The sequence below is a fragment of the Heterodontus francisci genome, chromosome 8 (genome assembly GCF_036365525.1).
Source record: "Heterodontus francisci isolate sHetFra1 chromosome 8, sHetFra1.hap1, whole genome shotgun sequence".
In the NCBI taxonomy this organism is placed as follows: Eukaryota; Metazoa; Chordata; class Chondrichthyes; order Heterodontiformes; family Heterodontidae; genus Heterodontus; species Heterodontus francisci.
Window position 1 is genome coordinate 70,691,605 of NC_090378.1, and position 237,520 is coordinate 70,929,124.

General features: G+C 43.3%; 1 protein-coding gene and 2 long non-coding RNA genes across 14 annotated transcripts; 2 read left to right on the top strand and 1 right to left on the bottom strand.

The window, feature by feature from the left end:
• Window positions 1–2,730: 2,730 nt before the first annotated feature.
• Window positions 2,731–16,684, bottom strand: LOC137372896 (uncharacterized). Of its 4 annotated transcripts, XR_010975526.1 has the most exons (4): window positions 15,809–15,899; window positions 15,655–15,715; window positions 9,262–9,386; window positions 2,731–2,949 (listed from the first exon to the last, which is right to left on the bottom strand). It is a non-coding gene; the product is annotated as an uncharacterized lncRNA (long non-coding RNA). The 4 variants fall into 4 exon arrangements; XR_010975525.1 differs by lacking the exons at window positions 15,655–15,715; window positions 15,809–15,899 and adding an exon at window positions 16,459–16,684; XR_010975527.1 differs by lacking the exons at window positions 15,655–15,715; window positions 15,809–15,899 and adding an exon at window positions 15,913–15,990.
• Window positions 16,033–40,512, top strand: LOC137372895 (uncharacterized). 2 transcript variants are annotated; one of them, XR_010975522.1, is made up of 3 exons: window positions 16,033–16,510; window positions 16,619–16,773; window positions 40,025–40,512. It is a non-coding gene; the product is annotated as an uncharacterized lncRNA (long non-coding RNA). The 2 variants fall into 2 exon arrangements; XR_010975523.1 differs by lacking the exon at window positions 40,025–40,512 and adding an exon at window positions 20,667–20,693.
• Window positions 40,513–81,825: 41,313 nt separating this feature from the next.
• Window positions 81,826–230,934, top strand: jak1 (Janus kinase 1). Of its 8 annotated transcripts, XM_068037304.1 has the most exons (26): window positions 81,826–81,917; window positions 86,323–86,485; window positions 87,007–87,132; window positions 135,077–135,268; window positions 139,587–139,710; window positions 157,159–157,315; window positions 158,294–158,457; window positions 169,230–169,584; window positions 173,423–173,611; window positions 177,704–177,861; window positions 182,243–182,366; window positions 185,069–185,285; window positions 199,769–199,887; window positions 206,141–206,293; window positions 207,136–207,223; window positions 209,256–209,389; window positions 211,158–211,293; window positions 212,670–212,821; window positions 216,915–217,068; window positions 217,739–217,833; window positions 220,671–220,863; window positions 222,534–222,658; window positions 223,803–223,975; window positions 226,268–226,385; window positions 226,700–226,810; window positions 229,381–230,934. In XM_068037304.1, exons 3-26 carry the CDS (start codon window positions 87,078–87,080, stop codon window positions 229,480–229,482), a joined length of 3,588 nt encoding a protein of 1,195 aa, XP_067893405.1. In that variant the 5' UTR covers window positions 81,826–81,917; window positions 86,323–86,485; window positions 87,007–87,077; the 3' UTR covers window positions 229,483–230,934. The 8 variants fall into 8 exon arrangements, with proteins under 8 accessions (XP_067893405.1, XP_067893408.1, XP_067893406.1 ...); XM_068037305.1 differs by lacking the exon at window positions 86,323–86,485 and having other exon boundaries at window positions 81,856–81,917; XM_068037301.1 differs by lacking the exons at window positions 86,323–86,485; window positions 87,007–87,132 and adding an exon at window positions 122,642–122,763 and having other exon boundaries at window positions 81,889–81,917.
• The last annotated feature ends 6,586 nt before the right edge of the window (window positions 230,935–237,520 follow it).

Here is a 237,520-nt window from a genome sequence, read left to right on the forward strand (position 1 = left end):
GCCAAACAGTGATGTAAGAGCAAAATGGAGAAGATGAAGTAGAAACACTGTCACTCGATCTCACACTCACGTTCACATTCACCAGGTCAGATACTGACTCTGCACGTATCCTAGATGATAGGTTAGAGGTGGGATCTGCACATGGTGAGACACTGGCATGAGTGGCCCGCAACCATACCAGAGGTGCCAGCTTGCTGGAGGGCAAGGTTGCATATGAGTTCTGCTGCCAAGGCCTCAGATGAGTTTTTCTATGGGGCGGGCTACAGAAGAAGGCTGATAGTTATGCAAAATTAAATGACTGGTGCATTGGCAGAGCTGCCAGAAAGCCTGCATGCAATGCCAAGGAACATGGAGGAATCCATCACCAATGTGGCACAAGCCTTTGTGCAGAGCTTAGAGCCCAACCTTTCCAGCATGGAGGTTGTGGCCAACTCCATGACAGGACTTGCAGACCCAACGATGAAGAAGTGTCTGATGGCTGATGTCCCAAACATGATTGCACTACAAGCAGAAGCCACCCAATGTCTGGGTGCTGCAAGCTTAGACTGCTGCCATCATGGCTGCGGATACCAGTGTTCAAAGGGACTTGCAGGGTCTCACACCAGCCCTGCAATCTGTCCTCCAACAGATTACTAGAATTGCTGAAATGCCATCCCAGAGGAATGGCATTGGCTCCGTAGAGAACCTGCGGTCCTCTCCCAGCATGACAACATTTGTCCTCCCACTCCTGCCACTCTGCCAGTGCCATTGCTGTAGCCTGTCATCAGCCAGCCTAGACTGCCGCCGCCCATGCTGAGAGGGTGCAGTCTGAAGCCGGATCTCCTCGACCCAGAGCTGCTCGAGGGTGTCCTGCAAGGCCATCTGCAGTCTGCCCCACTGAAAGTCAGCAGCCTTGCTGCAGGCACTGGGGTAGCACGTCTTGAGAGAACTAGGACAGGCAAAAGCACAAGGAAGACAAGCACAAGGAAATGCACAAAGGCGATTAGTTGACATCTATATGCAATACGACATGGTTTCACTTATAAATTTGGTTTGGAATTTTTTTCTGTTGACATATATTTTTACATCTTGGTCAAGCAGACACTGTGATGGTCAGTAACAGAGGGAAGGTAAGGTGTGGAATTGTTGGTGAATTGGGAATTGGGGTTGAGGTTACTGGAATCTGAGTCAGATGAGTCGTTCACGGACAGTCCAGCCAGAAAGAGGTTGTGTTGGTTGCCTCCTCCCTTCCTCTTCCTCCTCAGCTGCTCACCATATAACTGGTGGCAAGAGCTGTGCCCTCATGATGATAAGTTTGTGTAGCATACAGCAGACCACCACGAATCTTGATGTGTGCTCTGTTGAGTACTGCAGATCTCCTCCAGAGTGACCCAAGCAGAAGAAGCGGTTTTTCAGCACACCAATGATCTGCTCAATCATATTTCTTGTGGCAGCTTGGCTTTTGGTATATGCATGCTGTCCACCTGTGCATGGGTTGCACACCAGAGTCATGAACCATGTCATCCCAGTAGCCACCCTCTGGTTTGTTGTGGCAGCTCAAATGCTGACAGCACAGTGGACTGCTGCAGAATGAAGGCATCATGACTGCTGTCAGGATATGCGGCATCGACCTGCATGATTCACTGTATATGGTCACACAGCAGCTGGACATTGAGGGAGTGGAATCCCTTTCAGTTGCACTACATCTCAATGTGAACATGTGGCTCCCGCAAAACTAATGGCCCCTTCCACATGGGGAAGCCTGCAATCATCACAAATCAGTGTGCTCACCCCACCTGCTGCACTCTGGCACGGAAGAATGAAATGTTCAACTCTCTTGGAATACGGAGTCTCTGCGACCTCCCTTGTGCAACAGTAGATGACAAATTGGAGATGTTGCAAATACTGCCTGCTCCAGCCTGGAAGGAGCCTAATGTGTAAAAGTTCATTGCCATGCTCACCATCATAACTACTGACTTTGCCTTGAGGTTGCAGTTCTGGCTGCAGCAGGTGGCAATTTCAATGAGGACGTCCATACTGAAGTGCAGACATCAGACACACTGTTCCTCGCTGAGGTTCAGGTATGAGAATTGCTCCCTGAACACCCTGAGTGCATTTGGCCTCCTGAGAGAGCCCTTTTCCTCCTCCTCCATCTTCTAGCAGATTGACCGACTCTGCGAGGTCTCTGCTCATTCTATCAGATATGCTGTATTCCAAGGGGAATGCCTACTGCACCCGTGTCAGAGAGCAAGTGGTTTTGTGAAGAATCCTTGAAGTCAGGATAAAGTCCTTCAGCACATCACTCCCTGTAGACTTTAGGAAATTTATAGGGCTCCAGAAACAACCACACACATCTACAATCTCAGCAACAGCCAGAAATCAATCAGCAACTAACCTGCAAGTAAATTGATGATCCTTTTAAATAGCACTGTTGGGAAGTCTTTCCTGCTGCTGAATGTATGTTCAGCTGTGCGTGTTTAAGAGATGATGTTAGCTGGAGTGTTGAGTTCCAAAATGGCAGTGCTGGCGTCAAATCAGTATTGCACACTGATTGATGTGACGATCTGTGTTCTCTGCATACTTCCAGAGAATCCTCCCTGTACACAGATTAAAGTCCTCATCAAAATAGCATCCAGCATGGCTCACACCAAAAATGTGTCTGCACGGTGTGGATGCCACTATGGAGTCAAAACGGCACTCATAGCAGCAAAAAAACAGGCGCTAAGGAGTCGAATTTTGCAGCCTGGAAGTTTTATTACTATAATATTGATATTATACAGGTACATTATACACTTAGAACATAATTGTAACTAAAAATTTAAAGAATTAAACACTTCACTTCTTCTGACCCAATCTCTTTCTCCCTGGAATCCTACCGCTGGGGAAGCGTTGCATGTGAGCTACATCTTTCCTGCAATAGGGATCGACATTTATCCAAATGAATCAAGCGTCAGAGCTCTGAAAAACTCTCTGTGGGAGAAGGAGAAGCAAGATTTTTGTTTCCCACAATAGTAATTTGAGCGTGATGGGAAAGTCGGGAGAAAAGCTCTCTACCTGCAGAGAGAGCAGAATCAACAGTTGATGCTGTTTGATATCTTACAACTTCCTGACTGCAAGATCCCTACAAGGGAAGTAATAAGTAAATAGTGACTGATGAAAATATTGGGGTTATAACAGCGAGGGAAACTTTTAAACAAGAGAATTTAGAAAAAATTTTTTGCTTTGATTTGGTACTTAATGCATCAGGGTTGGAACTCATTTATCTTTGCAGGATGTTCCACTGAGGAGTTTTGTTTGGTCTGCTGTACATATACTGCTAGAAATAAGGGACCACTGCAGATCCACCAGGCGACCACTTCCTTGAAGTGCAGAATGTTTCACAAAAGTTTGTTTACAGTAAAATCAGGCGTTTCTAGCTAATGTTATTGTGGCACTGCCACCTATAGGTATAGTTAGAACTGCAGGTAGATGACACTTTTACACCTTTTTGTCCCCATTGGCAGAATCTGACATAGGAACTTTTAATGTATTTTGAAGTAGTATATTGCCATGCATTGGTATCAATCAGATCTCTGAAGCCCTCAGAAAGAGTTGTCTGGATTCTAGCCCAATAGATGGGAGACGAATAGATTACCCTTTCGCATCTGGTGCCCAAAAGTTTAATAGCAGGAGTAGTGGTTGCCATGCCTGCACCAATGCTTGCCCATAGAGCCTCTGGTTATGGCTCCTCTGCTGTAGCTCATAATGATGCTGCCACATACTCCTGACTCAACTGCAGACCCATGCAGTGATACATCCTGGTACCACAGATGCAGGGATGAACTCCTCCTTTTGAGCAATTATCTGATGGATACATACTTGACATGAATTAGATGTGAGCATCCTTCTTTTACACACAGAACCTCTGAGATCCCTGTCTTGTGGCTCCTCAGCCAAGGAAAGGAATCTTCTGTCCCTCCTCATCAACAAATTTGGCATCCTCCTCCTCACCAGTAATGCTCTGTACCGCACCAAGTGACCTTCCCCATCTAACACTAACTAATCCCTTGTGGGTGGGTGTCACTGAGCTGATGCTTGGTAGAGGGGAAAGCAATCTAATGAGCCCTTTTGAAACGTGAATGGAGGTTTGGGGAGCTGGAGAATAGCGTCGGACATGTCCGCCCGGAAATCCGACATTGTGCTGTCAGTTTCAGATTTAGTCAGCAATGGGAAAGTACCAAGGTGGCGTTGCCGCCCCCACACAACGGATAGGAAGCAATGACGAGCACTGGATAGGGGAAGAGGAGGGAGCGGAGGCCATTGTCGGCCTGCAGTGCTGTGAACTCTGCACAGGTGGGCTTGGTCTCGGGTGTTCAGCACGGGTGGCATACTGCTGGATGAGAGCGTCAGGTGGCCATACTATTCGGTGAGAAGGTTGGCTAACAACAAGGATGGGCACTGAGGGCCATCAGCGCGTATTCCAAGAGGAGTAGCAAAGGCAAAGAAGCGAAAGCAACTTTGTCTCTGCCAGGATAATGCTCTGGCTGCCTACTGTTCACCTGGCATGGGTCTCATACACCTTGTCTTTGTGGAACCCCGTGGCACAATGCAGTGCCTCAGAAGGAGGGAGGGCCAGGAGGCAGCTGCACCTGCCCGTGAAGCTCCACGATGAGAGCAACAGCAACTGGCCATTCCAACAGGGGCCCATCAGTGCCAGAGTGTGTACCAGACTCACCTCAGCTGCCTCCAAATGTCTGAGCGGCACTGTCAGTGAGGTCTGCAGCTCTCCAGGGAGGCCATCACTGATTTCTGCGCCATGCTGCAGGACTAGTTGTGACCTATGGAATTCGATGATCACCTTATGCCAGTGGCCCTGAAGATCACCGTGGCAATTAACTTTTACACATCTGGATCTTTCCAGGGATCCACTGGGGACATGTGTGTGGTCTCCCAGGCAGCAGCACACTGTTGCATCAGAGGTGACGTATGCCCTGTTCAAGAGGGCCGGTGACTATGTGCGCTACCGGACTGACCCGGACTAAGGCTGAGGGGACCATCGGATTCGAGGCCATTGCTGGATTTCCCCAGGTGCAAGGTGTGATAGATTGCACGTATGTGGCCATCAAGGCTCCCATGGAGCAGCCAGCCATCTTCATCAACAGGAAGGGCTTCAATTTCATCAGCATTCAGTTGGTCTGCGACCACCGAAAGAATTTCCTGCAGGTGTGTGCCTGCTTCCCAGGAAGCAGCCACGACGTCTACATACTTCAACAGTCCCAGGTGCCACAGCTTTTCAGATCCCCCCCGCCCGCCGGTTCACCTTCAGGGATGGTTCTTGGGGACAAGGGTGACCCATTGAAGACATGGCTACTGGTGCCTGTGAGGAACTCTTGCATTGAAGCAGAGGAGAGGTACAACAGTTGCCATGGCTCCACTTGAGAAACCATCAAGCAGGCCATCGGGCTGCTGAGGATGAGATTCTGGTGCCTCAATCGATCTGGTGGAGCTCTGCTGTATGTCCCAGTGAGGGTCTCACGCATCATAGTGGTCTGCTGCGCTCGGCACAATCTAGCCCTGCAGAGGGGAGAGGCCTTGCATGAAGAAGACATGATTGATAGCCAGTCCTCAACCAACGGGGAGGATGTAGAGGAGGCTAATGAGGAGGCAGCACTTGAAACCCTTGCACCTGGAGGCCAGGCACATTAAGCGGCAGGCCAGGGAGGCAAGAGACAACCTCATAATTAGCTGCTTCCGGCCACCAATCATGGTCTCTCAGAGTGAAAGCAATAAAGACTTACTAAAAGCATTCCATCTCCTTATTTGGGTTCCGTGCCTAGCGCCCAGCTTTACCACATGCTCTGGCCCATGTGAGACACTAACCAAAGGAGGGCTGTGCCTACAATGGCAGCCCAATAAGGGAGAAGGGTGAAGTCACAATTAAGGCATTTTTCACAATGAATGTTAACTTCAAGAACGAAAAGACTTTAAAACACAGAATAAATGGCAAACGTCAAACACCTGTGAAACCCCAAGTGTCTCCATGTGCTTTTCTTTATACATTTTTGAGTGCTTCTATGAGATGCGACCCCAGCGCTAAAAGCTGGGATGGAGGCAGGCTGCTGATCAGGCCGCTTGGCCTGTGATGACTTCGGCAGCCATCCTCTGCCTGTCTGAGACCTGCAAGGCACCGGCTGCCTGAGGGTTTCCTGCACTGGTGCGGGACTTTGCTCAGGCTTCGCAGCTACTGGAGCTGGGCACACAGGTAGAGGGGCTGAGGTGCCACTGTCCACATTCAGAGCGCCCTGAGGAGAGACCCCGGCTATGGAGGTAAGCAGGAGGTAGAGGAGCAGATATGTAGACTGATTTTGGAAAAATGTAAAGGTAACAGGGTTGTTGTGGTGGGTGATTTCAACTTCCCCTATATTGACTGGGACTCACTTAGTGCTAGGGGCTTGGATGGGGCAGAATTTGTAAGGAGCATCCAGGAGGGCTTCTTGAAACAATATGGAGATAGTCCAACTAGGGAAGGGGCCGTACTGGACCTGGTATTGGGGAATGAGCCCGGCCAGGTGGTCGAAATTTCAGTAGGGGAGCATTTTGGGAACAGTGAACATAATTCCGTAAGTTTTAAGGTACTTGTGGATAAGGATAAGAGTAGTCCTCTGGTGAAGGCGCTAAATTGGGGAAGGCTAATTATAACAATATTAGGCAGGAACTGAAGAATTTAGATTGGGGGTGGCTGTTTGAGGGTAAATCAATATCTGACATGTGGGAGTCTTTCAAACGTCAGTTGATTAGAATCCAGGACCGGCATGTTCCTGTGAGGAAGAAGGATAAGTTTGGAAAGTTTCGGGAACCTTGCATAACGAGGGATATTGTGAGCCTAGTCAAAAAGAAAAAGGAAGCATTCATAAATGCTAGAAGGCTGGGAACAGATGAAGCCCTTGAGGAATATAAAGATAGTAGGAAGGAACTTAAGCAAGGAGTCAGGAGGGCTAAAAGGGGTCATGAAACGTCATTGGCAAACAGGATTAAGGAGAATCCCAAGGCTTTTTATACGTATACAAAGAGCAAGAGGGTAACCAGGGAAAGGGTTGGCCCACTCAAGGCTAGAGGAGGGAATCTATGTGTGGAGCCAGAGGAAATGGGCAAGGTACGAAATGAGTACTTTGCATCAGTATTCACCAAAGAGAAGGACTTGGTGGATGATGAGTCGAGGGAAGGGAGTGTAGATAGTCTGGGTCATGTCGATATCAAAAAGGGAGGTGTTGGGCATCTTGAAAAACATTAAGGTAGATAAGTCCCCAGGGCTGATGGGATCTACCCCAGAATACTGAGGGAGGCAAGTGAGGTGAGGTCCCAGAGGACTGGAGAATAGCCAATGTTGTTCCTTTGTTTAAGAAGGGTAGCAAGGATAATCCAGGAAATTACAGGCCAGTGAGCCTAACGTCAGTGGCAGGGAAATTATTGGAGAGGATCCTTCGGGACAGGATTTACTCCCATTTGGAAACAAATGGACTTATTAGCGAGAGGCAGCATTGTTTTGTGAAGGCTAGTTCGTGTCTCACTAACTTGATGAGTTTTTTGATGAAGTGACGAAGATGATTGATGAAGGAAGGGCAGTGGATGCTGTCTACATGGACTTCAGTAAAGCCTTTGACAAGGTCCCTCATGGCAGACTGGTACAAAAGATGAAGTCACATGGGATCAGAGGTGAGCTGGCAAGATGGATACAGAACTGGCTCGGTCTTCGAAGACAGAGGGTAGCAGGGGAAGGGTGCTTTTCTGAATGGAAGGCTGTGACGAGTGGTGTTCCGCAGGAATCAGTGCTGGGACCTTTGCTGTTTGTAGTATGTATAAATGATTTGGAGGAAAATGTTGCTGGTCTGATTAGTAAGTTTGCGGATGACACAAAGGTTGATGGAGTTGCGGATAGTGATGAGGATTGTCAGAGGATACAGCAGGATATAGATCGGATGGAGACATGGGCGGAGAAGTGGCAGATGGAGTTTAATCCGGACAAATGTGAAGTAATGCATTTTGGAAGGTCTAATGCAGGTGGGAAGTATACAGTAAATGGCAGAACTCTTAGGAGCATTGGCAGGCAGAGAGATCTGGGCGTACAGGTCCACAGATCACTGAAAGTGGCAACGCAGGTGGATAAGGCAGTCAAGATATAATACGGCATGCTTGCCTTCATCAGTCGGGGCATTGAGTATAAAAATTGGCAAGTCATGCTGCAGCTGTACAGAACCTTAGTTAGGCCACATTTGGAATATTGAGTGCAATTCTGGTCGCCACACTACTAGAAGGATGTGGAGGCTTTGCAGAGGGTATAGAAGAGGTTTACCAGGATGTTGCCTGGTCTGGAGGGTATTAGCTATGAGGAGAGGTTGGATAAACTTGGATTGTTTTCACTGGAACGACGGAGGTGGAGGGGCGACCTGATAGAGGTTTACAAAGTTATGAGTGGCATGGACAGAGTGGATAGTCAGAAGCTTTTTCCCAGGGTGGAAGAGTCAGTTACTAGGGGACATAGGTTTAAGGTGCGAGGGGCAAAGTTTAGAGGGGATGTGCGAGGCAAGTTCTTTACACAGAGGGTGGTGAGTGCCTGGAACTTGCTGCCGGGGAGGTGGTGGAAGCAGGTACAATAGCGACGTTTAGGAGGCATCTTGACAAATACATGAATAGGATGGGAATAGAGGGATACGGACCCTGGAAGTGCAGAAGGTTTTAATTTAGAGAGGCATCATGATCGACGCAGGCTTGGAGGGCCGAATGCCTGATCTTGTGCTGTACTGTTCTTTGTTCTTTATCAGCCTTTCCTCGTCCCTTTCAAGGCTCACTTGAACCTCCCAGCTCACCAGGGAATGACGAGGAGCTGGAGAAGACTCCAGGCATCTCATCCTTCTCTTGCCTTGCCACTCCTGTGTTGAGCTCATGGCCAAGGTGATGGTGAGAAGGTCTGCGCGCATCTGTGGGATTTGCTCTTGATCGGAGAAAGCCATGCACTCATATGCCTGAGACATGGCAACACTCATGGTATGGATAGACTCCTCCATCGTTCACTCATGGCTGCGCACGGCCTCCGGCATCTCCACCGGATGTTCCCTTGTCTCTCTCTGCAATTCCAGCATACCCTGTGCTGTTGAAACCAGAGGCTTGTCATCAGCCTGGGGCTCACTATGGGCCTGACCACCCACAATCCCCTGACTATCAGAGGCCTCGGCTGTCTCAGTCTCAGCTGCTCGGGCACATGTCACCAGCTTGTGACCCTGATTTTACAGTTGAGCAGAAACTTACCGAGATGAAAGTATCTGAGCTGGTGGAAAGTGCAGGAGAGTCATGTGATGGTGCATCCTCTGACTGCTCGTCCTCTGAGGTTGACTGCTGTTCCCCTTTAAATTGAGTCTCCTGCGGCCGCCAACCTGCATGAGGGAACACAAACATAAGTGGGTTAGGCTGTGCCAATCTCATCATGATAGTTATGCATTATGTGGATCTCCTGAAGTGTGCTGCATGTCGATGGAAGACAATCCTAACTCCCTTCCGCAGAGGCTCACCTCACCATCTGCGATTGAGCGTCCTCCCAGCCAAATCCATTGCTTCATTCTCAGCTGCTGAGAAAAGCCGTATGTCAGCAATTCCTCCGCCAGTCCATGAGGTTTCCCTGTTGTTATGGGCCCGCTTGTCCGGAAAGTGGAAAGAGGGAGATAGTCGTATCACAGGAACAGCTTCAGGACAGTTCTGCTAGTGGTAGCCCGTTGTCCCCTGCTGATGTTTCCTTTATGGCTCATCCCCACATCTGCTCTCAGGGTAGGTGATGGGGGTGAGATTCGAAAGTTAGTGGCCTATGGTCAAGATGCAGCCATGCATCTGGCAGGATGTGGTGATGCCTAACCCTTTTACTAGCGCCTTTATGGTGCCTCCCATCCCACGTCGTGCTGCTTCTCGGGTAATCACCAGGGTATTGCTCTGGGGACATGGGTTTGAATTCCCAGCATGGCAGAAGGTGGAATGTGAATTCAATTAATAAATCTGGAATTAAAAGTTAGTCTAATGCTGGCCGTGAAACCATTGTTGATTGCCGTAAAAACCCACCTGGTTCAGTAATGTCCTTTAGGGAAGGAAATCTGCTGACCTTACCTGGTCTGGCCTACATGTGACTCCTAAACCACAGCAATGTGGTTGACTCTTAAATGCCCTCTGAAATAGCCCAGCAAGCCACTCAGTTGTATCAAACCGCTACAAAGTCAATAAGGAATGAAACTGGATGAATCACCCGGCATCAACCTAGGCACCAGAAACGCCAACGGCAAACCCAGCCCTGTTGACCCAGCAAAGTCTTCCTGATGAACATTAGGAGGCTTGTGCCAAAGTTGGGAAAGCTGTCCCACAGTCTAGTCAAGCAACAGCCTGACATATTCATACCCACGGAATCATACCTTACAGACAATGTCCCAGAAACAGCAATCACCATCCCTGGGTATGTCCTGTCCCACCAGCAGGACAGACCCACCAGAGGTGGCAGCACAGTGACAGACAGCCGGAAGGGAGTTGCCCTGGGAGCCCTCAACATTGCCTCCGGACCCCATGAAGTCTCATTGCATCAGGTCAAACATGGGCAAGGAAACCTCCTGCTGATTACCACCTACCGCTTACCCTCTGCTGATGAATCAGTACTCCTCCATGTTGAACACCACTTAGAGGAAGCACTGAAGGTGGCAAGGGCACAGAATGTACTCTGGGTGGGGGACTTCAATGTCCATCACCAAGAGTGACTCAGTAGCACCATTACTGACCGAGCTGGCCGAGTCCTAAAGGACATAGCTGCTAGACTGGGTCTGCGGCAGGTGGTGAGGGAACCAACAAGAGGGGAAAACATACTTGACTTCGTCCTCACCAATCTGCCTGCCGCAGATGCATCTGTCCATGACAGTATTGGTAGGAGTGACCACCGCACAGTCGTTGTGGAACAAAGTCCTGCCTTCACATTGAAAATACCCTCCATCGTGTTGTGTGGCACTACCACCGTGCTAAATGGGATAGATTTTGAACAGATCTAGCAATGCAAAACTGGGCATCCATGAGGCGCTGTGGGCCATCAGCAGCAGCAGAATTGTATTCAACCATAATCTGTAACCTCATGGCCTGGCATATCCCCCACTCTACCATTACCTTCAAGCCAGGTGACCAACCCTGGTTCAATGAAGAGTGCAGGAGGGCATGCCAGGAGCAGTACCAGGCATACCTCAAAATGAGGTGACAACCTGGTGAAGTTTCAACACAGGACTATCTGCATGCCAAACGGCGTAAGCAGCATGTGATAGACAGAGCTAAGCAATCCCATAACCAACGAATCAGAGCTAAGCGATCCCATAACCAACGGATCAGATATAAGCTCTGCAGTCCTGCCACATCCAGCCGTGAATGGTGGTGGACAATTAAACAACCAAATGGAGGAGGTGGCTCCACAAATATCCCCATTCTCAATGATGGGGGAGCCGAGCACACCAGTGCGAAAGATAAGGCTGAAGCATTTGCAACAATCTTCAGCCAGACGTGCCGAGTTGATGATCCATTTCGGCCTCCTCCTGAAGTCCCCAGCATCACAGATGCCAGACTTCAGCCAATTCAATTCACTCCGCGTGATATCAAGAAACGACTGAAAGCACTGGATACTGCAAAGGCTATGGGCCCTGACAATATTCCGGCAACAGTACTGAAGACCTGTGCTCCAGAACTTGCCGCACCCCTAGCCAAGCTCTTCCAGTACAGTTACAACACTGGCATCTACCCTGCAATGTGGAAAATTGCCCAGGTATGTCCTGTACACAAAAAGCAGGACAAGTCCAACCCGGCCAATTATCACCCCATCAGCCTACCGTCAATCATCAGTAAAGTGATGGAAGGTATCGACAGTGCTATCAAGCGGCACTTGCTTAGCAATAACCTGCTCAGTGACGCTCAGTTTAGGTTCCGCCAGGGCCACTCAGCTCCTGACCTCATTACAACCTTGGTTCAAATATGGACGAAAGTGCTGAACTCAAGAGGTGAGGTGAGATTGACTGCCCTTGACATCAAGGCAGCATTTTACCGAGTATGGCATCAAGGAGCCCTAGCAAAACTGTCAATGGGAATCAGGAGGAAAACCCTCCGCTGGCTGGAGTCATAGCTAGCACAATGGAAGATGGTTGTGGTTGTTGGAGGTCAATCATCTGAGCTCCAGGACATCACTGCAGGAGTTCCTCAGGGTAGTGTCCTAGGCCCAACCATCTTCAGTTGCTTCATCAATGACCTTCCTTCAATCATAAGGTCAGAAATGGGGATGTTCGCTGATTGCACAATGTTCAGCACCATTCGTGACTCCTCAGATACTGAAGCAGTCCATGTCGAAATGCAGCAAGACCTGGACAATATCCAGGCTTGGGCTGATAAGTGGCAAGTAACATTCGCGCCACACAAGTGCCAGGCAATGACCATCTCCAACAAGAGAGAATCTAACCATCTCCCCATGACATTCAATGGCATTACCATCTCTAAATCCCCCACTATCAACATCCTGTGGCTACCATTGACCAGAAACTGAACTGGAGTAGCCATATAAATACCGTGGCAACAAGAGCAAGTCAGAGGTGAGGAATCCTGTGGCGAGTAACTCACCTCCTGACTCCCAAAAGCCTGTCCACCATCTACAAGGCACAAGTCAGGAGTGTGATGGAATACTCTCCACTTGCCTGGATGGGTGCAGCTCCAACAACACTCAAGAAACTCAACACCATCCAGGACAAAACAGCCCACTTGATTGGCAACCCATCTACAAACATTCAATCCCTCCACCACCGACGCACAGTGGCAGCAGTGTGTACCATCTACTAGATGCACTGCAGCAATGCACCAAGGCTCCTGAGACACCTTCCAAATCCGCAATCTCTAACAACTAGAAGGACATGGGCAGCAAATGCATGGGAACACCACCACCTGCAAGTTCCCCTCCAAGTCACACACCATCCTGACTTGGAACTATATCGCCGTTCCTTCACTGTCACTGGGTCAAAAACCTGGAACTCCCTTCCTAACAGCACTGTGGGTGTACCTACCCCACATGGGCTGCAGCGGTTCAAGAAGGCAGTTCACCACCACCTTCTCAAGGACAATTAGGGATGGGTAATAAATGCTGGCCTGGTCAGCGATGCCCACCGCCCATAAATGAATTTAAATAAATTGATTGAGTATAGCATCCAGGAGCCAGAGCAAAGCTGGAATCAATGGGGATCAGGGGGAAAAATTTCTGCTGGTTGGAGTCCTACCTAGTGCAAAGGAAGATGGTTGTGGTTGTTGGAGGTCAATCATCTCAGCTCCAGGACATCACTGCAGGCGTTCTTCAGGGTAGTGCCCTAGACCCAAACATCTTCAGCTGCTTCATCAATGACCTTCCTTCAGTCATAAGGGGGATGTTCGCTGATGATTTCACAATGTTCAGCACCATTCTTGACTCCTCAGATACTGAAGCAATCCGTGTTAAAATGCAGCAAGACCTTGGACAATATCCAGGCTTGGACTGATAAGTGGCAAGTAATATTCGTGCCACACAAGTGCCAGGCAATGACCATCTCAAACAAGAGAGAATCTAACCATCTCCCCTTGACATATAAATGACACTACAATCACTGAATCCTCGACCATCAACATCCTGGGGGGTTACCATTGACCAGAAACTGAACTGGAGTAGCAATATAAATACCATGGCTACAAGAGCAGGTCAGAGGCTAGGAATCCTGCGGCAAGTAACTCACCTCCTGATTCCCCAAAGCCTGTCCACCATCTACAAAGCACAAGTAAGGAGTGTGATGGAATACTCTCCACTTGCCTGGATGGGTGCAGCTCCAACACCATTCAAGAAGCTCGACACCATCCAGGACAAAGCAACCCACTTGATTGGCACTCCCTGCACCACCGACACGCAGTGGCAGCAGTGTGTACCATCTATAAGATGCACCAAGGTTCCTTAGACAGCACCTTCCAAACCCACGAACTCTACCACCTAGAAGGACAAGAGGAGCAGATGCATGGGAACACCACCACCTGCAAGTTCCCCTCCAAGCCAGACACGCCATCCTGACTTGGAACAGCACCGCCGGTTCCTTCACTATTGCTGGGGCAAAATCTTGGAACTCCCTTCCTTACAGCACAGTGGATGTATCTATGAACTGCAACGGTTCAAGCAGGGAGCTCACCACCACCTTCTCAAGGGCAATTGGGGCTGGGCAATAAATGCCGGCCTGGCCAGCGATGCCCACATCCCTTGAGCAAATATAAAGTTACATGCAATCCCCAAAAAGGAGAGTGGTATGGAACACTCACCTTGGCAGAACGAAGAAGGTTGTTAACTCTCTTTGTGCACTGCACCCATGTTCGGGGCGTGACCTCACAGCTGCTTACCTCCTTTGTGATCTCCATCCAGGCCTGCTTGGTCAGGCGAGAGGACCTTTTCTCGCCGTTGCTGGGAAAGACTCCTTTCACTTGCAGCCTGGAGGAGAATCTCAAAGTATGCATCACTAAACCTTGGGGCCACCCGATGTCTTGCCCCTGTCACACTGTGGTGTCCTTGTTAGGGTGGGTCCAGGAGTCACTCCGACACTAGTATCAGCACTAAACAGCGAATGACTCGAAGGCAGCAATGAAAGCAGGGCTGGCAGCGCTTTAAGACTGGCGCCAGCACCTGCTCCAGAGTCATCTGACACCACATTCGGTGCCTCGAATCCTACCCCCGTTGCCTAATTGGATGTGCCCCACATCTCCATGATTATAATTGGCTGCCTGCTGCATGATTGCAGTGGGCTGGCCGCACATGTGATGAGTGGTGAAGGTGCCCACTTCCGGGTCTGCCACTGGAAGCTGTGATGGGAACACTAAATCCAGCCCATAGTTTGGGAGCAAATTATTAGGGGTAAGAGGGACAAATGATGAGGACTTTGGTTCCAGTAACAGCTGCTCCTAGTGTTACTAAGGTTAAAGTTAATTTGGGAGGAATTTATATATATGAAAAAGGACAGGTTGGCATTGTGCTTGAAACTCGGATTAACAAAAGCACTTTCCAAACAGGTTGATGGTTTTAAACCTGGAAGTTATTTATGTTGAGAGATTTCCATTGAGTGCCAGGACTAATCAGACTTGATGCAAAGATTTTCCTTTAAAAAACTGCAGCTGCCTTGTCTCCTCTTCCTTCTTTGCCCTATCACACACCTTTTCTTTTGTTCTCTTCCCCACCAACCCCCATCTTCACTTGCTTAAAACCTAATTCGTTTTAACCTTTGCCAGTTCTGATGAAATGTCACAGACATGACGTTAACTGTGCTTCTCTCTCCACAAATGCTGCTGACCTGCTGAGTACTCCTAGCACTTTTCGTTTAGTATTTCACTCAGTATTATTATGGCACAAGCACATTCTCCCAGTATGACTGCTGTCATGCGATATAGTTAGATAGTTACAAAGGCATCAAGTCTCAGAATGCAAAAAATGCCAATTATAATGTAATATATTTAAAGCCAGTGAGTGTTGTATGTTTCTGTCCAGGACCTTTGGTTTCTAGTCTGGGTTTGTGTTGTTCAACAGACCAGGAGATGCCCATCCATGCAACCCATCCATTAGGGAAGCCATCAAGCATCTTTTAAGAGCAAAGCATAACTACTTACAATAGGATGTCAGAGATGGATTTTGCCTGCACTGTAGTACTAGCAGGGTCCAAACCTGGTCCTTTGAAAAGAAAAATTGCCATGAAACACTGTACATTATCGCTGCCCTCCGTGAGAGAAAAAATAGTTTATGTGCAAAAACAAAAAAACACACTTTTACAAACTTGACAGCAATGGTAACCAATTAGCAGCGAAATAAGTCACCAAGCAAGTTACTTATTCCAGGCAATAACAAAAATAAATGAAAAGCAGGCTGACTTTAACTCGCTGGTATTACGATTTCTTTCAGCACTCTCGGGAGTTGGAGTGGGACCCGGAAGTTTTTTATATATCACATGGCTGAGAGATTGAATATAAACACAAAAATGGCGGCAGTCACATTGGGAGAGGGTGTTTGCTGCGTCATAAAATAATATGCATGTAAACAAAGAGAGAGGAGAGAAGAGAAAGGGGGAAAGAGAGAGAGAGAAAGAGCGAGCAGCAGGCAGCAAGTAATCCGGGAGCAGCCGAGACCGCTGACTCGGACTGGGGGCGAGAGCAGCTCTGGCTCTACGTTCAGATTCAGGGTGGGGGCTCATTGTGTGGGGAAGTCTCTACCTGTCCTTTTCAATTGTGTATGTTTCGAGGAGAACTTTACCAGTTTTTATTTAATATATATACATGCATGTATAAATTCAAATGGAGTAAATGATAGTTAATGCAAATTTCTGGTGTTAGAAGTGTCAATGCTTAAAAATGACGAAGTAGAGTGAAATCAGCAATATTTCGATGTACAATGTCATTTCTAGAAGCTGGTGGAATTACCTTTTAAATTTCTTGGAGCCAGTTCCTTTGGGTTTCACGTGGTTTTTATTTTGTAAGCGCGATTTGAATATATTTTTCCTGAAATTCTGTTCTGTTTTTTTGTAGGTTTTTAATGGGTTGGAGTTTTTAATTTTTCTTCATTTGCCTGTTTTTTTTTAAGATTGCTGCTGGCTTGAAAGATTGGAAACAGCGCCCAGATCCAACTTGTTTACAGCGAGCGAGGGTCGTGCATGGAGCGGAAGGGTGGAGCAGCGACTCTGATAACTGAATAATTCCTAGATCCCTGGGAAAACCAGCTCCGCCTCCCTCAGAAAGGTAATGTGCTTCCAACTAAAAAAAATGCTGCCAGAACTAACCTTGTTGCTTAATCGAAGAAATTTTGAGATATCAGTATGTCTGCACTGAATTGAATCTGTTCACAAAATGATTGAATTCCTTTCAAATTCTTTGGATTTCATTTGTGGTTTTCAGTTTCTAATTATTATTATTGATAAATTGACAAGAGGGACCATGGCAAATGAAGAAAACGTCTGTCCCCAGACATGGATTTGTTAATACTGCCTCTACATTTTATGCTTTGAAAGTTGTTTGCAATCTTAGTGTAGGGTAGATTAGATTAGATTAGATTAGAGATACAGCACTGAAACAGGCCCTTCGGCCCACCGAGTCTGTGCCGAACATCAACCACCCATTTATACTAATCCTACACTAATCCCATATTCCTACCAAACATCCCCACCTATTCCTACCAAACATCCCCACCTATTCCTATATTTCCCTACCACCTACCTATACTAGTGACAATTTATAATGGCCAATTTACCTATCAACCTGCAAGTCTTTTGGCTTGTGGGAGGAAACCGGAGCACCCGGAGAAAACCCACGCAGACACAGGGAGAACTTGCAAACTCCACACAGGCTGTACCCGGAATCGAACCCGGGTCCCTGGAGCTGTGAGGCTGCGGTGCTAACCACTGCGCCACTGTGCCTTTTATATTATTTGTATCAAAAATACATTTCATTTTTAAAATTGTAATGCTAGCAATTTTTAAACACCAATTTTATTTATATAGAATTTTTACCATAATGAAACATCCCAAGGCACTTCACAGGAGTGTTGTCAAACAAAATTTGACACTGAGCCAGATAAGGAGATATTAGGACAGATGATCAAAAGCTTGATCAAAGAGGTTTTAAGAATTGTTTTGGGGAGATCGAGAGGTGCAGAGGTTTAGGGAGGAAATTCTAGATCTTAGGTGTTGGCAACTGAAAGCATGGCTGCCAGTGGTGGAGCAGTTAAAATCGGGAATGCGCAAGAGGCCAGAGTTGGAGGAGCACTGAGATCTTGGAGGGATATAGGGCTGGAGGAGGTTACAGAGATGGAGAGATCTGAAAGCAAGAATGATCATTTTAAATTAGAGTATGGCCAGCCTGGAAGCCAGTGTAGGTCAGCGAGCACGGGTGATGGGTGAAAGGAACTTGGTGCGAGTTGGGATACAGGCTGCTGAGTTTTGGATGAACTCAAGTTTCTGGAGACGGAAGGGTGGAAGGCCGGCCAGGGCAATTTTGGACGAGGCATAGATCAGCATTTCAGCAGCAGATGAGCTGCAGCAGGGACGGAGTTTGACATTGTTACAGAGGTGGAAGTAGGTGGATTTGGTCATTGAGGGGAAGCTCATATCATGGTAAATATGACACGAAGATGTGAACAGTCTGGTTCAGCCGCGGACAGTAATAATTAAAGTAATGTTTAAAAGAAGTGTATCTAACCTTGTCGCAATTCTTCATTCAACATATATATTCTTTTACTAAGTTATTGAGTTCAAATCAGTAGCAGTAACTTGTATTTATATAGCAAAGGTAGATAGAGATTCCAAGGTACTTCAGAGAAGCATAATCAGACAAAAATAGATGCCAAGACAAAAAGGAGATACTGGGCAGGGTGTTAGAGAGGGAGCTCAATAGTTTAAAAATGGCTGAAGGCATTGAGGACAGTGGTGGGATGAAGGAAATGGTGATCCACAGAAGGCCACTGTTAGAGGAACAGAGAGTTCAGGAAAGGGTTGTAGCTCTGGCAGAGCTTACGGAGATAGTGGGAGGCAAGGCTGTAACTGGATTTAAATGTGGATGAGAATTTAAAAATGTTGAGGTTTCAGAACCAGGTACCGGAAAGCCGGGAGTGCTCAATAAATGGAACTTGGTGGGGATGAGTTACAGGAAGCAGAATTTTGAATGAGCTGATGATTTCGGAGAGTGAGTAATAGAAGGCGAGACGTTGTTTTTTTTAAAAAATAAAATTGAGAAACCTTGGTGATGGGCTTAGGCCCATAAGTTGAAATGAGTACAAAAGAAGATTAGATAAATCAAGAAGCTGGTAGACCACTGGTGTCCTGATTTACAGCCCATGGGCCAGATGTGGCCCACAAATGTACTAATATCAGCTCCCCTCAATGACCTCAGTATAGCTCCTGGCTCCACACTTCTTAGGGCTGATGTTGGATCCATTCTCTTGCTGCTCTAACTGAACGTTTCATGCACGTTGTTGGCAATTGCTAAGCCCAATGTGCAACAACATTTAATTGCTTGGAGCTGTAGGAGGTTGGAAACCAGCAGTGGGGCTGAGGAGGAAGGATGCAAGTGCCACAATGAGGAGGGGAATACCAGTGTGAAATTGGAGGGAAGGTCAGTGGTGTCATGAAATTGGAGGGTTGCGAGGAGGAAGGGAATATCAGCATGAAGTGTAGGGAGAAAGTGAATAGTACGAGGAAGGATTTTGACGGGGAGAAGGGTTGCTGCCTTGAATTCATCGTCGGGGGAGATGAGTGTGATCTTAAACTGGGAGAAAACTGCAAACACGCAGGGAAAGAGTAAGAAATCTAGGGCCATTCTAGAAAAGGATTCCCCTGTGTTTTTTGTAGAATGTAGTAGAAGATAACTTTCTGTATAGGTAACCTATGGCCTCGTAGTAAGCAGTTGAGCGGCCTATAACAAGAAAAAGCTTGGATACATCTGTAGATTTTAGGGTGAATAGAAGGCTTGGGGGCTTAAGGAGCTTTTCACACTATTGAGGTTCTTGGAAAAAAGTGGGTTTGAATGGGAGACTTTGTAATGAGTTTTGATTTGAATTTCATGACTACTCGAGGGGAAGAAGCATGCATGGGTTTGCATGTTTGGAGCTTAGGAGGGGAAAGAAAAGTTCAGAGGAGCAATGACCATAGTGTATTGATTAAATGGGTAAGTAGGGGAGAGGGATTTGTGGGAGCATGTGAGAGAAAGGTTGGCATATGGACAATATGTAATCTTGTGTTCTGTCTAGGGGTGCAAGAGAGGTGTTGGAGAAACCTCCCAGATCTTGCATAGAAAAATAGTTCTAGTCTTTAGAGGGTTAAACTAATACTGTAAGTACTGTCTCTGGTTTATTAAACATTGTGGTTACATTCATCATTTTGCACAATTCAATAAGCATATGACTGAAATGCTATATTTAGTTTTAATGGTGAAGATTGGTTTAATTATTGTTTAAAATATATTTGACTTGACTCAATCACTTGTCTAGGTTGAGTTAACTGACCTCAGTTGAGGTGGCATCAGAGCCCCTGGGCCAGAGATGGGGAAAATTAGCCAGGATCCATGTTCCTCATCACAATCCAATGTCACAACTGGAAAAATGCTTAGATATTGGGCTCAGTCGTGATACCTTCTGTGGCTAAGTAGCTGACCTGCACTCACTTTTTAAGCTCACACATGAGGTGTAGTCACTTTGGCAAAATGCTGGAGAGCAGCTCTCACCCATGGAACGATGACCCTGTATGAGTCTGCACCTTCAACAGAGGAAGGGAGGAGGGAGAAGTAGATGGCTGATAATCTGCAGAAATATTCTAGTTTGCTTAGTAACTTAGTGCACGTGTGTGAGCAGTTGACATTGCGAATTATACAAACTGGGTGGTTTTATTTTAATAAAAAAAAGTCAACAGATGAAACTCTCCGCCGAACAAAGGCGGTGGAGGGGTGCCACCACCACTCGGTATACGGGACCTGGAACAAGCAGAGATCAGCAGCCGCAAGCCTCTCAATCCGGTGCCGGGGAGGAGGGTGGGTGGGGGCGGGGGTGGGGGGGTAAGGGAGGTGGGAGGTGGGGGGGAGGGGATGGCCAACAGTTGTAATCTATCTTGTTAATTCTTAATGTTTCCATTGTGCTTTTGTCACAGCCATCTGTTTGTACTGCGTCAAGCACTGTAAGTACTTGTTTTTATGATTAAACATGACTGCATCTATCCACCACATTTGCTTTTTCTCTGAAGCCCAAATGTGAAAACTGACCTTTTTCTGGCTGTGTGTATATAAATCTGACATTCTGCCAGCCTTTTACAAAAGCAAAATACTGTGGATGCTGGAAAGCTGAAATAAAAACAGAAAATGCTGCAAATACTTAGGTCTGGCAGTATCTGGGGAGAGAGAAACAGAGTTAACCTTTCAGTTCAGTTACTTTTCATGTTTCTCTCTCTACAGATGCTGCCTGACCTGCTGAGTGTTTTCAGCATTTTCTGTTTTTATCCTGCCAGCCTAAAACTGACTGCAATTATAGTTTGCAGTACTAAGTTTTCAGTGTTCTTTCCTTCTCTTTGCCTGATGCACATTCTTACATAGTTAAGGCACATGACTACTACTTTCTCGCTTTTGTAAGATTTGCTTACTCAGATAGTGATACCCAGTAGTGTTGTCAAAGTATGAAGGTTCTAATGTCAAACTGCAATTCCATAGGGTATTTGAATATAAGCTTAGCAAAATCTAAATCACAACTTTCAGATTTACCTTTCCTTCCATTCCGTTCTTTTGAACTTGGCAAGTTTCCTGCATTATGGGCCTTTATCCTTCACTTTGGTTTGTAATAAAATGATGAAAAAGCATTAATACATATATTAATGTGTGTTTTCAGTTTTAAAATGTTGATTTTCAGTGGTAAGTAGTTGAACCCTTAATGCCCTAAGTTTTAAAATTATGAATGGGTTGGACAGGGTAGATTTGGAAAGAATGTTTCCACTTGTGGGAAAATCCAAAACTGGGGCCCTTTTTGAAAAAAATAATAATATAGTTACTAATAAATTCAGTAGGGAAATAAGGAGAAATGTCTTTACTCACCAGAGAGTGATCAGAGAGGGCGGCGCAGTGGTTAGCACTGCAGCCTCACAGTTCCAGGGACCCGGGTTTGATTTTGGGTACTGCCTGTGCGGAGTTTGCAAGTTCTCCCTGTGTCTGCGTGGGTTTTTGCCGGGTGCTCCGGTTTCCTCCCACAGCCAAAGACTTGCAGGTGATAAGTAAATTGGCCATTGTAAATTGCCCCTAGTGTAGGTAGATGGTAGGGAATATGGGATTACTGTAGGGTTAGTATAAATGGGTGGTTGTTGGGCAGCACAGACTCAGTGGGCCGAAGGGCCTGTTTCAGTGCTGTATCTCTAAATAAAAAAAAAATAAAAATGTGGAACTCGCTATCACAGGAAATAGTTGAGGCAAATCACTTAAATGCTTTCAAAGGGAAATAAGGCAAGCACGTGAGAGAAAAGGGAATACAAAAATATGCTGAAAGGCTGCTATGAGGCAAATGGAATGGGAAGAGAAGCCTGTGGAGTATAAACACCAGCACAGAGTGGTAGAGTTGAATGGCCTGTTTCTGTGCTGTATATTCTATGTAATTCTGTGAAGTAGTTGGGCATTTATCTGCAGTTCCTTCAGAGGGTGACACCTTTGGTCATGCTGCCATGGGCAAGTGCTGAATGACGGAAAGGAATGGATAGACCCCACATTATTGTGATTCACGCTTAATGGATGCCTTTTAGAACGACATTGGCAGGGACCGACGAGCAGGTTTCTTGTCTGGGCATCCCTTAACTGTAGATGTTAAGCGGACAAAGAAAAAAGGGACACTGTTCATGTTATCAACCAAAGTGAATGGCCCTGGGAGTCCTGAACATTGACTGCGGGCCCCATGACAAGTCAAATATGGGCAAGGAAAGCTCCTGATAATTATCACCTTCTGTCCTCCCTCAGCTGATGATTCAGTACTTCTCCATGTTGAACACCACTTGCAAGTAGCACTGAAGACAGCATGAGCACAGGATGTACTTTGGATGGGGACTTCAATGCCCATCACCCAAAAGTCGCTCAGTGGTACCCTACTGACTGAGCTGGCTGAGTCCTGAAGGACAGAGCTGTCAGACTGGATCTGTGGCTGGTGGTGAGAGAAGCAATTCAAGGAAAAAAACTTACTTGCCCTCATCCTCACCAGTCTACCTGCAGCAGATGCATCTTTCCATGACCGTCTTGGTAGGAGTGACCACAGCACAGTTTTATGGGGGCTGTTTCTTATGATCTTTAAGGGGCTGATGCTGACTGAGAATCATATTTAATATTCTTCTGTTTTTTCATCATTTTGCAAATACAAACATTTTTCCTGCCCTGCAATTTCTCGCAAACAGGTCCCAGGAAAGACGTTATCCAATCATTAAAATTCAATTTAACACAGTCTGTTATTTTCTGAGGCTTATCAAGTTTGTATTCATCAGAGGCTTTTCGAGTTCAGTACTTTGTTAACTTTGATCCATTTGAAAACATAATTCAATATCAGGGTTTGGAGAAAGTGCCCGCGGTGATGCATTAGCCTGTATTTTATTCAGTCTTCTCACACTCGGCCTTTTTTTTGTTTCTGTCATCAAGTTTTCGCAATTCTGTGACACAATATGAATACGGAGTACTGGAAGGTCCACACCCACTTTTAAAATAGAAATGATTTGAAATCTACAGTTAGGTCAGTGGGAAAAAAACAGACTTCAGCTGTTTTGAAACAAGGCAATAGTCAACACAATTGGAGTCTATCCTGAAAGAAAGTAGAATTGTCTTCATGTTTATCCTTTACTCTGGATTCTGCTCCTTGACTGACCACTGATGACATCATCTGCCTTAAACCTCTTCTATTCAAATGTATGAGAGCAATGCTCTGGACAGGTGAGAGATGATGGGGATGGCTCTCCTATTTCACCTCTCAGTTGACCATAGACAGTGTTTTGATTAGAATTGTGTTTAACCTTTGAGCGGTTTAATGGTCAATAAACAGACAAGTGGCAGGTTTACTTGTTGGTTTAAAGAAAGATGAATGTTTATTAACCAAAACCTGAGAATTCGCAATGTCAACTGCTCACACACGTGCGCACACACAAGAAAAGATAGAGATTTTAAAAAACATGCATTTAGGCCTGGTATTTCTAAAAAGAGTTCGTTGTGAAACGTTGTTTGTTTTCCCGGCAGGAAAATTCAAATGGTGCAGGCCTGGTTTTTCTCTTCCTGGTTCCCTGAAAAAGTGGACAGATGTTTTGCTGCAGACTTCTTTGGTTAAATCTCAGTCCCAGTCCCGTGGCAAAAAATATCCTGTTACCATTTCTCGGGTAGGGGGTTTTCAAGGTCACCTTCCATCTCTGCCCAGAGTTAGTTTTAAAAATGGTATTTGGGGAGAGTCCTTTGCTTTGCTGGAATAAATCTCTCTCGGCCTCATATATGAACAAATGAATTAAGAGTAGGAGTAGGCCACTCGGCCCCCCAAGCCTGCTCCGCCATTCAACAAGATGATGGCTGGTCTGATTCTAACCTCAACTCTCATTCCTGCCTAATCTCGATAACCTTTCACCCCATTGCTTATCAAGAATCTACCTCTGCCTTAAAAATAATCAAAGACTTGGCTTCCACTGCCTTTTGAGGAAGAGAGTTCCAAAGACTCACGATCCTCTGAGAAAAAAATTCTCATCTCTGTCTTAAATGGGCGACCCCTTTTAAATAGCGACCCCTAGTTGTAGGTTCTCCTACAAGCTTCCTGGCTTCTGGGCTCAGCTATGTGTCTTATTAAAACCTCCTTATCAGAGACATGGGCTGGAATTTTACCCCGCCCCAGTGGGTCGGATGGTGGCTGAGGGGCGGGGCCTACCTGCCCCTCTTCCGCCTCCGGACAAGTTTACAGCGGTCAGGCGGGGGGTGGGAAACGGCCTGCCACTTGAGGCCAATCAAGACCCTTAAGTGGCCACTTAAGGGCCCTCACCTGCCTCCACGGGTATTTTACCCGTGGCAAACTGGTGTGCTGGGGAGGTGAAAGGCCGCCCAGTGATAGCTGCTGGCCTTTCCGCGCCCTAGGGGGTGTATGGCAGTCGGGCACAGGGTGTCTGATTGAGGGTCGCCCCCACCTCTCAACCCACCCCCGGGACCCAAGACACCCCCTTCCCCCAAACTACCACTCAGCCCCACCAGGGAAGGACCGATTTTCCCCTGGTGAGGCATGCAGCTACTTACCTTCCCTCCTCGATCCATGGCATCGGCTGGGCTGCGGTCCCACCAGTGGCCACCGCTCCTGGTGGCACTGTTGGGAGTAAGAGCTGCTGGCCCGCTGATTGGCCAGCAGCTCACTGAGGCCGGACCTCCTCCCTCAAGTGGGTGGAAGTCCCGCCTTGGGACAATTAAAGCCCGGGGACCCGTAAAATAGGAGACGGATCCCCACGCTCGGCAGAAGCGGGTTTGCTACTGACTTTCACGTTGGAATCCGACTCCCATCCGTCCACCGTAAAATTCTGGCTATGGTTTCTGTCAGCTAACCAAGGTCTCTTCGTTTTTTTAATTCATTCATGGGTTGCAGGGGCCACTAGCTAGGCCGACATTATTGCCCATCCCTAATTGCCTTTGAGGAGTTGGTGATAGCTGCCTTCTTGAACCACTGCAGTCCATGGGGTGTAGGTACACCCACAGTGCTGTTAAGAAGGGAGTTCCAGGATTTTGACCCCGCGACAGTGAAGGAATGGCAATATAGATCCAAGTCAGGGTGGTGTGTGGCTTGGAGGGAAACTTGCAGGTGGTGGTGTTCCCATACATCTGCTGCCTTATCCCTCTTGGTAATGATCGCGGGTTTGGAAGGTGCTGTCAAAGGGAACTTAGTGAGGTGCTGCAGGGCATCTTGTAGATGGTGCGCACTGCTGCCGCTGTGCATCAGTGGTGAAGAGAGTGAATGTTGAAGGAGGTGAATGGGGTGCAAGTCAAACGGACTGCTTGTCCTGGATGGTGTTGAGCTTCTTGAGTGTTGTTGGAGCTGCACCTATCCAGCCAAGCGGAGAGTATTCCATCACACTCTTGACTTGTGCGTTGTAGATGGTGGACAGGCTTTGGGGAGTCGGGAGGTGAGTTACCCGCCACAGAAGTCCCAGCCTCTGATCTGCTGTTGTAGCCATGGTATTTATGTGGCTAGTTCAGTTTCTGGTCAATGGTAACCCCCAGGATGTTGATACTGGGGGATTCAGCGATGGTAACTCCATTGAAAATTAAGGGGAAATGGTTAGATTCTTTCTTGTTTGAGATGGTCATTGCCTGGCACAAATGCTAATTGCCACTTATCAGATCTTGCTGCACCTTTTTTATTCTTTCATGGGATGTGGGCATTGCCAAGCCCTAATTGGCATGCTAGGCCACTTCAAAGAGCAGTTAAGAGTCAACCGCATTGCTGTCGGTTTGGAGTCACATGTCGGCCAGATTTCCTTCAGGACATCAGTGAACCAGATGGGTATCAACAACAATGATTTCATGGTCACCATTAGACTAGCTTTTAATTCCAGATTTATTAATTGAATTCACATTTCACCATCTGCTGTGATGGGATTTGAACTCAGTCCCCAGAGCATTAGGCTAGGCATCTGGATTACTGATCCAGTGACATTATTACTACGCCACCATAAATATTTTTTCATAAATATTTTGATGGTGTGGCCATTGTTAGACAATGGATTTGGATGTTGCTTATCTCTATAGTGGTGCTTTTTCACACCTATTATCCTGAGTCTGGAGGCTATGGAATGGGTCATAGCATGTCTATTGTTTTCTTCTTCACTTCACCAGACATGGTGTCTGGTTCAGAGTTCCAGCAGTTACCATATGTATTTGCAGTACAGGAGAGGCCACCTGACCTCTTATTCCATTTGGTCTTGCAGCAAAAGTGGTCATTTTGGACTTCAATTCCTCAGTTCATTTTTATAGTTCATAATTGCTCCTTGTGTGAGCGTGACAGTATTAGTAAGAGTAAAGGGATTTTGATAGAGTAGATAGAAAGAAACTGTTTCCACTAGCAGGAGGGTTGGCAACCAGAGGATGCAGATTTAAGAAAATTGGCAGGAGAACCTGGGAGGGCATGGGGAGAGATGATGTGCTTTTTACACTGTGAGTTTTGATAATCAAGAGTGCCAGGCCTGGTGAATCTGGTGAAGCTACAAAAGACTACAGCAGCAGCAGCATGCTATAGACAGGGCTAAGCAATTCTACAACCAGTGGATCAGATCAAAGCTTTTCAGTTCTTCTAAATCTATTCATGAACAACCCCATCTTCAATAATGGCAGAGCCTAGTACATGAGTGCAAAGCATAAGGCTGAAACATTTGTAATCATCTTCAGCCAGCAGTGCTGAGTGAATGATACATCTCGGCCCCCTCCTGAGGTCCCCAACATCAAAGAAGCCAGAGTTCAGCCAATTTGATTTGCTCCATGTGACATCAAGTAACGGCGGAGAGCACTGGCTACAGCAATGGCTATGAGCCCTGACAATATACCAGCTGTGGTGCTGAAGACTTGTGCTCTAGAATTAGCCACGCCGCTAGCCAAGCTGTTACAGTACGGCTACAACACTGGCATCTACCCGCAAAGTGGAAAATTGCTCAGCTATGTCCTGTCCACATGAAGCAAGACAAATACAATCTGGCAAATTACTGTCTTAACAGTCTACTGTCAATCAACAGCAAAATGATAGAAGGTGTTGTCAGCAGTGATGTCAAGCAGCATTTGTTTGTAAATAACCTGCTCCCCGATACATTTCATCACTCAGCTCCAGACCTCATTACAGCCTTTGTCCGAATGTGGGCAAAAGAGCTGAATTCTTGATGTGAGGTGAGAGTAACTGCCCTTGGCATCAAGGCAGCATTTGACCAAGTGTGGCCTCAGGGCTGCTAGCAAAATTGAAGTCAATGGGAATTGGTGGGGAAGGGGAAACTCTCCACTGGTTGTTGTCATACATAGCACAAAGGAAGATGGTCATGGTTATTGGAGGCCAATAATTTCAGCCCAGGACGTTGCTGCAGGAGTTCCTCGAGGTAGTGTCCTAGGCTCAACCACCTTCAGCTGCTTCATCTTTTCTCCATCATAAACTCAAAAGTGGGAATGTTCGCTGGTGATTGCACAATATTCAATTCCATTCACAGTTCCTCAGATGATCAAGCATTTTGTACCCGCATGCAGCAAGACCTAGACAACGTTTAGACTTGGGCTGATGTGTGGCACAAATGTTACTTACCATTTAACTGCCAGACAATGACCATCTCCAACAAAGGAAAGTCTAGCCACTGCCTCTTGATGATCAATGGCATTACCATTGTTGAATCCTCCACCAGCAACATCTTGGGGGTTACCATTGACCAGTAGCTTGGCTGGACTAGAATATAAATACTGTGGCTACATGGTCAGAGGCTAGGAATTTTGTGGCGAGTGACTCAACCCCTGCTTCCCTAAAGCCTGTCCACCATCTATAAGGCACAAGTCAGGATGAGTGCAGCTCCAACAACACTCAAGAAGCTCGACACCATCCAGGACAAAGCAGCACGCTTGATTGGCACCCCGTCCATCACCTTTTAAACATTCACTCCCTCCACCACAGGCACACCATGGTAGCAGCATGTACCATTTATAAGATGCACTGCAGCAACTCGGTAAGTTGTCTTCGGCAGTACCTCCCAAACCCACGACCTCCACCACACAAGATCAAGGGCAGCATGTGCATGGGAACACCACCACATGCGAGTTCCCCTTCGAGTCGTACGCTATCCTGACTTGGGACTATATTGCTGTTCCTTTGCTGTTCCTGGCTCAAATTCCTGAACCTCCCTCCCTAACAGCACTGTGGGTGTACCTATACCAGATGGACTGCAGAGGTTCACACCACCTTCTCGAGGGTAATTAGGCCTGGCCAGTGATGCTCACATTTCCATGAATGAATCAAAAGAATGAGTAAGTCTGCTCTTTTCCTTTTAGCTTCCTTGTACCATTTGTGGTCAAAAAGTTGCATGAACAATCTGTTGTTGTGCCTTTGCCTCTGCTGCTCCGACATCCACCTTTAGAAGCATGAGATGTTCTGGGGGTGAACTTCCCTTCCAATTTTCGCTGACTGGAAATGCCTCCACTTTTCTCTTGCTTTCCCTAAAATGAGCTGAGATCAGGAATTCAGGAAGATATAATGGGTGTGAATGTTGTGCTCCAACATGTTGGACTGCTGATTTTTTTCTTTTTCTTTTCAATTTTCATTCCCCACTTCTCCCCTCCCCTCCTCTGCTTCCCCACCCCAAAGAGTTGGTCTCCTTGTCTTGGACTATAGTCGTACGGGCATTTGGTGTCCACAAGCAACACACCCAAGTGCCATTACTCATTTGTGGCCCATATCTGAGTTTTGACATGCTATTTAACTGTGGGAGGTCTCACAACTAAACTCAGGACTTTGCTCCATCAGCGATCTCACACGGACTCACTTCCAAACGGGTTACTGGAACGATAACCTCAGGCACCTTCAGCTTTCTAGTATCTTGCCCCAATGGCCACCCTTCACTTGTTGCTGTGACTGTTTCAGACTATTTGACTGCTGGGGGAGGAATCCTACCCAAGTCCAATAAGAGGGCTAACTGATTCTAGTCAGGAGCAAGAACCCTGCTGATTTTAGTTATCCCTCTCCCTTGTCCTGGACCTGAGGCCGTCATTCATAAGTGTTAAGACATTAAAGATAAAATTACATAACGCAGACAGAATGTCACTCCACAGAAGAAAACAAGTCTCTCATGGATGTTTCCAGCTGTCTGGCTAACATGATGTTTATAGACTTGGGTCAATAAGTCTTTTGGCAACAGAGCCAAATGTACAGTTGTTTTTTACATCAATTGTATCAAGTCATAAGACTTGGATGGCAAATCCAGTAACTACTGTCACTGAATGCTGTTGAGAATATTTTTGCACAAATTCATGTTCCAGTGAATGTTATGTAATATTTTTCATTTTATTTCAAATAAGTTGATGCAGAAGCCCGAGTTTTAAAAGTAGCATTATTTTTTACACACACAAATTATCATACCATTGTCTCAAAATTGCATTGAAGGCTGTTGGTTTTCCACTCCTGGATCCCACTGAGGACATTTTGTGGTTCTTGATATTAGTTGAAGTAACTACATTATAGATTAAATACTTTAGTCAGTTGTTAGAAATGTGATCTACATAAACTATCCAAAGTTATTGGTTATCAAAGAATGCTGGAATACAATAGCACAAACATTTGGCTCATCTAATCTATGCTGATTTTCTCTGCAACAGCTAACTAGTCTTTCTCCTTCTAAAGTATATTAGTTTCCATTTTTCCACAATTTGCCTCCCTCTCCAATTTGGTGGCATCAGAAAATTCTGATATTGTTCCATCAATTCATAATTATTTTACTTATAAAATAATTAAGAGTACCCCAATGTGGTTTTCCTTCCCTGAATTGCCATTTTTAGCTGCCTCATTGGCATCCAGCCTATATATCAATCTGTCTCTGTAGAACATCACTCATCATATCTTTCCATCTGGAGAAACTTCCTTTTACTCCCTTCCTTTGATTTCTGTCCTCAAATCTCCCCCTCCATCTGTTTGATTACATTCCCCTGAAGTTCATGTACTGTTAGCTTTGCCATAAGCTTCTTATGTGGTACCTTATCGAAGATTGATAAAGAACAACCTGTCTTTGGAAATCTGTGCTGATTGGTCCTCATTAGGTCAAGTTTCTCCAACTACTTAGTAATTTCATCCTGTATTGTAGATTTTAATAGTTCACCAACAACTGAAGTAAAATTAACTGTCCTCTTTTTTTGAAGAGGGGAATGCCAGTGTTGTCGCCCAATTTTCATGTCAGTGGAGTTTTAAAAAAATTTAATGAGAGCCATAGTTTTTATCCAGGGAAGTTAAGGAAGAAAAATAATCAGGTTCTGGTGATGTGTCTCCTTAAGTTTCAGTAACTTCTTTAATACAGTCTCTCTTTTAATAATAACCTCTGCTAACTATTTTACATCAATATCCAGTGGTTCAGTAATCTCAATGTCTATCCCCTCTGTGAAAACTGAGATAAAGTACTTAATGTTTCTGCTGTTTTCTCACACTCCATGACATGCTTGCTTCCTTCATTTCTAATCAGCCCTAATCTTAACCATGTACTACTAAATGAGTGTCGTGAAATTAGTTTTTGGTAATTATTTTCACCACACTTTTACTCTTTTCTATGTATAGTCTTTTTATATTTGCACTGGTTTTCTCTTTTTTTTTATCTTTCCCCTAAGCATTAATACATTTTTTTGTCCGTTTCTAATTTGAGCTTATTTTTCGATTTGTCCTTGAAACCTCCGCCTTCAATACGCTCCTTTTTGTCTTTCTGGAATGTACTTGTACATTTTCCATTTCCTGTACTGAATATTTCCAATTTCTGATAGGTTCTGTTTTCCATTTTTGCTTCATTTAACCTGAACATTTTATCACTCGATAATTAATTTATTTTTCCAGTAAGTACCCTTGGCCTTGACCCCCCCCCCCCCCCCCCAATTCAATTTTTTCATTGAACCTAATTTAATTGTGGTAATTATTTCCCAAATGTTTGATTTCTGTCATCTACTTGCTCCTCATAACGTTTAGCAGTGCTAATGAGAGCTTTCTGTCCTGTACAAATTGTCTGCCGTGTTTCCAACATAACCGTGATTACGCTTGAAAAATACTTCACTTGCTGTGAATTACTTTTGAGACATAGTGAAATGCATTAGAGAAATGCAGATTCTATCTTCCTTTACAGCCCAGTGCTATGATATTGCTTCTAATACTCTGCTATCTTTTCTTCCTTTCCTACCCCTAGAAAGTTGTATGTTATATTTGGGTATATTTCATTGCTTATCCTGAAACAGCTGAAGCCATGTCATCATTTAGTGTTGTATTGGACCCTGGTTTCCCAATTTTGCTCTTAGACTTTATGCATTAATATACATCCATTTAGTTTGGATTTCTATGGTTTTGTAATATTTTTTACTCCTTTTGCTTTTTCCTTTATCCTCATTTATTTTTGAACCTGTCCTTCCAAGTAGTCCATTTTACTCTTTTGCTTTACCCTTGCTATATTAGTGTAAGCGCCCTCCAAAGCTCCAGTTAACATGCCACTGAGTATATTGGTCTCAATTCAGGTGTAGGCTGTCCGCTCAGTGCTCACTCCTACCCCAGGCATGGTAATGATGCCTCAGGAATATGAATCTTTCTCTTCTGCATGTTCACTCCTTCATTTGGCTATTCCTGTGCTTCACACTAATGGTAATTCTTAGATTACTACCTTTTGAGATCCTGTTCTTAATCTGTCTCTGAACTCCTTCATGTGTCTTTGCCAGACCTGAATCATCATCTTTCCGATGTCATTGGTTCTGACATAATCTACGAGTTCCAGTTGAAGCTTCTCTCTTGCCAAGAATTTCTGTAAGCACGCCATTATGTCCCTTACCTTGGCATCTGGAAGACAAGATATTTAGCATGACCTGTATTACAGAAGTGATTGCCTACTCTTCTCACTATCAAATATCCCACTAGTAGTCTTGCACTAACTCTCTTCCCCATAATTAACCATTCCTGCACAGTGCCTTGGCGTTTCTTGTGATTTCCCTTTCCTGAATTGCCATTTTTAGCTGCCTCATTGGCATCCAGCCTATATATTTCAATCAGACTGCTGCAGACCCCACAGGAATTTCCTATGCTATCTTTACTTGAACCCGCATCCCTCCCCATCCAACCTGGAAAGTGGTGCTCTACGTTTCTTGCTGTGCCTCACTACCCTTCTCACTGTGAGGTGAGCACCCATTGCAGTGCATGATTTTAGTGCACAATTTCTCAAGTTCAGCAACTTGGAACCTTGATGCACCGTTTATACCCATAGGTTTTCTGGACGGTCACAGTTTCTAAAAACTCCAATATCATGAAAGATCTGCACAACATGTGTTTTCACTGCCATAATAAATGGATTCAAGCTCAAGGAACTGTAACTAATTGCAAATCAACTATATTTAAATACCTCATTCGAGTTCAGGCCAAACTTCTTGTATATTTTTGTCTGCCTGTTACACCACTGGCCTCTTGCAGCTTAATTATATTTCGCTTGTACAGTCTAATCCATTCAACACAATCAGCATGTGCACAGCCACCTGCCTGGCCTTGCAGATTCAGGCTTACTCTGCATCTGTGTGGAATACCTGCTCAAGCCAAACTATTTCCCTTGCCTTCTTTCACAAAAACTCATTCTGTAAGTCTCTCGCAGCGCCAGCATTTTCAATCATTGGAATGTAATTATATTTCTAGTGCAATCTTGTGTACATCTGTCAATTGTGGGACCCAAAGTAGTAGTCTCTCCGATGAGATAGTTGAGGTAAATGTAGAGGTTAAAGCAAGCAAGTCCAGTCGGCAGGACGGGGAGCGTGGAAGGTCTGGTAGGCTAAACTGCATTTACTTTAATGCAGGAAGCCTTTCAGGTAAGGCAGATGAACTCCGAGCATAGATCGGTACATGGGATTGAGATATAGCTATTACAGAAACGTGGTTTAGGGATGGGCAGGACTGGCAGCTCAATGTTCTGGGGTACCGATGCTTCCGGCGTGACAGAAGTGGAGGTAAGAGAGGAGGAGGAGTTGCACTATTGATTCGGGAGGACATCAGGGCAGTACTTAGAGAGGATATCCCAGGGGAAATGTCCAGCGAGGCCATATGGGTAGAACTTAGAAGTAAGAAAGGGGTCATCACTTTGATGGGATTATACTATAGGCCCCCCAATAGTCAGTGGGAATTGGAGGAGCATATATGTAGGGAAATCACAGATGGTTTAGGAATTATAGGGTTGTAATAGGTGTTTTTAACCTTTAACTAATATTGACTGGGACTGCCTTAGTGCTAAGGGATCAGATGGGGAAAAATTTGTTAAGTGTGTCCAGGATAGTTTTCTGAAGCAGTATGTGGATGGCCCTACTAGAGAAGGGGCTACACTCGACGACCTCTTAGGAAATGAGGCTGGGCAGGTGGTTGATGTGTCAGTGGAGGAGCACTTTGGGACCAGTGACCATAACTCTATTAGCTTCAAGATAGTTATGGAAAAGGATAGGACTGGTCCTCACATTGAAGTCCTAAATTGGGGGAAGGCTAATTTCGATGGCATCAGACAGGAACTCTCAAAAGTTGAATGGGAGAGGCTGTTTACAGGTAACGGGACGTCTGGCAAGTGGGAGGCTTTCAAAAGTGAGATGGGAAGAGTTCAGGGCCGGCATGTTCCTGTTAGATGGAATGGCAAGGCTGGCAAGTTTAGGGAACCTTGGTTGACGAGGGATATTGAGTGTCTGGTCAGGACAAAGAAGGAGGCATATGTCAGGTATAGGCAGCTGGGATCAAGCAAGTCCCTCGAGGAGTATAGGGGATGTAGGAGTACACTTAAGGAAATTAGGAGGGCGAAAAGGGGCCATGAGATTTCCCTGGCAGATAAGATAAAGGAGAATCCTAAAAGATGCTATAAGTATATTAAGAGTAAAAGGGTAGCTAGGGAGAGAGTAGGTCCCCTTAAGGATCAGTGTGGTAATCTATGTGTGGAGCCACGGGAAATGGGCGAGGTCTTAAATGAATATTTCTCATCTGTATTCACCGTGGAGAAGGTCATGGAAGCTAGTGAGTTCAAGGGAGGGAACAGCGATATCATGGAGCATATCAACATTACAAAGGAGGAGTTGTTGCAGGTTTTGAAGCGCATTAAGGTGGATAAATCCCCAGGGTCTGACAAGGTGTATCCTAGGATGCTATGGGAAGCAAGGGAGGAGATTGCTGGGGCCTTGTCAGAGATTTTTGTATCATTGTTAGCCACGGGTGAGGTACCGGAAGACTGGAGGTAGCTAATGTTGCGCCTTTATTTAAGAAGGGCAGCAGGGATAAGCCAGGGAACTACAGGCCGGTGAGCCTTACATCAGTGGTGGGGAAGTTATTGCAAGAGATTCTGAGAGACAGGATTTATATGCATTTGGAAAAGCAAGGTCTGATTAGGGATAGTTAGCATAGCTTTGTGCATGGGAAATCATGTCTCACGAATTTGATCGAGTTTTTTGAGGAGGTGACCAAGAGGATTGACGAGGGCAGGGTGGTGGACATTGTCTACATGGACTTTAGCAAGGCCTTTGACAAGGTCCTGCATGGTAGGCTGGTCTGGAAGGTTCAAAAACATGGGATCCAGGGTGAGCTAGCCAATTGGATACAAAATTGGCTTGGTGATAGGAGGCAGAGGGTGGTAGTGGAGGTGTTTTTCAGATTGGAGGCCGGTGACCAGTGGTGTGCTGCAGGAATTGGTGCTGGGCCCTCTGTTGTTTGTCATATATATTAAGGACTTGGCTGTGAATGTAGGGGCATGATTAGCAAGTTTGCAGATGACACCAAAACTGGTGGTATAGTGGAAACTGAAGAAGGTTGTCTAACGTTACAACAGGATATAGATCAACTGGGAAAGTGGACAAGGGATTGGCAAATGGAATTTAATGCAGACTAGTGCAAAGTGATGCATTTTGGGAAGTTAAACCAGGGCAGGACATATACAGTGAATGGTAGGGCCCTGGGAGTGTTGTTGAGCAGAGAGACCTTGGGGTGTAAGTACTTAGTTCCCTGAAAGTGGCAACACAGGTAGACAGGGTGGTGAAGAAGGCATATGGCATGCTTGCCTTCATCGGCCGAGGCATTAAGTACAAGAATTTGGGACGTCATGTTACAGTTGTACATTATGTTGGTTAGGCTGCATTTGGAGTACTGTGTGCAGTTCTGGTCGCCGCGCTACAGGAAAGATGTGATTAAGCTAGAGAGGGTGCAGAAAAGATTCACAAGGATGTTGTCTGATTTGGAGGGCTTGAGTTATAAAGAGAGACTGGATAGGCTGGGTCTGTTTTCCCTGGAGCGAAGGAGGCTGAGAGGGGACATGATAGAGGTATATAAAATTATTAGAGGCATAGATAGGGTAGATAGCCAGAGTCTGTTTCCCATGGTAGGGGTGACTAAAACTAGAGGGCATAGATTTAAGGTGATGAGAGGGAGGAGGTTCAAAGGGGTAAATTTTTCACACAAAGAATAGTAGGTATCTGGAATGAGCTGCCTGAGGAGGTGGTGGAGGCAGGAACAGTAGCAACATTTAAGAGGCATCTGGACAGGTATTCGAATGAGCAAGGCATAGAGGGATATGTAATTAATGCAGGCAGGTGGGATTAGTATAGATAGGCATTATGGTCGGCATGGACGCGGTGGGCCGAAGGGCCTGTTTCTATGCTGTATGACTCTAATTTTAACACCCACTTTCTACCTTCTGTAACGTTGCAATTTATATATTTTTTTCTCTCCTCTCTAATTTATACTGGACTGTTCTACAAACAGTAGTTGACCTCCAGTACCTTGCTGACGTGGTCATGGTTAGCCTCATGAGGCAGACTATTCAATGGCAGAGGCATTGTAGCCAGTTCTAATTCTGTCGTCTGCTGACAACTACGTGCATATTTCAGCAGCAGTCACCTAAATGCTAATCCTCATTTGGTTTTCTCCTCCTCAATCACTGGGGGCAGTGAAGGCTAATTGTCGAACCCCTAAATCTGGTTCCAGTTGTATGACTGTCTGTACTATGCCAAAAGTTGTACTTACTGGCTGGGCCCTTGATGTAACTTTGTATTTTTTCTCTTAGGTTTTTTTTTGGTTTACGTCGACATTTTAAAAATCCCTTTTCTTTAGTTGGACGTCTATGCTGTAACCAATAACTTAGCAAAGATTGGTGGCTTTCTGGTTTGGACTAAGACTGAGTGCCACTATCAACAGATGGGTGATAATCAAATCTAAGTCTCAGTTGGTGTCTCTGGGCAGTACACACCGAGTCAGCACCCTACAAGGGGAAACTAGAAACTGCTTAGGTGGTGTGTAATGTAGCATGAACACGTGATTTAAGTCATATTTTGCCTGTGAAATTTCAAAACAATTAGGACTTTGACCGATAAAGCCACTGATGAAGTGCGATATGTAGGTCACAGTATAGTGTTTATAAACTGCCAGACTCCACACCAGCCAATTTGCATACCACAAACTATATTCAGATGTGGTACGTTTTGCCTTTATTGGTCGGTTGGGTAAAGTATGGTAACTTAGTTAAAACATACATATTGCTGAAAGTGAAACTGTTCAAAACCAACAGGAAATGTCTTTTGTGTTTGCTGTGAAACAACGTTTTAAAAATCTAAACTGCATTGATGTTTTCTTTTCAGCCTCCTCTGTAAATATCCCAGTCACTGGGCAAGAGTCAGTCAATAGTGCAGAATCCAGTTTATTTCAGACGTTGTTCTGTGGTAATTGGAGGGATTTTGTAACAGGCCAGCTGTAGCCCCTTCCTTGGCTACTCCTTATATTGTTTTGGGTAAATATAGGGACAGTGCCCATGTCTTGTAGTTTACAGATATAGAGACCACAGAGAGAGTTGTTTCCAGAAGTGGCTGTAGAGTATCACTCCATATTATATATCACATAGTATTTATAGCACAGAAAACAGGTCATTCGGCCTATCGGGTCCATATCTGTGTTAATGCTTCATATGAGCCTCCTCCCACCTTTCTTCCGTCTAACCCTATCAACATATCCTTCTATTCCTTTCTCCCTTCTGTTTATCTGGCTTCCTCTTAAATGTATCCATGCTAGTCACCTCAACTACTCCTTGTGGTAGCGAGTTCTACTTTCTAACCACTCTAAATAAAGATGTTTCTCCTGAATTCCCTATTGGATTTATGACTGACTGTCTGTCTTATATTTATGGCCCCTAGTTCTTGTCTCCACCATGAGTGGTACCATCTTCTCTATATATAAAATAAAAACAAGAAATGCTGGAACCACTCAGCAGGTCTGGCAGCATCTGTGGAAAGAGAAGCAGAGTTAACATTTCGGGTCAGTGACCCTTCATCGGAACTGACAAATATTAGAAAAGTCACAGGTTATAAGCAAGTGAGGTGGGGGTGGGGCAAGAGATAACAAAGGAGGTCTAGATTGGACCAGGCCACATAGCTGACCAAAAGGTCACGGAGCAAAGGCAAACAATATGTTAATGGTGTGTTGAAAGACAAAGCATTAGTACAGATTAGGTGTTAATACACTGAATATTGAACAGCAGCAAGTGCAAACCTGAAAAAAAACAGTGGGTAAGCAAACTGAACAAACTAAGATGAAATGAAATAAATGCAAAAAAAAGATTGTAAAGAATGTAAAAACAAAAAGGAAAAAAAAATAACTAAAAATGACTAAAAATGAAAGTAAAGTGGGGGGCTGTCATGCTCTGAGATTATTGAACTCAATGTTCAGTCCGGCAGGCTGTAGTGTGCCTAATCGGTGGATGAGATGCTGTTCCTCAAGCTTGCGTTGATGTTCACTGGAACACTGCAGCAATCCCAGGACAGAGATGAGAGCAGGGGGGAGTGTTGAAATGGCAAGCAACCGGAAGCTCAGGGTCCTGCTTGTGGACTGAGCGGAGATGTTCCGCAAAGCGGTCACCCAGTCTGCGCTTGGTCTCCCCAATGTAGAGGAGACCACACTGTGAGCAGCGAATACAGTATACTACATTGAAAGAAGTACAAGTAAATCGCTGCTTCACCTGAAAGGAGTGTTTGGGGCCTGGGATAGTGAGGAGAGAGGAGGTAAATGCGCAGGTATTACATCTCCTGCGATTGCAGGGAAAGGTGCCATGGGACGGGGACGAGGTGGTGGGGGTAATGGAGGAGTGGACCAGGGTGTCGCGGAGGGAACGATCCCTTCGGAATGCTGACAGGGGAAGGGAGGGGAAGATGCGACTGGTAGTGGCATCACGCTGGAGGTAGCAGAAATGGCGGAGGATAATCCTTTGGATATGGAGGCTGGTGAGGTGAAAAGTGAGGACAAGGGGAACCCTGTCACGGTTCTGGGAGGGAGGGGAATGGGCTGGACACGGTTGAGGGCCCTGTCAACCACAGTGGGGGGAAATCCTCGGTTGGGGAAAAAGGAGGTCATATCAGAAACACCGTCATGGAAGGTAGCATCATCAGAGCAGATGCGTCGGAGATAGAGAAACTGGGAGAATGGAATGGAGTCCTTACAGGAGGTAGGGTGTGAAAAAGTGTAGTCGAGGTAGCTGTGGGAGTCGGTGGGCTTATAATGGATATTAGTAGACAACCTATCCCCAGAGATGGAGACAGAGAAGTCGAGGAAGGGAAGGGAAGTGTCAGAGATGGACCATGTAAAGGTGAGAGAAGGGTGGAAATTGGAAGCAAAGTTGATAAAGTTTTCCAGTTCGAGGCGGGAGCAGGAAACGGCACCGATACAGTCATCAATGTACTGGAAAAAGAGTTGGGGGAGGGGGCCTGAGTAGACCATCTTCTCTATGTCTGCCCTATCGAACCCTTTGTTAATCTTGAAGACCCGCGTCGAGTCACCATTCAGTCTTCTCTTTTGTAGAGAAAAGAACCCCAGCCTGTTTACTTTTTTCCAACAGGTATAACCTCTCTGAACTGGTATCATTCCAGTAAATCTATTTTGCACTTTTTCCAGTGCCTGTATATCCTTTTATATAATATGGAGACCAGAACTGTTCACAGTACTCCCAAGTGTGGTCTAATCAATGTTGTGTACAAGTTTAATGTATCTTCTCTGCTTTTCAATTCTTTCCCTCTGGAGATGCTTTGTTTGCTTTCATTATGGTCTTACTAACTTGCATTGCAACTTGTAATGATTTGTGTTTCTGTACCCTGGCTAGAGTGTAATGCAGAAAGACGCTAACAGCTTGGGTTCAGTCCCCATACCCGCTGTGGTAGTTCATGGAAGCCTGCCTCCTTGCCTTGCCCAAAGCTTGCTGAGTGGTGACCCTCAAGCTATACATTACCAACTGTGTCTCTCTAATGGGGAGAGTTGCCGATGGCCTTTTGGGACTATGGCTAGAACAACAGCAACCCCCCCCCACCCCCCTCCCTGCCCCAAGAATCCCTTTGTTCCTCTACCTCACTTAGACACTTATATTCCAAAGAGTATGTGGTCACCTTTTTCCAACCAAAATATTGCCTAACATTATCTATATTGATGATCATTTGCCAATTTCATGCTCATTCTGTAGGCTTATTCCTGTATTCTGTTGTAGTTCCTCAATTTGCTGTCATGCACAAAATTTGAAATTGTACTTCTGATTCCCAAGTCTTAATAGTTCATTTAAATATTGCTTTTGACACGAGCTCTGTAGTTGTGTACCCATAACGTCCATCCACGTCTGGCAAACATCACGTATGCTTATTATAAACAGAATGTGGAAATGGATTTATCAGCCTCCTATGATAGCTTAATGAGTTAAATGCAGTATTTCGTGTTGAACTGGTCCAAAGAGACCAGGACCGTCTCAGTCTAAATTCAGTTCTATGTTCTCAGCAGGACGGTGTACTGATGGGGACTACGACCTGGCCTTGGCACCTCCGGGCTAGGAAGACGAAGAAATGGCTCTGACTCCTGATCATTATGCAGAGTCCCCATTTGCAAGTCCGTGAATATGAATGCTGTTTGAGAACAAGATTTGGCTTGCTGGTCACATTGTCTAATGTGCTCATGCCTGATACGTCACTTGGCAGGATACAGGAAGACTGCCAGTGCCTGAGGAGATCGAGGTTTGGGGTTTTTTGGGATATGTTGATTTTAGCTTTCCAGTTTTGTTTCCCTTAACATTCATGTGGTGTGACACTGAACATCCTGAATTAAACTGATGATTGTAATCTGATTCAGTCAGCAAGAGCACCAAGTGAAATGCTAGCACAGCAGTTTGAGAAAACAGCTTCTTGAAATTTAGAAACCTTCCCAACTCCACTTTGAACAATAGTTAGAGAAAGTTACTGTTTGAATCACTTGTGATGTGCATGTGGTTAATGTAACTTTGTTTTTTCAGCTAAAAATCTTGACAGCACCTGAGTGCTGACATGCATTGACTATCTGGCTGCCCTGGCTCAGTTATCACAGTGCTGATGCTGTCCATTCTCAAGGTACAGTACTGTGATAACTGAAGGATGGCAGCCATCTGGACATCGGGGCCCTCATGAAAATGTGAAGGATGCTCCATAAGAAGGAAAATGTTACGGATTCATGAAATAAATCACTAGTGCTCCTGCCCTCCTTGGAATCTCCTGGTAGGTCTTTTATTTTCCTGTTGCATCTTGGAATTGAATGTGAAAAGAAGTCAGAAATTATGCCAGTTTGGAAAAGGAGATTTCAAGCTGACTGAGTGGATAATTTCACAATTGTAAGTGGATGAGATGAGCTAGATACCGTAGCAAAATGGTTATGTAACTGAATGAGTAATCTAGAGGCCTGGATTCAGAGTCATGAGTTCAAATTCCACCATGGCAACTGGGGAATTTAAAATCAGTTAATTAAATAAATGTGGACTAAAAAGCTATTACATTAATAATGACCACATGATGACCGGATTGTCAGAAAAATCTATCTGGTTCACTAATTTCCTCTTAATGTCCTTCCCGATCGCCAGTCTATATGCAACTCCAGACTCTGAGCAATGTGGTTGACTCTTAACAGTCCTTTGAAATGGCCTAGTAAGCCACTCAGTTGTGAAAAACAGTAAGAATAAAACTAGATGGTAAAAGAAAACAACAGAGGCACATCCAGTCTAGTGCACCCTGTAAAGCTCTCCTCACTAACATCTGGGGACTTGTGCCAGAATTGGTAGAGCTGCCCACATGCTAGTCAAGCAACAGCCTGAAATAGTCATGCTCACTGAATCATATTATTCAGCCAATGCCCCAGACGCCTCCATCGCCATGTCCTGTCCCACCGGCAGGTCAGACCCACCAGAGTTGGTGGTACAGTGGTATACTGATGGGAAGGTGTGACCCTGGGAGTCTGCAATGTTGAGTCCAAGCTCCATGAAATCTCATGGCATCAGGTCAAACATGGACAAGGAAACCTACTGCTGATTACCACCTACTGCCCTTGCTCAGCTAATGAATCAGTACTCCTCCATGTTGACCATCACTTGGAAGAAGCAGAGGGTAGCAGGGCACAGAAAGTACACTGGGTGGCATCTTCACTGCTGACCAGGCTGGCTGAGCCCTGAAGGACATTGCTGCTGGACTGGCCTTGCAGCAGGTGGTGTGAAAACCACTGCCATTGCTTGGCCTCCTCCTTACCAATCTACCTGTCACAGTGACCACCTCAAACAAAAGAGAATCTAACCATCTCTCTCTGACATTCAGTGGCATTACCATTGCTGACTCCTCCACTATCAACATCCTGGGGTCCCCACCATCAAACAAGCCAGTCTTCAGCCAATGCAATTCACTCCTTGTGATATCAAAAAATTGTTGAGTACACTGGATACAGCAAAGGATATGGACCCTGACAAGATTCCAGCTTTAGTGCTGAAGGCTTGTGCTTTAGAACTAACCCCACCTCTAGCCAAGCTGTTCCAGTACAGCTACAATAGTAGCATCTACCCAACAATATTGAAAATGCCCAGGTATGTCCTGTCCACAAAAGCAAGACTAAATCCAATTCAACCAATTACCGCTCCATCAGTCTGTTCTCAATCAGCAAGTGATGGAAGGTGTCATTGATAGTGCTATAAAGCAGCATCTACTCACCAATAACCTGCTTACTGATGCTCAGTTTGGCTTCCACCAGGACCACATGGTACCAGACCCCATTACAGCCTTGATCCAAGCATGGACAAAAGAGCTGAATTGGGGGGGATTTCTTTCCATTGGCCGGAGTCATACCTAGCATAAAGGATGATGGTTGTAGTTTTTGGAGGCCAACGATCTCAGCCCCAGGACATTGCTGCAGGAGTTCCTCAGGGTAGTGTCCCAGGTTCAACTATCTTCAGCTGCTCTTTCAATGACCCTCCCATCATAAGGTCAGAAGTGGGGATGTTCATTTGCATTCACAGCACCTCCGATAATGAGGCAATCCATATCTGCATGCAGCAAGAACTGGACAACATTCAGACTTGGACTGATACGTGGCAAGTATCATTCATGCCACACAAGTGCCAGGCAATGACCATCTCCTACAAGTGAGAGTCTAACCATCTCCTGTTGGTATTCAACAGCATTACCATCACTGAATTCCCTTTCTTCAACATCCTGGGGGTCGCTAGTGACCAGAACCTTAACTGGACTAGCCATGTAAATACTACAGCTACAAGAGCAGGTCAGAGGCTGGGAATTCTGCGATGAATAACTCATCTCCTGACTCCCCAAAGCCTTTCCATTATCTGCAAAGCAGAAGTCAGATGTGTGATGGAATACGCCCCACTTGCCTGGATAAGTGCAGCTCCAACAACAGTCAAGTAGCTCGACACCATCCAGGACGAACCCCACTTGATTGGCACCATATCTACCATCTTAAATATTCACTCCCTCCACCACTGGCGCATTGTGGCTGCACTGCAGCAACTTGCCAAAGCTTCTTTGACAGCATATCTTAAATCCATGCCCTCCTGTCACCTAGAAGAACAAGAGCAGCAGGTGCATGGGAACGCCACGAGCTGCAAGTTTCCCTCCACGCCACACGCCATCCTGACTTGAAACTATATTGCCGTTTCTTCACTGCCACTGGAACTCCCTGTACGCAGGTCCCTACACCAGATGGACTGCAGCAGTTCGAGAAGGCAGTTCATCACCACCTTCTCGAGCAATTCGAGATGGGCAATAAATACTAGCCTTGCCAGTGATGCTCATATCCCATGAATGAATTTTCAAAAAACTGTTCATTGTGGCAAAGTTGAAAAACCAGAATGCACAAGTTTAAAAACAAATTAGTAAATCAGAAGTAAGAAGGACAATCAAGGAAATATTTTTCACCTAAAGGGTAATACAGTCATGGAATAGGTTACCACGCAAGGACATTGAAGCAAGCAATATAAGTAGATTAAGGAGGCAATTGGATGTGTTTCTCTAGAGAGAACTTGGCTAGGTGGGCGAATTATGGATAAAGTAACATGCATTCTGCTGGTAATCATTTTGTTCATTTGTAAAAGTGTGCTTTAAAAAGTTCACCAAATGCCAGTGGGGAAGTTTTTTTTGTGCCTGTTCAGCCTGTAAATCCCTCTGCTATTCATTGTCATCCCGTGAACTCTGTCCCTTGTATGCAAACCTTGAAAAGCAAAATAAACAATTTTTCATCATCTTTGACTAAAACTTGTTATGCTAATTTTTAAATATACAACGCATTAAAAATCTTGCATTGGCAGGAGCTTTCTGTCTGTAAAATCCTGCAACCTAATCATTTGTTTCTTTCATGTGTATCAACTTTTCTATTAAAAATTGTAAATGACATGTAATTGCACACACTAATCAGTGGTGGTGCTGTAACTCCTGAGTTTTCAATCTCCCAGCTTCTCATTATGTATTTTAATCATTTTTGACAACAATAGAATGTGTTTCAGTTCTCAGTAAGAAATGCTTAACTGAGACTGTATTCAGCTTGATGTACTTAGCTCACAGTGCTTACATTGCACCAGTCATTGAAAAGTGACAATATGGAGATTTAAAAACTATTCATTGCACCAGAAGTTATTTCAACATGAGGCTGGGCCTTAGGTATAATTTATGAAAATATATAAATTCCCCCAGACTGGGTACTTTTAGTGCTTGCACATTGTCATGACCAGGTGAGAGGGGTTGAGGGGGTTCCTCTCAGCCTTTGCCTGGTTTAACCGTAACAGGATTTAATTTTTAAAACACCATGTTTTAGCCTCCCCCCACTTAGTGACTTCTTGTTCACTGCTTTCCAATTGTAAGGCAAAGAAATCAATCAGACAGGTTTTCTTAGATTTAAACAAGAAAGGTGGAAGTTTATTAAGCTTAAACTCTAATTCGGTTAACGACTACAACTACATGACCTGACCACGCTAGCATGCATAGGCAATAAACACATACACAGAAAGAGACAGAGAAAGTAGAAAGAATAAATGGGAAAAGTTTGAGGCAATAGCTGGGTTGTAATTACAGTCCTATGATTTTGATGAGGGCCAAAAAGGGTTGGACTCCACCATGAACAAGCAGAGGTGATTCAGGGTCCAGCAGAGGTAAATAGCACTTTCAAGGTAGCTGAGTGTACCAGTGGATCTGTAGACCAGCAGAGTGATTAAGAACCAAAGCTAATGTGATTCATATATTTAAAAGGGAGATAGAAGTCCAGCAGGCTATAGACCAGTTAACTTAAGGTCAGTGGTCGGAAAGATAATGAAATCCTTATTCAAAGATGTAGTTGACAAACATCTAGAAACTGAAAATATAAGAGAGCACTCAGCATGAGTTTAAAAAGGAATGGTCATAGAGGTGGTACATTTTAGTAGCAACAGTAAAGAGGCCACGTACTCCTTGGGAAATAAGTTTATGATTAGATTAGATTAGATTAGAGATACAGCACTGAAACAGGCCCTTCGGCCCACCGAGTCTGTGCCGAACATCAACCACCCATTTATACTAATCCTACACTAATCCCATATTCCTACCAAACATCCCCACCTGTCCTTATATTTCCCTACCACCTACCTATACTAGTGACAATTTATAATGGCCAATTTACCTATCAACCTGCAAGTCTTTTGGCTTGTGGGAGGAAACCGGAGCACCCGGAGAAAACCCACGCAGACACAGGGAGAACTTGCAAACTCCACACAGGCAGTACCCGGAATCGAACCCGGGTCACTGGAGCTGTGAGGCTGCGGTGCTAACCACTGCGCCACTGTGCCGCCCGTGAGGTGGGGGATGAGAGGGATCTTGGGGGTACAATACACAAATCACTAAAAGTAGCCACACGTGTTAATAAAACTATTAAAGCAAACACAGCTCTGGGTTCATGGCCAGAGGGATAGAATTGAAACGCAGAGAAGTTGAGTTAAACTTGTGATGGACCCTTGGCTAGATCACGCTTGGAATACTGTGAATAGTTCTAGATATAGAGCCACTGCAGAAAGTACAAAAAACATTTATTGGAATGATACCAGAACCGGGAAGTTATACCTGTCAGAAAGATATTACAGGCTGCGGTCTCTTCTCTAGAAAAGAGAAGACTGAGAGGTGTCCTGCTGGATGTCTCCAAGATTATGAAAGGGTTTGATAGGTGAGCTGTAGAGAAGATGTTTTCACTTGTGGGGGAGGAGAGCTAGGGGCCATAAATTTAAGATAATAAATCCAATAGGAAATTCAGGAGAAAATGGTTAGAATGTGGAGACGATGGTATAGTGGTAATGTCACTAGACTAGTAACCCAGAGCCTAGGCTAATGTTCTGGGGATATGGGTTTGAATCCCACCATGGCAGATGGTGAAATTTGAATTCAAGTAATAAATCTGAAATTTAAATCTAGTTTAATGGTGACCATGAAAGAATTGTCGATGATTGTTTTAAAAAATAATCTGGTTCATTAATTCTTTTTAGGGAAGGAAATCTGCTCCCCTTACTTGGTCTGGCCTACATGTGACTCCAGGGCCAGAGCAATCTGGTTGACAGTTAAAATACCCCTCTGAAATGGCAGTTATATTAAACCGATACGAAGTCTAAGAAGAGAACTGAAACCGAACAGACCACCCCACATCAACCTAGGCACTGGAAACAACAATGGTAAACCAACCCTGTCGACACTGCAAAGTCCTCCTTACTAACATCTGGGTGCTTGTGCTAAAACTGAGAAGTTATTGAAGCAACAACCTGACATAACCATAGAATCATACCTTACAGACAATGTCCTAGATGCCACCATTACCAGAGGCACAGTGGTATATAGGCGGGAGGGAGTTGCCCTAGGAGTCTTCAACATTGACTGTGGACTCCATGAAGTTTCATGGCATTGTGTCAAACAAGGGCACGGAAACCTCCTGCTGATTATGACCTACTGCCCACCTTGGCTGACGAATCAGTGCTTCTCCATGTTGAACACCAATTGGAAGAAGCACTGAGGGTGGTAAGGGCACAAAATGTACTCTGTTGGGGGCTTCAATGTCCATCACTCAGAATGGCAAGGTAGCACCACTACTGACCAAATTGGCCGAGTCCTAAAGGACATAGTTGCTAGACTGGGTCTGCAGCAGCTGGTGAGGGCACCGGCAAGAGGGAAAAACCTACTTGACCTTGTCCTCACCAATCTACCTGTCGCAGATGCATCTGTCCATGAGAGTGTTGGTCCTTGTACAGTCCTTGCGGAGACGAAGTCTTGTCTTCATATTGAGGGTACCCACCATCGTTTGGCATTACCACTGCGCTAAATGGGATAGATTTCAAATAGATTTGGCTACTCAAAACTGGGCATCCATGAGGCACTGTGGGCCATCAGCAGCAGCAGCAGTAGAATTGTATTCAACCACAATCTGTAACCTCATGGCCCAGCAAATCCCCCACTCTACCATTGCCATCAACCCTGGTTCAATGAAGAGTGCAGGAGAGTATGCATGGAGCAGCACCAGGCATATCTAAAAATGAGGTGTCAGCCTGCTGAAGCTACATCACAGGACTGCTTGCATGCCCAACAGCGTAAGCAGCATGCCATACTCAGAACTAAGTGATCCCACAACCAACGGATAAAAACTAAACGCTGCAGTCCTGCTACATCCAGTCGTGCATGGTGGTGGACAATTAAACAACTAACAGGAGGAGGTGACTCCACAAATATCCCCATCATCAACGATGGGGGAGCCCAACACATCAGTGCGAAAGATAAGGCTGAAGCATTTGCATCCATCTTCAGCCAGAAGTGCCGAGTTGTTGATCCATCTCAGCCTCTTCCTGAGGTCCCCAGCATCACAGATGCCAGTCTTCAGCCAATCCAATTCACTCCACGTGATATCAAAAAACAGCTGAAAGCACTGGATACTGCAAAGGCTATGGGTCCTGACAACATTCCAGAAATAGTACTGAAGCCTTGTGCTCCAGAACTAGCCGCGTCCCTAGTCAAGCTATTCCAGTACAGCTGCAACACTGGAATCTACCCAACAATGTGGAAAATTGCCCAGGTATGTCCTGTGCAAAAAAAGCAGGACAAATCCAACCCGGCCAATTACTGCCCCATCAGTCTACTCTCGATGGTCAATAAAGGGATGGAAGGGGTCGTCAACAGGCTATCAAGTGGCACTTGCTCAGCAATAACCTGCTCACCGACGCTCAGCTTGGGTTCCACCAGGGCTACTCAGTTCCTGACCTCATTACATCCTTTGTCCAATCATGGACAAAAGCGATGAACTCCAGAGATGAGGTTAGAATGACTGCCCTTGACATCAAGGCAGCATTTCACCAAGTATGGCATCAAGGAACCTGAGCAAAATCAGAGTCAATGGGAATCAGGGGAAAACTCTCTGTTGGTTGACACAAAGGAAAAGCCTTGTGGTTGTTGGAGGTCAATCATCTCAGTCCTAGGACATCACTGCAGGAGTTCCTCAGGGTAGTATCATAGGCCCAAACACCTTCAGCTGCTTCATCAATGACCTTACCTCCATCATAAGGTCAGAAGTGGGGATGGTCGCTGAAGATTGCACAATGTTCACTATTCACGACTCCTCAGATACTAAAATAGCCCATGTCCATATGCAGCAAAACTGGCTTGAGCTGGTAAGTGGCAAGTAACATTTGCACCGCAGAAGTGCCAGGCAATGACCATCTCAAACAAGAGACAATCTAACCACCTCCCCTTGATGTTCAATGACATTATCATCGCTGAATCCCCCAGTATCAACATCCTGGGGGTTACCATTGACCAGAAACTGAACTGGACCAGCCACATAAATACTGTGGCTACAAGAGCAGATCAGAGGCTAGGAATTCTGCGGCAAATAACTCGCCTCCTGTCTCCCCAATGCCTGTCCACCATCTACAAGGCACAAGTCAGGAGTGTGATGGAGTACTCTCCACTTGCCTGGATGGGTGCAGCTCCAACAACACTAAAGAAGCTTGCCAACATCCAGGACACAGCAGCCTATTTGGGACCCCATTCGCCACCTTCAACATTCAATCCCTTCACCACCGATGCATAGTGGTAACAGTGTGTACTATCTACAAGATACATTGCAGCAACTTACCCGTGGCTCCTTCGACAGCACCTTCCAAACCCGTGAAGGACAAGGGCAGCAGATGCATGGGAACACCACCACCTGCAAGTTCCCCTCCAAGCTACTAACCATCCTGACTGGGTCAAAATCCTGGGGCTCCCTTCCTAACAGCACTGTGGATGTAACTACACCCCAACGACGGCAGCGGTTCAAGAAGGCAGCTCACCACCACTTTCTCAAGGGCAATTAGGGATGGGCAATAAATTACTTGCCAGCACAAGGAGCAGTTGAGGTGACTAGCATAGATGCATTTAATGAGAAGCTGGATAAACACGAGAGAAAGAGAAATAAAAGGATATGTTGATGGGGTTAGATGAAGAAAGGTGGGAGGAGACTTGTGTAGAGCAGTTCAGCCAAATGGCCTGTTTCTATTGATAGAAATGTGGATTCTGTCATTTTTACTGGCTTTTTATATCTCTTGTATTATGAATTTTATGTATTTTCATATGCATTATATAAGCTTTCAGTAAATGAAAAGTAAATTTTAGCTGTCTACTGAAAAAAAAAAATGCTGCCTATCCAGTTTGAATCAACCAGAATTACATTGTGACGGACGAATAACAAACAGATATAGGGAAGGAAAAGAACAGATATCAAAAACTATGTAACAAGTTGTGATCAAAATGTAACAGAACAGCAGGATCAGTCCCGCCGGAAATGTATGATCTAATGGACCTCAAGGTTCTAATGGATTGTTTGTACACATTGTTTTGTGCATGTGATCAAACGGAAGAACCGACCAACAGAATGGCAGGACCAATCAAAACAGTGATATGTTTGAACCAACCAATCCGTGCACGGGAGGAGCCCACCAGCTACAAAGAATAAAAGAACAGACCTGGAGAGGTTCAGCGTAAAGGCCTGCTACCTGACCCGAACTCGATGGGACCTGACGACATGTGTCGGGTTCGGGTCGGATCGGGTAACTCTTCCGGGTCCGGCTTTCAGGCCGGATCTGGGTTGGTCGGACGCACGCAGTAAGTATTACATTTTGCTCTGCCGGGAAGTTGAGTTTAGTAAGTGTCAAAAGTTGAGAAGCCTACTGGGAAAAGCTGGGAGTCCGGGACATCAAGGAGGGAAACTCTGAGTCTGCACAGTGAGTGAGTGAGCGTCTCTATGACGTCATCACACTCATGCTGCAGCTTCCTGCAGATTCGGAATGGGAAGGTAGGTAAAGTGAACATTACAGTGGTCGGGTCGGATTTTTTTTCCTGACCTGAGCAGGCCTTTACTTCAGTGCACAGAATTGAAAATGACAAAGGGCGAGACAAGAGAAGAGAAGAGGAGTCACAAGCCGTCTGTGCTACCAGGGCCAGTGGAGAGTAAAGGCCATGTGGACTACGATATCGACTGCCTTGGATTTGTTAAGTATTGCTTTTAGCCTTAATAAATCATCCTGATAACACTACATTAGGTGTCTCTTAGACCAAATACTTATTGTCTGGTCCAAGAACAAATTATAAGTAAGGTTCTAAATCTTACATTGTGCTGTAAATACTTAATAATGCTTATGTAATGAACAGTGAAGTTAAGGAGCCAGAGATGGATGAAAAGTAAACCCAGCAGATGTGTGCAGATAGGGTAGCTGGTTGAAGGTACAGCTGTGCGTAGGTGCAGAGTATACAAGATCAGAGCAACAGCAGGCGGTGTTTGAAGTGCTGGGCCATCGCAGTCCAGCGAAGGGTGGTGGTGAGGAGTTTTGAAGGCCAGATGGAGCAAAGCGGACTCAGCAGCCGTGGGGACCGAGCAGAGGTGGCTCAACAGGATGGGAACGGTCAGGAAGGGATCTGTGCTATGTAATTGCAGAAGCAGGCCAGTTACTGCAATAGAGGCAGTCCAGCAGAGAATATCGTCTTGGTGGAGAACGGAAGCGATTGCAGCTGTAAGTCTTAGCTGTCGCTTGGAGGAGGAGGAGGATCACAGAATGGAGGAAAGGAGACTGGGGTGGCATTTACTACAAGAAGTATCACAGCACATGTCATCACTGAAGACTTCTGTGGAACAAAGTCTACCTTTGACACCATAGATGTATCTTCTCCCCATTTTCCAAAAAGGGACACTGCCACAAACCATTGTTCACCTTACAATAGACATCAGCCCCTCTTTGTTCCTACATGGCCTTGTCCATCATTACCTAAGTGAAGACATAACCACCACATAAGTGTACCCTTTCCTGTTTATTTTAACCTCCATCAGTAACAAAGCACCATGTCAGTACATTTTTTTTAACTACAATGAATTCCAAAGTGCACACAATTAACTGAACCTTCATTAAAAGTGTGCTTACCGTGGTGGTTCATGTGTCTTTTCTCTTTGCTTCTTCTAAGTGCCACCTTAAGAATGGGATTGTGGGATGTGGTTGGCTGCACATGCTCAAAGAAATGAGTCTCATGGTTGCTTGCTTCTACTGGAATGTTCTTCTGGCTGTATCTCTGGAACTTTTCCTGGGCAGCATGTTCCTGCCTTTCACACTTTACCAGCCTGATGCCCTGAGGGAAAGGCTGAAGGGATGACATATGCTGCTGTCAGAAGAGACTTTTCTTTGGCCTCCTTGTCTCGAGAGACAATGGGTAAGCGCCTAGAGGTGGTCAGTGGTTTGTGGAGCACTGCCTGGAGTGGCTACAAAGGCCAATTCTAGAGTGACAGGGTCTTCCACAGGTGCTGCAGATAAAATTAGTTGTCGGGGCTGTTACACAGTTGGCTCTCTCCTTACACTTCTGTCTCTTTTCCTGCCAACTGCTAAGTCTCTTCGAATAGCCTCTCTTTAGCCCCACCTTTATAGCTGTCCGCCAGCTCTGGTGATCGCTGGCAACTGACTCCCACGACTTGTGGTCAATGTCGCAGGACTTCATGTCGTGTTTGCAGACATCTTTAAAGTGGAGACATGGGCAGCCGGTGGGTCTGATACCAGTGACGAGCTCGCTGTACAATGCGTCCTTGGGGATCCTGCCATCTTCCATGCGGCTCACATGGCCAAGCTATCTCAAGCGGCGCTGGCTCAGTAGGGTGTATATGCTGGGGATGTTGGCCACCTCGAGGACTTCTGTGTTGGAGATACGGTCCTGCCACCTGATGTCAAGGATTCTCCGGAGACAGCGAAGATGGAATGCGTTGATACGTTGCTCTTGGCTGACATACGTTGTCCAGGCCTCACTGCTGTAGAGCAAGGTACTGAGGACACAGGCTTGAAACACTCGGACTTTTGTGTTCCATCTTGGGAAAGAGACATTATATATATATATATATATAAACACAGTATAACTTAGCTATTCCAGCTGTTGCCATTTCACTGTTCCCTGGATCTGCAGCCCCACTGAATAGTGAGATACTAATAGTGGCTATCAGATCCTGAAAGCTCTGAGCCACAGAGGTCACTATCTGGACGCAGTTATTTATGTCACCTATTCCCTGGAGTTGTTCGTTTTTCCATGGAGCTATTGACTGGTCTCTGCTTGCTTCTTAGCTCAGAATCTGCTGCAGATCAAATTGCCACTTGCTCCATTGGCATCTACAAGGAAGTCAAAACTTCAATTATGTTGCTGCAGAGGGTGGTTGTGGACTTGAGAGTCATACCTACTAGTTGCCGCACATCTTCAGAGTTGACCTTTGAGCGTGCCTGTAGGCATGATGTTCCTCAAACATCCTTTTCAGGCCAGTAACGATGAGAGTCACATTACTCTGAAGCCATTGGTATCCTGCTGCCCAGACTCTACTGGAAAAAGGGAACATACTTACTTACTCCCCCCACTACTGTAGTTTCCTCATGCTCTGTGAATCACCTGATGCTACATGTTCACTACAACTATCTAATTCCTCCACCACCTCCACCTCCCCCGCCCCAAGGATAAGTCTCTGAACTGGTGCCTGAGAGAGGAAGCAACATTTACAGACGGTAAAGGCCTGCTACCCGACCCGAACCCGAACCAGACGGGAGCCGATGATGTGTGTCTGGTTCGGGTTGGCTCAGGTCGCTCTTCCGGGTCCGGCTTTCGGGCTTGGCTCGGGTTGGGCCGGGTCCGGGTCAGGCGCACACAATAAATATTACATTTTGCTCTGCTGGGAAGTTGAATTGAGTAAGTGTCAAAAGTTGAAAAGTCTACCTGAGCTGGGAGTCCAGGACGTCAAAAAGGGAAACTCTGAATCTGCGCAGTCTCTGTGTGAGCATCTCTATGACGTCATCGCGCTCATGCTGCAGCTTCCTGCAGTTTCGGAATCAGAAGGTAGGTAAAGTGAACATTCCGGTGGTCGGGTCGGGCGCAGGAAAAAATGGAGGGACTCGGGCCGGGGCTGGGTCCGGCTCGGGATCGATGTGGTTCTGTCAAGTCAGGTCGTTTTTTTTTCCCTGACCTGAGCAGGCCTTTAACAGACGGTAAGTTGGAAAGGGTTGGTGCTGAGGAAATCGAATCAGGATGAAGCAGTTGCAATTGATAGGAAGCAGAGTCCTAGGCCTCATCCCCTTCCTTATCACTTTAGGTAAGGGACAAAAGACTCCCCAGCTCCTCTCCTTCATCATCATTGCCCACCTCTTTTACCTATGTAATGAATTTACAGCAGAAATGGATAGCAGATAAGAGTGAGTGGAGTATTACCCCATTGTGCCTAGGAAACAAAAAAGGGAGGTGATTCTGTCTGTGGTATTTCAGTAATAGCAGAGTGATAATGTAGGTGCTCAGTTACTAGCCTAGCACCAGCAGGAAGTCACTGACCTTGGCATCGCCCAGAGCAAAATCCAAGTGATTACACTTGAGCTGAATGGCCTATGCTCAAGGAGGATGAGGGGTTTAAAGATGAGGATGGCCCTCTGATGGCCTGCTTTTGGTGAGCATTTTTTTCCAGTTTGTCCTGCAAGAAGAAGGTAAGGCTAGAAAGGGGTGTGTGAGAGGTGAAATGACGGATGTGGGTGTACGAGGCTGTTTAGGTGGAGGGAGTGGTTTTAGGGTTGTGCATGTAGTAATTGCTGTGAGTGAAGATGTTTAGCCATAGTGAAAGAGACACATTTGGAGTGCAGTGTGAAGGTTTCATTGTGGAAGTGTTGCTATAAGGTGCCAGCACCTAGGGTAGGCAAGAAAAGGAGTGAGTAGCTAGGTGTTAGTTTTGTTACGAGAGTGGGATGTAAGTGTTGCTGGCTAGGCCAGCATTTATTGCCTGTCCCAAGATGCTGAACTTTGTGTGTGTGTTTTTTTTAAGAAAGGTCACCAGAAGGTTTTTGAACAGAGCTTGAAATTCCTGCAAGGCACATGTCTGCAGATAATTACGCTGCAGGGATTGTTTTTCACTTGGGGAAAGATGTTTGCAGAGAAGTGACAGGTCAAGATTTATAAGGTCAGGAGGCTTGTCTCTTGTAACATTGTTTATGGTGTCGCTTTGGACAGTGAGTTAGTATTTGGTTTCAAAAAAACAGTTGGAGTGTAAACTGCTTGGAAGACAGTTGAGTTTCTTTTTGTTGTCTGCCAAGGAAACCAAGCTCATCTCTTTCTCTCCCTTTGAAAGAAACCCTGTGTGTCCTGTGTGTCAATCTCCTCTTTCCTTCTGTATTTAAAGAAACCCTGTGTATCAAATGTGTGGGAACTAAAACCCCTGTTGCCGCATTTCTGCTGCAAAGCCTGTCTGAAGCCTCTGATGCTGCATTTCTTGGAAAGCCTACCCAAACTGATCTTCAACATCGCCTAGAAAGAATTGTTCTAGGAAGATTCCAGTGACAGCTGTCTATATGCAATTGGGATGCCAAACCAAAGCAAAGGGCATCTTTCCATATCTTCTTTTTTCTCCAAGAATGAGCATGTATTCAGCCTCAGTGTTTTTTTTTCTGTCCTTTTTGTTGTAAGAGCTCTAAAGTAAAATTCCTGTTTATTTTTCCGGTTAGCCGGTGTGTGTGTGCATATGCGTGCGTGTGTGTGTGTGCGTGACTAAGAGGAAAAAGGAGCTATTATATTTCGATGTGTGTGTCTATGCTTTTACTCCATTACTGGTTAAGACTTGTTTTATAATAAACTGATAATTTTGTTCATTAAAGAAACCTGGACAGTGTGTTTTATTCTGGGGAAAATAGAGTATATGATTGACCGCATCAGTAAGTAGGAAAATTTAAATATATGTTGTGACCTGTAGAGAAGTGGGACCAGAATAAACAGTGCACTCCTCCCATCTCGATCGTAACACATAATTGGGAGTTCTTTGCGGAATAAACACAATGCCGATGACATACAATTGTAAGTGGGGTAATAATAATTGGAAAGGAAAAGTAAAACAAAAACATGTTTCTTGTGCAGTAGCTTAAAGTGTACTCTACCGGAATGTCTCATCAGTTGCTGCGACTTTTCTGGATACGGATAATGTATCCCTGAGTGATTTGAGGAACATAACCAAAGTTAAGCTAATAGCATTGGCAGCAAATTTGGGGTTAGAGTTAAAACGAGGAGCTAAGAAGTAATAGCATAACATTTGCAATTGGAAGAAGAAAGCAAACCAGAGTGTAGTGAAGTTGAGTTAGTGAAAATTCAAGTTACAGATGAAGCAGCTTGAGCAAGAAAAAGAATTGAAAAAACGTGCGCAGGAACAGGAAAAACTTCAGCTTGAACAGAAAAAGGAGGAAAAGAATTGAAAAAACTTGAGCTTGAAAGAAAATTGACGATGTAGAAGCTTGAATTTGAAAAAGAGGAAAGGGGGAAAAAAGAGAGCATTTCAAAGAGAAAGAGAAGGAAGGAAACTTGAAGTTAAAAAGATGGAACTAATACAAAGGAATGGTGTTGACATCCAGTGAAAGTTCTGGCTGCAGCCCAGGACCCAGTGGAGAGCTGTTTACATTTTTTTTTATTTAGAGATACAGCACTGAAACAGGCCCTTCAACCCACCAAATCTGTGCTGACCAACAGCCACCCATTTATACTAATCCTACATTAACCCCATATTCTCTGCCATGTCCCCACCATTCTCCTACCTACACTAGGGGCAATTTACAATGGTCAATTTACCTATCAACTTGCAAGTCTTTGGCTGTGGGAGGAAACCAGAGCACCCGGCGGGAACCCACACAGACACAGGGAGAACTTGCAAACTCCACACAGGCAGTACCCAGAACTGAACCTGGGTTGCTGGAGCTGTGAGGCTGCAGTGCTAACCACTGCGCCACTGTGCTGCCCTTATACAAGCTCTCCCTAAGTTTGAGGAAAGGGCCTTAGAGGCATTTTACATTTCTTCTGAAAAGGTAGCCAGACAGATGAAGTGGCCAAAGGAAAGCTGGACACCTCTTATGCAAAGCGGGTTGATGGGCAGAGCTCATGTAGTTTATGCCATGCTTCCTGGGGAGGCTTCTGCAGATTATGAGATGGAAAAAAGGCTATTCTTGCTGCAGATGAGTTAGCCCCTGAAGATTACCAACAGAATTTTCGGAACCTCCAGAGATTGTCTGGGCAGACTTATATAGAATTTGAGAGAATAAAGCAAATTAATTTTGATTGTTGGATAGGGGCATAAAGATGGAATGAGAACCTTAGGGAACTAATTTTCCTGGAAGAATGTAAAAATTCACTCCCTGCATTAGTAAGAACCCATGTGGAGAAACAGAAGGTTTCAACAGCCAGACTGGCAGAAATTGCTGATGATTATGAGCTTGTGTATAAGCCCAAACCCTTTGTCCGTCACACCCACAAACCTGAGAGGGATAGAAGGTGGGAGGGTGAAAGGAAGGCAAGTAACCAGGGGCAAGAAGGGACAGATGGGAATGTCCCAGTATCTCCTCCTCAGGCCAGAAAGGAAGATGCTGAGGGTGGAAGTGAGGTCCACAGGCCTAAATGTTACCATTGTCACAAGGTGGGACATCTTTGTGCAGAATGCTGGAAGTTGCAGGGTAAATCCTGGGGCTTATTGTAGAGAAAGGGGCCCTAACAGAGAGTACGACATCAGACTGTAGCTCTGACTGCAGCTGTAAGACCAAATACAAAAACCAATGTGAGTGCAGGAGTTGTGAATAAGATACCTGAGAGTTATAGGGAATTCTTGTCAAAAGGGAAAGTAATTCCTTATCCATCAAGTGAGGCGGGCAAACCTATAGTTATACTTAGGGATACAGGAGCAACCAAACTCTTTTGCTGGGGAAAGGAATACATTTCCACCAGAGAACGCATTGAATGCTAAAGTTTTAGTGAATGGTATGGGCTGGGAGTATATACCCGTATCTTTGTATTGGGTGCACTTAGAGTGTGACCTAAGGTCTGGAACGGTAACTGAAGGATTTGTCCATAGTTTGCCAGTAGACAGAGTTGACCTACTTGTGCGGAATGATTTAGCCAAAGTAAAAGTAGTAGCTTCTCCAGTAGTCATGGAAAAACCACACGAAGTTAAAGAGACAGAACAGTTGCAGGAAGAGGTTCCAGGAATTTGTCCTTCATGTGTAGTAACCCGAGCAATGGCTAAACAAGTTCCATTGTCGGAGGTCAAATTGACACCACCGTCAGACAGTCAAATGTCTGAAACTTTCTTTGGGCATTTGGATAATCAGAACGAATAGGTCGTCTCTGAACAAGGCTCAGCATGCCGATCCTGAGTTAAATAAAGTGGCACAATCAGCTCAAACAGAAGCTGAGGCAAAAGGAGTTCCAGAAGGCGATTATATTAAAAATAGGATTCTGATGAGAAAGTGGAGACCTCCTCACAGACTTGTGGACGAAGATGGATGATAGTCCATCAGATAGTGGTACTGCCAAAGTATCATCAGGAACTATTAAGGATAGCGCATGAAATTCCTATAGTGAGACATGTGGGTATCCAGAAGACCAAATCACCTATAAGTTGACATATTTACTGGTCAGGTCTTTCCCAGGACGTGGTGCAGTTTTGTAAAATGTGCCATACATGTCAGATTGTGGGAAAACTGCAACCTGCCATAAAACCGGCACCTCTAATTCCCATACCAGTTTTTGGGGAACCATTTGGTAGGGTGTTGGTAGACTGTGTAGGATCTTTACCAGAAACAAAAGCAGGACACCAGTATATACTCACAATCATGGATATGCTGACTCGGTTCACAGAGGCCATTCCCTTGAGAACAATTTCTGCTAAGGTAGTGGTAGACAAGTTAACCCAGTTCTTCACTCGATATGGATTACTGATTGAGATTCAGTCAGATCAAGGTTCCAATTTTAGGTTTAAAATTTTTCAGCAAGTCATGGGTAATTTAGGTATAACACAGTTAAAGTCTTCCGTATACCACTCACAGACACAAGGAGCTTTAGAAAGGTACCATCAGACCCTCAAAATGATGATCAGGGCATACTGTCATGAATATTCCCATGATTGGGATAAAGGGCTAGAATTTCTTTTGTTTGCCAGAAAGGATTCATCTAATGAGTCTACATGTTTTAATCCTTTTGAATTAGTTTACGGACATGAGATAAGAGGCCCTCTAAAACTAATTAAAGAAAGGTTTTGAGAAGAGGGATGCACCTTCTTAGTTTAGAGATACAGCACTGAAACAGGCCCTTTGGCCCACCGAGTCTGTGCCGACCATCAACCACCCATTTATCCTAATCCTACACTAATCCCATATTCCTACCACATCCCCACCTGTCCCTATATTTCCCTACCAGCTACCTATACTAGGGGCAATTTATAATGGCCAATTTACCTACCAACCTGCAAGTCTTTTGGCTGTGGGAGGAAACCGGAACACCCGGAGAAAATCCACGCAGACACAGGGAGAACTTGCAAACTCCACACAGGCAGTACCCAGAATTGAACCCAGGTCGCTGGAGCTGTGAGGCTGTGGTGCTAACCACTGCGCCACTGTGCCACCCCCTGTGCTAGATTATATATCTGTGTTCCGGGAACGGCTCATAAGAGCTTGCCAAGTGGCTCAAGAACACCTTAAAGCTTCCCAAACAGCCATGAAGAAATGGGCAGACAAGCATGCCAAGACCCTAACATTTCAACCAGGGGATGAGGTATTAGTATTACTGCGTTTACAGGGTGAACCGCTGAAAACACGGTTCAGTGATCCATATAAGGTGGTAAGGAAAATTATTTGATTGACACGCCATATCACCAGAAAAAGAATTGGCTGTGTCATATCAATATGTTAAAACAATATTATTGCCGGGAGGATTTTGAGTAAGTACAGGTATGTCAGGTAGTAGGGACAGTGAAGGATGAAAGAGATAGTGAGAATGAGGCAGAAGGGGGCCTAGACAATTCTCAAATCGAATTTCCTACTATCCGGTTAGCTAATACTTAATTGCTAGGGAGATTGGACACTGTGCTTTCATATTTAGATGCAGACCAATGAGAAGGCCTAGCAAGGCTACTCACAGCATTTAAAAGCACCTGTAGGGACATGCCAGGATGTATGACCTAAGTCACACATGATGTGGATGTAGGGGAATCCTTTCTAATATAACAGCATCCTTATTGCTTAAGTCCAGAGAAACAGGCCCAGGTAAAAGCAGAAATCCAATACATGTTGGAAAACGACCTAATTGAACTCAGTCAAAGCAGCTGGAGTTCACCAATAGTATTAGGGCCTAAACCTGATGGCTCAACTAGACTCTGTATGGACAACAGAAAAGTTAATGCCGTAACAAATACGGACTCCTATTCAATTCCTTGCTTGGAAGACTATTGACAGAGTGAGCAGTGCCACGTTTCTTACAAAGATAGACTTGTTAAAGGGCTACTGGCAAGTTCCTTTAACACCCTGAGCTAAAGAAATATTGGCCTTTGTCAGACCAGACGGTCTTTTCCAGTGCCAAGTGATGCCATTCAGGCTAGGGGATGCCCTAGCCACTTTACAGAGACTAGTGAACCAAGTGGTAGCCAATGCTCCTAACTGTGTGGTTTACCTTGATGATGTGCCGGTATACAATGACACTTGGAAGGACCACTTGGAACAACTATAAGCTCTCTTTAAAAAATTACAATCAGCTGATTTAGTGATAAACCTTGCCAACAGTGAATTTGCGAAACCGAGAGTTACCTACCTTGGGCATATATGAGGGCAAGGAGAAGTGTTGCCAAGAACAGCAAAAGTACAAGCATTGCTGGAGTTCCCTATCCCGAAGACTAAACGAGAAGTCATGAGATTTTTGGGGATGTGTTATTTCTACCACAACTTTGTATCAAATTTTAGTAGCACAGCTGCTCCACTAACAGATTTGCTACAGAAAAAGAAAACCAAGGTAGTGTGATCAGGGGAGTGCTAAGCATCTTTTGAGAGGCTGAAAGCCATTTTGATTAATGAACTAGCATTGGCTGCTCTAAATTTCAGTAAGCCCTTCAAGGTAGCGATTGATGCTAATGACCTGGGGGTCGTTGCAATCCTGTTGCAAATGATGAATCAGGTATAGAAAGGCCAGTGGGATACTTTACCAAAAAGCTAAATTGATATCAAAAAAAAGATATTCAACGGTGGAAAATGAAACCCTAGGTTTATTAGCAGCTTTTAAGCATTTTGAAGTCTATGTCCACCAGAGCTACAGAGAGACACTGGTATATACTGATCATACCGCCCATCAGTCTACTCTTGATCATCAGCATGTGATGGAAGGGTTGTCAATAGTGCTGTCAAGCGGCACATGTTCAGAAATAAACTGCACACTGACACTCAGTTTGGGTTCCACCAGGGCCACTCAGCTCTTGACCTCATTACAACCTTTGTCCAAACATGGACAAAAGTGCTGAACTCCAGAGGTGAGTGACTGCCCTTGACATCAAGGCAATATTTGACCAAGTATGGCATTAAGGAGCCCTAGCAAAACTGGAATCAATGGAAATCAGGGTGAAAGCTCTCTGCTGGTTGGAGTCATACCTAGTACAAAGGAAGATGGTTGTGATTGTTAGAGGTCAATCATCTCAATCCTAGGACATCACTTCAGAAGTTCTTCATGGTAGTATCATATGCTGAACCATCTTCAGCTGCTTCCTTCCCTCCATCATAAAGTTAGAAGTGGGGATGTTCGCTAACTGCACAATGTTCAGCACCATTTACGACTCCTCAGATACTGAAGCAGCCCATGTCCATATGCAGCAAGATCTGGACAACATCCAGGCTTGGACTGATAAGTGGCAAGTAACATTCATGCCACACAAGTGCCAGACAATCACCATCACAAACAAGGGAGAATCCAACCATCTACCCTTTATGTTCAATGGCATTACCATCGCTGAATCCCTTACCATCAACATTCTGGGTGTTACCATTGACCAGAAACTGAACTGGACCAGCCAAAGACTTGCAGGTTGATAGGTAAATTGGCCGTTGTAAATTGCTGCCAGTGTAGGCAGGTGGTAGGAGAATTGAGGGAAGGTGGGATGTGATAGGGAATATGGGATTAATGCAGGATTAGTATAAATGGGTGGTTGATGGTCAGCACAGACTCGGTGGGCCGAAGGGCCTGTTTCAGTGCTGTATCTCGCTATGCCTCTATATATAATCCCCTAGCCTTTGTGAAAAAAATCAAAATCCAGAATGCCAGACTATTCAGATAGAGTTTACTAATACAGCCCTATCACTTAAAGATTATCCACATAGCGGGGAAAAAATTATGTAATTGCAGATGCTTTATTGAGAATCTAACTTTGTTTTGAGTTATCTGAATGCAAAGATGGTAAAAAGCTTCTTTCCTTCTTTGGCCTCCTTATCTCGAGAGACAATGGGTAAATGCCTGGAGGTGGTCAGTGGTGTGTGGAGCACCGCCTGGAGTGGCAATAAAGGCCAATTCTAGAGTGACAGGCTCTTCCACAGGTGCTGCAGAAAAATTTGTTTGTCGGGGCTGTTACGCAGTTGGCTCTCCCCTTGCTCCTCTGTCTTTTTTCCTGCCAACTGCTAAGTCTCTTTGACTCGCCACACTTTAGCCCCGCCTTTATGGCTGCCCGCCAGCTCTGGCGAACGCTGGCAACTGACTCCCACGACTTGCGATCAATGTCATAGGACTTCTTGTCGCGTTTGCAGATGTCTTTAAAGCGGAGACATGGACGGCCGGTGGGTCTGATACCAGTGGCGAGCTCGCTGTACAATGTGTCTTTGGAGATCCTGCCATCTTCCATGCGGCTCACATGGCCAAGCCATCTCAAGCGCCGCTGACTCAGTAGTGTGTATAAGCTGGGGATGTTGGCCACCTCGAGGACATCTGTGTTGGAGATACGGTCCTGCCACCTGATGCCAAGTATTCTCCGGAGGCAGCGAAGATGGAATGAATTGAGACGTCGCTCTTGGCTGACATACGTTGTCCAGGCCTCGCTGCCATAGAGCAAGGTACTGAGGACACAGGCTTGATACACTCGGACTTTTGTGTTCCGAGTCAGTGCGCCATTTTCCCACACTCTCTTGGCCAGTCTGGACATAGCAGTGGAAGCATTTCCCATGCGCTTGTTGATTTCTGCATCTAGAGACAGGTTACTGGTGATAGTTGAGCCTAGGTAGGTGAACTCTTGAACCACTTCCAGAGCGTGGCCGCCAATATTGATGGATGGAGCATTTCTGACGTCCTGCCCCATGATGTTCGTTTTCTTGAGGCTGATGGTTAGGCCAAATTCGTCGCAGGCAGCTGCAAACCTGTCGATGAGACTCTGCAGGCACTCTTCAGTGTGAGATGTTAAAGCAGCATCGTCAGCAAAGAGGAGTTCCCTGATGAGGACTTTCCGTACTTTGGACTTCGCTCTTAGACGGGCAAGATTGAACAACCTGCCCCCTGATCTTGTGTGGAGGAAAATTCCTTCTTCAGAGGACTTGAACGCATGTGAAAGCAGCAGGGAGAAGAAAATCCCGAAAAGTGTGGGTACGAGAACACAGCCCTGTTTCACGCCACTCAGGATAGGAAAGGGGTCTGATGAGGAGCCACCATGTTGAATTGTGCCTTTCATATTGTCATGTAATGAGGTGATGATACTTAGTAGCTTTGGTGGGCATCCAATCTTTTCTAGTAGTCTGAAGAGACCACATCTGCTGACGAGGTCAAAGGCTTTGGTGAGATCAATGAAAGCAATGTAGAGGGGCATCTGTTGTTCGCGGCATTTCTCCTGTATCTGTCGAAGGCAAAACAGCATGTCAACGGTCGATCTCTCTGCACGAAAGCCACACTGTGCCTCAGGGTAGATGCACTCGGCCAGCTTCTGGAGCCTGTTTAGAGCGACTCGAGCAAAGACTTTCCTCACTATGCTGAGCAGGGAGATTCCACGGTAGTTGTTGCAGTCACCGCAGTCACCTTTGTTTTTATTGAGGGTGATGATATTGGCATCGCGCATGTCCTGGGGTACTGCTCCCTCGTCCCAGCACAGGCATAGCAGTTCATGTAGTGCTGAGAGTATAGCAGGCTTGGTACTCTTGATTATTTCAGGGGTAATGCTTTCTTTCCCAGGGGCTTTTCCGCTGGCTAGAGAATCAATGGCATCACTGTGTTCCGATTTTGTTGGCTGTATGTCCAGCTCATCCATGACTGGTAGAGGCTGGGCTGCATTGAGGGCAGTCTCAGTGACAACATTCTCCCTGGAGTACAGTTCTAGGTAGTGCTACCTTTGTTTTGAGTTATCTGAATGCAAAGATGGTAAAAAGCAGAACTGTATTAACTACAGGTAAAGAGTGAATGGGTATGAGTGTGAAAATGTGTTTTAAAAATGTTTCCATCTTCTGTTTTATTTCACTTTGTAATGAAAGGCATTATAAAAATGGTTTAACTAAAACAGTTAAGGATAGTATCAAACTTAAAGAAAAAGCCTATAATTGCGCAAAGATGGGAGGCAGGTCCGAAGATTGGACAGAATATAAAAAACAGCAAAGAATGATTAAAAGATTAATAAGCAAGGTAAAATTAGAAAACAAGAGAAAGCTGGCTAGAAATCTAAAGACAGATAAAAGAGTTTCTATAGATATAAAGAAAAAAAGTTAACAAAATGAGCGTTGGTCCTATAGAAAGTGAGTCTGGGCAATTAATAATGGATAATAAGGAAACGACAGATGAATTGAACAGATATTTTGCATGGGGTCTTCACTATTGAGGATACAAGTAACATCCTGGTATTAGCTGTAAGTCAAGAAATGGAAGGGAGAGAGGAACTCAAGAAAATAACAATCACCAGGGATTTGGGGAAGTTCTGTTAGATTGGAAAATAGCAAATGTAACTCCTTTATTCAAAAAGGGAGGGTGACAGAAAGCAGGAAACTACAGGCCAGTTAGCTTAACATCTGTCTTAAGGAAAATGTTAAAAGCTATTATTAAAAATGTTATAGCAGGGCATTTAGACAAAATCAAGGTAATCAGGCAGAGTCAACATGGTTTTGTGAAAGGGAAATCATGTTTAACCAATTTATTGGAGTTCTTTGAGGGAGTTACATGTGATGTGGATAAAGGGGGATGCATTGTACTTAGATTTCTAGAAGGCATTTGATAAGGTGCCACATCAAAGGTTATTGCGGAAAATAAAAGCTCATGGTGTAAGGGGTAACATATTGGCATGGATAGAAGATTGGCTAGCTAACAGGAAACAGAGAGTAGGCATAAATGGGTCATTTTCTGGTTGGCAAGATGTAATGCGTGCTGTGCTACAGGGATCTGTGCTGGGGCCTCAACTTTTTACAATTTATATAAATGACTTAGATGAAGGGACCAAAGGTATGGTTGCTAAATTTGCTGATGGCACAAAGATAGGTAGGAAGGTAACTTGTGAAGAGGACATAAGGGGGTTACAAAGGGATATAGATAGGTTAAGTGCGTGGGCAAAGACCTGGAAAATAGAATATAATGTGGGAAAATGTGAAATTGTCCACTTTGGCAGGACGAATAAAAAAGAAGCATATTATCTAAATGTTGAGAGATTGCAGAGCTCTGAGATGCAATGGGATCTGGGTGTCCTGCGCATGCATCGCAAAAGGTTAGTATACAGGTTCAACAAGTAAGTAGGAAAGCTAATAGCGTGTTATTGTTTATTGCGAGGGGAATTGAATACAAAAATAGAGAGGTTATGTTCAGTTATACAAGGCACTGGTGCGACCACATCTGGAGTACTGTGTACAGTATTGGTCTCCTTTTTTAAGGAAGAATGTAAATGTGTTGGAAGCTGTTCAGAGAAGGTTTACTAGACAATAAGCCTGCTACCCGACCCGAACCCGACGGGACCTGCGACATATGTCGGGTTCGGGTCAGGTCGGGTCACTCTTCCGGATCCAGCTTTCGGGCTCGTGTTGGGGCAGGCTGGGTCCGGGTCGGACACACACAGTAAGTATTACATTTTGCTGTGCTGGGAAGTTGAGTTTAATAAGTGTCAAAAATTGAAAAGCCTACCTGAGCTGGGAGTTTGGGACGTCAAGGAGGGAAACTCTGAGTCTGTGCAGTGAGCAAGTGAGCATCTCTATGACATCATCGCACTCATGCTGCCACTTCCTGCAGATTTGGAATCGGAAGGTAGGTAAAGTAAACATTCTGGTGGTCGGGTTGGTCGCGGGAAAAAATGGAGGGACTCGGGCTGGGTCGGGCTCGGGTCCAATGTGGTTCTGTCATTTTTTTTCTTGACCTGAGCAGGCCTTTACTTGACAAATACCTGGAATGGGCAGGTTGTCTTATGAGGAAAAGTTGGACAGGCTGGACTTGTATCCAATGGTGTTTAGGACAGAAAGAAGCAACTTGATAAAAGCATATAAGATCCTGAGGGGTCTTGACAGGGTAGATGTGGAAAACATGTTTCCCCTTGTGAGAGATTCGAGAATTAGGGGTCACTGTTTAAAAATAAGGGGTCGCCCATTTAAGACAGAGATAAGGAAAATGTTTTTCTCTCAGAGGGTCGTGAGTCTTTGGAACTCTTTATCAAAAGCAGTGGAAGCAGAGTCTTTAAATAGGTTTAAGGCAGAGGTAGATAAATTCTTGATAAGCAAGAGGGTGAAAGGTTATTGGGAGTAGGTGGGAATGGTTACAATCAGATTAGCCATGATCTTATTGAATGACGGAGCAGGCTCAAGGGGCTGAGTGGCCTACTCCTGCTCCTAATTTGTATCTTTATATGTTTGGAAGGTCCTCCACATCCCTGGCATGACTGGGTTCGTTGACCATATTCTTGGATATGAGGGAGCAGTTAAAATGGAGTGGCTCCATTTCCCACTCCATTCCCCCATTCTGCGATTTAAACACCATAGTATTAGTGGGATGGAGGAAGCCTTAAATGAATGGAGATCAGGATCCCATGACATATGTAGGACTCCAATGGCATTTTACTCCCTTGCTGAGTGGGGCAGGCACTGTGGCTTTGCCACCTGGTGAAGCTGTTTGGAACTGAACTTTTCTCATTGGAGCCTGGAGGAGAAGGAGAGCTTGTTCCTCCACCGCCGGCTAGCTAACCAGCATTCAACTGAGAAAACCTTGCTGCAAAAGTGTAAAAAATATGCCAACAGCAAAGTAAGGTTTTGTGGACACGAACTGTCTAGAGACATTGTTCAAAACCAGGAAATGCAGGTTAATAATTAGGAAATTAATGCCAGATGAGGAGTCAGATAAAATGTTATCACTCAAAGAGTTGAGGACTAAATAAGCAGGAAGGATCATTGCAGCGAACAGTATAAATGGATTCAAAAGACAACAAAATATCTTTCTGGAGAGTTTGAAGCATTTGGCGAAACAATGGATAGGAGAGGTTCAGGGCAATTCAAAAAGGGACTTGTTGAGCCCAATGCCACTTCCTATTTTTAACATTTTAAGGTCTTTATAATTTACAATAATTCGGTGGAGAACAAGAATTGTTTTTTAAAAAGTTGTCATGTAACAAATTATATTTCAATGTCACATTCCTACCCCCTTTTCAGCCAGTTCTTCCTAATCTCACCTCATTTCCTTGGAGATCTCTTGCAGTGGTATTTTACGGTTAAGAGCCTGATGCGTCATAGCCAGCACAGCCATCCCGAGACACTCATTCTCTATTTCGTGAAATTCATAATCGTTTTTAGGATGTGGGAAGTGTGAAATTGTCCACTTTGGCAGGAAGAATAAAAAAGAAGTACATTATCTAAATGGTGAGAGATTGCAGAGCTCTGAGATGCAGAGGGATCTGGGTGTCCTATTGCATGAATCGCAAAAGGTTAGCATGCGAAAAGCTGATAGAATGTTATTGTTTATCACGAGGGGAATTGAATACAAAAGTAGGGAGGTTGTGCTTCAGCTATACAGGGCATTGGTGAGACCACATCTGGAGTATTGTGTACAGTACTGGTCTCCTTATTTAAGGAAGGATGTAAATGCATGGAAGCAGTTCAGAGAAGGTTTACTAGACTAATACCTGGAAAGGGCGGGCTGTCTTCCGAGGTATGATTGGACAGCCCAGGCTTGTATCCACTGGAATGTGGAAGAGTAAGAGGCCACCTGATTGAAACATGTAAGATTCTGAGGGGTCTTCAGAGGGTGGATGTGGAAAGGATGTTTCCCCTTGTGGGAGAATCTAGAACTAGGGGTCACTGTTTAGAGATAAGGGGTCTCCCATTTAAGACGGAGATGAGGAGAAATTTTTTCTCTCAGATGGTCGTGAGTATTTGGAATTTTCAGTCTCAAAAGACGGTGGAAGCAGAGACTTTGAATATTTTTAAGGCAAACGTAGATAGATTCTTGTTAAGCAAGGGGGTGGAAGGTTATCGGGGGTAGGTGGAAATGTGGAGTAATCAGTTCAGCCATGAACTTATTGAATGGCGGAGCAGGCTCAAAGGGCCGAGTGGCCTACTCCTGCTCCTAATTCGTATGTTCATATATTCATATGTTCTCCAAGGGTGGAGGTGTTACCAGAGTGTTTCTATTTTTTGTAAAATATGTTTTTAAGGACTTCTAATTGAATTCTAGACATTGCTTCATCTGAAAGCTTGAAGAGATGCTGAACTTTGTGTTTTTTAAGGGAGATCACCAGAAGGTTTTTGGACTGAGCTTGAAAATAAACAATTACTGGAAGACACCTATCTCAGATAATTGCCCAGCAGGCATTGTTTTTGACTGGGGGCAAGATGTTTGCAGAGAAGTGACAGGTCAAGATTTATAGAGGTCAGGAGGCTTGTCTCTTGTGACATTGTTTCTGGTTTCGCTTTGAACAGCGAGTTAGTATACTGAAAATGGTTTTACAAAGACAGTTGGAGTGTAAACTGCTTGGAAGACAGTTGAGTTTTTTTGCTGGTCAAGGAAACCCAGCTCATCTATTTCTCTCCCTTTGAAAGAAAACCTGTGTGTCCACTGTGTCAGTCTCCTCTTTCCTCCTGTATTTGAAGAAACCCTGCATATAGAAAATGTGGGAACTGAATCCCCTGTTGCTGCATTTCTGCTGCAAGGCCTGTCTGAAGCCTCTGTAGCTGCATTTCTTGGAAAGCCTACCCAAACTGATCTTCAACATCGCCTGGGAAGAACTGTTCTAGGAAGATTCCAGTGGCAGCCATCTGTATGCAATTGGGACACCAAACCAAAACAAAGGACATCTTTCCATACCTTCTCTTTTCTCTTCAAGAATGAGCAAGTAGTCAACCTAAGTGTTCTTTTTTGTAACAGAGCTCTCAAGTAAAATTCCCTTATATTTGTCCAGTTAACCAGTGTATGTATGTGTATGGGGCTGAGGTAAAAGAGCTTTTATATTTCAATCTGTGTGTTAATGCCTAACTTCATTACTGGTTAAGACTTGTTTTTATAATAGACTGATAATTTTGTTGGTTATTAAAGAAACCTGGTTGGTGTGTTTTATTCAGGGAATAATAAAGTATATTATTGACCGTATCGGTAGGTGGGAACATTTAAATATATGTTGTGACCTGTGGAGAAGTGGGACTAGAATTATCAGTGCACTCCTCCCACCTCTGTCGTAACTCTTTGATCACCCCTGATGAAAGATCATCGACCTGAAACGTTAATTTTGTTTCTCCCTCTACAGATGCTGCCTGACCTGCTGAGTATTTGCAACATTTTCTGTTTTTACTGCAGTACTTAACCATTGTGTTGAGCCACAGTGATTAGGAAGATTCAGGTTCAATCAGTGCTGAGCTATCTGATGTCACATCCTTGGCTCAGGAATTAGCAGCAAGAAACCCACCACTAATTGCCATCCAGTGTCTCCTGATAGACAAAGTGCATGTTGAACTTTTTTTGAAAAATTTTAATTTGCTCACCATCAAATTGCTTTTGCTGGTCCTTTCTGCGGCTAGCTGCCTCTTTGTTACTTATTAATTTCCTGCGGCATTGCACATATGTGGAATCAAGACCAAGTGTAATCTTCAGATAAAGCAAGTTAGAGGGCATAATGTACCAGGGCATGCTGATATAATTCAGCCCCCAATTTGACTTCGTACATTCTGTCCTTGTGTTAAGAGCAAAGGAGTTTCTCTGCAATACGGGCAATCGAGCTGGACAGACAAAGCCTAGGAAATATGGCATAGCCACTGGCAGGAGAGTATAATTACAGCATGTCTCACTTTCATAGGCAATGTCCAAAATAAATGTGAACATGGGTATTTATAATGGAAAAGGTTGACAGAAAATGTTGTAGATTTTTTTCAATTAATCAATATAAAGATTTGAACTTCCCATTACTACAGGCATTGTTGTAAAATTGTTATTATTCCTTATATAAAAATCCTTTTTGGAGCAATTAGCTAAATAAATCTGTAATTCATATAAAACTGTCAGAAAAATTACAGTTTCATAAATCACCCATTGGGAAGTTTTTTGTGGTGAAATAAGCAGTAAACCACAGAAAACTTCCCGATGGGTGATTTATAAAATGGTAAAATATTTCCAATTCCAGGAATTTATTTAGGGTAAAGTTAGGGCTAAGCTTCACTCACACAACTGTCATTACCAGAACCATCCAACCATAAATTAGACCAGCAGCTTGAAGAGAAACAGTTTAAAAAGTAACAATAAAAATGTCCCACTGTTGTAGCATAAAATAAGGAAAGTAAAACTGGGTGAAAAATATACAAAACATGTTTGTCTTTTTATACTAAAGCTTGAAGCCTGGAATTTCTGTGTGGTTCTCTCAATTGTCCACATAACTACAATGGAAGGTTGGCAAAAGTGATGTAAAAAAAGGTGTAAGCTGCTCTTCATGATATGTATCTGGGGTTTTCACCAAAGTTATAGCAGGGAATTGAGAAACCCCTGCAGAAATTCTACTCCAAGATGTTTATCATGCGAAATAATACAGCAGGCAATTCAGCTTTTTGTGTTAAGAACTTATTATGTAGTAAGCTGTGATTGCAGTTCATTCATTTTGTGATTGCATTGTTTATCTTTGTGTACAGTACTCTTCAGTTTCTGATGAGACAAATCTATTTTAGTTATGGGTGAAAATCTCTTAATCCCTTATGGTTCACATCAATTCTAGTTAACTGGCAAGTGAATTGGTTTTAAATATTAGGAGGCATGAAAGCTCAACTCTAGGGACCATGGTCTAATCCATTTATATTTACCACTCTCTCCGCCCCCACCCCATGTAAGATAGCCTGTATTCTTGCCATTTCCCTGTGACGGTCAGGCTTAACTTGGGAGAGGATGGGAGAAAATTGAAAGGATTAAAAGTATAGGCGATTAAACAATGTGGCCGTTTAAATTTTTGCTTGTCTTGCCCAATTTAATGAGATGAACAGCTGATGTTGATTTGTGTAGATAGGCACTGTGAGGCAGGTGTATTATACCATTTAATGCACATTTCATTATGCTGCTGGTATGTCCAATTTTGCTTATCCCATTAAGATCACATGGTATATTTACTCTTATGCAAATCTTGAAGGTATTTGACTGTTGTAGGGGAAGTTTGTCTGCAGCTTTTGTAAATCCCAGGCTCATCCCCAAGTTCAGGTGAAGCTACCAGGAAATAATGGGCTTTCTTTTTCTTACACTTTTTTAAAAATATAAGTTGACACAGATTTCCACATTTGGCCCAGTGCAATGCCTGGACGATAATGGGCATGTCTCAACACTATGTATTGCACAGAGTTCCTTTGTCACTAAGCTCAATTGGAGGAACAGCCCCAAATGTAACTTGGGTCATCACTGCACATGATGCGGAAGGGCCAGGGCGTGCACCAAAACCTGGGAGGAGCGAGTAGCCAAGGTACGACAAAAGTTGGGCATGTGGGGGCAGCGATCTCTCTCCATTGTGGGTAAGAACCTGGTCATCAGGTGCGAGGCGCTCACGTTGTTGCTGTACATGGCGCAGGTCTGGCTCATACCCCACTCCTGCGCTGTGGCGGTCACCCGAGCCATTTTCCGTTTCATCTGGGGATCCAAAATGGACCAGGTCCGGAGGGACACGATGTTCAAATCTCTGGACAAGGGCAGGAAAAATGTACCCAACGTGGCCCTCATCCTGATGACCACCTTCGTGTGCGGCTGCATCAAGCTGTGTGTTGATCTCCAGTACGCAAACTCCAAGTGTCACTACGTGCTGAGGTTCTATCTGTCCCCGGTGTTGCGAAGGATGGGACTGGTCACATTGCCGCGGAACGCTCCATGCAGTTGGGCCGTGCCGTACCACCTATCCTTCGTGGAGCAGTTTCTGCGGGAAAACACCTTTGACCACCGGTCCATCAGGCAGTGGTCTGCACGGAATGTCCTCAAGGCCCTACGGGAAAAGGAGACGGTGGATCCTGTCGGATGGCTCCCCGAGCAGACCGTCAAAGTCATTTGGCGGAATGTCTCATCACCAGAACTTTCAAACAAGCACCAAGACGTAGCTTGGCTGGTGGTGAGAAGGGCCCTCCCCGTCAGATCCTTCATGCACGCCCGAAGTCTCGCCCCCTCTGCACAATGCCCCCGCAGTGGCTGTGGTGGGGAAGAGACGGTTGCCCACCACCTCCTGGAATGTGTCTTTGCAAAGCAGGTGTGGAAAGAGATGCAGTGGGTTTTGTCGAGGTTCATCCCAAGCAGCTCTGTAACACAGGAGTCTGTGCTCTACGGGCTGTTCCCAGGGACGCACACCGAGACAAACATCAACTGTTGCTGGAGGACTATCAATTCGGTGAAAGACGCCCTTTGGTGTGCCCGAAACTTGCAAAGAGTTGTCCACGACCGAATGTTGCAGACTGGCACATTCCAAGGTCCAGGACGACGTGCTGAGGGACACACTAAAGCTTGGGGCAGCCGCAGCAAAGGCTCAATGGGGAAAGACCACAGTGTAAGGTCCCCCCACCAAACTGAACTGAGGGGCTGGATCCATGGGAAACCCCTCGAACTGTACCGCAGAAATTTTGTGTGCTGTAAATGTAAAAATGTATATGGCATGACAATGAAATGGAAGGGTTGTGAGGCAACTCATGATTGTATAGAAGGTAACTGATCACCTTTGCACTGTCTGTATTCTTTGACTTGATGCTGTTTTAAACTGTTTGGGAATGTAATTTTTACAGATTTTTATGAATAAAGTATATTTTGGAAATAAAAAAAAAATCACCGCACATGATGCGGCCTTTTGGCTAAGATCAAGTGTAGTATCTGTTCTTATCAGTGCTTACTTGGTTGAGAAGAGACCATGATCATTGCCGTTTGATCCTGGGTAGGCTTTGAGTAAAATGGCTATAACCAATCTTCGAGCTTCAGGCTAGGGAGTGCGGAACACCGTTCGGGTGGTCGTGAAGGACAAGGAAGGAGCTGCACCGGTCGACCGCACCTTCTTCATCAAGAAAATCCTCCTCGATTGCTGTGGATTTCAAGCTACGGACATCTTCTGCCTGCAGGATTTCCCCAACAGTGGATACTTCGATGTGACGTTCGGGAATGTGGCGGGATGCATCAAGTTCCTGAAGGTGTTCAAGGAGAAAGGGGACCGGGCGCCACTGTCGATCCTCACAGCGGAGCCGCTCTTCACGCTTCCGTCACAACGGGACTGGGTGGTGACGATTCACCTCTACAACCCCCATGTTCCGGTGGTGGATGTACTCACCTTTCTCGCCAGGTACATTGAGGTGGCCGGCAGCAGCACTGATGTCAAGGACCCCTTTAGGATTTGGACCAGCAAGCAGCAGGTCAAGGTGACCTTGAAGGTCGATGCCAGTGGAGCCATTATCCACCCTCCCTCCAGCTTCGCTATCAGGGGAAGTCGAGGCTTCTTGGTCTACGCTGGGCAGCCCAGAGTTTGCCGCACCTGTGGCAAATCTGGTCACATGGCAGCAAACTGCAGCACGGTTGTTTGCAAGAACTGCAAGGAGGAAGGCCATCAGACCAAGGACTGTAAGCAGACTAAGTGTTGCAACTTGTGCGGTGCGGCAGGCCACCTCTACAAAAGCTGCCCCAAACGCTGCCTCAGTTATGCTCAGGCGGCAAGGTCCAAGGAAAGGCCGGGAGAAGGTTCGACGAAGGTGTCCGGTGCTGGAAAGGAGACCAGCAACCTTCCCCGCAGTGAGGAACTTCTCCCTGAGAAGGAGAAGAAAGGGGAGGCAGCTGAAACCAGCGACCCAGCACCTACCCTGCGCCCGGAAACCCCTCCTCCACAGACAGAATCAATGGAGGAGGAGGCAGCAGATGGACAAACAGGTCAGTGGCAAGTGGTCCAAAGGAAAACCACAAAGAAAATACCTCCAAAAGTGGAACAAGCCTCCACCCAAACCAGTGGCAAGAGGAGGCTACCTTCTGAAACAGACTACAACAGCTCCTCTTCACTGGACGGGGAAATGCTGGAACAACGGCCCCTTCAAAAGAGGCAGCAGAACTCCAAGGAGCTGGAAGATAAAGCCCCCCAGCCCCCGGGCACTGGCAGCTGTGATGGGCCCGGCGTGCCCCAACCCCAAAGCACCAGACTGAACGACACGGCCAGCGCATCCCAGCTCCGGGACACCGAGAGAAAAGACACGTCAGGCACACCTCAGCTCCGGGAAGCCGGGAGCAGTGAAGATTTCGAGGAGGAACAGAGGGAAGCAGCAGAGGACAACCCAATCCTTGCTGCCTACAAGAACCCCCCCGATGTCACTCCAGTGGAACAAACCCTGCATGAAAAACCAGGAGGGGTTTCTGAGCCCAACTAATGTGAAACAGCTTGCGCACTCTATGGGTATGCAGGAACATCCTGAAGGACTGGGACTAGCAAGGACAAATGGTATGGGAAGCAACAACCAACTTTAAAAAAATGGGTGTAAGGATTGCTTCCATTAATGTGCGTAGCATTAAATCCACTACGCGATGTGTTTCAACCTTGGATTACCTCGCCAAGGTCAAAGCCGACCTACTGTTTCTGCAGGAGTGTGGAATACCACACCTCAGCACCTACAGGCAATGGTTGCGATGGTGGTCCCACGGGCCATCGATCTGGTCAGGGGGTAATGATTGCCGTTCCTCTGGCCTGGGTATTCTGCTGCGGGGAGGTAACTTCGCCATCTCCGAAGTTAAGGAGGTGGTGGGCGGTCGCCTCCTCGTAGCAGATGTAATGTACAACAACGCTCCGCTCCGGTTGATCAACGTGTACGCCCCGGTACAATGCAGCGAGCGGCTGATCGTCTTCCAGCAGCTCCCACTGCTGCTGGCGACGTCCAGGCCGGTCATCCTAGGCAGTGACTTCAACTGCATCATCGATGCGGCTGGACGATCCGGCACAGACGACAGCAAACTGGACGCTACGTCCAGATTCCTAATAGAAACAGTTAAAGATGCCAAACTGCACGACGTCTTCAGCAAACCTGCAGACGGAGCACAGCGCAGATACACATGGTCAAGATCGGACGGGTCTGCCCATTCCAGGATTGACTTCCTGTTCGTGTCCCGTCCCGTCATGGCCGGAGCCACCGACGTCAAGCCGGTGTTCTTCTCCGACCACTGCCTCTTACTGGCCGACTGTCACTTACAGGACGACCAGCGGGTTGGCAGAGGGACGTAGAAGCTCAATGCTACACTGCTGACCCCAGAGAACGTTGAGGAACTCAAAAGGGATTACAAAGGTTGGAGGACCGTGAAACCCCTCTTTGAGTCTCCAGTTCACTGGTGGGAAGCGATCAAGGAGAACATCAAGAGGTTCTTCATCCGCAAAGGTGTTCAGAGGGTGAGGGAGAGATAGAGGGAAATGTCCAGACTCCAGAAAAGTATGCAAAATCTGCTCCGGCTGCAGACGATGGGGGTCGAGGTCAAGGAGGACCTCCAAGAGGTGAAGAGCCAGCAGGCCTCGCTCTTTGCCACGGAGGCCTCCAAGATCATCTTCTGGTCCAGAGTCCGCTCCATCGAGCAGGATGAGACGTGCTCGCGTTACTTCTTCCAAAAGGTACCAGAGAGAGCTCTGTGATCGGCACCCTGAAGGAAGAGGATGGCTCGGTAACGTCTTAGCAGTCCGACATACTAAGGATCAGCAAATCCTTTTATGCTGGGCTGTATGACACGAAGCCCACAGACAGCAGAGCCTCCCGGTCCTTCCTGTCATCTATCACAGAGGTCTTAGATGACAGCACGAGGGAGAGACTGGACAAGCCGCTAACTCTGGACGATCTGACAAAGGCCGTCGAGTCCTTCGAGGCGAGTAAAACTCCCGGAAGCGACGGCTTACCGGTTCAGTTGTATTCGGCCCTGTGGGACTGGGTCGGCCCAGACCTGCTGGAAGTATACGAGAGTATGCTGCTGGCCAGCAGCATGTCAGAATCCATGAGGAAAGGCATCATCACCCTCATCTACAAGCGGAAGGGGGAGAGGGCAGAAATCAGAAATTGGCAGCCCATCTCACTGCTTAATGTTGACTACAAGACTCTGTCCAAAGTCATAGCCAGTCGAGTCAAGTCTGTTCTGGAGTTGGTCATCCACCCTGATCAGACCTGTACTGTACCCGGCAGGAAGATCTCTGATAGTCTTGCGCTACTCAGGGATACAATCGCCTATGTACGGGACAGGAGGGTGGACACCTGCCTCATCAGCCTGGACCAGGAGAAGGCTTTTGACAGGATATCGCACACCTATATGATGGACGTGCTTTCCAAAATGGGGTTTGGGGAGGGAATCTGCAATTGGATCAAACTGCTCTACACAAACATCAGTAGCGCAATCTCAATCAATGGGTGGGAATCGGAAAGTTTCCTGATCCAATCTGGAGTCAGGCAGGGCTGTCCTCTCTCCCCGGTCTTGTTTGTTTGCAGTATTGAACCTTTTGCTGAGTCTATTAGGAAGGATGCGAGCATAGTGGGGGTGACAATCCCAGGCAGTGGAGACACTCAGGTCAAAACCTCCCTGTACATGGATGACGTCGCCGTCTTCTGCTCGGATCCACTGTCTGTGCGCAGACTGATGAGCAACTGCGACCAGTTCCAACTGACCTCGGGAGCCAAAGTTAACCATGGCAAGAGCGAGGCCATGTTCTTTGGGAAATGGGCTGACCGATCCTTTGTCCCCTTCACCGTCAGGTCAGACTACCTGAAGGTGCTGGGGATATGGTTCGGAAGGGCCGGGGTGTGCACCAAAACCTGGGAGGAGCAAGTAGCCAAGGTACAACACAAGCTGAGAATGTGGGGGCAGCGATCTCTCTCCATTGTGGGTAAGAACCTGGTCATCAGGTGCGAGGCGCTCACGTTGTTGCTGTACGTGGTGCAGGTCTGGCCCATACCCCACTCCTGTGCTGTGGCGGTCACCCAAGCCATTTTCCACTTCATCTGGGGATCCAAAATGGACCGGGTCCGGAGGGACACGATGTTCAAACCTCTGGATAAGGGCGGGAAAATTGTACCCAACGTGGCCCTCATCCTGATGACCACTTTCGTGTGCTGCTGCATCAAGCTGTGTGTAGACCTCCAGTACGCAAACTCCAAGTGTCACTACATGCTGAGTTCTATCAGTCCCCGGTGTTGCAAAGGATGGGCCTGGTCACATTGCTGCGGAATGCTCCATGCAATTGGACCGTGCCGTACCACCTATCCTTCGTGGAGCAGTTTCTGCGGGAAAACACCTTTGACCACCGATCCATCAGGCAGTGGACTGCACGGAATGTCCTCAAGGCCCTACGGGAAAAGGAGACGGTGGATCCTGTCGGATGGCTCCCCGAGCAGACTGCCAAAGTTATTTGGCGGAATGCCTCATCACCAGAACTTTCAAACAAGCACCAAGATGTAGCTTGGCTGGTGGTGAGAAGAGCCCTCCCCATCAGATCCTTCCTGCATGCCCGAAGTTTCGCCCCCTCCGCACAATGCCCCCACGGTGGCTGTGGTGGGGAAGAGACAGTTGCCCACCTCCTCCCGGAATGTGTTTTTGCAAAGCAGGTGTGGAAAGAGATGCAGTGGTTTTTGTCGAGGTTCATCCCAAGCAGCTCTGTAACACAGGAGTCTGTGCTCTACGGGCTGTTCCCAGGGACACACACCGAGACAAACATCAACTGCTGCTGGAGGACTATCAATTCGGTGAAAGACGCCCTTTGGTGTGCCCGAAACTTGCTTTTCTTCCAGAGCAAAGAGTTGTCCACGAATGTTGCAGACTGGCACATTCCAAGGTCCAGGACTACGTGCTGAGGGACGCACTAAAGCTTGGGGCAGCCGCAGGCTCAATGGGGAAAGACCACAGTGTAAGGTCCCCCCCACCAAGCTGAACTGAGGGGCTGGATCCATGGGAAACCCTTCGAACTGTATTGGGAAATTTTTCGTTTGCTGTAAAATGTAAAAATGATATGGCATGACAAATGAAATGGAAGGGTTGTGAGGCAACTCATGATTGTATTGAAGGAAACTGATCTCCCTTGCAATGTTTGTAATTTTTGACTTGGTGCTGTTTGAAACTGTTTGGTAATGTATTTTTTACAGATTTTTATGAATAAAGTATATTTTGGGAAAAAAAATCACTGCACATGATGCTATGTGAATGCTGCTGTGAGACAGATTAGGCTTGAGCCAGTTACAAAGCAATTACCTTAGGGACAACTAGTTGTTCATTGAGTAAAATTTCACTGATCAGTAAGTTTGCGTGGGTTGCATGTACTATAAAATAGAACCATTCTTAAAGCAAAGGATTGTTTAGTATGTTCCATCAATGAGAAATTACACAATTTACATTTTGAAAATTGATGTCTATAATAGAGCTACATGTCTGTGTTGTACAAAGCAATATCTAAACTAAAATAAAAACAAGAAATGCTGGAATCACTCAGCAGGTCTGGCAGCATCCGATGAAGGGTCACTGACCCGAAACGTTAACTCTGCTTCTCTTTCCACAGATGCTGCCAGACCGACTGAGTGATTCCAGCATTTCTTGTTTTTATTTCAGATTTCCAGCATCAGCAGTATTTTGCTTTTATGCCAATATCTAAACTAGTCTGGTGCCTAATGACGAGTTAATCATAGATATTTTTGTTGCCATTTAAAGTTTATATTCAATATTCAGATATTTTGTGTGATATATAGTATGAATGTACACCCAATGTGTAATTTACATCTGTCGAATGTGATTTCCCCACCTCCTCAGCAGAGGAAGTGAAACTCAGTGTAATAACCTTGCGCTACTGAGCTGAGTTTCGACTTTTGTGTTTTAGCAAGCACAGGAAAATCTGCCTCTCCCCCCCACCCGCCCCCTCCCCCCCCCCCCCAGCATTCAATTTAATGCCATTAACATAAAGCAATATTTGCTGTATGAAAGAGATCAGATTGGACATTGACTTACCAAAAATATTTCTGTCCTGTGAACACAGCTCCACTCTTGTTGTCAGCTTTATATATTTATTTTTAATTGATAACTTATTAAATGTATGGTTTATTTAAAACATATATGTTCCTTTGTGTAAATGTTTACTGGAGTGACAATGACCATATGCCGCTATCCCAGATCCTTTTTAGAATAATTATCATACATTTTATATAATTTGTATTTCATATGTACTACATCAAGATGTTTCTATTTTTGCTTAAAGGTTCAAATTGCACTGACTGTGCACCAGTATTGTTTAAAAGTAAGTGTTCAATTGCCAACATTTTTCGTGCAAATGGTATTCATTATTTTACTAACGTTTAACCAGTCCTAATTCCAGAAATATGCAGTCATTCAAGATGGCCAGTAACACTTTATTGATGGATCAAAATTTGTGTCAGTGATATAAACAAATGTATTCAGATTTTTCATGGTGGAAAAAAACAGGCTCTCTGTTGATTGTGCTAAACGTGCAATATGCATTATTTTCCAATGGCCAAAATAAAATTAAATGAAATAATTGAATAACTTTTCAGTTTAGAATTTCGAATGGAAAAAATGAGGTTGTGTGTAAAGCTATTTAAAGTCACGTTTCATTAAATGGATTTTCTGTTTACTATCAATAACCAGTACATGCATTTGGAAACAAGTATTAGTATGCTGCCACAGATGTTTCAACAGTCGAAACAGTTCTATCTTCTATGTTTTTTCACTCGTGACTAATATTGTTTGCAGTGATTGCAGCCCCCACTCATTCACTGCTTCCGGCCGGGTGGAAAATCTCACGTTTTCCATCAGTAATACAACTTTTCCAAATTTGTACCGGAGAGAAACGATATATATTTTTATATAATCTAATCTTTCCAGAATCCTGTGTATTTTGGGGGAGTTGCGCTCTTTAAAGCAAAACCAAGGACATTTTTTATATCCACTGTAAACATTTTCTTTCACACCGAATTGCAAAGATTTTTATTTCAGCCGCTTTACTTCGCTCGAATTTCAGTCTGTTTTGTTGTATTTCACCGGGGAAATTACCATGATTGGCAAGTGGGAGAGAGGCTGAAACCCCCCGTTAGTGTACAAGGCATGGTGGAATTAACGGTGAATAGTTTATTCTTTCCCATGGTTAATCATTACTTGATCACAGCACATTGTACCAATTTCATGAGTATTTCGAACAGCCCCGTCTCTTCTGGCCATGTGATGCTGTTGTGGTGGTGATGAAAGACAAATCAAACTTGTGAGCCGTGAGATAACAACTAAATATTCGCCAAGTTACAGGAAGGCGGTCAAATTCCGGGAATGTTTCTGCTGCAGTGTTAACAGCGGTTGATGATGTTTCTTGGACGAAGCAATACTTTGTAGGGTGATCTGTTACTGACTACCACACACACAATTGATGAAGATTTCAGGTCTCGATACTTGTTCTGTCTTCTTCTTCTTTGGCCTCCTTGTCTCGAGAGACAAGGGGGCGGCACAGTGGCGCAGTGGTTAGCACCGCAGCCTCACAGCTCCAGGGACCCCGGGTTCGATTCCGGGTACTGCCTGTGTCTGCGTGGGTTTTCTCAGAGTGCTCCGGTTTCCTCCCACAAGCCAAAAGACTTGCAGGTTGATAGGTAAATTGGCCATTATAAATTGACACTAGTGTAGGTGGTAGGGAAATATAGGGACAGGTGGGGATGTTTGGTAGGAACATGGGATTAGCGCAGGATTAGTATAAATGGATGGTTGATGTATCTCTAATCTAATCTAATCTCACAATGGGTAAGCGCCTGGAGGTGGTCAGTGGTGTGTGGAGCAGCGCCTGGAGTGGCTATAAAGGCCAATTCTAGAGTGACAGGCTCTTCCACAGGTGCTGCAGAAAAATTTGTTTGTCGGGGCTGTTACACAGTTGGCTCTCCCCTTGCGCTTCTGTCTTTTTTCCTGCCAACTGCTAAGTCTCTTCGACTCGCCACACTTTAGCCCCACCTTTATGGCTGCCTGCCAGCTCTGGCGAACACTGGCAACTGACTCCTACAACTTGTGATCAATGTCACAGGACTTCTTGTCGCATTTGCAGACGTCTTTAAAGCGGAGACATGGACGGCCGGTGGGTCTGATACCAGTGGCGAGCTCGCTGTACATTGTGTCTTTGGGGATCCTGCCATCTTCCATGTGGCTCACATGGCCAAGCCATCTCAAGCGCCGCTGACTCAGTAGTGTGTATAAGCTGGGGATGTTGGCCGCCTCGAGGACTTCTGTGTTGGAGATACGGTCCTGCCACCTGATGCCAAGTATTCTCCGGAGGCAGCGAAGATGGAATGAATTGAGACGTCGCTCTTGGCTGACATACGTTGTCCAGGCCTCGCTGCCATAGAGCAAGGTACTGAGGACACAGGCCTGATACACTCGGACTTTTGTGTTTCGTGTCAGTGCGCCATTTTCCCACACTCTCTTGGCCAGTCTGGACATAGCAGTGGAAGCCTTTCCCATGCGCTTGTTGATTTCTGCATCTAGAGACAGGTTAGTGGTGATAGTTGAGCCTTGGTAGGTGAACTCTTAAACCACTTCCAGAGCGTGGTCGCAGATATTGATGGATGGAGCATTTCTGACGTCCTGTCCCATGATGTTCGTTTTCTTGAGGCTGATGGTTAGGCCAAATTCGTTGCAGGCAGCCGCAAACCTGTCGATGAGACTCTGCAGATACTCTTCAGTGTGAGATGTTAAAGCAGCATCGTCAGCAAAGAGGAGTTCCCTGATGAGGACTTTCCGTACTTTGGACTTCGCTCTTAGACGGGCAAGGTTGAACAACCTGCCACCTGATCTTGTGTGGAGGAAAATTCCTTCTTCAGAAGACTTGAACACATGTGAGAGCAGCAGGGAGAAGAAAATCCCAAAAAGTGTGGGTGCGAGAACACAGCCCTGTTTCACGCCACTCAGGATAGGAAAGGGCTCTGATGAGGAGCCACCATGTTGAATTGTGCCTTTCATATTGTCATGTAATGAGGTGATGATACTTAGTAACTTTGGTGGACATCCAATCTTTTCTAGTAGTCTGAAGAGACCACGTCTGCTGACGAGGTCAAAGGCTTTGGTGAGATCAATGAAAGCAATGTAGAGGGGCATCTGTTGTTCGCGGCATTTCTCCTGTATCTGACGAAGGGAGAACAGCATGTCAATGGTCGATCTCTCTGCACGAAAGCCACACTGTGCCTCAGGGTAGACGCGCTCGGCCAGCTTCTGGAGCCTGTTCAGAGCGACTCGAGCAAAGACTTTCCCCACTATGCTGAGCAGGGAGATTCCACGGTAGTTGTTGCAGTCACCGTGGTCACTTTTGTTTTTATAGAGGGTGATGATGTTGGCATCGCGCATGTCCTGAGGTACTGCTCCCTCATCCCTGCACAGGCAAAGCAGTTCATGTAATGCTGAGAGTATAGCAGGCTTGTGCCTCCTTAAGTTCAGCTCTAAACAGAAAACAATTATTTAGATCTAATCAAGTGAAATGCAGTTGATTCCGGCCATGGTGTTTTGCATCACTGTCAACAGGAAATGATAGCTGCAAATGGGAATGTCCTTATGTGCGAACAACGTAAGTGAATCTTTAACTTGCTCCGCCTCCTTGCAGACTGAAGCACTGCATATTCAGCTGATTTAGGATCGCTTGGTGTGAACCCGATGTACCATGGATTGTAAGTTAATACTGTTACAGTAAATTACTCTCCAGTTACAGTTAATCTCTTCAAAACTTCAAAATCTCAACTTCTTGTGTTAGTTGTGCATTGGTGTCCATTTGATCGCAGAAGGATTGTGAATAATGGTCGTTTTGTCGGCTCAGTTGCCTTATCTCAAAATAAGCATTTTTGGAATAATGTAACATTTCTCAACAAAATGGGGTTCAGGCACATTCTGGAAATCAGACTGGAAAGATGCGTGGAACATACACACATATTTCGAATATGGATAACATTTTCAGAGACCTAAAATTCCACATTAAAATAATTTTACCCAATGAGATGCATTGGATAAAATGATGTTGGGCTGTATTCTAAACGTCCCTTTTCTGTGGTTCGTCCCATGATCATTGCCATATGGCTTGTAGACTTTGGAAACTAAGATTATAAATGCAAAGTTTATGCAAAGTCCAATATTTAAGCTTGTAGATGATGAGGCCATATAAACTGATGAAATTCGTTTCAATTTTGGGACAAAAGTGATTTCACCAGCGATTTAAAATAATATATGGTGAATACTAAATAAAATATTACAATGCTGCACTTAATGTGTTGATGCGGGTTTGATAAGTAAAAGCCTGAAATGAATTGCTGTTGGTAAACGCAAGCCGTGAACTCTGATAGCAACATTCACTTTTAACTATATAACTATCTACCGCTAAATCGTACATGGAGCTTCTAAGGAATCAGTTCCTACTGTGATGTTGGCGAGAAATGACCGCCCCTATAATACCGGTAGCACTGTACAGATCATCTGATTTCCCGTAAATTTCATTTGGTTAAACGCGCTGCGCCACCGCTTTTGAGACCTACCCTTAAATTTGCCATGAAAGCTGCTCAATCGGGAATATACCGCACGCTCCCTAAATATAAAAGTTTCTGCTAGGTGCTACCGAAATGCAGTACCGCGTTTCCCAGTGCATTTTAGCACTAATCCCCCCACTAGAAAGATGTTATGGGAAATGTGCCATTTCAGCCACGAAGCAATCACTGTCGGTAAACCTCCCCAACCTACGTATACTTTCTGGCACTTGCGTCTGTTTTACGCAACCATTGCTCTTCAAAACGGAAGTCCCTCCCCTTAACACTTACAATTTTGCTGATTTGCTGCTGGGTGATAGCGTCCCCTGTGTTCTACACTAGCTAAGAAATGATTCCTTTACCATCATAGTAAAGCTCAGACCAATAAAGGACCCGAGTGGAACATAGGTATATAATTATAGATGAAAACATTTTTAAAAAACAATCATGTTTGTTGAACTGTGATAATAAGACACCAACTAGTAAATATATTAGATATATTTATTTAAGTAATATTTATGCAGTGCATTATCATGTTTCTTGAAATTCCTCATCTTCTCACAATTAATTACTTTGAAGTATAGTGATTCTTATGTAGGCAATGAGAACCTTTACATTTATCAGTCGTGTGTATTGTGTAAACCTTTGGTACGATTGCAAAACAATCTTTTTAAAAAAAGAAAACTAGTTACTTCATGTTTTTTTTTCCTGACCTGAAACCAGAAATGTTTAAGCAGTTACAACTATCCTTTGATTGAATCAAGAGGTGAGAAGCAGGTACAATTAATTGCATTAGTCTGTCTACACCACTTCCAAGGGAATATTTGAGCAGAGGCTTTCACGGGCACATCATAAATGCTCCATACCACCACTGAATAATGTCATGGAAGGTTCTCCAGATAAAATGTAGCCTTACTCTTAACATATTAACGGTTCATAGCTCATACCATTCATTATTTGTAGGAGTTTGATACGTGTTTGATTTGCGGACGATTAATGCAATTTTATTTTAAAGAAACAAGTAATTCACCTCAAACACATCCTCCATAGTTGTGAGTTGGAAACCACAATGCCCATTGCTCCCATTGCCATCTCTTCCTCTATCCAACTTATTTTACAAATTTCAGGATCAGGAAAAGCTCTATTAAAATATAATGCAATAGGCGAATTAGTATTCGTTATTTTAAGACAGCTGAAAGGCAGAACATTAAATCATTCTATTTTTAAAAAACTTGTTTTAACTGAATATTGACATTTTGGGACTTTTCATGCTTGTGTGCTCACTTCTTCTGGGAGCAAACTCTCTATTTCCAAATCGTTTAAATGTTTATATGTAATTTTTAAAGTATCCTTTCTGAAACAGTAAACTTCCTCTTGTTTTGTCTTCACTCTTTCAATCAGCCTTCTGATTGTAATTGGTAAACAATTCATTGCGTCAAGGTGCTGGTTCAAAATATTTACCATGCCCATTAGTCACAGTGACTCAAGCCAGTACTGCTGATCATGTATGTTACTCTGTTAAAAGAATAACACTATAATTGATTTAAATGGATCAAACAAAACAGATGTTAATCCCAATTAACTACTGTAATTACTTTCTGGCATTTCAGATGCACATACAACTTATATTAATGTACTGTCTTCCCAAGTGTCACTCTATTTGTAGCTTGTAAAGCAAAGGGAAGGTGCCCTTGGTGGCACTACTGCACCTTTAACCTCCTAATACCAGATAGTGGCAATATCAAGCACAAGCCATAATTAATTTCTTTTCAAAGAAGCAGCCTTGCAGTAGGCACCAATTCCAGAATCACTACCTGTAAACTGAGAACAAGGCTTTGAATTTTACCAAACGCTTATGTTTTTTTTTATTTGTTCATGGGATGTGGGCATTACTGGTTAGGCCAACATTTAATGCCCATCCCCAATTGTCTTTGAGAAGGTGGTGGTGAGCTGCCTTTTTGAACCACTGCAGTCCTTGTGGTGTAGGTACACCCATAGTGTTGTTAGGATGGGAGTTCCAGGACTTTGACCCAGCGACGGTGAAGGAATGGCAAAATAATTCCAAGTCAGGATGGTGTGTGGCTTGGAGGGAAACTTGCAGGTGGTTGTGTTATCATGTATCTGCTGCCCTTGTCCTTCTAGGTGATAGAGGTTATGGGTCGTGGAGCCTTGGTGAGTTGCTGCTGTCCATCTTTTACATGGTATACACTGCTGCCACTGTACACTGGTGGTGAAGAGATTGAATGTTGATGGTGGTGGAGGGGTGCCAGTCAAGCAGGTTGCTTTGTCCTGGATGGTGTCGAATTTCTTGAGTGTTGGAGCTGCACCCATCCAGGCAAGAGGAGAGTATTCCATCACACTCCTGACTTGTGCCTTGTAGATGGTGGACAGGCATTGGGGAGACAGGAGGCAAGTTACTTGCTGCAGAATTCCCAGCCTCTGAACTGCTCTTGTAGCCACAGCATTTATGTGGCTGCTCCAGTTCAGTTTCTGGTCAATGGTGACCCCCAGGATGTTGATAGTGGGGAATTCAGCGATGGTAATGTCATTGAACATGAAGAGCAGATGGTTAGATTCTCTCTTATTGGAGATGATCATTGCCTGGCACTTGTGTGGCTTGAATGTTACTTGCCACTTATCAGTCCAAGCCTGGATGGTGTCCAGGTCTTGCTGCAGTAACATGATATATCATGGATAAAAGTGATATCAGATGATAATTGCCTTGGTATATCCTTTTTTTGTTAACATATGTAATTTATTGAGCCAAGTCATATATGCACCACAGACAACAGTTTAGGAGACCGATTTTAATCGCTCCACCACTGGTGGCCCTGTTTTCAGTTGCTTTGGCCCTAAGCCCTGGAATAACCCCCTCCCACCCCCCACCCCTCACCCCTACACACATACACCTCTGCCCCTCTACCTAACTTTACTCCTTTAAAACACTCCTTAAAATCTACCTCTTGGACAAAGATTTTGGTTTTCTGACCTAATAGCTTCCTTTGTGGCTCGGTGAGATGTTATGTTTTATCATGCTCTTGAGAAGCGCCTTGGATGTTTTAGTATGTTAAAGGCGCTATAGAAATATAAGTTGTATGTAGATTTAAAATTCTAACATCAGGCAGTGAAAGGTAAAGGCAATGAGAGAAAAATAGTATTCTAGGAGGGCAGAATCCCATTTAATCGGCATATTTGTTTTTAAAAACTACATTTAAACGCACATACTACATCAACACGCGCATTAATTACATCAATTAATAACTTCCTACAATCGCGGCTAATTTTCCTAAACTGTATTCTCTGATTTAGTCGTACATGTTAAGCTCAGCTCTAACTGCCAGTGCATTGTTTTAGATATTCCTGTTACGGTTTTCCTTTGTTGATGGGGATTCTCTGTGAAGAACTTGGAGTGTGTTATGATTGAACGCCAAAACCCGCCAGTTTCATTTAAGTCCAGTATATTGTGATATAATTGGCTTTATTATTATTTGCAATATGTAAACATTCAATGGGCCTATTTCTTTATGCATTTTGACTGCACGTTTGTGTTTTAATGGCTTAGTGAGGCGATACGGGAAATGCGGAGGGACCCTGCTGTTCCTGGTGGCCAGGCTTTAACGTTAGATCGGATGCAGGACGGAGTTCCTCCTATACTACGACGTATGCGGCGGAGCAACTGTCTGTGCCTCTAAAGGGAGTAAAAGCGCAGTCAGTCGGCTTGTGAGGTCAGAAAGCATGACCATTAATGACTTTGTTGTTAAAATAAATGCACGAACGAATAAACACGCCCGGGTATATAAATACAATTTGATCAGACTCTGCGTGCAAACTCAATATTACAAATGGAGATCCATTATTGTCAAGCGCAAATTCCAAAATGACTCTTTTTCTTTATTGGTTCGTGACTCAGACTTACAGGAATTTTGATTTTTATTCTTCGTTTTTATCTGTGTGTTGTTTTAGTATTGAGTTACAAACCAAAAAGAATTAACGTCCGCACCCATTTTAACTAAGTTTTTAACAATAGAAACTACAACTCCCAAGGATCATTGTTAGAGGCGGGTTCAGGCATTTGGTTGGTGGAGTTGTTAATAATGTGACTTCACGCACCGCAGGAGCAACAGCGCGTCAGAACTGTCAATCAAACCCAGTCTGTTTCGTTGCGTAAACGTGGGTTTCAAGTCTTGGTCGTGTTAGGAAGTTTAGATCGCACTGAATAATAAATATATCGAATATCTCTAACTAGAAATAAAGTCTGACGGATTTTGGGACCCCGGTGGCCTGTGTTCGACAAAAGGATTTGGAGGATTTTATTTTATGTTTACCGAGGAGTATTCCGAGAGAAGACGAGCAGCCACTCGACAAGGAAGTGGTGAGTTATGTACGAGTCGATTTCAGCGAGTTTCAAGTGAAACCGAACGGCGTTTGCTACTGACTACGAACATTATTATAGTCGATGCTTGCAACATTTGTTTCTCTAGAAAAAATAAATATATAATATCCGCTCAGGTTTATGTAACTGTATATTATAATTTACTAAATATACGGTTATATATTAATACATTATAAGTACAGAAAAAGGTTCCATGAGTCTTTTCCCAGCCATTATCAAGATCTCAAACTTATATGGGAAAGTTGTAAGCAAAAATTTGTTTTTCACATTCATGGAATTTCCCCCTTTTCCTTAAACAGAAACTTGACCGTAAGCCGAGGTTGAGGTAATTTGTTGAAACACTCATCGGGAACTCAGCTATCTGTGCTATTTAAGCCAAGCTTCCGAGGTTTGTTGAAGAGAGTTGGAGGAGAGGGAGAGAGTGCGAATAATTTCACAGAACGTAAACGATAGAAAGGGTGCAGATTGTATTCTAGATTTTAAAGATGATCGCTACTGCACTATGAGTATATGTCGACAGATTGCGGACGGATGGGTGGTATCCTGTTTATTCGGATCGATAACCAGCAATAATCCATTCTGTAGATCATTTTCAAAAATGAAAAATGAAGAGAACAAAATGAAAGACAGAGTTATCATTTGCCTGCACCAACAGCAACTTGCATCTCTAGTGCCTCTAATCTAGTAAAACGTCTCCAGGCGCTTCACAGAAGCGTTAATTGATACCGCGCCACTTAAGGAGGTATTAGGACAGGTAGCCAAAAACTTGGCCAAAAGGTACATTTTAAGCAGCGCCTTTAAATCAGGTGGAGAGGTTTCGGGAAAGAATTCCAAAGCTTAGGGCCTAGGCAGCTGAATGTCTTTGGACCTTGCGATTCAACTTAAAAAAACAATTACAACCTAAAATCATTATTTAGTTTGGAAAAGAAACAAAATAACTGATGTTTTGGACTGACGCAAATTTGCAGTCAGTTACAGTTATTGGTTTTAGTTACATTTCCTTTTTATTTCAGTTTCTGGAGACCGCAAAAATTTTTGATCAAGTTTCTATTAAAATGAAAAGTTCTGGATTAAAATCTGGAAAGTTAGTAGTGATTTTCTGTGGTCTTGGGTAGAATTTAATAGTTGTGTTACAATAGCAGTGTGGCCAGTCTCATCTATATTATATATTTATATTTGCTAAGTATTGCGTCAGTATATTTAATATAGCAGAACTCCTGTGTTGCTCATGGTAAGTCAGAGGATATACTCTTTTATTTTCAAAACTTTGAGAGTACAACTATCAATCCATGGCCAGCCATACTGGTACATACTGCCCAGCTGTTCCTCAGAATCACAGAACCGTTACAGTGCAGAAGGAAGCCATTTGGCCCATTGTGTCTGGCCCAGCTCTCTGAATGAGCAATTCACCTAATGCCATTCCCCTGCCTTCTGCCCATAACCCCGCACATTCTTTCTTTTCAAATAACAGTCTAATTCCCTTTTGCCTGCCTCAATTGAACCTACCTCCACCACACTCTCAGGCAGTGCATTCCAGATCCTAACCACTCAATGCATGAAGAAGTGTTTCTTCATGTCGCTTTTGGTTCTTTTGCCAATTATTTTAAATTTGTGACCTCTCGTTCTTGATCCTTTGCCGAGTGAAAACAGTTTCTCCCTATCCACTCTGTCCAGATCGCTCATAATTTTGAATACCTCTATCAAATCACCTTTCAGCCTCCTCCTCTCCAAGGAAAACAGTCCAACTTCTCCAATCTGTCTTCATAACTGAAGTTCCTAATCCCTGGAATCATTCTTATGAATCTTTTCTGCACCCTCTCTAATGCCTTCACATCCTTCCTAAAGTGCAGTGCCCAGAACTGGATTCAATACTCCAGCTGAGGCCAAACTAGTGTCTAATATAAGTTCAACATAACCTCCTTGCTCTTGTACTCTGTGACCCTATTAATAAAGCCCAGCATATTGTATGCTTTATTAACCACTCTCTCTACCTGTCCTGCCACCTTCAATGACTTATGCACATATACCCCTAGGTCCCACTGTTCCTGCACCCCCGTTAGAACTGTACCCTTTATGTTATATTGTCTCTCCATGGTCTTCCTATCAAAATGAATGAATTCACATTTCTCCACATTGAACTTCATCTACCACCTGTTTGCCCATTCCACCAACTTGTCTATTTCCTTTTGAAGTTCTACACTATCCTCCTCACAGTTCACAATTGTTCCAAGTTTCGTATCATTTGCAAATTTTGAAATTGTGCCCTGTACACCAAGGTTTAGGTCATTAATACATATCAGGAAGAACAAGGGTCTCAACACTGATCCCTGGGGAACTCCACTACAAACCTTCCTCCAGTTGGACGAACATCCATTTACCTCTACTCTCTGTTTCCTGTCCCTCAGCCAATTTCGTATCCATGTTGCTACTGTCCCTTTTATTCCATGAGCTATAATTTTGCTCACAAGTCTTTTGTGCAGCACTGTATCAAATGCCTTTTTGAAGTCCACATCAACAACATTGCCCTCGTCAACGCTTTCTGTTAACTCTTCAAAAAACTCCAGCAAGTTAGTTAAACGTGATTAAATGTGCTGGCTTTCCTTAATCAACCTGCATTTGTCCATGTGATTATTAATTTGGTCTCGAATTATTGTTTCTTGAAGTTTCCCACCTTGGAACTTAAACTGACTGACTTGTAGTTGCTGGGCTTATCTTTACTTTCTTTGAACCTTTGAAGTTCAACAGAGCTCTCTGTATTTATATTTGTATGCATTATTGACAGTTAAACTTGTTGAGATTGCAGACAGGAGCACTCGTGATCTCAAAGTATTTAAGTAAGATCTGGGTTGTTTCTAAAGTGTTTGTGAGGATCAGCAGACAACCTGACCACTTTGTAAATCTAATTTGACATTGAAGAGGAGTTATATTCCAAGAGGGGTAAAAAATTGCCTTTGGGGCTTTCACCTTACTCTGGAGTTATATTGTTACTTTTGTGTCACTGGGAAGTTGAAACTGCTTTGCAGGGCTGGCATATAACTGCATTTTTGGATTCCTGTAAAGAATATGATTAAACACAAGTAGTGATCGAATTCATTTAAAATATACAGTTTTTTGAAAAGTGCATTGTTGTAGTGGCAGACAGAACTGCTAAATATATTTATTTTTGAAATTATTATTTTGATTTTCATTCCACTGGCCTCCTTGTGCTGTCTCCAGGTAAGAGGATGGACAAGCACCTATTCCCAGCAACGTAGTAACTGGGAGGAGCACAGAGTGGCCTGAAGTAACTGTTCTTTCAATCACCATCCTCATGGGAAAACATTTTACTTTGCCACAGTCACAAGAAACTCTCCATATGGGGAATTCTGGGTACCTGTCTATGTGCTACTAATCTATGGCTTAACATATTACAATCTCACTGCAAGCTAATCAAAGGCCAAGAGTTTCATCCTTGAGATCATTTCAAAAGATCAGTTATAGTATGTCATGATTAAGATACTTTTTTTGTTATCACTATCTGATTTCTAATAAAAGTGTGTTGATGAAGTGTGTTGATTTCTGCCATCTCCATCAAGGGAAACTTGTGGGGAGTTACACAGCTTTACAGTATGAAATACTTAAACTAATATCTATACTGTTATAATGATTGGATAATATCTTTACGGTTGTAATGATAGGGTATTCCATAAACCATGGCTCAGTAGTAGCTCACTTGCCTTTGAGTCAGAAGCTTATGGGTTGAAGAACTATTCCAGTGACAAGGGGACCCTTATCATGGTTCTGGGAGGGAGGAGAAGGGGTGGGAGCAGAAGTGCGTGAAATGGGATGGACACAATTGACTTCCATGTTAATTTTTTTCATGCTAGAGCTTCTGATATGTCTTCCTTTTTCCTCAACTGAGGATTCCCTCCCCACCGCGGTTGACAGGGCACTCAACCCATTCCCCACCTTCCCAGAATCATGATAGGGTTCTCTTTGTTCTCGCCTTCCATCCCCCCAACCTCCATATTCAACGATCATGCTCCACCATTTCTGCCATCTCCATCATGATGTTACCACCAAACGCACCTTCCCCTTAAAGGCCTGCTCGGGTCTGCAAATAAGACCTGACCCGAGCCCGACAGAACCTTATCCAAGCCCAACCCGACCCGACCCAGCCATCGGTTAACTTATCTTCCGTTTTACACTATGTTCCTTACAGTTATTTTAGGCTTGTGCAGGTAACAAAACCACCTTTAAAGTCCAAAAAGTAAATTAACGTTAGAGTCACTTACCTGAGGTGGTGATAGAGTGTGTCCGATCCGATCCGACCCGACCCAAGCCCGAATGCCGGACCCGGAAGTGTGACCCGACCTGACCCGAACCCGATACATGTCGTCTGGTTCGGGTCAGGTAGCAGGCCTTTACTTCCCCTTTCAGCATTCCAAAGGGACCATTCCCTCTGCGACATCCTGGTCCATTTCTCAATCATCCTAAATACCCTTCGCCTTCTCACAGCATCTTTCCAAACGAGCACAGGAAATGCGACACCTGTCCTTTTACTTCCTCTCTTCCCACCATCTCAGGCCCCAAACACTCCTTCCAAGTGAAACAGCGATTTATTTGTACTTTCAATTTAGTAATACTGTATTCACTGCTCATGATTATACATTGGGGAGACCTCCATTCAATTCACAAGCATGGCCATGAGCTTCCGTTTACCTGTCATTTTAATTCTCCCCCTTGCTCCCATTCTGACCTCTCTGTGCTCAGTCTTCTGCAGTGTTACAATGAAGCTCAATGTAAGCTTAAGGAACAACACTTCATCTTTTGATAAGGCACTTTACAGCCTTCTGGACTCAACAGTGAGTTCAACAATTTCAGATTGTAACATCTACCCCCATTTTGTTTCCTTTTTCTTTGCTGGTTTTGTTTTTTCTCTTGTTCCTCTCGTTTTGCTTTAGGCCAGCAGCTTTTCATAATTACAACACATACGCATACGAATTAGGAGCATGAGTATGCAACTCGAGCCTGCTCTGCCATTCTGTAAGTTCAAGGCTGAACTGATTACTCCACATTTCCACCTACCCCCGATAACCTTCCATTCTACCACATATTTTGTTTCTTTACTTGTCCCATTACCATTTCCTTTGGCCTTGCACCATCAGCTCTTTTGTCACTTAATCTCTTCTACCCACCACCCTATTATAGACCTTACCCTTTTGTTCTTTTTCCCCACCCTCCTCCATTACACCTGCTCAAAACCTTTTACATCTGTAACTTTTCCCAGTTCTGATGAAAGGTCATCAATCGGAAACGTTAACTCCGTTTGCCCCCATGCAGGTGCTGCCAGACCTGCTGAGCATTTCCAGTATTTTCAGATTTCCAGCATCTGCAGTATTTTGCTTTTGTAAAAGTTGGGAATTTGGTGAGAATGGGAATTCTGTGCAGAGGGGGAGAAAGGTGTTGCTTTTTGCCTTCAATACTTGTTGTGGTTTGTGTTGCAGGTAAATATTTAATCTACCTGCAACTTAAACTAGATCCAGTAATTAGTTAAACTATAAGCTGAGTTGTACATAAAATTTAATTAAATGAATAAATGAAACTAGGTTATATAGGGATGGTAGTGCAGGTGGTGTGCTGCTACTGCAGCATGTGGGAGTTTGTGGAGAACATTGTGATCCTGAACAGCTGCATCTGCAGTAAGTTTCTGCATCTTGAGGAACTTTATCTCAAGAGTTGTTGAGCTGGAGTCTAAGGTGCAGACATTGCGGGGCATCACGAAGGGGACAAATTACCTGGATACTTTGATCCAGGAGACAGTCACGCCCCTTGGGTTAGAAAGTTGCACAGGTCTAGTAAGTAGCTGTGGACAGGAATATGTGACTGTGAATCAAGCAGGTAAGCGAACCCCAGTTGCAGTGCTAGAGGAGCCTTGGCTTTTGCCCTATTCCATAGGTATAAGGTTCTTGCTGCCTGTGTGGATGATGGAAAAGTCTGCAGGATGGGTGAGCAAACTGACCATGGCACCATGGTATAGGAGGTCATTCAAGTTGCGGCGGTGAGGGGAGGTGGCTGAAAAGGAATGTGGTAATGGTAGGGAAGAGTATATTCATGGGGATGGATACTATTCCCTGTAGCCACGACCAAGAGTTCTGAAGGTTGTGTTGCCTGCCCAGCCCAGGGTTAGAGACATCTTCTCATGGCTGGAGAAGAAACTGAAGTGGGAGGGTAAGGATCCAGTTGTCATGATCCACGTAGGAGCCAATGACATAAGTAGAACAAAGAATGAGGTTCTTTTTGGGGAGCTTGAGGGGCTTGGATCCAAATTAATAAACAGAACTTCAAATGTCGTACTCTCTGGATTACTACCTGAGCCGTGTGCAAGTTGGCATAGGGTCAAACAGATCGGAGAGTTGAATTCATGGCTCAAAGAGTGGTGTGGGAGACAGGGATCTTGATCCATGGGCACTGGCAGCAATATTGGGGAAAGAGGGAGCAGTTCCATTGGGACGGGCTCCACTTAAACTGGCCTAGGACCAATGTTCTGGCAAATCAAATAATTAGGCTGTGGATAGGGCTTTAAACTTAAAAGTGGGGGTAGGGTGTGGAAAAGGGTTCAGATGAGGAGAAGCTTTTAAATCTAAAGAGGAAAGTCAACGCCATAGAGCTGTGTATCGATTTGTGAAAAGATAAGCACTGTGTAACAGGAAGGGACAAAGAGCTTAATAGTAATAATGCATCAGTGAATAAGGTGGAAGGAGTGGCAGTGGGAGAGCATTTTGGTGGCAGTAATCATAATTCAGTCCGTTTGAACTTAATTATGGAAAAGGACAGAGATAGAACAGGAGTTAGAGTTCTCAATTGGGGCAAGGCCAATTTTACTAAACTGAGGAGTGATTTAGTGAAAATGGACTGGAAACAGCTACTTGAAGGTAAATCGGTGTCAGAACAGTGGGAGGCATTCAAAGGGGAGATTCAAGGGTTAAGAGTAAACATGTTCCCACAAAGAAAAAGGGTGAGGTGGCCAAATCTAGAGCCCCATGTATGTTAAGGAGCTTATAGGGTAAGATAAGGCAGAAAAGGAAAGCTTATGTCCGACAACGTGAACTCAATACCACAGACAGCCGAGAGGAGTATAGAAAGTGGAGGGGTGAAATCAAAAAGGAAATTAGGAAAGGAAAGAGAGGGCATGAAAGAATATTGGCAAGCAAAATCAAGGTGAACCCAAAGATGTTTTATCAATACATTAAGAGTAAGAGGATAATGAAGGAGATAGTAGGGCCCATAAAAGACCAAAAGGGTAACCTATGTGTATGGGCGGAAGATGTTGGTATGGTTCTTAATGAATACTTTGTGTCTGCCTTAACAAAAGAGGGGGACGATGCAGATATTGTAGTTAAGGAAGAGGGGTATGAAGTATTGGATGAGATAAACATAGGGAGAGAGGAAGTATTAATGGGATTAGCATCCTTGGAAGTTGAAAAATCGCCAGGGCTGGATGAAATGTACCTCAGGCTGTTAAAAGAAGCAAGAGAGGAAATAGCGGAAGGTCTGACCATCATTTTCCAGTCCTCACTGGATACAGGTGTGGTGCCGGAGGATTGGAGAACTGCTAACATTGTACCTCTGTTTAAAAAGGGAGCAAGGGATAGACCGAATAATCACAGGCCAGTCAATCTGACTTCAGTCGTAGGCAAATTATTGGAATCTATTCTGAGAGATGGGATTAACTGTCACTTAGAAAGGCACAGGTTAATCAATGATAGTCAGCATGGATTTGTTAAGGAAAGATTTTGTTTGACCAACTTGATCAAATTTTTTGAAGAAGTAACAAGGAAGATAGATGAGGATAGTGCAGTTGATGTGGTCTACATGAATTTTAGCAAAGCTTTTGACAAGGTCCCACATGGCAGACTGGTTAAAAAATAAAATCCCATGGGATCCAGGGAAATGCAGCAAGGTGGATACAAAATAGGCTCAGTGGCAGGAAACACAGGGTAATTGTTGACAGGTGTTTTTGCGACTGGAGGGCTGTTTCCAGTGACGTTCCGCAGGGATCTGTACTGGGTTCCCTGCTTTTTGTGGTGTATATATTAACGATTTGGATGTAAATGTAGGGGGCATGTTCAAGAGATTTTCAGACTGCACAAAGATTGGCCATGTGGTAGATAGCGAGGAGGATAGTTGTAGGCTGCAGGAAGATATTGATGGTCTGGTCAGATGGACAGAAAGGTGGGCAAATGGAATTCAACCTGGAGAAGTGTGAAGTGATGCATTTGGGGAGGTCAAACAAGGCAAAGGAATACACGATTAATGGGAAAATACTGAGAAGTGTAGAGGAAGCAAGGGACCTTGGAGTGAATGTCCACAGATCCCTGAAGGTAGCAGGAAGATCGATAAGGTGGTTAAGAAGGCATATAGAATCCTTTCCTTTATTAGCTGAGGTATAGAATATAAGAGCAGGGAGGTTATGCTGGAACTGTATAACTCATTAGTTAGGTCATGACTTGAGTACTGTGTGCAGGTCTGGTCACCTCATTACAGAAAGGATGTAATTGCACTCGAGAGGGTACAGAGGATATTTACGAGGATGTTGTCAGGACTGGAAAAATGCAGCTATGAGGGAAGATTGGATAGGCTGGGGTTGTTCTCCTTGGAACAGAAAAGGCTGAGGGGAGATCTGATTGAAATGTACAACATTTTGAAGGGCCTGGATAGAGTGGAGGTGAAAGGCCTGTTCACCTTAGCAGAGAGTTCAGTGACTAGGGGGCATAGATTTAAAGTGATTGGCAGAAAAATTAGAGGGGAGATGAGGAAAAACTTTTTCACCCAGAGGGTACTGGGGGTCTGGAACTCACACTATGCAAGGGTAGTTGAGGCAGAAACCCTCAAATCATTCAAAAGGAGTCTGGATTATGCACCTCAAGTGCCGTAATCTGCAGTGCTACATAGCAAATGCTGGAAGGTGGGATTAGAATAAGTGGATTGTTTTTCGGCTGGCACAGATGTGATGGGCCAAGTGGCCTCTTTCTGTGCCTTAAACTTACAATGATTCTAAGGTCAAATCAGGGAAAAATGGTAGCAAGTTAAAATTAAAGGTGCTTTATCTGAATGCATGTAGCATTCATGCCAATATAGGCAAATTAATGGCAGCAACAGAAATAAATGGGGTTGATCTAATAGCCATTACAGAGACAAGTTTGTATGCTGACAAAAGTTGGGAACTAAATATTTCAGGATACTTAACATTTTGAAAAGACAGACAAAATAGAAAACAAGTGGGGTAGCTCTGATAAAGGATAACATAAGAACTGTAGTGAGGAAGCATCTTGGCTCGGAAGAGCAGGACGTAGAATCTCTAAGGGTGGAGATAAGAAATAACAAGGGTCAGAAAACACAGGTAGGAGTAGTTTATAGGGACCCTAACAGTAGCTATACTGTTGGGCAGAGCATTAATCAAGAAAGAAGAGGAGCTTGTAGCAAAGGCAATACAGCAATCATGGGGGACTTTAACCTTCATCCATAATGGACAAACTAAATCAGCAAAAGTAGTCTGGAGAACGAGTTCATGGAATGCATTTGAGACAATTTCCTAGAACAACCAGTGAAGAGGCTATTTTAGATCTTGTATTGTGTTATGACAAGGTTAATTAGGAATCTCATAGTTGGGAAAGAGTGATCATAATATGATGGAGTTTCAGATTGAGTTTGAGAGTGATGTACTTAAGTCTGCAACTGGAGCATTAAACTTAACTAAAGCTAATTACAGAGGTATGAGGGGGTGAGTTGGTTAAACTAGATTGGTAAATTAGTTTAATGGCGAACATTTAAATAAATATTCCATAATTCTCAATGAATATACATTCCATTGAGAAATAAAACTCCACAGGATGTGATCCGTCTGTAGATAACTAAAGAGGTTAAGGATAACATTAGATTAAAAGAAAAATCATATTGCCAAGAACAGTAGTAAGCCTGAGGATTGGGCCAGTTTTAGAAACCAGTAAAGGATGACCAAAAAAATGATAGAGGGAAAAATAGAATGAGAATGGACTAACAAGAAATATGAAAACAGACAGTTAGAACTTCTACAACTATGTAAAAAGGAAAAGAATAAGAAAAGTAAACCCTTAGAGGCTGAGATAAGAGAAATTATAATGGGGAGTATGAAAAAGGCAGATATGTAAAACAAATATTTTGTCTGTCTTCATAGCAGAAAACAAAAAAACCATACCAGAAATGATGGGGAACCAAGGGTCTAATGAGAGTGAGGAAAGTAAATTAATTATTAGTCAAGAAAAGTACTGAAGGAATTAATGGTACTGAAAACCGATATCCCGGGACCTGATGCCTTGCATCCTAGGCTTCTAAAAGAGGTGGCTGCAGATATAGTGAATGTACTCCTTGTGATCTTCCAAAATTGTCTAAATTCTGGAATGTCCCAGTGGATTGGTAGGTAGCCATTCAAGAAAGGAGGGTGAAAGAAAACGGGGAACTACAGACCAGTTGGCCTGACATCAGTCATCAGGAAAATGCTGGGATCCATTATTAAGGAAGTAATAACAGGGCACTTAGTAAATCATAATATGTTTAGGCAGAGTCAACATGAAAGGGAAATTGTGTTTGGCAAATCTATTAGAGGTTTTTGAGGATGTCGCTAGCAGTTGATGTAGTATATTTGAATTTTCAAAAGGCATGCAATAAGGTCCCACACAAAAGGTTGTTTCACAAGATAAGGGCTTAAAGGGTTGGAGGTAATATGGATAGAGGACAAAAAATAGAGAGTAGGAATAAACTGGTCATTTTCAGGTAAGCCGGCTGTTATTAGTGGACTGCCACAAGGATCAGTGTTGGGGCCGCAGCTGTTTACAATTTATATTAATGACTAATCCAAGTTTGCTGATGATACAAAGCTAGATGGGAAAGTAAGCTGTGTGGAAGACACAAAGAGTTTGTAAAGGGATATAGATCGGTTAAGTGAGTGGACAAGAAGGTGGCAGATGAAGTATAATGTGGGGAAATGTAAGGTAGGAAGAATAGAAAAACAGATTTTTTTAAAATGGTAAGAAACAAGTAAATGTTCGTATTCAGAGGGTTTGGGTGTACTTGTACAAGAAACACAGAAAGTTAACATGCAGGTACAGCAAGCAATTAGGAAGGAAAAAAAAAAATAAAAATGGTATGATGGCCTATATTGCAGGGGGGTTGGAGTACAAGAGTAAGGAAGTCTTACTGTAATTATTTAGGGTGGCACAGTGGTTAGCACCGCAGCCTCATAGCTCCAGCGACCCGGGTTCGGTTCTGGGTACTGCCTGTGCGGAGTTTGCAAGTTCTCCCTGTGACTGCGTGGGTTTCTGCTGGGTGCTCCGGTTTCCTCCCACTGCCAAAGACTTGCAGGTTGATCGGTAAATTGGCCATTGTAAATTGCCCCTGGCGTAAGTAGGTGGTAGGAGAATGGTGGGGATGTGGTAGGGAATATGGGATTCATGTCGGATTAGTATAAATGGGTGGTTGTTCGGCACAGACTCGGTGGGCCGAAGGGCCTGTTTCCGTGCTGTATCTCTATGATTCTAATTATACAAGGCTTTGGTGAGACCACAACTGGAGCACTGTGTACAGATTTAGTCTCCGTACTTAGGGAAGGATATACTTGCCTTAGAGGGAGTGCAACGAAGGTTCAGTAAATTGATTCCTGGGATGAGAGGGTTGTCCTATGAGGAGAGATTGAATGAGTCTATACTCACTGAAGTTTAGAAAAATGAGAGGTGATCTCATTGAAACATAGAAGATTCTGAAGGGGTTTGACAGGGTAGACACTGAAAGGTTGTTTTGACAGGGTGCATAGGAAATAAGAGCAGGAGTAGACCATATGACCTCTCAAGCCTGCTCTGCCATTCAATATGATAATGGCTGATCCGCATGAGCTTCACTTTCCCACCCACTCCCCATATACTTTGATTCCCGAAGAGATCAAAAATCTGTCTGTCGCAGCCTTAAATATATTCAACGATGGAGTATCCACAACCCTATGGGATAGAGAATTCCAAAGATTAACAACTGTGAGTGAAGAAATTTCTCCTAATCTCAGTCCAAAATGATTGCCCCCTATCCTGAGACTGTGCCCCTTTGTTTTATATTCCTCAGTCAGGGGAAACAACCTTTCAGTGTGTACCCTGTGAAACCCCTTCAGAATCTTGTATGTTTCAATGAGATCACCTCTCATTCTTCGAAACTCCAGAGAGTATAGGTCTAATTTAGTCAGCCTCTCATCATCGGACAACCCTCTCATCCCAGGAACCAATCTAGTGAACCTTCACTATACCACCCCAAGCCAAGTATGTCCTATGTCCTTCCTTAAATTTAGATTTTTCAGACTGGAGGATGGTAGACAATGACGTTCCCCAAGGGTCAGTGCTAGCACCACTGCTTTTTTGATATATATAAATGACATTGATATTGAAATGCAGAGTAAAATTTCAAAATTTGCCAATAATACCAAACTTGGAGGTGTGACAAACAGTGAGGATGATACCAATTGACTGCAACAGGACATAGATAGGCTAGCAGAATGGGCACACAAGATGGAATTTAATACAGAGTTGTGTGAAATGATACATTTTGGCAGAGGCAATAGAGATTAATGGCACAGTTTTAAAGAGTGTGCAGGAACAGAGGGACGTCGGGGTTCACGTGCATAGATCTTTGAAGGTGGCACGACATATTGAGAGAATAGTTAGCAAAGCATATGGGATCTAGGGCTTCATAAATACAGGTATTGAGTAAAAAAGCAGGGAAGTTATGCTGAACCTGTATAAAGCTCTGTTTAGGCCACAACTAGATTATTGTATCCAGTTCTGGTCGCCACACTTTAGGAATGATGTGAGTGTCCTTGAAAGGATGCAGAGGAAAGATACAAAGGAGAGAAGTTGGAGGCTGGAGATGAGAGAAGGATCATCTATTAGATAACTTAGTTTGCACAAAAACTAAAAACTCTGCTTCCTCACAAAATCATTTTATCCAGCTGTCTGTAAAAAAGATAAGTATAGACAATGTTACAACCAGGTGAGGAAGGGGTCTCGGGCTCCCCTTTCGCCCCTTCTTTGGTTTGACTGCAACAGGGTTTATCCTTTTAACACAGTGATTTCACTTACCAATTCAGTGAGCACTTGCTCCTGTTACTCTAATATATACCTGCAAATTAACCAATTAGACAGGTTTTCTTGAGTTTAAACAAGAAAGATGTAAGTTTATGAACCTTATCACTCTAAACCAGTTAAAATTACTAAAATACCCGAAGCATCCACACACACATTCATACGAGAGGCACACCCACACAAATAGATACGGAGGGGGAAAAAACAGAGTTGGGAGGTTGGAGTAGAGTCCTTAATAAAAATGGAATTTAAATACGGAAGTCCCGGTGTCCTTAGTTGAAATTGAAGTCTTGAAGTCCTCTCTGGGCCATGTGCACAGTTCATTTTCTGGTTCTGGAAGGCCAAAGAGAGTCTTTATCTGTCCTCCTTGTTGCTGACTGTGAGGATCTGTAGATTTGAGGTCTAGCTGCAGGTGAGGCTTCCCTGGGACTTTGCTGGAGAGGGAGAGAGGAGAGATGTTCCTTCCTTGGAGTTCAGTTACTGTCTCCTTTCTCCAGCACAATTCACAAACTCTCAGAGTTACACAGGTAGTCATGTCATGTGACCACCTCTTTGTTTGAAACATCACCTTCTGGGAGGATCCTTGAAATTCAAGGCTGTCCAGACATACTTGGTAAGGGGGTGGGTGGGGAGTATGGGTTGGCTCTTTCAAAGTCAATGGGTGTTGATTGCTTTTGATGACCAACATTGGCATTACCATTCCAGGTAATTGAATCAGGGAGCACCTCATTGTTCTGGCTAGACTGGGTAATCACCACTGTCTCCCAGCCGTCCTTTGGCTTCTCATATGCAAATTATGTGTGGACATCTTTACTGCTCTGTTCTGCTTTTTAAAAGTTATTTTTAATAATGTCCAGTAACAAGTATCGAGCAGGTTCCATATGCCAAAATTAATATTTTCCATTTGGCATGTGGGATTTCTGTCACAACAAAGATAGTCAAATACCTCAGCTTCAACCTCAGAAGAGTATTGTCTATTCTACTGCATGGTGATGTGACATTTTTCCACTTTCCACACCAGCGCCCATGAGATTGCTAAATTAATGTTAATTCTAATGCAGACAGCAAAGAAATGAGATATTCCACCAGTCTATGTTGGATTTGAATTCTGGACTCAGAAGTGAAAAGCTGCATTGGAGAATGTTAGGATCTCTCTGGATGGATGAATCAAAATGGATTGAATGACTTTCTTTGTCTGTAATTATCTTGTGATTCTGTGAAAATACATTGTCCATTTGGTGCACTTCTGTTCTGATGGGGTTGTGCCAGAAGGACCAGAAGTTAAGTCAGGACTGAGATAGGTTGGGTCCCAGCCTGACATTGTGAATCACACAGAGCCTTGTAAGGGGCAGAGCCTCTGACTTCCACTTACAAGGCCAGGAGGGGGCAAGGCAAATGTTAAGAACCCCTAATGACAAGACTTCTTGTAGCCCTGGCCTGAGGGACCCACAGCATTATTGTCAGTTGTGGGGCCTTTATGGGGATCCAGGCATGAATTGTGGTCTCTCTGCCTGTCATAACAAGCATACAGTTGATTTAATGTTACGTTTCTCTGTTCAGTTTTTATGCTAACTGTTATTTAGTGTGATTCTATGATGCTGATCCTAGAAGGATTAGTTTTAGTTGTAGATTTGGCTAAATGGTTTCAGGATCAACTGTAACATGTTTATGGCTGACCAAATTTGAGATCTACTGGCCTGTATCAGGCCAATAGGCTGAGAGGGAGCTGTAATGGGAATTCAAAATCAGCTGCAGCACGGTGGAGGGCTCAGTAGATACAGCTCCTGCTTAGTTGATCCCAAATCCTGATACAGCTCCAGCTCAGATGATCTGGCTGATCTTATAACGCAAATCCCAAACTAAATTGATTGCTTAGAACAGAAACTAAATGCTAAATTAAAGCAATTTTCGTGTCTATTTTAAGTATTAGGTTTATGATTGAACACTTTTAGGATTTGCATATTGTAAATGGTAAATTGTTATATCCACATCCAAGTCAGTGGAGCTAACAATAGCAATAAGATGTTTTCTAAACTTGGTAGTGCATTTTAATCTGAATGTGTTGCAGTACAGTGGTGATTGCAGAGAAAGTCTGTCTATCTAGAGTTGCAATTATGAGATTGCATCAATTTTTTCTTTTTATGCATCCATGGGATATGAGCGTCATTGGCAGGGCCAGCATTTATTGCCTATCTCTAATTGCCCTTGAAAAGTCAGTGGTGAGCTGCCTTTCTGAACTGCTGCAGTTCATGTGGTATAGGTAACCCACAATGCTGTTAGGGAGGGAGTTCCCGGATTTTGACACAGTAACAGCGATATAATTCCAAGTCAGGATGGTGAGGCCTACTCCTGCTCCGAAGTCCTATGGAAGGGAACTTGAAGGTCCATGGATGGTGCCAATCAAGTGAGCTGCTTTGTCGTGGATGGTGTCGAGCTTGTTGAGTGTTGGGGAGGTTGTGTCTTACTAATTTGATTGAGTTTTTTTGAGGAAGTGACGAAGATGATTGATGAGGGAAGGGCGGTGGATGTTGTCTATATGGACTTTAGTAAAGCCTTTGACAAGGTCCTGCATGGCAGACTGGTGCAAAAGGTGAAGTCACGCGGGATCAGAGGTGAGCTGGCAAGATGGATACAGAACTGGCTCAGTCACAGAAGACAGAGGGTAACAGTGGATGGGTGTTTTTCTGAATGGAGGGATGTGACTAGTGGTGTTCCGCAGGGATCAGTGCTGGGACCTTTGCTGTTTGTAGTATATATAAATGATTTGGAGGAAAATGTAGCTGGTTTTATTAGTAAGTTTGCGGACGACACAAAGGTTGGTGGAGTTGCGGATAATGATGAGGATTGTCAGAGGATACAGCAGGATATAGATCGGTTGGAGACTTGGGCGGAGAAATGGCAGATGGAGTTTAATCCGGACAAATGTGAGGTAATGCATTTTGGAAGGTCTAATGCAGGTGGGAGGTATACAGTAAATGGCAGAACCCTTAGGAGTATTGACAGGCAGAGAGATCTGGGCGTACAGGTCCACAGGTCACTGAAAGTGGCAACGCAGGTGGATAAGGTAGTCAAGAAGGCATTCGGCATGCTTGCCTTCATCGGTCGGGGCATAGAGTATAAAAATTGACAAGTCATGTTGCAGTTGTACAGAACCTTAGTTAGGCCACACTTAGAATATTGCGTGCAATTCTGGTCGCCACTCTACCAGAAGGACGTGGAGGCTTTGGAGAGGGTACAGAGGAGGTTTACCAGGATGTTGCCTGGTCTGGAGGGCATTAGCTACGAGGAGAGGTTGGAAAAACTCGGATTGTTTTCACTGGAATGATGGAGGTGGAGAGGTGACATGATAGAGGTTTACAAAGTTATGAGCGGCATGGACAGAGTGGATAGTCAGAAGCTTTTTCCCAGGGTGAAAGAGTCAGTTACTAGGGGACATAGGTTTAAGGTGCGAGGGGCAAAGTTTAGAGGGGATGTGCGAGGCAAATTTTTTACACAGAGGGTGGTGAGTGCCTGGAACTTGCTGCCAGGGAAGTTGGTGGAAGCAGATACGATAGCGACATTTAAGAGACATCTTGACAAATATATGAATAGGAAGGGAATAGAGGGATATGGGCCCCGGAAGTGCAGAAGGTGTTAGTTTCGGCAGGCATCAAGATTGGCGCAGGCTTGGAGGGCCGAATGGCCTGTTCCTGTGCTGTACTGTTCTTTGTTCTTTGTTGTTGAAGCTGTACCCATCCAGGCAAGTGGAGAGGATTCCATCACACTCCTGACTTCTGCCTTTTAGATGGTGGACAGGCTTTGGGGAGTCAGGAGGTGAGTTACTCACGACAGGATTCCCAGCCCCTCCCCTGCCATTGTAGCCACATTATTTATTTGCTCAAGTTAAGGTTCTGGTCAATGTAACTCCCAGGATGTTGATGGTGTGGGATTCAGTGATGGTATGCCATTGAATGTCAAGGGGAGATGATTAGATTCTCTCTTGTTTGAGATGGTCATTGCCTGGTACTTGTGTGGCGCGAACATTACTTGCCACTTATCAGCCCAAGCCTGAATGTTGTCCAGGTCTTGCTGCATGCAGGCACGGACTGCTTTGGTATATGAGAAATTACGAATGGTACTGGACTCTGCATTCATTAGTGAAAATCCCCACTTCTGTCCTTATGTTGAAGGGAAGGTAATTGATCAAGAAGAAGGGAAGGTAATTGATCAAGAAGCTGAAGATGGTTGAGCCCAGGATACTATCCTGAGGAACTCCTGCAGTGATGTCCTGGGGCTGAGATGAATGGCCTCCAACAGCCACAACTATCTTCCTTTATGTTAGGTATGACTCCAACCATTGGAGTTTTCCGCCTGATTTCCATTGACTTCAATTTTGCTAGGGCTCCTTGATGTCACACTCGATCAAATGCTGTCTTGATGTCTAGGGCAGTCACTCTCACCTCACCTCTGGAATTCAGCTCGTTTGTCCATGTTTGGACCAAAGCTGTAATGAAGTCTGGCGCCTAATGGCCCTGGCAGAACCGAAATTGAACGTTGGTGATCAGGTTATTGCTGAGTAAGTGCCGCTTGATAGCACTGTCGATGACACCTTCCATCACTTTGCTGGTGATTGAGAGTAGACTGTTTGGGCGGTAATTAGGCAGATTGGATTTGTCGTGATTTTTGTGGACAGGACATACTTGGGCAATTTTCTGCATTGTCGGGTAAATGCCAGCCTTGTAGCTATACTGGAGCAGCTTGGCTTGGGGTGCGGCTAGTTTTGGAGCACAAGTCTTCGATACTTTGTTCAAGTAGAGCAGTTTTGATTCACACCAACAGAGTCCTGATAAAGTTTAGTCTAAGTAGTTGTGTTAAAGTAACAATAACCTCCCCCTGTACATTGCCATGAATGTGTTCTGCTGAAATCTATTTCAGGATTGTGCTTTTAGGATTCAGAGCGTTAGTGAATAGATGACAGTGGGAAAAATATACACCAATAGATGATGAGGTTAATATCTCAAACGGGGTACACCCTTCATCTTGGTGTTTCTCTTTTGGAGGCATGCCCAGATCTCATGAAATCTTTTTTCAAAGGCAAAGAATCCAACAGGTTATTTTATGTGGATTACAAGCCTAGTATAGAATTTTAAAGGCTGCAGAAATAATTGAGATTGGTTGGATTTTATTTCTCTTTGAGTAGTAAAGAAGTTAAAGCTGTATTGAATACAAAAGGAGATGGATGACTATCTATTAAAGAATATGATTGATGGTTGTTTAAAGAGTGATTACTAATGCCATTGTCAAACTGGGGATAGAGGGGTGGCGACGGCGGAGGCAAAGGAAGCATTTGCCTTATTCAAATAGAAAAGGGTAATAGAAAAGTGAAATATATGTATCCCCACCAGAAGAAGTTGTCTCTCCTTTAAGAAAGTCAAACACAACCTTTTGAGAATAGAGCAGATGATTCACAAAATTAACATTATTAATTGTATGACCCATTCAGAACAAACATAATCTATGAGGAATTAAAGAAGTAGTGTTTCAAGCAAGTACTTATTCAAAATATTCTCCCATTTTACAATGATAAAAGATCTTTTGTAAAAATTGTATTAATTTACCAAGTAGTTGAGAGGTACCTACGAATTCACCACCTTCCCTGCTGGCCCACTATATTATTGATGCGCACACTCAGAGGCAGAGCTCCAAACCCTCGTCAATGCATTCACAGAGGCATATGAAAGATTGGGCCTTAAGCTGAACATCCGGAAGACAAAGGTCCTCTACCAGCCTGCTGTCACAGCACAACACTGTCCCTTGACTATCAAGATCCATAGCGAACCACTGGACAATGTATATCACTTCCCATACCTTGGGAGCTTCTTCTCAGCAAGGAAAGACATCAATGATGAAACTCAGCATCGCCTCCAGTGTGCCAGCACAGCCTTCGATCGTCTGAGGAAAAGAGTGTTTGACAGCAAAGACCTCAAACCTGGCAACAGGTGGGGATGTGGTAGGAATATGGGATTAGTGTAGGATTAGTATAAATGGGTGGTTGATGGTCAGCACAGACTCGGTGGGCCGAAGGGCCTGTTTCAGTGCTGTATCTCTAAATAAAATAAACCCTGGATGGAAGAAAGTTATCCTTGTTCCCGAGGGACTGCCTAAGAAGAAAATTATTGATGAGAACTGCCTTGGGCCATTTCCACTAGGAGCAACGTGGGACAGCTTTGGACAATACAGAATACCCAGTTGATATTGCATGTCACGATATCTCTCTTTCCATCAAATGCAACAGGTCCCCTATTGCTCAGCATCCCATTCTTTCTGACACAGTAAAACTGACAGGAATCTGCTTTGCAAAATGCACATTGTTAACCATTGTGACTCTCAACTGGTTTGAGTACCTGAACGATGTCATTGACTTATTTCTATTTGAGCAACTTAACTAGCAATAGCAATTAAATATATGAATAATACACCCTGTCCATTAATTATACCAATATTGTTTCTGCTCTCTTGGTGTTCACCATAAACCCTATGGGTGTCTTGGGATGTTGTTCTGTGAAGGTGCAAAATAAATGTATATTGTTGCTTCACACAGTTTCCTGGTGTGCCAAAACTCCTGGTTGGTCATCAGGCTGATTGGGCCTGTTTGTTTCCAGTAATGTCACTGCGGGATGTATGGAGGATACTTCCTGCCAGTGATACCTGACCTCACATACCTTCGAGAGATTTACCTGATGATGTTTGAAAAAAGCAACACCAATCCCAATTCTTGTAAGTACATCTTTTTTTCTCTGTAAAATTGGGAGTATTTTGAACAAGTACTCCCTCTAAATGTTACCTCCCCTTTAACCACCTTTTGGTATCTGCCTCATCCACCAAAAGATTATTTGACTATCATATGTGAGAGTATTTGCACTGAGCAAGGAGCAACAACAAGTGCTGTCTCAATTTCTAATGAGGTTAGCATTCATAAATCTCCATGTGACAAAGCCACAGTTGTGGTTATAGCAAACGGTATACTTGTAAGGATTTGCAGAGAAAGCAAGTGTTTTTAGTTGGGGAACAAAAAGTATTTACAAGAATCATGATTGAAGTTTTTTTTTTAAAGTAAAAGAAGAGTTGCTAGGAGGCACACAAGTTTAGATATCCCTGATGGGGGATATGCACATATTACCTGAAGTACTGCCTGCTTATTTCAACTGAATGAGATCCATTTATTGATCAGGTGGAATAATAATAAATAATTGGAATTTTAATGACTTGCTTACAGTTTTTCTCCTGTTCCTTCAGCCTTCCCGTTTCTATTATACCTTAAATTTTCTTTCGTTCTCATGTTTCTTTTTACCTACTTTTAAAATTCTTCCATCCTTAATTTTTTCTTTTTAACTATTTTAGTTCTTTTTTCAGTTTTGCTTTACATTTTAGCCTTTCTTTGCTTTTTCCATTACTTTGTTCTTTTCTATTTTCCTGTCACCTGTCTTTCCCTGTAAAATAGTTTCATCTACAGTAAAGACAGACAAATATCTTCTCCATACCTTTAGGTCTGAGACTGTTTAATTCTGGTTATAGAATAAACCATTGAACTGATTTCAACAGATCTTTTTTTTCAATGCCAAGCTTCTACTCTCCTCTCCTGAAGATGACTTTCTGCTAGGGTAGAGTTCCATGAGCATTAGTTGGTTTCTGGTACCATACAAAATGTCCGTTATTCATATATAAGTTTCGGTAATAAGTATTGACAGGCTATTCGAGCAGAAATGGGATAGGGAATCACAGCTTGACCCCAATCCTGTCTTCATTTAGGATATAGACATTTGTACCTCCTAATAGAACCACTAGTGATGAGCCTGAACTCCGGTTGACATTCTCCGCCCCAACTGTCATGCACTAATGCCAATTGTAGCAACCTGACGCAGATCAATTGCCATGATCAACAGACCATGGGCTGAACTTGGGATTTTTTGTCTGTATGGCTCAACTACTCGTTATCTAAGCATGTTGATCAACTGGAGAACCTCCTTCTGTAATATATTTCTAAATGGGTTACAAGCAAAAGAATAGGATGAGTTTAACTGTTTGACAAACAAAATAGTAAAAAGAACATTCATACTTTTGTTACCAAGTTTGGAATAAAAACTCACTGGTGTTCTGAACTTTGCAATGCTGCAGCATGAGGCGTTTTGTTCCAAACTACATGGTAGCCATAGAGGGGGCTTGTGTGAAACTGGGGAGCAGTTAAGTAGTGTCAGGCAACCCCCCCCCCTACCTGCCAAGATTGAGGCACACAGGATTTCGCCACATGAACATTAAAACTTAAAAATTGCAAGTTTCTGGCTGGAAAGACATTTGCATAGTAACAGACGGTGTTGAAACAATGGCGACCCAGTAGTGGCTTTCCCAATACACAGAAGTGGTCAGGCTAGTTTTAATCACATGACTAACTAGCTGTTGCAGATGTTTGAACTGAGAGTTTTAAATTGGAGAAAGCAGTACTTGATCAGAATGCTCCTGGTTTGAGAAGACCTCTCCTCTCCTGCCTGCTCATCTCTCAGGGAACTGAAACCATTGAGGACACGTAAACTCAGATAAAAATTTCCTACGTGTACAAGGTTTATGAAGAATACTGGGCCCCAATGAATCGCAAGACCATATCTTCAATCAAGGACGACAGCGAGCTCGAGAAACAGTAACAAGATATTGCCTCAAACTGTTCTACTTATCTTTACTTCTGCTCTTTTCTGTCCCTATTTGCATGTGTGTACTGCATGTGCATGCTAGTGTGGGCGCATCATGTATCCATAGGCATTAATCAGATTAGAGCTTAAGTTTAAGTTTTAATAAAATTTCATCTTTCTTCTTTAAACCTCAGCAAGCCTTTGTGAATTTGTTTCTATGTCTTATAAATGGAAAATTGTGAACAAGGATTCACAAAAAGGGAGCTCAAAACACAGTGTGTTTAAAATTAAATCCTGTTACGATAAGACCAGGTGAAGATAGCAACAGACCCCTAGACATCTTTCGCACCTGGTCGTAACAAGTAGTTTCACGGAAAGTGAAAATGTAGCCTGAAAAATGCACATGAAAGATGGGGGGATGGAAATATTTTTGTCTGTTTTCAAAATGCTATTTAAAGTGGAATTGGTTCAATGCATATACATTGCAAAATTGTCACCAGTATTTCAGTAAAGAGCACTGGTGGATGTTTAAAACTTTCATACTGTGTCCTATTGAACTGTGAAAAATACCTCACAGTAAGATAATAGATTTTGTCCTTCTGCACTTGGTGTGTGACTAGAGAGAGAAAGAGAGAGAGAAGAGTGTGTTTTGAACTGTATATGACACATGGTGAAATACTCATGGTCAAGGCTATGTCACGGTTGGTAGGAGCAATTTAAACTGATGAATTGGGAATAGAAGACATAATTTAAAGTTATTGGCTTAAACACATTTTCTTCCTGTTGCATATCCAGTGACAACAGAAACCAACTTGATGTAACCTTCCTTATGGTATATTATGATCAGTGCAACTGTATCGAAATGGAAATATATACTCTAATTTTATAATTAGCAGAGTATTGGTTTGTGGAACAGATTCCTAGCAAAATCAGTTAATGCTGTTTTAATTAACTCCCTTTTAAAAACAGCTGGCTAAGTCTGTTTTTAGAAACAGATTGTCATAAATGATCATGCACTTAATGAAGTATAGACTATGTGTTCATGTGACATGATATGATGGATGAATCACCTGTAGAATACAATCTGGTTAAGAGTTGTTAATGTGGGTTGTAAGGTTGACCAGTGCCATGGAACTTTGTGATTACCCCTGGAGGTTGGGGAGAGATTTCAGAATTTCTTACTGGAAATTTACTGGGTTGGTTGCCTCCCTGAAGAATTGAGTGGGTAGAATGTACTCCATCTTTGGAGAGGATTGGCTTGATGAATTGTGCGACTTTGAGTTTTATTGGCACTTTTATATAGGATTGCCAAACTTCAGGCCTCAGAGTTTTCTTCTTGTTCACAACCTTGGTGTCACATTTGACCCCAAGATGAGCTTCGAACCACATATCTGCACCATCATGACAACTGACCTTGTAACATCAGCTGAATCCACTCCCACCTCATCTCAACTGCTGCTGAAACCCTCATCTATGCCTTTGTTAGGTCTAGACTTGACTATTCCAAAACACTTCTGGCTGACAACCCACATTCTATCCTCTGTAAGCTTGAGGTCATCCAAAACTCTGCGGCCTGTTCCTTACTTGTGTCAAATCCCATTCACCCATCACCCCTGTGCTCGCTGACATACATTGGGTCCCTGTCGTGCAACGTCCCAATTTTAAAATTCTCACCCTTGTTTTCACATTCTCTCCGTGGCCTCGCCCCTTACCATCTTTTTAATCTCCTCCAGCCTTACAACCCTCTGAGCTCTCTGCATTCAACTAATTCTGGCCTCTTGAGTATCACTGATTTTAATTGCTCCACCATTGCTGGCCATATCTTCAGCTGCGGCTCTGGACCCTAAGCTCTGGAATTCCCTCCCTAAACTTCTCCACCTCTCTACTTCTCTTTCCTCCTTTAAGACACACCTTACAACCTACTTTTTTGGCCAAGTGTTTGGCCATCTGCCCTAATATCATCTTATATGGAAAATTCTGCTTCCTAACACTCCTGTGAAACATTTTGGGATGTTTTGTTGAGTTAAAGGTGCTTATTTATGCAGGTGGTGGTTGTTGTTGAGTACATTTAAGTAGCTCCCTCACATGCACTCTCACACAGTCTCTCACTCACTCTCATGCTTTCTTCCCTGCTGTTGTGCATACTCTCGCACACACATTGATGTGAGATACAGTATGCTACACTGCACATATTTTTCAGCTTGTATCCTAACATATGCATTGCCCCAAAATAAGTTGTTATTGCGCAGCACAACACCCGGATCACTCAATAGACATGTTAAAAGTACCAATACTACTATATCCACATTGAGGGATTTATTTGAGAGCACTGGATGAAAGGCAGAGCATGAGTGAGCAGGAGCAAGTGTTAATGACAAGATGGTGTAAGAAATAACTTCGGGACCAGCTTGCGTCCTTTCTTAACTAAAGATTCCTGGAATTCGGACCTCACGGGCTGAATGTAATTCCAGAATCATATCAAATCATACAGAATATAATCATAGTAAGTTAGCCTGCAGGTGCAACAAGTAATTAGGTAGGTAAATGGCATGTTGGCCTTTATTGCAATGGGGGAGTGGATTATAAGAATAAAGAAGTCTTGCTACAATTGTACAGGGCTTTGGTGAGATCACACCTTGAGTACTGTGTGCAGTTTTGGTCTCAATGTTTAAGTAAGAATCTACTTGCCTTGGAGGCGGTGCAGTGAAGGCTCACTAGATTGGTTCTTGGGATGAGAGGGTTGTCCTATGATGAGAAGCTGAGTAAATTGGGTCTATATTCTCTGGAGTTTAGAAGAATGACAGGTGATCTCATTGAAACATACAAGATCCTGAAGGGGCTTGATAGGGTAGACACACAGGTTGTTTCCCCTGGCTGGGGAATCTGGAACACGGGGGCACAGTCTCAGTTAAGGGGTCAATTATTTAGGACTGAGATGAGGAGAAATTTCTTCACTCAGGGGCTGTGAATCTTTGGAATTGTCTTCCCTAGAGGGTTATGGATGCTCCGTCATTGAATATATTCAGGACTGAGATCAATAGAAGTTTGATCTCTCAGGGCATCGTGGGATATGGGGAGCACGCAGGAAAGTGGAATTGAGATAGAAGATCAACCATGATTGTACTAAATGGTGGAGCAGGCTCGAGGGGCTAAATGGTCTACTCCTGCTCTTATTTCTTATGTTCTTAAAGAAAGATTGCTAACTGGTTGGTTGCAACCACTATCTGCAGTCATTTGGCCCTGTCCAAAGCATCACGCAGTATCCATTGGTGTTTGGAGAAGTGTTTACTACAAACATTGTGCAATTCTGCACAATGCCTCATTGGCACTGCAGTGCATTGTGGAATGAATTGCAACAACATAAAAGAGACCTCTTGTGAAAGGTCCTTCACACCTTGAAAATATCTCATGTGAATGCTCACAATACTGAAGTGCACACAGCAGGTTCTCTTAAATGGCTTATGTTTGTTGAACAGAGGGATTAAATGATGCTACACAAATCTCTTTCACGCACAAGGCTTTCTGCAATACAAGGTAGTGGATATGCTGAATGATACATGACTTCTGCCTTACAGCTCAGCACCACATTTGGTTCCTTCAGCTCTGCCACCCTCAAATGACAGAAGTTAGGACAGAAACCAGGCAGCGTTAAACCGCTTCTTCAGCATCAGGCAAGTGGCACCAGTTACAGGGTCATCTCATGACCTAACAGTAGGAGGTACAGGACCAGCTCAAATCCAAGAGCCTCGCACTGATACCCACAGACATTTATTCCATCCACTGGGGAATTCCTGACACTGGGGAAACACCTAGAAAAAGCCCAGGAATAGGTTTAAGAAAACATACATAAGTAACATACCATGGCAAACCACAATAGTCACATACATTTATCACATTCGCAATAATAAGTTTAATTGACTTTATTTCAGCTTTGTTTGGAGAGTTTTCTAATGGTACAGAATATGGACACAGCAAATCAAAGGAAAGGTATCTATGCTAGTTGCAGTAGCACAGATGACAATTCTGAGGAAGGTGTAATGTATTGGGTATCAGCGTTGTGTGCAAGTCCATACAATTGTTAATGGATGTTATGGCTGAGACAGGATCTTCACACTAACACCTATCGGAGCCCTTATATCTCTTATAGCCCTATAACTCTTGCTGCCTGTTCAGTTCATCATAGCCAATGTCTTGCTCTTCCTTTACGTGTAAGTGGGCATCCTGTAAAATATCATAATTGTGCATACATATATACGTAAGATTAAGATTTAGTTTAAACTCATGATTGAGGTTTTAGCTTTCCTTTTACTTACACGTGGCTTGTGGATTTGTTCATTTCTAGGATACTTTATGGTTTAATGTGTCAGTTACAATTTATTGTTTAGACTGTGCAGTTCAGCTTCTGCTGAAGGTGCAGGATGTGCGATTCATGCCTGTTGACTTCTTTATGCGACCACATTGTAAAACACAATAGCCAAGATAGCATAGAGGTAAGGAAACACGAGAATGAGCTCCCAGATGATTCGTTACCTGCCTAGATGATAAACATGGTGACCTTCTGGAAGTTTGTTGGAACTATCTCATGTCAAGACCTTTTGTTTACAATAACATTTGTCATGCCTTGATGAATTAGCAAGGACAATGTGCATGACTAGAGGCCTAGAAAGACCTTAAGCTTTCCTTAACAATTTGTACCAAGTCAGGATTGTATCTTTAACCAGAGGAGAAAAGGAGTGATTGTGTATATTATACTGTTTAGAGATATTGGGCTGGATTTTGTTCCCAGCCAATGTCGGGTTCTGTGGTGTGGGGGTCAGCCGGAAAATTGGAACGGCAGCGGCTGCCACGGAACCCGACACCAGGATTGTTGGGCCCGATCTTCCCGGCATTGGCACCTGACTTAGCATATTTAAGTAACACTTTGCATGAATTAAAATATACACCACAGCGATATTACATTCAGTTCCTGATCCTCAGTGCGATGAGCGGCACTCCCGTGCCTTCGCTTTCCCGTCCAGGGAAAGCTGGCACCATCAAGGTGGGGAAAGGGTGAACTCTGCGCTCTGATGGATAATGGGGGGGGTCGAAGGGGCGAACTCTGCACTTTCTGTATCGGGAAGGGGTGAACTCTGCACTCTAGGGGGAGGGGTGAACTCTGCACTCTGGGTAGGGGGGAGGGGGTGAACTCTGCACTCTGGGTAGGGGGGAGGGGGTGAACTCTGCACTCTGGGTGGAGGGGGAGAGGATGAACTCTGCACTCTGGGTAGGGGGGAGGGGGTGAACTCTGCACTCTGGGTGGAGGGGCAGGGGTGAACTCTGCACTCTGAGGAGTGTGAACTCTGCACTCTGGGTGGGGGGAAGGGGTGAACTCTGCACTGTGTTGCGATGGTTCGGGTGGTGGGGGTAAGGGGTGAAATTTGCATTCTGATGGGAAGGTTGTGGGGGGGGGAAGGGGTGAACTGTGCACTCTGACAGGCATGGGAGGAAGGGGTGAACCTGTGTTATGGTGTACTGTTTGCAGGGCTGGCATCCTTTTAAAATGGTGCCAGCACCTGCTCCTTCAACTGATGACACAGTGAATGGCATAGCTGAGGCTGTCCATTCCATGTGAAAGCCACCATTAGTATGTAAAATGGCTGCACGCCGCGTAACCAAGATGGCACGGGTCCCTTGGGTGACGGCTGCCATGTTCCGCGCCCCTCACCAGGAGCAGCGGCGGGAATACAAAATTTAGCCCATTGCGTGCATCAAAAAATTGGTTAAACTCAAGAAAAGGATTAAGTTGTAAACCTATTTGGATATCAGATTCAAATTATCTTACAATTTGCTCCAGATTTTGCTTCTTTGGATGACAAAGTTGTGTGACATGCAGCACACCCCAGCAGAGTTGAACTGGAATACACTGGCTTCTGTCCAGGTATCTGATGTGTTGTTTCAAGATGCCTAAAATATGGTCAATAATGATCCTGGCTCCTGCATAGTCCTCATTGTCCTTGCAGTTCTGGAAAGTCGCGGGATTGTGTGTAGATCATCTGGTGCCATATGGATACCATCAATAATATCTTGGAATATGGGAAATCCTGCACTGTGGAAAACTTGGGGCCTGCTCATTCTGCTGCCACTTTTCAATTGGGAAAGTGATGACGGTGTTTTCCCTGATGAATAACACTGGATGTACCTGTACACTATGAGGTGACTGATGTTGCAGACATCCCCTGGGGCAGCTTGGAATGAGCTGGAAACATGAGGGGTCTTGAATGGCACTAGTAGTTCTATTGATGCTCTGCAGATAGACAATCTAGTCGATAGCACAATTTTGTCACTGTCTCTTGATAAAGTAACATCTGTGAAGACCATTGTAGATATAATGGTGTGGGTAAAGATGAGTGCAAGGCAGTCTGTCTCTGGAGCAAGTAAACCTGTTTACCATTCCTCCTTTTCCTCTTCTTTTGCTTTAAATTCACAAATCGAGAAGAGTGCTCAATCCAAATCCTTGGACATTCCCTGGAGTGGCACAAGGTTGTGAAGGATTTTGCATCTTTTCTCTGGACTTTTAATGCCAGCTTTTAAGGAAAACTAATAGAATGGACTAGAACCCCTAGATTTGTTAGACCTGAACAATATCAGAAGGCATGCTGGAAAGTTGACCAAGTTTGAATGGCATCATGAATATTATTATTGCTTCAGACTGTTGAAAAAAAAGACTTGCATTTATGTCGCACCTTTCATGACCACAGAATGTCCCAAAGTGCTTTACAGCTGATGAAGTACTTTTTAAAGTATAGTCACTGATGTAATGTAGGAAGACTAACTGCTGTGTTTGAGAATTGATGTACGTTTGCGGTGATAAGGAAAAGGTCAGAGATAAAGGTAAACTGTAACAAAGACAGTTGTCCGGTTAGACCTTGGAAAACAGAGAGAAACTATCATACAGAGCAGCAAGCTGTTTTTCCGCTGCAGCAAAGGTATAAAAGCAGCCATTTTAAAGTGATTTCTCAGAGGCAAAGAAAAAGCAGTTCAAAGAAGACGTCAACAATTCTGAGTTTCAAGATGTGCTCCCAGATAAGTTTATAAGCATCTTTATCATTGGATTTGGTACTGGGTAATGAACCCGGCCAGGTGTTAGATTTAGATGTAGGTGAGCACTTTGGTGATAGTGATCACAATTTGGTTAGGTTTACCTTAGCGATGGGCAGGGACAGGTATATACCGCAGGGCAAGAATTATAGCTGGGGGAAAGGAAATTATGATGCGATTAGGCAAGATTTAGGATGCGTAGGATGGGGAAGGAAACTGCAGGGGATGGGCACAATCGAAATGTGGAGCTTATTCAAGGAGCAGCTACTGCGTGTCCTTGATAAGTATGTACCTGTCAGGCAGGGAGGAAGTTGTCGAGCGAGGGAGCTGTGGTTTACTAAAAAAGTTGAAGCGCTTGTCAAGAGGAAGAAGAAGGCTTATGTTAGGATGAGACGTGAAGGCTCAGTTAGGGCGCTTGAGAGTTACAAGCTAGCCAGGAAGGATCTAAAGGGAGAGCTTAGAAGAGCGAGGAGAGGACACGAGAAGTCATTGGCGGATAGGATCAAGGAAAACCCTAAGGCTTTCTATAGGTATATCAGGAATAAAAGAATGACTAGAGTTAGATTAGGGCCAATCAAGGATAGTAGTGGGAAGTTGTGTGTGGAATCAGAGGAGATAGGGGAAGATTTTTCGTCAGTATTTACAGTAGAGAAAGAAAATGTTGTCGAGGAGAATACTGAGATACAGACTACTAGGCTAGATGGGATTGAGGTTCACAAGGAGGAGGTGTTAGCAATTTTGGAAAGTGTGAAAATAGATAAGTCCCCTGGGCCAGATGGGATTTATCCTAGGATTCTCTGGGAAGCCAGGGAGGAGATTGCAGAGCCTTTGTCCTTGATCTTTATGTCGTCATTGTCGACAGGAATAGTGCCGGAAGACTGGAGGATAGCAAATGTTGTCCCCTTGTTCAAGAAGGGGAGTAGAGACAGCCCTGGTAATTATAGACCTGTGAGCCTTACCTCGGTTGTGGGTAAAATGTTGGAAAAGGTTATAAGAGATCGTATTTATAATCATCTTGAAATGAATAAGTTCATTAGTGATAGTCAGCACGGTTTTGTGATGGGTAGGTCGTGCCTCACAAACTTTTATTGAGTTTTTTGAGAAGGTGACCAAACAGGTGGATGAGGGTAAAGCCGTGGATGTGGTGTATATGGATTTCAGTAAGGCATTTGATAAGGTTCCCCACGGTAGGCTATTGCAGAAAATACGGAAGTATGGGGTTGAAGGTGATTTAGTGCTTTGGATCAGAAATTGGCTAGCTGAAAGAAGACAGAGGGTGGTGGTTGATGGCAAATGTTCATCCTGGAGTTTAATTACTAGTGGTGTACCGCAAGGATCTGTTTTGGGGCCACTGCTGTTTGTCATTTTTATAAATGACCTGGATGAGGGTGTAGAAGGGTGGGTTAGTAAATTTGCGGATGACACTATGGTCGGTGGAGTTGTGGATAGTGCCAGAAGGATGTTGTAGGGTACAGAGGGACATAGATAGGCTGCAGAGCTGGGCTGAGAGATGGCAAATGGAGTTTAATGCGGAAAAGTGTGAGGTGATTCACTTTGGAAGGAGTAACAGGAATGCAGAGTACTGGGCTAATGGGAAGATTCTTGGTAGTGTAGATGAGCAGAGAGATCTTGGTGTCCAGGTACATAAATCCCTGAAAGTTGCCACCCAGGTTAATAGGGCTGTTAAGAAGGCATATGGTGTGTTAGCTTTTATTAGTAGGGGGATCGAGTTTCGGAGCCACGAGGTCATGCTGCAGCTGTACAAAACTCTGGTGCGGCTGCACCTTGAGTATTGCGTGCAGTTCTGGTCACCGCATTATAGGAAGGATGTGGAAGCTTTGGAAAGGGTGCAGAGGAGATTTACTAGGATGTTGCCTGGTATGGAGGGAAGGTCTTACGAGGAAAGGCTGAGGGACTTGAGGTTGTTTTCGTTAGAGAGAAGGAGGAGGAGAGGTGACTTAATAGAGACATATAAGATAATCAGAGGGTTAGATAGGGTGGATAGTGAGAGTCTTTTTCCTCGGATGGTGATGGCAAACACGAGGGGACATAGCTTTAAGTTGAGGGGTGATAGATATAGGACAGATGTCCGAGGTAGTTTCTTTACGCAGAGAGTAGTAGGGGCGTGGAACGCCCTGCCTGCAACAGTAGTAGACTCGCCAACTTTAAGGGCATTTAAGTGGTCATTGGATAGACATATGGATGAAAATGGAATAGTGTAGGTCAGATGGTTTCACAGGTCGGCGCAACATCGAGGGCCGAAGGGCCTATACTGCGCTGTAATGTTCTATGTTCTAAACTTTAGAGTGTTTAGTGTTTAGAGATACAGCACTGAAACAGGCCCTTCGGCCCACCGAGTCTGTGCCGACCATCAACCACCCATTTATACTAATCTTACACTAATCCCATATTCCTACCACATCCCCACCTGTCCCTATATTTCCCTACCACCTACCTATACTAGTGGCAATTTATAATGGCCAATTTAACGACCAACCTGCAAGTCTTTTGGCTTGTGGGAGGAATCCGGAGCACCCGGAGAAAACCCATGCAGACACAGGGAGAACTTGCAAACACCACACAGGCAGTACCCAGAATTGAACCCGGGTCACTGGAGCTGTGAGGCTGCGTGCTAACCACTGCGCCACTGTGCTGCCCCTGTTTGGTTTTATTGACAATAAGACATATTATTTGGAAACATTTTTCTATACAGGTTGATTCTTACCCCTCGTACCTAAAAAAGTAGAGTTTTAAAAAATCTACAATTGTTTGATGTGTGTAATTGATTGAGATTCCAAATTCTGCACTATGTATTACAGGAAAAACTCTTGCATTGATGGATATTGGCTAGGAAGGTGCAAGCTTAATCCTAAATCTGTGCTCAGCCATGACAGATATACAGGTGATATGATTGAACTTGGCATCACTAGAAGGGAATAGTTGGTCAGAGTTCCTGCTCCTTATTGCTAGCTAATGTCTCCTTTTTGAAGGTATTTGCGGTATATTTTGTGTGAGAACAGGATGGGGCTCAGCTGTGGCACCCCCACCACCCTCCACCACTACCACCTCCCCACCCCTCCCCATCCCCCCTGACCCTCCACCACCCCAACACCACAGTTGAACAGTCTTCAAACTCGGTCATTATGAATGACCATTTAGGTGATGTACTGGAGAGTTGTTATATCCTGGAACAGGGTTCAGCAACCTTTTTTTATCTGAAAGGCTTTTTAAAAAAAAATGCCTAAAATAAAAACTGTTGGGAGCTGCAAGATGAAAAAAAGAGAATGGAGTAAAGGCATAAGCATACTTTGAGAGGAAAAAATTGTTTATCGAGACTCTAAGGAACATTATGCACTTATTTGATGCTGTAAAAAATCATTTGCTTTAACTTCTCGCTGGCGCTTATAAGAATGACCACCGTTACTACAGAATTTCGTGTAATTTCAATCTTGGACCAAAATCCAGTTTCTATGTCCCAGGAATAGGTAAAAAGCTGTTACTTTTATTTTTAAAGTTGAATCTTGATGCTTCTCAAGTCTTCAATTTGCCTTCAGCTTTATCGTTTTCCTGGAGAATCATAACGGCACGTTTCCTTTAACTTCTCGGTGGATATATTTCAGCAAAGGTTTTGAGCTTTGCTGACAATTGCTGGGCAGAATTTGATTTTTTTTGTTAAAATGAACCATTTCATCCCATATCAGACATATGTGAGTCCTTTCTCGGAAATCAGAGGTATATGCACATTAAAACAACATTTTTTTTATTTTGGCATCTTTTAGTGTTGGTTAAGTCTATTCAAATGCCAAACCACTTTGGAAGCCTGACAGCATAGAAACTAACTTTTTGATTAAACAAATGAAGAACTGAATAATGCCATCAAGCAGTTCTTTGATTTGTCATTTTCTTGACTTAATTTTTTAAGGCTTTTTTATGCTGACCCCTGTCCTGGAACTATATTGTAACAGTCATTGCCTTCAAGAGAAAACTTTGAAAAAAACCATGGTTATTAGGGTTGTGGATGTGAGCAGCATTTTTGTCCAGTATGTGCCAATATTGTGACATTCCTACTTTGTGCTGAGAAAACAGGAGTATAATTGACAACTATACATCCAGATGATAAAGTTTCCAGATAAAGCCTGACCAGAATGTCTGGCGAATTCGAGATAACTGGCAAAATAACTGCTGTCAAAGAAGTTTATTTTAATGTTTGGACGGAATGTCTATTTCGTGTAAGTGTCACAAACTTGGCAGATGAGTGTTCAGCTGTTATCTATCATTTCTTGCAATAGAAGAGAGCAGAGTTCTTTTGGATAAATAGGGTTGGCGTTATTTTCTGTGCATTTTAAAATAATTTTTAAAATGCTATTTTTTCCCCTTTTATCTTTCCTGCTGTCCTGAAAATGTTGACACTTGTTGGGTTTGGTCATCATATCTTAACCTATACTAAAGTGTTTTGCAGCAAGGGTCACTGAGTAGCGATCAGCTGCAAAAACTTGGCTGATTTATGCCAATTCTGAGCCTAGGGAATACTGAGAACAAGTACAGCACCCTAACTGCAGGCCTGGCTGAGATTGCCTAGATCAGCCCAGAGGCACAATCGAATTTGGGATATGTTTTTTTAAAAACAAATCACAAAAGATACCAGTTTTTGAGCTGACAAATTTACTCCTATTTACTGAAGTATTGCACAATGTATCTGTAAAATTATCTGACTGGAATTTGCTGTGCCTCATTTTTGTATTTGTAGTTCTACAGTGAATTGGTTCTAAAGGTCAACTATTGAGTTCCATAGCTTTTTAAAAAGTACCATTTGAGAATTTATCATTATTTCCATGCTATGTTTTGGCCTATTATATTCGAGCAATAGTCCAGGAGTTGCTTCTGAGCTGGTTTCTAGATGTATGTTTCCACACTGTGAACATTAGAATTTTGTTCAGGTTGTCGCCTTTCATTTTCATGAAACAAACATTGAAAAAGGACATGATCCAAATATTTAAAATGTTGAGCAGAATGGATACTGTGGATATAAACAAATTGTTTAACTTGGAATATGAGCACAGAACTAGAACATACAAATTAAAAATTAACAAAATTCAAGCAAAACCTGAGATAAGAAGAATTATTTCCACTGAGTCGTGATTGTGCAGAATAGACTCTCAACTAATAAAGTTAATGTGTGGATTCAATTTTTTGAAAGCGAGCAGGACAAATACTGGTTATGAGGGCTACAATTAAAGAAAAAAATGTATTTATATAGCGCCTTTCATGAGCACTGGACGGCTCGAAGTGCTTTACAGCTGTTATGGCCGCAGGGTGAGGGGTTTGGGTGGCTCCCACTGTTCAACTCCCATCTGACCGCAGCAAGTGTTTTTGTTATTAGGGTTTTAACCCCTTTGTATTTTATTTGTCAAATGAACAGACAGTGACAGGTTTTCTTGTAGGTTTAAACAGAAGATTAATCACTTAGTGATCAATACGCCTTATCCCGAAATTGTCACAACCGCATCCACGCATGCATTCACTCGCTCACACATATACATACACACACACACGAAGAGACAGATAGAGAGGAAAAGGGGTAAGTGTTTTTTAAATGAGGTAGGGGTTCGGGGTTCATGGTAAACCTGTTGAATTCTCTCAGAGGTCATCTTCTCTTTGGTTGTAGGCCTGAGATGTTTGTAGATTTCTCTGTTGGTTGAAAGTTCAGTTTGAAGACAGGATCACTTCCAATTCACTGCTTCAAAAGTTGAAAATGTAGAATTTACAGCTCTCTCTCCTCTCTCTCTCTCTCTCTCTCTCTCTTCAGGGAGCTACCTTTAAAGCTAAAAGTTTCTCACATCTCGCCTCTGCTGGGAGGCTGGGATTTTCCTCTCTGTGGTGACCGACAATGGCCCAGGATGTGGCTACTTCATGCCTTCTTTGTTTCAGAAGAACCCATTTAATTCAAAAATGTCTCTTGATGGGTTCAGGATGGGTGTAATTGACACCTCTTCACTTTGAATGTTATCTTTTGTGTTTGCAGGCAGTTTTAATATACAAAGCCAGGTCTTTTAACCTTTGGCAGCCATGTTTTAGCACAGTGTCCACTTTTTAAAAGAAAAGACCATTTTTATAACTCTTCAGGATGAGTTATGTATTTTCAATCACTGCACTTTGCATGAATATAACACAGCCAATGAAGTACTATTGATGTATAGTCACTCTTGTAACGAAGGAAATATGGCAGCCAATTTGTGCACAGAACGATCCCACAAAAAGCAGTGTGTTAATGGCCAGATGATCTTTTTTTTTGTGTTGTTGTTTGAGGGATAACTCCTCGAAAGCATGCCCTGGGATCTTCTACAACCACCTGAGACGGCAGACAGGACTTTTGTTTAACGTCTCATCCAAAAGGCAGCACCTCTGACAGTGCAGCACTCCCTCAGTACTGCACTGGAGCATCAACCTTTGATTTTTCTGCTCAAGTCCTGGAGGTGGATTTGAACCTGTAACATTCTGACACAGAGGCAACTGAGCCATAGCTGACACATAATTAAGAATTGTGGAGAATATTGAATACTCTGGAATAAATATATCTTGCGTGGGTTGACATATGTCTCTATGTATTTTTCTCAGCAATCGTTGTTATTGGAGAAATGTTCAGAACACAGGGATGAGTCACAACTACGAAAAAAAAGCAAAATACTTTGGACGCTGGAAATCTGAAACAAAAACTCAAATTGCTGGAAACACTCCAGGTCAGGCAGCATCTGTGGAGAGTAAAACAGAGTTAATGTTTCAGCAGAATCTTTCATTAGAAATGTAATAGGCTTAGAGCAAGTGAAAGGGGGGAGGGGGAAGGTCTGTGCTGGGGTTGAGCGCAGGAGACATTAAATGACAAAAGGTTTCATGGTATAAAACCAAGAAAAGAAACAAATATGTGTCCGGATGAGGTGTAAATGGCATGATAGCAGCAGTCCGAACAGAAAGTAAAGGGATTAAAAAAAGAAACAGAGGGGGTGGGGTTGGGGGCGGTGGTGGTAATAAAAAACACAAACCAGCAAAATAAAACGACAAAAGAAAAAGTGATGCAGAGGTTGTGATCTAAAATTATTGAACTCAATGTTGAGTCCAGAAGGCTGTAAAGGGATATGAGTGTTGCCTTCATTCCAGCATTTAGTATATAAAGTCTACTTCTCAACACAGAGTTGCTTAATTCAGATTATCTGGTTATTTAATTATTTTCAAGCATCAGATTTCTACTTTGGTGCATTATTTATATTTAATTCAAATTTTTGGATAATTGAAATTCCTAAGTGCAAAATAACATTCAAATTATCAGGGCTGGACTATCTTTAAGGTTTCAGATGTGCATTTTTCAAGCAAAAGTCAAATTATACTATTGGATTTGGCAAATTGGATTCCAGATTGAAATGTGATGAAAATAGTTTACATGTAAAGTACAGATTAAATTCATTGTCAATTAAAAATCTTTCTTTAATTTGTCCAAATTTTCTCTTTAAAATAATTTATTTAGTTCCTATGGTCTCTCCTCTTGTAACATAAAATGAGCAGCAAGACTTCAAAACTGTTACCATGAAATTGTGGAGCAAGTGTACTTTTTAATTAATGTCTCTTACTCATTTGCTTTAAGGTGTTAAATACTGGTGCCAGTGTGAGTACTGTTTTTCTAGCAAAAGAGGATAAAAATTGCCAGTATAACCAATAACATGGCTTTTCCAGTAACTTTTTATGAATTTTTGAAAACATGAAATGGTATTGTATTTTAGTGGTTGGATAAATGTAAGGTACTGAAGATCTTCCAGTTTCTCGGGAGCAATGCGTAATCTGACTCTGCACCTCTATTCCAGGTGAAAATTGGGTCAAAAATATGTAGGCGCAAGTACATGGCAACTGCATTCCAGTGGACTTGCAGCAGTGTGAAGCTATGGTGTAATACACTGATATCAGTAATAGTTATTCAGATTCTTTGAGTTTGTCTGTGTGTGTTGGACAACTTACTAATATATGGCTGTGTACACTTCCTGCCTATAAAACCTTATTCCACGATGTCACATTTTCATCTCCACTGCTCTATTCCAAGTGCATTCCAAGTGTTGATTATTTTTGTGTGAAGAACTTCCTGATATAATGCATCTAGTGGAATAAATTGTCAATAATGTGGATTAATTTAATGAAAGCTAGTACGGATTTGTTAAAGGTACATCATGTTTAACTAACTTGATTGAGTTTTTTGATGAGGTAACAGCAAGAGTTGATGAGGGTAATGCAGGTGATGTGGTGTACATGGACTTTCAAATGGTGGTTGATAAAGTGCCACAAACAGGCTTGTCAGCAAGGTTAAAGCCCATGGAATAAAAGGGAAAATGATGGCTTCGATAGGAAGTTGGCTGAGTGACAGGAAACAAGAATAGTGATGAACGGTTGTTTTCGGACTGGAGGAAGGTATATAGCGGATTTCACCAAGGGTTGGGATTAGGACCACTGCTTTTCTTGATCTATATTAATGACCTAGACTTGGGTGTGCAGGGCACAATTTCAAAATTTGCGGATGACACAAAACTTGGAAGAATTGTGAACTATGCGAAGAATAGTGATGAACTTCAAGAGGGCGTAGACAGGCTGGAGGAATGGGTGGACAAGTGGCAGATGAAATTTAATGGAGAGAAGTGTGAAGTGATGCATTTTGGTAGGAAAAACAAGGAGAGGCAATATAAAATGAAGGATATAATTCTAAAGGGGTGCGGGAGCAAAGGGACCTAGGGGTATCGTGCACAAATCGTTTAAGGTTGCAGGGCAAGTTGAGAAAGCAGTTAATATGGCATACGGGATCCTGGACCTTTTAAATAGGGCCATAGAGTATGGAAACAAGTAAGTTATGGTGAACCTGTATAAAACTCAGTTTCAGCCTCATCTGGAGTGTTGTGTCCAATTCTGGGCACCATACTTTAGGAAAGATGTGAAGGCATTAGAGTGTGCAGAAAAGTGGCGCCGTGGTTAGCACCGCAGCCTCACAGCTCCAGTTGTCTGGGTTCAGTTCTGGGTACTGCCTGTGCGGAGTTTGCAAGTTCTCCCTGTGACTGTGTGGGTTTCCGCTGGGTGCTCCGGTTTCCTCCCACAGCCAAAGACTTGCAGGTTGATAGGTAAATTGGCCATTGTAAATTGCCCCTAGTGTAGGTAGGTGGTAGGAGAATTGAGGGAAGATAGGGATGTGGTAGGGGACGTGGGACTAATATAGGATTAGAATAAATGGGTGGTTGATAGTCGACACAGATTCAGTGGGCCGAAGGGCCTGTTTCAGTGCTGTATTTCTCTATGACTCTAATGGCTCCAGAAATGAGGGACTTCAGTTATGTGGGTAGATTAGATAATCTGGGGCTGATCTCCTTAGAGAAGAGAAGATTAATGCGCTCTCTTGTCAGTGTGCTATTAGTATTAAATGAGAAAAGTAGATTCTGGGCCAAAGTAACAGGAGTTTATTTACAGGGGTCTTCTTACTAGGGTATCTACATGAACACTGAGCAGCACGAAGTACAGACCAGCAACATCACATCCTGTGATGCTGCTTTAAGGTCTGTATACATTAACTACCCAGCAACAGCTTATATACATCTCTTCACAAGTCTCTGACTTCATTCGTCAGGTGTGAAATGCTGTGAGGTTTTCATGACTCTGCCATAGCATGTTCTTCTTTCACTTGTTTGGGGTATTGAGTCTTTAGTTCTTCCACACATTCCTATGTGTGAGTGGAACTATCGGATGACTCATGTTCACTGTCGTCTGGGTTATTTGTTGTTGTTTGTGTCACTGCTTCATCAGATGTGATGTCACAAGTCTGTACGTCATGCTGAAGTGTGAAATGAAACCAGTAAATCTTCTGTAGAGTTGCTTGTGAGCAGAGCAGCAGAAGCCCTGGAGTGAGTGGGGAAGTCCACAGAAGGCAGTGCAGGAAATGGAGGATAGGTTAAAAACTAAGGCTGGTTAAGGAGCAGAGGCTAGTTCAGAGCAGAATGGTGGAGAGCGAGCAGACTTGCTCGAGGTCATTTGGCTCAATACCTTTGGGCTAATGAAGGGGGATAAAGATCAACCAAAATTCTTGCTTCTAATTGCTGTGGATAATTGCTGAAAAGTGTATTTAGATGGATGTCGGGTGAGGACAGCATTGGGATTGATGGTGATGTGCTAATACTGGTTAGGCTCACACATAACTCAAAATGATTATTCAGGTGAGGTATCAAAAATGTTACTGCACACACAGAAGTCCAGAGAAGTGCCTTAAGAAAAGTGGCAATTTTTAAAAAATAGGCATAATAATTGTCTTAATTGCCTATCTGATGACATTTGATCATGTCATCTCTTGAACACTTTTCCTCTTTGCTCCATCATATGGAAACATGAACAAAATTGGTCAAAATGACAGAATTGGAGCCAGACTTGCAATCTGAACATCAGTACAGTTCATATTTGAAATGAATATCTATATCATTTTAAGTGACTGATGAAACACCTGATATGAGCAGGAGTATGTGATGAAAAGCCATGAACAGTGATTTGGATCCATTGATATATTGACCATGACACTCCCATGACTTCTTTGGACGAACCACAAGCAATCAGCTTATCGGTGGGGTGCAAACAGTAATTATTTCATTGGTACGTTTTCCCACCCGGTTTTCTACAATCCACGGATGTCAGCCACCAACCAATACTTCTCCTAATTGGCCAGTCTTCATGTGTTACCCTAGATGGTGAGCTTTGACAATGGTTGGCGACACAGACAGGCCATTCTTTCCTCGCCACACTTGTACTTTGACAGAAGGTGACTAAATATTCATAAGGAGCACAAATTCTGCATGTGTTCCTTTCCTTCCAAGGCCAGGGAAGGTTAAGACCAATCAGTCCACCTGATCAACACCCGAGCTAAGATCAACTAACAGCACAGACTTGCGAATGAACCTCGAAGCTTCTTGATCTGTATGGCTTAGTAGCACACTAAACAACACAGTATAATTATCAAGGTGCGTGCACTGTGCAGGGAGTTCCTGTTGGAGTGTAGATATGTTGTTTTGTTTCAGAAAATGCTGAAAATACTCAACAGATCTGGCAGCATCTGTGGAGAAAGTAACAGATCTGGCATTTCAGGTCCGTGACCTTTCTTCATCACTCGGTCTGATGAAAGGTCATCGACCTGAAACACTGGGCTAAATTATATTCTCCCGCCGCTGGAGTGGCGGCAGATGAAAAAAATGGGGGCCCACACATGCAATCTAGCATGCAGCAGCTCATTATATTATAGAGGGTGGCTGCACCCCCCTCCCCCCCATCACGTGACGGGGGCAGCCTTGGCGACGCTGTCAATGGCATCGCCTGTTACTGCGCAGACACTGGCGCCATTTTTAAAGGGCTGCCAGACCTGCATTGACAGATGGCAGTTGACCCTGTTTTCCTTCCTCCCTCCCCCCCCCCCCCACTGCAACAAAAAAGTAACGTTTGACCCCCCCACAACTACAGCAGAAAAGCCCTCATTACCCTTTTTCCATTCCAACTGCACAAAGTGCAGAGTTTGTTTTTATTCGCTTGTGGGATGTGGGCGTCATTGACTAGGCCAGCATTTATTGCCCATCCCTAATTACTCTTGAACTGAGTGGCTTGCAAGGCTATTTCAGAGGACATTTAAGAGCCAACCACATTACTGTGGGTCTGGAGTCACATGTAGGCCAGACCAGGTAAGGGCAGCAGATTTCCTTCCCTAAAGGACATTAGTGAACCAGATGGGTTTTTAACAACAATCAGCAATGGTTTCATTGTCACCAGCTTTTAATTCCAAGCTTATTAATTGAATTCAAATTCCACCAGCTGCCATGGTGGGATTCGCACCCATGTCCCCAGAGCATTTGCCTGGGCACTGGATTACTAGTCCAGTGACAATACCACTGCGCCACCATCTCCCCCTTTCACTCCCCCAACTGACCTAAGTGCAGAGTTCAACCCTTCACCCCCACCACTACACTGGCAATGCAGAGTCCCCCCCTTCCCCACCTCGATGGTGCCAGCTTTCCCTGGTCGGGAAAGTGAAGGTGCGGGAGTGCCGCACGTCGCTTGGAAGATCAGGAACTGCCGGTAAAATCACTCCGGCTTCCATTTAAACGTATTTAAATAGATGATTTGAATATTGAAATCTGGGTTCAGCTGCAGAGCGGCGAATGTGCCACCATGGAGCTTCCCCACTGTCGAGAAGATTGGGCCCAGCATTCCCAGCGTCAGGCTCCATGGTGGGCCGCTGTCCCTCCGATCTTCCAGCACCCACCCACCCACCCCCCCGCCCCCCCCCCCCCGCCAACATGAAGCCCGCATCGGGAGCCCAACAAAATTCAGCCCGTTAACTCAGTTTCTCTCTCCACAGATGTTACCTGACTTGCTAAGTATTTCCAGCATTTTCTGGTTTTATTTCAGATTTCCAGAATCTGCAGTATTTTGATTTTTATGATTTGTTTCTCTTTGTTTAACCATAAAGACAATTAATTACTAATCCGCCTGAATCCAGTGTAGCTTTGCCTTGTAAGTTATGAAATCTGCGGTCCAGATTTTGCTGTTAGCCTCACTGCTATTCTTATCACAAAATTGGGTCTATCGTTTTCAGCTGCAAGAGTTCGTTGTTGGCCAACTAACTGAAAATTTTGTTTAGATATTCGCCAATAGTGTTTAAATAGCTTTCCAGTTATAGTGTGTCATACGTAGCATACCCTTACTGGAATTTGTGCCAATTTTTGTGGAATTTCCCATTTGAGTAACTCATTAAAGCAAAACTATCAGTTTCTTTGAATATGGTTGTGAATTCAGTGAAACAGGAAATGAATGTTTTGGTAAAACATCAAAGTGTTTTCCCACTTATAGTACAAACACTCGGGATAGCTATTGATACCACATGCAGAGCTGGTTGACTAATTTCTGCAGATGAGTTTAAAAGAAATATGTGGGAAGTGGGCTTCCCCTGAGGGTTTTGTGTATAAATGCAACTTGTGATGTGAGAAAAAGGCATCCCACCTTCAATTCCTCATCCAGATGATGTCATTTGGGCCGATGACTTTGGTACCTCTGGACTAGGGAGGAAAATATTCAATGGGGGTTCTCGCGCCTTATTGTGATCTGGTGCTTTCTGGTGGAAAGCATGTATGTGGACATGAACTGGGGCCATTCCAACAGTGAATAGCTTTCCTGGACTTGCCATTGAAAGGCAGTTACTTTGTTGAGATAAAAACAATAAATGCTGGAACCACTCAGCAGGTCTGGCAGCATCTGTGAAAAGAGAAGCAGAGTTAACGTTTCGGACCCTTAAAACCTATCTCTTTGGTCAAGCATTTTGTCACCTCTTTTCACATCTCCTTACGTGGCTTAGCATCAAATCTTGTTTAATCTTATTTTATAATGGCTCTTTGAAGTGCCTTGGCACATCTTACTAAGTTAAAGGCACATTGTTGTAATCATATAGAAACATAGAAAATAGGAGCAGGAGTAGGCCATTCGGCCCTTCAAGCCTGCTCCGCCATTCATTATGATCATAGCAGATCATCCAACTCAGTTACCTGTTCCCACTTTCTCCCCATATCCTTTGATCCCTTTCGCCCCAAGAGCTATATCTAACTCCTTCTTGAAAACATACAATGTTTTGGCCACAAATGCTTTCTGTGGTAGCAAATTCCACAGGCTCACCACTCTCTGGGTGAAGAAATTTCTCCTCATCTCAGTCCTGAAAGGTTTACCCCGTATCCTTAGACTATGACCCCTGGTTCTGGACTCCCCCACCAACAGGAATATCCTTCCTGCATCTACTTTGTCAAGTCCTGTTAGAATTTTATAGGTTTCTATGAGATCCCCCCTCACTCTTCTGAACTCCAGCGAATATAATCCTAACCAACACAATCTCTCCTCATATGTCAGTCCCGCCATCCCAGGAATCAGTCTGGTAAACCTTCGCCGCACATCCTTCGCAAGAACATCCTTCCTCACATAAGGAGACCAAAACTCCACACAATATTCCAGGTGTGGCCTCACCAAGGCCCTGTATAATTGTAGCAAGACATCCCTGCTCCTGTACTCGAACCTTCTTGCTATGACGGCCAACATACCATTTGCCTTTTTTACCACCTGTTGCACCTGCATGCTTACCTTCAGTGACTGATGTGCGAGAACACCCAGGTCTCGTTCCATATTCCCCTCTCTCAGTTTATAGCCGTACAGATAATAATCTGCCTTCCTGTTTTTGCTACCAAAGTGGATAACCTCACATTTGTCCACATTATACTGCATCTGCCATGCATTTGCCCACTCACTTAACTTGTCCAAATCACCTTGAAGCCTCTCTGCATCCTCCTCACAACTCACCCTCCCACCCAGTTTTGTGTCATCTGCAAATTTGGAGATATTACATTTAGTTCCCTCATCTAAATCATTAATATATATTGTGAATAGCTGGGGCCCTAGCACCGATCCCTGCGGTACCCCACTAATCACTGCCTGCCATTCAGAAAAAGACGCGTTTATTCCTTCTCTTTGTTTGCTGTCTGCCAACCAATTTTCTACCCATCGCAATACACTACCCCCAATCCCATGCGCTTTAATTTTACACGCTAATCTCTTATGTGGGACTTTGTCAAAAGCCTTCTGAAAGTCCAAATAAACCACATCCACTGGCTGTCTCTCATCAACTCTACTAGTTACATCCTCGAAGAATTCTAGTAGATTTGTCAAGCATGATTTCCCTTTCGTAAATCCATGCTGACTCTGTTCAATTCTATTACTGTTCTCCAAGTGCTCTGCTATAAAATCTTTTATAATGGACTCTAGAATTTTCCCCACTACTGACATCAGGCTGACTGGTCTATAATTCCCTGTTTTGTCTCTACCTCCCTTTTTAAATAGTGGGGTTACATTAGCTACCCTCCAATCTGTAGGAACTGTTCCAGAGTCTATAGAATCTTGGAAGATGACCACCAATGCATCTACTATTTCTAGGGCCAGTTCCTTAAGTACTCTGGGATGTAGATTATGAGGCCCTGGGGATTTATCAGCCTTCAATCCCATCAATTTTCCCAACTCCATTTCTCTACTAATACTGATTTCCTTCAGTTCCTCCCTCTTACTAAACCCTGTGTTCCACAACATTTCTGGTATGATATTTGTGTCCTCCTTTGTGAAGACAGAACCAAAGTATGCATTTAGTTAGTCAGCCATTTCTTTGTTCCCCATAATAAATTCCCCTGTTTCTCACAGTAAGGGATCTACATTTGCCTTCACCAATCTTTTTCTCTTCACATACTTTTAGAAACTTTTACAGTCAGTTTTCATGTTCCCCGCAAGCTTACTCTCATACTCTATTTTCCTCTTCTTAATCGATCCCTTGGTCCACCTTTGCTGAATTATAAACTGCTCCCAATCCTCAGGTCTGTTGTTTTTTCTGGCGAATTTGTATGCCTCTTCCTTGGATCTAATGCTATCTCTAACTTCCCTTGTAAGCCATGGTTTGGCTACCTTTCCCATTTTACTTTTGCGCCAGACAGGAATAAACAATTGTTGCAGTTCATCCATGCGCTCTTTGAATGTTTGCCATTGCCTATCCACCGTAATCCCTTTAAGTAACGTTTCCCAATCCATCATGGCCAACTCACGCCTCATACCTTCGTAGTTTCCTTTATTAAGATTCAGGACCCTAGTCTCAGAATCAACTACGTCACTCTCCATCTTGATGAAGAATTCTATCATATTATGGTCACTCATCCCCAAGGGGTTTCGCACCACTAGATTGTCAGTTATTCCTCTCTCATTACACAATACCTAGTCTAGGATGGCCTGTTCTGTAGTTGGTTCCTCAATGTATTGGCCCAGAAAACCATCCCGTATACACTCCATGAATTCCTCCTCTATGGTATTGTGACTAATTTGATTTGCCCAATCTATATGCAGATGAAATTCACCCATAATTACAGATTTTCCTTTATCGCATGCGTCTCTAATTTCCTGTTTAATGCCATTCCCAACATCACCACTACAGTTTGGGGTCTATATACAACCCCCACTAATGTTTTTTGCTCCTTGGTGTTTCTCAGCTCTACCCATACAGATTCCATATCCTTCCTCACTATTGCGTTAATTTCCTCTTTAACCAGCAATGCAACTCCACCACCTTTTACTTTTTGTCTGTCCTTCCTAAATACTGAATATCCCTGGATGTTCATTTCCCATCCCTGGTCACCCTGCAGCCATGTCTCCATAATCCCAACTATATCATACCCGTTTACATCTAATTGCACGATTAATTCATCCACTTTATTGCGAATGCTCCATGCGTTAAGGCACAAAGCCTTAAGGCTTGTCTTTTTAACATTACTTGTCCCCTTCCCACAATTTTTCACTGTGTCCCTGTTTGATTCTGGCCCTTGATTTCTCTGCCTATCACTTTTCTTATTCCACTTACTGTCTTTTGTTCTTGTCTTTGATTCCCCCCTCCTCTGACTCTTTGCAAAGGTTCCCATCCCCCTGCCATTTTAGTTTAAACCCTCCCCAACCACTCTAGAAAATACTCCCCCTAGGACATCAGTCCCGGTCCTGCCCAGTTGTAACCCATCCAGTTTGTGCTGGTCTCACCTCCCACATAACCGGTCCCAATGTCCCAGGAATCTAAAACCCTCCCCCTCGCACCATCTCTTCAGCCACGTATTCATCCGATATATCTTGCTATTTCTACTCTTACTAGCACGTGGCACTGGTAGTAATCCTGAGATCACTACCTTTGAGGTCCTACTTTTCAACTTATTTCTTAGCTCCCTATATTCTACTTTTAGGATCTCATCCTTTTTTTTACTTATGTCATTTGTACCAATGTGTACCACGACCACTGGCTGTTCACCCTCCCCCTTCAGAATGTCCTGTAACCGCTCTGGGACATCCTTGACCCTAGCACCAGGGAGGCAACATACCATCCTGGAGTCTCGTTTGCAGCCACAGAAACACCTATCTGTTCCCCTTACAATTGAATCCCCTATAACTATTGCATTCCCACACTTTTTACTCCTCCCCTGTGCAGCAGAGCCAACCGTGGTGCAAAGAATTGAGCTGTTGCTGCTTTCCCCTGAGAGGTCATTCGCCCCAACAGTATCCAAAGCAGTATATCTGTTTTGCAGGGGAATAGCCACAGGAGATTCCTGAACTGCCTGCCTAGTCCTCTTGCTCTGCTTGGTGGTCACCCATTCCCTTCCTGCCTGTGGAGTCTGAGCCCATGACACTCTCCACCTCACGGATGCTCCACAGTGTCCCCAGCCGCCGCTCCAGCTCTAAAACCCGGGCTTCCAGGAGCTGCAGCTGCACATATGCTGGTCCCGGGCAGTGGAATTGTTCCCGGCTTCCCACATAGAGCATGAGGAGCACACCACGGCTTTGAGCTCTCCTGCCATGACTTAACCATTTAAATTAAACCTTTTGGAAGATGCTTAATATCAAATAATATCAATTACTCGAGGGCCCTTCTTCCCTGGTCCTCGTTACTACAGAACTCCCTGAAAAAAACACTACTTACTATATATGAAAATTAGCTGTAGACCTTTCTTACCTTCGTTACTAAGCCAGCTATTTCCAGCTATTCCCTAACAGCAGTTATTCACTAACCAATCACCTTGCAGCTTTCCTGTGATGTCACTGTTGATGTTTTTCTCAGACACACCAGACTGTGTCTGTGCTTATCCTCCCAGGTTCATATATTCCGTGCAACCATGCAACCTGCTGTGAAAAATCTGTGAAAATGGAAAAATAGTAGATCTCATTGTGCACCCAGTTTTTTGATGGTTCTGTGTGTGTGTGTTGCATTCTTTGTGATAAGACTTCTATGTGGCATAGTGTTACAGCCTTCATCAGAGAGGGTGGATATATAGGGTCAGAGTCCTCACTCATTTAGAATTCAAAATCCAGTCCTCATTCCTGAGGGGAGTTTGATGGAGTTTGCTTTCTAGTTTCACTCTTTCTAAACATGCAGGAAGAGAGAAACCAGAGGGCGAATTCATTGTCAGAATGCCCCCATGCATTTCACCAAAATGAAGAATGTTAATACTGGGAATTGGAACAATTTGCGATTTCAGTCAACTTCAGCATCAGTAACTCTAAAGTCAATAGCATAGGTGAGATGGATAGTAAAGATACCTTTGCTAGGTCAATTAATACACTATATCCAATCCTAGAATAATATCCATTACCATGAAGGTGGGCTTAGGACACAGCTTGTTGCTGTCTATTACAGACCATCCAGATATCATTTTGCTGTCAAATTCTCCCTCCCTGGTCTCTTTCCTCCAGCCCCATCTGCGAAATGCTGCAACCATTGATTGGCATCACCCTCCTAAAGTGGGACTTTAACCTGTGTTTGCTCCCACTCCAGCGTGACAAGTTCCAGTTCCCATACTTGTCATCCTTATGGCTTCTCCAAATGAGATTGGCTTATGAAGTTCAGATTTGTATTGTGCGTTGTCATCGACTAGGAGCTGGGTTGAGACTGTCAAACACATTTATTGTAGTAAAAGCAAAACACTGCAGATGCTGGAAATCTGAAATAAAAACAGAAAGTGTTGGAAGTACTCAGCAGGTCTGGCAGCATCTGTGGAGAGAGGAACAGAGCTAACATTTCAAGTCTGATATGACTCTTTTTCAGAATTTTTATTGTGGGACTGTTATAACCAACATAGACAGCAGACTTCCATCCTATCAGCCTGGTTTCAGTTGGAGGGTAATTTTAACCTAATTTGCAAAGTGGGACACCCCAGGGAATGGGTGAAATATTGTTTTTACACCCCACCCAATATCACTCTCCACTGACTTAAATGGAAAGTAAAATTGGCCAGGGTGTCAAACCATTGTTGCACCTGATCCCATCAGTTAAAATTGCCCCTATAAGTAGCAGAGGGTGAAAGGACAGTGTGCTAAGCCCTGCGCTACCCAAGTTCTGCTGCACTCCATTTCCCTTTCTGTGAAATGAGTGAAATAATATTTTGACTTTGAATCTTTCTGCAGAATCTAAATGTAAGTGGACCCATGCCATGGCCTTTTGCCTGAAAAAGAGAAGATCAAACATGTTGCAAATACTTGAGACAACTCCGGAGAAAGGCATGGAAGTGTTTATGTACGTGTCTAATTCATCCATAAAATGCCTCGAGGGCGAGCATATTGCTGAAGAGTTGTGTATTGAAGCTGCCAAGAAATGTGGTAAGAATGTTGATATATTTTTATTGCAGATTTTTTTCCAAGAACGTACAAACATACAAGCATTTGAAAATGACAGACAGGAAATGACCTATTGGTCCATCTGCCTGTTCCACAGTGCATTGATGCTTCACGCATAACAATACCTACACTGCCCACCCATCCCAGCCATGTGATCTCCTGGGAGTGACATAAAAACCCAGGACAAAGAAGTGTAAAATTCCTCTCTGGTTCCCTTTGGCGATCAAAACTAGTGCAGGAGAGCAACCTCGCTTGAAGGAATACAGAAAATCAGCATTCACTGCGTGAGCTGGCAACATGTTCCATAGGTCTGCTATTCTATGTGAAAGGAAGAACTGCCTGACATTTCATCTGGTTCTGCCCTTACATAGTTTCATAAATATGACCCCTGGTATCCCTAACTTACTCAGTTGAAATAATTGGTCCACATAAACAAAGCCTTTACATTATTTTATAAACCCTGATCAAATCATCCCTGAGTCTGCTCTTCTCTACAGTGTAGAGTTCCAGCTCCTTGAGCTTATCTTGGTAACTCAAATATTTTGAACTGTGAATTTATCTTGTGGCCCTCCTATGCACCCTTTCCAATGTCTTACTTGCAGAAATCAACAAGCGCATGGGAAAGGCTTCCACTGCTATGTCCAGACTGGCCAAGAGAGTGTGGGAAAATGGCGCACTGACACGGAACACAAAAGTCCGAGTGTATCAAGCTTGTGTCCTCGGTACCTTGCTCTATGACAGCAAGGCCTGGACAACATACGTCAGCCAAGAGCGACGTCTCAATTCATTCCATCTTCGCTGCCTCCGGAGAATACTTGGCATCAGGTGGCAGGACCGTATCTCCAACACAGAAGTCCTCGAGGCGGCCAACATCCCCAGCTTATACACACTACTGAGTCAGCGGCGCTTGAGATGACTTGGCCATGTGAGCCGCATGGAAGATGGCAGGATCCCCAAAGACACATTGTACAGCGAGCTCGCCACTGGTATCAGACCCACTGGCCGTCCATGTCTCCGCTTTAAAGACGTCTGCAAGCGTGACATGAAGTCCTGTGACATTGATCGCAAGTCGTGGGAGTCAGTTGCCAGCGTTCACCAGAGCTGGCGGGCAGCCATAAAGGTGGGGCTAAAGTGTGGCGAGTCGAAGAGACTTGGCAGTTGGCAGGAAAAAAGACAAAAGCGCAAGGGGAGAGCCAACTGTGTAACAGCCCCGACAAACAAATTTTTCTGCAGCACCTGTGGAAGAGCCTGTCACTCTAGAATTGGCCTTGATAGCCACTCCAGGCGCTGCTCCACACACCACTGACCACCTCCAGGCGCTTACCCATTGTCTCTCGAGATAAGGAGGCCAAAGAAGAAGGAGAAGAAGACTATCTTCCACCACTTGAGGAGACTATAATTGGACATGGTATTCTGAGGCCCAACCACAGTCTTTTATAAGGACAATATGGTGTGCTTTGTCTTATAGTGAATTATCCTGTGAATAAACCCTAGAACCCTCTTCACTTTGGCTATAGCTTCACAACATTGATGCATCCAGATCTCTGTCTTTCCTCACTGGTTTTAATTCTTTTCCCTGTATGTATGTTTAGCATTTGAACTGCCAGGTGCATAACAATACACTTTTCTCAGTAAATCATTTACCAAACATGACCCCAATCCCTCAACACATCTAGATCTGCTTGCAGTAGTTGAGCATTCTCTTGGTATATTCTACAAGAGGCTGGGCACATAGCCAAGGTTTTCATCAGTGACCCCATAGCTGGCTGTCAGGAAGGATGGGGAAACATTCTGGCATGATTCTGCAGTTCACTATTACTTCCATATTCTTTTTTGCAGCTGATGGTTTATAAATATTTCATGGAACTACCCTTCTCACAATGCTCAAATTCAAAACTGAGAAGATGGAGACTTGCATCTGTGTCCATTCCCATGACACAACATTCTGTGTTATACAATAATGATGCCTCAAGAATCTTTTAAACTGGTCGATTTCCCATGGCGTTGCATCGGGAGTGTCAAGAAACTGAACCAGACCAGCCACAAAAATGGCATGGGCTACGAGAGCAGGTCAGAGACTGGGTATTCTGCAGCAAGTGGCTCATCTCCTAACTCCCCAAAGTGTCATGCAGACCCTCACCTGCCAAGAATGAGACATATTAATTTTGTCATACGAACATTGATTTTAAACAGTTGCTGGAGTGAAGAAATGACTTGTTTGAAGATCACCAGACACTAGGCTGGAAGGACATTTGCATACTCAGAGATGCTGCTTGCGGAGACAAAGGACTATTCCCTGCTCCAATTAACCCAAGTAGATTTTGATCAGCCATTGAAGGTGTAAGGAAGGGCATTCCTGCTGAGATGATACAAGCCACAGAGCCAGGACTGGTTAAACCGGCTGGTCACATGACTAACTGGCTGGTCCAGGTTTTTTTGAACTAGCCACAACACAGTTTGAATTCAGAAGGCAGTGTACAACTGAAGCTGGAACAAGGAAGCCTCTCTCTCTCTCTCTCTGTCTCGCTCTCTCTGTCTCGCTCTCTCTGTCTCGCTCTCTCTGTCTCGCTCTCTCTGTCTCGCTCTCTCTGTGTCTCGCTCTCTCTGTGTCTCGCTCTCTCTGTGTCTCGCTCTCTCTGTGTCTCTGTGTCTCTCTCTGTGTCTCTGTGTCTCTCTCTGTGTCTCTGTGTCTCTCTCTCTGTGTCTCTCTCTCTGTGTCTCTCTCTCTGTGTCTCTCTCTCTGTGTCTCTCTCTCTGTGTCTCTCTCTCTCTCTCTGTGTCTCTCTCTGTGTCTCTCTCTGTGTCTCTGTGTCTCTCTCTCTGTCTCTCTCACTCCCCCCCACCTCCCCCCAAGCCATGGAAGACACAATAGACCTCAATAGAGAAAAGACTCCAACATCGGAACAAGTTGAAGCATGAACTGGGCACCAATGAATTGCAAGACTTACCGGCAACCAAAGACTCCACATTGAACTTAAAGGACTGTAACTACCAGATATTGCCTCAAACTTTTCCCCTTTATTCCTTCTACTTTCTTTGTCTCTATCTGCATGTGTGTTTATTGCATATGCATGCTAGCGTGGTCGCGTCGCATATTCGTAGTTGTTAACTGGATTAGAGTTTAAGATTAATAAACTTCTACCTTTCTTGTTTAAATCTAAACAAACCTGTTTGATTTCTTTGCCTTACAATTGGAGCAGTGAACAAGGATTCACTGAGGGGGAGCTAAAAACACAGTGTTTTTAAAATTAAACCCTGTTATGGTTAAACCAGGCAAAGGCTGAGAGGGAACCCCTAGACACCACCTCACCTGGTTGTAACAAAGGTCTCGCCACTACCTACCAGGCAGAAGTCAGGAGTATGATTGGATCCTCACCACTTGCCTGAATCTCAAGAGTTTCGACACCATCTAGGATAAAGCAGTTCTGAAGAAGGGTCACTGACCTGAAACGTTAACTCTGCTTCTCACTCCACAGATGCTGACAGACCTGCTGAGTATTTCCAGCATTTTTTGTTTTTATTTCGGATAAAGCAGTCTGTTTGATTGGCATCTCATTCACTAACCTAAAGATCCCACCACCTTCTTCCTTGTTTCTGGTTTCCTCTTCCCACTTCCATGTTTTTTAAAAATTCATTCTCAAGAGGTAGGTGTCGATGGAAAGGTGAGGTGAAGGGCTATGGTTTAGTGTAGGCCACTAAAAAAGTTAAAAAGTATAGGTGAAACTAGAGAGGAAAGTCAAAAGTTCAGAGTAAAACGAACCATAGTAGCGCATTTTAAAACTTGATTATTGGGGTGTGGGCGCTGCTGACAAGGCCAACGTTTATTACCCATACAATGTTGCCTTTGAGAAAGTGGTGGTGAAACTTCTTGAACCATTTCAGTCCATGCAGTGAGGATACTTCCACCATGCTGTGAGGCACAGAGTGCCGGGTTGTTGATCCAGCAACATTGAAGGAATAGCAATATATGGCAAAGTCAGGATGGTGTGTGACTTGGTGGTGTCTTCCCATGCACTTGGTCCCTTTGACCTTCTAGGTGTTGGCGGTTGCGGGTATGGACGGTGCTGCTGAAGAAGCCTTGATGAAAGAGAGCAACAAAAATGATTATGATCAAATTTAAAAGAGTTGGGGAGTGGTCTGTTGAAGGCTTGATGGGCTGAATGACCTTTTATTATTCCATATTTCCTTGTGTTCATGTAAAATTCCAAATTACATTATTTCAATATTGCTATTAGTATTTCATTGCTTGCTTAATTTCATTTTATAATTAAGGTGACATTTTAAATCTTCCTTTTGTCAGGTATTTCTCCATTATGCCAGAATCTCTTTACACTGTGTGACCCACATAAAAAACTCTGGTTTTCACCCAATCACATCTTCAAAGTCGATGAACAAACATCTCTGAAGTTACATTATCGGATGAGGTAGGATTGAAATATTCTTTCCTTGTGATACTGTAACATATGTAAAATGTCGGAGGATATTTAGTCCATTAAATTTCCACGTGAGGAAGTGCTAATTTTTTTCCTGTAATTTTTCCTCTTTTCTGACTCTCAAGTGCTCATTTTTCAGATCAAAACCTTGACAGTGAATGTTGGCTGGCAGTTCAGTCACAAGGAGCTTTCAAGGCCAAACCGGGTCATTGCAATGTTTGGGCATGCACTGCATTCCAGCAGGAGTCATTGACTGGTGAACAAAACTGTTTTGTTTTTCCCTCCCTAAAGCAAGGGGGGAGAGATGTTAAAAATTGTAACTGGATTAGCTTTGTCAGCCAGTCATGTGTAGGGAAGCATATTTGGAGCTCGGGATGATCAAGAGAGGAAAATTCAGAGATACAATGTCCACAGTAGTATTAATAAAAGAGAGCAGCAAAATAGTTGAGTTTGCAGGAGATAACGCATAACTGGTCATATCTGCCACATGGCACCTCTCCCATCTGTCAGCTCCCTCAGCCCTTTATTACTCTTTTATTAAGACCTTGCCACCATTTCAGCTTTGGCCTTCAATGTGATCTTTTCCTAGTTGGGACCCATTCCAATCATGGGAAAGAATGTTTTACTAAGTGAGTGAACATATGTTGAAAATCTTAAGTAACAGAAGCTTTAAAGCTTCCAATAAAAGTATTACATGTAGACTTTTAATAGGTTCCCAAGAGCTGAGATAGGGCCTGATGATTAGAGGTAATCACTCATGGTGATTTTATGTCCAATAAATGTCTTTTAAATTTCCCCCTTCAGAATCCACATCATCTACTGAACAAGGTGTGTGCATTATAGCGTCTTTACGGCAGGGAAAGAGTCCAGGCCAACTCTCTGTACAGCTATCCAGTCAGTCCAATTCCCCTGCTCTATCCCCGTACCCTTGCAAGTTTATTTCCCTCAAGTGTCCATCCAATTTCCTTTTGAAATCATTAATCGTCTCCATTTCCACCAACCTCGTGGGCAGTGGGTTCAAGGACATTACTACTTGCTACATTAAAAAATTCTTCCTCACATCCCCCCTGCATATCTTGCCCAAAACCTTAAATCTGTATCCCCTAGTCCTTGTACCATCAGCTAATGGCAACAGATTTTCTTTGTCTACCTTTTCTAAACCTGTTATAATCTTGTACACATCTATCAAATCTCCGCTCTATCTACTTTGTTTCAAGGAGAACAATCCAAGCTTCTCCAACCCCTAACCTTGTAGCTAAAATCCCTCAGCCTTGGATCCATTCCGATAAATCAGCTCTGCACCCTCTCGAGGACCCGGGGGATTGACTGCCTTGCTACTTTTCCAAATAAATCAGAAAAATACTACAGATACAGGAAATCTGAAATAAAAACAGTAAATGCTGGAAGAACTCAGCGTGGCAGCCAGCAGCTAGGGTGAAAGGAAGGCAGGGTTAATGTTTCAGGTCTTATAACCTGTCATCAGAACCCTGAATGTAGGGTCATAAAACCAGAACTGTTAACCTTATGTTCCTTCCTTCACAGATGCTACTTGGCCTGGTGAGTGTCTGCTTATTTCCCATTTGTTTATGAGGAAGTCCCTGGCCACTGCTAAACTAAGGTGAACCATTGAGCAGAGTACAGTCCTCTCCAATCTAGTACCCCACTCCCCTCTTACACAGCCTGAGCATCAACCTCTGTCATGAAAGTATCTGCTAATTTCCTCTAGCACATCCACAGAAGGAGAAAATGAAAGGTGTTCTGATGAGCAGAATTCACATGTAACTTTCAACAGATGTAGAAACATAGAAACATAGAAAAATAAGAGCAGGAGTAGGCCATTCGGCCCTTCAAGCCTGCTCCACCATTCAATGGCTGATCATCCAAACTCAGTAACCTGTTCCCGCATTCTCCCCATATCCCTTGATCCCATTAGCCCTAAGGACTATATCTAACTCTTTCTTGAATAAATTTAATGATTTGGCCTCAACTGCTTTCCATGGTAGAGAATTCCACAGGTTCACCACTCTCTGGGTGAAGAAATCTCTCCTCATCTCGGTTCTAAATGGCTTACCCCTTATCCTTAGACTGTGACCCCTGGTCCTGGACTCCCCCACCATCGGAAACATCGTTCCTGCATCTAGTCTGTCCAGTCCGGTTGGAATTTTGTGGGTTTCTATGAGATCCCCTCTCATTCTTCTAAACTCTCGCAAATACAAGCCTAATCTACTCAATCCCTCTTCATACATCAGTCCTGCCATCCCAGGAATCAGTCTGGTAAACCTTCGCTACACTCCCTCCGTAGCAAGAACATCCTTCCTCAGATAAGGAGACCAAAAGACTTGCAGGTTGATAGGTAAATTGGCCATTGTAAATTGCCCCAAGTGTAGGTAAGTGGTAGGAGAATGGTGGGGATGTGGTAGAGAATATGGGATTAATGTAGGATTAGTATAAATGGGTGGTTGTTGGTCGGCACAGACTCGGTGGGCCGAAGGGCCTGTTTCAGTGCTGTATCTCTAAAATAAAAAATGCACACAATACTCCAGATGTGGTTTTACCAAGGCCTTGTATAATTTCAGCAAGACATCCTTGCTCCTGTACTCAAATCCTCTTGCTATGAAGGCCAACATACCATTTGACTTCTTAACTGCCTGCTGCACCTGCATGCTTACTTTCAGTGACTGGTGCACAAGGACACTCAGGTCTCGCTGCACCTCCCCCTTTCCCAATCTATCGCCGTTCAGATAATCTGCCTTTCTGTTTTTGCCACCAAAGTGGATAACCTCACATTTATCCACATTATACCACATCTGCCATGTATTTGCCCATTCACTCAACCTGTCCAAATCACACTGGAGCTTCTCTGCATCCTCCTCACAGCTCACACTCCCACCCAGCTTTGTGTCATCTGCAAACTTGGAAAAATTACATTTAATTCCTTCATCTATGTCATTAATATATATTGTGAATAGCTGGGGTCCTAGCACTGATCCCTGCAGTACCCCACTAGTCACTGCCTGCCACTCAGAAAAACACCCGTTTATTCCTACTCTTTGCTTCCTGTCTGCCAACCAGTTCTCTACCCATTTCAGTAACTTACCCCCAATCCCATGTACTTTAATTTTGCATGCTAATCTCTTATGTGGGACCTTATCGAAAGCCTCCTGAAAGTCCAAATACACCACATCCACTGGTTCTCCCTTATCTATTCTATTAGTTACATCCTCAAAAAATTCCAGTCGATTTGGCAAGCACGATTTCCCTTTCATAAATCCATGTTGACTTTGTCTGATCCTGTCATTGTTTCCCAAGTGCTCTGCTATTACATCTTTTATAATGGACTCTAGCATTTTCCCCACTACTGATGTCAGGCTATCTGGTCTATAACTCCCTGTTTTCTCTCTACCTCCTTTTTTAAATAGTGGGGTTACAATAGCTACCTTCCAATCCATTGAAACTGTTGCAGAGTCTATAGATTTTTGAAAAATGACCAGCAATGCATCTAGTATTTCTAGGACCACTTCCTTAAGTAGTCTGGGATGTAGATTATCAAGCCCTGGGGATTTATCGGCCTTCAATCCCATCAATTTCCCAAACACCATTTCCATACTATACTGATTTCATACAGTTCCTCCTTCTCACCAGATCCTATGTTCCCCAACATTTCTGGGAGGTAATTTGTGTCCTCCTTTGTGAAGACAGAACCAAAGTATGTATTTAATTGGTCTGCCATTTCTTTGTTCCCCATTATAAATTCTTCTGTAAGGGACCCACATTTGTCTTCACTAATCTTTTTCTCTTCACATATCTATAGGAGCTTTTACAGTCAGTTTTTATGTTCTCTGCAAGCTTACTCTCATACTCTATTTTCCCCTTCTTAATCAATCCTTTTGTCCTCCTTTGCTGAATTCTAAACTGCTCCCAATCCTCAGGTTTGCTGCTTGTTCTGGCCATTTCATATTTCTGCTCCTTGGATCTAATACTATCCCTAATTTCTTTTGTAAGCCACAGTTGAGCCACCCTTCCTGTTTTATTTTTGCACCAGACAGGAATGAACAATTGTTGTAATTCATCCATGCACTCTTTAAATGCTAGCCATTGCCTATCCACTGTCGACCCTTTAAGTAATGTTCCCCAATCATAGCCAACTCATGCCTGATACTTCATAGTTTCCTTTATTTCGATTCAGGACCCTAGTCTCAGAATCAACTCTCTCACTCTCCCTCTTAATGAAGAATTCTATCATGTTATGGTCGCTCTTCCCCAAGGGACCCTGCACAAGAAGATTGTTAACTAATCCTTTCTCATTACACAATATCCAGTCCAGGATGGCCTGTTCTCTAGTTGGTTCCTCAACGTATTGGTCCAAACAACCATCACGTATGCACTCCAGGAATTCCTCCTCTACAGTATTATTACTAATTTGGTTTGCCCAATCTATATGTAGATCAATGTCACCCATAATTACAGTTGCACCCTTATTGCATGCGTCCCTAATTTCCTGTTTAATGCCATCCTGTACATCACCACTGCTGTCTGGGGGTCTATATACAACCCCCATCAACGGTTTCTGCCCCTTGTTGTTTCTTAGCTCCACTCATACAGATTTCACATCAGGATTCTCTGAGCTAATATCCTTCCTCACTATTGTATTGATTTCTTCCTTTACTAACAATGCTACTCCACCTCCTTTCCCTTTTTGCCTGTCCTTCATAAATATTGAATACCCTTGGATGTTCAGTTCCCTCCTTGATCACCATGCAGCCATGTCTCCGTAATCGCAACTATATCGTATCCCTTTACATCTATTTGCGCAGTTAATTCGCCTACCTTATTGCGAATGCTCCACGCATTGAGACACAAGGTCTTTAGGCTTGTCTTTTTAACATTCTTAATCATCTTAGCATTATTTCGCAATGTGGCCCTATTTGTTTCTTGCCCTTGATTTCTATGCCTTCCACTTGTGCCTTTTCGTTTCCTGGCTTTCGCTTCTATCCTTGTTTCCTCCTCCTCAGTCTCCCCACTCAGGGTATGAAGGTTTCATAACATGGTTTGTTGACACTTAATGGGGGCAAAATATGATGAGAAGAAAGATAGGCAGAAGCTCACTTTCAACCCACACCTGGCACGTATAATCCTACTTTCCCATTTCTGACTTTCTGTGTGTCCTCCCTCCTCAGGATTAGCAGCACATCTTCACAGCAGATTACAGGTCAAAGGTTTGGGAGAGGCCATTATCTGTTGCAAGTCTCTGGTGTTTTTGTAAGCTGCTTGCTTGAGGGTGTTGCGGCATCTAATTTTGGTTAGTGTCTTGCTCGACCCTGTTAGTCTTTTCAGGTGGACATAAAAGATCCCATGGCATTATTTGAAGAAGAGCAGGGAATTCTCCTGGAATTCTCGCCAACATTCCTCCCTTAATCAACACCACCAAATTTTTTTTTTTATTCATTCATGGGATGAATGGGCGACGTTGGCCAGGCCAGCATTTATTGTCCATCCCTAGTTGCCCTTGAGAAGGTGGTGGTGAGCTGCCTTCTTGAACCGCTACAGTCTATTTGGGGGAGGTACACCCACAGTGCTGTTAGGAAGGGAGTTCCAGGATTTTGACCCAGCGACAGTGAAGGAACGGCGATATAGTTCCAAGTCAGGATGGTGTGTGACTTGGAGGGGAACTTGCAGGTGGTGGTGTTCCCATGCATTTGCTGCTCTTGTCCTTCTAGTTGGGAGAGGTCGCGTATTTGGAAGGGGCTGTCTAAGGAGCCTTGGTGCATTGCTGCAGTGCATCTTGTAGATGGTACACACTGCTGCCACTGTGCATCGGTGGTGGAGGGAGTGAATGTTTGTAGATGGAGTGCCAATCAAGCAGGCTGCTTTGTCCTGGATGGTGTCGAGCTACTTGAGTGTTGTTGGAGCTGCACCAATCCAGGCAAGTGGAGAGTATTCCATCACACTCCTGACTTGTGCCTTGTAGATGGTGGACAGGCTTTGGGGAGTCAGGAGGTGAGTTACTCGCCTCAGGATTCCTAGCCTCCGACCTGTTCTTGTAGCTATGGTATTTATATGGCTACTCCAGTTCAGTTTCTGGTCAATGGTAGCCCCTCGGATGTTGATAGTGGGGGATTCAGCGATGGTAATGCTGTTGAATGTCAAGGGGAGATGGTTAGATTCTCTCTTGTTGGAGATGGTCATTGCCTGGCACTTGTGTGGTGCAAATGTTACTTGCCACTTATCAGCCCAAGCCTGGATATTGCCCAGGTCTTGCTGTATTTCTACACGGACTGCTTCAGTACCTGAGGAGTCACAAATGGTGCTGAACATTGTGCAATCATCAGTGAACATCCCCACTTCTGACCTTATGATTGAAGGAAGGTCATTGATGAAGCAGCTGAAGATGCTTGGGCCCAGGACACTACCCTGAGGAACTCCTGCAGTGATGTCCTTGAGCTCAGATGATTGACCTCCAACAACCACAACCATCTTCCTTTGCGCAAGGTATGACTCCAGCCAACGGAGGGTTTTCCTCCTGATTCCCATTGACTCCAGTTTTGCTAGAGCTCCTTGATGCCATACTCGGTCAAATGCTGCCTTGATGTCAAAGGCAGTCAATCTCACCTCACCTCTTGAGTTCAGCTCTTTTGTCCATGTTTGAACCAAGGCTGTAATGAGGTCAGGAACTGAGTGGCCCTGGTGGAACCCAAACTGAGCATCACTGAGCCGGTTATTGCTCAGCAAGTGCCGCTTGATGGCACTGTTGATGACACCTTCCATCACTTTACTGATGACTGAGAGTAGACTGATGGGACGGTAATTGGCCGGGTTGGACTTATCCTGCTTTTTGTGTACAGGACATACCTGGGCAATTTTCCACATTGCAGGGTAGATGCCAGTGTTGTAGCTGTACTGGAAGAGCTTGGCTAGGGGCGCGGCAATTTCTGGAGCGCAGGTCTTCAGTACTGTTGCCGGAATATTGTCAGGGCCCATAGCTTTTGCAGTATGCAGTCCCTTCAGTTGTTTCTTGATATCATGTGGAGTGAATCGAATTGGCTGAAGTCTGGCATCTGTGATGCTGGGGACTTCAGGAGGAGGCCGAATGGATCATCAACTCGGCACTTCTGGCTGAAGATTGTTGCAAATGCTTCAGTCTTATCTTTCGCACTGTTGTGCTGGGCTCCCGCATCATTGAGGATGGGGATATTTGTGGAGCCACTTCCTCCAGTTAGTTGTTTAATTGTCCACCACCATTCACGGCTGGATGTGGCAGGACTGCAGAGCTTAGATCTGATCCGTTAGTTGTGGGATCGCTTAGCTCTGTCTATCGCATTCTGCTTACGCAGTTTGGCACGCAGATAGTCCTGTGTTGTAGCTTCACCAGGCTAACACCTCATTTTGAGGTATGCCTGGTGCTGCTCCTGGCATGCCCTCCTGCACTCGTCATTGAACCAGGGTTGGTCTCCTGGCTTGATGGTAATGGTAGAGTGGAGGATATGCCGGGTCATGAGGTTACAGATTGTGGTTGAGTACAATTCTGCTGCTGCTGATGGCCCACAACGCCTCATGGATGCCCAGTTTTGCATTGCTAGATCTATTCGAAATCTATCCCATTTAGCACGGTGATAGTGCCACACAACACGACGGACGGTATCCTCAATGTGAAGGCGGGACTTCGTCTCCACAAGGACTGTGCGGTGGTCACTCCTACCAATACCGTTATGGACAGAAGCCGCTGCAGCAGGCAGATTGGTGAGGACGAGGCCAAGTATGTTTTTCCCTCGTGTTGGTTCCCCCACCACCTGCCGCAGACCCAGTCTAGCAGCTATGTCCTTTAGGACTCGGCCAGCTCGGTCAGTAGTGGTGCTACTGAGCCACTTTTGGTGATGGACATTGAAGTCCCCCACCCAGAGTACATTTTGTGCCCTTGCCACCCTCAGTGCTTCCTCCAAGTGGTGTTCAACATGGTGGAGTACTGAGTCATCAGCTGAGGAAGGACAGAAGGTGGTAAACAGTAGGAGGTTACCTTGCCCATGTTTGACCTGATGCCATGAGACTTCATGGGGTCTGGAGTCAATGTTGAGGACTCCCAGGGCAACTCCCTCCCTACTGTATACCACTGTGCCACCACCTCTGGTGGGTCTGTCCTGCCGGTGGGACAGGACATACCCGGGGATGGTGATGGCAGTGTCTGGGACATTGTCTGTCAGGTATGATTCCGTGAGTATGACTATGTCAGGCTGTTGCTTGTCTAGTCTGTTGGACAGCTCTCCCAACTTTGGCACAAGCCCCCAGATGTTTGTAAGGAGGACTTTGCAGGGTGACAGGGCTGGGTTTGCCGTTGTTATTTCCGGTGCCTAGGCGATGCCGGGTGGACGGTCCGGTTTCATTCCTTTTTATTGACTTCATAGCATTTGGGTACAACTGAGTGGCTTGCTAGGCCATTTCGGAGGGCATGTCAGAGTTAACCACATTGCTGTGGGTCTGGAGTCATATGTAGGCAAGGACAGCAGGTTTCCTTCCCTTAAGGACATTAGTGAACCAGATGGGTTTTTACAACAATCGACAATGGTTTCATGGCCATCATTAGACTAGCTTTTAATTCTAGATTTATTAATTAAATTCAAATTTCACCTTCTGCTGTTCTGGGATTCGAACCCATGTCCCCAGAGAAATACCCTGTGTCTCTGGGTTACTAGTCCAGTGATAATACCACTACGCCACCGCCTACCCCAAATCCAAATTAATGAATCATTTCTCTCATTTGCATTTTGCAGCATCTTGCTGTGTTTAAAAAAAATTACTACCGCATTTCTCCATGAAACAAAAGTGTATGCACTTGAAAAGTAAATACTTGGAAATGAAACATTGTGGATCATTCTGAAAATGCACTGAGGTGTTATATCAATGCAAGCCACTGTATCTATACCCTTACTGGTTTCTCCCAGCAGTGTCACATTGCTACATTTTATTCCTTGAAACATTTTAGTTAATAGCACCTTAGGAGAAGGTATTTTGCATAAACTACTCTGATGACAACATCATGAAGTTCAACTTGGTTGACATCATGGAGTGCAGACAAACACCGTGGAGGAACTTCATAAAATCAAAAGGGGAATCTTCCACGTTGAAGTTTTGGGCGAACATTTCAGTGTTGGTCAATATTCAGCTGGTTTGTTTGGTCTGTAATATTATTAGTGGACAGAAAACTGTTCCATTTGCCAGAAAAAGTAACCTAGACTAATTAGTTATTGGTTGGATGAATCAAGTCTAGCTACTCTACCTTCAGTATTTCCATGTGTGTGAATTTTACGCCAACTGAATAAAATATCTTAACACTATGCTGCAGGTAAGGGAAAGCATTTTTCCTGACATTTATCAGGCAGAATACAAGAAATTGTGCAATGATATTTTCTATTACAAACCATATAGGGATACACCTTGAGATTCAAAAAGACTAGACCCTGCTGGATATTCCTGCTAACACACTTAACCTTCAATTACTGTCTTTTCTATCTATTTTATTTGGAATTACTGTGATTATTGTCCTCAATATGTTGTTCTTGTTGCAGTGTGTTTGGGAGAGAACAAAATTCAAAGAAGTGGTAACAATAGTGATATGACCTAAAGAAAAACAACAAAGGTTGTAATAGGAGTTTACAATCTCAGGATAAGAGATACTCATCTGTCAGACACAAAAATTTATGTAATTGACAACAGGATACAAATCATTATTTGATGCCATGAACAGCAACTAGGATTGTACAATAGTAATTTGCTAAGATAAGTACATTGAATTTTTTCCCCACTAAGACTCGATGTATCATGCATTTACTGATTTACAATTACTGCAAGAATTTTGGGAGAAAATCAAATGAAGTGATGTAAACTGCTTAGGTCACAGCACTTTGAGTACTGTGCCTGCTTTTGGTCATCAAAAAACAGGGAGACAGTCAAGTGCAGGAAGCAGTGCAGAGAAGATAAGACTGATCCTTTATGTGAAGGGTCTGACATTTGAGGAAAGACTAGAGATGCTTGATCTTTTCAGTATGGTAAGGAGTTGTCTGAGAGATGATCTTTTAGCAGTATATAAGGTAGTTAAGGGTAGAGCAAAGGTAAATCTATTGCTTTAAACTAAATTAATTAGATCTCATGGCCTTTAAATGCTGTACTTTAGGAATATATTAATAGATTTATGTTAGCTCGTATAATATTGTTATCCTTATGAAACAGTGTATCTTTTGACTTATTATAAAAATGAGAATTCAGAGGTTTTTGTAAACCTTTCTCTAAAATCTGAATACTGAGCAGTTTCAAACTGCTATTAACAAGCTTGCTTATTCTTTCGTGCATGTCTTTTCAGAGCGTGTTTCCATTATCAACTTTTTATACTTGTTCAGTTTTATCTGTTCACTAAAGAGTCCCGGGAAACTTGATCTTTATGACAGAGCTTTAACATTTTAGCAACATTTTCTATAAAAACATAAAAATTCCATCTCCGATTCCGCTGATGTTCAGTAAGTAATTTCATTGCCCACAGTGGAACTGAGCCACACAGACTAAGGAGGTTTTGGGTTATCAGATCTCAGCCACTATATAAACTTAAAGTGCGAAGAATATCTTCTTAAATACCAGAGGTCTGCTGCCACCCCTCATCCATCATCTTTCAAAGCTCTTTCAATTGGGGAACTGCCTCTTTTAGATTGGAAAATTGCAAATGTAACTCCAAAATTTAAGCAAAGTGTCAAGAAGTAAAGTAGTAGACAGGGGAATGTCTATGCTTGTAGCTTATATGAACTTCCAGAAGACATTCAATAAGGTTCCACATAAGAGCCTTAGCTAAAATTAAAGCTCATTGAATTGAAGGCAAATTATTGGCCTGACTAGGAGATTAGTTAGGTGGTAGAAAAGAGAGTAGGATAATTGGTATGTACTCGAATTGAAGAAAGTAACTCGTGATGTCCTACAAGGATCTGTTCTGGAGCATCAGCTATTCACTGTATTTGTTAATAATTTGAATAATACAATAAAATGCCATATATCCAAGTTTGCCAATGACATAAAGATAGGTGGCATGGTAAGTAGTGTAGACAAGAGCATTCAAAATGTTCAACAAAAATACATTCCTTTGAAAAACAAAAACTCAGCAAGAAAGACCCATCCGTGGCTCATTTAGGAAGTTAAGGATAGTATTAGATTAAAAGAAAATGTTTACAATGTTGCAAAAAAGAATAGCAAGTCTGAAGATTGGGAGTGTTTGAGAAACCAGCCACCAAAAGTTGATAAAAAAGGAAAAAAATAGAAAATGAGAATAAACTAGCCAGTAATATAAAAACAGATTGTAAGAGCTTTTATAGGTATATCAAAAGGAAGAGAGTAGCTAAAGTAAACATTCGTCCCTTTCAAGCAGAGACAGAAGAAATTATCATGGGGAATGAGGAAATGGCAGAGGCATCGGACAAATATGTTGTGTCTGTCTTCACAGGAGAAGACACAAGTTCCATACAAGAAATAGACTGCAACCTAAGGGCTAAAAAGAGTGAGGAAATTAAGGAAATTCATTTCAGCAGAGAAAAAGTATTGGAGAAACTTAAGGGACAAAAATCTGACAAATCACCAGGACCTGATGGCCTACACCCTCTGGTTCTAAAAGAGATAGCTGCAGAGATAGTGGATGCGCTAGCTATAATTTTCCAAAATTCCTTGGATTCGGGAACAGTCACATCAGATTGGAAGTTGGCAAATGTTACATTGCTTTTCAAGAAAGGAGGGAGAGAGAAAACCGGAACTACAGGCCAGTTAGCCCAACATCAGTCATTAGGAAAATGCTGGAATCTACTATTAAGGAATTCTTAACAATGCATTTGGAAAAGCACAGTATGATTAGAACAAGTCAACATGGTTTTACTCAAGGGCAATCCTGCTTGACTAATTTATTAAAGATTTTTGAGGATGTAACCAGTTTGGTAGATAAAGGGGAACCAGTAGATGTAGTATACCCAGATTTCCAAATGGCATTTGATAAGGTGCCACACAGAAGATTAATAAGAAAGATAAGGGCTCATGGAGTTGGGGATAATATATTAACATGGATAGATTATTGGTTAACAGACAGGAAGTAATGAGTGGGCATAAACGGGGCATTTTCAAGTTGGCAGGCAGTGAATAATGGAGTGCTGCAAGGATCAGTGCTGGGGGCTCAGCTATTTACAATTTATATTAATGATTTAGATGAAGAGACAGAGTAATGTATCTACGTTTGCTGATGATAGAAAGGTAGGTGGAAAGGTAAGCTGTGGGGAGGACGCAAAGAGGCTGCAAAGAGATAGAGACAGTGAGTGGGCAACAAGATGGCAGATGAAGTATAATGTAGGGAAGTGTGAAGTTATGCACTTTGGTCGTAAGAATAGAAAAGCAGAATTTTTTTTAAAAGGTGTGAAACTTGTAAGTGTCAATGTTCAAAGAGACTTTGGCGTCCTTGAACAAGGAATGCAGAAAGTCAACATGCAGGTACAGCAAGCAATTAGGAAGGGAAATTACATGTTGACCTTTATTGCAAGGGGAGTGGAGTACAGTAATAAGGAAGTATTGCTACAGTTGTACAGGGTTTTGGTGAGACCGCATCTGGAATACTGTGTGCAGTTTTGGTCTCCACATTTAAGAAAGGATATACTTGCATTGGAGGCAGTGGAGTGAAGGTTCACTAGATTGTTCCCTGGGATGAGAGGGGTTGTCCTATGATGAGAGGCTGAGTAAATTGGGTCTGTATTCTCTGGAGTTTAGAAGAATGAGAGGTGATCTCATTGAAACATATAAGATTCAAAAGGGCTGGATAGGGTAGACACTGAGAGATTATTTCCGCTGGTCGGGGAATCTAAAACATGGGGCACAGTCTCAGGATAAGGGGCCGATCATTTAGGACTGAGATGAGGAGAAATTACTTCACTCAATGGGTTGTGAATCTTTGGAATTCTCTAACCCTGAGGATTGTGGATACCCCATCCTTGAACACATTTAAGGCTGGGATAGACAGATTTTGCTGTCTCAGGGAATCAAGGGATATGGCAAGTGGGTAGGAAAATGGAGTTGAATGATGGAGCAGACTTGATGGGCTATATGGTCTACACCTGCTCCAATTTCTTGTGTTCTTATCCCAGAGTACAGGAAAAGAGAAAAGGAGGAAGGGGAACGTATGAGGGAGGATATCAAGGTGAATTTTAACACCCAAAAACAGGTGGGGTTGGGGTTGAGTCAGATCTTAAAATTTTAAAAATCTGAAACCCGACCCCAACTGGCCCACTTCCAGGTGGAACCAGGGACAGGGAGCCAACCCACTCCCAGGAGGTGAGCTGGCAATTTAAAATATTTTAATGAGGATACTTTCAGGCCAACCATGGCCAGCCGGGTTACCCGTGCCTTGGGAGCCCAGCAGCTAAAGGGAGGTGAGGAAATCTTTGGGACGAAAATAAATGTCTTTATAGCACTGCTTTTGGTCCAAGAGAAGCAAGTATGCTTCCTCCAGCCCCCCACCAAGCTCCATCCCCATAATAAGACCCCTAGTGTCAGAGATCGGACTATCCCCACCCCGGGATCGGGGATCGAACACCATCCTATCCCCTATTCTTTGGGATCGAGGCTCATACCCCCTCCCACCTCAAGGTCACGGATCAGACCTACCTGCTGCTGCAGCCTGCTCCTGAGTCCTTCCTGCCCAACTATATCCAAGCCTATCAATCAGGCTGACTTCCGGGTGGGGAATCAGTGAAGGAAAAAAGACGCGCACTGTGGAGTTAAAAATCCACGGCATGCAAGGAAACCCAGTGCTCTGGATTTCCCGTCCAAAACGTCCCTTCACCCACCCACCTTCCCCCCACCAAGCATCCATCCCACATCCCCACCTCTGTATCTCCCCCTTGTGAATATCCTGGCCAGCATCTTGGTAGGAGCTGTTTAACTTTGTGCTTTTTTGTGGAGGGGTGTGTTTGTGTGTGTTTCTATTTGCAACTGGTAATCATCTAAATATTTGCATAGCCTTTATTAATTCCCTGAGGAAAAGCCGCTTGTTTCTATGCATTCATCTAATGCTGCCATTCTGTAACTAGCCAACAGAGTCAGACAAAAAGAAAATGGCGGTTCTAACAAAATCAGATGCAGTTAGTGTTCTGAGTAGTGGTTTATGGTTAGGAGTTTGGACACATTACAGCAAATGACAAACAACGGGTGTTATAAATCATGAAGTGCGATGGCTTTAGAATAGATTGACAATATCTTTCTTAGCATTTGAGTAATATATATGCATTTTGCATCAACTTCCTTTGAAGTACAGTAAGCTTACATTTTGTTACTTCAAGTTTATAATATCTAAAAATTAAGATATTGGTAATCTATTTCTAATTTTATGGAGAATATATTTTCACTGTTCTGTCCCATTTGCATCAGGCAGCATCTGTGCATAAGGGTGAGCAACCTGCTCCTAGACCTCCACCAAAATTGTTTGAAAGTGATAGTTAGGAGAGGTACAGCCCAATGTCGAGTTCCGTAGTGGGGGGAGGGGCTAGAAAATCAGAGTAGCAGCGGCCGTCACAGAACCCGACCGCTGGGATTGCTGGGCCCGATCTTCCCGGTGGCAGGAAGCTCCGTGGCAGCCCCTTTGCTGCTCTGCAACAGGACCTGAGTTAGCATATTTAAATCTCATATTTGCATGAGATAAAATATAAACCACAGCAATCTTATCTTCAATTCCCGATCCTCAGCGCGACGTGCAGCACTCACGCACCTTCTGGCGCCAATGAGGTGGGAAAGGGGTGGACTCCGCACTGATGGGTATGGGCGGGAAGGGGTAAACACTGCACTCTGATGGGTGGGGGGAAGGGGTGGACTCTGCACTGATGGGTATGTGGGGGGAAGGGGTAAACTCTGCACTCTGATGGGTGGGGGGGAAGGGGTGGACTCTGCACTGATGGGTATGTGGGGGAAGGGATAAACTCTGCACTCAGATGGGTATGTGGGGGGAAGGGTGAACTCTGCACTCAGATGGGTATGTGGGGGGAAGGGTGAACTCTGCACTCTGGTGGGTATGTGGGGGAAGGGGTGGACTGTGCACTCTGGTGGGTATGTGGGGGAAGGGGTGGACTCTGCTCTCTGATGGGTATGTGGGGGAAATGGTGAAATCTGCACTCTGGTGGGTATGTGGGGGAAGGGGTGGACTCTGCTCTCTGATGGGTATGTGGGGGGGAGGGTGCACTGCTCTCTGATGGGTGGGGGGGGGAAGGGGTGAACTCTGCTCTCTGATGGGTATGGGGGAAGGGGTGGGCTCTGCTCTCTGATGGGTGGGGGGGGGATGAACTCTGCTCTCTGATGGGTATGTGGGGGGAAGGGATGAACTCTGCTCTGATGGGTATGTGGGGGAAGGGGTGGTCTCTGCTCTCTGATGGGTGGTGGGGGGGGGATGAACTCTGCTCTCTGATGGGTGGGGGGGGTGAACTCTGCTCTCTGATGGGTATGTGGGGGAAGGGGTGGACTCTGCTCTCTGATGGGTATGTGGGGGGAAGGGGTGGACTCTGCTCTCTGATGGGTATGTGGGGGGAAGGGGTGGACTCTGCTCTCTGATGGGTATGTGGGGGAAGGGGTGGACTCTGCTCTCTGATGGGTATGTGTGGGGAAGGGGTGGACTCTGCTCTCTGATGGGTATGTGGGGGAAGGGGTGGACTCTGCTCTCTGATGGGTATGTGGGGGGAAGGGGTGGACTCTGCACTCTGATGGGTAGGTGGGGGGGATGAACTCTGCTCTCTGATGGGTGGGCGGGGGGGGATGAACTCTGCATGACAGTGTACCATTTGCAGGGCTACTCCATCAACAGGTGATGCCGTGAACAGCGTCACCGCGGCCTCCTCTGCCATGCAATTGGGGGGAGGGGGGGTGGCGGCAGCCATGAATATGTAAAATGGCAGCCCGCCACATAATCGCGCAACACGATTCCCATGGGGGACAGCCACCATGTTCTGCACCTGCCGCTGCTCCCAGTGGTGGGAATACAAACTCCAGCCAAGAGTTTCCTATACTTCTCGTCGTGCTCCATAGGAGCATGGGTGAGGTCAAGACCTCAGCAGAACATGGTGGGGTTAGCAGGAAGGATGATGAACGCTGAGTGATACAACGTAATGTTGTTGTGCATCAGTTCTCCTTTGCACACGTAATTTTACGCCAAAGTAATCAACAGTTTAAAGCTTCATGGTCTTTTTTTCTCTGTCAGGGAGCTACTATTGCCACACAACAGTTGGGTTTATTTTTAATGTACAAACAGAACAAGGTGGAAACGTACAGCAGCTGAGCCACCAGTTGCAAAGAGAAGAGACAAGTTCTGACATTTCGGGTGTGTTTTCGTCACACCAAAAACAATTTTTTCTCTTTACAGATGTTGACTGTTTGCAGCGTACTTCCAGTCTTTCCTGTTTATCCTTTTTATTCTGCTGGGGTTTTTTTATTGGATAATTTTTGCTAACTATTTATAGATGCGAGCAGTGTATAGTGGTTTTGGTATAAATGAACTATGTAAACACCAATTTGACGCAAGCATTTGAGACTACGTCTGCTTATCAGGAACACCCAGACTTGAGATATTTGCTCTTATGTCAGCCTCATACAGGCTTCTTGTTAAGGTACATAATTGTTGACATCCCTTTCAATGTCTGGTTGCATTTGATTACATTTTATAGTATTTAATAGCTTTTCTTGATGGGTCTGTAAGTAGGTGCACTGACCAGTGTGGAGCTGATTGTACAGATAAGGAAAACACCAAGTTCAATCACCAGTCTTGACTGAGTTAGCTGATCTCAGTCTCCCTACAGCTATCCTGTCTATTATTGGTGTAGATTTTACTGGGCACATTTTTGTGGCCAGGTTCCATTTATCCATGGACCCCTGATGGACAGTGCACCTGTCAGATGAGACAGGATTAGACTCAGTTATTGTGCTACCCATGTTCAAATAGCTTTCCAATGCTCACTGTGTAGAATGGTTACTTATGTGAGATAATGAAAGATGGCCAGCACTCCTACCCAATATGACTCCGCTTTGAAAATTAGGTCCTTTGAGTCACTGTTTCCTTCTCAAATTTGCAGTTATAATGAAATCGATCCACTTTACCTAAAGGCATCTCAATTAGCGGAATTGAGCCTGCTGTTATGCTACTTATGTTATTTTAAAACAAGATAACTTTGTAGAAGAATGCCTGAACTCTGCTTAGTGCCTTCCTATTGATGACGCAGCCAAGACTGAGACCTTGTGGAGACTGTGGGAATAAAGTAGAGTGCTAAACAGCTCATAGCACAGCAGACTGAAAATGCTTTCTGCCACTATTGCTTGTATAACTGTATGCCCATGGTATCCTTTACTCTCTGCCACAATTAATCATATTGACTGACTTCCAGTGCCAACAATACCCTGTTTCCGCAGGTTCTTCTTTGGAAACTGGCATGGATCCAATGAAAATGAGCAACCTGTCTGGAGACACTCTCCTATAAGAAAGCAGAAAAATGGCTACGATCCCAAAAGTACAGAAAATGGAACTCCTCTTTTGGATGCAAATTCCCTGGAATATCTGTTTGCTCAGGTAGATTTTTTAAAGTCTTTTGATAATTGGGATTTATCAAATTCAGCAAGGTCCTAGCCTCAGGGACCTTCAGTTTAATTTGTGATTGATTTGAATTCTTCAGCGAATTTTGTGTGCAGCTATAATTCTCATATTGCTGAACGAAGGAATATGAGTTCCCTGAATGGTGCAATGCTTGTACATGTGATTGAAGAAACTAACACAGACCAGTTATCTCATCTGGATGCACTGCTGATGAGTGTACTTGTGTTGCCGCTATCTTCTTGACTTAATGGATAGAAACATCGATCTTCAAAGTTAGTGTTTGTTCCTAATAATGTGAAACACTATCTGATTCCTGTCCACCACTTTGGCAACTTGTTACTGTGATTAGAATATTGACAATTCACAATAAGCTCCTGTATGACAGCTCAAACTGCATGTGCTGGGAGTATTCTGTTTAGTATTAGAACCAGTCAGTATTGCTTATTGAATATTGATCACTAACGTTTAATAATTTACAGATTTCTTTGTTTATGATTGAAATTATGCCCGATTTTCTTTGAGGTGATTTCCATAGCTGCGTTTTGCTTATCTGGTATGTTGGCATGGTTGAGTGCTTCAGCTGCTTCCTCTGCCAGTGGCTAAAGAATGTGGCTGCCTCCAACACCAGCATAAACGTGATATCTTGGTGTGAACCCGGAACCACCTGTGGCCTGCAAGTGATTTTCTTCTTTTTGTTTGTCTGAGCCTCCATTTATATCTTCCAGCTCAGACAAATGAAGTTAGACAGAAAGAGAGAGAAAGACAGACAAAAAGATAGTTGGAAATAAAGAGAGAAAGGTAAACAGAGACACAGACAAAAAGTGAGTGAATGCAAAGGACAGACACAGTGTTCTTGGCAAAGATTCGTGAGTAACCCTGATAAACAGTTCCATTGAGTATGCTCTTTACGCTGTTTTTTTATATTGGAGCTTACATTTTTTTTTCTTCTTCCAGGGACAATATGATTTGATCAAAGGTCTAGCACCTGTTCGAGATCCTAAAAACGATTATGAATTTCATGAAATAGAGAATGAGTGTCTCGGGATGGCTGTGCTGGCTATGACACATCAGGCTCTTAACCGTAAAATACCACTGCAAGAGATCTCCAAGGAAATGAGGTGAGATTAGGAAGAACTGGCTGAAAAGGGGGTAGGAATGTTACATTGAAATATAATTTGTTACATGACAACTTTTTAAAAAGCAATTCTTGTTCGCCACTGAATTATTATAAATTATAAAGACTTTAAAATGTTAAAAATAGGAAGTGGTCATTGGGCTCAACAAGTCCCTTTTTGAGTTGCCCTGAACCTCTGCTATCCATTCTCTCACCAAATGCTTCAAACTCTCCAGAAAGATATTTTGTTGTCTTTTGAATCCATTGAGACTGTTCACTGCAATGGTCCTTCCTGCTTATTTAGTCCTCAACTCTTTGAGTGATAAAAGTTTTATCTGACTCCTCATCTGGCATTAATTTCCTAATTATTAACCTGCGTTTCCTGGTTTTGAACAATGTCTCTAGACAGTTCCTGTCCACAAAACCTTACTTTGCTGCTGGCATGTTTTTTACACTTTTGCAGCAAGGTTTTCTCAGTTGAATGCTACTTAGCTAGCCGGCGGTGGAGGAACAAGCTCTCCTTCTCCTCTCGGCTCCAATGAGTAAAGTTCAGTTCCAAACAGCTTCACCAGGTGGCAAAGCCACAGTGCCTGCCCCACTCAGCAAGGGAGCAAAATGCCAGTGGAGTCCTAGTATGTTATGGGATCCCGATCTCCATTCATTAAAGGCTCCCTCCATCCCAGGCGTTCAAATCGCAGAATGGGTGAATGGAGTGAGAAATGGAGCCACTCCATTTTAACTGCTCCCTCATATCCAGGAAAATGGCTGAAGATCCCAGCCATGCCGGGGACGTGGAGGACCTTCCAAACATATAAACATACGAATTAGGAGCAGGAGTAGGCCAATCAGCCCCTTGAGCCTGCTCCGCCATTCAATGAGGGGAGGCAGTGGTGTAGTGGTATTGTCACTGGACCAGTAACCCAGAGACCCAGGGTATTGCTCTAGGGACATGGGTTCAAATCCCACCACAACAGAAGCTGGAATTTGAATTCAATTAACAAATATGGAATTAAAAAAAAGCTAGTCGAATGATGGCCATGAAACCATTGTTGATTGTTGTAAAAACTAATGTCCTTTAGGGAAGGAAATCTGCTGTCCTTACCTGGTCTGGCCTACATGTCACTCCAGACCCACAGCAATGTGGTTGACTCTTACATGCCCTCTGTAATGGCCTAGCAAGCCACTCAGTTGTATCTAACCTCTACGAAGTCAATAAAAAGGAATGAAACTGGACGGACCACCCGGCTTCGACCTAGGCACCGGAAACGACAACGGCAAACCCAGCCCTGTCGACCCTGCAAAGTCCTCCTTACTAACATCTGGGGGCTTGTGCCATAGTTGGGAGAGCTGTCCCACAGACTAGTCAAGCAACAGCCTAACATGGTCATACTCACGGAATCATACCTGACAGACAATTTCCCAGACTCTGCCATCATCATCCCCGGGTATGTCCTGTCCTACCGGTAGAACAGACCCAGCAGAGGTGGCTGTACGGTGGTATACAGTAGGGAGGGAGTTCACCTGGGAGTCCTCAACATCAACTCCGGAGCCCATGAAGTCTAATGGCATCAGGTCAAACATGGACAAGGAAATCTCCTGCTGATTATCACCTACCACCCTCCCTTAGCTGATGAGTCAGTGCTCCTCCATGTTGAACACCACTTGGAGGAAGCAGTGAGGGTGAGAAGGGTGAAGAATGTACTCTGGGTGGGGGACTTCAATGTCCATCACCAAGATTGGCTTGGTAGCACCACTACTGACCGAGCTGGCCGAGTCCTAAAGGACATAGCTGCTAGATTGGGTATGTGGCAGGTAGTGAGGGAACCAACAAGAGGAGAAAACATACTTGACCTCGTCCTCACCAATCTGCCTGCCGCAGATGCATCTGTCCATGACTGTATTGGTAGGAGTGACCACCGCGCAGTCCTTGTGGAGACGAAGTTCCACCTTCACATTGAGGATACCCTCCTTCGTGTTGTGCGGCACTATCACCATGCCAAATGGGATAGATTTCGAATAGATCTAGCAATGCAAAACTGGGCATCCATGAGGCACTGTGGGCCATCAGCAGCAGCAGAATTGTATTCAACCACAATCTGTAACCTCATGGCCCGGCATATCCCCCACTCTACCATTACCATCAAGCCAGGAGACCAACCCTGGTTCAATGAAGAATGCAGGAGAGCATGCCATGAGCAGCACCAGGCATACCTCAAAATGAGTTGTCAACCTGGTGAAGCTACAACACAGGACTATCTGCGTGCCAAACTGCGTAAGCAGCATGCGATAGACAGAGCTAAGCGATCCCATAACCAACGGATCAGATCTAAGCTCTGCAGTCCTGCCACATCCAGCCGTGAATGGTGATGGATAATTAAACAACTAACTGGAGGAGTTGGCTCCACAAATATCCCCATCGTCAATGATGGGGGAGCTCAGCACATCAGTGCGAAAGATAAGGCAGAAGCATTTGCAACAATCTTCAGCCAGAAGTGCCAAGTTGATGATCCATTTCGGCCTCCTCCTGAAGTCCCCAGCATCACAGATGCCTGACTTCAGCCGATTTGATTCACTCCACGTGATATCAAGAAACGACTGAAGGCACTGGATACTGCAAAGGCTGTGGGCCCTGACAATATTCTGGCAATAGTACTGAAGACCTGTGCTCCAGAACTTGCCATGCCCTGAGCCAAGCTGTTCCAGTACAGCTACAACACTGGCATCTACCCTGCAATGTGGAAAATTGCCCAGGTATGCCACTGCCTCCCCTCATGTTCTTCTTCCTCTTCCTCTTCTTCCTCTTCTTTGTCTCAAGAGACAATGGGTAAGCACCTGGAGGTGGTCAGTGGTTTGTGAAGCAGTGCCTGGAGTGGCTATAAAGGCCAATTCTAGAGTGACAGACTCTTCCACAGGCACTGCAGATAAAATTGGTTGTCGGGGATGTTACACAGTTGGCTCTCTCCATGCGCTTCTGTCTTTTTTCCTGCCAACAGCTAAGTCTCTTCGACTCGCCACTCTTTAGCCCTGCTGTGCACAGTGCACAGCCACAAAGAGAGCTACAATGCTAGTTGTAAGGTATTTATTGATTTCTGAAACAAGCTAACAATTTGGTTAGTATTTACAGTCTATGAGAATGCAACATCAAAGCCAGCTTATTAGCATTTTTATTAGCATCTTAGCTACCTATCGTCTCACACTACACTCCCCTTGTATTTTAACGTATGAATACACTGTGCTTTAAAACGCAATGTTTGAGCTAACTTTCCAAAAAGTCTCTGTGGAAAAATGTTCAAAGGATTGGAAACATGACACTCCTCCACTGCCACCTCCACTTGTTTCTCATGTCACATATGCTATGGGTCACTCAATTCTCCCTACTCAAACTCACTAGCTAAATCCTGCAGACTGTTCATAGCTGTGCTGGTGCTTGCAACAGATGGAAAGAGTAACACAGAGCACTGTGGGGTGACTCTTGATTCCATGGTATTAGGAATGCTGGCTAGCTCCCACCAAAAACCTTCCAAAACTAAAGTGGAGCATACGTTATAATATTGACTATAAGACACCACTTCAGGCAGTGCTTTTAGGACAATATTCTATGTGTCATTTTATTGTTCTTGAGAGTGTACATTGTGTGAGACTGAGTGAGTAAGGGAAAAAGATGAGGGGTGGAAATTGGGATATTCGTGAGGTAGCCATTGAACCATAATAACCTAGGACAGAAGGTAATTCATTTCCTAATTTCAGGCTTTCAGTAAGCCATTCACACAAGTTGGTGCTATTCTTATGTACACAGAGTTGGCTATCTGGCAAAAATCCACTCTTGGGAGGGCAGTTTCATTGGCAGCCAAGGAATGTTCAGAGGCTGGTCCCCCGCTCCCAGCCCCCATCTGTGATAACAAAGAACATAAAGAACAAAGACCTAAATATTGGAAATCAGTTGGTGAGGTCTACTAGAGAGACACAAGTAATGTCTAAGTGATTTAAATTGAGGGTGGAACTGGCCTGATTTAGTCTTATCTTGCATCTGACTGAATGCTAAGACTGGCCAAAAACAAATATTTTTAGTACATTAACCACAATAAATCTAAGGAATCCCATAACCAATGAATCAGATCTAAGCTCTGCATTCCTGCCACATCCAGTCGTGAATGGTGGTGGACAATTACACAACTAACTGGAGGAGGTGGCTCCACAAATATCCCCATCCTCAATGATGGGGGAGCCCAGCACATCAGTGCATTAGATAAAGCTGAAGCATTTGCAACAATCTTCAGTCAGAAGTGCAGAGTTGATAATCCATCTCGGCCTCCTCCTGAAGTCCCCAGCATCACAAATGCCAGACATCAGCCAATTCGATTCACTCCACGTGATATCAAGAAACAACTAAAGGCACTGGATACTGCAAAAACTATGGGACCTGACAATATTCTGGCAATAGTACTGAAGACCTGTGCACCAGAACTTTCCGCGCCCCTAGCCAAGCTGTTCCAGTACAGCTACAACACTGGTATCTACCCTGCAATGTGGAAAATTGCCCAGGTATGTCCTGTACACAAAAAGCAGGACAAGTCCAACCCGGCCAATTACTGCCCCATCAGTCTACTCTCAATCATCAGTAAAGAGATGGAAGGTGTCGTCGACAGTGCCATCAAGCGGCACCTGCTTAGCAATAACCTGCTCAGTGACGCTCAGTTTGGGTTCTGCCAGGGCACTCAGCTCCTGACCTCATTACAGCCTTGGTTCAAACATGGACAAAAGAGCTAAACTCGAGAGGTGAAGTGAGGGTGACTGCCCTTGACATCAAGGCAGCATTTGACCAAGTATGTCATCCAGGAGTCCGAGCAAAACTGGAGTCAATGGGAATCAGGGGGAAAACCCTCCGCTGGCTGTAGTCATACCTAGCGCAAAGGAAGATGGTTGTGGTTGTTGGAGGTCAATCATCTGAGCTTCAGGACATCACTGCAGGAGTTCCTTAGGGTAGTGTCCTAGGCCCAACCATCTTCACCTGCTTCATCAATGACCTTGCTTCAATCATAAGGTCAGAAGTGGGGATGTTCACTGATGATTGCACAATGTTCAGCACCATTTGCATCTCCTCAGGTACTGAAGCAGTCTGTGTAGAAATGCAGCAAGACCTGGACAATATCCAGGCTTGGGCTGATAAGTAGCAAGTAACATCCGTGCCACACAAGCGCCAGGCAATGACCATCTCCAACAAGAGAGAATCTAACCATCTCCCCTTGACATTCAAAGGAATTATGCACACTGAATCCCCCACTATCAACATCTTGGGGATTACCATTGACCAGAAACTGAACTGGATTAGCCGTATAAATACCATGGCTACAAGAGCAGCTCAAAGGCTAGGAATCCTGAGGCGAGTAACTCACCTCCTGACTTCCCAAAGCATGTCCACAAGGCACAAGTCAGGAGTGTGATGGGATACTCTCCACTTGCCTGGATGGGTGCAGTTCCAACAACACTCAGGAAGCTTGACACCATCCAGGATAAAGCAGCCCACTTGATTAGCACCCCATCCACAGACATTCACTCCCTTCACCACCGACGCACAGTGCCAGCAGTGTGTACCATCTATCAGATGCTCTGCAGCAATGCACCAAGGCTCCTTAGAGAGCACCTTTCAAACCTCCGACCTGTACCACCTAGAAGGACAAGGGCAGCAGTCGCATGGAACATCACCACCTGCAAGTTCCCCTCCAAGCCACACACCATCCTGACTTGGAACTGTATCACCGTTCCTTCACTGTTGCTGGGTCAAAATCCTGGAACTCCCTTCCCAACAGCACTGTAGGTGTACCTACCCCACATGGACTGCAGTGGTTCAAGAAGGCAGCTCACCACCTTCTCAAGGGTAATTAGGGATGGGCAATAAATGCTGGCCTAGCCAGCAACGCTCACATCCCAGGAACGAATAAATAAAAAAGGCTGGCATAGTTTCATATTTTTATTTTTGCGGAGGAATTGAAGTTAAATTGAAGTAATTGAGATTTTCTATCATTGTTATTCCATACATTCACTTACTGATTATAAAATAAAGCAGTTCAGTGATTCATATGTGGCCTTATCTCACTAAACTGTTACTCAGTCTACATTTCAGAACATTGGAAAAATGATGAGTAAAGATCACTGTATGCGGTTCCCATGACGAGGAGGTCTGATTGTCACCTACACCACTCCCCACTCCAATCCTCTCAAAGTTCTGCTATCATACATCTTAATATTGGGTAATGAAAGTAAACTCCAGACTGCAAAGGCACAGGCCCAGTTATGGGAAAGACCAGTAACTCTAACCTGAGAGAACATCCAAGGTAGATCTGAAACTCATAACAGAACATACGAATTAGGAGCAGGAGTACACCACTCGGCCCTTCGAGTCTGCTCTGCCATTCAATAAGGTCATGCCTGAACTGATTTCTCCACATTATCACCTACCCCCGATAACCTTTCATCACTTTGATTATCGAGAATCTACCTCTGCCTTAAAAATATTCAAAGACTCTGCTTCCACCGCCTTTTGAGGAAGAGAATTCCAAAGACTCACGACCCTCTTAGAGAAAAAATTTCTCCTCATCTCTGTCTTAAATGGGCAACCCCTGGTTCTAGATTCTCCCACAAGGGGAAACATCATTTCCACATCCACCCTATCAAGACCCCTCAGGATCTTGTATGTTTCAATCAAGTCGCCTCTTACTCTTCTAAATTCCAGCGAATACAAGCTGAGCCTGTCCAACCTTTCCTCATAGGTTAGCCCGCCCATCCCAGGTGTTAGTCTAGTAAACCTTCTTTGAACTTCTTCCAACACATTTACATCCTTCCTTAATTAAAGAGACCAGTACTGTACACAGTACTCCAGATGTGGTCTCACCAATGTCCTGTGTAGCTGAAGCATAACCTCTCTACTTTTGTATTCAATTCCCTTCGCAATAAACGATAACATTCTATTAGCTTTCCAAATTATGTGCTGTACCTGCATATTAACCTTTTGCGATTCATGCACTGGGACACCCAGATCCCTCTACATCTCGGAGCTCTGCAATCTCTCAACATTTAGATAATATGCTTCTTTTTTATTCTTCCTGCCAAAATGGACATCTTCGCATTTTCCCACATTATACTCCACCTGCCAGATTTTTGCCCACTCAATTAACCTATCTATATCCCTTTGTAGCCTCCTTATGTCCTCTTCACAATCTACTTTCTTACCTATCTTTGTGTCATCAAATTTAGCAACCGTATCTTCGGTCCCTTCATCTAAATCATTTATATAAATTGTAAAATGTTGAGGTCCCAGCACAGATTCCTGTGGCACACCACTTGTTCTTGCCAATCAGAAAATGACCCAATTATGCCGACTCTCTGTTTCCTGTTAGCTAGCCAATCTTCTATCCATGCCAATATGTTATCTCCTACACCTTGCGCTTTTATTTTTTGCAATAACCTTTGATGTGGCACTTTATCAAATGGCTCTGGAAATCTAAGTACAATACGTCCACCGGTTCCCCTTCATCCACAGCACATGTACCTCCCTCAAAGAACTCCAATAATTTGGTTCAAAATGATTTCCCTTTCACAAAACCAAATTGACTCTGCCTGATTACCTTCAATTTTCATAAGTGCCCTGCTATAATGTCTTTAATAATAGTGTCTAACATTTTCCCTAAGACAGATGTTAAGCTAACTGGCCTGTAGTTTCCTGCTTTCTGTCTCTATTTTTGAATAAAGGAGTCGCTATTTTCCAAGAATTATAAGTTGCAACATGAAAGTATGTCCTGATGTATTCTGAATATGCATGGTAAAAAGTAAAAGAGCCATATAGTTTGAGAGTTATTTGCATGGGACAGGTTGACGGGCAGCACTTTGTGGCATGTTTACGGAGGCCATCTACCTGTTTTATGATGTGGTTCATTAAATATACGGTGGCAACTATCTTCAGATCTGCTATCTACCTTTGGATCTGTTGTCAGATCTTGCGAGTACTCGAGAGTTCGATCCCATCCACTACCACCTACTAGCCATGCTTCACTGAGCTCTTGAATTGATGACATTCTGACATCCAGACAGGGCAGTTCTCCTTGCATTCGCCTCCTTACATTCACCTCATGCATATGAGCACGAGTAGGCATTCAACATAATGGATTATAATCCTAGTCCCTTTTTGGGGCTGTCCAGAATCCAGTGTACTTCTCAGATGGTTACTGTCAACTTAAGGTTGAGAAAGACAGATCCCAAAGACACTTGAATGGGTCTGAAGAACTGAACTAATGCTCCCTAAAGGAAAGGACCCAGCAGAGAATATCCTCTAGATAGCCTTTTTTTACAAGTTTCAGCCTGATTATAAAATCCTGCATATTATGAGGGTTGGGAATCTCTCCTCTGTAATGTACCTCCCCACCAAAGAGTATACGGAGACAGGTTCATGAGTTAGCAATACAGAACACTGACAACAGATCCAAATACAGAATTCTAATTTATGTAAAAGTTTCTTAAAGAACTGAACATGCAATTCACAGTTGGTGAGACAGTCAATTGCAATGTAAATAATTCTAGGAAAAGATAGAAAGTACAATCTTTTTTCTGGTAGAAAATCCAATTTTAAATAGAAATATTGTTACCGTAAAATATTTAAGTAGGATATCCATCAATTACTAAAGTAACATTTACGTTAAATCCCTGAGTAGAAGACAACAGAGTTAGCAAGATTTTCAAGTTGCATAACTAATTTATATGTATAGGGATGTTACCTCAACTGCAAGTAAGTTCATCCCCCTTTATTTCCCAAATAAGGCTGTATAATTATTAATTTTTAGATAAGGTCCATCCTCTTTAAATCCTAAGAAAGGTTGCATAACTATTAATTTCTAGGTAAAGTCTGTCCTCCTTGATTCCTAAGAAAGGCAAGCTGTAAGCTTCGCGATGGTCAATTTCTCATTAGTCATCTAACTGTGTTTTAAGATTATAATTCAGTTTTTGGGTTCGGTGAGCTTCGTCAAAAATTCAGTTGACTGTGGTTTAGGGCTATCAGCATAAAACCACCTTATCCATTAATACACTGTGGTAGCTTGTGTTACAGTTTCCAAAACTATGTTATCAATGTTTTACTGTGTGATCAGGTTCATGGCTTTGGAGCAATCCCTGATATCAGAAGCTGCCTTTATAGTTCTAAGATGAGGCAAGCTTTTTAAACACAGAGGCATGTCCATGAACTTTTGTAACCTTTTAGGAAGATGAACACTTTAAAAAATTTTTATTCCCTCATTCATAGGAAAATAACTCTTTTAACGTTATAACTCCAGATCCCTTCACTCTATCCCTCGGGCCTTTTCATGCACTAGTTTCACACATTGCTGGATTATATTTATCTTTTTGCCTCCCAATGGCACTTTCCTTTAAAGAGATGCTACAGCCCAAGTGTTACTTCTCTCAATCACTGACTGATCTTGCTCACTATTTAGTAGATGCCACAACCAGTTAAATAGGAAATTTACCTTTCACAGTGAAAGCTCCCAGAGCTGCCTGCTGTGCAGACAGGAGCTCATTCTGAATAGATAATCTGGTTTGAGCTGGGAGATTTAGGCAGAACAGTCGTATGTATGGGTTAGGCTGAACACTCCTGCACACCATTCCTGCCCAAGTTTGCAGTATTTTTATCTTACAATCTCATTAGATTCCATCCTCAGTGAACTGTGTTAAGGTGTTGTAACACACATCACATGCCACGGACATTAATGTAGTAAAAAATCATGGGGCATGTATAGTGATGGCAAATTTGCTACTGCTATTTTTCCACCAGGCCCCTGCCTAAAGTGGAAATTACCCCCTAAAACTAAGTAATACTTTACCTCTCTCTATTTTTCATTATTCTTGCATCATCTAACTGCTACTCCCTGAATTATGATATCAGCAATTCCATTTTTTTTCAATTATGGTGGCGTCTTGCAAAATAATGATGACAACAACAACAACTTGTAATTATATAACACCTTTAACATAGCAAAATGTGTCAAGGTGCTTCACAGGAGCATTATCAAACAAAATTTGACACTGAGTTACATCAGGAGATATTGGAGCAGATGACCAAAAGCTTGGTCAAAGAGGTAGGTTTTGAGAAGTGTCTTAAATAAGGAAAGCAAGGTAGGGAAGCAAAGAGGTTTAGGGAGGGAATTCCAGAACTTAGGGCCTTGGCAGCTGAAGAAATACGGAGAGGTGAGGCCATGGAGCGATAAAAACATAGACGAAAATTTTAAAATCGAGGTTTTGCCTAACAGGGAGCCAGTGCAGGTCAGCAAGCACAGGGGTGATGGTGAACAGGACTTTGTGCGAGCTCGGACATGGGCAGCAGGGATTTGGATGACTTCAAGGTCATGGAGGGCAGAATGTGGGCAGCTGGCAAAGAGTGAGTTGGAACAGTCAGGTCTCGAGGTAAAAAGGCATGGATGAGGGTTTTAGCAGCAGATGTACTGAGGTTTGACATTTTAAAAATTAGTTTATGGAATATGAGCATCGCTGGCTGGGCCAGCATTTATTGCCCATCCCTAATTGCCCTTGAGAAGGTGGAGGTGAGCTGCCTTCTTGAACTGCTGCAGTCCATGTGGGGTAGGTACACCTACAGTGCTGTTAGGGTGCACTAAAGTCAATTTTTTCAAAAATGGAGTCATGCTAATTGCAGTGTTGTTCCAAAGTGAAAAGATAAAACAAATAAAGGACAGGTAACATATGCTGTTGTAAAATACAGTTTTTCTTGCTTTCTTTCAGTTACAAGCATTACATCCCTGAAACATTGAACCGAAGCATCAAACAGCGAAACATCCTGACCAGGTGTCGAATCAACAATGTCTTCAAAAATTTCCTGAAAGAGTTCAACAATAGGACAGTGTGCGATAGCAACGTGTCCCCTCATGACCTCAAGGTCAAGTACCTGGCTACCCTGGAGTCTTTGACGATGAACTTTGGGGCAGAAACGTACAAAACAACAAGTCTGTTGATCTCAGCAGAAAACGAACGAGTGATGTCTAACTATGAGCCCATTGAGAAAGAACAGAAAGAGAGAGAATATGAGGTGATGGTCACAGGAAGCGTGGGAATAAAATGGAGACGTGTACCAAAAGAGGTAAGAGTTCATTCCTCACCCCCATGATCGAAGCATGTTTTCTCCCCTCGTTTCCTGCAAGAGATAGCTGGTATTCCAGTCCTCTTGTATTTCAACCTAATGGTCAATACCTAATGTATGAACAGAGTGAGTATTGGCAAGGGAGAATCACAATGCTACCTGTTCCTGCCTGGTGCCTGTACACACCAATTTCTTGCATGTTTTACTAGATAGTAATCAGGAGTAGCTAACTTATTTCCTTTCAGAATTCAATGAAGTTCTATTGTAGCACTGCCACTACAACCTTTGCTTAAATCAATTAACTCAGCTCAGACTAGGGATGATCTTTGAGACCTTCTTTATTCATACCACCAGTTCCACATTATGCAGTAGTTTATTTTTGCATTTAGTATTATTACAATAAAAGAGTCTGAAGATTTTTGCGTGATTTGCATGGAGCAGCAGTAAATATGGAGCAGGTTAACAGACAACACTTTGTGGCATGCATATGTAGGCCTTTGATCTGGTTTATGGCACTGTGGTTAACTAAATTGTGCCAACATTTCTTGAGTTTGCCCTCTCCCTTTGCATCTGTTGCCAGATCTTGCAAGATGCTTGTGAATTTGGCACTGTCCTCCTTATTTAAGAATACTAGTCAATCTCCTGTGGCTTTGCTCATGCACTTAAAAAAAAAAGTGTAGAAATAAATTCAGCCCAAAAATAAATAACATTCTCCTTATCCATTGCAGATAGATAAATAAAGAAATCAATTGGGCCCCTTATGTTGCTGCCATTATGCAAATAAGTAAATCTGCAGATGCAACTTGCTATAGTTACATAAATAAAGGTTTAAAACTCATACACGGTGAGGGCACCGTGATGTTGTCATATTGTTGGGCAATGCACATCAGAGCACAACAGGGATCAGGCCTAAAATCATTTGAACATGGGGAGTAATTTAAATGGGTTGGCATTGTGAAGGTGGTAGATTGTACCAGATATTCAGAAGCCTGACAAGTGTGTTTTGCTGTTCATGGAAGAGGGGGGAAGTTAATCGAATGACGTTTATTGCTAAATTTTAAATTTTTAGTGTATTTGTCATATTTTACTGTTTGTTGCTACATGCAGTACTTATAACTGTTCATATCGACTCAGTGTCACATGACAGGAAAAGAAACTGAGGCAATTTCAATTTATGTGCAGTCTGTTCCTCAGGATCTTTGCTGTAACAAAACATATTCTTGCACAATATCCTGCAAAAAGAAAACAAGTGTTGAAAGAAAGCACAAAAACATGGGATGGGAGACAATTTTCAGTGTCATGTACTACAAAGCTCCTTTTTTTGATCACTTTTGACCACCATGTTTATCACTGGAGCCTGTCCTCAAACTCTGGGTGAAATTGGTCTTCAGCGATAATATAGTGGAAAAGAAAAATCGGGTAGGTTGTAAAACAGGCTACTGATTATTATCATCCGTTTTGTACGCCAGTTGAAGACCAGTTTCACCCCCTGCAGTCTTTTATAAAAAATATGAATTGCCACTGACAACCGCATTGGTAGTGTTCAGACCAAGGGAGCTTTGTTATTTGTAATAAGGTGTATAAACTCTTTCTACATGTTGTGTGTTATCTGCTACTATAAGGAAGTGGTAGTGTTTTTTTTACTGAAACCACTTCCTCTGTCTACTCAGGGTATAGTGTTTTGAATACATGAGTTTTGAGCTAGAGGAGAGAGAGAGAGAGAGAGAGAGAAGTGCAATGCTTTGCTGATGAAAGCATGTCGCTATGCCTAGATTTTAAACTACAATGGGCCAAATCTCAGGTGGATAATCTGAACCTCCATAAAAATCTGAGGCCCAGTTTTAATCTAAAACACCCATGAGAAATGGCCATATTGGTGTCAGACAACCAATATACACCCCACCCAATTTTACGCTCTATTGAAGTCTGACCTGAACATGTCATATTCTCGCTGAGCATGTTAGGTTAAAATCAAGGCTTCTGTATACATATACAACCTAAAACAAACAAAAATTGACCAACAGCATTGAAAAACTAACACAATCTCCCCATAAGAAACTTCTTACTTTCACATGTAAAGCCCCAACATGTGAAAGTAAGAAGTTGGACAGAATTTGTAACCTAAGATGCATCCACTTGTATTTGAGGGGAAAAAACATAAATGCATGAAAGCCCAAAGAGGAAATCCAAAGATTGAAATCACAAAATTGATGGTCCATTTCTCGGGGGGGTCCAGGGGCATGCTCTCCTTAAATTTTTTAAACATTTACATAATTAATTTTAAGCACTTTTCATATTTCACAATTGATAGATATTTAAAAACAGTGACCAATCAGACCAACATGTACCAAAAAAGTACTTCAACAATCACTCTCCCAATCCAACTGTCAGTTCACATGTACATGACCGCCAAGCTCAGTTTACAGAGACAACTGCACTCCATCCAGCTCCTGACCTTTTCACAGACACTCCCTTCTTCAACCAGCACCCTACCACCGCACCCCCCCCCCCCCAACCCCACCCACCCCCCACACACCAGTTCATGCTGGCACTGTTCTCCAACTCTCACCCAAAGTTCAATTTCGCACTCCTCTGCTCCTTTAACCCAGTTACTCTTCATTTTCCCCTTCAATCTCGCACTCTTCCCTATTTCTATCCCTGCCAGCATTCATGCTGGCACCCTCCCGACCCACTTTCTGTCAATGCTGGCACTTTCCTTCCTGCCCTCCCTGAAGCACTGTTGCCAATTTCTTCCGTCTTCCCCCTTGCATTATTTATCGTCCAAAAAAATTAAGAAATGCACATACTCGATGAATGCTACAGATGTAGCTGAAGATGAAGGTGTCTTAGTTCATTCAAAGTTTAACATGTCCCACCAATGCAGAGTAGCAATCAACAAAGCAAATATGTTGTTGATCTTTATAGTCAAAACAGTAGAATATAAGTCACGGAACAGCCAAACTGGACAAGGTGCACAATTCTGGTCACCATATTATGGCAAGCTGATCAGGCATTGGAAGGAGCAAAATAAGAGGTACCAACCTGATACCTAGGTTAGGGTAACTGAGGTATCAGGAACATATGGAGAGCCTGGGATTGTTTGCTCTGGACAAGAGAAGCCTCAAAACATGTATTATTCAAATATTCAAGACTCTTATGGATTAGATAAATTGAACCCCGAAAATATGTTTAAGATTGCCAGAAGCTCCAGAATCTGTACACAGACTCGAGCTTAGAAGGAAAATAGACAGAAAGTTTAGATTTGACTATTTTGTGCAGAGACTGGTGGTTGTTTGGAATGGGTCACCCTGGGAGGCAGTGGAGGTGGATAGTGTGTGAAAAAAAATGAGGGGAGAATTTGGGCATATATTTGAGATTGTAGATAATTGAACGGTATTCAATTCTGGGATCAGCCAAATTGACTGCAGAGTACTGTACTATGTGCAGTCTATGCTTTCATGGGCTGTACCTTACCCATTAATTTTCTGAGGGATGTTCTTCATATTCACTTCCTGGTCACCAGAGGTAATAAAGCTGAGCTCCCTCTAAAAGGAAGTGAAATTTGGAAAAGGAGAGGTGTCATATACTTTCTACCAGCTAACTCAAGAACAGTGCTGGAAGACATGTAGGAGCAGGTTCTATGGGCTTTGGTCCAAAATACAGACCCTCACACAAATAATTATTAGATTGAGATATTGTGAGTTGGTCCCAGTTTCAGTAAACCGTATACAATTTTGTCAGAAAGGACACACTACAAAATTGATCGATTATACTATCAATGTGTCTCCTCAGTTTATGACCTGTACTGTTACATTGCTTTTTTATTCCCCTATTAAAGTCTACAGTGAATTTGACAGAGAAAAATAAACTGAAGAAGAGCAAGAACGACAGCAAAAGGAGTAAGACTCGTGAAAGCAAAGGTGTTCAAAACGAGGGCTGGAATCTATTTTCTGACTTTTACGAGATCACACATATCGTCATAAAGGACTCCAATGTCATCATCAATAAACAAGACAATAAAAAGCTGGTAGGTTATTTCATTTTCCTCTAGTTTTCTCCCCATCTTATTGACTCTTATTGGGTTATATTCTGTGAGTGTCAATAATTCGTCGGTGCAGTACCCAAGCAGCATTCTTTATTTGTAAGCCTAAGCAGCAGCAGGGTGGGGGCATTTAGACGTGCACCTTTCCAGGAAAGGCAGGGCCCTGGGGAGTGTTGTTGAGCAGAGAGACGTTGGGGTGCAAGTACATAGTTCCCTGAAAGTGGCAACACAGGTAGACAGGGTAGTGAAGAAGGTGTATGGCATGCTTGCCTTCATTGGCCAAGGCATTGAGTCCAAGAGTTGGGACGTCATGTTACAGTTGTACATAATGTTGGTTAGGCCGCATTTGGAGTACTGTGTGCAGTTCTGGTCGCCGCATTACAGGAAAGATGTGATTAAGCTAGAGAGGGTGCAGAAAAGATTCTCAAGGATGTTGCCTGGTTTGGAGGGCTTGTGTTATAAAGAAAGATTGGATAGGCTGGGTCTGTTTTCCCTGGAGCAAAGTCGGCTGAGAGGGGACATGAAAGCAGTATATAAAATTATTAGAGGCATAGATAGGGTAGATAGCCAGAGTCTGTTTCCCATGGTAGGGGTGACTAAAGCTAGAGGGCATAGATTTAAGGTGAGAGGGAGGAGGTTTAAAGGGGATCAAAGGGGTAAATATTTCACACAAAGAATAGTAGGTATCTGGAATGAACTGCCTGAGGAGGTGGTGGAGGCAGGAACAGTAGCAACATTTAAGAGGCATCTGGGCAGGTACTAGAATGAGTAAGGCATACAGGCATATGGAATTAATGCAGGCAGGTGGGGTTAGTATAGATAGGCATTATGGTCGGCATGGACATCGTGGGCCGAAGGGCCTGTTTCTATGCTATACGACTCCATGACTATGACTCTAAAGATCAATGAATAGTGACTAGAGCAAGCAAAAATCATTTAGGCCATCAAGGGATGTGGAGCAAAGGCAGATAATTGGTGTTGAGGTAGAAAGCAGCCATGATCGAATACAGTGGCAGAAGAGGCTGGAGGGTCTGAATGGCGTACTCCTGTTCAATGTTCTTGTTATTATGTATCAAATCCTTTTACTGTTACATTTTATCAGTGAAGTAGAATGAGGGAAAAGGGAAATATATATTTCCAGTTCCATTAATATCCTGGTGGTTACCAGTGATCAGAAACTGAACTAGACCTGCCATATAAATACTGTGGCTGTAAGAGCAGGTCGGAGGCTGGGAATTCTGTGGCAAGTAACTCACCTCCTGTCTCCCCAATGCCTGGCCACCATCTACAAGGCACAAGTCAGGAGTGTGATGGAATACTCTCCACTTGCCTGAATGAGTGCAACTCCACAACACTCAAGAAGCTCAACACCATCCAGGACAAAGCAGCCTACTTGATCGGCATCCCATCCGCAACCTTAAACATTCACTCCCTCCACCACCAAAGCATAGTGGCAGCAGTGTGTACCATATACAAGATGCACTGCAGTAACTCACCAAGCCTCCTTCAACAGCACCTTCCAAACCCACAACCACTACCACCTGGAAGGACTAAGGCAGCAGACGCATGGGAACATCACCGCCTGCAAGTTCCCCTCCAAGTCACACATCATCCTGACTTCGACCTATATCACTGTTCTTTCAGTTTTGCTGGGTCAAAAACATGGAACTCCCTTCCTAACAGCACTATGGGTGTACCTACACCCCAAGGACTGCAGCAGTTTAAGAAGGCAGCTCCCACCACTTTCTCAAGGGCAATTAGGGATGGGCAACAGATGCACACATCCCATGAAAGAATAAAACAAAAGTAATTTGTTTAACTATGTTTAATGAGTAAATATTAGAGCTGCCAGTTATGAAGCGAGACGTGATCGTAGTACTGTACTTAAAGTGCTTACGTTTTACTGCTGTTAATGGAAGAATGGTAGTTTGGATTGTGAGCAAGCTGCTAAATGCTGATAAGAAATCTGTAAAAGATTTTCACAGCCAAACCTGCCAAATTCAGAATGAAGGGGGGATAAATAGTTTTTTGTTTAAGTTCCAGGTGAATTTCATCATCATCAAAGTTGAAAGAGTTCCAAATTGGGCTATGCAACACATTTCCCATTTTCATCAACTGTCAACTGCTCCCAGCTATTTGCCGAGTAAAGCTGTCTCTATTCTACCCAACAATGTACCAGGCTCCCTTCAAAAGAACACCCCCTACTTACATCATTGTGACATGTTTTCTACTTTCTACAGTAGTCCCTCTATGAATGTCCCAAATGACATTCTCAGTGCCTATGACCATGGGGCACTATTGCTCCATGTCCTTCTTGACCTCACTGCATCCTTTGGCACGGTGAACTATACAATCCTCCTTCAACGTCTCTCCTCTGTTGTCCAGCAGAGTGGGACTGCCATATACTGACTTTATAGTCAGAGCATCTCTAGCAGTGGCTCTTTTTCCTGCTCCTGTACCATTGCCATTAGAATTCCCCAAAGATCTATCCTTGGTCCCTCCTATTCTTCATCTACCTGCTGCCTCTCAGCAACATCATCTGAAGACAATGTACGCTAATGATATCCCAGCTATACTTCTACACTACCTCTCTTGAACCTTCCACTGCCTCAGTTGTCAGCCTACTTGTCTAATATCATTGCTGGATGCCTTCCAGTTTCCTTCTGTTAAAAATCGCAAGACTAAAGCTATCATCCTCGGCCCCCACTATAAAGTTGGTATGCTCATCATCTACCCAACTATCCATCCCCCTTCCCGGCTATGATCTCAAGTTGAAACCAATTGTTCACAACCTCACCATCTATATGACCCGTGTTGAACTTCTGCATGTGTTCTCCAACATAAAGACTGCCTACTTCCATCACTGTAACATCACTCGTCTCCACCCCTGCCTAAATCCATCTGGTGCCGAAATCCTCATGTCAGCCCCAGACTCAAATGTTCCAATGTTCTCCTGGCAGGTTTTTCATCCTTCACCCTCTATGTAGTTCTGCTCATCCCAAAACTCTGCTGCCCATATCCTATCCACACCAAATCCTGCTCACCCATTGCTCCTGCGCTCGGCGATCTACATTGGCTCCTGGTCCCCCTGTGCCTCCAATTTAAAATTATTGTGCTGTTCAAATCTCTTCATAGCGCCTTAACCCCTCTCCATTTCTGTAACCTCCAACATTACATTCCTCAGAGAATCCATTTCAAAATCCCTTCACCATGACCTGGTGTTGGCTGGTCATTATACACTCCTCCTGATTTTCCACTCTGTTGAAGCAGTAGAAAGGAGAATGAAGCCTGTTGTATAACAGGCAGCTGATCCGCCAGCACCCATTTTGCACTCCCACCAAAGTTGAATTTTAGCACCCATCTGCTAGTACTTTGGGTTTCAAGGTTTGCTCCAGGCAGTTTTGTTGTCAATGTTACATTCATCTAAATCTTGCAAGTTAGTTGTGAAAATTGAGTCTGATATATGGGACATGTAACAAGAAAAATTAGTTCTTGTTGCACCTTTCCTCCCCTCCTTGTGTGCAGGTGTTGATACTGAGGCACCAAAGGTGGCATCCAGTCTTGAGCTCCTCACCATTCTTCATGTGTGAAACTGGACAGCTAAGGATGTTAGAGTGGGAATGCTTAATACATTTATACAAGTTCCCCAATCTGCTATTTATCAAAAGCATTCTTTAAATAAATGAGTTAACATCTCCATTAAAATGCCATGGAAAGAAGTTCAATACAAGAGTATTAAGCATTTGTATGTATACATCAACAACAGTAAGTATTGACAGGCTACTCAACCCAGTAGGGTATTGCAACTGAGGTCAAACCTGCCTGAAGTGTGTCCTTCCCTGTAAGGGTCACTTGATAGCAAACAGGAAAATGAACCATAGCAGTATTTTTCCCTCTTTAGTCACTAACTTCACTATAATAATCAGAAAGCAACATGGGTTTCCCATTTTTCCACACTGACTGAGAACCTTGTCACTTTTGAACATGTCAACACCATACTTGGAATATTATCAATAGAATATAATCTTGATAAGTAGTTTAAAAACTATTTCTGAATTTAATGTTTTTTGTGTTTAGGAGCTCAAGCTATCTTCCTATGATGAAGCTCTTTCCATGGTGTCCTTGATTGATGGCTACTTTCGGTTAACAGTAGATGCTCACCACTATCTGTGCACGGAAGTGGCTCCACCATTAGTAGTGCACAACATTAAAAGTGGCTGCCACGGACCAATACGGTAAACTGGAATCTTAAAAATATATCATTCTCTCCTTTTTTCGTGTATCGTGTAAAAACAGTAGAATTATTTAACTTTGTCAATAATTTGGTAGCTAAACTAAAAATGTAATTGTCTAAAGGACTGTGATCATGTTGATCTCAATAAATCTTTCTAAGTATCCGTAAATCCATTGCTGCAATAGGGGGATAGTAGCATAGTGGTAATGTTACTGGAGTAGTAATCCAGGGCCTGGACTAATGCTCTGGAGACATGTGTTCAAATCCCACCATGGCAACTGGAGGAATTTAAATTTAATGAATCAATTAACCCAACAATCATGAAACTATTGGATTGTCATAAGTGTTCTTCAGGGGAGGATATCTGCCATCCTTGCCTGGTCTGGCCTATACGTGACTCCAGACCCGCAGCATTGTGATTGACTCTTACCTGCCCTCTGAAATGGCCTAGCAAGCCACTCAGTTGTAGGCAGCTCAGCACCGCATGCTCAAGGGCAATTCAAGGTGGGCAATAAATGCTGGCCTTGCCAGCGATGCTCACATCTCAAGAATGATCAAAACAAAGTGGCAATTTTCTTCACTTTCTCCTAAGCTGCAATTTCACTGTTCTGCATGTTCTTTCTTCCTCAAGCTTCACTATGTTGAAATCTAAACTCATTGAACTCTTCAGTCTTCTTAAAATCTTCAGGCTTTTATTACCTCATTTACCTTGTCTTCTCTCCCATTCTTTTCAAACATGATGGTATGCTATACTATATGATGGTCCATCACCAAGAGTGGCTTGGTCGCACCTCTACTGACCAAGCTGGCCAAGCCCTGAAGGATATATCTGCTAGACTGGGCCTTCGGCGGACGGTGAGAGAACCAGCAAGCGGGGAAAAACCTACTTGACCTTGTCCTCACCAATCTACCTGTTGCCGCAGATAACAGTATTGGTAGGAGTGACCACCACACAATCCCTGTGAAAATGAATTCCAGTCTTCAAACTGAGGATACCCGCTATCATGTTGTGTGGCACTACTACTGTGCTAAATGGCATATATTCAGAACAGATCTGGCAGCTCAAAACTGGGCATCTCTGAGGCGTTGTGGACCATCAGCAGCAGCAGAACTGTACTCAACCACAATCTGTAACCTCTTGGCCCGGCAAATCCCTCACTCTACTATTACCATCAAGCCAAGGAATCAACCCTGGTTCAATGAAGACTGCAGGAGGGCATGCCAGAAGCGGCACCAGGCATACCTAAAAATGAGGTGTCGACCTGGTGAAGTTTCAACACAGGACGACTTGCATGCCAAACAGCGGAAACAGCTTGCAATAGACAGGGCTAGGTGATCCCACAACCAATGAATCAGAGCAAGGCTCTGCAGTCCTGCCACATCCAGTCATGAACGGTGGTGGACAATTAAATCAACTGGAGGAGGAGACTCCACAAATATCCCCATCCTCAATGATGGAGGAGTCCAGCACACCAGTGCAAAAGACAAGGCATTGGAGCATTTGCGATCATCGTCAGCCAGAAGTGCCGAGTGGATGATCATCCGTCCACCTCCTGAGATCCCCAGCATCACAGATGCCAGTCTTCAGCCAATTCGATTCGCTCCACGTGATATCAAGAAACGGCTGAAGGCACTGGATACTGCAAAGATTATAGGTCCTGACAACATCCCGGCAAAAGTACTGAAGACCTGTGCTGCAGAGATAGCCATGCCCCCTGCCAAGCTGTTCCAGTACAGCTACAACACTGGCATCTACCCAAAAATGTGGAAAATTGCCCAGGTCTGTCCTGTCCACGAAAAGCAGGACAAACCCAATCCGGCCAATTACCGCCCAATCAGTCTACTCTCTATCATCAGCAAAGTGATGGAAGGGGTCATCCATAGGGCTATCAAGCACCACTTAAACAGAAACAAGCTGCTCACTGATACTCAGTTTGGGTTCCGCCAGGGCCACTCGCCCCCTGACCTCATTACAGCCTTGGACCAAACGTGACAAAAGAGCAGAACTCATGAGGTGCAATGAGAGTGATTGCCCTTGATATCATGGCAGCATTTGATTGAGTGTGGCATCAAGTAGCCCTAGCCAAATTGAAGTTAATGGGAATAAAGGGGAAAACTGTCCTCTGGTTGGAGTCATACCTAGCACAAAGGAAGGTGATTGTAGTTGTTGGAGGCCAATTATCTAAGCCCCAGGAGTTCCTCAGGATAGTATCCTAGGCCCAACCATCTTCAGCTGCCTTCATCAATGACCCTCCCTCCATCATAAGGTGAGAAGTGGGATTTTCACTGATGATTGTACAATGTTCAGCACCATTCGCAATTCCTCAGATACTGAAGCAGTCCGTGTCCATATGCAGCAAGACCTGGACAACATTCAGGCTTGGGCTGATAAGTAACATGTGCGCCATTTAAGTGGCAGGCATTGACCATCTCCAACAAGAGAGAATCTAACCATCTCCCTTGCCATTCAATGGCATTACTATCGCTGAGTCCCCTACTATCAAAATCCTGGGGTTACCATTGACCAGAAACTGAACTGGAGCAGCCACATAAATACTGTGTCTACAAGAGCAGGACAGAGGCTGGGAATTCTATGGCGAGTAACCCACTTCCTGTCTCCCTAATGCCTGTCCACCATCTACAAGGCACAAGTCAGGAGTGTGATGAAATACTCTCCACTTGCCTGGATGAGTGTGGCTCCAACAACACTCAAGACGCTCGACACCATCCAGGACAAAGTAGCCCGCTTGATCAGTATCCCATCTACCACCTTAAACATTCACTCCCTCCACCACTGGCGCACAATGGCAGCAGTATGTACCATATACAAGATGCACTGCAGCAACTCACCATGCCTCCTTCGACAGCACCTTCCAAACCCATGACCTCTGCCACCTAGAAGGACAAGGACAGCAGACGCATGGGAACACTGCCATCTGCAAGTTCCCTTCCAAGCCGCACACCATCCTGACTTGAAATATCGCTGTATCAAAATCCTTGAAAACCCTCCTTTACTGCACTGTGGGTGTACTAGCACCAGATGGACTACAGTGGTTCAAGAAGGCAGCTCACTAACACCTTAGGGATGGGCAATTAGGGATGGGCAACAAATGCTGGCCTTGCCAAATCCCAAGAAACGATTATATAAAAAAAAACTTGGCTCTTCAGTTACATTTCTTAATACTAGAAAGCTTATAAAATCAGCAGCACTCTTGACCATATGAAACTTAGTGGAAACTTTCAACAGAAGATTGTTAGTTAAAACATCAAGTAGCAAATCTGCATTCCAATGTTGGAATTATGTTTCTCCCTCCTGGTTGTGATGTCTTTTCAAGAATTATAAACTTTATTCTGTGTGTCAAATTCTAAGAAATGTTACTTACCATATCAACAACAATAACTTACATTTATATAACCACTGTAGTATAAAAACATTCCTAGGTTCTTCACAGTTAGGCATAAGGAAAATTAGGAAGGGAGAGGTTGTGAGAAATAGTCATTTTGTTGAAGAGATGGTTGTGAAGTTTTTAAAGATGGAGAAGCAGTTTTTTTGGAGGGGATGGGGGGTTTGGGGGAGAGGTAGAATTCGAGAGTAGGACCCTGTAGTTAAAGGCTCTGCTGGCAATGGTGGAATTAAGGGGGGCAATTCAAAAAAATACCATAGTCAGAGGAATAGTCAAGTGGTGGGGTGAGGGTGACTGGTAAAGGGCTGGAGGAGATAACATATAAGGCCACGAAAGGAACTGAAGATGAGAATGAAGATATTAAGTTAACGTGTTGGGAGACAAGGAGCCAATGTCAGTCAGCAAGTTCAGGGGTGATGAGCGAGAAGGACTTAAAGTGGTACCAAATTTATGAAGCAGAGCTTTGCACAAGTTGATGTTTCTGGACGGGGGAGGTAGGCCAGCAAGGAAAGCATTACAATAATCAAGCCAGGAGGGATAAAGGCACTTACGAGGTAGGCAGTGTCAAAGGGGCAGAGGTAGGGGTGGTGGCAGGCAATGTTACAGAGATGGAATGCAACAGTCTTTGAGGGTTCTGTAGCTATGCTCAGGATTGAACAGGGTGCCAAAGTTGCAAAGGTCTGAACCTCTCTCTTCAGAAGCATGTTTGAGGTCCTCAACCCCATCCTGTAGTCCATTTCAGAGGGGCTTTTTTTATAACTTAATCAACAACTCTCTTTACGTAAAAACACTGTACCTAACTTCCTAATTTTTGACTTGAATCCTTTGCTAATGTTTTACATAATTTTGGAACTTCAATACAGTCAATTTCATGTCTCCTTTTTTTTCCAAAGAAAGCAAACTCAACATCTTTAACCTTTCCTCATAATTAATAAATGCAGACCCTAATTGTGACCTTTTCACGATTTGCTCTTTCAGTACTGAATATGCGATCAACAAGTTGAAACACGAAGGCAATGAGGATGGCATGTACGTGCTACGATGGAGCTGTACAGATTTCAACCACATCCTCATGACAGTTGCATGCAGTGGAACCACTGAGGTAACAATTGAGAGCACTTTTTTGAACAATTGATTTATGTTGTTTCTTTCAATCCTGGGAGGGGGGAAAATATAGGGAGTATAATTTTTATATAAAGGTACTCCCTCATGTCCACATTATATTATTCTTTTTAAGAAACAAAGCAAATTTCCAAACCATCAGAGACATGAGATTTTGGAGTGCTTTCTCTGCAGACCTGTGATGTGATGTTCCTGACGGGGAGGAGTCACTTGTACCCATGGTGCTGTTATTCCTTTTAGTGGCAGCTGCAATTGCTGTTAAATAAAGGGAAGTAGTGGTTCAGACATTTGAGTCTCACTGCATTGCAAATAGCTTGGCATGCTGGCCTCTGACTGCAAGTGGAGTTTCAAAGGTCAAAAAAGCTAGCGGGCTTCTTTTTCTAACATTAGTAACTTATAGGTAATGCACGGACTCAATTCTTTTTTCAAACCTGATTCAGAAATTCAGTTTCATACTGGTTCCAGTTGTGTGGCACTGCTGCTTTGAGAGCACTTCTTCCAGGTGGTTTTGTACAGCCAATATAAGTCCAAATGCTGTTGTGCAGGGATATGATTTGTCTTCTATCAATATGACTCAAAAAGCCACTTCACAGCTACAAAAGGCATCCAGTGTAACAGCACCACTAATTACATAATTAACTTACCGAGGCACCTTCGACAACACCCTCCAAACCTGCAAACTCTACCACCTAGAAGAACAAGGGCAGCAGACACATGGGAACACCACCACCTGCAAGTTCCCCTTCAAGTCACCCATCATCCTGACTTGGAACTATATCGCTGTTCCTTCACTGTCGCTGGGTCAAAATAATGGAACTCCCTCCCTAAAAGCATTGTGGGTGTACCTACACCACATGGACTGCATGCAGCAGTTCAAGAAGGTGGCTCACCATCACCTTCTCAAGTGCAATTAGGGATGGGCAATAAATGCAGCTTTGCCAGCGACTTCCATATCCCAAGCACATTATTTTTTTCCAGTGTAACATTCAGGGAGTTATTTTGGTCAATGGGGGGAAAATAGGCACTAAATGGATGCTGTGTTAACAAAATACTCCTATTTGAAAGTCTCGTTTTAGCACACAATTTTGATCCTAATTGCTGGTTACATAATCGAACTTGCCTGGAGGTGCTAAAACTGTTACCTGCTGGTTTAGCACTCAAGTGCTGGTTAGACAATTTTTGTGGAGCAATATTTTGGGACTCCATACATTCACTTCCACTCACGGTTTATAGTGGGCTGTCTGACACACAGCGGCACATTTCCGGAAGGCTTAGAGACCGAGTGAGAGGGTGCACAGGTTCTCTGATGCAGCACTGGAGATCCTAGTGGAGGGGTCTAGAGGAGGAGGGATGTTGTACACCTACAGGGGAGGTGGGAGTCCACCTTGCTATCCTGTCCCTCTTTCCTGCACCAGTTGGTGCAACTCTGCCTGGCCTCATGTCCTCTCCCATTCCTCTTGCAGAATAAGGGGAACCACTAGCAAGATGCTGATAACCAAACACTTCTTTTCTCCTGGTGACTCCTACAAGGTAGAATAGCACAGCACTTACTCTTTTTAGGTGAAGTTCTCAGAGTATTTCCAGAATAAATGTTAGAGAGTTGAATCTTGGCAAAATGTTGCAAAAAGCTCCCAATGTGTTTCCAAAGTCTTCTTCAAACTCCAGCAGCAAATGAACAGTAAAGGGTCATTTACCTTTTAAGTAGTGATTGAAATCCTCAGGAATTATTAGTTTACTCCCAATCAGCTGATCGCTGTTAGGAGAGGGTATCAGTTCAAGTTCTCACCACCAAAATGCCATGCAACCTCCTTAATGAGCACTAACAGGATAGTAAGTTGCAATCTTTTGGAAATTTGGATGAGCAGTCCCAAGAAGACGTCTGGGTACTGCCTGTGTGGAGTTTGCAAGTTCTCCCTGTGACTGTGTGGGTTTCCTCCGGGTGCTCCGGTTTCCTCCCACAGCCAAAGACTTGCAGGTTGATAGGTAAAGTGGCCATTATAAATTGCCCCTAGTATAGGTAGGTGGTAGGGGAATTGAGGGGATGTGGTAGGAATATGGGATTAATGTAGGATTAGTATAAATGGGTGGTTGATGGTCGGCACAGACTCGGTGGGCCGAAGGGCCTGTTTCAGTGCTGTATCTCTAAAATAAAAATAAAAAATAAAATTAAAAAAATAAAATAAAAATGTCAACATTCATAGATGGCCCCACATTTAGGAAAAATGTGAAAGCATTGATTTGTAGGACTACCACCAATTTGTTTAGTAAGAGTCAGTATTTCAGCTTTCAGACTAATGGGTCACAAAAATCCTATACCGAACTAACTATGCAGCAGTATCCAACTAGTAGTAACCTTTTTTGGCAGGTGTGGGGGAGGACGTTGGGCAAATATGCATTGGTTCCAGATCTCTCGAAAGTCAGTAGAGCCTCAGGAGAATACAGAGAGTGCCACTGTGAGCTTCTTTACCTGAGTGATTTAAAGGGAGGTAACATTAACACTGGTCTCACTGGGGCTGAAAATATCAAGGATATTTGTACTATATATCACTTACAGTGAGTTAAGAGAGAGCCAATTGCATAATTTGCATAGGAAATAACTTAACCCTGCCCTCACATCTTTTCATAATAAAATAGTGACAGCCACTTTTTAATTAATCACAAAACTGAATTGTTTTCTTCAAGTGCATTGACTTCTGTGATGGAGGCAGTGGCTCAAGACCAACAAAACAGTACAAGAACTTTCAGATTGAAGTGAGTAAGAATTCTGGATACAAGCTGCATGGCTCTGACAGCTACTTCACAAACCTTAAGGAGCTCATGAGTCATCTCAAAGGTCAGATTCTTAAAACTGAGGACGTAAGCTTCCAGCTCAAAACATGCTGCCCACCAAAACCGAGAGGTAAGAATTGCAAAAAACTGCATGAGTTGTTACCTTTTTAAATTAAGAAACCCAGGTGGGCCATTGTGCAGGAAACCAAAGTAAATCAGATAATAACAGGTGAGGACAAGTGTGGGTTGTAAAAGCCTGTAAACTTCTTTGAATAAGAAAAGGCTAAGCTGTCTACAGCCTTCAACTCCTGAGCTACAATAGGAGATGGTGTGTAGAGTTTCAATTTCAAAACTGGAAAAAGGTTTGGGGTGGCATATTTGGATCTTGGAAACTCAAGGTGTATTACCATCAATAGTACTGATAAAATAGGGGCATGACATTTGTGACATAGACAGAGAGGGGATACTTCATCTTTCTTACATTTCTAGCCTCTGTCAGATGATAAGTGTTGTCTTGTATCCTAATTAGTGCAGCAGAAAACCCTCTTCATTATTCTAAGTTAATAGCTCAAGTAACTCTTTCTAAGGTAGAAAAATCCAGGGTGACTACCTTCCCTTCAAAGTATTCCTCCAATATCTATTTGGAAAGCTACAGTTATAAAAATCTGTTACTGCTTTATCTAAAGAAATATCAAATTCCTACACTTCTCTCCCAGCCCATCATTTCCAGTGGTCTTCCCACTAAGCCAGTCCAGTAATAGGGAGAAGCTGGCTGGCTCCTAGAGTGCTTTAATCTATTTTCATAAGTTTGCAAATTCAGATCAGCCTGGAAACTTATCCAGAACTGTCCTGACATTGAAAAAAAACTGCTACTGGTTTGATTTGCTAAACACTAAAGAATGTGTACCCACCTGCTCACCTTCACCCTTATTACGTAAAAATCATTAAAGATTGACATGGCATTATCATTTTTCGAGTCTGGGCTTTAGTTGTGGAACTTGCCTTTAAAGATGTTTCTTCACCAAAGTGAATCCAGGATGAAAGCAGAAGACAGCTTGTGGTTTCCCATTGCAACATCTTCTACGTGGAGGCAGTGAGTAAAGGAAAAGTTGAGAACAAGTTCAGCCAGGAGGAGGAGCGTGCTATTGTATAGGGACTGATTAGATTGCTGGTTAGGGAAGAAATGCTGGGCCTCAGGCAGTCCTGATGAGGAATTGGACTGTAAAGGGACTCTACATTCATAAAGCATCCTGGAATGTAAACTACAGCAAACCATCTCCTTAAACCCCTCTCCCCTGTCTCCTCCACTCTTGCCTCCAACAACAAGTATGAGGGCCTCATGGATTTCTCTGTCACTAACATTGGGACCATCCTATCAGCTGGCTCTGTCATTTCTTTCTCCAGCCCACAGGGCCAAACTTCTGTATGGTTCCTCCTTGCCCTCATCCTGAACTTGTATCTTTCTCTCATTTTTCTCCTATCATCCCTCATGCCTTCTTCGAGGTCATCTTGTCCATGAGCCTCACCTCCTGCTCTCTCACTACTCCAACTAAACTGTTCACCCAACTTCCCCTCTTGGTCCCCATGTCAGCTGACACTGTTAGCAGTTCTTTCTTTCCTCTGGTACTATCACCATCTCCTTCAAATCAGCTGTCATCACCCCCTTCTTAAAAAAGAAAACTGACCCCTCAGTCTGTGCCCATTTCCAACTTTTCTTTCTTCCATAAAGTCTTTGAACATGTTGTCACCTCCCAAATCTGTGCCCTTCTTTCCTGGAGCTCCATGTTTGAATCCCTCAATCGGGGTTCTGCCCCTGCTACAGTACCAAAACGGATCTTATCAAAGTCACACATGACATCCTATGTGACTTTGACATGGTTGACCACTCCATCCTCCTCCAACACCTCCCCACTGTCGTCCATCTGCCCTAGCTTGGTTTCTATATTTAATTGTAGCCAGAAAATCACCTGCAGTGGTTTCTCTACCTGCTCCTGCACCATTATCTCTGGTGTCCCCCAAAAATCTATCCTTGGCCCACTCCTATTTCTCATCTACATACTGCCCCTTGGCAGTTTTCATTGGAAAACACAACTTTTTCCACATGTACACTGGTAATGCCCAGGTTTACCTCATCGTTATCTCTCTTGACCCCTACACTGTCTCTAAATTGTCAGCCTGCTTATCCAACATCTAGTACTGAATGAGCACAAATTTCCTCCAATTAAATATTGGCAAGACTGAAGTCTTCGGTCCCTGTGCAATCTCCGCTCCGTCACCACCAACTCCATCCCTCTCTCTCTCAGCTGTCTGGGGCCAAACCAGGCTGTGCGCAACCTTGGTTTCATATTTGACCTTGAAATGAGCTACCGACCGCATATCTGCGCAATCGCTAAGAGCGCCTATTTCCAACTCTGTAACAATGCCTGACTCTGCCCTTGCTTCAGCTCATCTGCTGCTGAAACCCTCAGCCTTTGTTAGTTATTAAAGACAGTAACTGGTGTTCAGGCAAGGTTCTACAGGTGCCAGTTTATCTCTAGTATCTTTGCCAAATGGCCATTCTTTACATGTGAGCTTAGCCTGTGAATATCAGTGTTACTCAACTGTGCAGGAACTCACAGCTGAATCAGACCCTGTTCCCATTCAATGGATATGCATTTTCAGAATGTAGTAGCTGGATAACGATCAATGATTTTTTCTCTTCCTGGTCCAAGTTATCTGCATGGCCATCTGAAATGAGATATGTAGAATTCCCTTCTTCAAAAATTATTTGAGAGTTGAGAGCTCAGTATGGAAAATTTCAAAACGTCTTAGCAGTAAATTAAGTCTCAAAAGGTTGTGATGTTTTATTCTTTTCTAGTTTTCTGGCATGCTGTGATTTTTATGTAAATACATTTCTTCAAAAATTATTTAGAGTGTATTAGCTGCTGTTTGTGCAACACTCGACAAATGTAAGCAACTGAGCGGTTCTGAAGATGCAACCCTTTTATTTAAAACTGGGTATATTTAATTGTTGCTTGAGAGTCATGAATAAAACTGCCAACTGGACTATTTCTTTTGAAGCAACCAATTAATCTACAATATTTTAGCTGCAACAACACTTATTTGCAGAGATACTTAACACATTTGGATATATGTTTGAGTTACACCTTTATAATACATACCTATCTGGATAAACAATGATAAGATAAAAGGAAAAATCATGAATGTTGGATACCTGAAATAAAAAAGCATAAAGTGTGGAAATGCACAGGCTCCAGTGCAGTACAGAGGGTGTGCTGCACTATCGGAGGTGCTGGCTTTCAGCTGCTACGTTAAAATGAGGCCCTGTCTGCCCTTTCAGGTGGATGTAAGTGATCCCATGGCACTGTTTCAAAGAAGAGCAGGGGAGTTATCCCGGTGTCCTAGCCCATATTTATCCCACAATAAACATCAGAGAAATATTATCTGGTCATTATCACATTGCTGTTTGAGGAGGGAGTTTGCTGTGTGCAAATTGTCTTCTGCATTTCCTACATTACAGCAGTGACTGCACTTCAAAAGTACTTCATTGGCTGTAAAGCACTTCATGACATCCAGTGGTTGTGAAAGGCACTATATAAATGCAAGTCTTTTTTCCTTTTGTCTTTCTTTCACATAGAGGGGTAAGTTTTTTTTGATTGATTTTCACAAGCAGAAATCATAAATCTTTATATCAGACACCCTGGCAGCATCTTTGGAGAGAAATAGAGTTAATGTTTCAGGTCAAAAACCTTTCATCAGATTTTTATATTATCCTCTATTTACAAACAGTTTCTTTACAAATTTAATAGACTGACAGGGTCACAAACTGCTCCATTATGTTAATGAGCAATTAATTATTTTTAGAAAATTTATTAAGTTAATAAATGCAATTAATTTTGCACAAGCCTTTACTACAATTTAATGACTTGAAGTGGATGTGAAAAGTGGCTAATGATTGTGGTTAACAATGTTATAATTCTCTCCATTAAATATTGAATATTTTATTTTAATTTTTTGTTTTGTGCAGAGGTCTAAGGAATCTGTCTTCTTTAGGTGTTTATTGCAAAAGGAAGTTCCTTATCAAAACATCTTGTTTTGACTGACCTTTAGATGTGGCTGGTGTGATTTGCTGCATACCCTATTGCTGTACCTTGTTTGAGAATCCTTACTTATTTTCATGTTGGAGGTCTACTTGGAGAATTTGTTTAAAGAACTATTATTTTCCTTGAACTCAAAAACTGAGGAACGTGACATCTTATGCCTGTTCTTTTACACTTTTTGAAATCCTTGTTCCCTCCCTCACCCTACGCATCTTTTTGTCTTAAAGATTTGAGAATAATATTCAGTGCAGGAAAGACATAGTTAATGTGGTCTTATTTTGTTTATCAACTTTCAGTTTCCTGTTTGACTGAAGGAACAGGTTGACTTACACTGGAATTTAATTGAAATATATGTTTCTATGGGGCTTTAAGAGGAAAAAACGAGCTCTTTATGTTGTAAATTTTAAGCAAATATACTATGAACGCTTGTCCAGACTTAATTTAAATGGAAATTACAATGTAATTAAGCTTTTCTTCACAAACTATCCCTCAGCAGCCATTCTTTCTGCTGAGTTTGACACGTGGAGTTATAACCTGCCATAAAAAAGTCATCACACTGTAATGCTTTGCTAAAATGAATTGCCAATAAGTAATTTTTAGCCTGCATGTAGATTTGTAAGCTGACAATGTACAAAGCCGCATGTATGCACCTTTCCTCCTTTGAACCCACACATAGAAACCAACGCACTCCTAAAAGCCCACACACACATATGCAGTCCCACACGTACGCCCACACAGTCCTTTTATTAAGCATACACATTCTACTTTTTGAACTTTAAATTATCTATGGTAATAGCTGCAAAAAAACAAACAAAAAGAACGATCACAGAGAAATTATCTGGCCCAATGCTTGCTAGAGATACTGTTATTATTGTCACAGAAGCAACTACCATTATGAAGTCTCTTTAACCTGAAGTGGTTTCAACTGACCTTGCTCCTTTAAAGTTCAATTTATTTTAGATATGAAATCATCAGTGCACATATCTATTCAGGTCATAGTCCATACTGCCCTTGTTCTGTTGTTCCGTTAGATAATGGCTGATCTGCACCTCAACTCCATTTGCCTGCTTTTGATCCTTATCATTGATACTCTTACCTAATAAGAATCTGTCAATTTCAGTCTTGAAAATTTCAATTGACCCAGCATCCATAGCCTTTTGAGGGACAGAATTCCAGATTTGCACCACTCTGTGTGAAAAGGTGCTTCTTGATTACACTCCTGAATGGCTTAGCTCCAATTTTAAGATTTTGCCCCCTTTATCTGTATTTCCCCCACCAGAGGAAATAGTTATTATCCATTTACCCTATCAAATCCCTTTAACATTTTAAATACATCAATTAGATTATCACATTTCTGCCTATATTCAAGAGAATACAAGGCAAATTTATGCAACCTGTCCTCCTAAATGAACACTCGGAACCCTGGTATTATTCTGGTGAACCTGCACTGCACCACCTCCAAGGCCAGAATGTATTTCCTGAGATGTAACGCCCAAAATTGGACTTAATACTTCAGATAGTGTTTAACCATCTGTACATCTGATGCATAACTTGCTCCCCACTGTATTCCAGCCTGCTTGAGATAAAAGACAATGACCATTGGTCTTAATGATTGCTTTTTATAGCTGTGGTTTAGCTTTTAGTAGTTTGTGTTCCTGGACATATAAATCCCTTTGCTCCTCCACAGTTCCTAATTTTTTTGCTGGTAAGAAAATATTCTGATTTGTGTTTCTTGAATCCAAAGTGGATGACCTTAGATTTCCCCACATTGAACTCCAATCTGCTGCAGTTTTGCACACTCGCTTAATCTGTCTATATTCCTTTGTTACTTCCCATTCCCATCTACACAACTTACTGTGCCTCCTAACCAAGTGTCATTTGCAAATCTGGATATACAACTTTCTGATGGTTCCAGCAATTTCCCCACAACTGGTAGTTTCCTGATCTCTTCCTCTTTTCTTAAATAATGGAGTGGCATTTGCAGGTTTCCAATCCAACAATTTCATTTTCGTACTTTTATTAAATCTAATGAGTTCCTCCCTTGACCTGTTTTTAGGTTCCTGTGTTCCACTGGTATTTTATTCTCTTCCCCTGTGAAAACAGATAGAAAGTACTAATTTAACAAGTTTACCATTTCATTATCATCCATTAAACTATCAACTGAATCTATCTTTAATGGCCCACATTTCTCTTTACCTCTCTTCATATATTTATGAAAAAACTTTACTATTAACTTTGATATCCCTTAAAGGCAGGGGAGGGGGACTAGGTGAGTTGCTCTTGTAGAGAGCTGGCACAGACATGAATGGCCTCCTTCTGTTCTGTAACCATTCTATTCTATGATTCTGTAAGATTTAAAACATTTCTTTGTTGCACCTCTTATTACTTTCTTTCTATCCCTTTGTTGCTTTTTATAGCTCTCCAAGTTTGCTGCATTTCTTATTTTCCTTGCATTTGTGTAAGCCTGTTCTTTTAGTTTGATATGGTTTCTTACCTCGTTTGTTGACCATGGTTGCTTAACTGCAGAGTCGGAGCTTTTGATTTTTAAGGCTATATACTGATTATGTATTGTAGCAAAAACTTATTTGAATTCTTCCCGCTGTTTGTTGATTTACTCATTAATAGTTCAGCTCAGTTTACCGTTGTCAATTTATTTCTCATCTCTTCAAAGTTTTCCTTAATTAAATTTAAAGCCTTGGTTTGTGACTCTGTTCCCCTACTCAAATTTAATATCAAATTTAATCATATTACAGTCACTATTCACAAGATGTTTCCTTACGGTCAGATTGTTAACTAATTCCAGTTTGTTACTCATCACTAAATCTAGTATGGCTTGTTCCCTTGTCAGATATAAAACTGTCCCGAATGCTTTCTAGAAATTCATTGCCATTACTACTTGGGCTGTTCTGCTTCTCCCCGTCTATGTAAGAATTAAAATCTCCCATTATAAACTCATTGATTTGCTACATGCTTCCCTTATATTCTGTATTTATACCCCTGTCCCCTGCCTATCCCACTACATCACAACTATCACAAGGACTCTAGACAACTCCCATTGGAGTCTTGCATTCTGTACTGTTCCTTAGTTCTACTTAGTTCTGTTACCACTACCTGTTTACCCTTACTGAAGTCATTTCTATCTACTGCTGCAATTGTGTCTTTCACAGTATCAGCAAAGCTTACTTTTGTATTTATCAGCTTTATCTTAGTAACCTGGGAGTGCTTGAATTATTTTTAGTACTGTGAATTGTGCAATACAAATAACATTCAATATCAGAAAAGCAACAATGCAAAACAGTAAGCAGGATGCATGCAGTACCATTAGGATGCATTTACACTACAGGTTTAGCTTCCCACTAACACTAACCTTGCAGTGTAGGTCCAGAGTCTGGGCCTAATCTCACTCCAAAAAGGAGCTGTGCTAGACCCTGTAGAGGGGGAGTCTCACACTGCTTTTATTTGACACCATGTGGAGTGTAAATCTAACATGGTATCAAACTTGGTTTAAATCTAGCTATTGTTAATTGTCTAGAAAGCAGGATTTCAATCATGTATGTGCAAAGTTTTTTTGCTGAGCAGGGTAACTGGAACTGATACTGCAGCAACTAGTCTGAGGCAGGTAGCTACAGTATAAATGCAATCTTCAAGAGTTTGATGTCCATTTAGTGGTGTTAGGAGGCATTAGGATTGTAGCATCCTTACTAATGAGCAAATTATTCCAGCGGAGAGCTTCTAGTTAGGGTGTTTCTTATATAGCATGCACTTTACCTGTATCCATGTCTGTATTTGTGAATCACTGAGCTATAATATCATCATTTTTCACTTTTTATGAAGTTTTTTTTGTTCAAACGAGGAGTGTTAGTGCTGGGAGTGGAACAGGTTCCCATTTTGTACACCCAGGTTCGACATTAAACATTTGCAAGGTTAGTTGCAGCAGAAGTTAGATACAGATCAAAGCTTCCTCTAATCTGTTGTCAACGATGCATCTCAACTCCAACCCGAGTAGGCCTTTCAGAGTTAGTTTCTTAAAAATCCTGTTTTCCTATTGTAATGTATTTATATAATATGCTAATGATGTGATGACATCATGATGTAAATAAACATTTCCTTGAATTGGCCATGCTTGGTGTCCAACTTGTCTGCTAGTGCCACCCAAATATATTACAGAAAATGGCAACAAGGATGGGATAGTAGTCCATCAATGTAGGGAGAAAACAGCAGCAGGGACTGCAGTGAACAAGATTAGCCAGCTTCTGATGACCCACATGCTCAGATGGCGGAGACTTTGGCCGGTTTGTGCAAAGCTTGAGCCTCAAAGCTGCCCCCTCGGTTGACTGGGATGCCGCAGGGTGCTGTTTGCTTCAGTTTCACTGTGCTCATTTAGGTAAGCAAACATTTTCAGTCACTGACTTGACTGGTTTTAGGTATCACTGTTACGGACAGGCGCAGTAAAGTGTTTACTGAGTTACTGTGAATTTGCAAACAGGACAATATGGCTGCACCCACGGGATACAGCAGAAGACTAAGAACAAATAAGAGGGCTCAAGAACCATTCAGTTCGTATATTGAAAGAATGGACGTGTTTTTCAGAGCTAATATGTTTGAACTCGAAGGTGATAGTGAAGAGGTCAAGACTCAGAATGAGTGCTTTCTTGAGTGCAAGAAAGCAATCAGAAATTGGCCCGGATGTGTATGGCACGCTAACAAACCTTCTTGTTCCCAACAAGGCAAAAGATGTGCCCTTCAAAACAATCATCACCAAGTTGGAGGAACATTTCAACCCTAAAACACTAGAGATAGCAGAAGGCTACAAATTTGGGACCTGAAATCAGAAAAATAGTGAAACAGTTGGTGAGTACATTGTGGCACTGAAGACTTTATCACTACATTGCAACTTTGGCACATTCTTAGACTGTGCATTACAAGACAAGTTTGTATGCAGAGTTGGCGGATCCAAGTTTTTCACAAAGTTGGATTAGTCCCATAATGTGGATCGAGAGAGTCAGCAGTATCTCACGATAAACACACACATCCCCCTACGATGGATAGGATTTTGCAAGGAGTGCCGCATTGCTTGTACAATTAAGATGATGTGTTGATCGCATCCGCAACAGGGGAAGGGAATCTTCAGGTGTTGGATGAAGTGTTAAAAAGGTTCAATGATCACAATGTAAAGTTGAAAAAAAGCAAGTGTGCTTTTGTGCAATCTGAGGTAGTGTACCTCGGCTTGAAAATCAATGAAAAAGGACTACAGCCAGTGGAAGAGAAGATGGAGGCAATAATCAATGCCCAAAGCCAAAAGATGTGTCTGAGCTTATATCTTTTCCAGGCATGGTCCAATACTAACGATTTCTGCCTGAGCTTGCAACGATGTTAGCTTCACGACATGAATTGTTAAAAAATGATGTGAAATGGGAATGATCTAAAGCACAAGTAGATGCTTATGATGCATGGAAGAGAAGCTTGACCAGTGATATACTACTCGTTCAGTATGACACAAATCATGACCTGAAGCTAGAATATAATGCTTCAAAATATGGAGTTGAGCAGTGATCAGTCAATTCATGGATGATGGTGAAGAGAAGCCCATAACATTTGCATCACGTAACCTGACCAAGAGTGAACACAACTACGCGCAGGTAGAAAAGAAAGTGCTTGGAATCATCTTCAGAATCAAAAACTTTCACCAGTTTTTATTGGGTAGAAACTTCACACTAGTAACAAATTATAAAACCTTAAGAGCTATTCTGGGACCAAAGTCTTCAATAACAACAATGGAAGCATCAAGGATGCAGTGGTGGGCTGTACTTCTGTTAAGGTACGACTACAACATTGGATATTGTAGTTCAAAAGAGAATGCTACCACTGACTCACTGTTGTATTTGCCGCATGAAGACTCTGAAGTAGGCTCAGGGGTCGGCAACGGACACCAGTGCCTGTGATAAACAATTTTGGGGTCAGTGACTGGTAATTTCAGGGACGAGAAATTTCCTATTGGCTTCTATAGACTGGCTTTTTAAAAAAAAAAATTGCAAGTGTCATTTTCTGAGCTGACAGGTGCTGAAGCAGAATAGCGCTTTCTGAACTCCAGACAGCTTCTGGGTTTTCAGGCGGGTTTCGATTTTTTGTTAAAAGTCCGCCAGAAAACCCCAAATCTGTCCGGAGTTCGGAAGAGCTGTTCCTGCTCTCAGCAACGGTCAGAGATTAAGCGAAAGGGGTGGAGAGAGAGAGTGGGGGGCTGGGGTGGGGGGCAGGGTTACAGAGGTACAGAGATAGAGAGAGTGGGGGAGAGATAGTAGGCGGAAGGACAAAGAGAGAGAGAGACTGGGGGAGAAACAGAGGTGGAAGAGAGAGAGTGGATGGAGAGAAGGACAGAGAGAGAGAGGGACAGAGAGAGGGAGAGGGGGCAGAGAAAGAGAGGGGATAGAGAGAGTGGGGAATGATGGGGGGGATGACATGGGGGAGACCACACACTGAGTGGGGGAAACAACACGGGGGGGGGGCACACAGAGAGGGAGGGGGAGAGAGAGAAAGACAGAGAGAGAGGAGGGAGAGAGAACAATCAAGATCACCCTTGACAGATGGACATCTATCTGGAATGCTCCGCATCACTACACAAGTGTATGGCAGACATTGACTACTTTTGCAAGCAAAAAAAAACAGTTATCCCACAAAATCAGTGTCCAACATAGTGACAAGAAAGTAAGTCAACATATTAGTCTTCTCATTTAAGTCTTCTTCACAAAAGCGCAAAGAAAATGCACATTTGTTGTTGTTTTGATTAATAGTAAGATAAATTTTTGATGCCTTTATCTTTCCAAAATTGTCTCACTGGCCCCCTATGTAAGACAAAAATTTTAATGTGGTCCCCCCACACGAAAGGGTTGGACACCCCTGCTCCAAGTCTTTAACCCTGTGCTTTAAAATAACTTAGCCACTAGGTTATTTTAAAACACACATTTAAAGGCTTGTGTTACATAAACTCATTTTAAAATGGAAAAAGTCACTTAAGAAATGTCTCGATTTTTACACTCTGGCATGCAGTATTTTCACTTGGGGCACAAGCTCAGTGACATGTTGAAAGTTATTGGACTTTTATTTCTATATAAATATCACAATTCCGCTGCTCTCCGTTTGGAATCACATTGTTCCAGAACTTGTATAAAGGGGAAAACAGGCAAGAAAATCCAATGAATCTCCAGAATTCAGCACTGTAAGTTCCTCATGAATACAAGAATACGGTATATTGGGGCTGAGTGATATTGGTGAAAACAGGATGCTGCTGACCCATATACAATAACTAGTAAATACAATGTAATGGCTAGCTTTAATAACCCTTTATGATGATCTGTCTATGATTTGTTAACAAACTCCATGCTGCATTTGCAGTTTTGAGGAAGATGTTGAGGAAGACATAGTAAAAAATTATGTTTCAATGACCATATTCGAAAGTCATTAACTGATTTTGTTTTGCTGTGAATTTGATTTAAAGGACAAGTTTTACAAGTATGTCAAAGATCAGTAACTGCAATGTGCATCATTTTCTATCCAGTTTGAGGGCAGGAAACATGAGTGGCCAATGTCATTTGAAAGTTGTCTATCATATAATTACATTATGTTATAAGTGCACCTTTGTTAACAGGTAAGAAATTTGGCTAGGACATACATTGGTTAGTCTGGAGTACAATATTACAGATAGTAACTAAACATTTTATAATTGATTAGTACATGCAATAATAACCACTCAACCTTTTGCAGAAAAGCTTTTTGTTAATAATTATCTTGTCAGAGCTGAATCAGAATCGACAGTGATAGCCTGAGATATAGACATAAGTAAATTTAGGAGAATCGCTTTATTGGAGGAACTGAAGGGCGCTCTTTATTTGTAATTGTGTTTATCTAATTTTGTCACTAGCTTTGGTGAGCAAATGACATTTTGTCCATGAGAGACTCTGTTGTTTCTGTATTTTAGAATCCAGGGCCTATATTAATAGCCTGTCAAGATGAATAAACTAGTCTTGGTTACCTACCATTAATCTTTCTGTCCTTTCCTGTCCCACTCTGCTTTTCTGTTTTACATGACACTTCTGAAGTACTATCTGCTCCATCCCATAAAATTCTCCTGATTTGGAGTTCACTGCCCTTTTGTTGTCTGCCCTGTCTTCTTCAGTCACATATTATAAGTAAATGGAGAAGTTGTACAAACCATAGGTTAAATTGTCTTGTGACAACAGCAGTGTAAGAAATGGCCCGTCTTCCTATTGCTGATTTTTCTGCTGCCTCACTTCAATAACCACAATAACAATCCTCTCCTTGGGTTTTAATGGTTTATTGGATGAAGTTGCACTCCTGACACAGTGTGAATTCACAGAGGTCATCCAACAAGGTCCATCTACCATCCCATGACATGGTGTAGCTAGCTCTATTCTGTCAACAAAAGTAATTCGCATTGGCATTGCATACTATGTTGTTTGCTATCTAGCTAATACAGTTGTGCTGCTCTCCATTGATGTTTGTATGCTTAGCTACTTTACTTATAGGGAGAAATGTGTTTTAATTTGGACTGTGTTTGATGGCATTAGATTGGGCTATACACTTTATATTCAGATTAATTGCCCCCATGTCCATGGCTGAGTCAATTTTGTCAAATGTCCATGGTGCAACATGTCAGTGCCTATCCCTGAGTAGGCTGCAAAGGTGCAATCTTCCAGTAGGAGTAGTAGGTGATGACTTTCCAATTAGTACAACTGAAATTGCAACTGAATCTCAAAGACTCAGTGTTGAAAAGAGTCTACAACAGACATTGAGTGTTTGGACAGAATATGACAAGTGTACAGATGAGGAACTGAAATCATTCCATAATTGTCACAATGAGTTGTCATGTGAACTGGGTCACCATTAATTGGGGTCATAGAGTGGTAGTACCTTTGAGAAATAGGATTTTGGCAGAACTCCATAATGAACACACAGTAATAGTCAGTATGGAATCCATAGCAAGTGGTTTTGTTTATTAGCCTGGTGTAGACAGTGACCTAAAATCATTGGTTAGCAAATATACTATCTGCCAAACTGTAGAAATAAACCACCTAAACCTCCTTTGCAATCATGGTCATGGTGGACACAATCATTTCAAAATGTCCATTTGGATCACATGATCCCAGCAAGGGATGAACTGAAATATGAACACAATCTGCTTGATCATGAGCTCATATCAAAGTTTGAACCAATTCAGACTTCAGTACGTGAAGCACTAAGTTTTGAGAAAGGAGCACGATCTTCTCTAAGTACTGAACCTAAACCAAGACGTCCAAAACCTCAATCTACACCAAAACCTGTAAGGAGATCAGAAAGACTTTAAAAAACAGGTATCGATAAACTTGATTTGTAGAGAAAAACACTTTTTCTGTTTGAAAAACACTTTTTCCGTATTTGTATAATATGCTAATGATGTGATGACACCATGATGTAAATAAACACTTCCTTGAACAGCCCATGCTTCTTGTCCATCTTGTAGATTAGTGCCACCCAAATATATCACACCTATTGCAGATGAAATATGTGTCTTTGTGCACTTTGGATTCCTTTTGTTGCATTTTTATGGTTGCATTACTTTCTGATTTTGCTTTGTCCTCCTTCCTTGCATTTAGAGGAAAATGTTTTGTTCACTTCTGGTGTATTGCTGGCAACTGCAGTTCTAGCTCCAGCAACCAAATATCTGAGCATAGGAATTCCTCTGGTAATCATAAATTTAGAGATGCGAGCAGTGATCAGAAGCAGCTATACTTACATCTGAAACTCTGTGCCATTACCCACCTTATCACAGGAGCTCGTTTTCTAAACTAAGACCAAGACAGTCTGGTTGTGTTTTGCGATAGTGCATATCTTTACCTCTTTTTTGAGGAGACTGGGAGTGAAGGCATACCTTCCTCTACATTTGCTTCCCCTTCTCTCCCTTGTTGGAGTACAGTCCATAGACCCTTACCACTGCCCACCCCCCTACCGCCACCCCCCAATCATAAAGTCACTGGAGCAAAACTTCATGAAGATCTATGTAAAATGGCATAAAACACCAACCAGGCAAAATGTGAAACACAATTAGTGTCAACATATATTCTTGAATAACATTTACACTTGGAAGAACCTGGGACCAAATCAAAGCCTTACTATGTCATTTAGGTTTTGTTTAAGGAACTAACATAAACATTTGTTTTTTTTCCTCCAAAGCCATATCTCTTCCACTGAATCAAGAATTGATGTACTTCCCTTTTGACCATCAGAGCTGATTTTATCTGGAGGATCAGCAAAGTACACTTTCCCTCTTTAAACATTCTCAGCTTTATTCCACAATTGAATAACTTTTCAGCTGCTACACAAATGAATAAGAGGAAGCTTAGCTTTTCAAAAACTCTCCTTTTATGTGGAGTCGAGCCCAACAGATTTCACATTGCATACAGGACTGTTTATATTGAAAGAAACAGAAATCAAGTTCTTTTTCTAATTTTTTTTCACACAGAAATCTCAAATCTGTTAGTGGTGACTAAAAGCCGGTCCCAGATTTCACAGCTCACTGCAAGCAACTACAACTTAAGTCAATTGAGCTTCCACCGTATCCGCAAGGAGGAGATCTGTCAGGTGGGTCTTGCAACACCCTGTACCACTGTTACTGACTTAACTGCGGTTCAGTTCTATAGGTGCTTGAGGCAGTCTATTACCTCAGGCAAATGAACATTCTTACAAACATACGAACCTACGAATTAGGAGCAGGAGTAGGCCACTTGGCCCCTCAAGCCTGCTCCGCCATTCAATAAGTTTATGGCTGAACTGATTATTCCACATCTCCACCTACCCCTGATAACCTTTCATCCCCTTGCTTATCAAGAATCTATCTACCTCTGCCTTAAAAATATTCAAAGAATCTGCTTCCACCGCCTTTTGAGGAAGAGAATTCCAAAGACTCACAACCCTCAGAGAAAAAATTTATCCTCATCTCGGTCTTAAATGAGCGATACCTTATTTTTAAACAGTGACCCCTAGTTCTAGATTCTCCGACAAGAGGAAACATCATTTCCACTTCAACCCTGTAAAGACCCCTCAGGATCTTATATGTTGCAATCAAGTCACCTCTTACCCTTCTAAATTCCAGCAGATACAAGCCTATCCTGTCCAATCTTTCCTTGTAAGACAGCCTGCCCATTCCAGGTATTAGTCTAGTAAACCTTCTCTGCACTGCCTCCAATGCATTCACATCGATCCTTAGATAAGGAGACCAGTACTGTACACAGTACTCCAGATGTGGTGTCACTAATGCCCTATATAGCTGAAGCATAACCTCCCTACCTTTTGTATTTAATTCACCTCGCGATAAACGATAACATTCCATTAGCTTTCCTAATTACGTGCTCTACCTGCGTACTAACCTTTTACAATTCATGCATTAGCACATCTAGATCCCTCTGCATCTCAGAGCTCTGCAATCTCTCACCATTTTGATAATATGCTTTTTTTTTTATTCTTCCTGCCAAAGTAGACAATTTCTCACTATCCCACATTATACTCCTTTTGCCAGGTCTTTGCCCACTCACTTAACCTATCTATATTCCTTTGTAGACCCCTTATGTCCTCTTTCACAAGTTACATTCCTACCTATCTTTGTGCCATCTGCAAATTTAGCAACCGTACCATCAGTCCCTTCATCTAAGTCATTTATATAAATCGGAAAATGTTGAGTCCCCAGCACAGTTCCCTGTGGCACAGCACTAGTTACATCTTACCAAACAGAAAATGACCCATTTATGCCTACTCTCTGTTTCCTGTTAGCTAGCCAATCATCTATCCATGCCAATATGTTATCTCCTACACCATGAGCTTTTATTTTCTGCAATAACCTTTGATGTTGCACCTTATCAAATGCCATCTGGAAATCTAAATACAATACATCCACCAGTTCCCCTTTATCCACAGCACATGTAATTCCCTCAAGTAATTCCAATAAATTGGCTAAGCATGATTTCCCTTTCACAAAACCATGTTGATTCTGCTTGATAATCTTGAATTTTTCTAAATACCATCTTTAATAATAACTTCTAACATTTTCCCAATGACAGATGCTAAACTAACTGGCCTGTAGTTTCCGCTTTCTGTCTCCTTCCCTTTTTGAATAAAGGAGTTACATTCGCTATTTTCCAATCTAACGGAACCTTCCCCGAATCTAGGCAGTTTTGGGAAAAATAAAACTAATGCATCAACTATCTCACTAGCCACTTCTTTTAACACCCTCGGATGAAGTCCATCAGGACCCGGGGACTTGTCAGCCCGCAGCTCCAACAATTTGTTCAATACCACTTCCCTGGTGATTGTAATTTTCTTGAGTTCCTCCCTCCCTTCCATTTCCTGACTTACAGCTAATACTGGGATGTTACTTGTATCCTCAATAGTGAAGACTGATGCAAAATATCTATTCAATTCATCTGCTATCTCCCTATTATCAACAAAGTGATTCCTGACAACCCGGCGGCCACTGGCGTCATCAGGCTCTCTGCACATGTGCTGCGTTCTGACTTGCCAGGACTGGTTAGTGCATGCGCCGCTGACGTCATCACGTGATGTTAACATCTTCGGGCAACGCGCCTGGCCAGCCTCTGCGCATGCACTTTACGCGTACAGCAATGCAATGCCAAAGGGTATTCACGATTATGTCAAGCTCCACTCCTCCCCTCGCTGCTCTCTCCGGCCGCTACGCTCTCCCCTTCGCTGCTCTCTCCGGCCGCTCCGCTCCCCCCTTCGCTGCTTTCTTCGGCCACTCCGCTCTTTCAGCCGCACCGCTCCCCCCCTCGCTGCTCTCTCTGGCCGCTCCGCTCTTTCGGCCACTCCGCTCCCACCCTCCCCACCCCCCGCCTCTGTCCCCGACCCACTCCGCTACCCCGCCGGCCCGCTCCGCTCGCTCCACCACTCGTCCCCAGCCCACTCCGCACCCCCCGGCCTCGGCCCACCGCTCTCCCGCCTCCCGCCATTGTGTGCTGCCATGTGTTTAGGTTAGGTTGCCTTCGTGTGATTATTTGAGCAGCGCCATCGTTAGTCCTGGCAGCTGCCTGAAGTTGCAGACTGTGACGTTTTAGTGGCACATGCTGCATTTGCGCATGTGCCACTGCAGTGCCACCTAGTGGTAGCGTTGTCAGCAAATGCAGCCTATTATCTATTATTAATTCCCCAGACTCACTTTCTATAGAACCAACACTCACTTTGTTAACTCTTTTTTTTTCTTTTTAAAATATCTATAGAAACTCTTACTATCTGTCTTTATATTTCTCTCTAGCTTTCTTTCGTAGTCTAATTTTACCTTCCTTATCAATCTTTTGGTCACTCTTTGCTTTTATGTTCTGTCCAATCTTCTGACCTGCCTCCCATCTTTGCGCAATTATAGGCTTTTTCTTTAAGTTGGATACTATCTTTAATTGTTTTAGTTTTTTATGTTTTAGAGTTTTTCTTTCTCGGTATGTATCTATTCTTTGTATTCTGAAATATCCCCTTAAATGTCTGCCACTGCATCTCTATTGACCTATGCCTTAACCTGATTTGCCAGTTCACTTTAACTAGCTCTGATTTCATGCCCTCATAATTGGCCTTATTTAAGTTTAAAATACTAGTCCTGGACCCACTCTTCTCTCCCTTAAACTGAATGTAAAATTCAATCATATTATGATCGCTTTTACCTAGGAGCGTCTTAACTATGAGGTCATTAATTAATCCTATCTCGTTGCACAATACCAGGTCTAGTATAGCCTGCTCTCTGGTTGGCTCCAGAACGTATTGTTCCAAGAAATTATCCTGAAAACATTCTATGTACTCCTCATCTAGGCTACCTCTGCCCATCTGATTTTTGCAGACTTTATGTAGGTTACAATCCCCCATAATTATCTCTGTACCTTTCTGACAAGCTGCCATTATTTCTTACTTTATACCCCGTCTTACAGTGTGGTTAATGTTAGGTGGTCTGTACACCACTCCCACAAGTGACTTCTTGCCTTTATGATTTCCCATCTCTACCCAAACTGCTTTTACATCCTGGTCTCCTGAACTTAGGCCATCCCTTTCTAATGCGCTAATACTATCATTAATTAACAGAGCTACCCCCTCCACCTTTTCCTAACTTCCTGTCCTTCCTAAATGCCATCTACCCTTCAATATTCAGGTCTCAATCTATGTTGTCCTGCAGCCATGTCTCTGTAATGGCTATCAGATCATATTTATTTATTTCTATTTGTGCTCTCAGTTCATCTGTTCTGTTTTGAATGCTACATGCATTCAGATACAGAGCCTTCAGTTTTGTCCTTTTATTATTTTTGTAACCTCTAGCTTTATCTGTTGATTTACTCTTAGATTTGTACATTCTGTCCCTTCCTGTCACAGTCTGTTTATCATTTCCCATATTAATAGCTTTCTCTCTGGCCTTGTCTCTACTCCTTGATTTACCATATCTTCCCAAATCTGATCCCTTGCCCCCACTATTCAGTTTAAAACCCTCTCTACTTCCCTAGTTATGCGGCTTGCTAGAACACCGGACCCAGCACGGTTCAGCTGTAGATCGTCCCAACGGTACAGCCACCACTTTCCCCAGTACTGGTGCCAGTGCCCTACGAACTAGAACCCACTCTACCACACCAGTCTTTGAGCCATGCATTAATTTCTCTAATCTTATTTGCCCTATGCCAATTTGCACGTGGCTCAGGTAACAATCCAGGGATTATTACCTTTGAGGTTCTGCTTCTTAATTTGGTGCCTAGTTCCTCAAACTGACTATGCAGAACCTTTTTCCTTGTCCTGCATATGTTATTGGTACTTACATGGACCATGACAACTGGATCCTCCGCCTCCCACTGTAAGTTCCTCTCCAGCCCTGAGCAGATGTCCCGAACCCTGGCACCGGGGAGGCAACACAGCCGTCTAGACTCTCACTCTTTACTGCAGAGAACAGTGTCAATCCCTCTAACTATACTGTCCCCTACTACCACTACATTCCTTTTCTCTCCCTCCACTTGTATGGCTTCCTGTACCGTGGTGCCATGGTCAGGTTGCTCATCCACCCTGCAGCCCCCACTCTCATCCAAACAAGCTGAAAGAACCTCAAACCTGCTGGACAATTGCAAAGACTGAGGCTCCTGCACTCCTGCCTTCTGGGTCCCCTTGCCTGCCTCAGCTGCAGCCACACTCTCCTGTCCCCGACTACTGACCAAATCAGAAGACCCTTACTAAGGGGTGTGACCGCTTCCTGGTCAGGTAACTTGCCCCCTCCCTGATGTGTCGCAGTGTCTGCAGCTCGGACTCCAGTTCAATGACTCTACGCCAATGCTCTTTGTGCTGCAAAAACATACTGCAGACGTGTTTGCCCTGGATCACACCGGCATCCAGGAGCTCCCACATGCTGCAGCTGTGACACATCACCTGTCTTGCCATCCTTAATGTGTTTTAATTAACTACTTAATTATTTTATTCAATTATTTATTTAATTTTCCTTTTTTTAATATATATTTTATGAAGTTTACCACTAGTTCCTTTACTATTTTAAACATTCGGATTAAACGTTAGGATTAGAATAGAACTTAATCACTTACCAGATACTCACCAAACAGGTAGCTTCTTCCCAAACCAATGACCTACCTGCTTGCCTGTGATGTTTGATGCTATGTTTGATTTAAATTAAATTAAAAGCTTACCTGTTTACTCACCCTAGCGGCTCTCTGTTTCCCTGCTCTCACTGTTGATTGTGACATCACTCTGATATCACTTCTCGATTTTTTTTTTTCCATGTTCCGCTCCCACTGTGCTCCTCTCTCTCTCTCGCTCTGTCTCCGATCTCCGACTCTGGGCTTTTGGCATGCTTTTTAAACTTCTGCTCCCGCCATGCTCCTCTCTCTCGCCCTGTCTCTGTCTCTAACTCTGGGCTTTTGGCATGCTTTTTAAACCTCTGCTGCCGCTGTGCTCCTCTCTCTCGCTCTGTCTGAGGTCTCCAACTCTGGGTTTTTGGCGTGCTTTTTAAACCTCCGCTCCCGCCATGCTCCTCTCTCTCTCACTCTGACTCTGTCGCCAACTCTGGGCCTTTGGCGCACTTTTTAAACCCCCGCTCCCGCGGTGCTGCTCCTTCTCTCACCCGCTCTGTCTCTGTCTCCAACTCTGGGCTTTTGGCATGCTTTTTAAACCTCCACTCCCGCCGTGCTCCTCTCTCTCTCTATTGCTCTGTCTCCAGTCTCTTCTTAATATGTGAGCCTGGATAATAAATTTGCTGTGCTTTTTGACACTGGGACCCATCACAGCTGATTCTGATCCTGTCCTCACCAAGTGTTTGCACGTGTGCATTTCCTGTCAATGGTTTCCTGATAATGAATAACAATGGATATCCTGGCTGACTTTCTTTTAACCTCCAATGTCCAGGGCTGCTGAGATCAGTTAGCACCTCCAACCATTGGCATAGCTGAGATCCGCTAATTCAAACTAGACCAGGAGTTGAAATTATGTCCTTCCATGTCTCTATGTCACAGTACAATACTCAGTATTTATTCACTGAACCATTGGGCCAATTATTGCAGGTGCAAAACTGAGATCAGAAACTCGGCAGAAGGGGAAGTCAACCCAACATCCTATCACTCAGTCGCACTATTTATTAGGTGCTCCAATATCCCATTCTGCTGTTTTGCTTTTATATGCCTAACAGCTGCTGATCTAAATCAGCCTTTTCACTTCTCAATTTGTTTCCACTTCCCAATTTATTTTATTGCTGAAAGGTAGCAACAATGTGTGTTCACAGACTTTGTTATAGTGTGTGGATGTGTGTGTGTAGTTTGGCATCTGGTCTGATGAACCATATATTTAACTGATTTATACCCAATGCCAGCTTGAACACCTTGGAAGAGGAACCAGAACAAGCATTTATTCTGGGACACTGAATTACAACGATGATGATGAGGAGAATGGAAGTTTCTACAATGCGAAAGACATCCGGGTTGTCCTCAAGATCCTCGATCCCAGTCACAGAGACATCTCACTGGTAAGCTGGAACTGTGTTGCACTGCAGCAACTTTGTTTGGATTCAGTAAGATCTTTTGGAATTAATTTTCTACGAGTAACCCCTTCTTTCGGGTTTTCACATGTAAGACACTCCACAAATCAGTCCCATTTCTGGATTGGCTGAAAAAAAAGTCTTTAAAACTTGGTAGTCAGTTAACATTCAATCTTTCAAAATTTTCTCTCATTTCCAAAACAACAGTGGAAGCCAAGAGAAGGAAGATTAATGAACAATTTAACTATAGGAATCCAGGCTATTTGCAATCTCAAAGTCCCGTTTAATCCTGAATTGAGTTTCAAATCAAATCCTTCCTTCAAACAGACTGCCTACATTCACCTCCATGACATTGCCTGCCTCCACCCCTACATTCGAGTATATGCTGTTGAAATTCATGCCTTTATCACCTCCAGACTCAATTATTCCAATGCTTTTCTGGCTGCCCTCCTGTCCCCTCATCCAAAACTCTGCTGACCGTATATCCTGCATCAAATCTCATTCGCTCATCACTTCATGTCTTTGCTGCTCCACATTCACTCCCGGTTCTGCACTGACTCAAATTTCAAAATCCACTCCTTGTGTTAAATTCCACCATGACCTCATCTTTCCCTATATCTATAACCTCTTCCAGTCCTCGAACCCTAGCTTTATAATATTAAAGCTATTCCTGATGTTTAAGTAGTTTTACCATAACAATTTTTTTCAGCATTGCACTGCATGAGCTGTGGTTACAGAAAACCAATCAGTCCTGGGAGAGTGAACCTACCCATTTGAGGGTTAGTCTCCAGTTTTGTATATTTTACTAATAAATGGTATTTTCTTCACAGGCTTTCTTTGAGACAGCTAGTATGATGAGGCAGGTTTCGCATAAGCACATTGTACTCTTACATGGCGTCTGTGTTCGAGATCTGGAAAGTAAGTAACATTTTGTTTGGTAATTACTGGGGCCAGGATGACATAATTGGTTAGTTCACTGTACAGTCAGCTCTGAAACTTTCGCCTAATACATCTGAACTGGATTAAAAAACCCCTGTCTTGTGTGTGCCATATGAAATCAATTTATTTTTATTTATTTAGAGATACAGCACTGAAACAGGCCCTTCGGCCCACTGAGTCTGTGCCGACCAACAACCACCCATTTTTACTAACCCTACAGTAATCCCATATTCCCTATCACCTACCTACACTAGGGGCAATTTACAACAGCCAATTTACCTATCAACCTGCAAGTCTTTGGCTGTGGGAGGAAACCGGAGCACCCGGGGAAAACCCATGCAGACACAGGGAGAACTTGCAAACTCCGCACAGGCAGTACCCAGAATCGAACCCGGGTCCCTGGAGCTGTGAGGCTGCAGTGCTAACCACTGCGCCACTGTGCATTGGTCTTGACCCAGTTTAAAAAAAAAAAATTCATTCACGGATGTGGTGCTGCTGATAAGGTTGGCATTTATTGCCCACTCTTAATTGTCCTCAAGAAGGTGGCGGTGAGCTACCTAAGGGGCTTGCTAGGCCATTTCAGAGGGCAGTTAAGAGTCAACCACATTGCTGGAGTCAAATAAGGCCAGACTGGGTAAGGCAGGCAGATTTTCTTCCCTAAAGGATACTCGTGAACTAGATGGATTTTTATGACAATCTGATTGTTATGTGGTCACCATTCCTGGTACTAGCTTTTTATTCCAGATTTATTTAGTTAGCAGGGTTTAAATTCCCAACTGCCATGATGGGATTTGAATTCATGTCTCTGGATCATTAATCCAGGCCTCTGGATTCCTAATCCTGTAACATAACCACCATGCTACTGTTCTCATTCACTCTGCTGGGTGTTAGTTCCAATGGTAGAAGATGGAACTAATTTGGTAATCTCACTTAGTGTCCACAAGTTAGCCACAGTGCAGACATGTAAAAATAGCACAATCGTACTGTAGGAAGTATTTTTCTGTATTTTGACTGAGGTAAATTCTCGAGGCAAAATAGGTTTTAACTTGTGCTATACTTAAAAAGGGAGTTCTCAATGCTGGCATTCATGCCCAAAATGGAAATGTGTTCCATTCCACAATAATACCATACCACCTCTTGATGAGATAAGAAAAGTAATTAGGTTCAAAACTATAGTGTTTATTGAACACTATAATGTATCCAAACATTTTGTTTGATGTAAGATTTCAGTGCAAGCAATTTATTGTACTTAGAATGTTCTTAGAGGTGTAGCAACACAAAATTGTTGGCATAACTTATCAGTTCACAATCTGATTGTGGACAATGTTATACCACCTCTAGGACATCTGGCACCGATTGGGTTTCATACCTGGTGCAGTATAATTGTAGCCCATGTAGCTTCAAATTTTAAAAGTACACACAAAGTCCAGTGGTCTAAAATTTTAAACTTCATTTTTTTTTCATAATTTTTAATGTTAGTGTAGAATTAATTATCCTGTCAGCTCTTTGTTACTAATGTTCAAGCTGGTTACTACTGTTTGATTTGAGCAGATGCTGATCGACCATATTTCGGAGGTCCAAAAGAAAACATATATTATACTAAATTGTTTGTAATTCCTGATGTTTAAAGTGAAATATCTATATATTTATTAATATCTCACCTTATTATTATGGCTGGCTAGAGATAGGTTGGATGCAGACAGTTTGTACCTGAATAAAGATTGTTGTCCTCTTTCATGATGCCACTGGAGTAGAGTTTAATGATGCCACATTCAGGTCAATTGTGCTTAAATTGGCTGCTCTCAGACTGCCTCTAACCAGCAGTATAAAACATGTTAACAAAAGTTAAATAAGACACATTAATAAGTGCGTATATATCTTTAGGAATTAAGTGCCAATCCAAAAATTACAATTTCCCTTTATGATCCCTGGAATCTATCTCTAACTAAAAGGAAGGGAGACAAGTATGAAAGTGAGAATGCAAATTACATTTATTTCTTCATTTTTCTAGATATCATGGTTGAAGAATTGGTTGAGTTTGGACCACTTGATTTGTTTATGCATCGAAAGAGTGAACATCTTTCAAATAGCACACCCTGGAAATTTCTGGTTGCTAAACAGCTGGCAAGTGCATTGAGCTATCTGGTAAGATTGCAGTGTTCTCTCTTTTAAAATGTACATATGCTTGGATACTGTAGCATCAAAATTACAACAAGTGAACAGTATAGTCTAAAGGATTCTGAGGACTAAAACAGGGGAATATTGATATGATAGTGGAATGAACAAAAGTGTGACAGATAGAATTCAGTATTAGTAACAGTGAGATGATACATTTTGGTTAAAAAAAGAAAAGCTACTCTAAGTTGGGTGATGTAGAAGGGCTGAGAGATTTGGAGTTTCAGGTTCACAGGGCATTAAAAGCAGCAACTCAAGTGGATAAGACCATAAAAAAAACTAATGGAATACTGGATTTTATATTAAAAGGTATAGAATATAAAAGTCGAGATATAATTGGTGAATCTGTATAAAACCTTAGTAAGACCACAGTTGGAGTATTGAGTGCAGTTTTGAGCTCCACTCTGTATGAAGGATACTGAAGCTATAGTGAGGGTAGAGCACAGATTCATGAAGATGCTGCGTATCAGGAAATACAAATATGAAGAAAAACTTGGAAAACTTTGGGTTGTTTTTGTTTGAGGAGATTCCAGGATGATTTGATAGGGATGTTTAAAATTACAAAAGTGATGGGACAGCATACATAGAAACAGACTATTATCAGTAATTGAGGGCTCTAGAACTGGGAGTGATAGATAGAAGATTACATTTAAGTTATTTAGCACAGCGAACAGAAGAAACTTTCCTTTACAGACAACTATGAGTCAGTGGAGTGTGGAGTTAGTGATTGAAGCAGAGGCCATGCCAACTTTTAAGAATATGTGATAGGTGATTGATTAAAGGGATATGAGAACATGGTGAGAACATAGGAGTCAGACTACTGATCATGTGGAAGAAATACCCAACATGGACTGGTTGGTCTTTATTTCTGAGTTGTAATTTCTATGTAATTAAACTGCATTTATTTATTTATTTATTTAGAGATACAGCACTGAAACAGGCCCTTCTGCCCACCAAGTCTGTGCCGACCAACCACCACCCATTTATACTAACCCTGCAGTAATCCCATATTCCCTACCACCTACCTACACTAGGGGCAATTTACAATGGCCAATTTACCTATCAACAAGCAAGTCTTTGGCAGGAAACTGGAGCACCCGGCGAAAACCGACGCGGTCACAGGGTGAACTTGCAAACTCCGCACAGGCAGTATCCAGAATCGAACCCGGGTCCCTGGAGCTGTGAGGCTGCGGTGCTAACCACTGTGCCGCCCCACCACTGTGCCACTGTGCCGCATGTTTAATCATAAATGCTAAAAAGAGAAATATTTGTATATTGTTAGTCTCTCTCAGTCATATCTTACCTATTTTATGCTCTAGACCTGTTGACTAAAGAAGGTCTGGGAGTAGCTATTTTCGATGAAACTGGCCCCTGATGTAAGGTGAAGTTTCACTTCAGTGAAACAAGAAAGCAGGCCAGTGCAGCAGACTGTCTTTATGCTTGGTGGGACATGATGCTTCCCTCACTTGTGTATCTGTGGTAGGGGCAGCATGCCAGGTTTGAATAGTAGAGCTATGGGATGGATGAATATTTTGCAATGTTGTTCGATTGCCTTTGAGGACCATGAAGTGTTTCTACAGAACTAAAGATTAGGTAGGTGGAAAAGAGGTGATTTGGAGTGAGTTATACAAGATCATGATTTCTTACATAATTATTAATCCATGCGGAGATAAATTGGTAACTTTTAATCATTTTAAGTATCAACTATTGAGCTAACATGGATATTTTTTGTGAACAGGAGGACAAGAATTTAGTGCATGGGAATGTATGTACAAAAAATATTTTGCTGGCAAGACAAGGGATTGAAAATGATGGAGGCCCTTTTATCAAACTGAGTGACCCAGGAGTTCCCATAATGGTGTTGTCCAGAGAAGGTAATATTTCCAGAATTTTAGAAACTTAGATATACAATTTCCTAAGTTTACAATTTTAGGTAAGAAATGAATTGTTATGGAGTATAAAAGAGGGAACACTGCCTTTTTTTAAGCTAAAATAAACAAAGGAAAATATACCCCTTATTTACAATTTTATAGAAAAGTAGTACATCTCCTGTGAGGTTACTTATAGGCTAAAGGCTTTGGCTCTGCTGCAATGGGGTGTGAGGGAAGCAGATTTAGGTGGAGGCTTTAGGCTGAGGTTGAGGCTTAAGGTGAGGAAAGACTCCAGGATGATGTCTGGGGGCCCTGGTATGGAATGGCAGGTATGGGCAAAGGTTCAGGGTGTGGACAAGACCAAGGCTCAGCTTGAGGCTTGACTTTAGGTTGGAAGAATAGGAAGGGTGAGTCGAAGATTCTGGAGGTAATGGAAAGCATTGACTGTGGCTCAGGGCTGTGGTCCCTTGATCCCGCAAAGATTCATTATGGTCATGGTGATTGGCATGAATTAAAAGTAAAATTATTTTGTTTGGATTAGCACAATGCCCCCTGACTAGTATGCTGTGCCACTCAAATTGTATCATGGGATGTGGATTGCACCTGGTGCAATTTCTACTCTCAACCCCAGCAGAGGAAGCACTGGACACGGTCCCAATTGGTAATATTATTTACTAAAGATTAGTCCCTGGTCTATGCCATTAGCTGAACTCAGCCCAGTTGGCAATAGACTCATTACAATTGGCCTCAGTGTCCCTGTGCTGAGGAGGGCCAAAATGAGGCAGGATTTCAGCTCTTGATCAACAGCCATTGCTTTAAAATAAAAGCAAAATACTGCGGATACTGGAAATCTGAAATAAAAACAGAAAGTGCTGGAAATATTCAGCAGCATCTGTGGAGATAGAAACTGTGTTACCTTTCATCAGAACCCTGATGAAAGGTCACAGACCTGAAACGTTAACTGGGTTTCCCTTTCCACAGGTGCTGCCAGACCTGCTTATTATTTCCTGCATTTTCTGTTTTTATTACTGCTTTGAAGTGTCCGACTTCTAATCCCAACGTAGTCGAATAGCCTGGCAACACTTATTGTCTGAGCTCACAGACTTAAGAAGGCTGTTTGGGGTACGGAAGAAAAATTGGCATCTATGGAATCATACTCGAGCATGAGTCAATGCTTTCAGAGGAGAGTGATATTCCTTAAATCTGTGTTAAATAGGCAGACAATTTACCAGCTTCCTGATGCATATTTGAACTAATTCAATAATCTTCAGCTTGGAGAAAAATTCTAGATTTTGCAGGCTTTGAATTAGGGTCAAGAAGGAACTCTGTAGCAACATACTCTCCAGGTATTTCATAGTTTATGCTTCTTACTGTTCTAGAACGTGTAGAGCGCATTCCATGGATTGCTCCAGAATGTGTAGAAGACTCCAAAAACTTAAGCATTGCTACTGACAAATGGAGTTTTGGGACAACCCTGTGGGCCATCTGCTATAATGGAGAAGTACCTCTAAAGGATCGGAGCCTGGCAGAGGTATTTAAATTATATGGAACATATCATGTGCTCTCCCTTGCTTCTCTGTCTCTTCTATAAAAATGTAATTAAGTCTGTGCCAGTAACATTCGCGCCACACAAGTGCCAGGCAATGACCATCTCCAACAAGAGAGTATCTAACCATCTCCCCTTGACTTTCAATGGCATTACCATCCCCCACTATCAGCATCCTAGGGGCTACCATTGACCAGAAACTGAATTGGAGTAGCCATGGCTACAAGAGCAGGTCAGAGGCTAGGAATCCTGAGGCGAGTAACTCACCTCCTGACTCCCCAAAGCCTGTCCACCATCTACAAAGCACAAGTCAGGAGTGTGATGGAATACTCTCCACTTCCCTGGATGGGTGTAGCTCCAACAACACACAAGATGCTCAACACCATCCAGGACAAAGCAGCCCACTTGATTGGCACCCCATCCTCAAGCATTCATTCCCTCCATCACCGACGCACAGTGGCAGCAGTGTGTACCATCTACAAGATGCACTGCAGCAATGCAGCAAAGCTCCTTAGACAGCACCTTCCAAACCCACGACCTCTACCAACTAGAAGGACATGGGCAGCAAATGCATGGGAACACCACCACCTGCAAGTTGCGCTCGAAGTCACACACCATCCTGACTTGGAACTATATCACCGTACCTTCGCTGTCACTGGGTCAAAATCCTGGAACTCCCTTCCTAACATCACTGTGGGTGTACCTACCTCCCATGGACTGCAGCAGTTCAAGAAGGCAGCTCACCACCTTCTCAAGTGCAATTATGGATGGGCAATATATGCTGGCCTAGCCAGCGACGCCCACATCCCATGAATGAATTAAAAAAACTTGAGTTCCTTTTGTCACATTTTTGTCACACTTACTGTGTCAACCTTTAAACATAATTGAGCAAATTATTGGAGCTGCGGGCTGACAAGTCCCTGGGTCCTGATGGATTTCATCCTCGGGTCTTAAAAGAAGTGGCTAGTGAGATAGTTGATGCTTTAGTTTTAATTTTCCAAAATTCCCTAGATTCGGGGAAGATTCCGTTAGATTTGAAAATAGCAAATGTAACTCCTTTATTCAAAAAGGGAGACAGAAAGCGGGAAACTACAGGCCAATTAGCTTAACATTTGTCTTAGGGAAAATGTTAGAAGTTATTATTAAAGATGTTATAGCAGGGCAGTTAAAAAAAAATTCAAGGTAATGAGGCAGAGTCACCATGGTTTTGTGAAAGGGAAATCATATTTAACCAATTTATTGGAGTTCGTTGAAGAAGTAACATGTGCTGAGGATAAAGGGGAACTGGTGGATGTACTATACTTAGAGTTCCAGAAGGCATTTGATAAGGTGCCACATCAAAAGTTATTGTGGAAAATAAAAGCTCATGGGGTAGGGGGTAACATATTGGCATGGATAGATGATTGGCTAGCTAACAGGAAACAGAGAATAGGCATAAATGGGCCATTTTCTGGTTGGCAGGATGTAATGAGTGGCGTGCCACAGGGATCAGTGCTGGGGCCTCAACTTTTTAAAATTGACATGAATGACTTGGATGAAGGGAACAATGGTATGGTTGCTAAATTTGCTGATGACACAAAGATAGGTGGAAAAATAAGTTGTGAAGAGGACATAAGGAGGGTACAAAGGAATATAGATAGGTTAAGTGAGTGGGCAATAATCTGGCAAATGGAGTATAATGTGGGAAAATGTGAAATTGTCCATTTTGGCAGGAAGAATAAAAATGAAGCTTATTATCTAAATAATGAGAGATTGCAGAGCTCTGAGATGCAGAGGTGTACTAGTGCATGAATCGCAAAACGTTAGTATGCAGGTACAGCACGTAATTAGGAAAGCTAATAGAATGTTATAGTTTATTGTGAGGAGAATTGAACTATATGGCTATACAGGGCATTGGTGAGACCACATCTGGAGTACTGTGTACAGTATTGGTCTCCTTATTTAAGGAAGGATGTAAGCAGTTGGAAGCAGCTCAGAGGAGGTTTACTAGATTAATACCTGCAATGGGCGAGCTGTCTTATGAGGAAAGATTGGACAGGCTAGGCTTGTATCTGTCGGATTTTAGAAGAGTAACAGGCAAATTGATTGAAACATATAAGATCCTGAGGGGTCTACACAAGGTCGATGTGGAAAGGATGTTTCCTCTTGTGGAAGAATCTCAAACTAGGGGTCACTGTTTAAAAAAAAAAAAAATGAGGGGTTGCCTATTTAAGACAGAGATGAGGAGAAATTTTTTCTCTCAGAGGATTGTGAGTCTTTGGAACTCTCCCTCAAAAGGCAATGGAGTCATGGTTATCGGCCATAGGCGGGAATGTGGAGTTGAGGTCACAATCAGATCCGCCATGACTTTTTTGAGGAGGTAATAGAGAGGATTGATGAGGGCAATGCTGTTGATGTGGTGTACATGGACTTTCAAAAGGCGTTTGATACAGTGCCACACAACAGACGAGAGCAAACTTGTAGCTCATGGAATAAAAGGGATGGTAGCAACATGGATACGAAATTGGCTGAGTGACAGAAAAGAAAGAGTAGTGGTTAATGGATGTTTTCAGGCTGAAGGAAGGTTTGTAGTGGAGTTCCCCAGGGATCATTGTTGGGACCCTTGCTTTCCCTGATATATATTAATGACCTAGACCTTGGCGTACAGGAATGGAACTGAGGGGATTGCTCTTTCAGAGATCCAGGGCAGAAATGATGGGCTGAATGGCCTTCTTCACTGTAACGGTTCTGTGAATGACGGGGCAGGCTCGAGGGGCCAACTGGCCTACTCCTGCTCCTAATTCGTATGTTTGCATAACATTTTGTGACATTTGGCTGCCAGGGTTCTTAGTTCTAAATGTGTTCAGCATTTTTTTAATGTCTTTTTTTGCCAATTGCTGAAATTTCTATGCCTAAAATAAGAGTTTAACTGAAATAAAATAAATACTTATTTCATAATAAGATTAAATTTATTAATTGAATTGCTCTTTCTGTCTTTTAATGTCTTCATTAATGTTTTTACTTTTGGGAGCTTTACTGAGATAAAATTAATATTGATTGTTTATTTTTAATGCATTTCTGTGTCAGTGACATAGAAAAAGGAACATTGTTCTGACTATGCTTCTGCTGTAGCCTTTGTTTTATCTTATAGAAACTTCAGAAATTGCATGAGAGGTACTGGGGTCAAGTTTAAAGAGTGCACCTTTCTTTTTGTAATGTTACTTCAATTATCAAAAAAAGCCCAGTGAATTTTGAAGCTAACTAATTAGCCTGAGACACAGTTGCTAAATTCCAACATCTAAAACAGAAGCAGAGAATGAGACACACACGCAGAGTAAAGCTGTGCACGCAGACACACACACACAGACACAATTAGAGGCACACATGTTTGCATGCATATATACACACAAAGTAAACTACACATGGAGTCATAGACAGGCATGCATACAGACAGGCGTAGACACAAAGATAGAGGCACAGAGCCAGATAGGCAGTTTATTTCCTTTGTAAAACTGAATTTTGAAATAAAACAAAGCTACTCTATGGGAAACATACTGGAAGGTAGCTTTGGAGGAGGGAAACAGGTTAATGCATACAAGTTGCAGTCTTATCTGTGGGTTTAAAAAAAAATCATTCTTGGGATGTGTCACTGGAAAGGCCAGCATTTATTGCCCATCCCTAATTGCCCTTGAGCAGGTGGTGAGCCACATTCTTGAACCATTGCAGTCCATGTGGTTTAAGTACACCCACAGTGCTGTTAGGGAGGGAGTTCCAGGATTTTGACTCAGCGACAGTGGGTGCACCTACAATTATAAATAAGAGAGGCCAAATCCATTTTAACTGGGGGATACAGCAGCGTTGGTAACTATATACAAGCCTAAAAGGAGAAACTTCTGTTTTTGTCAAACTGGTCTTCCACAAACTTCCCTTCTCCTATAATTTCCGGACTTTTAAAACTCAAGATTGGCATCACCTAATTTATTTATTTATCTCATTTTTTCTCCATCTTTTTTTAAACATGGTGGTGTCCTGCATTTTTTGTGCCTAAAACATGTCATGTACATATAATGAAATGTTTTTCTGTTTGGTTGTGACACAGAAAGAGAGATTCTATGAGGCTCGGTGTAAGCTAACCCCCCCATCCTCCTGTAAGGAACTGGCTGAGCTAATGCAACAATGCATGACCTACAATCCACCTGAGCGACCATTCTTCAGGGCCATCATGAGAGAGATCAACAAACTGCAAGAGCAGAGTAAGAGACTGCAATGTCAGAAAGAATTTTTCTGCATATAGCCTAAAGCAATTTGTTTCAATGTAAGCCAGCGGTGCACATATTATGATGAGGGACATTTGCAGCCCTCTCTCTTTCACCTGGTTCCTTACAACACTTATTACTCCAAGTGCCCCGGAAACTCCTCTGATGGCCTGCCTTGCACTTATATGTTGACTGACCAAAATTCAGTGTTGTTTCTGCTCCTCTTATTCTGTAGCAAAGGAAGGCAGAGGAACTCTATTAGGAGGCAGAATTTTCTGATCTTCTATACAAGAAGTGAAAAGGCACCACCAAAACAGAACTGATTTAAAGAACTATTGGCCCAATAGATTTTTCTTGTTCCTGTATAGAAGAATTTGTCCTTGACCTGGGAATTACCCACAGTGATATGATTGCAATCAAGTCACTTTGCGAGTAATCACACGCACCGACACGCTTCTCATCATTCCACAGTGCTGTATGTTTAAGCCTGGCTGAAACTTTCCCTTGAGCACAATATTGCTTGGGATTGAGGATGTCAATAAACCGTTATTGGCACCGCGATAAAGAAACCAAAGGAAACAAATAACCTTAATTATCTGATCTTTTACTTGTTATTTTTACTGTTCTTTACACTTGTTACAAAACTTTTTTTAATGTTTATGGTCAGATCCTAATATAGTTCCAGAAGATAAACCCAAGGCAGAAATTGATCCAACTCACTTTGAAAAAAGATTCCTCCGAAGGATACGGGATCTGGGTGAGGTAAGCAGCTGGTTTCATTTGCATGTGATTTAGGACACTGCACCTGGAGACAGTGATTGTTTAAATTACTGTGTGAATGTTCAAAGGCCATACTGCAGGAAAACACCAAGGTTGACCAGGATAGGAGGGAAGACAAATGACGTATTAATTGATACCAAATTCGGGCTTTAGATGCCTATAGATTTGTAGGCAGAAGAGAAGACTGAGGGAAGTAAACAGTTCCATAAACACTACCAAACGCATCTTCCCCTCCCTTCCCCTGTCAGCATTCCGAAGGAATCATTCCCTCCGTGACACCCTAGTCCACTCCTCCATCACCCCCACCACCTCATCCCCTTCCCATGGCACCTTCCCCTGCAATCGCAGGAGGTATAATACCTGCCCTTTTACATCCTCTCTCCTCACTATCCCAGGCCCCAAACACTCCTTTCAGGTGAAGCAGCGATTTACTTGTACTTCTTTCAATGTAGTATACTGTATTCGCTGCTCACAATGTGGTCTCCTCTACATTGGGGAGACCAAACGCACACCGGGTGACCGCTTTGCGGAGTATTCCGCTCAGTCCGCAAGCAGGACCCCGAGCTTCCGGTTGCTGGCCATTTCAACACTCCCCCCTGCTCTCATGCTCACATTTCTGTCCTGGGATTACTGCAGTGTTCCAGTGAACATCAACGCAAGCTCGAGGAATAGCATCTCATTTACCGATTCAGCCTGCCAGACTGAACATTGAGTTCAATAATTTCAGAGCATGATGGGCCTCCCATTTAATTTTTATTTTTTTTTTCCCTTTTATTTATATATTTTTTGTGTTTATTTTGTTTTATTTCTTCTTAGTTTGTTCAGTTTGCTTACCCACTGTTTTTTTTCATGTTTGTACTTGCGGCTGTTCAATTTTCAGTCCGTTACCACCATATCTGTACTAATACTTTGTGTTTCAACACACCATTAACATATTGTTTGCCTTTGCTCTACGACCTTCTGGTCAGCTATTCTGTGACCTTGTCCTATTTACACCTTCTCCTTTGTTATCGCTTGCCCCACCCCCGCTTTATTTGCTTATAACCTTTTACATTTCTAATATTTGCCAGTTCTGAAGAAGGTCACTGACCTGAAACGTTAACCCTGCTTCTCTCTCCGCAGATGCTGCCAAACCTGCTGAGTATTTCCAGCATTTCTTGTTTTTATTTCAGATTTCCAACATCCACAGTATTTTGCTTTTATATTATAAACAGTTCCATAGTTTTGAGGTGTAGAAAAGTAACAACTATTCTACAGTGAAATGGATCTTGATATATTGACTTTATTTGCTTCAGGTTTGATTTGAGAAGAGAATAGATAATGTGGATGCAAACAAATCAGAAGGATTTTTTTCTTCCAAAAAGTAATACACGTAGATTAGACTCTCATTTAAAGCAATGTTGAATAATACATTTTGTAAAAGATCTGATTAAATATCTGGATGAGAACAGCATTAAGAATTAACAGCAGTAATTAACAAAGATGATTCAGTGCTGTGTGGAACATGATCAAGTTCCGAGGTACTGGAGCTATGGAAGTGCCTTTCAAAGGAAGGCAATCAATCAAAGATGTATAATATATGATATATAGTTAGATAGGTATTCTGGAGAGTTGTTTGATTTACTTTTGGAAGCAGGGAGAAAAGCTTGTAGAATATTTTCTTAAAAGATCAGATGGGTTCGGTAGAGTCCATAATAGAATCAGAATTGTACATGCCATATGAAATGAATGAGCCTGATAGATCAAATGTTTTTTCACATTGCATATCTTATGTAATAATTAAGCATTATCAACTCTGGGCACTTAATGTACAATTACCTTGTGTTGTAACATTTTAGCCAAATTGACTTGTTTTAAGTTATTTGGCAGCAAAAGTTGTAGAATATCAATGCCTCAGTCACAAGGTAGTGAAATTTGGTCACAGGGCTCCTTCTTATTAATTTGCCTCAGCTGGATGATATCTGTTGATTCTTAGTTTGGTTGTCAGAAAGAGCCTGATTCAATCCTTAGCTGGATAAATGGAGCATTTTGACTTATTTAAATGTTAAATAAATGTTTATTTCAAGAACTGAAAATTGGAGAATTACTTTAAATTTATAAAATATGATCACTGAAGGAAGACACTGGCCACATTTGTGGTTCCAATCATTATAGAATTAATTAACTGTTGGAAATGTTCAGCAGGTTTGTCAGCATCTGTGGCAGATGCTGCCTGACTGGCTGAGTATTTCCAGCACTTTCTGATTTTATTTTGGATTTCCACCATCTGCAGTATTTTGCTTTTGCATTAGAAAAGATATGCAGATAAGCATAATGTGATTGAATTATAGATGGATGCTTGGTTAATTTTGGACAAAGCTACATGATTCCCACTGTAATTTTATATGGTCCAGTTATTGCCCTCCTTTAGGGGAGAAAGGCCATGAAGAACCACTTGAAGTACTTGAATTCATTCTTACATTGCTATAACAAAATGGTATTGACAATTGTCATAGAGAAATCTATGGCCTAGATCATTCTATCCTTCTGTGAGGCAAGGAACACAAAAAAAGATGACTATGAATATTTAATTTTAAAAATTATTGTATTGAGAGGAAAAGGTGAGACCAAGGTGGTCTGATATGCCTTCCATGTGATGTACCATCCAGCAGCCTGGTCAAGAACTGAGAGGATAGTAGGCTGGCTGAGTTATCAATTCAGACTGCCTCCCCTTGGAGCTCCTTGTCTACCCTGACTTGGAATCAACTGTTCAGTAAAATAGTGTTTTTTCAGTGAAGTTGGAGATTTGTTAACTGCTGTTCTTTATTTAATCTCTCAAGGGCCATTTTGGAAAAGTTGAGCTCTGTCGCTATGACCCAGAGGGTGACAACACAGGTGAACTTGTTGCTGTCAAATCTTTAAAACCAGATAGCAGTGAAGAACACAAAGCAGATCTCAAGAGAGAAGTTGAAATTCTGAAAACGCTCTATCATGAAAATATTGTGAAGTATAAAGGAATATGCACTGAGGAAGGTAAGTTTGCATTTCATGATTTTTTGCATGTTTTCTACTTCATACAAATAATAAGACAAAATGGATTCTGTGAAGAATAATCATGTTTTTGTATCAAGTCTGACTTGAGCTTCCCTCAATGCTTACATGGTAAATATAGTTCATGGTATGGTAGTGAAACTTACAGATCAGTGAGTTTCCAGGTTCGATCACCAGGCTATATTCAGTTAACTGAACTAATCTGGGAAAGCTCTAAGAGTTCTAAATTGGTGCCAGTGATCTTATGCTAAGGGGATAAAATATCAGCCAGAGTTCCTGCGTGCTATATAATGACATTTGCTGGAAGTTCTGTGTAGAGTTTAAGTGAGTGCAGGATTAAGCTATGCTACAAAGCACCTCATAGACAAACAAATAGCTACTTGGTTCAGGTACTGGCAGATTGCTGATCTGTATCACAGTAACAGACATTACCTTCAGGATAGTGAGAAGAATTTTTGTAACTTGTCCCTTGTTTCCTGACAATATAAAGATTATTGGCAGTTGTGCCATCAGCTGCCTAAGCCTTAAGTTGTGAAATTCCCTCCCTAAACCCCTCTGTGTCTCGCCTCCTTTAAGACAGTCCTTAAAGCCTACCTCGTTGAACAAGTTTCTGTCCTAATAAGTTCATATGTGGCTCACTTTACTATGTTAAAGGTGCTATAGAAATGCAAGTTGTTGTTTCTAGAATCTTTCAAGGAATCTTTAAACAATAGCTGTGAAAATCATTTAATTCTGTAAATTGCATGTCTATAATGAATCACTGAAGATTTGTTTGGTTTTGAAAACCTGTATTTAACTTCTGCCCTCTTTGTCATTAATCTACATCATATTACCTTTGTTAAGCATATAAATGCTCCCTAAGACATGCACTGACTGACTGTGAGGGCAGATGCCATGCTCCAAGACTGTCAGTGCTGCTCAGAAAATGTCCTCCAGGAAGTGCACACCCTTCCTAAGTTTTTCTTATCATCCCCTCGTGTGGTGAAGTGTCTGCCTTTGCTCAGCATTGCAACTCAGAGCAGAAACTCAGCATACTGAAGGTATTGAGCCTGCTTCATATCATTCAGTAATGGCATGTATTGGTACGCAGATATGCCAAGTGATCGCAGGATCAGTTTTTATTGTTGCTTATCATATAACACAGTAACGATGGAAAGTCAGCCTAGTGAAGATCTAGAGTGAAACAACAGTATGGTGAAGCTTTAAATTTCTGCTTGGCAGCAACGTAGCAGGCAAGTAGTTACAATGTAGTGTCTTCATTTTGCACTCCGTTCCCACCAATTTCATATTTTAATGCAAACACAAAAGCAAAATACTGCAGATGCTGGAAATCAGAAGTAAAAACAGAAAATGCTGGAAATACACTGGAGGTTAGGCGGCATCTGTGGAGAGAAAAACAGAGTTAATGTTTCAGGTCGGTGACCTTTCATCAGATTTTATGATGACCAGGTTGTAAAATCTTTCTTTGATTTACTTTGGTGGAATAGGGAAGAACTTTGCAGAATTTTTTAAGTGGAGTTGAAATGGGTTGAATTGTTGATAGAAGAGATTGCACAGGTTTAATGGGCCAAATTGCCTTTTCTCATTCATGTTTTCTTACATGTTCTTATGCAATTTGTAACTACATTTTCCTCTATTTGGTCTGTTTCCAGGTGGAAGGGGGATGAAGCTAATCATGGAATATCTTCCTGCTGGAAGCCTTAAAGAATATCTTCCACGTCATAAACAGAAAGTTACTTTAAAAAGCCAAATTCAATATGCACTGCAAATTTGTAAGGTAGGTGACTGTTGTATAGCAAGTTGTACATCAGTAACAATAACGTTCAGCTTTATTGTGAAGAACACAGATTGTATTGACTGTACCTGGATCAAAGAACAAATTTTCATTAGTAATTTATAGGTTCCGACCATTGAGCATAATCAGTATTTCATATTCATTCTTATGTTCTGGTGCCTTCTATAACTGTTTCAAAAATTTATAATGTTATTTTCCAAGTCCTTATTTTTTGTTTCAGTGGTGAGGCCATAAAATCTGTCCCAATCCTGACCTCCCAGCAACCACACAATTACACTTTCCAACAAGAGCTATTGGAAAGCAATCAGGAACACAAACCCCGATTGATTTTTTTCCTATCTTTCCGCTCCCCCACCCCACCCCACCCCAAGCTTCCACAAAGGGGAGAAGCACAAATCTTCTGCCACCAGTGCTCCAGCTAAGATCAGCTAATCTAATACTTATTAGTGTCAAACTATACAGTGGAATTACCTTGGAGGAGAGAGCTGACACATTGAGGATCTTTAATAAACATTGTTGTTGACCAAGAATTATATTGAAAAATTGCTTTAAAGTGCCTACTCTTTCTACGTGGTGCAGATATTCTTTTTGTGCTGCCACTTCATTGACAGCTACACATTGCAACACTCAGGGCTAATCTGCAGTCTCAGCCTCTGTTGTTTTCAGTCATTCTATTCTAGCATGCACTTGGCAACTTTCGATAAATATCACTCAGCAAAATAGCAGGGACAGAGAACAAATCTGGCAGGCCTCCTTGCAGGTAGTAAAATAAGAAAAGCATCAGTTACGATTGTCAGAAGTATAGATATATTTTTAACCATTGTGGAGAGATGTGAACTAGAGGCCTATGGGAAGGGGGAGCAGGGAGGGATGTGAGAGAAATAAAATCAGGAAGATTCATTCACAGGTGACTCTCACACCTCTGAAAGTGAGACAAATTGAAAGTAGCAGCAGTGGGGTCTACTAGAAAGTAATTTGTCTGCCAACCAACCTGTATTTAGTGCCTACGATGAGGAGTCTGGAGAATAAGGCAACGTACAAGGCTCTTAATTTGCATAAGTTAGGCTGAATTTACATAGAATGTTGACTTTAACACAATAATGAAAATTGCAAACTATTGTTTTAGGGAATGGAGTACTTGGGATCTCTGCAGTATGTTCATCGAGATTTAGCTGCGAGAAATGTCCTTGTTGAAAACGAAAACCGGGTAAAAATTGGAGACTTTGGACTAACAAAAGCTATCCAGACAAACAAGGAGTATTACAAAGTGCAAGATGATTTGGACAGTCCTGTGTTTTGGTAAGTGTTGAAGCTAGTCTTTTTTTTTGCTCATCAAGGTGAGGGATGTTATTAGGCAAGATTTCCTGATGCTCTATAGGAGGCACAGAGACTCACAGGCAGTGGGGAGGGGTGGGAGCGTCATGGAATTGGCTCCATGGTCACATCTGATTTTTCTGACATGGGGGCTGAATTTTTATTCTGGGGTCCCGATCCTGCTGGCTGGATGAGATGCAAGCCAGGAATCCACAAATAACAGCAACAGAACCCAGAGGGTGATTTTTGAAAGGGGTGGCCAATTAAGTGATCACCTGTAGGACTCCTGTTCAATTAAGGATAGTGGGCGTGCTGTGAGTCTGGAAAGCCAATAGGAGACCTTTTAGCAGTCAAAGACTGGCTGGCCCCATTGTCAGAGGTGTAAGTTGCTGAAGTAGGTGGCGAGACTTGAGGGTACCTACATTCCAGGTCACTGGCGTGGTTGCAGCTGATTTGTGGAGTGGAGACTTCCAAATAGATTGGAGCCTTTGGCTCAGATATCTGCCCACCCTGCTGCTGGGAGGCCACCACAGTTTCAAAGATGGCCTCCAGACAGGACAGGCACCCCGTGCGCTGGATCGAAAATCTAGTCAACGTCGGGAGAGTAGCCATAATTAAGCTCTGTTACCCACCGCAGCCAAGCAGATAACCATTTCCGATGTCAATTCTACTCCTTTATAATCCTGTGGAGGTGGGAACGTGCCAGGAACCCTCCCATTTTCGGCCCCCCGGCTCCAGTCCCACTGCCATGGGCCATTGAAAATTCAGCCCATGATTTCTAGTGCCACATTACCAGCCCGTGTGGGCCTCATTTAAATTGACGAATAATGTAAATGTGGGCCCTTTCTAAGTACTGTTGACTGTGGACATAGGACACCCAAGACATGCAGCTTGCCTACTTGAAATTAGTGCACCAATACTCTTGGGCCTGGCATGTTCAAATAGCCGTCTTAAGGGTAGATAGGTGTTTTGATTCTCCAATTTATTTTGTCTTTTTGTTAAAATGATTTTGGCTTTTGTCTCAGGCCCTAGTTCATCTTGTTGGAAACTTTGGCGTTTGTTTTGCTGGCAGTACTTTTCTTAAGTATTCTTAGTTGCTGTAAGCATTGAAATAACACTTCTCAGTGATACATGGGCACTCTGAGCAGATTTCCAAACATGCTAGATTTTTCCAGATGAGGAAGAGCAGTTCATGAGAGGTCATTCATGGAAGTGCAATGGCATTTAAAACATTCTGTCTGCCAATCCCAACTATGAGGCCTTGGAGCAGTTTGTCAACAGCATGAGGCTGCTCGCCTCCCAGGGTCAAATGACTCAACTGTGTGACCTCATTAACGAGCGTGGAGAGCTGCTGACAAGAAACCTCTCTCACTTGGATGCAGTACTAGTGCTAGGAGCATTGGATGTGCAGGAACATTCTCTGGGAGTCTTGGCAGTTTTGTATGTGAAATCTTCTATGCCCAGTATCCCAGATTAGATATGCCCTCAATATGTCATGTACATGTCAAAGGAGACCATTCATCATCTCCCTCCCCATCTTCTCATGGATTGTCATGTAATTGCGCCATCTGCTGTAGGATGACTTGTGGACAACAATTGAGCCAGAAACATTTCTTCTAGTAGGTTACAACAGCGTGAAGCTTTCATCTTACTGGAACCTGCCTACCCACCCCAGGGGCATGTCTCATATCAGGCAGTCTGCAACAGATGCCTGTATCATGCAAGTGGCAGACACTGATTATAACGGTTGGTAGGCTTCCCTAGAGTGCAGGATGCCACAGATGGCAATCAGGTGGGCATCAGGGTTCCTCATATCCTCATTAACCTTATTGCTTACATTCAAAGGAAGGGATATGTAAACAGTTAATGTTCAGATGGCATTTAGCTACAGAAGTATTGTGCGCATCAAAGGCTGTCATACAGGAAGTAGCCACAAGGCCATCTGTAGCCAACAATCCATGGTGATTTTTACATTTGGAAGAAAACGAAACATAGAAACATGGTGGTGGCAGAGGGGTGGAAACCAGGGTTAACGCAGCAATGGCTGCTGACTGCACTCGCCTGGGAATATCTGATGCTAACAGTCAATGGTAAAAGTGGGAGGAAAATGTTCCATTCTCTAGCATAGACATCCCATATTTTAAAGAGAAATAATATGTTTTATATGATTTCTATTTTGCATTTTTAAAGTAAAATGGAAAAGCACTCTTCTGGGTAGTCAAATGCTCTCTCCCTGACGTGACTGACTCAGTACAATTCTTGGATTTGTTTCTGCAGGTATGCACCAGAATGCTTGATTCATTGCAAGTTCTACATTGCTTCTGATGTGTGGTCCTTTGGTGTTACCTTGTATGAATTGCTAACATACTGCGAGTCTGAACACAGTCCAATGAATGTAAGTGATGTGTTCCTACAACACTTCCACTTGTGATTTACCCATGTCTATGTCCAAACAGTATCTAACAATGCGAGAAATGCTGGATTCACTCAGCAGGTCTGGCAGCATCTGTGGAAAGAGAAGCAGAGTTAACGTTTCGGGTCAGTGACCCTTCTTCGTCACTGACCCGAAACGTTAACTCTGCTTCTCTTTCCACAGATGCTGCCAGACCTGCTGAGTGAATCCAGCATTTCTTGTTTTTGTTTCAGATTTCCAGCATCCGCAGTATTTTGCTTTTAATCTAACAATGCGCATTGTTTTCATTCTCACAGATGTTCCTGAAATTGATTGGGCCAACTCAAGGTCAGATGACTGTCACAAGGCTTGTGCGGGTACTTGAAGAAGGCAAGCGTTTGCCTTGCCCAGTGCATTGCCCTGATGAGGTACGAATACTCAAATGTATATTTACTGGCACGTAATATTCCAATCTGAACTGTTACAGGATTTTAAGCTCAGTACTGTTTAAGTATTTTAATAGTATCTTGGTAGTACAGAACTTGAGTATTGCTGAAAAAAAGTGACATGCTGTTGAAGTTTTTTGTCTTGCACTCAGCAGGACAAATGCAAGAATATCAAATTCAAAAGGGAGCAACAATTTATACTGCATGAGAAAAGGATGCTGAATGGTTGTTAAGTCAACTCTGGTTGAGCTGTTACCATGGAGAATGCACCAGGGAACTATTGTCCTTCCCCCATGCGTTTGTTAATTCAAAAAAAGGTGCAAACCCTGGACATGTTCCTTTTGTCTGCAGAGGATAGGTCCCTGTGTCTGAATATATATAGCTTCGAGCAAGCGTAAGTGAGCTACATTGCAAGCCCAACTGATGATCTTAAATTGCTTCATAGGTTCGTAAATTCAATGAATACAGATTAAGAAAATGGCAGTATATCTAGCTTGCCATGATATAGTGACGCAGTGCAAATGTCTATGATTTCCTTGAGTGGCATGTTAGTGAATGTGGTATATTAGTAATGTGGTATATGAATTCCAGTGTCAATGTGATGCCAGGTATGTAGGCCATACATCCCAGTGACTGACAGATCGTATCAAACAGCATGTCCCTTCAGCTGTTCGCAATAGGCAGAGTACTGACTGTACTCAACCAGCCCGTACTTGCAAAACTCAGAACGCATTGGGCTAACTTTAGATTGGACAGCACTTACTGAACAATCCTGAGTGTGCTGAGAGTTATACTAACAACCAATTTAAGATTATCATTCGGGCTCGCAATGTGGCTCACTCACGCTTGCTAGAAGCTACGTATATTCATATGCAGGGACCTGTCCTCTGCAAGCAAAAGGAACATGTCCAGGTGTTGCACCTTTTTTGAAGTAACAGAAGTGTGGGGGACAATAGTTCCCTGGTGCATTCTCCATGGGAACACTTCAACCAGAGTCAACTTGTCAATCAACACCCTTTTCTCATGCATTCTAAATTGTTGCTCCCTTTTGAATTTGGCATTCTTGCATCTGTCCTGAGTACAAGACGAAAAGCTTTGAGCAGCATGTCTATTTTTTCAGAAATATTATTTTAGTGAAAAAAACTTGGACTTACAGTTGAGTAAGACTGAATAATACACAATTGAATATTACATGTTCAATTGTCTGTTATTCATTAAAGAAGAGAATCAGTAACTTGCAGGAAATGGAGCTATACACCCAGACAGACATAGTGCCCATGCCACTCCTCTGTGATTAATTATCATTGGCCTTAATTTTTGATGGGGGTGAAAGGGGAGAGAGAATGCAGTAGATGTTTATACATGCATATCAAGTGAGGGCACATTGACTAATGCCATTCAGTATTGAAGCTCACGTGAGGAAGGGGCCTTGGGTGAGTTGTCTGTGCCCATGGAACTGTACCCCAGCAAGGGATCCAAGACAAAAGGCTCAGGTGTCTGCCAATATTCATTTGAGCATATTTAAATCAATTGCTCAATAATGATCATTTGAGAAAATAGGAACATGAATTGCATTGACCAGCAGAGGAAAAGCAATTCAGGAGACATTTGTCTTTATCCCTGACTCAAACCAGTTATGTCACCTCATGTAGAAAAATTCAAGCAAGCAACATACTTAATTTCAAATGGCCAACTAGCTGAATCTCTCACTGTCATACTATCTTGTAGTGCATTCAACAAAAAAATTGAGCAGATTCATGATCCAATGGAAGATTAAGAGGAAGAGAGGAGAATCATCCCTGTGGAGAAGGATTAATATGTCACAAGACACGAGCAAAAAATTATAATAAGATTTATAAATGAAAATTGAGCAATTTTAGAATTTGGTACTAATGCTGACCATTGAAGTGGACAATATAAATCAGTTTGATACAAATAGATATGCTTCTGGCAAGAAAAAGGATTGATGAAAATGGTGTGGTTAATCTATTAAAAATAGCCTGGTGGGCCCCAATGCAATTTCCTTATTTTAACAGTCTAGGCTGAAACCAGTTGCAGGTAAAAAGTACAATGTGATGGCAGACTATGCTTAAAAAGAAAAAACTTGAATTTATATAGCATCTTTCACAACTTCAGGATGGCCCACAGTCCTTCACTGCCAATGAAGTATTGTTGAAATGTAGTCACTGTTGTAAAGTAGGCAAACAACAGCTAATTGGCATGCAACAAATTAAATGACAATGTAATCTGTTTCTGGTCATGTTGGTTGAAAGATAGGTTCTGGATGGGACACTAAGAGAACTCCCTTAATCTTCAAATAGTGCCATGGGATCTTTTACATCCATGGCCTCTGTTTTTGCCTCATCTAAAAGACAGCATCTCAGGCAGTGCAATGTTCCATCACTACTGCACTGAAGTAGTAGCCAAGATTATGTACTTAAGTCATGGATTGACTCAGCAGGAAGATTACTACCAATGAGCCAAGGGGAATGTGACAGTCAGCTCCAAGTCAAACAATTTTTAATCTCCACTTTTATTTTGCTTGTTCTCAGGTTTACTATCACATGCAGAAGTGCTGGGAACACAGTCCAAGCAACAGAACCACTTTTAAAAACCTCGTGAATGTATTTGAGTCTCTGCTACACAGCATATGAATTTAAAAAGCAGTGGGATGCTGGAGAGAGATACTGAATTTGAACAATGCAAGACAAACCAGTGGATGTTTTTTTTAAATGTCTATGCAGAATGATTCATTTACTTCTCTACATTACTATATGTTCTATTTTTAAACAGAAAATTTTAAATATGTAGCAATACCCTTATGTGAAGTCACCTGAAAATTTTTCCAGCAATAGAACCCATTAAAGTTTCATGTAAAAATATAAACCTAACTCCACACAAGAATTGGTCCTTTAATCTTGCAGTTCAAACTTCAATATCTCTCTGAAACAAATAGCATCAGTTAAATAAAAATTAGAACCATTAATTTTGTATATATCTATTGAATTTTTATTTTCGTGTAAACTTAAGAGGGTGGGCATAATTTTCTGAAATGATGCAGCTCTTGATGTTGGTTGATGGTAACATATGGAAACATTCATATATGCAGTTTTTAAGTAGAGAGGGAGGGAATAGGCCTTCAGAAATTTAAGTCTCACTCTTAGCAGGTATTCATTAGAATATTCATTTCCTGCAGATAAGGGAATCATATATTCTGGGGAAGGGTGGTAAATAGTATCCAGTCAGTCCACCACTTCACTGGCTGCTTGCAGTATTCCTCATTTCGGGTACTAAGATGGCTGAATAGTTGTGGCAACATGCTCCGTTACATCACACACACATTTTCTTTCTTGCTACTTTTCTCCTATCTTTCCTGAAGATGCTGACTCAGGATAGGGTCAGTTACTGTCACCAGCCTCAAATACCTATGCAAGTGGCTATTTTTCATGTGGTAATGTGGCTGGTAACCAAGAGTCGACAAATACAATTCTGCCTTCACTCAATGCCCAAACACAGAATGAAGGTGGTTACGAGAGTAGCATCATGTGCAGGAACCCTGGCAAACTTCAAAAATGAGAATTGGTCTTCCTAACTCAGAACCAATTGTAGCAAACACCACTGAAAGCAGCCAGCTCAGCACAGACATTAGATAGAACCTGGGAATTTCTTGGTTGGGAGATGCAGTATTGCCTCAGGGGTATGATGTATGTGAAACTTCTTTCACACTCATCAACCTATTTATTTTAAATTGGGTTAAAACCCACTGAGAAAATTTTACCTCCAATACAACTTTCAAGGAAAAGGTTTGCTAACTTTCACACTTTTTTTTCAATGACAATGGAAATTTATATTTAGCAGCACTGCTCTACATAGATATCCCCACTAAGGGTTTAAAACTGCAGAATAAATGTCTCTGTATCTCCGGCAACTGTTTTCTTTTCCCTCTCAAGGTGCAGGTTGCCTGAATTAAAACAATGGATTAAGGGAGATTATACTGATTGTTTGTGCATTAATTTATCCCACACTTATGTACAACTTACATCTGTTTCTTTTTTGTAATATTTGTATAATTCAATATATGAATTAAAAAATTTTTTTAAAGCATCTTTCTTGGCATGAAACAGATCTTTGCTTTTTTATGCTGATCTTATTCCCCTCCTCTTTTTCTTATGGTGCAGTTCTATTTGTGTCAACTGCTGGTTGGTACCTTCCCCAAGAATATAATTAGTGAGTGGTAGGTATTGCATCTCAGTGATACTGTTCATACGCACTACATTGTAATCTTACATACACACACATTTCAAGCAAACATTACCAATTACAGTTAGGTTCTCCGCTACCTAATCCATTGTGCTGACTCATTGAACAAAGAAAATTACAGGAACAGGCCCTCCAAGCCTGCGCCGATCCAGATACTCTATCTAAACATGTCGCCTATTTTCTAAGGGTCTGTATCTCTTTGCTTCCTGCCCATTCATGTATCTGTCTAGATACATCTTAAAAGACGCTAGCGTGCCCGCGTCTACCACCTCCGCTGGCAACGCGTTCCAAGCACCCACCACCCTCTGCGTAAAGAACTTTCCACGCATATCCCCCCTAAACTTTTCCCCTCTCACTTTGAACTCATGACCCCTAGTAATTGAATCCCCCACTCTGGGGAAAAAGCTTCTTGCTATCCACCCTGTCTATACCTCTCATGATTTTGTACACCTCAATCAGGTCCCCCCTCAACCTCCGTCTTTCTAATGAAAATAATCCTAATCTACTCAACCTCTCTTCATAGCTAGCGCCCTCCATACCAGGCAACATCCTGGTGAACCTCCTCTGCACCCTCTCCAAAGCATCCACATCCTTTTGGTAATGGGGCGACCAGAATTGCACGCAGTATTCCAAATGTGGCCGAACCAAAGTCTTATACAACTGTAACATGACCTGCCAACCCTTGTACTCAATACCCTGTCCGATGAAGGAAAGCATGCCGTATGCCTTCTTGACCACTCTATTGACCTGCGTTGCCACCTTCAGGGAACAATGGACCTGAACACCCAAATCTCTCTGTACATCAATTTTCCCCGGGACTTTTCCATTTACTGTATAGTTCACTCTTGAATTGGATCTTCCAAAATGCATCACCTCGCATTTGCCCTGATTGAACTCCATCTGCCATTTCTCTGCCCAACTCTCCAATCTATCTATATTCTGCTGTATTCTCTGACAGTCCCCTTCACTATCTGCTACTCCACCAATCTTAGTGTTGTCTGCAAACTTGCTAATCAGACCACCGAAACATTCCTCCAAATCATTTATGTATATCACAAACAACAGTGGTCCCAGCACGGATCGCTGTGGAACACCACTGGTCACACATCTCCATTTTGAGAAACTCCCTCCCACTGCTACTCTCTGTCTCCTGTTGCCCAGCCAGTTCTTTATCCATCTAGCTAGTACACCCTGGACCCCATGCGACTTCACTTTCTCCATCAGCCTACCATGGGGAACCTTATCAAACGCCTTACTGAAGTCCATGTATATGACATCTACAGCCCTTCCCTCATCAATCAACTTTGTCACTTCCTCAAAGAATTCTATTAAGTTGGTAAGACATGACCTTCCCTGCACAAAACCATGTTGCCTATCACTGATAAGCCCATTTTCTTCCAAATGGGAATAGATCCTATCCCTCAGTATCTTCTCCAGCAGCTTCCCTACCACTGATGTCAGGCTCACCGGTCTATAATTACCTGGATTATCCCTGCTACCCTTCTTAAACAAGGGGACAACATTAGCAATTCTCCAGTCCTCCGGGACCTCACCCGTGTTTAAGGATGCTGCAAAGATATCTGTTAAGGCCCCAGCTATTTCCTCTCTTGCTTCCCTCAGTAACCTGGGATAGATCCCATCCGGACCTGGGGACTTGTCCACCTTAATGCCTTTTAGAATACCCAACACTTCCTCCCTCCTTATGCCGACTTGACCTAGAGTAATCAAACATCTGTCCCTAACCTCAACATCCGTCATGTCCCTCTCCTCGGTGAATACCGATGCAAAGTACTCGTTTAGAATCTCACCCATTTTCTCTGACTCCACACATAACTTTCCCCCTTTGTCCTTGAGCGGGCCAATCCTTTCTCCAGTTACCCTCTTGCTCCTTATATATGAATAAAAGGCTTTGGGATTTTCCTTAACCCTGTTTGCTAAAGATATTTCATGACCCCTTTTAGCCCTCTTAATTCCTCGTTTCAGATTGGTCCTACATTCCCGATATTCTTTCAAAGCTTCGTCTTTCTTCAGCCTCCTAGACCTTATGTATGCTTCCTTTTTCCTCTTAGCTAGTCTCACAATTTCACCTGTCATCCATGGTTCCCTAATCTTGCCATTTCTATCCCTCATTTTCACAGGAACATGTCTCTCCTGCACGCTAATCAACCTCTCTTTAAAAGCCTCCCACATATCAAATGTGGATTTACCTTCAAACAGCTGCTCCCAATCTACATTCGCCAGCTCCTGCCGAATTTTGGTATAGTTGGCCTTCCCCCAATTTAGCACTCTTCCTTTTGGACCACTCTCGTCTTTGTCCATGAGTATTCTAAAACTTACGGAATTGTGATCACTATTCCCAAACTACTGAAACTTCAACCACCTGGCCGGGCTCATTCCCCAACACCAGGTCCAGTATGGCCCCTTCCCGAGTGGGACTATTTACATACTGCTCTAGAAAACCCTCCTGGATGCTCCTTACAAATTCTGCTCCATCCAGACCTGTATTTGTACCTCTATCTCACGCTCGCTGTTGGGAGGCCTGTAGTACAGCCCCAACATTGTTACCGCACCCTTCCTATTTCTGAGTTCTGCCCATATTGCCTCACTGCTCGAGTCCTCCATAGTGCCCTCCTTCAGCACAGCTGTGATATCCTCTTTGACCAGTAATGCAACTCCTCCACCCCTTTTACCTCCCTCTCTATCCCGCCTGAAGCATCGATATCCTGGGATATTTAGTTGCTAATCATGCCCTTCCCTCAACCAAGTCTCAGTAATAGCAATAACATCATACTCCCAGGTACTAATCCAAGTCCTAAGTTCATCTGCCTTACCTACTACACTTCTTGCATTAAAACAAATGCACCTCAGACCACCACTCCCTTTGCGTTCATCATCTGCTCCCTGCCTACTCTTCCCCTTAGTCACGCTGACTTCATTATCTAGTTCCTTACAGGCTTTAGTCACTACCTCCTTACTTTCCACTGACCTCCTCATTTGGTTCCCATCCCCCTGCCACATTAGTTTAAACCCTCCCCAACAGCATTAGTAAAAGCACCCCCAAGGACATTGGTTCCAGTCCGGCCCAGGTGAAGACCGTCCAATTTGTAATAGTCCCACCTCCCCCAGAACCGGTCCCAATGTCCCAAAAATCTGAACCCCTCCCTCCTGCACCATCTCTCAAGCCACGCATTCATCCTGACTATTCTTTCATTTCTACTCTGACTATCACGTGGCACTGGTAGCAATCCTGAGATTACTACCTCTGAGGTCCTACTTTTTAAACTTGGCTCCTAACTCCCTAAATTCTGCTTGTAGGACCTCATCCCGTTTTTTACCTATATCATTGGTGCCTATGTGCACAGTGACAACTGGCTGTTCACCCTCCCCTTTCAGAATGTTCTGCAGCCGATCTGAGACATCCCTGACCCGTGCACCTGGGAGGCAACATACCATTTGGGAGTCTCGTTTTCGACCACAGAATCGCCTATCTACTCCCCTTACAATCGAATCCCCTATGACTATAGCCCTTCCACTCTTTTCCCCGCCCTTCCGAGCAGCAGAGCCAGCCACGGTGCCATGAACCTGGCTACTGCTGCCTTCCCCTGGTGAGCCATCTCCCTCAACAGTATCCAAAACAGTATACCTGTTTTGGAGGGAGATGACCGCAGGGGACACCTGCACTGCCTTCCTGCTCTTTCTCTGCCTTTTGGTCACCCATTCCCTTTCTCCCTCAGCAATCCTAATCTGCGGTGTGACCAATTCGCTAAACGTGCTATCCACGACCTCCTCAGCATCGCGGATGCTCCAAAGTGAGTCCATCCGCAGCTCCAGAGCCGTCATGCGGTCTAACAAGAGCTGCAACTGGACACACTTCCAGCACGTGAAGGAGTCAGGGACATCAGCCGTGTCCCTGAGCTCCCACGTTGAGCAAGAGGAGCATAACACGGGTCTGAGATCTCCTGCCATTTTTAATCTTAAGCTTAGCTTAGTCTTAACTTAGATAAATGAAAAAGGAACGAAAAGTTTTTACCAATCACACGAAAAAAAAATAAATAGAAAAAGCCTTACCTTATCTGCACACCACCGAGTCCTTTTTTTTTTGGTTAGAGGAGGGCGGCGGGTGGGAGACACTACAGGTGTCGTGTCTCGGGTTCAGCCGCTGCCCAAATATATAGGACTTACTTACCCAACTGCCACCTCGCTCTCCCTGTCGCCGCTGCAAAAAAAGCATTTTATGCCCTTTAAAAAAATTTCAGGCATTGGGACCATTCGTGGGTCACGACCCTGCATGAATCAAAGGTGCGCTGACAGTTGAAATCTTTTGAGAGGCGGCCAATTAACAGGCCACCTCTGTGTTCGCTGTCCAATGAAGGATGGCAGATGGGTTCCCGAGGTATGAGGCCCAGAGGGCCTACAGCACTAGCTGGCTTACACCCTACTGGGAAAGGTGGGTGCTGCTGAGGCAAGTAGGGGACTGAAGTGGTGCCTTAAAGGTGAGACATTCTGTGAAGCATGCTGAAAATCTAAAAATAAAAAATGCCCACAGTTGTCAAGGCCATCATTACGGAGGGGGAAAATCTTTGCATTCCAGGGGCTCGTGTTTTGCAGATGGAGAAGAGGCTCTAATGGGCCTCCCCGCCCCACTACTCACCTGCTGCCAAGAGGCCACCTCTGGTTAGCTGCCAGGCTCTGGCCTCAGCAGGGTCCTGTCTGATGTCGGGAAGATAACAGTAGGTTCTGCAGATGACCGCTAAGTGGGGCCTTAATTGCCCCAATTGGCTGCCCGCCTCCATGGAGCAATTTGTCAATTCCCGTGGCAGCTCACCTCCAGTAAGATCACAGAGAGGCAGGAACACAGAATCGTTACAGCGCAGAAGGAGGCCATTCGGCCCATCATGTCTGCACCTGCTCTCTGAAAGAGCAACTCCCTCAGTTCCATTCCCTTGCATTCTCCCCATAATCCTGCACATTCTTCCTTTTCATACAACTTATCTAATTCCCTTTTGAATGCTTCAATTGAACCTGCCTCCTCCACATTCTCAGGCAGCACATTCCAGACCTTAACAACTCGCCGTGTGAAAAAGTTTTTCCTCATGTCACTTATGCTTCTCTTACCAAATACTTTATTCCGGCAATAGTACTGAAGACCTGTGCTCCAGAAATTGCTGCGCCCCTAGCCACGCTGTTCCAGTACAGCTACAACGCTGGCATCTACTGGGCAATGTGGAAAATTGCCCAGGTATGTCCTGTACACAGAAAGCAGGACAAGTCCAACCCGGCCAATTACCACCCCATCAGTCTACTCTCAATCATCAGTAAAGTGATGGAAGGTGTCATCAACAGTGCCATCAAGCAGCACTTGCTTAGCAATAACCTGCTCAGTGACACTCAGTTTGGGTTCTGCCAGGGCCACTCAGCTCCTGACCTCATCACAGCCTTGGTTCAAACATGGACAAAAGAGCTGAACTCGAGAGATGAGGTCAGAGCGACTGCCCTTAACATCAAGGCATCATTTAACTGAGTATGGCATCAAGGAGCTCTAGCAAAACTGGAGTCAATGGGAATCAGGGAAAACTCTCCGCTGGTTGGAGTCATACCTAACGCAAAGGAAGATGGTTGTGGTTGTTGGAGGTCAATCATCTGAGCTCCCCAGGACATCACTGCAGCAGTTCCTCAGGGTAGTGTCCTCGGCCCAACCATCTTCAGCTGCTTCATCAATGACCATTCTTCAATAATGTCAGAAGTGGAGATGTTCACACAATGTTGTGCACCATTCGCGACTCCTCAGATACTGAAGCAGCCCACTTAGAAATGCAGCAAGACCTGGACAATACCCAGGCTCGGGCAAGTAACATTTGTGCCACACAAGTGCCAGGCAATGACCATCTCCAACAAGAGAGAATCTAACTATCTCCTCTTGACATTCTGTAATATTACCATCACTGAATCCCCCACTATCAACAGCCTAGGGGCTACCATTGACCAGAAACTGAACTGGAGTCACCATATAAATACCGTGGCTACAAGAGCAGGTCAGAAGCTAGGAATCCTGCAGCGAGTAACTCACCTCCTGACTCGCCGAAGCCTGTCCACCATCTACAAGCCACAAGTCAGGAGTGTGTTGGAATACTCTCCACTTGCCTGGATGGGTGCAGCTCCAACAACAATCAAGAAGCTCGACACCATCCACGACAAAGCAGCCCACTTGATTGGCACCCCATCCTCAACTATTCACTCCCTCCACCACCAATGCACAGTGGCAGCAGTGTGTACCATCTAGAAGATGTACTGCAGCAACGCACCAAGGCTCCTTAGACAGCACCTTCCAAATCCGCGACCTCTACCAACTAGAAGGACAAGGGCAGCAAATGGATGGGATCACCAACTGCAAGTTCCCCTCCAAGTCACACACTATCCTGACTTGGAACTATA

Coding starts and splice junctions, on each gene's coding strand:
- jak1 (XM_068037301.1), top strand. Junction 122,764..135,076: donor AATTGCTGGAAACACTCCAG/GTCAGGCAGCAT, acceptor ATCTTTCTGCAG/AATCTAAATGTAAGTGGACC. Junction 173,612..177,703: donor AACAAGACAATAAAAAGCTG/GTAGGTTATTTC, acceptor TTTTGTGTTTAG/GAGCTCAAGCTATCTTCCTA.